We start from the raw sequence: 288,358 nt of genomic DNA on the forward strand, positions 1-288,358 counted from the left end.
GTATTATTTACACGATTTGGACATTAATTTGCTTTCTAAAGCTAATAAACATGTGGAAATGTGAGCAGCATTTTGTATTCCAAGTTGAATTAGTTAGGGAGTGTAAACAAAGTACCAACTTTTTTTACATTCAAATTTCAATAGCTCCTTGGTCATTTCGTCCTCTCGTGTACTTTTGTATTTTTTCATCTTTTTTTGTATATATTTCTATTTTATTTTCAATTTCTTCTCCATTATAGTTCAATTATAGCTTCCGGTAACCTGCCTCACCCAATGTGATACGGAACTATTATTTTTAATTTGAAACCTTATAGCAAGAACCTCCTAGCCTTCAGAAGCTAACCAGCTACAAGCTATTTAGCCACTGCTAGCGGCCTTTACCTTCTGCACAGGTCCCAGCCCTTTTTTTAGCTTGAATAATACTCGCCAGCCTACCAGTAACGGACTGTTTCTCCACTACAATGCCGGATTCCTGCCGTAATCCCTGGACCATTCTCCTGATCTTCACAGCTAGCTAGCACCCACCGAGTTACCCAGTACCGAAGCTATCCCTGAGGCCCAACTCCCGGCCTAGTCAGTTGTTCACCCGGACTCCACCCAAACACGGCTAGAACAAACTACTCCTCCGGATCCTTGCCGTAAGCTCTGAACCTTGGTACCGGATCACGGCTGCTACCGAGTGGCTATAGTGGCTAACGCCCCTGCCCCGAAGCTAGCACCAGTTAGCCGTGAGCCAGGCGCATCTCCCGGATAGAAAACTAAATTACTACAACTACAATGCCTCTTTCGCCATCTGGCTTGGATCCTTAGTCGACACGGCGCCCCGCTGCTAGACCACGACAGGTCTGCCGATGAATACTCCATCCGCTGTGCCTTCAACCGGTCTCCGTCGGACGTCGGAGCAGACGCTTCTACTAGCATCGGGCTACTAACTTTAAACGCTGCCTCGCCCGCATGATAACGTGCTAGCGACAACTACGTGGCTCCCCTGTTCCTTCTATTGCTGCCCCCTGGACCCTATGATCACTTGGCAACATAGCTGATGCCCGCTGGTCTGTCCATTAATCACGGTACTCCATTCTGTTTGTTTATTTATTAATTAATTAAATATTTTATTTATTTATTTTTATCTGTCGGCCCCAGCCGCGAACTCAGAATCTGTGTCTAGTTAACCGACCCTCTCTGCCCAGTCATCGCCATTTTACCTGTTGTTGTTTTAGCTGATTAGTTGTTGTTGTCACACCTGTTGTTGTCTTAGTTAGCTCTCCAAATCAACACCTGTGATTACTGTATGCCTCGCTGTATGTCTCTCTCATATGTCAATATGCCTTGTATACTGTTGTTTAGGTCAGTTATCATTGTTTTCAGTTTACTGCGGAGCCTCTAGTTCCACTCATTATACCTCTGATACCTCCTTTGTCCCACCTCCCACACATGCGGTGACCGCACCCATTATAACCAACTTATCCAGAGACACAACCTCTCTTATCATCACTCAATGTCTGGGCTTACCTCCGCTGTACCCGCACCCCACCATACCCCTGTCTGCACATTATTCCCTGAATCTATTCTGCCACGCCCAGAAATCTGCTCCTTTTATTCTTTGTCCACAACGCTCTAGGTGACCAGTTTTGATAGCCTTTAGACGTACCCTCATCCTACTCCTCCCCTGTGGAGGTAAACCCAGGCCCTGCGTGTCCCCAGGCACCCTCATTTGTGGACTTCTGTGATTGAAAAAGCCTTGGTTTCATGCATGTCAATATCAGAAGCCTCCTCCCTAAGTTTGTTTTACTCACTGCTTTAGCACACTCCGCCAACCCTGATGTCCTTGCCGTGTTTGAATCCTGGCTTAGGAAGGCCACCAACAATTCTGAGATTTCCATACCCAGCTACAACATTTTCGGTCAAGATAGAACTGCCAAAGGGGGAGGAGTTGCAATCTACTGCAGAGATAGCCTGCAAAGTTCTGTCATACTTTCCAGGTCTATACCCAAAAAGTTTGAACTTCTAATTTTTAAAATGAACCTCTCCAGAAATAAGTCTCCCACTGTTGCCACCTGCTATCGACCCCCCTCCGCTCCCAGCTGTGCCCTGGACACCATTTGTGAATTGATCGCCCCCAATCTAACTTCAGAGTTCGTTCTGTTAGGTGACCTAAACTGGGATATGCTTAACACCCCGGCAGTCCTACAATCTAAGCTAGATGCCCTCAATCTCACACAAATCATCAAGGAACCCACCAGGTAAACCCTAAATCCGTTAACATGGGCACCCTCATAGACATTATCCTGACCAACTTGCCCTCCAAATACACCTCCGCTGTTTTCAATCAGAATCTCAGCGATCACTGCCTCTGCCTGTATCCGCTATGGGTCCGTGGTCAAACGACCACCCATCATCACTGTCAAACGCTCCCTAAAACACTTCTGCGAGCAGGCCTTTCTAATCGACCTGGCACGGGTATCCTGGAAGGATATTGACCTCATCCCGTCAGTCGAGGATGCCTGGTCATTCTTTAAAAGTAATTTCCTCACCATCTTAGATAAGCATGCCCCGGTCAAAAAATGCAGAACTAAGAACAGATATAGCCCTTGGTTCACTCCAGACCTGGCTGCCCTTGACCAGCACAAACTGCAATAGCATCGAATAGGACTGCAATAGCATCGAATAGGACTGCAATAGCATCGAATAGTCCCCACGATATGCAACTGTTCAGGGAAGTCAGGAACCAATACACGCAAAGGCTAGCTTTTTCAAGCAGAAATTTGTGGTCCCCACTGATAAATCCATGATAATCTAAAATTTCAATAAGCATTTCTCAACGGCTGGCCATGTCTTCCTCCTGGCTACTCCAACCCCAGCCAACAGCTCCAACAGTGTGTCAAATCGGAGGGCATGTTGTCCGGACCTCTGGCAGTCTCTATGGGGGAACCACAGGGTTCAATTCTCGGGCCGACTCTTTTCTCTGTATATATCAATGATGTCGCACTTGATGTGGGCGATTCCCTGATCCACCTCTACGCAGACGACACCATTCTGTATATTTCTGGCCCTTCCTTGGACACTGTGCTAACTAACCTCCAAATGAGCTTCAATGCCATACAACACTCCTTCCGTGGCCTCCAACTGCTCTTAAATGCGAGTAAAACCAAATGCATGCTTTTCAACTGTTCGCTGCCTGCACCCGCCCACCCGACTAGCATCACCACCCTGGACAGTTCCGACCTAGAATATGTGTACAACTATAAATACCTAGGTGTCTGGCTAGACTGTGAACTCTCCTTCCAGACTCATATTAAACTTCTCCAATCAAAAATAAAATCTAGAATCGGCTTTCTATTTTGCAACAAAGCCTCCCTCACTCACGCCGCCAAACTTACCCTAGTAAAACTGACTATCCTACCGATCCTCGACTTTGGCGATGTTATCTACAAAGTAGCTTCCAACACTCAACTCAGCAAACTGAATGCAGTCTATCACAGTGCCATCCGTTTTGTTACCAAATCACCTTATACCACCCACCACTGCGACCTGTATGCTCTAGTCGCCAGACCCACTGGCTCCAGGTCATCTATAAGTCTATGCTAGGTAAAGCTCCGCCTTATCTCAGTTCTCTGGTCACAATAACAACACCCACCCGTAGCACACGTTCCAGCAGGTATATCTCACCGATCATAACCAAAGCCAACACCTCATTTGACCGCCTTTCCTTCCAGTTCTCTGCTGCCAGTGACTGGAACGAATTGCAAAAATCGCTGAACTTGGAGACTTATTTCCCTCACCAACTTTAAACATCAACTATCTGAGCAGCTAACCGATCGCTGCAGCTGTACATAGTTCATCTGTAAATAGCCCACCCAATCTATCTACCTCATCCCCATACTGTTTTTATTTTACTTACTTTTCTGCTCTTTTGCACACCAGTATCTCTACTTGCACATCATCATCTGCTCATTTATCACTGCAGTGTTAATCTGCTAAATTGTAACTATTCGCTCCTATGGCCTATTTATTGCCTACCTCCTCATGCCTTTTGATCACACTGTATATAAACTTTCTTTTTTTCTACTGTGTCATTGACTTGTTTATTGTGTTATTGGCTTGTTTATTATTTACTCCATGTGTAACTCTCTGTTGTTGTCTGTGTCACACTGCTTTGCTTTATCTTGGCCAGGTCGCATTTGCAAATGAGAACTTGTTCTCAACTAGCCTACCTGGTTAAATAAAGGTGGGGAAAAAATGTGACCTACTGGACTCAAACAAGGTTCAGAATGTCCACTGACTACCCTTCTATATTGCACACCCTTTAGTTTGTTCATTTTCATCTCAGCCTTTAGTGTGTCCCTTTTCATCTCACATGATTTTACACACATTTTGTAAACTTTATCATTTCAATAGCTCCTTGGTCATGTCATACTGACCTCAAACAAGGTTCAGAATGTACAATCAGTGGGCCTACACATTGCACACCCTCTAGTTTGTCCATTTACATCTGAACGAAACCCTGGTCTGGCTGACAGTGACTACCTCAGATAGATTAAGACAGGGGAGGTATGGGAAGATGGCAAAGTCAGATCCATAACTTCAGGATAAATAGTACCATTGCCCTTGGAGGGCTCTTCCAACCCTTACTCTGTGTGTCACCTGTTTGAGGGCGTCTCTCCAACGGCTAGGAGACAAACTGTCTCTGGCATGTTAGTACAGGGGGGGGGTAAGGGAGACAACGAGGTAGCCCTCTAGCAGGGCTCTTCCAACCCCTCCCTGTATGTCACCTGTTTTCAGGTGTCGCTAATGGTACAAACCAAACGGGAGATACCTGCAGATGGTGATGGCTGTTGATCGTTTACGGAAGGTGGCAGTCGGTTCTGGAATATGGAACTTTCAGTCAAGCATGAAAATGTGAGGGCGGTTCCACCAGACTCAATGATTTGCTGCGGGGGTCTTGTAAACCTGACCTTAACAGGAAGCCAGTCTGAGAATGATGGCTCAAAGTCCTGGGAGACGGCTGATGAAAGGGTACTACTGGCATCAGTCTGATCACAGAGCGGCTGTGATGAAACGTACAAACACGCGTCCCCCGTACACTTAGCTAACTCTAAACCGAAAAGGTTTGAATCCAATGCTGGCTTCGGCTGGACCCGCTAACAGTGGAGCTCTAAATGGAGATGGAATGTAGTTAGCGGTTATGGACACTGCCAGGTCTCAGGTCCGCCTGGGTGTGGGACTCTACACATTCTATGTGGGAGCTCTCCTCCACGCTCCTTGGAGCATGTAGTGGAGATGGCATGTGCCTTACCATTAGCTGACACTACCAGGCCTCAGGCTTGCCTGAGTGTGGGACACCACACATTGTAGGTGGTGATGGAATCCTCCACGCTCACTAGACTCGAGGTGGAGACTAAACACATTGGCCCTGCAGTGATAGGGCATTGCTTGGATCTGGATCATGCCCTACGAAGTGGGGAGAGGTATCTCCAGCTTGTCTGGGGAGGGAGGCCTGTAGTACCATTCACGCCCATTGATTTGCTGCGGACCCATAAAATGGATGGAAGAAGCCTAGGTTCCCACTGGGCACGGATCACTGAATGTCAGCTTGATGAAATTCAAAGGAGCGTACCCAGCTTTCGTAATCCTGCTCAGTACGAGAGGAACCGCAGGTTCAGACATTTGGTGTAGGTGCTTGGTTGAGGAGCCAATGGTGCGAATCTACCTTCTGTGGGATTATGACTGAACGCCTCTAAATCAGAATCACCCCTAAACGTAACGATAGTGCAGCAGATCTTCGGTTGGCCCGGGATAGCCTGCCTCTTTTGGCAGGTGAGTAGAGCCGTTCGTAACGGGGTTGGGTGCGGCCAGATGAGTTGCCGCCCCTCTCCTAAGGCGCACCGCATGTTTGTGGGGAACCTGGTGCTAAATCACTCATAGACGACCTGATTCTGAGTCAAGGTTTCATACGTAGCAGAGCAGCTCACTCGCTGCGATCTATTGAAAGTCAGCCCTCGATCCAAGTTTTTGTCGGGGGCGGAAGGCATCTTCCTCCACCATCCTCCTTCTTTACTTACGGGTTACCAGGTGCACGCAGATGGGGCCAGAGGCCAGACACTGAGTGTGAGAGAGCCCAGGCAGTCAGGAAGGCATGAGATATTGGGCTCTGGATAGGTAGGGGCCCTATAGGGGGCTAGGTGTTGGCAATATAGAAGCGTAGTCAGTGTACATTCTGAACCTTGTTTGAGGGAGCTATTGAAATTATAAAGTTGACAAAATGTATGTAAAATCGTGTGAGATGAAAATTGACAAACCACAGGGTGTGCAATATATAAGACTTGTCAGTGGATATTCTGACCGCAGTTTAAGTGTTTTAGGTCACATTAACAGAGAGCTCTGGAAAATAGAAACAATGAAAAACAGACAAATGTATGTAAAACTATGAAACTTTAAAAAATTCATGTAAAATCTCATGCGATGCAAATGGTCAAACTAAAGAGTGTTTAATTGTGTAGGCCACTGAGTGTACGTTCTGAACCTTGTTTGAGGTGTGTGGGTCACATGACCAAGGTGCTATTGAATTTCAAAAATTTCAATAAATAATTTAAAATAGTGCGAGATGAAAATCGACAGTTTTGAACGTTTTAGGAGTAATGGTTAAAGAGCTGAAATTTGAAAAAAATGAAATTTGAAAAATGTTCTTTGTCACTGTGTTGATGGTCGTAAGGAAAACGACAGGCGAATATCCAACCTGAATCTGTCTTTACCACGGTTTTTGTTGTTCTGTGTGTGGAGACATTCAGGCTTACTAGGAGCTTATCACTATCCATTCCAGGGCTGGTAAATGTACTGTCGTCACTGATACCATACAATTCTCTCCAACTACTGTCAATCATGAGAGCGTTCAAGAAAAGCACCATGGTTTATTTTGTTGTACCTCTGTTTCTCCCCAATTTCGTGGTATCCAATTGGTAGTTAGTCTTGTCCCATCGCTACAACTCTCGTACGGACTCGGGAGAGGCCATCACGCACGGTCAAGAACAGTGCGTGATCAGAGGTCTCGGCTGTTAAATTGCGCTGTCGCTATATACAATTGCATATTCCCTCTCCGATAGAATTAATAGAAAAAAAGTAGCAAAGACGCTTAATTCTTAACACCAGAATTAGCTTCGGTGTGTTCGTTCCTGGTCGAAATAAATTGTTTGTGTTTTTCCCAAAGAAAAACGTCATAGGTAGGATATATATATATTTTTTACTTGTAGAAATAGGTAAATGCATCATTTGTGTCATTGTTTTAATGCCTCGAATGTGCTTTGTATTTAGCACATATATGATGACAATGGCTAAACATTTGGAATTTAGGTTGAAATAAATATGTTAGACTATCTCGGGAAAGCGCATCTAGATTTGCAGATGTCAGTGATTTGGTTTCAAAATGCTGGATGATTAAATCGAATTGACATGTCATATTTTATCCTGGTTAAAACGGACTCAATCTAGTGTGAACAATGGTTGTATTTAACGTTTGCCATAGCAGTTTACATCGACAATGACCATGCAGTCTGTCCAATTTGCAAGGTATTGTATGGAGGTGAGTACTATGCAGTCGAGGGTTTCAACCAAAGGTGCACAGTATATACTCGCACTTTAGCCTACATTTGAATCAATGCATTTTAAATGAAGCATTCCAGTTATATGTTGTAGATTTTTGACATTCAAGAGAAAATGACAGTTGCTAGATTTGGACACCGAGGGTAGGTTGGGTGTGTTCTATCTCGGCGATGAAGCCTCGTACAGACAGACTCCCACCAATTGTTTGCGATACCGCGGAAGTCCATGAATTACAATGTGACGCAATAAGCGCAGTTGCAACAATTTGCTGGGACCAGGGTGGTTTGCGTTGCATGCGTTGAACGAATTCATGTTGTAAATTTTTGACATTCAAGATAAAATAACAGTTGCTAGATTTGGACACCGAGGGTAGGTTGGGTTTATCCTATCTCGGATGCGTGTGGGCACCGAGGGTAGGTTGGGTGTGTCCCATCTCGGTGATGAAGCGTCGTACAGACAGACTCCCACCAATTGTTTGAGATCCGGCGGAAATCCATTAATATCAATGTGACGCAATAAGCGCAGCTGCAACAAATTGCTGGGACCAGGATGGTTTGCGTTGCATGCGTTGAACGAATCCAACTCGTGAGCTAGTTTTCTGTGCAGTCACAGAAACGGAAGATGATGAACCATCAAAGAAGATGAATATGTGTAGCTTTCGACATATGTTCATGGGATGGCTACAATATACCTTTTTGACTAGCCAATACATACATTTAAAGTAATATTTGAAAAGTCATATTGTTCAATGTTTTCTACCATTGTATGGCTTTTTCATCTGTCTACTACAAGGCCTACACTTTTAATTCTAAATTAAAGTTAATATTAGGCTGAACTTGACAATTATGATTATGCTTATTACTTTCATTATTATATCAATGTTATATAGTCTATATATTGTAATCTATATATTAGTCATATATAATCCACTATAGTCGATTGCAATGGTTCTTCACAAAGAAAATGGTGCTGTTTCTATAAATACTGTTGGATGAACTGGTGGACAGGGTTTGGTAGTAACGGATTACATGCAATCCGTTACAACAACAAAAAAGTGTAATTGTAATCCGTTACATTACCAGAATTTTTTGGGTAATCAGATTACATATACTTTTGAAAACTAGATGATTACCTCGAGGATTACTTTTCAATTCAGAAACGATGTTTGGGAAAGAAAATATTTGACACGTCTCTGTTTTCGCAATGACATTCAAATCAGCATTGAAAAAAAGCGCAATTTAAATTGGTTCCACCTGAGGGAGTCTGACCACAAGTCAGAGACCACTATGATGACACACCAAATGTGTTTGATGGATCGCGGGAAAAGAGCAGGAATAGGCTTTTGTAGACTAAAAACCAAGCCATGTCTTCCAATGGTGCGACTACTGTCAGCATCCAAAGATTATCCAACTTTAATAAACACTTGGGCTCTAGCAATAGCTGCAAAGTGCAGATCCCAGCCTATGGAATAAAAGTGGGGCTTTTATTGCTCAATCTAATACATGCTGTTTAAAATATATAAATCCATAGGCCACATGCTCAAACTCACACACTGTTGATAGACTTAAAAGGGGCAACCTGTAGTTGCTGCATCCATTTTAGGGTGTATAAATTATATATATACAGTACCAGTCAAAGGTTTGGACACCCCTACTCATTCCAGCTTTTTTCTTATTTTTACTATTTTCTACATTGTAGAATAATAGTGAAGACATCAAAACTATGAAATAACACATATGGAATCATGTAGTAACCAAAAAGTGTTAAAGAAATCAAAATATATTTTAGATTCTTCAAAGTAGCCACCCTTTTTCTTGATGACAGCTTTGCACACTCTTGGCATTCTCTCAACCAGCTTCATGAGGTAGGCACCTGGAATGCATTTCAATTAAACGGTGCGCCTTGTTAAACGTCAATTTGTGGAATTTATTTCCTCCTTAATGTGTTTGAGCCAATCAGTTGTGTTGTGACAAGCCAGGGGTGGTATATGAAGATGGTCTTTTATAATAAACACTCCCTGATGCTTCTCCTAGGTGAGGCGTTATTCTGTAACGAGTGAGCTGAGAGTCGGTCAGCAAGTTCAGAGAGTGTTTTAATAAAATAACCGGAACATAATACAGAGCAAGAAACACTAACAGCACACAGGCAAGCAATAAGGTCTGTATAAGGAACCAAAGGGAATGACATAAGGGAGGTGATGGAATCCAAATGAGTCTGATGACGCACAGGTGCGCGTAACGATGGTGACAGGTGTGCGCCATAACGAGCAGCCTGGTGACCTAGAGGCTGGAGAGGGTGCACACGTGACAATAGGCCTATAGAAAATGAAGCATGTGGCATTCATTGTTCACATGTAAATAGTACTTTTCAGTAGTGCTCAAAGCATGCCATTCCATGAGCACAGCATTTATTTTTCAAATCAATGAGCCCAATCAGTCCTCCATATGATAACAAAATCATAAACAACAGAGTAGGGCTAGCTAATAAGTGGGGTCATACTCAGGGGAAACAATTTGGCTAATCTATACTTCCATATTTCCAAGTCCTAGTCTTGAAGATCAACGGGTATAGCATTTATTGGAATGTCTGAGGTTCTGATAGACTTTGTTTTTTAAAATCATATTATTATGTAGTAGAAAGCGATGGGTTAGAAGAAGCCTACATAACCAACCCATAAAGTAAAATGTAACATCCATATATGGCCAGCTATGTAAACTTTAACATTGATTTATCCTACAATAGATGTCGTTCAATTGGTAACATACATTTTAGTATTCTTCCAATGCCTCTTAAGGGGAAAGTAATCTAAATCTATTACAATTTTGGACGGGTAACTAGTAACTAATGGATTACATTTAGATTTTTTATTTTTTATTTGACCTTTATTTAACCAGGCAAGTCAGTTAAGAACAAATTCTTATTTTCAATGACAGCCTAGGAACAGTGGGTTAACTGCCTGTTCAGGGGCAGAACAACAGATTTGTACCTTGTCAGCTCAGGGGTTTGAACTTGCAACCTTCCGGTTACTAGTCCACTAGGCTACCCTACCAACTCTGCTGGTGGATGACAAGTTATCTTTCATTCTACAATGAGACCGAAACTGAGAAAGCCTCTTGCCATCACTTTAACGAATGGCTTATTAAAATAAATGATATGGCTAAACCGTTATGGCCTATGGTTTGCAGCTGCTGCCTCACTCATACTGCTCTCCTTCTCTGCCCCTTGATGTGGTTGTCTCTCAGTTTGCGCCACTTCCTCTACAATCATCCTCTGCAAACTGTGAAATAAATATTCAAATGATTAACTAGTATTAAACACACACACACACACACACAGAAAAAAAGCAAACAAACATTAGAAACCATTACACCAACCTTTCTCCAGGCAGCAGAAGTGTCAAGAATTGCTGTATACTCTGACACACAAAGCATCAAACCCATAGGTTTTGATTGATCTGTGGCACATTGGTTGCACACTTTGTAAATAATACCATAAGGGAAAGTAGCATGTCTGTTTTGAAGACCTGACGCTGATGTCCACCAGATGCATAGGAGTTTTGTTTTTCCGGAAGGATGTCTAGCCTGCATTTTCCACGCCTAACGCACATTTGCTTCGCTTTTCAACTAGCTCAAATCTAGCTTGTTGGAGTCTGTGTGTGTACTACTGTTTGTATCACCACAAGGTAAAGCAACGCACAAGTTGAAAATGTGCGGTACACAGAACGCAGCATCCCCAACGTACCATTGCAGACTGCTCCAATGACAATGAATGACTGAGTTTGATGCATCTGGTGGACATGAGGCTTGAGGAATGGGGATGCAAATGCTGAAATTTGTACTATTTCTTTAAACTGGGGGTGCCTATGTAACCGATGCGAAATGGCTCGCTAGTTAGCGGTGGGTGGTGCGCGCTAATAGCGTTTCAATCGGCGACGTCACTCGCTCTGAGACCTTGAAGTAGTTGTTCCCCTTAATCTGCAAGGGTCGTGTCTTTTGTGGAGCGATGGGTAACAATGCTTCGTGGGTGGCTGTTGTTGATGTGTGCAGAGGGTCCCTGGTTCGAGCCCAGGTAGGGGCGAGGAGAGGGGCGGAAGCAATACTGTGACACCTAAATAGCCTACCACTGCGTCACATTTCATGCAGTATAAAAAAGCATTTCAACCTTTTCCTATTAAACTGTGTAAGGTATTTGATTTGCTGTATTTCGTCCACTAACATTACATTGTTTCATCCTTGCTCACAGGTGAAAGAAATCATGCCTTTCGGTAACACCCACAAAAAGTTGAAGATGAACTACTCCGCGGAGCAGGAGTACCCCGACCTGAGCCAGCATAACAACCTGCGGGACAAGGAAACTCCAAGTGGATTTACAGTGGATGATGTCATTCAAACTGGGGTTGATAACCCAGGTAAATAGCCTTATACTTCATTCACATTATGCCTTATTCACATGACATCTGGGCAGTCTGTTACGTTTCACCGGATGTCATTTCAACGGGGACCCTCCGCAACGGAGTGGTATCGCAACGCTCCTTGCCTTCAGGGAGTAGTACACAGCATTTTACGAGATCTTCAGTTTCTTGGCAATTTCTCTAATGGAATAGCCTTCATTTCTCAGAACAAGAATAGACTAACGAGTTTCAGAAGAAAGTTATTTGTTTCTGGCCATTTTGAGCCTGTAATCGAACCCACAAATGCTGATGCTCCAGATTCTCAGTTTTATTGCTTCTTTAATCAGAGCAACAGTTTTCAGCTGTGCTAACATAATTGCAAAAGGGTTTTCTAATGATCAATTAGCCTTTTAAAATGATAAACTTGGATTAACTAACACAATGTGCCATTGGAACACAGGAGTGATGGTTGCTGATATTGGACCTCTGTACTCCTATGTAGATATTCCATAAGTAATCAGCCGTTTCCAGCTACAGTAGTCATTTACACTACTAACAATGTCTACACTGTATTTCTGATCAACTTGATGTTATTTTAATGGACAAAAAATGTGCTTTTCTTTAAAAAACAAGGACATTTCTAAGTGACCCTAAACTTTTGAACGGTTGTGTATATTCATGAAATATACACACACAGTGATATATTAGACACAGTGATGATTTAAAGATTAAATTAAATAGACTGCATGGGTGATTTAAGCCAATTATATGAATGTTGCCTCCCATTTTAGTTTATGATATGATGGTAATGCTCTGTAAGCTAGTTTGACATGCTAGAAATTTAGAGAAACAAGTTGAGGAAAAAGTTACTAAACAAATCATGTTTTATTGTAACCTGAACAAAATGTTTCTCCTATATTGAATTAAAGTTTTTTTTTGTAATCTCCCAAAATACATCACGATGTGTATGTACGGGGCATTAGAATAGTAAAATACACAAGGTGCAATTTCAAAATTCGGTTGTGCATCAACAGTTTCTCTCCTGTTATGTCAGTCACTGACAGTCACTCAAAGACCTGGCAGTGTGGTGCCAGGACAACAACCTCTACCTCAATGTGAGCAAGACAAAGGAGCTGATCGTGTACTACAGGAAAATGACATACCCAAATCTAACTGCCTGTAGCTCAGGACCTGAAGCAAGGATTTGCATATTTTTGACACCATTTGAAAGGAAACACTTTTGAAGTTTGTGGAAATGTGAAAGGAATGTAGGAGAATATAACACATTAGATCTGATAAAAGATAATAGAAAGAAAAAAAACAACTTAAAAAAAATGTGAACAATTATCTTAGAATTATCAAAATGATTTATTCTAGCCCATGCGTAATTTAGACTTTGGCCACTAGGTGGCAGCACTATATGTGCAAAGTTTTGGTGATCCAATGAACCATTGCATATCTATTCAAAATGTTGTATCAAGACTGCCCAAATGTGCCTAATTGGTTTATTCATACATTTCAGGTTCATAATTGTGCACTCTCCTCAAACAATAGCATGTTATCCTTTCACTGTAATAGCTACTGTAAATTGGACAGTGCAGTTAGATGACAAGAATTTAAGATTTCTGCCCATGTCAGACATGTCTATGTTCTGGGATTTTTTTGTCTATGTTCTGGGATCTTTTGTTTCTTACAACCTCAGTCGAATCACATTAGCCTACGTTAGCTCAACCATCCCACGGACGGGACACCGATCCTGAAGAAGTCCCATTCACATCGACAGGGCTGTAGTGGAGCGGGTAAAAAGTTCCTTGGTATACACATCACCAAGACAGTCGCAAAGAGGGCACGACAACACCTTTCCCCCTCAGGAGACTGAAAAGATTTGGCATGGGTCCCCAGATCCTCAAAAAGTTCTGCAGCTGCACCATCAAGAGCATCCTGACCGGTTGCATCAATGCCTGGCATGGGAACTGCTCGGCATCTAACCATAAGGTGCTACAGAGGGTGGTGCGTATGGCCCAGTACATCATTGGGGCCAAGCTTCCTGACATCCAGGACCTACAGTTGAAGTCGGAAGTTTACATACACTTAGGTTGGAGTCATTAAAACTAATTTTTCAACCACTCCACAAATTTCTTGTTAACAAATTATAGTTTTGCCAAGTCCGTTAGGACATCTACTTTGTGCATGACACAAGTAATTTTTCTAACAATTGTTTACAAACAGATTATTTCCCTTATAATTCACTGTATCACAATTCCAGTGGGTCAGAAGTTAACATACACTAAGTTGACTGTGCCTTTAAAATGTCAGAAAATGATGTCTTGGCTTTAGAAGCTTCTGATAGGCTAATTGACACCATTTGAGTCAATTGGAGGTGTACCTGTGGATGTATTTCAAGGCCTACCTTCAAACTCAGTGCCTCTTTGCTTGGCATCATGGGAAAATCAAAAGAAATCAGCCAAGACCTCCACAAGTACGCAAGTATAAACACCATGCAGCCGTCATATCGCTCAGGAAGGAGACGCGTTCTGTCTCCTAGAGATGAACGTACTTTCGTGCGAAAAGTGCAAATCAATCCCAGAACAACGGCAAAGGACCTTGTGAAGATGGTGGAGGAAACGGGTACAAAAATATCTAAATCCACAGTAAAATGAGTCCTATATCAACATAACCTGAAAGGCCCTCAGCAAGGAAGAAGCCACTGCTCCAAAACCGACATAAAAAGCCAAACTACGGTTTGCAACTGCACATGGGGACAAAGATCATACTTTTTGGAGAAATGTCCTCTGGTCTGATGAAACAGCCGTAGAACACCATCCCAACCATGAAGCATGGGGGTAGCAGCATTATGTTGTGGGGTTGCTTTGCTGCAGGAGGGACTGGTGCACTTCACAAAATAGATGGCACCTTGAGGGAGGAAAATTATGTGGATATATTGAAGCAACATCTCAATACATCAGTCAGGAATTTAAAGCTTGGTTGAAAATGGATCTTCCAAACGGACAATGACCCCAAGCATACTTCCAAAGTTGTGGCAAAATGGCTTAAGTACAACAAAGTCAAGGTATTGGAGTGGCCATCACAAAGCCCTGACCTCAATCCCATAGACCATTTGTGGGCAGAACTGAAAAAGCGTGTACGAGCAAGGAGGCCTGACTCAGTTACACCAGTTACACCAGCTCTGTCAGGAGGAATGGGCCAAAATTCCCCCAACTTATTATGGGAAGCTTGTGGAAGGCTACCCAAAATGTTTGACCCAAGTTAAACAATTTAACGGCAATGCTAATAATAATTGAGTGTATGTAAACTTCTGATGCACTGGGAATGTGATGAAAGAAATATAAGCTGAAATAAATCATTCTCTCTACTATTATTCTGACATTTCATATTCTTAAAATAAAGTGGTGATCCTAACTGACCTAAAACAGGGAATTTTTACTACGATTAAATGTCAGGAATTGTGAAGAACTAAGTTTAAATGTATTTGGCTAAGGTGTATGTAAACTCCTAACTTCATCTGTATATGCTAGGCAGTGTCAGAGCAAGGCCCCAAAAGATGCCAAAGACTCCAGTCACCCAAGTCATAGACTGTTCTCTCTGCTACCGCACGGCAAGCGGCACCGGAGTGCCAAATCTAGGACCAAAAGGCTCCTTAACAGATTCTACTCCCAAGCCATAAGACTGCTGAACATTGAATCAAATGACCAACTGGACTATTTACGTTGACACGCCTCCCCTCCCTTTGTTTTTACACTGCTGCTACTCACTGTTTATTATCTATGCATAGTCACTTTACCCCTACCTACATGTACAAAATAACTAGACTAACATGTACCCCCGCACATTGACTCGGTACCGGTACCCCTATATATAGCCTCCAGATTGACTCGGTACCGGTACCCCCTGTATATAGTCTCCACATTGACTCGGTACCGGTACCTCCTGTATATAGCCTCCACATTGACTCGGTACATGTACCCCCTGTATATAGCCTCCACATTGACTCGGTACCGGTACCCCCTGTATATAGCCTCCACATTGACTCTGTACCGGTACCCCCTGTATATAGCCTCCACATTGACTCTGTACCGGTACCCCCTGTATATAGCCTCCACATTGACTCTGTACCGGTACCCCCTGTATATAGCCTCCACATTGACTCGGTACCGGTACCCCCTGTATATAGCCTCCACATTGACTCGGTACCGGTACCCCCTGTATATAGCCTCCACATTGACTCGGTACCGGTACCCCTGTATATAGCCTCCACATTGACTCGGTACCGGTACCCCCTGTATATAACCTCCACATTGACTCTGTACCGGTACCCCCTGTATATAACCCCGTTATTGTTATTTTTATTTGACTATTTGTACTTTAGTTTATTTAGTACATATTTTGTTCACTATTTCTTGAACTGTATTGTTGGTTAAGGGCTTGTAAGTAAGCATTTCACGGTAAGGTCAACACCTGTTGTATTCGGAGCATGTGACAAATACTATTTGATTTGATTAACATGTCGCCTAACAATTTTTTAAATTGGTCAATTAATCTAGCCAGCAATCTAAACTTGTAGTAATCATGGCCGAATAGCGATCGGGCACACAGGGTTAGGTTCCCAGGGACTCTGACCTCCAGGGGGCCCACCATTGATTTTATTAGTCACTCCCACTCAGATATCAGCCTTATGCCTTATGACATAACACTGGCTCTCTTGCGCAAGATGCGCACCTGCGGTCATATCATTCCCACAGCTGTGTGTTAATAGTGTTACCTTTTGTTATTATGTTTAACCCACTATTGTAGCCTATAACTTCATATCCAGTTTGTATACCGACCTTTACCCGTGCAACAATGAATGGTAAGATGGTATGGTAATGGTAAGAGGTTGCGGATTGATAATAGGCGATAGAAAAAAATAGTGCAATGCCATGATAGGTTTTTATATAGATAAAATATTGACGACTGTACAAAATATGTTGTTTTTTTTACAGAGGAAGTGGGTGTGCTTGGACCCGACCTGGTGGCAGAAATGGTTAATCTATCGCCTGCAATGCAGGGCAGTCCCAAAACAGTACATGGGAAGTTTAGGCATAAACTGAAAATGCCAAAAATACCAGGCTTTGTGCGACGGAGCCCCAAACCCAATCCTCCTCAAACAGGTACATTTAACTACAGTATTAATTGGTCAGAATTTGTCTTCAGCATTCTATCTGATGTGTGTATAATTTACAGCGTTTTCAGAAACTATTCATACTCCTTGACTTATTCCACATTTTGTTGTGTTACTGCCTGAATTCAAAATGGCCTAAATATGTATTTATTTCTCACACATTACCCCATAATTACAAAATGGAATCTTGTTTTTTGAGAGAAAAAAAAAATCACATTTATTGAAAACAAAATACAGAAATATCTCATTTTACATAAGTATTCAAACCCCTGAGTCAATAGTTTGTAGAAGCACCATTGTGTCAGCGATTAGGTGAATGGATAAGCGGAGTCAGGTGCAGGACACAGGTATGAGTCATCATCTGAATTTACTCCAAATGTAAGCAATGTTCCAACAAGGAAAAACACAAATATCCAGAGCACAAAGAACGAACCCACATGACAATGACAATCACTCACAAAACAGGAAGGGAAGCCAGAGGGTTAAATAAGGAACAGTGATTATGGAATGGAAACCAGGTGTGTATAATGAAGACCAAACAAATGGAAAATGAAACATGGATCGGTGGTGACTAGAAAGCCGGTGACGTCGACCATCGAATGCCACCCGAACAAGGAGAGGGACCAACTTCGGCAGAAGTCGTGACACATTGGCAGCAATTCAATCTTTTGAGTCTTTCTGGGTAAATCTCTAAGCGCTTTCCACTCCTGGACTGGTCAACATTTCCCCATTTATCTTTTTCAAAATTCTTCAAGCTCTGTCAAATTGGTTGTTGATCATTACTAGACAACCATTTTCTGTTCTTGCCATAGATGTTCAAGTAGATTTAAGTAAAAACTGTAACTCGGCCACTCAGGAACATTCACTGTCTACTTGGGAAGCAACTCCAATGTAGATTTGGCCTTGTGTTTTAGGTTATTGTCCTGATGGAATTCATCTCCTAGTCTGGTGGAAAGCAGACTGAACCAGGTTTTCCTCTAGGATTTTGCCTGTGCTTAGTTCCATTCTGTTAGTTTTTTATACTGAAAAGCTCCCCAGTCCTTAACAATTACAAGCATACCCATAACATAAATAGTTAATGTCTGAAAACATAATTCCACTTTGACATTATGCGGTATTGTGTGTAGGCCAGTGACTACCATCTCCATTTAATCCATTTAAAATTCAGGCACAACAAAATGTGGAAAAAGACAAGGGTGTGAAGTATATAGACTAAGCTGTCTACTTTAAGGTTAACTCCAATGTACTATACTATGAAGTAGCCTGTATGAAGTACTAGCCTACTAGCTCAGTATATTGATTTGTCATATTTATCATCCCTAAAGAGGAATTCTAAATGAAAAAATTAAGTGTCATATTATATTTTCGTTCACCATGAGAAATTATTTGCACTATATATACACTGCTCAAAAAAATAAAGGGAACACTAAAATAACACATGCTAGATCTGAATGTATGAAATATTCTTATAAAATACTTTTTTACATAGTTGAATGTGCTGACAACAAAATCACACAAACATTTTCAATGGAAATCAAATTTATCAACCCATGGAGGTCTGGATTTGGAGTCACACTCAAAATTAAAGTGGAAAACCACACTACAGGCTGATCCAACTTTGATGTAATGTCCTTAAAACAAGTCAAAATGAGGCTCAGTAGTGTGTGTGGCCTCCACGTGCCTGTATGACCCCCATACAACGCCTGGGCATGCTCCTGATGAGGTGGCAGATGGTCTCCTGAGGGATCTCCTCCCAGACCTGGACTAAAGCATCCGCCAACTCCTGGACAGTCTGTGGTGCAACGTGGCGTTGGTGGATGGAGTAAGACATGATGTCCCAGATGTGCTCAATTGGATTCAGGTCTGGGGAACGGGCGGGCCAGTCTATAGCATCAATGTCTTCCTCTTGCAGGTACTGCTGACACACTCCAGCCACATGAGGTCTAGCATTGTCTTGCATTAGGAGGAACCCAGGGCCAACCGCACCAGTATATGGTCTCACAAGGGGTCTGAGGATCTCATCTCGGTACCTAATGGCAGTCAGGCTACCTCTGGCGAGCACATGGAGGGCTGTGCGGCCCCCCCAAAGAAATGCCACCCCACACTATGACTGACCCACCGCCAAACCGGTCATGCTAGAGGATGTTGCAGGCAGCAGAACGTTCTCCACGGCGTCTCCGGACTGTCACGTCTGTCACATGTGCTCAGTGTGAACCTGCTTTCATCTGTGAAGAGCACAGGGCGCCAGTGGCGAATTTGCCAATCTTGTTGTTCTCTGACAAATGAAAAACGTCCTGCGCGGTGTTGGGCTGTAAGCACAACCCCCACCTGTGGACGTCGGGCCCTCATACCACCCTCATGGAGTCTGTTTCTGACCGTTTGAGCAGACACATGCACATTTGTGGCCTGCTGGAGGTCATTTTGCAGGGCTCTGGCAGTGCTCCTCCTGCTCCTCCTTGCACAAAGGCGGAGGTAGCGGTCCTGCTGCTGGGTTGTTGCCCTCCTACGGCCTCCTCCACGTGTCCTGATGTACTGGCCTGTCTCCTGGTAGCGCCTCCATGCTCTGGACACTACGCTGACAGACACAGCAAACCTTCTTGCCACAGCTCGCATTGATGTGCCATCCTGGATGAGCTGCACTACCTGAGCCACTTGTGTGGGTTGTAGACTCCGTCTCATGCTACCACTAGAGTGAAAGCACCGCCAGCATTCAAAAGTGACCAAAACATCAGCCAGGAAGCATAGGAACTGAGAAGTGGTCTGTGGTCCCCACCTGCAGAACCAATCCTTTATTGGGGGTGTCTTGCTAATTGCCTATAATTTCCACCTGTTGTCTATACCATTTGCACAACAGCATGTGAAATTTATTGTCAATCAGTGTTGCTTCCTAAGTGGACAGTTTGATTTCACAGAAGTGTGATTGACTTGGAGTTACATTGTGTTGTTTAAGTGTTCCCTTTATTTTTTTGAGCAGTGTATATATATATATATATATATATATATATGTATGTGTGTCACCGTTCATTGTCACGTACAGACTGCACTAAAATAACTATTCAATCATTGTACTTGGTGGTCTGTGAAAAAAAACTTTTTTTTTTTTTTCAGAGGTGATTATGGACTTTTTGGAGAACCTGAAGGAAAATCGCTTGGTGGAGGCTTGCCAGCAGTTGCTCTTGCGAGAGGACAAGCTATTTGGCCATGAAACCATGACGGTAGAGGGGTTGGTTCAGGTTTGCAACGAGGACGATAAAGACACGCTCCAAAAAGACTATGAAACCCTGCTGCTCCACTTATGGATGGCAGTTCACACCACCTTTAGTTCCACACCCTCAGGAGAACACCTAGAGATACTTCGGAGTGCGGTGGAAACCATAACGCTGCTGGAAGAGAAGGACCAGCAATGGGAAGGGCGGCCCGAGGGCAGCAGCGAGGCCCCCGTGTGGCGGCCACACCAGTGCCGGCACACCCACGACACCCTGCTTGAAAAAATGGTGGATTCTCAAATGAGGAACGCGACAGTGGAGGAGGACAATATTAGCGTTAGCAGTGTGGACAACCTGTCAACGTCCATGAAAAGGGAAGTATGTAGGATGGGCAAGCGTCTGAAGGAGGACGTTCTCAGGGTGGCCAGGGACATAAGGGACTGCTACCCCCCAGACTTTGACGTGTGCAACTTGTATGTGAGACTTTACCATCAGAAGTTCTCAGCAAGGTTAACAGAACTGGCCCGCTCTGGGCTCGATGTGGACGACTGTAACTACCTCCTCTGCTGGGTGAACAATTACTATCCAAAGTAAGTGGGAAATGGGAGGGCAGTTGCCCTGGATTCTTGAAGGGCTTGTTAACAATCAGTGGAAGTGATATGGGCAATTTGCTTTTTAAAATGTCCAAATCACATTTAAGTGATGTCAAACTGCATATGTAGTTGATGTGAGTTGATTGGGCCATTACATTTAGAAAATTGAACGCTTTCGCCTATAATTTCCATTGATTGTTAGCTAGCAGTGGCTAAAGTTAGCTGAAGTTTGTAGTGGCTGTTTTAAAGAACTGAACCATGGATTATAGTTTCTCCAGACCCATAGACTATTTACATTATGATGAATCATTTAACAAAGTTGTAAAATCCTGACCTTCCCCTTTAAAAAAAGGCTAGTTCCCCTTTTTAGAAAGTCTGCTAACATAAATGCTGCATATTTTGCGTAGCTGATAGCTGAAGGTTGCCTACATTATCCTCCTGCCTTGTACAGTCTGAGTGTTTCTGAGATGTCTCGTATGGTTTCTATCAATGACTTGATGTCATTTACAACATGTTTATCTGTTTCAGTGACATCTTAAAACACAAAGACCTTGAGGGGCACATCAACATGGAGTCTTTGGGAACTCTTTTATCTGAGAAGGATCTCACAACATTGGAGGAGCAGTATCTACTACAAAAAGAGGTAAACAGGATGCCAGAAACAGCTACATTTAATGAACAGGCTAAATCCATGTGTATACGTCTAGACCATCCTTTCAGAGTAGCCTGGTCCCAGATCTATTTGTGCTGTCTTGCAAACTGCTATGGTGTGTTAACGACCATACACTCTTAGAAAAAAAACCAACAACATTATTTCCAATTCTAAAGCACTCTGAAAGTAGTCTGGTCCAAGATGTTTGCGCTATCTTTCCAATCCCTACACTCTTAGAAAAAAATTATTCCAAAAGGGTTTTTCCAGCTCTCCCCATAGGATAACCCTTGAATAAACCTTTATGGCTGTAACGACAGATTTCCTCTTCTTCATCTGAAGAGGTGTAGCAAGGATCGGACCAAAATGCAGCGTGGTAAGTGTCCATGTTTTTAATAGAAAAACTGAACACGACAGAATACAAAATAACAAAGTGAAATTCAACGAAACAGTGTGGCACAAACACTGACACAGGAAACCAACACCCACAAAACAACAGTGAAAACCAGGCTACCTAAATATGGTTCTCAATCAGGGACAACGATAAACAGCTGCTTCTGATTGAGGACCATATCAGGCCAAACACAGAAATTTGAAAAACATAGACTTCACGCCCTGACCATACTAAATAAAGACAAAACAAAGGAAATAAAGGTCAGAACGTGACAATGGCTCCAGGTAGCACCCTTTCCACAGAGGGTTCTACATGGAACTCAAAATAGTTCTACCTGGAACCAAAAAGGGTTCTCCTATGGGAACAGCCGAAGAACCCTTTCGGAACCGTTTTTTCTAAGAGTGTGTACTTTCAGAGTAGCCTGGTCCCAAATCTGTTTGTGCTGTCTTGCCAACTGCTATGGTGTGTTAATGACCACAGGGCTTGGCAAGATGGCACAAACATATCTGGGACCAGGCTACTTTCAGAGTGCTTTAGAATTGGAAATAATGTATTCTTTTATAATGTTGCATGGAATGTCTTTCAGAACCGTAGTGTCAAACTTACAGAATTGTGATGACCTGTGCTATGTCGATTTCAGAGTAAAGTCAGGACCTGGTTCTCCAAGGCTCTCAGTAAAGAGGAGGAGGGTTGGCTCAGTGGAAAGAGTCCAGAACTCATTGATGGGTACTGCTTCTGTCCTCTGGCCATTGACATCATACAGGTTGAAACCTATTGGATTACTACTACTTCTTCTAGTACTTGTCTGTGTTCAGCCCTACTCTTTCTTTGACCTGAACATGTTCTTCTTTGTTTTCATACCACAGATATGAAGTAGCTTTTTCTCCCGCATGGTTTTATAGAAGCTTCATATTGACATGTCAACATTGACATAATTCCATTTAAACTGACATTACCCTCCAAAACCAACAACCAATTTCATACATTTCTACTGTTGGGTTCTGAGAATATGAAAATATACTTATTCATGTCACTGATGGAGTGCTGAGGTTTAGAGGGGTTTTACATCAGAAGTTAATGGTTATCTGTAGGAGCCATATGGCTTTGGAATGTGCTGGAATGTGCTGGTTGGATGGGAGGAAGTCACAGGATTGCTATAGGGGAGACGGGTGGACATCTGTGGATAAGGCAAATGAGAGGTTAAGGTCAGGTCAGACGCCCTTAATGAAGAAATTATGGTTTATTACCCTATTACTTTGTCTTCCTGTCAAACCATAATAGATGTAAGGATTGGAGAGAAGGAGTTGTGCCTAAATTGGAGTATATATACTTGTGGTGCCAGCAGCTTACCAGCAGCATACCACCCTGCATACCACTGCTGGCTTGCTTCTGAAGCTAAGCAGGGTTGGTCCTGGTCAGTCCCTGGATGGGAGACCAGATGCTGCTGGAAGTGGTGTTGGAGGGCCGGTAGGAGGCACTCTTTCCTCTGGTCTAAAAAATATCCCAATGCCCCAGGGCAGTGATTGGGGATTGCGGGCCCTGTGTAGGGTGCCGCCTTTCGTATGGAACGTTAAACGGGTGTCCTGACTCTCTGAGGTCATAAAAGATCCCATGGCACTTATCGTAAGAGTAGTGGTGTTAACCACGGTGTCCTGGCTAAATTCCCAATCTGGCCCTCGAACCATCACGGTTGCTGTAAATGAGAACGTGTTCTCAGTCAACTTACCTGGTAAAATAACGGAGAAAATAAAGTGGTGGTGGAAACATGTTTTGTCTAATGCAGCGGTATTGATCCTCTGGGAGGAATTTAACTTGGTTAAGCTTTTCATAGTGTCTTGTTTAAGCTTTTCATAGTGTCTTGGTTAAGCTTTTCATAGTGTCTTGGTTAAGCTTTTCATAGTGTCTTGGTTAAGCTTTCATAGTGTCTTGGTTAAACGTTTCATAGAGTCTTGGTTAAGCTTTTCATAGAGTCTTGGTTAAGCTTTTCATAGAGTCTTGGTTAAGCTTTTCATAGTGTCTTGGTTAAGCTTTCATAGTGTCTTGGTTAAGCTTTTCATAGAGTCTTGGTTAAGCTTTTCATAGTGTCTTGGTTAAGCTTTTCAAAGTGTCTTGGTTAAGCTTTTCATAGTGTCTTGGTTAAGCTTTTCATAGTGTCTTGGTTAAGCTTTTCATAGTGTCTTGGTTAAGCTTTTTATAGTGTTTTGGTTAAGCTTTTCATAGTGTCTTGGTTAAGCTTTTCATAGTGTCTTGGTTAAGCTTTTCATAGTGTCTTGGTTAAGCTTTTTATAGTGTTTTGGTTAAGCTTTTCATAGTGTCTTGGTTAGCTTTTCATAGTGTCTTGGTTAAGCTTTTCATAGTGTCTTGGTTAAGCTTTTCATAGTGTCTTGGTTAAGCTTTTCATAGTGTATTGGTTAAGCCTTTCATAGTGTCTTGGTTAAGCTTTCATAGTGTCTTGGTTAAGCTTTTCATAGTGTCTTGGTTAAGCTTTTCATAGTGTCTTGGTTAAGCTTTTCATAGTGTCTTGGTTAAGCTTTTCATAGTGTCTTGGTTAAGCTTTTCATAGTGTCTTGGTTAAGCTTTTCATAGTGTCTTGGTTAAGCTTTTCATAGAGTCTTGGTTAAGCTTTTCATAGAGTCTTGGTTAAGCTTTTCATAGTGTCTTGGTTAAGCTTTTCATAGTGTCTTGGTTAAGCTTTTCATAGTGTCCGTAGAGTTTTTTTACTCTGAGAATTAGAACCTAACACTACACTGAATTGAGTTTTCATGGAATTAATCCCATCCCTGCTCTAAGCTATGTTGACTGTACAGGGTCAGGTTTTATGTGCTAATACTGCATGTTGTTCTGTTTACTAGGCTGTTGATGGGGCCATGAGAGAGGCCAGGACTATTCTGGGCAGTGAGGCTAAAGCCCAGAGAATCCTGCGTCAGCTGGACAGCTTCTTGATAAGGTAGAGTACCCATTCCTTATAGCCCTGGCCACTGGGTCATGCTCCTTAGTCTCTCTCTGTTTCAGTCCATTTGGTGCCTATCCGGACTTGTCCAATAAGTAACACTGATTTTCCTTTTCCATTGCAAAACATTGTGGTTGTGTACCTTAATGAACACATCCTGTCGTAGTTTATCGTTTGCTTTTCCATTGTTCTTCTTAACTCATTCACCAAGTTTCTATTGGAAAACCAAATTAGTTTTTGCATTAAATTTGAATGGTTTGGCTTAGGCCTGTCCACACTGAGCGAAATAATATTTTACTGATGAACATGCACGTTGATATCCAGCATCATGCTCAAAGCCATTCAATTAGCTTACAATGTTCTGGTTCCAAAGCCACACAGACAAATTGCGTAATTCTACATGGCCTTTTTTCCTGGGAGTTGGTAAGTCAACCTTGGTGATCTATCTACACTGTTTTGTTGCAGACTGTCTTTGACCTGGTTTAGTTCATAATGGATATGTATGCTACAAATGAGTAATATGCACTGCATTGTTACTATTCAACATTTTACTGACATGATAAAGAAGAACCTGGAGATGCCTGTTGACATTTTGTACAATGTATATTTGCAGTTATAAGAGCTCTCTTGAAGAATTTGTGAAGAGAACAGGGGAGAACACTCAGGCAGTCGTGAAAGCTAACCTGGTTAGCATCGAACAATTCAGGTAGGCTAACGACCGTTGTCCATTTCGCCAAGTCATTTGTTTCATGAATTTGCTTGGTATTTGAAGGGTAGCTAGCTACACATGAGCTTCATAACACATGTATAATCCTTACATAAAGCATTCATAAGCACTAAATAAGAATTTTATAAATGCTTTTTGTTTCTACTAATCCCCAATCTCATGAAACAGTATTGATCTATATGCATGCAGTCTCACAATCTGAAGTTGTATCATTTGTTCTACTTATCTAGCTACTTTTAGACACTCCACAAAAGGGAAAGATCAGTTGTAACTGAATGCATTCAATTGAAAATGTGTCTTCCGCATTTGGTGGAAAAAGTACCCAATTGTCATACTTGAGTAAAAGTAAAGATACCTTAATATAAAATGACTCAAGTAAAAGTAACCCAGTAAAATATTACTTTAGTCAAAGTCTAGAAGTATTTGGTTTTAAATTTACTTAAGTATCAACAGTACATTTAATTGCTAAAATATACTTAAGGATCAAAAGGAAAAGTATAAATCATTTCAAATTCCTTGTATTAAGCAAACCAGACGGCACAATTTACATATATATATATTTTTTACGGATAGCCAGGGACACACTCCAACACTCATACATTATTTACTTCCGAAGCATTTGTGTTTAGTCCACCAGATCAGAGGCAGTAGAGGTGACCAGGGATTTGCTCTGTTTAGTGAGTCCACCAGATCAGAGGCTGTAGAGATGACCAGGGATGTTCTCTGTTTAATGAGTCCACCAGATCAGAGGCAGTAGAGGTGACCAGGGATGTTCTCTGTTTAGTGAGTCCACCAGATCAGAGGCAGTAGAGATGACCAGGGATGTTCTCTGTTTAATGAGTCCACCAGATCAGAGGCAGTAGAGGTGACCAGGGATGTTCTCTGTTTAGTGAATCCACCAGATCAGAGGCAGTAGAGATGACCAGGGATGTGCTCTGTTTAATGAGTCCACCAGATCAGAGGCAGTAGAGGTGACCAGGGATGTTCTCTGTTTAGTGAGTCCACCAGATCAGAGGCAGTAGAGATGACCAGGGATGTGCTCTGTTTAGTGAGTCCACCAGATCAGAGGCAGTAGAGATGACCAGGGATGTTCTCTGTTTAGTGAGTCCACCAGATCAGAGGCAGTAGAGATGACCAGGGATGTTCTCTGTTTAGTGAGTCCACCAGATCAGAGGCAGTAGAGATGACCAGGGATGTTCTCTGTTTAGTGAGTCCACCAGATCAGAGGCGGTAGAGATGACTGTTCTCTGTTTAGTGAGTCCACCAGATCAGAGGCAGTAGAGATGACCAGGGATGTGCTCTGTTTAGTGAGTCCACCAGATCAGAGGCAGTAGAGATGACCAGGGATGTGCTCTGTTTAGTGAGTCCACCAGATCAGAGGCAGTAGAGATGACCAGGGATGTTCAAGTGATAAATGCGTGAATTGGACCATTGTCCTGTCCTGCTAAGCATTAAAAATATAACGAGTACTTTTGGATGCCAGGAGTAAATGTATGGAGTAAAAAGTACAGTATTCTCTTTGGGAATGTAGTGAAGTAAAAGTTGTTAAAAATATATATAGTAAAGTACTGTGAGCGGACTTAGGTTGCTCTAAAGTGGAAAGGTGGAATAAACGAGTCGGGAGCAGGTTTTCTCACATTGAACAAAGTTCTCTATTGAGGTATTTTCTCTTCTCAAACACTCCCACACAATCAAGGATGATCTCACAAGGATATCACAAATCTTCTTCTTTACAGGAATAACGAACACAAGGTGAGTAACTTTTAACTATAACATAAATCACGGGTGTGTCTCTGCCTTATTAACTATCTGTTCGTGGAGAGCTCCTTTCGGTTGGTGTTGCAGATCCCTGGTTGCCATTCCCAAGAGGTAGTTTGTCCTCTTCTTCTCCCTTTTCATCAGGTAAATCCTCCCCTTTGGAGAATCAACCACCCTGTTTTTCCTCCAGTCTCCCCCACTGCCGGTTCTTGTAGGTGGAAGAAAATAGGTGATTAGTACCGTCAGCTGTGCTTAACTGCCTCTGATCACCTTTACTCACATGCTGGGCTGGGCTACTATCCGTTGGGCCAGCTTGTCCCCTGGTGCTCCTTTTGGGTACAGATATCCCCCAAAAACTACTTAAATAGTACTTTAAAGTATTTTTACTTAAGTACATCACTGCATTTAACCCAACCCCTGCGGGGGACTGCCTTAATCGACATCCACGTCATCAGCGCCCGGGGGAACAGTGGGTTAACTGCCTTGCTCAGGGGCAGAACGACAGATTTTGACCTTGTCGGCTCGGTGATTGAAAGTACCTTTTGAACTGCCATTGTCATTCTATCCCTCCAATCCTCCCAACCTCTTATTTGACTTCATAAATCCAACATTGATGTAATGACATTGGTTCCTCCTTTACAGAGACTTCATAGTGGGAAGAGAGGAGTCAATCCCAGAAGAGATCAGGACAAGCTGTATGTCCACATTGGCAGACCTGAGAGACTGTGGCTACGGATACTTCACCGGCCCCATACATGAGGAGCTCAGGGTAGGCTACATGTGACAGCAGAGACACCAAGCATAATAGTCTAGCAATACTCCAATGTACAATGCTCCGTTTGCTCCGTTAATTTGGTTGACTTTTGGCATCTAGTTCAAAATCCCAGACAGCCTTTCTCAAATTGGATGATTTTGCCTTAGCAACGAGTTAAACGGCCTCTGGATAGCATCATAGTTAAAATCTTAACAAATCGTAAAAACAGTTTACTGTCCTTATGCATGCATTCATATGCCATTATAACAGCTATATAACACATAACATTTGTCATAAGCTGTCGTAAGTAATGTTCAAGACTTATGAGTCACGGCATGAGATGTTATGAAACCGATTATAATGGGTGTTATAAATGACTGTTCATCCTGTTGTCATGCTCTAATGTCAACTGTTAATAACAACTACTATTATACAGTCGTCTTGACAACTTAAGTCATATGTTATTACATGCTGCATTATATTCTACATACCAGATGTAATAACAGGATGTTGTGTAATTTACCACCCTCTGTGTATATAGAATGTCATATGCCCTGTTAGATTCTGGGTTAAACTTGGAACATTGTAATACTCAGAAGTATAGTATCTGAGGAGTGATAGAGACTGTTTTTTACATCAGAAGTTAATGGTTATCTGTAGGAGCCAGATGACTTTGGAATGTGTTGTGTGGACGGGAGGAAGTCACAGGATTGCTATAGGGGATACATGTGGAGGTCTTTGGATTAGGCATCAAGGGGGTTGAGGTCAGATCCCCTTAAGGGAGAAACAATGGTTTATTATCCAATCACTTTGTCTTCCTGTCAAACCATAAAAGATGTAAGGATTGGAGAGAAGGAGTTGTGCCTAAATTGGAGTATATATACTAGTGTTGGTGGAAACATGTTTTGTCTAATGCAGCTGTATTGATCCTCTGGGAGGAATTTAACTTGGTTAAGCTTTTCATAGAGTCTTGGTTAAGCTTTTCATAGAGTCTTGGTTAAGCTTTTCATAGAGTCTTGGTTAAGCTTTTCATAGAGTCTTGGTTAAGCTTTTCATAGAGTCTTGGTTAAAGCTTTTCATAGAGTCTTGGTTAAGCTTTTCATAGAGTCTTGGTTAAGCTTTTCATAGAGTCTTGGTTAAGCTTTTCATAGTGTCTTGGTTAAGCTTTTCATCGTGTCTTGGTTAAGCTTTTCATCGTGTCTTGGTTAAGCTTTTCATAGTGTCTTGGTTAAGCTTTTCATAGAGTCTTGGTTAAGCTTTTCATAGTGTCTTGGTTAAGCTTTCATAGTGTCCGTAGAGTTATTTTCTCTGAGAATTAGAACCTAACAGGCCCTATAGAGTGTGCATAGATGCCTTAAGTAAAGTGACCTTAATTTGAAGTGTTATTAAACAGTTATGAATGTGCTTATACCACAGGATGAGCTGAGAGTATCACAAAACTGGACCATTCAAAAGGATCTCCAAGAAACATGGTCAAATGGGAGCACAGATGTACTTTTTTATTTATTTTAAAAAGGACCCATTATAATACCAACAACTTGCCAAAAAAAAAACAACAACATTGAAACGAAATGGAAGCAAATAGAATTTGAACAAATCAACACTGCTGGGGAACAACAGGATTTGTGAAGGCTGTGAAAAAGGCAAGATGTACAGGCTACAGTAACAATGACAGCTATAGTATTTAATAATGGCTAGTTAATCAGGTACTAAGAAGCTAGATAGTTGATGCTAGCAATTTGTTAGCACTAACTAGCTAGCTAGCTAACTTCACTAACTACAGGTGGAATTTAAAAAAAGTACTGTCAGCAGACGGCTCGTAGCTGGTCTGCGCTTTTCTGCCACAGTGGGCTCCACTGCAGTGCCTGAGATGTCAGGATGTCTACAGTAGGCACACAGGAGATTCAGTGAGGGCTGATTCTTCTCTGCACCCGAAACAAGTCTGGTGGTGCTTTCATCGAGGCCCCGTGTAACAGCAGAGGGGTGTTAAGGGTGGAGACCTCGGAGCGGGCAGCTGGGTGGTGGTCTTGCCCTGTGTCGAGTCACTCCCTGAGAGCAGTGGACATCGCCATTCAAACTGGTCCAATATCCTGTCAATGGACTCCCCTAAATTTCTATCAAACTGGGTCAAAGATCCTCTGGGTCATTTCCAGGCAGAAACCAAGTGGTGCTCATTTCTACGATTTTATGAAATAACAGAAAGGGGAAAAAATGCTAATGAGTCTGTGCCTCTGCAGCATTTTCTGACCACTGGTACCAACTGCTTCAAGGTCAGATATTAACCTCTCCATGACTTCCTGTATCCTCAGGTGCAGTACCATAGGCTGTGGACACAGGCCTGGTTTACTGGGGGTCAGATGGTACTGGATGAAGTTCTGGGGACACTGGACAGACACATGCAGCAATTCACAGACCTCAAATCCATTTGTATGGAGGTACGTTAACACTCACACACACATTGACCTTACACACATAGTAACATTACACACATATGGACATTTGTGTGTGTAGGAGCTGCTGGGCCGGCTGCACATGGAGATGATGGTGGAGTATGTGAAGAGGATGATGAAGAGGAAGATGAGGCTGAAGGACAAGGAGCAGCAGGAGGCAGCAGCCAAATTACTGGCTGAAGACAGCATCAAACTGAGTACCTACTTTACTGAAGCGGTAAGCACCGAAGACGCACACACACACACACACACACACACACACACACACACCTCATATTGCAGTTAATATAGCTTGAGCGTTTGTGTACACAAACACATGAAAGTAATAGCATTGTTCTTGCTCTGACCCACAAACTACTCAAACACTTCCAAGCTTTGACTTTCTATGTACTGTATTGTTCTTCATCATCACTTTCACTTTCTTTAGTCTCTGGCCATTCTGCATTCCTTTCTAGGTCTTCCTCTTGCTCTGCAGTGTGTCTGCTCTATTTCTTCTCCTCCTTTCTAATTTGCATGTCCTCTGCCTGTTTCTATTTCTCTTCTCATTCTCTGTCCTCTTCCATTCTCTTCTCATGTCTTTCCATCTCTCTTTTTCTCTCCTCCAGAAATATGCACTTGCTCTCTCGCCCTCCAATATTTTTTCTCACCCACCAAACCTTCTGTTCTTTTTCATTCCGTCTCTTTTTTTCCCACTATGTCCTCCAGCCTTCTCTTTCTCCTCTCATTCGGTCTCCATCTCTCTGCTTGCTCATGTTTCCGTTTTCTTTCTTTCCCCAGTCTCTCATTCCCCTTTTCTCAACCTTTCTCTCCTTCCCTCTTCATGCCTTTCACGAGGAGCTTGATCACTTCCCTCATCACCTGTCTGTCAGCACCTTCCTCGAGCTTTCTCTCTCGCTGCTCTATAGCAGGCCAACCTCGTCACTCCATCCCTCCATAATGAATGTTCTGTGAGATATAGGCTATCTATAAAATAAAGAATATGAGTGTTAGCAAGCCTATGTATTTCTAACACAAGATGATAAAATGTATTCAACTTCTTTCAGAAAAACTTTGGAGTACTTTAAACGAAACGATGGGCAGAAAGAGAAATTCAACTCCGATCTTTCATTGAATCAGATGGCTTATTCATCACAAAACAATTTGATGTTGCAACTGTAATTATTTTAATGCTGATGATTCAACCATAAACGCATCAGCAACCACAGCTAATGAAGTCACTGAAACCCTTAAACAAAGAGTTGCAGTCTTTTTTGGAAATAGGTGGTCAGTAATAAACTGGTCCTGAACATCTCCACAACTAAGAGCGTTGTATTTGGTACAAATGATTCCCTAAGTTATAGACCTCAGCTGAATCCGGTAATGAATGATGTGGCTGTTGAACAAGTTGAGGATACTAATTTACTTGGCGTTACCTTAGATTGTAAACTGTCTTGGTCAAAACATATAGATTCAATGGTTGTAAAGATGGGGAGAGGTCTGTCAACTTTTCAGAGAAATAAGCTTTTATTGTATGTTTGGAACATTTCAGGGATCTGTTATTTCAGCTTCATGAAACATGGGACCAACACTTTACATGTTGCGTTTATATTTTTGTTCAGTGTAGTATCAAATCAAATGCAACTTTATTTAAAGTGAATGTAAACATCTCAATGCAGTAAATTCGACATTTTAATGCCATAATACAGTAAATGACAGACATTAAATATGAAAGTATGCATAATCTTACCTATCCACTGTCCATAGGGGTCCAAAATATGCTGGCTGAGTGAGGTCCTCCCTAAAATGGCGGAGGTGGTCAGACTGCAGGACCCAGGAAGCATCCAGCTGGAGATTGTCACCCTGGCTAGGGACTTCCCAGACCTTAGGTGAGACAGACAGACAGCCCCTCCACAGGCTGAAGACATAGATGGAGAGTTTACATTCATATAATCACAGAACCCCAGTCACATGACCTGGTACCAGTGTTGTAGTCGAGTCACTAAATCTCAAGGTCAAGTCCCCTGTGCTCGAGTACCTATGGCTAAATCCGAGTCGAGTCCAAGTCCCCTGTGCTCGAGTACCTATGGCTAAATCCGAGTTGAGTCCAAGTCCCCTGTGCTCGAGTACCTATGGCTAAATCCGAGTCGAGTCCAAGTCCGTGTCACCAATGGTCTATGGCTGAAATCCGACTCCCAGTGCTCATGTCTGAGTCACTGGGTCGGAGTTTTGAAGTTCGACATGGTTCTGGTCTTCTCCTCTATATTTCTGATACATATTTGACATGGTTCTGGTCTTCTCCTCTATATTTCTGATACATATTTGACATGGTTCTGGTCTTCTCCTCTATATTTCTGATACATATTTGACAAGGTTCTGGTCTTCTCCTCTATATTTCTGATACATATTTGACAAGGTTCTGGTCTTCTCCTCTATATTTCTGATACATATTTGACATGGTTCTGGTCTTCTCCTCTATATTTCTGATACATATTTGACAAGGTTCTGGTCTTCTCCTCTATATTTCTGATACATATTTGACAAGGTTCTGGTCTTCTCTATATTTCTGATACATATTTGACATGGTTCTGGTCTTCTCCTCTATATTTCTGATACATATTTGACATGGTTCTGGTCTTCTCCTCTATATTTCTGATACATATTTGACATGGTTCTGGTCTTCTCCTCTATATTTCTGATATATATTTGACATGGTTCTGGTCTTCTCCTCTATATTTCTGATATATATTTGACATGGTTCTGGTCTTCTCCTCTATATTTCTGATACATATTTGACATGGTTCTGGTCTTCTCCTCTATATTTCTGATACATATTTGACATGGTTCTGGTCTTCTCCTCTATATTTCTGATACATATTTGACATTGCACTATGCACTTTGCACCATCTGCTGAAATAAACGTTTGAAAGCAAAACAAATGATTCAGGTTTTGTTTAGACATATTTGGTATTTTGGTTCCTGAAGTATTTTGCTTGCAGGTACTGCTGGCTTGCTGGCTCTGTGCTTGTCTATTGCTAGATTTGCGCCACTATTGATTTGGCTCGGATATGGTAGATTAAATCTGCCCAGCTACACTATTGATTTGGCTCGGATATGGTAGATTAAATCTGCCCAGCTACAACTAGTGGCGGGTTCGCAGAAAGATTTTGATGTGAGTGTTGAAGTAACTTTCCTCCTGTTGCCCAATGGTCATAATTGCTTGCAATATACAGTAGCCTATGAAACAAGGTAATTCATACACAGGCTCACACACATTTTATTTTTTATATAATGTTCCAATAGTTATGTCAAATCAATCATGATGTTTTCAGGGGATTTAAACTAGGCAAGTCAGGCTGAATGGTCTCTAGACGAAATTGTCTGCTATCAGATTGGCCAGGGCCCGGTTTCCTGAGAGCAATGGAATTGAGGCCGAACATGGATCTTGCAACAGGACAATGATCTAAAACACACAAGCAAAGCTATAACAGAATGGCTCAAAAAGAAGAAGCGGAGGGTTATGGAATGGCTGAGTCAAAGCCAAGATCTCAATCCTGTCGAAATGCTGTTGGGGGACTTGAAGCGGGCCGTGAAAGCAAGAAATCCCTCGAACATGACACAGTTGAAGCAGTACTGTAAAGAAGAGTGGAAAAAATTCCTCCCAGTCAGTATAAGAGACTGATAGACAGTTACAAGAAATGCACTGCATTAAGTTATTTCAGCCAAAGGGGGCAACACCAGCTATTGAAGCTAGGGGTGCACTATGGAATTGCATTTTTATTTTTTTAACTTTTTGATCAATAAATTATTACAAAGTATAATCTTAAAGTTTAATTTGTTAAATTAGGTTACCTTCATCTGTCAACAGTGTTGAAGTGAAGATTACATATCCATCTGTCCAAATATTTACAAAAAAATACCACTTTCCAGGGGTTGTGCTTGCTTTTTCACATGGCTGCATGTTGATGAACTATAATGGACTAAAATTGAGTGTTTTGAACTTTGTTGACGACTGTTTTTTTTGCTCTTCCACCTTTCTCAGTTGGAGACATATTTCGGCTCTGCTTTCCCTCAAAGCCAACCTATCCACTGCTGATGTCCGCAGCATCAAAGAGAGCCTGGTAGAGAACCGGCCCACGGTCACCACCTGCAATACCATCCCACCATTCTTCTCCAAGGTCCCAGCGGGCAAAACTTGGAACATGTGCAGACCAGCGTGCATCTGTTATGGGGGAAGGGGGTATTCAAGCCAGGATTAGACATTGGCCAATCTACCCATTTTGTCGCTCCTCAAAAAAACAAAAAAAAAAAACAGGTTCAGACATTTTTGCAAATGTATCAAAATAAAAAACAGAAATAGTTTATTTACGTAAGTATTCAGACCCTTTGCTATGAGACTCAAAATTGAGCTCAGGTGCATCATTTTTCCATTGATCATCCTTGAGATGTTTCTACAACTTGATTGGAGTCCACCTGTGGTAAATTCAATTGATTGGACATGATTTGGAAAGGCACACACCTGTCTATATAAAAGGTGCCACAGTTGACAGTGCATGTCAGAGCAACAACCAAGCCATGAGGTCCAAGCAATTGTTGGTAGAGCTCCGAGACAGGATTGTGTCGAGGCACAGATCTGGGGAAGGGTACCAAAAACATTCTGCAGCATTGAAGGTCCCCAACAACACAGTGGCCATGATTCTTAAATGGAAGAAGTTTGGAACCACCAAGACTCTTCCTAGAGCTGCCCCCTGCCAAACTGAGCAATCAGGGGAGAAGGGCCTTGGTCTGGGAGGTGACCAAGAACCCGATGGTCACTCTGTCAGAGCTCTAGAGTTCCTCTGTGGTGATGGGAGAACCTTCCAGAAGGACAACCATCTCTGCAGCACTCTACCAATCAGGCCTTTATGGTAGAGTGGCCAGACAGAATTCAACCCTCAGTAAAAGACACATGACAGCCCGCTTGGAGTTTGCCAAAAGGCACCTAAAGACTCTCAGACCATGAAAAACAAGATTGAACTCAAGAACCAAAAAAGGACCCGAGGCTGTAATCACTGCCAAAGGTGCTTCAACAAAGTACTTAGTTAAGGGTCTTAATACTTATGTAAATGTGATATTTCCGTTTAGTTTTTTTATACATTTGCTAAAATGTATTAAAACCGTTTTTTCCTTTGTCATTATGTGGTATTGTGTGTAGATTGATGAGAGGGGGAAAAAAAACAATTGAATCCATTTTAGAATAAGACTGGAAGGTAACAACATGTGGAAAGACTTTCCGAATGTAGTACAACTGTTGTTGAAAGGGTTAGAACTGCGTTCTGCTGCAAGTGACACTTTATGCTCTTCAAGGGACAGGTCCCAACTTCGTTTGTGCCCTAGGATCCATGTGTACGGGGGTAGTCTTCTAGTGACAGGGAAAATTTCCCAACCTGGGTTGGGGACGTTTTTTTTCCCGGGAGGGAAAATGGAAGACAACTGGAGATCTACTTAGAGGGAGATGGAGCAGTATGTGTAGCAGGGTATCTATCATGGTACATCTACATGGATAATGGACAGGCATTTATTATGGTGGAACTGGTAAGTATGGATAAGTATCTCAAAATGGTGGTAAAGACAGTGGTATCTCAAAATATAACCTACAGTTGAAGTTTATGTACACCTTAACCAAATACATTTAAACTCAGTTTTTCACAATTCCTGACATTTAATCCTAGTAAAACAATTCCCTGTCTTAGGTCTGTTAGGATCACCACTTTATTTTCAGAATGTGAAATGTCAGAATAATAGTAGAGAGAATGATTTATTTCAGCTTTTATTTCTTTCATCACATTCCCAGTGGGTCAGAAGTTTACATACACTTAATTAGTATTTAGTAGGATTGCCTTTATATTGTTTAACTTTGGTCAAACGTTTCAGGTAGCCTTCCACAAGCTTCCCACAATAAGTTGGGTGAATTTTGGCCCATTCCTCCTGACAGAGCTGGTGTAACTGTCAGGTTTGTAGGCCTCCTTGCTCACACACACTTTTTCAGTTCTTCCCACATATTTTCTATAGGATTGAGGCCAGGGCTTTGTGATGGCCACTCCAATACTTTGGCTTTGTTGTCCTTAAGCCATTTTACCACAACTTTGGAAGTATGCTTGGGGTCATTGTCCATTTGGAAGACCCATTTGCGACCAAGCTTTAACTTCCTGACTGATGTCTTGAGATGTTGCTTTAATATATTCACATAATTGTCCTACCTCATGATGCTATCTAGTTTGTGAAGTGCAACAGTCCCTCCTGCAGCAAAGCACCGCCACAACATGATGCTGCCACCCCGTGCTTCACGGTTGGGATGGTGTTCTTCGGCTTGCAAGCCTCTCCCTTTTTCCTCCAAACATAACGATGGTCATTATGGTCAAACAGTTATATTTTTTGTTAAATCAGACCAGAAGACATTTCTCCAAAAAGGATGATCTTTGTCCCCATGTGCAGTTGCAAACCGTAGTCTGGCTTTTATAGCGGTTTTGGAGCAGTGGCTTTTTCAATGCTGAGCGGCCTTTCAGGTTATGTCGATATAGGACTCGTTTTACAGTGGATATAGATACTTTTGTACCTGTTTCCTCCAGCATCCTCACAAGGTCCTTTGCTGTTGTTCTGGGATTCATTTGCATGTTTCGCACCAAAGTACATTAACCTCCAGGAGACAACGCGACTCCTTCATGAGCAGTATGACGGCTGCATGGTCCCATGGTGTTTTTACTTGAGTACTATTGTTTCTACAGATGAACGTGGTATCTTCAGGCGTTTGGAAATTGCTCCCAAGGATGAACCAGACTTGTAGAGGTATACAATTATTTTTCTGAGGTCTTTGTGGATTTCTTTCGATTTTCCCATGATGTCAAACAAAGAGGCACTGAGTTTGAAGGTAGGCCTTGAAATACATCCACAGGTACACCTCAAATGATGTCAATTAGCCTATCAGAAGCTTCTAAAGCCATCACATATTTTTCTGGAATTTTCCAAGCTGTTTAAAGGCACAGTCAACATAGTGTATGTAAACTTCTGACTCACTGGGATTGTGATACAGTGAAATAATCTCTGTAAGCAATTGTTGGAAAAATTACTTGTGTCATCCACAAAGTAGATGTCCTAACCGACTTATGATCCTACTGAAAAACAATCTAGATATTTATGTGCAATCTGTTAATAGATCCTCAAGGGAGCTGGATTGCCTTGAATATACTACTTGATGATGAATCGACGTGGCGCATCTAGGCCCTCATTGTAAACAAGAACCTGTTCTTAACGGACTTTTCTAGTTAAATATAGATTAAATAAAAATTAATAAAATAAAGTATATAAGGACGGTATCATGTTTATGAATGACATTGTAAACAAGGACACTAAAATGTTGTCACCCAAGCAATTGACAAAGGTGTATGGAGATGTATGCTCAATACAAAAATATAACCAACTCAATCACAACTCTGCCACAAAAATGGAAGAGGCAATTACTCAAAAGAGAAAGGAATGAATTAGTTTGTCTGCAGCCAATCCAAAACCATGCATAGCTTAAAATAACTTGTATAAAAGGTTGAGAGCTTTGAGAACTATACCGCATAAAATTCAAGATAATTTCGAACAGATTTTTGATGTCCCAATATCATGCCATCGGGATTATGAACTGATATGCAAATCAACAAGACACATCATTCTGTTATTTTCAGTTTGAACTATTATATAAAATTCTTGCCAATAAAAAATAATCCTAAATATATGGGGTGTTGAACAGTCAGCCCTGCATGTGCGGACTGCAACAAAGAAACATAATCAATAGATCATCTCCTTTGGTGCTCTCCTGCAGTGGCTTGGTTTTGGAATCATGTCCAGGAGTGGTTGGTGACTCAATGTCAGTGTTCAGATTAATTAAACTGTACTCTACGCTGCTGAATTAAACTTGACTGTACTGTACTCTACTGTATTAACCTCTACTATACTGTAGCATGCCATACTGTAGTCTACTGTATTCTACTGAATAAAACTCTGCTGTCCTGTATGTACCATATGTTACTTTACTGTGCCATACTGTACCGTGTAGGGGTGTAACGGTACACATATTCGTACAGAACGGTTCAGAGACCTCGGTTTGGTCCGCACTGTGAACGAATGAATTGATTAAAAAATATATGTATAAAACATTTTTTTTAAACACTACGAAGGCCTATAGTGTAACGAATGAGTTACGTCATACCCACAGATTGCCACAGGATGGCGCAAGAGAACTATAAACCCATACTGTTTTTTTGCCTTAAAAACCCTAAACCGACATATAACCTATTTTAGCCCTAACCCCTAACAATAGGTATAACCTATTTTAGCCTTAATCCTAACCCTAATTCTTGGGTAGGGTAGCCTAGAACACTTTTAGAAACTATTTTAGTAATAATATTATGTTAGTAAATACCATTATAGTACTAAATAGCATTTAGAGAAGAAAAAAATCAAAAGCTATGTAAGCATTTTGCTGTTTTTTTGTTATTATTAGTTATTTTATCATATTTATTATTGCAAGGCAGAACACTTGCTAAACAAGCCACATGTGGTTTGAATTGGGTGTGACCTAGGGTGCGTTAGTAAATTCACTCTGGAGTGCCAGAGAGCGCTCAGAGTTTGCTCTGGGCGTTCAATCAATCAAATGTATTTATACAGCCCTTCTTACATCAGCTGATGGCAGAAAGTTCTGTACAGAAACCCAGCCAAAAACTCCAAGCAGCAAGCAATGCAGGTGTAGAAGCACGATGGCTAGGAAAAACTCCCTAGAAAGGCCAGAACCTAGGAAGAAACCTAGAGAGGAACCAGGCTATGTGGGGTGGCCAGTCCTCTTCTGGCTGTGCCGGGTGGAGATTATAACAGAACATGGCCAAGATGTTCAAATGTTCATAGATGACCAGCAGGGTCAAATAATGATAATCACAGTGGTTGTAGAGGGTGCAACAGGTCAGCACTTAAGGAGTAAATGTCAGTTGGCTTTTTATAGCCTCTCCTACTGTCTCTAGAGAGTTGAAAACAGCAGGTTTGGGACAGGTAGCACATCCGGTGAACAAGTCAGGTTCAGAGCGCACACTGGATACTCTGGCAGAGGAGTAGGGTTGGCCAGAGGGTTCTGACCTCACAACGGCAGTCAAGCACCCAAGCTAACTGGCTAACATTGGCTAGTTTGCTAGCTACTTGTCACGTTCTGACCTTAGTTCCTTTGTTTTTGTCTTTGTTTTAGTATGGTCAGGCGGTGATTTGGGGTGGGCAGTCTGTTTGTTTTTCTAAGTTTTTGAGTTCGGCCTAGTATGGTTCTCAATCAGAGGCAGCTGTCAATTGTTGTCCCTGATTGAGAATCATACTTGGGTAGCCTGGGTTTCACTTTTGGTTTGTGGGTGTTTGTTGCCGTGTGAGTGTTTGGTCCACACGGTACTGTTTCGGTTTTCGTTCGTTCACTTTAGTGTTTAGTATTTCAGTGTTCAGTTTGTTTCATTACATCATGAACACTTACCACGCTGCACCTTGGTCCTCCTCTCTATCTCCAGACGACATCCCTTACACTACTTTCAGACACAAATGAGAGAACACCTCACTCTGACCGTTTTACTCACCCTAGCAGAGCTGGTTAGCCTGTTGTATGTTATCCAGAGCATTGGTGACTAACTGTGCTCCTGGCAACAATTTAATTACACTTTTTTTTGCTGACGTTTACTGACACCAGCCATATTCAACGGGTGTTGAGAGTAAAACATTATTGCGTTATTCTGCGCTCTGGCACACTCAGACTAGAGTGCTCTGAAATCGGAGTAGATAGCCAGAACACTCAGACTAGAGTGCTCTGAAATCGGAGTAGATAGCCAGAACACTCAGACTAGAGTGCTCTGAAATCGGAGTAGATCGCCAGAGGGAATTTACAAACGCATCCCTAATAACCTCTGTGAGAGTCCAGCAATTGGCTGCGATAGGTGTGATTGAGACTGATCTCAAGAATTAGTAAGAAAAATACACTTTATATCTCAGCTGCCTCACCAATGTTTTAATGTGAATTAATGAATTAATATTTCCAATATGAATTAATATTTCCAATAGACGGCAGCATAAGACCATTAAGTATCAGTTATAGGCTATAGCAGCAATATGATTGACATAAAAGATTGACATAAAATAGCATGCAACCAAAGAGTATATGTCCGACGATTTTCTAAAATGGTCACTCATTACATTACAGTTCTCTTTTTAGGCCTGTGTTGCTTTTGGGAGAGCAAAAAAATAGTGAGTAGGTATTGAACCCCGGCAAAAGCATCACTAATCAGATGCACTAAACCTCAACCCTAGTAGACATGCTTTATTTAAAAAAAAACTCAACATATCAAATTGGGAGTAAACAGCCTCGGAATAGAAAAGACAAGAGCACATCTTCCAATAAGTTACATCATGCAACCTTCGAGGTTATCACATTTACCGCGTGAGAAGGCAGACTTGCTCGCTGCTGCTGACTACACAAGCTTTTGGCGGACTTGTTGAGATGGCTACTTTTGCGAGAAGGCAGAGAGTGTTGATGCTGGTTGATGATTTGACAATGAATGTACTAAGAAATTATGTTTTTGTTTGTCGACCAGAGGTGACTGAATTAATATTCAGACTTATGGATACTCGTTATAGTAAGGAAGTATAATTTCAAAACATCAGCATAAAAACAGGTAATAAACATGAATCCTCATTATATTACTTCACAGTAATATGTTAAATGCCTTTTCAGTCCTTGCATTAGCAGTGTGAAAAGGGACAGAAATCTCACGCAGGAGTTTTCCTTTGAGGGGGAGTGGTGTATCCAGGGAGGAAACTAATCTTCTGAAATGCCATTCGTGGTCATATGCTGCCATATATTGGAATTGTTTAGCAACTGCAGTAGTACTGAATAAAGTGTATATCCTTACTAAAGTAGTAATTACTCAGAATTGCACAATTTAATATTGTCTAGTTAATTTTATCACTTACAACAATAAAATAACAATTTATAGCATAACTTTATATTTATTTAGATGGGTGATATTATCTGCCAAAGTAACACCCCCTTAACATAATAACATGGACACTGAAAAGTAGCTTTTAAAAAATATAAATACATCTGGTAGCTCTCAAAAGAGCCTTTACTTTGCTGAGCAGTTTGTTTTCAGGAGTGTGCTGCCTGCCTGTCATCAGGAGTCTGTCTGCTTGCCATGTCATCAGAGGTAGATATTTGAATAATGAAAAGTTAATACGTTATTGCCACGCTTTCACAAAGAGGCCTAGTTTACATATTAGTAATTTAGCAGACACTCTTATCCAGATCGACTAGAGTGAATGCCTTGCTCAAGGGCACATCGTCAGATTTTTCACCTAGTTGGTTCGGGGATTCAAACCAGTCACCTTTCAGTTATTGCCCAACGCTCTTAACCGCTAGATTACAAACCACAAAAAGTTAAACACAAAAAAGCAAATGGTAGTTTATAAATGTTAAACTGGTTAAATAATTGATTTGATTTAAAAGACTGCTGTTAGAACTTTCAGACTGCCATTGTTTTGGGGGAAATGGGGACATGTCTGTCTATTTCGACAAATATCTCAAAATGTATGTATTTTAATGGTTTGAAGTTCTACACCATTTTAATCAGGATAACCTATTATTTATAATGATGTAAATTTGTGCACTGTTACCAATTGCTGGTAGTTAAAATGTAAAAACATTATAATAATAGTCATGGAACTCTGAGTTCGTCCCATTGTTTCCTATAGGGGAAATATAGGTATGTCTGTTTATTACACAAAATATCTCTCAATGTGTATATTTGGATTTTTTTCAAGTCAGACACCATTTTAATCAGGATATTCTCCTCTTTCTAATCATGTAAAGCTGGGCAGCGTACTCTGTTGTCATCAAACGATAGCCCCAAAATACTCTTTGCCCTTGGAACGCTGAGCTCCCCCCATTTTGTTTTCCTATGGAAAGGCATGCTGGTATATTTAGCCAAATATTTCGCAATGTGTATATATATTTGTAATACTCTGCTGTCATCGATCGCAAGACCAGAAAGTGTCATTTTTTTCTTACTTCCTCATTATGCAGACATAACCACACTTGGCACCATCAAAGTGCAAATGTTTACTTTCTACATAAGTTATTTTTCAGTTTTGTCCTAAGAACAGATTGTATTGGTACAATAAAAAAAAGTATACATTTTTTGCTGCCATTTAGGGAAAATTGAATTCTAAGGATAATTCCAGTCAGAAGAAGCTCAGCAAAGGTTTGTTTCAAGTAATTTTCTATGGCCCCGCGCTAGTATTCTAGCTCAACCAACGTTCTTTGGGCGTTTTTCAGCCTTCGGTGAATTTTGACTAGTTCTATTGTCCAGCTTACTGACTCACATGTTGACCAGACCGCACCACTTGCACCATTGTGTGCATGTTGATTTTCTCCACCCACACCAGACTGCGATCAGGACACGCAGGTTGAAATATCAAAGCAAACTCTGAACTAATTATATTAATTTGGGGACAGGTTGAAAATCATTAAATTTTCATAGACGTCATCCTGACCAACTGGCCCTCCAAATACACCTCCGCTGTCTTCAACCAGGATCTCAGCGATCACTGCCTCATTGCCTGTATCCGCCACGGAGCCGCAGTCAAACGACCACCCCCTCATCACTGTCAAACGCTCCCTAAAACACTTCTGTGAGCAGGCCTTTCTAATCGACCTGGCCCGGGTATCCTGGAAGGACATTGACCTCATCCCGTCAGTTGAGGATGCCTGGTCATTCTTTAAAAGTAACTTCCTCACCATTTTAGATAAGCATGCTCCGTTCAAAAAAATGCAGAACCAAGAACAGATACAGCCCTTGGTTCACTCCAGACCTGACTGCCCTCGACCAGCACAAAAACATCCTGTGGCGGACTGCAATAGCATCGAATAGCCCCCGTGATATGCAACTGTTCAGGGAAGTCAGGAACCAATACACGCAGTCAGTCAGGAAAGCTAAGGCCAGCTTCTTCAGGCAGAAGTTTGCATCCTGTAGCTCCAACTCCAAAAAGTTCTGGGACACTGTGAAGTCCATGGAGAACAAGAGCACCTCCTCCCAGCTGCCCACTGCACTGAGGCTAGGTAACACGGTCTCCACCGATAAATCCACGATTATTGAAAGCTTCAATAAGCACTTCTCAACGGCTGGCCATGCCTTCCGCCTGGCTACTCCAACCTCGGCCAACAGCTCCGCCCCCCCCCCGCAGCTCCTCGCCCAAGCCTCTCCAGGTTCTCCTTTACCCAAATCCAGATAGCAGATGTTCTGAAAGAGCTGCAAAACCTAGACCCGTACAAATCAGCTGGGCTTGACAATCTGGACCCTCTATTTCTGAAACTATCTGCCGCCATTGTCGCAACCCCTATTACCAGCCTGTTCAACCTCTCTTTCATATCGTCTGAGATCCCCAAGGATTGAAAGCTGCCGCAGTCATCCCCCTCTTCAAAGGGGGAGACACCCTGGACCCAAACTGCTATAGACCTATATCCATCCTGCCCTGCCTATCTAAGGTCTTCGAAAGCCAAGTCAACAAACAGGTCACTGACCATCTCGAATCCCACCGTACCTTCTCCGCTGTGCAATCTGGTTTCCGAGCCGGTCACGGGTGCACCTCAGCCACGCTCAAGGTACTAAACGATATCATAACCGCCATCGATAAAAGACAGTACTGTGCAGCCGTCTTCATCGACCTCGCCAAGGCTTTCGACTCTGTCAATCATCATATTCTTATCGGCAGACTCAATAGCCTCGGTTTCTCGGATGACTGCCTTGCCTGGTTCACCAATTACTTTGCAGACAGAGTTCAGTGTGTCAAATCGGAGGGCATGCTGTCCGGTCCTCTGGCAGTCTCTATGGGGGTGCCACAGGGTTCAATTCTCGGTCGACTCTTTTCTCTGTATATATCAATGATGTTGCTCTTGCTGCGGGCGATTCCCTGATCCACCTCTACGCAGACGACACCATTCTATATACTTTCGGCCCGTCATTGGACACTGTGCTATCTAACCTCCAAACGAGCTTCAATGCCATACAGCACTCCTTCCGTGGCCTCCAACTGCTCTTAAACGCGAGTAAAACCAAATGCATGCTTTTCAACCGATCGCTGCCTGCACCCGCATGCCCGACTAGCATCACCACCCTGGATGGTTCCGACCTTGAATATGTGGACATCTATAAGTACCTAGGTGTCTGGCTAGACTGCAAACTCTCCTTCCAGACTCACATCAAACATCTCCAATCGAAAATCAAATCAAGAGTCGGCTTTCTATTCCGCAACAAAGCCTCCTTCACTCACGCCGCCAAGCTTACCCTAGTAAAACTGACTATCCTACCGATCCTCGATTTCGGCGATGTCATCTACAAAATGGCTTCCAACACTCTACTCAGCAAACTGGATGCAGTCTATCATAGTGCCATCCGTTTTGTCACCAAAGCACCTTATACCACCCACCACTGCGACTTGTATGCTCTAGTCGGCTGGCCCTCGCTACATATTCGTCGCCAGACCCACTGGCTCCAGGTCATCTACAAGTCCATGCTAGGTAAAGCTCCGCCTTATCTCAGTTCACTGGTCACGATGGCAACACCCATCCGTAGCACACGCTCCAGCAGGTGTATCTCACTGATCATCCCTAAAGCCAACACCTCATTTGGCCGCCTTTCGTTCCAGTACTCTGCTGCCTGTGACTGGAACGAACTGCAAAAATCGCTGAAGTTGGAGACTTTTATCTCCCTCACCAACTTCAAACATCAGCTATCCGAGCAGCTAACCGATCGCTGCAGCTGTACATAGTCTATTGGTAAATAGCCCACCCATTTTCACCTACCTCATTCCCATACTGTTTTTATACTGTTTTTTTTATTTATTTATTTACTTTTCTGCTCTTTTGCACACCAATATCTCTACCTGTACATGACCATCTGATCATTTATCACCCCAGTGTTAATCTGCAAAATTGTATTATTCGCCTACCTCCTCATGCCTTTTGCACACATTGTATATAGACTGCCCATTTTTTTTTCTACTGTGTTATTGACTTGTTAATTGTTTACTCCATGTGTAACTCTGTGTTGTCTGTTCACACTGCTATGCTTTATCTTGGCCAGGTCGCAGTTGCAAATGAGAACTTGTTCTCAACTAGCCTACCTGGTTAAATAAAGGTGAAATAAATAAATAAATAAAATATTTATGGAAATTTAGCTAGCTAGCTTGCTGGTGTTTGTTAATTTGTCCTGGGATATAAAAATTGGGTTGTTATTTTACCGGAAATGCACAAGGTCCTCTAACCCGACAATTAATCCACAGATAAAACGGTGAACCAAGTTAGTTTCTAGTAATCTCTCCTCTTTCAGGCTTCTTCTTCTTCTTTGGAATTTTAGTTGACAGTTGGCAACCAACTTTAAGGTGCACCACCTACTGGACTGGAGTGTGGACCTCAGTTCATCTTTCAATCACGCACGTGGGTATATGTTCCTTAAAACCAATGAGGAGATGCGAGAGGCAGAACATGCAGCGTGTCAAGCATCACAAATACAACCAAGTTCTATTTTAGCGCCTGGCTACGCAGACAGTCGTTGACGCGCGCGATCAGTGTGGGTACAATGATTGAAGAACATGTATGTGTACATTTCTTTTGCAACGCTCGCACCCACGACGGGAGCGGTGTGGTCAGCATGTCAGACCAAACCGTACTCTCCAGCTCCCCATAATTTTGTCTGTCATAGTTGAAGTGTACCTATGATGAAAATTACAGGCCTCTCATCTTTTTAAGTGGGAGAACTTGCACAATTGGTGGCTGACTAAATACTTTTTTGCCCCACTGTATATACTGTATTCTATTCTACTATATCTTAGTCTATGCCACTCTGACATTGCTCGTCCATATATTTATATATTCTTGATTCCATTCCTTTATTTAGATTTGTGTGTATTGGGTATATGTTGTGAAATTGGGAGATATTACTGCACTGTCGGCGCTAGAAACACAATCATTTCGCTACACATGCAATAATTTCTGCTAAACACGTGTATGTGACCAATAAACTAAGGACCCTGGGCCTAAACACCTCCCTCTGCAACTGGACCCTGGACTTCCTGACGGGCCGCCCCCAGGTGGTAAGGGTAGGTAACAAACACATCTGCCACGCTGATCCTCAACACGGGGCCCCTCAGTGGTGCGTTCTCAGTCCCCTCCTGTACTCCCTGTTCACTCATGACTGCACGGCCAGGCATAACGCCAACACCATCAATAAGTTTGCCGATTGGTAGCCCTGATCAACGACGAGACAGCATATAAGGAGGTCAAAGATCTACCCGTGTGGTGCCAGGACAACAACCTCTCCCTCAACTTTTTAAAGACAATGGAGATGATTGTGGACTACAGGAAAAGGAGGACCGAGCACGCCCCCATTCTCATCGACAGGGCTGTAGTGGAGCAGGTTGAGAGCTTCAAGTTCCTTGGTGTCCACATCACCAACAAACTAACATGGTCCAAGCACACCAAGACAGTTGTGAAGAGGGCATGACAAAACCTATTCCCCGTCAGGAGACTGAAAAGATTTGGCATGGGTCCCCAGATCCTCCAAAGGTTCTGCAGCTGCACCATCGAGAGCATCCTGATGGGTTGCATCATTGCCTGATATGGCAACTGTTCGGCCTCCGACCGCAAGGCATTACATAGGGTAGTCCGTACGGCCCAGTACATCACAGGGGCCAAGCTTCCTGCCATCCAGGACCTCTATACCAGGCGGTGTCAGAGGAAGCCCCAAAAAATTGTCAAAGACTCCAGCCACCCTAGTCATAGACTGTTCTCTATACTACCGCATGGCAAGCAGTACCGAAGCACCAAGTCTAGGTCCAAGAGGCTTCTAAACAGCTTCTACCCCCAAGCCATGAGACTCCTGAACAGGTAATCAAATGGCTTCCCAGACTATTTGCATTGCCCCCCCCTCCGCCTTTTACACCACTGCTACACTCTGTTGTTATCATCTATGCATAGTCACTTTAATATCTCTCCCCACATGTACATATTACCTCAACTAACCGGTGCCCCCGCACATTGACCCTGTACCGGTACCGCCCTGTATATAGTCTCGCTATTGTTATATTACTACTGCTCTTTAATGACGTTTTATTTGATTTGATTATGGCACAGGGGTGCGGAGAGAAGTGTTGCTTTGAGATAACTAGCTTGTATTATCAGATCAGACAAAAAAGGGCCAGTTTCCTCAGACACAGATTAGGCCTAGTCGTGCACTAGAAGACATGTTTAATGGAGATTCTGCTTTCAGAATAATGTTTAGTCCAGGACTAGAATTCATCTGTGTGGGAAATCAGCCTAAAGTATTTTATTTTGTATTCTTACTTAAAACGCTTGTATTCTTATTTTTTTTTTATGGGTTGAGGTCAACTACTGTAGAATGATGAAACCCATCAAAATCAATGAAGGATGCTCCTTGGTTATGGAGCCAATGTCATAACACGTCATGAGTGTTCTAGAAAAAAAAATCAGACGAAGCTGTAATCAAATTGAAACTACATTTCATAAACATTTTGCTAGGGTTTAGAGTCAGTCTGGCTTAACCCCCCCAGACCTTTGCAATTATAGGAATTTCTCCCTCCAACGTGACTGATTACCATTAGATCATAATCCAACAGTAGATTAACATGAGACCAACCTTTCCAAACAGGTGCCAATGATCTGTTCTCACCGTGCCACACCTCAGGAAGAGGGTGGGGTTTCCTAATACTCTGACCTGTGGCTCCCATTTTGGTTTTTGCCCTAGCACTACACAGCTGATTCAAATAACTCATCATCAAGCTTTTATTATTTGAATCAGCTGTGTAGTGCTGGGGAAAAAACAAAACTGTGCACCCAGGTGGAGCCCCAGGACTGAGTTTGGGAAACCTTGATAATGATCAAGCCAAAATTACATTAGTGACTTTGTATCACAACATTTCAATACAATACATACCATTAGAATAATGGGAAACATAGTACAGAACAATAGAAGCAATCTCCTTCCTCTGTGAAGTTGTTGGTAAATTCTGGGGATAAAACGTATTTGTCAACTTATTTGATTTAATGAAAACTAGGGCATGGAAATGACAATAGCCCTATAAAGAGAACTCACTCAACAGAATGATTTCTCAGAGGAGACTGAGGGGGGAAATTAACATATTGTGAAAAAGGAAATGTGTTCTTGTTGTTGATGATGTTGAGGGAAATGCGTTCTAATGACTGTGATGATTGCTTATAGAGGAGAAAGGACTGGCAGAATTATTTATGTGATTTTGTACAGCAATGCTGACATTTCCATTACCTCAGCTCAAGCATTTCCAGACTAACCCTAATGAATAACAACATGTCAAATTAGTATTTCGCTAAATGTTCATTAAAGGCTTTCTCTTGATAGATGGATTTAGCAACAGAATATGATGGATTGTGACAGATATGTATAGAACATGACTATATGAAAAATAAATGTCAAATTATAATTTCATTTACATTGCTTTGTTTAAAGGTTCTCAGTGAACAGATCATTCCCGAGACACATTCATACATTTCATATTTTAAACTCTGCTCCCCCCTAGTGGTTATAATTTGAAAAGGCGTAGGCTTATATTTTGAGTGTAATCATTTTGATTTCTTGTAAAATTATTCTACAAATAGCCTTCAATTCTATTGTGAACATGCAGGTATTTTTTGTTGTTCTTTTGGAATTTATTGAAACTATGATAAAATGTCTATCGACTATAATGTTATAACATCCGAATGTCATCAAATTGTTTTCGGGGCTTTTATGTATACAAATACATACTCTTTTCTATTTTTACCCATGACCTGCCACTGGCATTAAACAAAGCCTGTATGCTGATGATTCAACCATATATGTGTCAGCAACCACAGCTAATGAAGTCGCTGAAACCCTGAAGAATTGCTGTCTGTTTTGGAATGGGTGGCCAGTAATAAACTGGTCCTAAACATCTCTAAAACTAAGAGCATTGTATTTGGTACAAATCATTCCCTAAGTTCTAGGCCTCAGCTGAATCCCCAAGTCAGCTGAAAAGTTGTCACGTTCTGACCTTAGTTCCTTTGTTTTTGTCTTTGTTTTAGTATGTGTTGGGGTGGGCAGTCTGTTTGTTTTTCTATGTTGGTTTTTGAGTTCGGCCTAGTATGGTTCTCAATCAGAGGCAGCTGTCAATTGTTGTCCCTGATTGAGAATCATACTTAGGTAGCCTGGGTTTCACTTTTGAGTTGTGGGTGTTTGTCTACCGTGTCAGTGTTTGTCGCCACATGGGACTGTTTCGTTCATTTCACGTTTATTGTTTTGTATTTCGTAGTGTTCAGTTTATGTTTTAAAATAAACATTATGGACACTTACCACGCTGCGTTTTGGTCCTCCGATCCTTCTCGCTTCTCCTCCTCAGAAGAGGAGGACGAGATCCCTTACAAAAGTAGCTTACATACCTGGGACATTAGTTGACTTAGGTCTGAGGCCTTGACTTAGGTCTGAGGCACCCTAACTAAGATGTACTGTATTTGCTTAAAATAATAAAACATTTATTCTGTTACCAGAGATAAGAAGAAGACATTTTGAATGTATTTTAAGGGGTGTGGAGTTTTGTCTCTCCAATCAGAGCTAATCTCTTCTTGGCCTCTATCCAACACCACACCCTCTAGAGGTTCAGAGTGCACATGCTCACACACAGAACCAGGAAGTGAGTGCGGCAAAATGGCAGAAGCTATGGACTCGATCAGTTGTTCGATTTGTCTGGATACACAGAAGGATCCAGTGACTATTCCCTGTGGGCACAGCTACTGCATGGGCTGTATGAAAGGTTACTGGGATCAGGATAATCAGAAGGGTGTCTACAGCTGCCCACTGTGCAAGGAAAGCTTTTTTCCTCGACCAGTTCTGAGGAAAAACACTCTGCTGGCTGAATTAGTGGAAAAACTGAAGGAAAGACTTGAAGTTGCTTCTCCAGTTCACTATTATGCTGGATCTGGAGATGTGGAGTGTGACTTCTGCACTGGGAGAAAACTCAAAGCCGTCATGTCCTGTCTGGGGTGTCTGGCCTCTTACTGTGAGACTCACCTCCAGCCTCACCATGAATCTCCTGCTTTCAAGAAGCACAAGCTGATCAAAGCCTCCACACAACTACAAGAGAAGATCTGCTCTCGTCATGACAAACTGTTAGAGGTTTACTGCCGCACCCATCAGCAGTTTATCTGTTATCAGTGTTTATTAGATGAACATAAAGGCCACGATACAGTCTCAGTTGCAGCAGAAAGGACTGAGAAACAAAGGCAGTTGGAGAACAAAAGGCAGAAATCCCAGCAGAGAATCCAGAAGAGAGAGAAGGAGATGCAGGAGGTGAGACAGTCTACGAAGTCACTCAAGTTCTCTGTTCAGGCAGCGATAGAGGACACTGAGAGGATATTTACTGAGCTGATGCGCTCCATTGAACGAAGTTGCTCTAAGGTGAAGGAGTTGATCAGAGCCCAGGAGAAGATGCAAGTGATTCTGGCTGAAGAACTCCTGGAGCAATTGAAGCAGGAGGTCGCTGAGTTGAGGAGGAGAGACGCTGAGTTGGAGCAGCTCTCAAACACAGAGGATCATATCCATTTCCTCCAGAGTTTCAAGTCTCTCTCTGACCCTCCTGGATCTGAGATCATCACTGTCAACCAAAGCATCTCCTTTGAGGGTGTAAAGACATTACTCTCTGGGCTGAAAAAGCAACTAGAAGATGTATTTAAGAAGGAAATGACCAAGGTACCTGGACTGGATCAGCTTACATTGGATCCCAACACAGTACATAACCGTCTGTGTCTATCTGAGGGGAACAGAAAGGTGACATGGAGTTCTAGGTTCCAGTCCTATCCTGACCATCCAGACAGATTTACCTCACACCAACAGGTCCTATGTAGCAAGGGTCTGTCTGGAGCCTGCTACTGGGAGGTTGAGTGGAGAGGGTTTGAGGTTTATATAGCTGTCTCATATAAAGGCATCAGCAGGAAATGCGGAGAGGAGTGTTTGTTTGGACAGAATGATCAATCCTGGTGTTTAATCTGCTCTCACTCGGGCTGTTCTTTCTACCACAATGATAAAAAGACTGTCATACGTGTCCCCTACTCCTCCAGAGTAGGAGTGTACCTAGACCACAAGGCAGGGACTCTGTCCTTTTACAACATCTCTGATACGATGATCCTCCTCCACAGAGTCCAGACCAAATTCACTCAGCCCCTCTATCCTGGGCTTGGATTTCAGCATGGGATCCATTTTGGTTTTGGACCATCTGTTAAGATACTTTCATTGACACAGAAAGGAACTTTGAAATAACTATATGTAGACATGATTACAGTAATTGCATACAGATGTAGGATCTTAATTTGAGCCCAGTTTGCTACATCAGGAAGAAAAAAAACTCCAGCAACAGGAAATTATCATTTTTATGTGGATTAAATAATGGAGATTTTTGTTCGGGTTGATCAATTTTTCGTAAGGGAAAATCAAGTCTGAAATTTCAAAGTGGAAATTTCAAACTTCAGAAGCCTTTTTAAACCGCAAGTTAAATTCCCTCCATTGCAGGAAAGTTATCCTTTCAACAGAGGGATCAAATTAAGATCCTACATATGTAATGATCTGAAAAAATATATACTTTACAACTAGAAAGGTTAAATGTCCTAAAGAAAATGTGTGTGCTTGCTTCAGCCGTCTACAAATATTTATTATGGAAGTAGGAGGTGTGTTAGATGTAGAATTTAAGATGAACAGAAACTGAAGCAGTTTAATAATAGCCTAGTATGGATAGGTCTGATTTCTTTAGTAGACTATATAAGTAAAATCTATGTAAGCTATGTTAGTAAAAGTATTTTTCATTTTAGTGAAAGAAGATGTTGTTGTTGTAGATGGTAGACAATAGCATACAGCATCTATAGTCCAAGGAGTAGATAAATATGATAAGATTTTTAGCTCGAATGTGGCCATTACGAACCCATTAATGTGCATAGGGGTGTGGCCTGACAAATGTATTCTTGTAAATCAGACAGATTTGACATGTACCTATATAGCTATCAGTTGGAAAGACTGACTTTCTTCATTGTTTTCAATCCATTAGCCAAATAAAACGTGTTTATTACTATTCACAGTTTGATTTTGTCAAGTTAATTGAAATCTCATTTGATTGTCCTATCTGTTCATCTTTTTGAGTGTCGCTTTGCCTTCACACTCTTGAGTTTCCATTTTAGGTTGCAAGTCTATTTCTGACACGAGGTGAGGTGAAAGGTTAAACTGAGGTCACACCAATTCCAACCCTGAAGGGAGGATCTGATTGGCATAGAGTAGATGAACAGTATGTCTGGCAGGTTTTAAAAGTAGTCAGGTCAGCTTTTTTTCCATAGAGCCAGCAGCAGCATGCAATCAAATGAATGACCCCAGTTTGCTTTTTAGTGAAGTTGCTGAACCCAACCACTGTGGATTGTGGAACGGTTTGAAATTTAAATTAAGCTCACATGATGGCACGGTGTGAATGCTTGACTTGGTGGAGTGTTCGCCAGACGATTCCGCCAACATGTTGTTGAACAGGCAATATTTTTTTGTTAAAGTGCACAATGGCATAACTGAGCACCACACTCAGTAATATTTTCAAAGTGAACCAGGTCCTGTCAACAAAGCTGTGGTGTGGACTGTGCCTGTGGGTATACTGTACCCTGAAAAGGAAGTAAGATGAATAGTATCTATGAAGCATAGCATATTATTCTTATTTACACTACACACGAGGGAGGCTATAATCTTAATTTTGGTGGTCAGTAAGGGTTAAATGCTTCGCTCACTGTTGAACTAGGTTGCCCCAGATTTCAGTGGTCAACAACAACTCAGCCACCACTCTCCACCCCCAACAATAATTCCACAGGTAATCCAGAAAGGTTCCCAGTGGCCCACTCTATTCAGACCAGCATTCCACATGCTTTAGCAATCTGTCCCCTGGCCTCACACACTGCTAGAGCTGTTTTTGTTTTTTACTACAGTGGCTGAAAACACGTCCAGAGACTTCGGCCTGTATGCAGCCCTCTCTGCCCAGGCCGACTGACCATTATACGTGCCACCACAAAGAGATGTATTGCAGTTTACATACAGTTTAAAAGAAGTAACTGAGCCACCGCGTAAGCACTCTCTCATATGTTATACTTTAACATGTGCATGCTCTCTCCTAGCTTCAAAGCAACCAAGAGAGATTTTACAGTGTTTTTACAGAGTCCAGCACAATGTAAAAACAGTGTAAAAACTCGTAGGTGCATCGAAGCTAAAAACTCTTAGGTGTAGGAATGAATGATACTGTCTTTTTTTTTAGTATTCTATCAGAAAAATTACATGCTTGATTTTCAGAAAAACATAATTGGTCGAGCTCAGGCACTATAAACACATTTTTGGTGCATTTTCCAATTTGTTAGGTGCATAACCCTAACAGGGTGGAACCTAACAGGGTGGACATTTTGAGCATAAATTAGCCATAGCTCTGTGAGTGAGTAAGACTGGCCTAGTAAAACGCTGAACACTTGAACAGGATTTTAACTTCTCTATCAAACATATTTTAACATCTAGATTTTTTTTTTTGCCTAACAGGATGGACATTTATGAGTGGGACATACAGACTAACAACATGACAAATAGATACAACTGAGAGTTCATTTGTATTTAGCTTTGCACCATAGCTTTCCCACCAAAGACATTATGACACTTCCTGAATGTGCTGTCATTGCCACAAGGGGTTGTTTTCTTAAATGGAGAATTACAACAAGCCAACAGGGTGGAAAGGGATATCAGGGACACACAGAAAGTCTTAAATAAAAATAATAAACACAATAATGATGAGGAAGAAAAACGTTATTTATGAAAGATACTTTAAATAGGACTAAAAACAATTAAGAAATATTTTTTTTACTTTGATTATTTGATTGTATATTTATTGTGGAAGTTGATAAATTGTTCTGTTATAAGAGGAAGAGCCAGAAGAGGACTGGCCACCCCACATAGCCTGGTTCCTCTCTAGGTTTCTTCCTAGGTTTTGGCCTTTCTAGGGAGTTTTTCCTAGCCACCGTGCTTCTACACCTGCATTGCTTGCTGTTTGGGGTTTTAGGCTTGGTTTCTGTACAGCACTTTGAGATATCAGCTGATGTACGAAGGGCTTTATAAATACATTTGATTTGATTTGATAAATAACACCTGGGGACATGGCAAAAACGCCTACATCCAGTGACAAAAAAGTGTCTAAAATGCATAAAATTCCTTTTCAGTGTGCATATTTTGATGTTTTTAAGGTAAAGGACACCTGACATTATATGTAAAGCCTGTTGGAATCCACATTTTACACTTAATAAGAACTGATATTTCCTGGAGACAGAAAAGCCACCGCATAATATAAATGAACCTGTCCTCAAAATGTAGGGATCTCATCCAATTGAACAAGTGTCCTCATTTTTCATTCATATTTTTCCCCCATCAATTTTACTGTCGCGAGGTCGTGAGTTTGCGTCTCAGCCAACAATGATTGGCACCAAAATAAACGAGTAAGAAGTTGCCATTTTAAGTGACGTCGTACAAAATGGGCGTAAGTAGTGACGGACCTGGTGTAGATTGACAGCTACGTTGACAGCTACATTACAGTGGCGTTGCAAGAACCGACTGAGAACGTTCTGGAGGTGAGTCGAAGCAAGTTTGAAGAGCAATGGTGACTAAGCTAGATGACCTTTAAAAAAACATATATATATATATTTTATGTTAATTATTCAGCAAATTTTCAAGGGTAACAGAGCAGATCAACTTGTATTAAAAAAAAATTGGCCAACTATAACTAGCGTTTCTGTGGATTCCATATGTTATAGTCATTGGCTAATGTTAACTAGTTATTACTATAAGCTGACACCTGTCATTTTGTACTGATTTGAGTGTCCCTTTTTGGTTTATTCCAGATACCCCATTTTTGGGCGTCTCGAGTTTTCTCTGCGGGCTCTTAGTACCCTCCACCGTAAGGTCGGACTGCTCTTTCGGCACTGTTGCAGTGCGGCTTGGTCTCCACAACCCTAACGTTACTGCTCATCCACACAACACTTTATTGCGTCTCTGGGCGACCAGCGGTGTGTTTATGTCTTTGTTTTGCGAAAACGGTGAGTACCCGGACGACAGGAGCGACGGATGGGAAAGGTATTTTAAACTCAATTATACTTTAATTACTGTGTGGCATTTCGTGCTGCATTTATTTACTGCATGTTCTTACGGTGAATGCGCCTCCTAGGTGGACCAAGATGGCGTCTTCCTCCCCTCGCTTACTGTTCCTCTGAATGACGCACTCTGCAGCACATTGCTCAACCGAGGCCTGGTTTGCTTCTCAAACCCCATTATTGCCTATTACATGTGCCATGATTTAATAGTGATAATGTTAGTTCTATTGGCAATTTTATCTTTTCGTACCAATAGTGGAATTGACGTGTTATGTTTATATTGAAACCCACTGTAGTGCACGTACGTTATATGATTCATATGCCATATGTTTGAGTAATAGATATGTGTGCATTTTCCTATGGTTAGTGTTGGCAAACTACAATGGCATAGCTAACCATATGATACTACTGTTTGTAGGCCAGTTATTCCTTTCCAAATTAATTTATACATTGTGCTTGTTTTTTTGGAAGAAGATTCGAAAAATAAGCTATATTCGTACTTTTCACGTAAAAACTAAAAAAAAGTAATGGCTACTTCAGTACTATCCAAAATGATGGGATATAACCTACGGCGGGCGATATGGCCTAAAGATCTACTCTTCTTTTTTTTCACTCTTCAGGGCGATTCACAATGTATTTATTTCTCTAAAAAAGCGTTCTACTGTTAATTACAAACAGTCAGCAATAATCTAATGATTTCAGGGCTTGTGAAATTATACCAAGGATAAATATAAGCCTTCCACAGGACTCATTAATGTAATAATTTTATCCAAAGTGTAAACTGATGGCAAAAAAACAGATCTAGCATTCAAGTCTGTCTATTAAAATGCCTATTTTTGTTAATTTAACCAGAACTAATGAATAACTTATTGTATTGTGCATTTATATAAATGAGCACAGGTCTCAAACACTCTCACCACAAGCCTACATGCTAGCGAGTAGCCAGCTAATCTTTTATATTTCAAGTTTAACCAAGTTGGATCTATTTGCTAGCTGACAAGGAAGAACTGTGGAATTGTTGTAAACGCACCCTTCTGTCTCCAACTGTTTGAACAGCCTCTTCACTTTGTTCAGATGTTGAAATCAAGTGGCCTACCTTTCTCAGAATAAGGTGCCGCCAGTTCCTTGTTTTTTTTAATGCTTATTGGACATCTTTTATAAATCACTGACTAGACAGCTAGCACAATGGTCTTGGGTTAAAATGCTGCTTGTAGTATGTGGTACCGCAATGCCAGGTGTGACAAACTGAGCATTTTCCAGAATCAATGTTAATTTTTGTAGTGTCTGCTCTGTGCGCTAATTGACGAGTTGAGACACAATAAGAGTATTGTTAGAAGGAAGGTTAACTTCTCTTTTACAGTAAAATGTGTCCATTTTGACATCTTTATATTTTTGTCTGTTGGACCAAACCTCATGCAAATACTGAGGTAGAAGTAATATCTTTTTATTGTGAGTTTGTGTGTGGAAAAAGATGAGATGCAAGAGGTTTCACTCGCTGAAGTCTGTCCTAAATAAGCCCCAATGTGTTTCTATTGTCGCTTGTCTTTGGGACAATAACTCCAATTGTTAGGGCGGAGACATGAGCATCTCGTCATTATATACAGATCTCTGGTGTAAATGGGAAGGCGCAGAGGAGACGAGACCAAAAAGACATGGAAACAAGCGGACCTAAATGCTCATATATAAAAAATATTCTTGCAATAGTCATTTGGAATATCGCGCAAAAACATACAGTAGAGGGTACGCCTTTTGGCAGGTGTTAACCACAGATAAGTGACCATGGGGCAAGGGTGGAAAGCCAAAAGGGAAACATGTCTTGTACCGGTCTCACAAGATAGCAGGGTACATTCATACTTTATACTAACATTCATTCTTTGCTGTGATGTCTTCCACTGATCAACAGTCTTCCCCCCCCCCCCCTCTCTTCTCAGAGCTGTTGCGCAGCTGTTGGAACCTGTGTGGGGTGAACTTAACCTACAAGCGCGGAGCTTGCAGCCTCATTGGCAAGACCTTTTTCATGTCCGAGCCCGAACCCTCTTCCAGTCGTTTATGTCATCCCATCTTCGCCAGACAGAGGATACCAAAAATTTGCAGTCAAAGATCTTTCTATCATACTGATAAAGCCTGCGGCCAGCCATCATGTCCGTCAACGTCAACCGCAGCGTGTTGGATCAGTTCTACCGATACAAGATGCCCCGTATAATCGCCAAGGTGAGTACGGAGTCATAGTTGACTGGAGTCACTGTCATCCCTAATGGTTTGGAGGTCAGGATCTGATTCTAGACCTGTGGTTAGGGGAAATGTCTACCTTGGAACAGTTTAGTTGTTCCCATGAGGGTTTGGTCAGTGACCAGAGCACAACTAGTCCAGTGTCCTAGGGATGTCCCAATAGTCAAGGCTTTATTCCCATGTTTCCCGCAATGAAATAAAGGAAATCAATATGATAGAAACCTAACCAATCCATTTCAGTGCTCGAGGCAAGAGAACAAGGCCACACATAGCTTAACAGCAGGTTAACTTGTTCTTAAGTCACAGAAGGAGATTTCCTCTGAAAGACAGCATTTCAGGCTGCATCACATTCGGCCATGATTGGGAGTCCCATAGGGCGACGCTTAATTGGCCCAGCGTCGTCTGGGTTTGGCCAGTGTAGGCCGTCATTGTTAATAAGAATTTGTTCTTAACTGACTTGCTTAGTTAAATAAAAAGGTTACATTTACAAAATGTTATGTAAATGTCCCCTCACACGTGAGGAGCATCTTGATTGGTGGTACACGTTCAAAGGGATTTTACGCTGTCAGAATGTGATCCAGTTGGAAGGGGCGGCAGGTAGCCTAGTGGTTAGAGCGTTGGATCTAGTAACCGAAAAGTTGCGAGATCAAATCCCTGAGCTGATAAAGTAAAAATCTGTCGTTCTGCCCCTGAACAAGGCAGTTAACCCACTGTTCTTAGGCCGCCATTGAAAATAAGAATTTGTTCTTAACTGACTAGCCTAGTTAAATAAAGGTAAAATAAAAAAATGTCTTAAACAAATGTTGTTTCTCATGTCTCATCCTCCAGGTGGAAGGCAAGGGGAATGGTATAAAGACTGTTATAGTCAACATGACTGACGTTGCCAAGTCTCTGAATAGGCCTCCCACCTGTAAGTATACCCCCCACCACCTCTGTTCCAAGGGACACCTTCAGTAGCCAAATGTTGTCCAACTTTGCATGTAGAAATGCCATGTTTATTTATAACAGGCCATTTTCTATCTGAATGTTCCACATTGTCCTGCTGAACACACCCCAGCCTTTTGGGCAATGGTCTGACCGACTAGATTGACATCTATTTCACAAGGTTGTGAATAGTTTGGAATATTTTTTAGTACTTGTAAATGCCTCTCTCTGTTCCCTACATTTAACCATCTAACGATAGGTTAAAAGGGGACATCGCACTCCACATTTAAAGTTTATTGGATGTTTTTTGGATATAGTCTTGACATCAAGATGAGTCCAGGTCCCACGATATGGTGTGTGGTAGATTGTGCTATAGGCCTATGCATCAACACAAAATGAATGGAAAAGATGAGCACAGCAAATCTGGAAGTTAACTGCTGCTTATCTTTTCCATTCATTTTGGATTGTGGGATGTGGCCGATCTACACAACTGATGTTATGGGATGTGGACTCATTTTGACATGGCAATATGTTGGAACCCCTTTCATCTGTAGGAAAGAGTGAGGCTATGAACGTCAGCACAAAATACAATAAGGCAAGCTCTCCAACCTATGAGGAAGGTAAAAGCTTTAATCTGATCATATTTGGACAAAGTAAACTGACATTTTATTTCTTGTTCTCCTTATCCAGATCCCACCAAGTTCTTTGGTTGTGAGTTGGGTGCCCAGACCCAGTTTGACGCCAAGAACGACCGCTTCATCGTCAATGGGTCGCACGAAGCGAACAAACTGCAGGACATGCTGGACGGCTTCATCCGCAAGTTTGTGCTGTGTCCCGAATGTGACAATCCCGAAACTGACCTGGTAAATAGTCCGGAAAGCTTTTCCTCGCATTTGTCAGATCCTGGAAAAGACCTCATTGAAACTGACCCCCCCTCTGCCTTTGAATGAATGAATGAATGAAGGAGGGGGGCACGCACTTCACTATCACTCCATTTTAGCTTTTGGCCGTACTCTTTTCCTAGATCCAACCAGAACTGACCGGGCTCCCTTCCTTTTAGATACCAAATCCACTGTTGTGCAGGAGCTTCCTTTTATTTATTTTTTTCTTCGTCATCCAAACAGCCCTTTCTGCTGGACTTGGTTTCCTCTCTGTTGTCTTGTCCCAACAGGGAGGGAGGGGGGAACTCGATGGTCCCACCACACCCCTCTCTGTTGTCTTGTCCCAACAGGGAGGGAGGGGGGAACTCGATGGTCCCACCACACCCCTCTCTGTTGTCTTGTCCCAACAGGGAGTGAGGGGGAACTCGATGGTCCCACCACACCCCTCTCTGTTGTCTTGTCCCAACAGGGAGGGAGGGGGGAACTCGATGGTCCCACCACACCCCTCTGTTGCGTTTTCGCTGACAGGACAGGTTTCTATTGTAATTAGGTCAGCACTGTCACCGGTCTGCACAGCCATGGGGGATCTGTTCTGCAGCGGGGCCTTTCTAGGCAGGGCCTGCATCACGAGTCGCTGCACGGATGCTTTCCCGAGAGAACTCCAGTGCTGTTACAGATGACCGGAAGGAATGTGCACAGTGACTCATTCCACAGCTTTCAGCGGTTGACTGTGGCTGGCTGACACTGTTTAGTTGGCAGGGGTTCTTATGTCAGAGCTGACTAGAAATCCAATGTATTGATACTGAATTGTCAGGTTCTAAACCTGCTGTTTGATAGATGCATATCTCCTATAATATGTTTAAGTTGTCCTCATAGAGGATTAGCACAGAATTAGATAGACAAGCTATACTGGTCAATGGATGACCCTAATTTGATAGAAAATCAGTGTTTCCCCAAAGTGGCGGTGTGTTTTTCCGTCCCCTACGCCCCTGCACTGCAGCGATCCAGGCATTTCCTGGAGGTGTCGCATGATCTCTCCGTGGGGCTCAGGATGCTGCAGTCATTCTGGGGCCTGTTGACACCTTACGTATCTGGAGGCGGCAAGGTGCTTGTTCATTAGGGCCTGAAACATTCCCAATGGCAATGTATAGAATAGGTCAGATGAACTTTGATTCATCTCGAAAACCGAGAACTAAAATCTTGCATCAGATGCTCGATTAGGTTCAGATGTTGAGAATAACAGTGACTAGCGAAGTCTCTATCCGCCTAAACCAATCATGAGCTGACACAGGATCCGTGCACATCTTTCCTGGCCACACTGGGCTTATTCATATACGCCTGTCAGACTGGTCGCGTCCCTTTTGGAATGGAGTGAATGCAGTCTATTCTAAGAACAGGAACGAACCGCTTGCATTATTCATTGGTTTTCTACAGTAGGCCTTGCCCTCAAGCACTATAGTAGAGGACAGTGTTTGCCGACCGAGACATCATACTGTATTACACTGTCTAGAACAATGTCGTTAGCTGTCTGCTCAATTATCAAGCACCCCCAAAAAAATCTTGGTATATTTTGGGGTGGTTGCATAGAACTTTTTTTTTTTTTGTCCCAGGCCATGCTCAAGTACCATTGCTCTATGGGCCAGCTGCACAGACCTGTGCAGCTGGCCCATAGAGCAATGGTACTTGAGCACCATTCTTTTTCAGGGATGATATTAAACAGAATATTGGGTCATAAAGGTGTTAACAGCAAGAACACAATTAGCTTCTCAAACTGGCCATCCTGCGTACGTTATGCACACATCTGCATATTTTTTGCTACCCAACTTAACAAGATTGGCTTTTTTTTTTTCGTAGCTAATTGTTGCTTTGGCTACCGCTTAGGATATGAGACTTGAGTACTAATAAGACCATACTGAAGATTGTATTCTTTCTCTGTCCTTCAGCACATCAACGCCAAGAAACAAACCATCGGGAACTCCTGCAAGGCCTGCGGCTACAGGGGTATGCTGGACACGCGACACAAGCTCTGCACGTTCATCCTCAGGAACCCACCAGGTGAGCCAGGCGTGTTCCAATGCTGTCTGACGGAAGCTACGACTCTTTGGAAAAATATTCATTCTTATTTAGCGCTTTCAGGAACACTGCTTTGTCAGACATGCATACTTTCCCAGCATTGCCATTCTGGAAATTCCATTCATTTAATTTGTTCTTTGAAAATCTGGAAATTTCCGAATGTACTGTACAGGGTTGTTCAGGCTGAGGCTTGTTCAATGTGGGCTTGGTTTAAAAACAATGCCAGACATGCTATGGCCTTCATTTTTTTAAAGCACATGTGAACACAGCTATTGTTTTGCTACTAGGCACAGGATTAGTTTGTCTGATGGGTCACAAGAAACTTAAGGCACTGGATGAGTCATGTTGGGTGGTATTTTTCTGCTGAAATCTTAGCAATGCACCTTTTTTTTTTTTTTTTTTTTTTACATGAGTCATTGTCATGAGTCAAAGATGAGCAGCAGTGAGCATTGCCGTATCCTCAGAGGGCAGTGTCTGCTGTGGCACCTGTTCTCACAGCACTTGGCACTGTCTCAAGCCATCCAAGACTATGTTTGTTGAATTTATTACACTAAAGAACCATTCTCCAGTCGGGTAAATGTCAGAAACACAAGGCATCGAGAAATTATAAGTTGTCTGTCCTGACTTACCACCTCTCTCTCTCTGCAAATAGAGGACACTGGGTCTGTCAAGAAGAAGGAGAAGAAGAGCAAGAAGAAGGACAAGGAGAACGGCTCCAGTGATGGAGAAGCCTCCAACCACAACGACATAGATGCCCCTGATGCTGTGGTGAGTACCAGCACTTCATCGCCTCAGTGGCCAGCCAGACCTCAAAGCATCGGCAGAAACCTGAGGGGTGCTTGATCTGCCTTGACCTGGAGAAGTTTCAGTATCATCCTTCACACTTCTGATAGAACTGGATAGGTGAAAGCAGAATCTAGGTAGAGCTGTTTTCTAGGGTCTAGGTAGAGCTGTTTTCCTAGGGTCTAGGTAGAGCTGTTTTCCTAGGGTCTAGGTAGAGCTGTTTTCCTAGGGTCTAGGTAGAGCTGTTTTTCTAGGGTCTAGGTAGAGCTGTTTTCCTAGGGTCTAGGTAGAGCTGTTTTTCTAGGGTCTAGGTAGAACTTTTTCTTATCTAGTTGTCTTCGATCCATGAAGGGTATTGAATGGACAGCTTTCTGGAATTAAATGCAACCCGTCTCCATTCGGTCTTCTTGTTCTTGTTTCTCTGTAGCGTACAGCCTCATGGGAACAGTTTCCACTGTGTAGCGCTGACAGTCTTATTTTCAAAAGCACTGTATAAATGAAATGTGATGGCTTTGCTGTAGGACGGTGACGATGATGACCAGGACTGGGGGGAAGAGACGACAGAGGAGGCCCAGCAGCGCCGGATGGAGGAGATCAGCGCGCATGCTAAGAACCTGACCCTCAGCGAGGACCTGGAGAAACCCCTGGAAGAGAGGGTCAACCTCTTCTACAACTTTGTCAAGGTCAGACTCAGGAGGACCCTGTCCAGAAACGACCCCATTTCGGTTTTACCTGGGGCCCTGTCAACTCAACACGCTCTGCCTTGCTTATTGCTCGCTTGCATGGGCCTTGCATGGGCCTTGCATGGGCCTTGCATGGAAACAACCCCCCCACTGCTGTAGTTCAGATTTGCCTCTGCTCGTGTCGTACCAATTCTATTTACTGCAGTCACAGTAGTGACCTTAGGAGTGTTACGGAGGTGACGGGGTGCCTCGCTCATCCAAGTCTTGTGTTCCGCCTATAAACTCGAGACTATTCTCATCCCAGAGACTGTTTGCTACATCCAAGTATTATGGTTGTTTTGTCTGTGAAATAAACATGCACTAAGCAGAGTGCAAATGCACCATTGTTACTGCCTTTTGGACAGGTCTCTTTTGATTTAAAAATACATTTGACTCATCAGTTGTATAAGAATGAATAAAAGAAATGAAGAGGTCCTTGTAACTGTTTGTGTGAGACGTCTCTGGGTGGCTCTCACCTCTTGTCACTCCCTCCACAGCAAAAGAAGGAGGATGGTGCCGTCGACTCCTCGGATAAAGAGATCCTGGCGGAGGCGGAGCGTCTGGACGTGAAGGACACGGCCCCGCTGATCCTGACAGAGCTGCTGATGGACGAGAACATCCGTGACCAGATCAAGAAGTACAAACGACACTTCCTCAGAGTGAGTCCCACTTCGCTTTACTGTGTCCGTTCTGGCTCCTTCTCTTAGCTCTGTTTTGTCACACTAATTGTTTGGCATAACCTCAACAAAAAATTATTGTGGCAATAGATTTTTGCTCAATCTCCTCTCTGGTGTCCAGTTTACCCACAACAACAAGAAGGCCCAGAAGTACCTCCTGGGGGGCTTTGAGTGTCTGGTGAAACTGCACCAGGCCCAGCTTCTGCCCCGCGTGCCAATCGTCCTCAAAGACCTGTACGACGCTGACCTGCTTGAGGAGGATGTCATCCTGGCCTGGGCTGAGAAGGTAACTAGGATGACCATCAGGGTTAACTGAGATAATAGGATGGAACATTTTGTTATTCATCTAGGTCGGTGTCATTTGAGAGAATGTTTTGTTAGACACGCCTCGTCCAAGTTATTTTACATATTAAACTGATATTTTTAAAGCCGGTAATCTACACTAGAACCTGAGACTTACAAGTCATCTCACATGCTACTTCTTAACACATCAACCCTGTGTGTCTCAGGTGTCCAAGAAGTATGTGTCCAAAGAGCTGGCCAAAGAGATCCACGCCAAGGCTGCGCCCTTCGTCAAGTGGCTTAAGGAGGCGGAAGAGGAGAGCGAGGGCAGCGGCGCGGATGAGGAGGAAGATGATAACGTGGAGGTAATGACTTATTGCTACAGCTGATTTACCTGAAGACGGTCATTCCCGTCATACACAGAGACGTAGGTTTGGTGTTACGGCATTGAAATGCAAATGATCCCCGTCACAAATGATCCCCGTCTATGGATCTATTCAGATGGGTGTAGAGCTGACATGATGCCCGACTCTGCATGGCAGAGCGCTTGTCTTTTCTACTCAATACATTTCTACATAACCGTTCTGTTTATTGTGCATCCTGGTGAGAAATGAGTGGTGCCGGAGTGTCTCGATTTCACCCAATTAACATTTTCCTCAACCCCCCCCACCACCACTTCGCTTTCCCAGGTGGTCTACTCGTCCTCTGCCCGCGAGCTGAAAGTGGAGACTGTGACACCAGAGAAGCCCGCTGAGGAAGAGGACGACCTTGACATCGACGCCATCTAGAAACAAAACAAGACTCCACCGACCAGTTTTGCATGCCCCACCCCACCCACCTTCCAGCTTTACCAGATGAATCTATTTACTTTGCGCCTGTTTTATCAAGATCGCTAGATGGAGTGATGTTTCTATATGGGTGGAGAGTATTTTGTGGCTTAAACTACAGCACTAAATGCACTGCATTTGTTTTGCCTCTCCAATCAATTAAAGAATGTTTGCTGCATATAGATTGTCGTTTCTGAAGTTAAACAGTTTCAGTTTTTTTCCCCCATGGTTCCAAGGGGAGATCCGGTATTGGCGTAATGAATTTAGGACCAAAGCTGACCATGAATTTGACTGGTTCCATTTCCTCTTCAAAGCGTGTAGTTATCACACCAATATGATGACTATGGGCATAGTGGCATAAAATGGCTGCTACTGTAGTTTACAGTTCAGGTTATGATCTTGAGCTGTGAAGTCCTTAACCCGTCTTGGATATTCTTAGGCAATGTGAGAATGAAAATGGAACATAAATGACCAAATAAAGTTGTAAAATGTCCTACTGTTAACTGCCTGTGAAAATACTTGGCGTCCATTTGGCACTAGGCTCCAAGGGGAGGTTTCATGGACACAGATTAATCCTAGACTAAATTGCATTTTTATTTTTTACTGAAATGGAATTTCTCAGACATGGTTTAAAATGTTCTTGGATTTGCCCTAGTCTACATTTTTAAAGTGATTTCCAGGAGGATGATAATCCAGAAGTGACGTTTTAAATCAAACCTGGCCAAAGACAGGTTTAACTAGATTAATGGATGTTGACCTTGATAACCTGGACTATTTCAATGATGACAAAAGAGAACCAAGAAGACCAGACAGGAGCAACCCAGATTTTTTTTAAAATTAAATCCATTTCTGTGACTACGAAGAAAATGGAGCTGACAATTGTTTTTCTCGAGCCAAGGCTTTCATCTGACTCTTAGCGGATGGCCCTTCCCTACATGTACTGATCACCTTGAGGTTTTTGGCATCTGGAAACTTAGTGAAACAGGAAATTTGTGTTTGTGAGCCGACTGCATAATAAATAGTCTGCAATGCTGTATGTGTACAGAGTTATACTGAACAAAAAAAAGTTAAACAATTTCAAGGAATTTACTGATTTACAGTCCATGTAAGGACATCAGTCAATTGACTGGTAATACAGATCTGGGTCTGTTGGTCACAGATACCTTAAGGTATGGGCGTGACTGGTTTTCTGATCTTCTGGTGCGTCTACGGTTTGGCTCATGCAGCGCAACACCACCTTCACAGAGTAGATTAGGGTCTGTAATGTTGTCCCACACGACGAGGTTGCTGGGTATTGGCAGGAACTGGAACATGCTGTCGTACAAGTCAATCCTGAGTGTCCCAAACAACTGGTGATATGTGGTGAGTATGCAGGCCATGAAAAAAACGGACGTTTTCAGCTTCCAGGAATTGTGAACAGATCGTTGTGACATGGGGCAGAGCATTATCATACAGAAACGTGATGTCTGCAGACACAGCGACCGGAGAATATTCAGACCCCTTGACATTTTCCACATGTTATGTTAAATCCTTATTCTAAAATTGATGAAATTTAACAATTTCCTCTGCAATCTACACACAATACCCTATAATGACAAAATGAAAAGAGGTTTTTGGAGATGTTTGTAAATTTTAAAACAAACACCTTATTTACATAAATATTCAGACCCTTTGCTATGATACTTGAAATTGAGCTCAGGTGCATCCTGTTTCCATTGATCATCCTTGAGATGTTCCTACAACTTGATTGGAGTCCACCTGTGGTAAATTCAATTGATTGGACATGATTTGGAAAGGCACACACCTGTCTATATAAGGTCCCACAGTTGACAGTGTTTGTCAGAGAAGAAAAAAACAAGCCATGAGGTCGAAGGAATTGTCCGTAGAGCTTTGAGACAGGATTGTGTTGAGGCACAGATCTGGGGAAGGAAAGCAAAACATTTCTGCAACATTGAAGGTCCCCAAGAACACTGTGACCTCATCATTCTTAAATGGAGGAAGTTTAGAACCACCAAGACTTTCTACAGTTGTGGCCAAAAGTTTTGAGAATGACACAAATATTAATTTTCACAAAGTCTGCTGCCTCAGTGTCTTTAAATATTTTTTTGTCAGATGTTACTATGGAATACTGAAGTATAATTATGAGCATTTCATAAGTGTCAAAGGCTTTTATTGTTGATGCAAAGAGTCAATATTTGCAGTGTTGACCCTTCTTTTTCAAGACCTCTGCAAGCCGCCCTGGCATGCTGTCAATGAACTTCTGGGCCACATCCTGACTGATGGCAGCCCATTCTTGCATAATCAATGCTTGGAGTTTGTCAGAATTTGTGGGGTTTTGTTTGCCACCCGCCTCTTGAGGATTGACCACAAGTTCTCAATGGGTTTAAGGTCTGGGGAGTTTCCTGGCCATGGACCCAAAATATAGATGTTTTGTTCCCCGAGCCACTTAGCTTTCACTTTTGCCTTATGGCAAGGTGTAAGTCGCTCTGGATAAGAGTGTCTGCTAAATGACTTAAATGTAAATGTAAATGTGCTCCATCATTCTGGAAAAGGCATTGCTTGTCACCAAACTCTTCCTGGATGGTTGGGAGAAGTTGCTCTCGGAGGATGTGTTGTTACCATTTTTTATTCATGGCTGTGTTCTTGGGAAAAATTGTGAGTGACCCCACTCCCTTGGCTGAGAAGCAACCCCACACATGAATGGTCTCAGGATGCTTCACTGTTGGCATGACACAGGGCTGATGGTGGCGCTCACCTTGTCTTCTCCGGAAAAGCTTCCAGATGCCCCAAACAATCGGAAAGGGGATTCATCAGAGAAAAGGACTTTACCCCAAGCCTTTTTCACAACAATTGAACCGCTCTCCTTGAAGTTCTTGATGATCTGATAAATGTTTGATTTAGGTACAATCTTACTGGTAGCAACATCCTTGCCTGTGAAGCCCTTTTTGTGCAAAGCAATGATGACGGCATGTGTTTCCTTGTAGGTAACAAAGGTTGACAGAGGAAGAACAATGATTCTAAGAACCACCCTCCTTTTGACGCTTCCAGTGTGTTATTCGAATCAGCATGACAGAGTGATCTCCAGCCTTGTGCTCGTCAACACTCACACCTGTGTTAATGAGAATTGCTGAAATGATGTCAGCTGGTCCTTTTGTGGCAGGGCTGAAATGCAGTGGAAATGTTTTTTGGGGATTCAGTTCATTTGCATGGCAAAGAGGGACTTAGCAATTAATTGCAATTCATCTGATCACTCTTCATAACATTCTGGAAAAATGCAAATTGTCCTCATACAAACTGAGGCAGCAGACTTTGTGAAAAATTAATATTTGTGTCATTCTCAAAACTTTTGGCCACGACTGTAGAGCTGGGCGCCCAGGCAAAACTGAGCAATCGGGGGAGAAGGGCCTTGGTCAGGGCGGTGACCAAGAACCCCATGGTCACTCTGACAGAGCTCTACAGTTCCTCTGTGGAGATGGGAGAACCTTCCAGAAGGACAACCATCTCTGCAGAACTCCACCAATCAGGCCTGTATGGTAGAGTGGCCAGACGGTAGCCACTATGAGTTTGCCAAAAGGCACCTAAAGACTCTGACCATGAGAAACAAGACCATGGTCTAATGAAATCAAGGTTGAACTCTTTGGCCTGAATGCAAAGTGTCATGTCTGGAGGAAACCTGGCACCATCCCTACGTTGAAGCATGGTGGTGGCAGCATCATGCTGTGGGCATGTTTTTTAGTGGCAGGGACTCTGAGACTTGTCTGGATCGAGGCAAAGATGTACGGAGCAGAGTACAGCGAGATCCAGAGCGCTCTGGACCTCAGACTGGGGAGAAGTTTCACCTTCCAACAGGACAACAACCCTGACGCTTCTATCACACCGACAGCGTCATGGCATTTTGAAACACCAGAATTACATTAATTTCCAATGGAACCCTGTGTTTTCCTTGCAGCCTTGCGTTGCTGAGGCAGTTGCAGTACCTTTGGTGTGGTGCATACGTTGGATTTATAGAACGTTGGATTTATAGAACGTTGGATTTATAGAACGTTGATTTTATAGAACCTATACATCAAACTGTATGAGTAGACGACTTGACAGAAATGGGAGCAGAAGGTGAACATTGAACTTTTGTTGCACACATATCCAGATGATGCTGCATATTATTTTGCGCAATGACGCTGTCAGTGTGATCAAAGCACAAGCACACAGCCAAGACAATGCAGGAGTGGCTTCGGGACAGGTCTCTGAATGTCCTTTAGTGGCCCTGCCAGAGCCCGGACTTGAACCCGATCGACCATCTCTGGCGAGACCTGAAAATAGCTGTGCAGCAACGCTCCACATACAACCTGACAGAACTTGAGAGGATCTGCAGAGAAGAAGGGGAGAAACTCCCCAAATACAGGTGTGCCAAGCTTATAGCGTCATACCCAAGAAGACTTGAGGCTGTAATCGCTGCCAAAGTTGCTTCAACAAAGTACTGAGTAAAGGGTCCTAATAGTTATGTAAATGTATTATTTCAGTTTTTGTTAAAAACATTTTTTTTTAAATGTATAAAAACCTGTTTTTGCTTTGTCATTATGGAGTATTGTGTGTAGAGTGATGAGGGGGAAAATTATTTAATTTTAGAATATGGCTGTAATGTAAGGGGTTTGAATACTTTCCAACTGCACTGTACCTGGTCTGCTGTTGTGAGGCCAGTTGAAAGTACGGCCAAATTCTCTAAAACAACGTTGGAGGTGGCTTAAGGTATAGAAATTAACTTTCAATTCTCTGGCAACAGCTCTGGTGGACATTCCTGCAGTCGGCAGGAATGTACGCTCCCTCAACTTGAGACATCAGCGGCATTGTGTTGTGTGATAAATCTGCACATTTTAGTGGCCTTTTATTGTCCGCAGCACCAGGTGGACCTGTATAATGATCATGCTGTTTAATTCGCTTCTTAATATTCCACACCTGTGGGTGGATTATCTTGGCAAAGGAGAAATTCTCATTTACGGGGATTTAAACAAATTTGTGCCCCCAAAAATTTAGAGAAATAAGCTTTTTGTGCATATGGAATATTTTTGGGATCTTTTAACGCTTTACATGTTGCGTTTTATGTTTGTGTTCAGTGTACATCAAGTTCCTTGATGCTGCTGCCCAAGCCAACTACAAGGTTGAGTTCTATAAATATGGGAGCTTCCCTGGAGTCATTGGCTGTATAGATGGATGTCATATTCCCATTGAGTCTCCCTGTACAGCAGATGCTATGGAGTATAGGAATCTTATAAAAGGGCTTTCAATAAATGTACAAAGTGAGTGCACTCCCAATTTTCAGTTCTCCAAGACTCTAACAATGTTGCAGGTTGGAAAGATGCATATCAAGACTCAAGGATTTTTTCCAAAACTCCTCTTTGCCTGCTCAGCTTCAAGGAGGACAACATAGTGGATTTATACCTGGTGTGACCATGGGTATGCACAGACCAACTTCTTGTTCACCCCCCCCCCCCCCCCCAAATCTTCATGCAATAGGACGTGCGCAACAACGGTACAACCAAGCTCATATCCGCACCAGAGGTGTAGTGGAGTGCGTGTTTGGTTTATGGAAGAGTCGTTTCCAGTGTCTCAGAAACACATTGCGCTTTCAACCGAGAAGATGCTACATTGCAATAATTGTAACAGTAGTGCTTCACAATGACCTCAAACAGCATGGCTGCCCAGATCAATGACCTCAAACGGCATGGCTGCCCAGATCAATGACCTCAAACGGCATGGCTGCCCAGATCAATGACCTCAAACGGCATGGCTGCCCAGATCAATAACCTCAAACAGCATGGCTGCCCAGATCAATGACCTCAAACAGCATGGCTGCCCAGATCAATGACCTCAAACAACATGGCTTCCCAGATCAATGACCTCAAACAGCATGGCTGCCCAGATCAATGACCTCAAACAACATGGCTTCCCAGATCAATGACCTCAAACAGCATGGCTTCCCAGATCAATAACCTCAAACAGCATGGCTGCCCAGATCCTCACATTGAAGATTTGAAGATGAGTACCCAGATGTTCCCATGGTTGAGGCAGACAATGACAGAAATGGACTTGCCTGAAGAGATTATTTTGCTATGCAACACTTCTTACAAAGATACTGCAGCTCAAGTGATTGAAGCGAACAATAGTCATGGATTGATAACAAAAAAGGGTAAAACTTTGCAATGAGGTTACTTTTGTAAAGTGTTTATAAAGGGGTTATAATTACATTAATAATGATTATTTAATCGCATTGGTCAAAATAGTGCAATAACTTGCCAGTGTTTGCCAAATAGTGAGCCAATATTTACCTCCAATGATTAACCATTTATAAATGGTTATATCGCATTGGTCAAAATAGTGCAATGTGTGTTTGCCAAATAGTGAGCCAATATTTACCTCCAGTGATTAACAGTTTATAAATGCACTTACAAATGCTTATAATATGAACCTTTATGGATAATCATGCAACCTTATTTTCAATAGTTGCACAGTTGAGCAATAGTTATTTTCTCACTTTTGGGTGTGATGCGTTGGTGCCCTGTCGCAGGAACAGTAGAGGTTGGTTTTCATGATGTGTCTTGACCCACCTTTCTAACCCCGATGCCCCTGAGGTCAAATTTCCATGCAGGACATTATTCAATCATCATTCGTAACAGTTGACCCCTTACCAGATGATATCAACACACTTACCACTTCTCTGTGATAGTCCAAGTATGGTCAAATGCTCTGGTGTGAAATGGTAACTGTAAAGTCTTTGGTTGTTGAAGCAGTGGAGGAGGTATCCTTTCACAATGTTGAATGTTTAGGTCTTCATACACACCATTCATTGACTGAACATGTTTAACAGTGTTGAATCTTCTCTCATGTATGTAGTGATGAGTACCTAGTACTGCCTATAAGCAGGGGTGTAAAATAATTAAGTCAAAATACTTGAAAGTACTAAAGTCATTTTTGGGGGTATCTGTACTTTACTGTTTATTATTTTTGACTACTTTTACTTCACTACATTCCTAAAGACAATGATGTACTTTTTACTCCATACATTTTCCTTGACACCCAAAAGTACTCATTACATTTGGAATGCATGACAGGAAAATGGTCTAGTTCACACACTTTTCAAGAGAACATCCCTGGTCATCTCTACTTCCTCTGATCTAATGGACTCACTAAACACTTGCTTTGCTTGTAAATGATGTCCGAGTGTTGGAGCGTGCCCTTGCTATCAGTAAATTAAAAAACAAGAAAATGGTGCCGTCTGTTTTGCTTAATATAAGGAATTTGATATTATGTATACTTTTGATACTTAAATATATTTGAGCAATTACATTTACTTTGATACTTAAGTATATTTAAAACCAAATACTTTTAGACTTTTACTCAAGTAGGATTTTACTGCATTACTTTCACTTTTACTTAAGCCAATTTCTATTCAGGTAGATTTCTTTACTTTTACTCAAGTATGACAACAGGGTACTTTTTCCACCACTGCCTATAAGTATGTCTAAGCTTTGAGTGAACTCCCAAATCATCTATAACATGATTTACCTACATTTAGAACTGCTAAAGTTACATGGTATTTTAAAGTGGCAATCCACCTACCATTAACCTATTAACCTAAGTATGACAATAGGGTACTTTTTCCACCACAAATATTTAAATAATAAAGCCTAATGATGTGCAGTATGTTTAAGAAACCATGAGAAGAGGATGGCTGCATTTTAGTAAAGTATGTTTACATGGTTTTTGGTTCACATCATCTTTAAGGTGTCTAGTTTTGATATATGCATTTGTAATTACTCAACTTTGCTCAGTGTGGTCATAGAATGAGTGTTGACTCAACAATAGTGACAGGGATAACACAGTATGCTTCATAGTTCTTGTTTTACCTAACTTTCTACTCTGTTCTTTCTTTTAGTTTCACTTTCAGTCATGTTCTGGATATGTTGGGTCTAGGTGACTGCCCAGACAAGGCATGCACATCATTAATCCTAAAACTAGATGCTGTCAAATTGTGATTAATTGGACTTAGTCCTTTGCCAGCCACTGTTAGCATCCTATGAAACAGATCCCAACGTAGTCTAGAACTCCCCCCAATTGTTGATAATGAAGAGCCAAGGGCCTCTGACCCGTCAGAGGGTCCAGTCAGAAGAGCCAAGGGCCTCAGAAATAAATGTTTTAAATCTGTGATTCCAAAACACATAGTATACAGCCCAAATATAAAAGTTTGGCAAAACCACTGAGCCATGGAAGGAGATCTTTACTGGTTGCTACTGTTGAAGATCAGGCAATTTATGACAAAGCTTCTCACTGGCCAATCAACACGATGCACCGGTTCCAAATCTACAAAACAGCATGTGAGAAATTTTATTGAACTGCTTCAAGATCTGGACAGTAGAACAGGAGATGAGACACGAATGATTCCAAGTCGATAAAAGGGTGAGGAGAAGCAGTACAACGGACTCTAGGAAGAAAAGACAAGTCAAAGGGTGAGGAGAAGCAGTACAACGGACTCTAGGAAGAAAACAAGTCAAAGGGTGAGGAGAAGCAGTTTAGGAAGAAAAGACAAGTCAAAGGGTGAGGAAAAGCAGTACAACGGACTCTTAAGTCAAAGGGTGAGGAGAAGCAGTACAACGGACTCTAGGAAGAAAAGACAAGTCAAAGGGTGAGGAGAAGCAGTACAACGGACTCTAGGAAGAAAAGACAAGTCAAAGGGTGAGGAGAAGCAGTACAACGGACTCTAGGAAGAAAAGACAAGTCAAAGGGTGAGGAGAAGCAGTACAACGGACTAGGAAGAAAAGACAAGTCAAAGGGTGAGGAGAAGCAGTACAACGGACTCTAGGAAGAATAGACAAGTCAAAGGGTGAGGAGAAGCAGTACAACGGACTCTAGGAAGAAAAGACAAGTCAAAGGGTGAGGAGAAGCAGTACAACAGACTCTAGGAAGAAAAGACAAGTCAAAGGGTGAGGAGAAGCAGTACAACAAACTCTAGGAAGAGAAGAAAAGTCGACAAAAAAGACAATCAAAATGACTGAAATGTTGTTGGAAAAGAAGGTCATTTGATTCAAGACATCCTGTAAGACAGTAGGTCTGACTGATCGTAGTTCAAAACAGTGATGCACAAACTAATCTTGCACTTGGTTCTGAAGCCTAACTCTATGATATATATATATATATATAAAAGCACTCATTGTCCAGTGGCGCTTTTTAAATATATATATATATATATATAATATAAATATAATTGTATTTTGTTCAGTGTAGGCCTCTACTTGAATGCATATTCTACAGGCTAACTCTATCCTAAATGTTACCTTTATGTTCAGTGGGAATGACTCCCACGACTGCTATACAGTTGTTAGTGAATGTTGCACTAAAATGTCACAATGACAATTGTCACAATGAATATTGCACTAAAGTACAAGTTCAACTATTACAATAAAGTTACAATGTTAATGTTTCAACATGATGTTGAAATACGTTGATGGTTGTTGTCTTTTTGTCTTTGCTCTCAGTATTCATATTGTGTTGTATAAGGGTTTTTGATGTGTAAAATAGTCACACTAGAATGTGACGGGGCATTCTAATGGCAATGCTGGGGACTGCTAGTGACAGAGTTTTAAATGTGTTAATAACTGGGCTGGGGACTGCTAGTGACAGAGTTTTAAATGTGTTAATAACTGGGCTGGGGACTGCTAGTGACAGAGTTTTAAATGTGTTAATAACTGGACTGGGGACTGCTAGTGACAGAGTTTTAAATGTGTTAATAACTGGGCTGGGGACTGCTAGTGACAAAGTTTTAAATGTGTTAATAACTGGGCTGGGGACTGCTAGTGACAGAGTTTTAAATGTGTTAATAACTGGGCTGGGGACTGCTAGTGACAGAGTTTTAAATGTGTTAATAACTGGGCTGGGGACTGCTAGTGACAAAGTTTTAAATGTGTTAATAACTGGACTGGGGACTTAGTGACAGAGTTTTAAATGTGTTAATAACTGGGCTGGGGACTGCTAGTGACAAAGTTTTAAATGTGTTAATAACTGGGCTGGGGACTGCTAGTGACAGAGTTTTAAATGTGTTAATAACTGGGCTGGGGACTGCTAGTGACAGAGTTTTAAATGTGTTAATAACTTTTTAACATTACAAGTCAGAATAGAAATTGACAACAGATTAACTATTTAAAATACAACCTAGGGTCTCATGGTCTCCTTCGGTGTCTTCATTTGTTGCTTTCTTGTTAAGAAATGTCCCACACCCTGGAGTCAGAGACCTCCTATAAGGTCTCAGAGATCTCCAAAATGATCTCTGACTCCAGGATGGGAAAATGCCTTTGTCTTTGTCCTCCAGGCCGGGTTAGTGACACAGTCTTCGCTCCTGGCTGGTGCAGATGTAGCGGGCTGACCTTCATCCTGTTTTATCCCCTCCAAGCTATGGTGATCATCTGCCTCTAGAAATTTTTTACATGGTTTGGTTTCGGTAATTGCTCCAATTACACACAATGCTTCTGTATTGGTGTCCCATCTCTGGTTTTTGAAGCATCCTCAGGTCAGCACCAAGTGCACATCATTAATCTAATTAGGCTACACAAAGATTAATTGGTTAGTCCTTACTTACTTTAGCATGGAACTCCCTAGTCTAGAACTAATTCATCTGAAGTTAAGCAACGTCTCAGAAATAAATGTTTTAAATCTGGATTAATTGAAGTATAATTAACCTAGTCCTGATTTAAATTAAAATATGTCTGGGAAACTGCCCCTAAATCTACAAAACAGCAGTGATTTCACAGAACTGCTCATCTGTGATCACATGATTCCATCAGGAAGTTTCGATGATATTTCCTGAAGATAAAATCAAAGCATTTTCTCATGCTTTTATCAGATCAAAAACATGTTTAGCTTTCGGTACAGTACTTGGTTCCTACATCATGTGGGTTTGAGTATGTGTTTTGGTTTATGAGGAACAAAGGGATTATGAGTAAATGACCACGCTAATTCAGCAGGCTGAGAATTGCAATTTTAGGACAAGGTTTGATGCCATGGACTATGGAATAAACAGGTTCCAACTATATCCACAAGAAGGAGTCATTGACTGCTATTGAAAGGAAGATTTCATGACCTGCTAAAAGCAAAGATTTGTATAACCAACCCAAGATAGACCAGAGCCTGTCGTTTCCATTGGGTGAAAATTAATCATAGTTTCATAGTAATCATAATTTGCATATTTCATTTAGGGAACGCCTACTCTGAAGTGCGCTGTGCAATAACCCAATTCGCCCTTGCACTCCTAGACCATTTAAAAAAAAAGAAACTATGGCAAAGGGTAAAGTCTACAAAAACGCAGTCCACTGTGTTTGTTACAGATTATAGCTCTGGAAATCGAAAACTGTATGGAGATCAAATGTTTCATTGATGAGAAAATGTACAGAATGTCTGGCGAAATCCATCTCGCTCCAATTTCTCCCACTGCCGGCCACTGAGCTTCCTCTCATCGCCATATTTGGTATTGAGTGGCAACACCAACCGAATGCATGACATTTATTCGGGGAAATATCTGTCTCATTGTTCGAGCTGTACTAAAAGTGCACAGCCTACGAACCATGATCTATAAATATTGATCTCACCAGATGTATAAATATTTCACCGGATGTATAAATGTGAAGCATCCGGTCGGCGTTTCCACACACTACCAAGTATGGGAGTGGGAGAAGATGGAGGGAGATCGATTTTGGGCGACATTCTGCTAAGTTTGTCATCGATTAAACATTTGATCTTAATACAGTTTTCTGTTTCCAAAACTAGAATCTGTTACAAACAGACTGGACAAAGTTTTGTAGAAAAAAAAAATGTGTAGTGCAATTGAGTTATTGCACACGCGAACCTCAGAGTAGGCATGCTAGAATGCGCCAATAGGCTCTTACTAGCTCGTGGCTCTGCGAACCTCAGAGTAGGCATGCTAGAATGCGCCAATAGGCTCTTACTAGCTCGTGGCTCTGCCCACCTCCTTGTTTGTAGTTGTTGAAAAAGTATTTTCTATCCCTGTGACGAAACAGGATGGTTCGTACAAGGCTAAAAAGTGCATACCAGTTGTCATGTTCCCCCGTAAACCACCAGAGGGAGATATTACCTACAATTTCAATTTTAAATCCAGCAACAACAACAAAAAGACTACAAATTAGACATTTTAAGATTTTTATCAAGCACAGATGTAAATAAAGGTCAGTAGTAGGTCAGTACTCGACTCAAGTAAGTCATTATACTCAACAACTATCCTATGACAATAAGAATGACAGCTCAAAATTATTTATTAATCAATGCCTGAGTGCAAATAGAGACTTGAATGTCAAAACTGCAACATGGTGAGTGATAAATGTGTTTTGCTGTCAAACTTTTCGATAGGCCTTTTTTTTGTGTGTGTGTGTGTGAGACAGAGAGACAATATAATATTGTGTGTGCAAGTGTCTGTGTGATCACCCTGGGAATGTACAAAGATACCTTTGTGCTAATGAATTAAATGTAACTTGTCATACTAATCTTAGGCTTTAAAAAAATCCTGTCAGTGTGACATGTGAGTGAACTCCCAGGCTCTGTCAAACTTTTCTCTGCTGGTCAAGTGTCTGTGTGACACCCTGGGAATGTACAAAGATCCTTTGTGCTGTTACAGCCAGGCTCCTCTCTGTCGAAAGCCAGGGTCGAAACTGCACATTGTTGCCCTGGAGACAATCTCATGGTGAGAGAAGAAGACAGCTTTTTTTCTCACGTGAGAGAGAGAGAGAGGGTGAGAAGAGAGAAAGAGAGAGACTTGGATTTCAAGCCAATATCCAACTGTGTTTTAGAAATAAATCAGTCTTCCTTTAGAATTGTTTTTTTCCTATATCTTTTCCTGTCTTTCTTGTTTGCTCCACCTCCACCACTTTGTTACGCAGACTGTTTTCTCTCTCTCCGTGTTTCTTAATTTTCTCTGTGTCTCTCTGTGAATAGACCCTTTGATGGTGTGTGCTGGCCACACAGGAAGTGCACTGCTAGAGGTGCGGCTCATGTGAGAAACACAAGACAGGATGCAGTGTGTGTGTAAGCATGTGAGACCGAATGACTGTTGTTACAATATAGATGGAATTTGTCTCAGATTAGACCCCCAATCTTCATCCTGCAAGCAATTAACTGAAAGTGTTTTTTAGTTGTTAAAAAAAACGTTTTATTTTAGGAGAATAGATTTGGGAGTTCAGAATCAGAGAGCTGGAGTGGCACTAAAAATAAAAAGAGTCAAATCAATCTGTGCTTTCAGTTGTTTCACAGGCACTGGTCAGTAGGGGCAACCTAAATGCCTCTAGGCACGGTAGGCAGGGGTATTTAAATGTATTGTGCAGCAGGTAGATTTTTCTCTCCAGTAATCACCCTAGCAACAACAAACAGCTCTGCCCCAACCGAAGCTCCAATAAGCTTTAAAGCCATGTCTTTCCTCACTTCCTCTCAACGCATTGGGTTTGGTTTGGCACTCTCCAGTTAGCAGGCGGCCATCTTGGATATAGCAATCAAGCAAACTACCCTTACTTTTGGGATGGGGAGGACTTTAACCGAACTTGGGTCTTTCGGGGTACCAGCACCGTCGGAAAACGGGGAAGCGCGCGTCGGAAGCTGAAAATCAATAGTAACTCAAGCCGCCAAAACTGGCTGCAAATTCTGAGACCGGTTTTACGTTAACACCCCTTCCCCTCCCCTTTTCCTTGACTAGACATTCTGTGCATTTGTAGAGAGCCCGTGAACTATTGGAATACAGTTTATTCAGTTTTAGTTCCCTAAAAACGAATTGGAACATTTTGGAGCTCGGGGTTATGGTTTGTTGTTGGACAACCTTTTGTGGGTTGTTGTGTTTTTCGCAATCTGTCCCACCTCTGTACAGTAATGCGGTTCGACAATTTATCTAATTAATCTGTGGTCTAGACATCTTCCAGCGTGTGTTTGCTGGAATTTCGGCGTTGCGTTAAATCCATGTTCTTCAATAGCATTTGTAGACCTGCTTTCCTCCTGTTGGGCTAAGGTGCAACAAAATAAAAAAAGGAGACCCAGAACGCCGAACCACTTCGTGGAACAAGACATTAACATGTCAACCAGAACGCCACTACCTACTGTCAATGAGCGTGATACTGAAAATGTAAGTATTTGTTCAAGTAAATGAGGCTTTAATGTTACTCCTTTCAGCTCTAAAATTGGCATTGACCAACTTTGTAAGAATTATGTTTGTGCCAATTTAGGTGTCAGTCTACATGTTATGGTACTTTAAAGACAACTGGGAATTGAGAAAAAAGAGGTCAAAACATGACGTCAGTGAACTTCAGGTCGGAAAGTCAAATCAATTATTATTTGTCATATGCTTCGTAAACAACAGCGAAATGCTTGCTTGCCGGCCCACCCAAACAATGCAGAAAGGGAAAAAAGTGAAATGGTAGAAAAATAATAACACCAGAAATAATAAAAATAATAACATAATGAATTAATGATAACTTTTCTATCTATATATATATATATATATGTACCAGTCGATGTGCAGGGGTACGAGGTGATTGAGGCAGATCGAGTATATACATATAGGTAGGGATAAAATGACTATGCAACAGGATAGATAATAAATAGTAACAGCAGTGAATGTGATGAGTCCAGAGTTAGTGCAAAAAGGATCATGCAGATATTCTGGGTAGCTATTAGTTAACTATTTTTTCACTATTTAGCAGTCATATAGCTTGGGGGTAGAAGCTGTTTAAGGTCCTGTTGGTTCCTGACTTGGTGCATCGGAATTGCTTGTCGAGTGATAGCAGAGAGAACAGTCAATGACTTGGGAGTTTGGAGTCTTTCAAAAAGTATTTATAACCTTTCTCTTACATCTCCTGATGTAGAGGTCTTGGAAGGCAGGGAGCTCGGCCCCAGTGATGTACTGGGCCATACGCAGTACCCTCTGCAGTGCCTTGTGGTCGGATGCCAAGCAGTTGCTATACCAAGATGATGCAGCCAGTCAAGATGCCCTCAATGGTGCAGCTGTAGAACATGTTGAAGATCTGAGGGCCCATGCCAAATCTTTTCAGCCTCCTGAGGAGGAAGAGGCATTGTCGTGCCCTCTTTACGACTGTGTTGGTGTGTTGTGGACCATGATAGTTCCTTAGTAATGTGGACACCGAGGAACTTGAAGCTCTCGACCTGCTCCACAACAGCTCTGCCTTCTGTTACCTGTAGTCCATGATCAGCTCCTTGTCTTGCTGACATTGAGGGAGAGGTTGCTGTCCTAGCACCACACTGCCAGGTCTCTGACCGCATCCCCATAGACGGTCTCATTGTTGGAGCTCTAGGAAGATGCCTGTTTCCATCTTGGAATTCCGGGTTGGTTGACTGTAAAAAAAAAAAAGATTTTTCCCAGTAGAAGCTTTTTCTCTCTCTAAAGTTTCCAGGTTTCTTGAACACACTTAAGTCAGATTTCCGAGCTCTGAGTTCCCAGTTGTTTTGAACCCTCGGAAGTCCCGAGATTAAGTTCCCCGTTGTTTTGAACGCGACACCAGTCAGGCCAGAAAGCTCTTAATATACAGTGCGCTCGGAAAGTATTCAGACCCCTTGAATTTTTCCAAATGTTGTTACGTTACAGCCTTATTCTAAAATTGATTAAATAAATAAAAAAATCAGCAGCAATCTACTCACAATACCCAATAATGACATCACAATACCCCAGATTGACAAAGCAAAAACAGTTTTTTTTTTATTTTAAATTTGAGCAAATTCATAAAAAACAAACATAACATATTTACATAAGTATTCAAACCCTTTGCTATGAGGCTCGTAATTGAGCTCAGGTGCATCCTGTTTGCATTGATTATCCTTCAGGTGTTTCTACAACTTGATGGGAGTAAATTCAATTGTGGTAAATTAAATTCATTGGACATGATTTGGAAAGACACACACCTGTCATCATTTATACACATCACATCATTTATAACTTTTAAGCATGGGAAACTACAGGTGAGTTTACCTGCTGGCTGGCGCAAGGAGTAATCTTTACATTACAAAGATGCCTGCTTTGTTACTGGTTGGCATGGCATTCTGGGGTATATAGGTCAACCAGCTCACACTATAATTAGGACAAGCTCTGTGCACCCACCCCCTTGGAGTTGAGCGACAGGTGCCCAAAATGTGTTCACCCGCCTCTGAGCATCAGTGAGCGCAATTTGGATCAATGAACTGTCACCAGCACAAAACCGGACAGGCAGCCTGCTCCGATGCCATTCAGATCGCCAATGCTAGGATGAAGGGCTCACACTCTGTAAAAAGGCACCGCATCACCATAGTAAGTATTCGTTTTCTTCTTGAAGTGACCCATTTTTTGGGGGGTATTTTGAAGTTTTCAATATGCGCCACAGTACGCGAGAGAGACTTTTCCTAGTCTAGGCGAAGATAACGTAGTTATTCAGTTGAACTCAATTGCAAAAGTATCAATAGGGCTATTTAAGTGTCTCAGAGTTCGTACTAGTTTTGCCGTAAGGTTTTGGTGTTTGGAGACATACGAATTATGTGTGCAAATGGGCTTTTTTTGTGAATTTGTGTGCGTCCTATTTATAAAGACCTCCATTGTGCCTTATCAGTAATTTGTGTCGAGAGGTCACAAGGCTTAGGAATGTTTTTCCCGTAGTGGCCACTGTATGCTGACCTTGATGACATGTTTATGGTAAATGGTCCTACTCTCTCACTTTTAGAGAGTAAGCAACCAACAGAGACAGACGATTTTAAAAACCTGTATTTTGCTACTCAAGACTTGTCACTTTCAAGTCTGGGTTGATGAACTGGCCCTGTGGTGATTTTAAATTAGTCCTCTTGATCACACGGCACATAATTAGGTTATGTCTGACTCATGACGACATGAATTGAAGAACCTTTCACAATGGAGCCATTACTTGACACAATCCGATTCCATCCCTGACCAAGTCTTTGACACTCTACGATTGCAACCTTGGTCTGTTATTTTGGGACAAGTTGTTGATTCAGCAATAGACGGCACACTGATGAAATACAGTAACAGCTGTAGGCGGCACGCTGATGAAATACAGTAACAGCTGTAGGAGGCACGCTGATGAAATACAGTAACAGCTGTAGGCGGCATGCTGATGAAATACAGTAACAGCTGTAGACGGCACACTGATGAAATACAGTAACAGCTGTAGGAGGCACGCTGATGAAATACAGTAACAGCTGTAGGCGGCACGCTGATGAAATACAGTAACAGCTGTAGGCGGCACGCTGATGAAATACAGTAACAGCAGTAGACGGCACGCTGATGAACTACAGTAACAGCTGTAGGCGGCACGCTGATGAAATACAGTAAGTGTCATTGTCTGTGCTTTACTGTTAGACTTGGAACTGTGAGATGGTTTGGCAGGATGATAAACCCACAGATGGGCCTTCTGACGCTATCAAAGAGGATCAGCATATTTTTCAAGTTTGTGACTGTATCCATCTCTATACTGGGTTTACCTCGCTGTAATGGTCCTAGAAATTAGGACGCTTTGATTCTTAGGCCCGTATTCCATAGAGGTCTATTGTTATGGTCTCATTGTACTGCACATTGTAGGATTATATTTCATAGTTGCCATTTGGATGATCTTTTGAAAGGTTAAAATAATCAAGTTTTCTGTCAGTTTGAGCTTCAGGGCTTTTGGAACTAGCGTCTATAAAAGGTAGACCAGTTTGGTGTCATTTGCATTTAAGCTGTGAAGGGGGGGGTAAAAACAAGCAATAGTTAAACATGGTAGTTGTAGAAACAGAACTTGCTGTGCACTCCAGTAGCAAAAAATGCTCCTCCATGAACAGTGTTCTATTTTTTTTTTTTGAACAGTCACTGTGTCTTATGAAACTCTTGGGTAATAGACCAATAGAAAGTGCTCACTGTAATGAAGACACACCACAAACTAAGGGGGTGTTTTCACAGCGTTGTGGTAACATCCCAGAAATGTGTCTAAAATGTTGGCACAATGTTACTGTAAAGGCCCTTTAGACAATTGCGATGGTTTCTAGACGTGTTCCCTTAAATGTAGGCCGAGACTGAAGTGAAGTTTGTTGTTGTTGTTGCAATATCTTATTTTGTTCCAATGATCGTGCTAATCTCACTCACTGAAACCAACGACAACTTGGAAACCCATTGTAGGTCGCTATCTCCGAACTAAACGGATTGTATTAACATGTGGTTACATGGGGAATGTCAATGTTGTTACTGAAGTTACGTGTTTAGGTACATACATACGTATATAGAGTTACCCTGCAAGAATCCATTAACTGTTGACGGACGTTGAGGTTGAGAAAGGTGCTTGGTTTTGGTTGACCCATCTCAAGTCCTTGTCAGGACAGTACAGCTGTGCCCCATTTGGCTAACTGGACCTGCGTCACAGCCCTTCGGGCTGATGGATACTTTGCCGGGCTAGGACATCGATGTTGGATAGATACCACTCCACTACCAACCCTCCTCTCACCATACACCCACTATTGCTATTAAGGTCATTAACCTCTTCCCTTTTATTGTTTTGTAGGGCTGACCTCATTTAGGAAAATGGTCGATTGTTTGGTCGATAGGCTGTTGGTCGACTGAGATTTCTTTAGTTGAGCAGTAGCAAAAAAATGTAATATTATTCATGGTGTACAAGACACCTGTCTGATTCGCGCCTGTCTGAGTGGACTAATCCATTATGAAGGCTGTGGGGATGGCACAGTCCATCACTCTAAAGCATGTGCTGCTGAAATTGTATAAGGTTAAGGACAATGGTGCAACACTAATAAAAATATTTGATATCAAAATGCTCTTTCTCCCGCATTTGATAGTGGTCACGGTTCTGAAACATCCGTGCTCTGTTGAATTGGCGACTTTTCCTAGACCATGTTGCTATGTGCATAATAGCAAAGTTAACCAGCATATTGGTGTTGAGAACCATGTGGTGGAGGCAGCAGCGGAGTTAAGAGAAGAGAAAACAGTCCTCGCCTTAATTGTCTAAGAAAAGTGAGGAAACCCAAACTTAATTATGTCTATAACTGTTAAATGTGCCTGTCTTTATAAATCGTCCATCTACAGTGCCTTCAGAAAGTTTTCAGACCCCTTCACTTTTTTATACATTTTGTTTCGTTACAGCCTCAAAATTAATAAAAATATAAAAATATTTTTAAAACTATCTACACACCATACCCTATAAAAATGAAGCAAAAACAGGTTTTTAGAAAAATTTGCAAATGTATAAAAAAACCCCCAGAAATAACTTATTTCAATAATTATTCAGACACTTTGCTATGAGACACCAATTGAGCTCAGGTGCATCCTGTTTCCATTGATCATCCATTGATCATGTTTCTACAACTTGGAGTCCACCTGTGGTAAATTCAATTGAATGGCATGATTTGGAAAGGCACACACCTGTCTAAATATGGTCCGACAGTTGACACTGCATGTCAGAGAAAAAATCAAGCCATGAGGTCGAAGGAATTTTCCGTAGAGCTCAGACAGAATGGTGTCGAGGCACAGATCTGGGGAAGGGTACCAAAAAATGTCTGCAGCATTCAAGGTCCTCAAGAACACAGTAGCCTCCATCATTCTTAAATAGAAGGTTTGGTACCAACAAGACAATCGTGGGAGAAGGGCCTTGGTCAGGGACGTGAACAGAGCTCTACAGTTCCTCTGTGAAGATGGGAGAACCTTCCAGAAGGACAACCATCTCTGTAGAACTCCACCAATCAGGCCTTTATGGTAGAGTGGCCAGACTGTAGCCACTATGAGTTTTTCAAAAGGCACCTAAAGACTCGCAGACCATGAGAAACAAGATTCTCTGGTCTGATGAAACCAAGATTGAACTCTTTGGCCTGAATGCCAAGCGTCACCTTCTGGAGGAAACCTGGCACCATCCCCACGGTGAAGAATGGTGGTGGCAGCATCATGCTGTGGGGTTGTTTTTCGGTGGCAGGGACTGGGAGACTAGTCAGGATCGAGGGAAAGATAGATCCCTGATAACCTGCTCCAGAGTGCTTAGGACCTCAGACTGGCGCAAAGGTTCACCTTCCAACAGGACAACGAGCCTAAACACACAGCCAAGTCTCTGAATGTCCTTGAGTGGCCCAGCCAGAGCCCGGACTTGAACCAGATCGAACATCTCTGGCGAGACCTGAAAATAGCTGTGCAGTGAGGCTCTTGAGAGGATCTGCAGAGAAGAATCAGTATAACCCCCCCCAAATACAGGTGTGCCAAGCTTTTAGCGTCATACCCAAGAAGACTCGAGGCTGTAATAGCTGCCAAAGGTGCTTCAACAAAGTACTGAGTATAGTGTCTGAATACTTATGTAAATGTGATATCATTATTTTTTAACATTTGCAAAAAATTCTAAAAAAACTTTTTCCTTTGTCATTGTGTGTAGATTGATGAGGGGAAGAAAAAAAAACAATTTAAATACATTTTAGAATAAGGCTATAACATAAAAAATGGTGGTTAAGTCAAGGGGTTTGAACACTTTCCGAATGCACTGTATATCTACACAAGACAGATCCTGCTTCTGTTGCTTGAGTGTTTGTTTAATAGCCTACTGATACTGTGAGCAGCACGCCTCACGCAACTCATGTCGGATAAACATGTTTTTAATCTTTGCTATGCTGTAATACAAGCTTTACACTTAATGTTTTTCATTAGTATTATTCATTTAGTGTTATTTGTGTTATTCATGCTGTTCCGAATTGTCAAATAATATTTGTAATACAAATAACCCTCCTTATTCTTGATCTTATTCTTATTGTTATTATTGCTATCATCATTCTAATAAGTAATGTCATTATCATTAGTTAACTTAGCAGCCTTGTCTAACTACCATCGAGCTGTAGGCCTAAGAGCGTAGGCTGTTTAGTCATAATACCGTAACTTACTTTGGCCTATTTTTCAATATTTATATAGGCTACTGTATCATTCATTCGTTCATGTCATCACACAGCATACGAGTCATTCATCATTTGAAATGCAATCAAGCATTTTAGTTTTAAAATAACACAGCAAGCCTTAAATAATTAGCGTAAACAATAACTAAATCGTTCCATTTCGGCAATTGCATTCACAAATAAATGTCTTTAGTCTTTGCTGTGATAAAGGCTTTACAAAAATGTAAAACCTTTGTTTTTAAATTGACTCTCTGGTACGCTTTTAATTTATTTAGTGTTGTTTACGTTGTTCCAAATGGTCAGAAATTATATTGTAATATAACAGCACCTGTTTGACAAACGCGCTTGCTACTTACTGTTTTTTTTCTTGATCTCCCGGTATTTTCCACAACTAGTGAAATTTATTAAACACATTTGACTTCCCTTTACCTCCTGAGCAACCAGAAAACATTCCCCCGTTTCATATTAATTTGTCACATCCTCTGCATCCAATTTGCTGTCACGTGTTAAGGCATTTGGAATATGTTCAATGTATTGATGTGATTATGATATGCTATAGGTCAGGCCCTATTGGTCATGTGCATGCGATGGATACATGTGTCATGTAAAGAGAGCAACGGTTGAGGGACTAGGAAATGTTTTTCCGAAACAAGTGAGTGATTTCTGTAACAACTTTTCAGTCAGAACTGGCTGTCATTATGTTGCAGCTTCAGCAACATGGACAGCGTAATAAACACTGATGTTTTGTGGTGGTTGCTGCAGCAGGAAGAAGAGAGAGACGGTGTGTGCTAGTCACAGTCACTCGCTGTAATTTATTATTATTATTTTTTTACAAATCACAGCAAGTTTAAGTCCTGCCCGGCACAATCAAATCAATTGCGTTTAGACTCCCTCTAATTAACTATTTCATCAAACAGAGCGCTTATTAACGCATCGCACAAGTATATTGCATATAGTTGATTTGATTCCAATACATAGGATATGTCTATATATGGAAAAAATACACATTTAAACATTTCTACCAATCAATTTAGTTTAAAGAACAGAACTCTCGATCGACCAGGATTTGTTTGTTTGTTGGGACAGCCCTAATTGCTTGTCATTAATAATTAATTAATGCAACACGTGGTTTTCCATAGAACGTAGTAACCCTTTTGTTTTTGGCAAATCTCATGATTAAATTTATTGAAGTGTTATTTGTATTTTATTAAACTTCTTTTTTACACTAAGCCATTCCGAAGTTATTCAGAGTGGACTAGTTGATTCACCTGTGAGTAGGGCTTTCTGAGAAAAATTAAACCTCACAGTGAGGCTCAATCTTACATTCATTGTGTTTGGAGCTTGTCTTTGTATCCGGACCTTATCAGTTGATAGCAGTGCAAAACCTCACAGTAGTTAGTCAGTCAGTCTATAAATGAATTGATATCGAGTGTATGTGAAGATACAACTCATTTGAAAGACAATGTATACCTGGATTGATTGCTGGGAAAAGGGAATTGATTCTGAGACTGTTGTTGGCTGTTGTATGGGTATCCACATCTACATTCCACATCTACATTCCTTACATTCCTATGGGTATCCACATCTACATTCCTTACTTCAAGATACAGTATTTTAACCTGGTCTTAAAATATATATATATATCACAGTTGAAGTTTACATACACCTTAGCCAAATACATTTAAACTCAGTTTTTTTCACAATTCCTGACGTTTAATCCTAGTAACAATACCCTGTCTTAGGTCAGTTCCTAACTAACCTTTAACTAGGCAAGTCAGTTAGGAACAAATTCTTATTTTCAATGACGGCCTAGGAACAGTGGGTTAACTGAGAGTTCAGGGGCAGAACGACAGATTTGTACCTTGTCAGCTCAGGGATTTGAACTTGCAACCTTCAGGTTACTAGTCCAACACTCTAACTACTAGGCTACCCTGCTGCCCAATGTGCAGTTGCAAACCGTAGTCTGGCTTTTTTATGGCGGTTTCGGAGCAGTGGCTTCTTCCTTGCAGAGCGGCCTTTCAGGTTATGTTGATATAGGACTTGTTTTACTGTGGATATAGATACTTTTGTACCTGTTTCCTCCAGCATCTTCACACGATCCTTTGCTGTTGTTCTGGGATTGATTTGCACTTTTCGCAACAAAGTACGTTCATCTCTAGGAGACAGAATGTGTCTCCTTCCTGAGCTGAATGATTGCTGCGTGGTCCCATGGTGTAAATACTTGCGTAATATTGTTTGTACAGATGAACGTGGTACCTTCAGGCATTTGGAAATTGCTCCCAAGGATGAACCAGACTTGTGGAGGTGTACCATTTTTTTTCTGAGGTGGCTGATTTCTTTTGATTTTCTCATGATGTCAAGCAAAGAGGCACTGAGTTTGAAGGTAGGCCTTGAAATACATCCAGAGATACACCTCCAATTGACTCAAATGATGTCAATTAGCCTATCAGAAGCTTCTAAAGCCATGACATAATTTTCTGGAATTTTCCAGGCTGTTTAAAGGCACAGTCAACTTAGTGTATCTAAACCTCTGACCCACTGGAACTGTGATACAGTAAAATAATCTGTCTGTAAACAATTGTTGGAAAAATTACTTGTCATGCACAAAGTAGATGTCTTAACCGACTTGCCAAAACTATAGTTTGTTAACAAGAAATTTTTGGAGAGGTTGAAAAACAAGTTTTAATGACTCCAACCTAAGTGTATGTAAACTTCTGACTTCAACTGTATGTGTTACTGAAATATATATGTATACAGTCCATTTTAACAACCAAAATGTCCCATTTTTAAAGACATTGGCTCTTAAGCTATTTTGAGTCTGTTCAAGGTCTGCATTCTAAAATAAGTGTCTGTTCCAGATGAGTTATTACACTGTTGGAAGGTTTCTCTGTGAGTGCAGCCGCACGCTCACTCAAGTGCTTTGCTCAATCTTTTCACCTAATGCTAATGACGTTACAGCGTTGTTCAAACATTCAGCAATCTCTACTATACCCTCTTATTACCAGGCAGTGCTGATATCATTATTTACGACCAGGACTTTATTCCCTTCAGGACAGCAACTTATGCTAATGGCTGTACAACATTTGTCAAACATTCACCAATCGTTTGTATCCTTTCCCATCTTTACCAATGGAGATATAATGCCACCAGGATTTTTTTTCTCCCCAAAACATCAGCTCGATGAACACTTTATTCAAACAGTTAGGAAATGAGATGGCAAGTTGGGGGAGAAATTGGCATGGTTGCTCACGGGGATTGAACCCCAGTCCCCAGTGATTGTTTTAATGTCTATTGACAAGTTGAGCTCTGATCAATGCCCTCCAGGCCTGGAACATTGGTTATCCCAGTAGTAGAGAGAGTTTTGTTCCTTCTTTCTTGGAAAGAGTTTTTATTTTACCTTTATTTTACTAGGCAAGATCAGTTAAGAACAAATTCTTATTTTCAATGACTGCCTAGGAACAGTGGATTCACTGCCTGTTCAGGGGCAGAACAATAGATTTGTACCTTGTCAGCTCGGGGGTTTGAACTTGCAACCTTCCGGTTACTAGTCCAACGCTCTAACCACTAGGCCGCCCCAGTTTAGGAAAGGCCGTAGCTCCATGAACATTTTATAAACCTGTAATTTGTTTCAACCGATTCCATTTAATCAGGATTAAACTCAAATCAATGATTAGCTCATTATTTGTCTAGTCTTTGCTTTTCACATGTTGTGAGACAAATTTGATATGTCCCAAGAATTGAGTTATTGTGCTAGTGTGCTTCTTCCACTACCACAAAACATACTTTTAGACTGCTGAAACAAGCTCACAATTATTCTTCAGGAAATGTACCTTTTCTAGCTTTGGCTTTTGATTGTCAAGCTCTTAGGTGCCATGCTGCTGCGTGTCTACACAAGATCAATGTCCTGTTTAGTCGATATTCTCTGACATGCAACATCAAATGACTTTTGACCTTCTTCTAATCTCCTCCCCACAGCACACCTCGCACACCGATGGGCGCAACGAGGTCACCACGCGGCCCGTCCGCTCAGGCGCCCGCTGCCGGAACTCCATTGCCTCGTGCGCCGACGAGCAGCCGCACATCGGCAACTACCGGCTGCTCAAAACCATCGGAAAGGGCAACTTTGCCAAGGTCAAGCTGGCGCGTCACATCCTCACGGGCCGAGAGGTGAGACGGCAGCAGGAACATTTTCTCATTTGTTTGGCTAGGGTAGAATACACTACAGTAGAATATATTACAATAATTGTTTGCTTAAAAAAAAATATTATATACATATATATATATTTTGAGTACAATGTTGGTTAGTAGATTTAGCTGATACCAGTCACCTCACCCTTGCTGTACTTGCCCCTTGACTTGTCAACACTCTGCACCAATCGTAACAGTAGTCACTGTAATTGCATTTTGTTTGTTGGCAAGACAAACAAAATGCAAGTTGGGGAAATTGTATTAAATGTACTACACTTACTGAAGCAACAAGCTAGAGGCAAATTGTATTGAGACCCCCTCCAGCCCTCAGTTCTCCTAGAGGCGGCAGTGCTTTACACACTCTAAAATGGCACCGTGGCAATCTGAGAAACAAGTTTGTTATTGTTGAGTGGCCAGCCGATAGGCATGCCAATTCCTATGTGAAGTGGTTTCAACAGGAAGTGATTTTTTTTCTATTCCCCCCTTTACTCTCTCTTGACAGGTTGCCATCAAAATCATCGACAAGACACAGCTGAATCCTACCAGCCTTCAAAAGGTAAAAGAAAAACCTGTCTTGTCTCCCTATTGGACACTGCACATCCTTTTCCATGTGCATTCTCTGGTTGTAGAGGACTGGGATATCATTAGGCCTCCACTGCAGTGTACAGTTGAAGTCAGAAGTTTACATACACCTTAGCCAAAAACATTTAAACTCAGTTTTTCACAGTTCCTGACATTTAATCCTATTAAAATTCCCTGTTTTAGGTCAGTTAGGATCACCACTTTATTTTAAGAATGTGAAATGTCAGAGTAATAGTGTAGAGTGATTTATTTCAGCTTTTATTTCTTTCATCACATTCCCAGTGGGAAAGAAGTTTACATACACTCAATTAGTATTTGGTAGCATTGCCTTTTTCAATTGTTTTACTTGGGTCAACTGTTTCAGGTAGCCCCCCACAAGTTTCCCACAATAAGTTGGGTGAATTTTGGCCCATTCCTCCTGACAGAGCTGGTGTAACTGAGTCTGGTTTGTAGGCCTCCTTGCTTGCTCACGCTTTTTCAGTTCTGCCCACAAATTTTCTATAGTTTTGAGGTCCGGGCTTTGTGATGGCCACTCCAATACCTTGACTTTGTTGTCCTTAAACCATTTTGCCCCAACTTTGGAAGTATGCTTGGGGTCGTTGTCCATTTGGAAGACCCATTTGCGACCAAGCTTTAACTTCCTGACTGATGTCTTGAGATGTTGCTTCAATATATCCACATCATTTTCCTCCCTCATGATGCCATCTAGTTTGAAGTGCACCAGTCCCTCCTGCAGCAAAGCACCCCCAAAACATGATGCTGCCACCCCCGTGCTTCACGGTTGGAATGGTGTTCTTCGGCTTTCAAGCCTACCCCTTTTTCCTCCAAACATAACGATGGTCATTATGGCCAAACATTTCTATTTTTGTTTCATCAGACCAAAATGTACGATCTTTGTCCCCATGTGCAGTTGCAAACCGCAGTCTGGCTTTTTTATGGTGGTTTTGGAGCAGTTACTTCTTCCTTGCTGAGCGGCCTTTCAGGTTATGTTGATATAGGACTCGTTTACTGTGGATATAGATACTTTTGTACCTGTTTCCTCCAGCATCTTCACAAGGTCCTTTGTTGTTGTTCTGGGATTGATTTGCACTTTTCGCAAGTACGTTCATGTCTAGGAGACAGAACATGTCTCTTTCCTGAGCTGTATGACAGCTGCATGGTCCCATGGTGTTTATACTTGCGTACTATCTTTTGTACAGATGAATGTGGTACCGTCAGGAGTTTGATAATTGCTCCCAAAGATGAACTAGACTTGTGGAGGTGTACCATTTATTTTCTGAGGTATTGGCTGATTTCTTTTGATTTTCCCATGATGTCAAGCAAAGAGGCACTGAGTTTGAAGGTAGGCCTTGAAATACATCCACAGGTACACCTCCAATTGACTCAGGCTAATTGACATCATTTATCAGAAGCTTCTAAAGCCTTGACATTATTTTCTGGAATTTTCCAAGCTGTTTAAAGGCACAGTCAACTTAGTGTATGTAAACTTCTGACCCGCTGGAATTGTGATACAGTGAATCATAAGTGAAATAATCGTTCTGTAAACAATTGTTGGAAAAATTACTTGTGTCATGCACAAAATAGATGTCCTAACCGACTTGCCAAAACTGTAGTTTTGTTAACAATACATTTGTGGAGTGGTTTAAAAACTAGTTGTAATGACTCCAACCTAAGTGTATGTGAACTTCCGACTTCAACTGTATATAATATTCCTACTTTGAAAGCTGTATACGGTGAAAAGTGTTAGTACATTAGTAACACTTCATGCCCTATTTCCATGATATATTATAAAATCAGTCTGTCTTTTATTTTGATGGAGGTGGCCTGTGAGTGTATGGGACTTCCCTTCATCAAGTCGCCCTTGAAACTAGTTTTGTACCGAAATGCACAATTATAGCTAACTAATACGATTCCCCCATGGGATTTTGACATGTTGTGATTCTGGGTGCTTCACTACGTGTCTTGGAAGCACAACTAGCTTAATTTCAGTGTGTGTAACTCACAAACTTCACAGCAGACTCAGCATTAGTTTGAGCAGAGGCGCAGAGTGCAGACCCCCTTAAAGGTCTAAGTGGTTGTACTGCACTGCATGGTGGGAGGCAGGGGGTAAAGTGGTGGCTGGTAGAGGAAACCTCAGCAGACTTGGATTTCAGAGGCTGCTAATAATACCCTCGGAGGAGATCTCAGAATGGGAGGCTGGTGAAAGAACAGCACTGGCCCTGCCAACAAGGAAAGAGATGCAGCAACTGGGGTCTGGGCTGTAAGTGGGGAAAAGAACGGGCTGTTGACCCGGAAGTACAGAGGATCTGGAGCACACAGGACCCAAACTGTCTTCTTCATGGGCTGTTTATTATTATGCTCTGATGAAAGCTGAAATGATCCGACGCTTAAACATGCCAGCTGGCCCAAATATAGTTAAAGGTAACAAATGAGGTGATGTCTTTCTGGACTTTTCATTTGAAAAACCATTTTGAGTGCCGTAACCTTTTCCACCAATAATGTTTGTGGCAGAGTAACCCTAACCTAAAATTAGGACACGTGCCAACTAATAATGTCATATTTATAGTTCACCGAACCCCCCGCCCCCACAAGTATTTTCTGAGACCCACTTGAAACTGTAGTAGACTTTGCTACGGTGCAATTTACCAGGGTGGCAATTTACCAGACTGCGGCTACTGCCCTGTCGTGTCTGCCCCCCTTCCTTCAGCTATATAGATCAGACTGTCACATTGGGGTCGGTGGAGACTGATGACGTTAACCCCCCCCTCCACCCCACCAACTCCTATAATTAGCCAGCACTTGTTTTTCCAGGCCATCGATTCGGTTTGCTTTCCATTCGCTGGCCAATTGACAGCCCGTGGCTTGAACTGTGGGTATACAGGATGGTTGGTGGTAGGTAGGGAGGGAGAGGGAGAGGAGAGGATGAACACAAGGACGATGAAGGAGAGGAGAGCGGGCGAGTGTCATGCTGCGCTCTCTCTCTCTTTCTAGCTTCTCACTCTCCACCCGGGTGCTTAGCTCTTCACCAGGAGCCCACTGCTTTCTGGGTCGGCAGGCGAAGCCAACAGGCATCTGCTTGATGAAGTGGTCTAAAACAATTCCTGGTTCTGCGCCATTGCGTAACTGAGCCTCCAGTGGGCGTCCAACAGAGCCAGATAGCTTTTACAAGCTTGACGTGTCCTCACAGCGTTTTACCTCCACACAGCACTTTATTGTCCTCACAGCGTTTTACCTCCACACAGGACTTTATTGTCCTCACAGCGTTTTACCTCCACACAGGACTTTATTGTCCACACAGCGTTTTACCTCCACACAGGACTTTATTGTCCTCACAGCGTTTTACCTCCACACAGGACTTTATTGTCCTCACAGCGTTTTACCTTCACACAGCACTTTATTGTCCACACAGCGCTTTATTGTTTGATAAGTCATCGCCTCTATGGTCTGACCCTTCGACCCATTACTGGTCACTGAGGAAGTTTTATCTGTAAGACCTCTGGGTCCAGGTTGAAAGGTCTGCTCAGTCTGTTCAACTGGATTACTATGGCAGCTTTGGGACGAAGTTAGTTGATGTTGACATGAAGGATATGAATGGTAACACATACAGGAAATGCTGTAGTGGTAAATCGTTTTGAATGTTAAACTCATCTGAATACCCCTAATGGGAACTATATTAAAGCGGTCTAATCTTCCCTGCTGTTAAATACATCTGAATACCCCTAATGGGAACTATATTAAAGCGGTCTATCTTCCCTGCTGTTAAATACATCTGAATACCCCTAATGGGAACTATATTAAAGCGGTCTATCTTCCCTGCTGTTAAATACATCTGAATACCCCTAATGGGAACTATATTAAAGCGGTCTATCTTCCCTGCTGTTAAATACATCTGAATACCCCTAATGGGAACTATATTAAAGCGGTCTATCTTCCCTGCTGTTAAATACATCTGAATACCCCTAATGGGAACTATATTAAAGCGGTCTATCTTCCCTGCTGTTAAATACATCTGAATACCCCTAATGGGAACTATATTAAAGCGGTCTATCTTCCCTGCTGTTAAATACATCTGTCATTCACTCTCATGTCATCTTTAAACCTGATTTAGGTGGAATGTTTTTTTTACTTTAGATGTGTGGATATTTAAAAAATAAAATATAAAGCCACCCAATGATGGTATGGATTGAAGATGGATTATACTCAGAAGTGGTGAGCAAAACAACACATGATGTCTGAGAACATCACAGTTGAAGAGTATGACCACTGGACTGATTTAATTTTACATTTAATATTCTATTTCTATTCTTTTCTTTTTTTATATATATATTTTTTTACAGTCCATCGGGGCATCCTAGATTAAAATACACTGGTCCACCAACACATCTCAGGACCTCATTCTGACAATGGGCACCTTTTTGTACAGCTAAAACCTTTTTTCATCCCGCCAGCATTCTTTACATTCCCTCTTGTGCTCATCGGTTTGTTTTCACAGACTCGTTCGCTGCAGACTATTTTTATTTGCTGTGGAGTGACGTGTGACCTCTTATGTAATTGGTGGGAGTGGGAGGAGAGCCCCACTGTCGATTCAGTCAATCTTCCTGCTTTTAGAAGCGATGTGGTTTTATGAAGACCCGAGTTCAGGGCACCGGGATGTGAATACAAGTAGCGGAGGAAAGTATACTATTAAAACCCTTCAAACACATCAATGGCTCTGCTCGAGGCGACGTCTCCCTTACCTGGGCGTCGGGAGCCATGGTAGTCAGCCGTAGGATGTGTGGGGTTGGGAGGAGGAGGTGAGATGTAGAGCAGGAGAATAGTTTTCTGCTTTGGTAGATGACATCAGTTGATTTTTACCTCTAAATGTTAGTGCCTTACAACGATAGCCATCAGAATACAAATGTATCTTGTCGGCTCTGTATCAACATAGCGGGTTCACATTCGAAATGATTTCACACTTTTGTGTTTATGGATTAAAATGAGTGTCTACACAATAATCTCTATTATTCCACTAGTATGAGGCCATGTTCAATCCAAGCTGGCCACAGTGAATTTCTGGGGAAAGACGAAACAATGGTCTGCCTGTACTGTGCTGCATGTTTGGATGAATATAATCAGGAAGAGAATGATTCATGTGTGAGGAAAAAAAAGATTCATCTTTCTCACAGTACGGGAAGAAGGATTTTTTTGATCCAACTCGGGTAACTTCCAGTTACTGCTTTTGATTGAAGAAAAACATCAAGTTTCCAACTCCTCCACATATTGTAATTTACCCTATTGTGGAAGCAGAAGGGTGAGCAGGTACTCTGTGTTTTTGTAGGTGTAACTCAGTTTTGGGACAGGGACTGGGACTACAGTTAGCGATGCCTCAGGAATGCGTGTGCCAGAGCAATCAGGGTTGTCTGGTGGCCCTTAGCTATGTTGGCCAGTCCCTTTTTTTTTGTTTGCTTCTGGCAAAGCAGTGACCTCATTCGTTGGCGTCGACATCAGTAGCAGAAAAGGACTGTTGCTGTTATGTCTGTGGCGCTCCATTTGTTTAGCTGTTGTGTCTGGGCTTGACCTGATTTTTCATAACGTCTGGGGGGGGGCTGTCTGGCTTTTGTATAGCACACTCTATGTTGGGGGTTGGGGGTGGGGGTGGGTCATTCAGATTCAAAATAAGGAATGCTTTCATAGGATGTTAGGATGAGGAGCCAACCAAATTAACTTTACACCTGTGCTACTATTTTATAAAGAAACAAGTGTCTACAGTGATGTGTCGTATGACATCCCTCACACCCTTTATCTTTAAGAGATCACAGACGCCCATCATCCAAGGGCTCTGGGAAGATTGATTGTCTGACTCTTTGTATCCCCACCATTAGTACATTTATTCTGTGTTCCTTGCCGATGTCTTCTGCAGACTGAGTCACCAGGCGTTGTGTTCTTCTATCAGGAGGGCACGTGCTAGAGCATTTGAGGTGGAGAGAGAACTGATTTTGGGGCACTCAACAACAACTAAAAAAATATATAAAAAATAATCCCCAGCCACAAAATTCACCAATTCTGTTTTAATAGCTTTGAATGACTGTGAAAAGAAATAACTAGTCCTAAATGTGTCGGCGGTTGTGGAGTTCAGTCCTGGTTAGAGTCATGAGACACTGAGACTTCAACCCCTCTGGATGTAAACGTCGCTGCAGGGCATTAGTCTGCCGCAGCTCATGTCTACTCCCCCAGACGTCGTCGTTGTGGAGGGTACAGGCGGACACGCCCTCCATGGAGGAAACGCAGGCCCCGTAAGGGATTCCTCTCGGCCTGGACTCTCCTCTCTCTGGTACTCTAGAGGCACAATCAAATGTTTCTGGAACATTTGATTTCTGCTTTTCTTTCTCCAGGACAGTGAGATTTATTTTCCCTGTGCTATATTATTTAAAAAATAAATTCTCCCCATTTCCACTCCATAGTGCAGCGTTAGAATACGAACCCTGGGCCTTCCCCTCAAACCCTGGGCCTTCCTCTCAAACCCTGGGCTTTCCTCTCAAACCCTGGGCTTTCCTCTCAAACCCTGGGCCTTCCTCTCAAACCCTGGGCCTTCCTCTCAAACCCTGGGCCTTCCTCTCAAACCCTGGGCCTTCCTCTCAAACCCTGGGCCTTCCTCTCAAACCCTGGGCCTTCCTCTCAAACCCTGGGCCTTCCTCTCAAACCCTGGGCCTTCCTCTCAAACCCTGGGCTTTCCTCTCGAACCCTGGGCCTTCCTCTCGAACCACCTCGCGGAACCTTTTGCACTGTTTACGCAATCCCGAAATACGTGCCGCCCCGTCATCACCACAGCTTTCCAGGCAATACTCCGTACTGTAATGGGAGTCCTTTTGTTTAAAAACGTCAGAGTGGCTGTTGCACTGCATGTATTTTCTTTCCTCATAATTCTCTGTCAGACATTTGACCTCAGAGGTGCTCATGTCTAGGTCGTATTTGAGGGGCCAGGCAAAGGGGGGTGGCTGTGGCTACGTTAAATCTCTCCAGCAACCTGTCCCTTCATGACCCCAGGCAGGCGCAGGCAATCCTCGCTCCCACACCCACACCACCGAGCCAGCCTGCTTCCTTCCTCCCGGGCCCTGTTTGTGAAGCGATGAGTCACCACCCGGCGCTAAGGGCGTTTATCATCCATAACCGAGGATTGCCTTGAACAAGCTCATTTCAGGGGGGGTTTGTGTGACGATACCTGCCTCACTGAAATTAATTATCTGCTTGGGTTCATATGAGCAATCTGACTAAAACAATACCCAAAATGTTTTTATTTTTCCTTCTATTACATTGTCCTAAGGGCCACCTCCCTGGCACGTGGAGATATTTGTGATGTGCTCGACTGTAGTCATATTTCCCTAGGATCTTGTTATTTCCCCCTGAAGGCCACTTCAAACCGGAAGGGTGACTTTAGTTTTTTTTGGCAAGGAAAATATTGAATATCGGTATCGGCCAAAAAATGTCATATTTGTGCAGCACTAGTTTCAACAACTGAAACCCCAGCCAGCTATTGCCAGTGTCAATCCAATAAGAGAAAGCCAAATTGAACTGTCCGGTTTGTTTCAAGCCAAACCCTCAAGATGGTTAGCAGTGAAAGTGCAAGGCCAAACCGCTGTGGCAACATCTTGTCCACCTTTATGGTTTGTGACACAGTCACCACATTTGTCCATTAGAAGGGGCAGTTTTCAACTTCTCTCCTGTTCCAGGTTGTCGTCTTCGCAGTCTTGCTGCACTGGTTATTATGTCTCAGGAACCCCATAAATATGATCTAGTTATCTTTTTAGAGATGCAAAGCTTGACTGCAAAAAAGACAACCTGGGACAAAACCCATTTTCAATTTGGGACCGGTCATTGCATTGGACAGCACAGATGCCGATCCAGTCACAGCAGTTGTCTTTGGACATCTTAACCCATACGGGACAAGTCATGTTGACTACTGACCAAGTAGTCAACATGACTTGAGTGTACAGCTAGATCAGGTGTCATGCTACTTGTTATGATGGCCAGAGACGTGTGTGTACCTGTGAGTGTATGCTTGCATGCATATGTACAGGTCTGAATGTTTCTACACATTTATGAGTGTACAGATGTCGGATCTTAACTTGATCACTCATTTGTCGTCTAATTTTCCTGCTGGATCAGAGCTGAGCTGGGACGGTCGCATCCCCCCGTAAGTCAAAGTCGACTTAATATCTATCAATCAAATGTATTTATAAAGCCCTTCTTACATCAGCTGATGTCAAAGTGCTGTATAGAAACCCTGCCTAAAAACCCCAAACAGCAAGCAAATGCAGGTGTAGAAGCACGTTGGCTAGGAAAAACTCCCTAGAAAGGCCAGAACATAGGAAGAAACCTAGAGAGGAACCAGGCTATGAGGGGTGGCCAGTCCTCTTTTGGTGGGTGGAGATTATAACAGAACATGGCCAAGATGTTCAAATGTCCATAGATGACCAGCAGGGTCAAGTAATAATAATCACAGTGGTTGTCGACGGTGCAACAGGTCAGCACCTCAGAAGTAAATGTCAGTTGGCTTTTCATAGCCGATGATTCAGAGTATCTCTACCACTCCTGCTGTCTCTAGAGAGTTGAAAACAGCAGGTCTGGGACAGGTAGCACGTCCGGTGAACAGGTCAGGGTTCCATAGCCACAGGCAGAACAGCAGCATGGCCAGGTGGTCTGGGGACAGCAAGGAGTCATCAGGCCAGGTAGTCCTGAGGCATGGTCCGAGGGCTCAGGTCCTGAGAGAGGGAACATTAGAGAGAGCATATTTAAATTCACACAGGACACCGGATAAGACAGGGGAAATACTCCAGATATAACAAACTGACCCTAGCCCCCCGACACACAAACTACTGCAGCATAAATACTGGAGGCTGAGACAGGAGGGGTCAGGAGACACTGTGGCCCCGTCCGACGATACACCCGGACAAGGCCAAACAGGCAGGATATAACCCCACCCACTTTGCCAAAGCACAGCCCCCACACCACTAGAGGGATATCTTAAACTTACCATCCTGAAACAAGGCCGAGTATAGCCCACAAAGATCTCTGCCACGACACAACCAAAGGTTGGGCGCCAACCCGGACAGGAAGACCACATCAGTGACTCAACCCACTCAAGTGACGCACCCCTCCTAGGGACGGCATGGAAGAGCACCAGTAAGCCAGTGACTTGGCCCTGTAATAGGGTTAGAGGCAGAGAATCCCAGTGGAAAGGGAAAACGGCCAGGCAGAGACAGCAAGGGCGGATTGTTGCTCCAGTGCCTTTCCATTCACCTTCACAGTCCTGGGCCAGACTACACTCAATCATAGGACCTACTGAAGAGATGAGTCTTCAATAAAGACTTAAAGGTTGAGACCGAGTCTGCGTCTCTCACATGGGTAGTCAGACCATTCCATAAAAATGGAGCCCTTCCTCCAGCTGTTTGCTTAGAAATTCTAGGGACAATTAGGAGGCCTGCGTCTTGTGACCATAGCTTATGTGTAGGTATGTACGGCAGGACCAAATCGAAAAGATGGGTAGGAACAAGCCCATGTAACGCTTTGTAGGTTAGCAGTAAACCCTTGAAATCTGCCCTTGCCTTACCGGAAGCCAGTGTAGAGAGGCTAGCAATGGAGTAATATGATCAAATTAGTTGGTTCTAGTCAAGATTCTAGCAGCCATGTTTAGCACTAACTGAAGTTTATGTAGTGCTTTATTCAGGTAGCCGGAAAGTAGAGCATTGCCGTAATCTAACCTAGAAGTGACAAAAGCATGGATTCATTTTTCTGCATTTTTTTGGACAAAGTTTCTGATTTTTGCAATGTTATGTAGATGGGAAAAAATGGTAATCGAGACATTGGAATAATTTTACAATTTCAATATCATTAAAGAACATTTTAATTTCAAGTACATGTGATTGGGAATGTGTACTAAAAAGATTTACACCAAGTGTGATGTTTCATTTTTTTACTCTGAATGAAATATCAAGGAGGATCAGGTACAGTGCCTTACAAAAGTATTCACCCCCTTGGCATTTTTCCTATTTTGTTGCATTACAACCTGTAGTTTTAAATGGATTTTTATTTGGATTTCATGTAATGGACATACACAAAATAGTCAAAATTAGTGAAGTGAAAAAAATTACTTGTTTCAGAAAATTAAAAACGGAAAATTGGTGCGTGCATATGTATTTGCATGCCCTTTGCTATGAAGCCTCTAAATAAGATCTGGTGCAACCAATTACCTTCAGAAGTTACATAATTAGTTCGATGGAAAGAATATGGCACCACAACAAACCTGCCAAGAGAGGGCTGCCCACCAAAACTCACAGACCAGGCAAGGAGGGCATTAGTTAAGAGAGGCAACAAAGAGACCAAAGATAACCCTGAAGGAGCTGCAAAGCTCCACAGCGGAGATTGGAGTATCTGTCCATAAGACCACTTTAAGCTGTACACTCCACAGAGCTGGGCTTTACGGAAGAGTGGCCCATAAAACATAAGCAAACATGTTTGGTGTTTGCCAAAAGGCATGTGGGAGACTCCCTAAACATATGGAAGAAGATACTCTGGTCAGGTGAGACTAAAATTGAGCTTTTTGGCCATCAAGGAAAACCCTATGTCTGGCGCAAACCCACCACCTCTCATCATCCGGAGAACACCAACCCCACAGTGAAGCATGTTGGTGGCACCATCATGCTGTGGGGATGTTTTTCTTCGGCAGGGACTGGGAAACTGGTCAGATTTGAAGGAATGATGGATGGTGCTAAATACAGGAAAAATCTTGAGGAAAACCTGTTTGTCTTCCAGAGATTTGAGACTGGGACAGAGGTTCACCTTCCAGCAGGACAATGAGCATACTGAGCATACTGCTAAAGCAACACTCAAGTGGTTTAAGGGGAAACATTTAAATGTCTTGGAATGGCCTAGTCAAAGTCCAGACCTCAATCCAATTGAGAATCTGTGGTAAGACTTAAATATTGCTGTACATCAGCGGAGCCCATGCAACTTGAAGGAGCTGGAGCAGTTTTGCCTTGAATGGGCAAAAATCCCAGTGGCTAGATATGCCAAGCTTACAGAGACACCCCAAGAGACTGCAGCTGTAATTGCTGTAAAAGGTGGCTCTACAAGGTATTGACTTTGGGGGGGGTGAATAGTTATACACGCTCAAGTAATGTTTTTTTTGTCTTATTTCTTGTTTGTTTCACAATAAAAAATATTTTTCATCTTCAAAGTGGTAGGCATGTTGTGTAAATCAAATTACATTTACATTTAAGTCATTTAGCAGACGCTCTTATCCAGAGCGACTTACAAATTGGTGCTTTCACCTTATGACATCCAGTGGAACAGATGATACAAACCCCCCAAAATCTATTTTAATTCCAGGTTGTAAGGCAACAAAATAGGAAAAATGCCAAGAGGGGGTGAATACTTTCAGTTAAGAACAAATTATTATTTACAATGATGGCCTACCCTGGCCAGACCCTCCCTTAACCCAGACGACACTGGGCCAATTGTGCCCCCCCTAATTCTGGGTTAGCCAAAGCTGGCTAAATATCCATCTAATTAGCTTCCTAGCCATTTGCTTTGCATTCACCCTCAAAAGACATTTTCTGACTCTAGAAATATATAATAGGACAAAGGCAGAAGGTAATTGGTGCTACTTACCTCTTGTATCGAGCTAAGAACCCACAAACAAAAATATCCTCAGGAGTGAAGACATGCGCTTCAGTTCATGAGCTGTGGTAGAGACACAGGTTTTGAGGGACAACTTTGAGAGCCAATGAACTTAAATGTCGATGACAAGCTATTTTGAATATGTTTAATTGGGCAAGGTGTTGTGAAACGTTCATACAGGCATTTAAAGGGAACCAATAGTATTGATTCATGTAAAAAAAAAAAATCACCATTTGAAGTTACGAGCTATTTATCCAACAGTGAAAACAATAATAATATACATCTATGTAACCGGAGTGATTTGGTCAAATGTAACGGAGTAAAACTTAAATTAATTATTTCAGAAATTACCAACAGAGCCGAACTAGAAAAGTACTAGTTCCTCCTACAAATTCAAAGGGCGGTAGTGGGCCGGATTCCAACCAATGACGATTTTTGGATGCATGTGCCGGGATCAGCGGCTGTATCCATTGGACCACACATGCACTGAGGTAGCCATGCAATGATTCTGGCAATTACTTGCTTTGAACATGTAGTAAAACAATTGATCTACACCCTGTCAATTTATTATAATCCACATAAGAATTCACACAAGACGCGCTACATAGGCTACTTGAACTGATGTTCAATATAATATAGCCTACAAACACTGCTTCCAGCTGCACCCTTGTGGCAATTCTAAATATGAATTCAGATCCTCATCCTGCAGGATGATTTTCCTCCTGCGACAAAAGTGGTCAAAGTAAGATCTGACAACTGTGTCTGCAAGTGTGTGTACGTGTGTGTGGGAGTGGGTGAGGTCAGTCCGCAAATGGTGACCGAAGGCATTATTGCTCCAGGGCCAGGGGAGGATGTGTTAATCTGCCTGTGGCTTGAGGGCCAGCTAGGAGTGAAATTAAAGGCCTAGCAAATGTGCACAAACAACCTGCCTGCCTAACACAACACCAACTGATAAGACTAGCAACAGAATGTGGTATGGGTTGGTCCAGCAGTCTAAGCCACTGTCTCTGGAACACAGTGTCTTCAGAAAGTATTCACACCCCCATTGAATTTTTTTCCCCACATTTGATTGTTACTGCCTGAATTACACCCAATACCCCATAATGTCAAACTGGAATTATGTTTTTAGATTTTTTTGTTTTTTTTGGAACAAATTTTATATAAAACATGTCAAGCTGAAATGTCTTCAGTCAATAAGTATTCAACCCCTTTGTTATGGTAAGCATAATTAAGTTCAGGAGTAAAAATGTCCTTAACAAGTCAGATAAGTTCCATGGACTAACTTTGTGTACAATAATAGTGTTTAACATTATATTTGAAGGACTACCTCCTCTCTGTAACCCACACATACAATTATCTGTAAGGTCCCTCAGCCGAGCAGTGAATTTCAAGAACAGATTCAATGACAAAGACCAGGGAGGTTTTCTAATGCCTCGTAATGAAGGGCACCTGTTGGTAGACATTTAATTTTTCGTTGAGCATGGTGAAGTTATTAATTACACTTTGGATGGTGTGTCAATACACCCCAGTCACTACAAAGACACAGGCGTCCTTCCTAACTCAGTTGACGGAGAGGAAGGAAACTGCTCTGAATTTCACCATGAGGCCAGTGGTGATTTTAAACCAGTTAGATTTAAATGGCTGTGATACGAGAAAACAACTGAGGATGGATCAACAACATTGTAGTTACTCCACAATACTAACCTAAATGACAGAGTGAAAAAAGGAACCCTGTACAGAATAAAAATATTCCAAGACATGCATCGTGTTCATCACGTCAACGGTGAAGAGGCGACTCTGGGATGCTGGCCTTAGCAGCTCGGGGATTCAGTCTAGCAACCTTTCAGTTATTGGCCCAACGCTCTAACCACTAGGGTACCTGCCGTCTACAAATGCTGACGCTCCAGATACTCAACTTGTCTAAAGAAGGGCAGTTTTATTGCTTCTTTAATTAGTACAAGTTTTCAGCTGTGCTAATATAATTGCAAAAGGGTTTTCTAATGATCAATTAGCCTTTTTTAAATTATAAACTTGGATTAGCCAACACAACTTGCCATTGGAACACAGGAGTGATGGTTGCTGATAATGAGACGTTTCCAGCTACAATAGTCATTTATAACATTAACAATGTCTACACTGTATTTCTGATCAATTTGATGATGTTATTTTAATGGCCATAAAATGTGCTTTCCTTTCAAAAGCAAGGAAAATTCTAAGTGACCCTAAACTTTTGAACGTAAAGTATTCAGACTCCTTCCCTTTTTCCACATTTTGTTAAGTTTTAAAGCCTTATTCTAAAATGGATACTAAGAAAAATGTCCCTCTTCAATCTACACACAATTCCCTATAATGACAAAGCGAAAACAGGTTTTTAGAAATGTTTGCAAATGTTTTAATAGAAATACCTTATTTACATGAGTATTCAGACCCTTTGCTATGAGACTTGAAATTGAGAACAGGTGTGTCCTGTTTCCATTGATCATTCTGGAGATGTTTCTACATTGGAGTCCACCTTTGGTCAATTCTATTGATTGGATGTGATTTGGAAAGGCACACACATGTCTATATAAGGTCCCACAGTTGACAGTGCATGTCAGAACAAAATCCAAGCCACAAGGTCAAAGGAATTTTCCGTAGAATTCCAAGACAGGATTGTGTCGAGAACATCATTCTTAAATGGAAGAAGTTTGGAACCACCAAGACTCTTCCTAGAGCTTGAGGCCTGGCCAAACTGAGCAATCGGGGGAGAAGAGAAGGGCCTTGGTCAGGGAGGTGACCAAGAATCAGTCTGGAGGAAACCTGGCACCATCTTTATGGTGAAGCATGGTGGTGGTGGCAGCATGCTGTGGTGATGTTTTTCAGCAGCAGGGACTGGGAGGCTAGTCAAGCTTGAGGGAAAGATGGATGGAGCAAAGTACAGAGAGATCCTTGATGAAAACCTTCTCCAGAGTGCTCACGACCTCAGACTGGGGTGAAGGTTCACCTTCCAACAGGACAAAGACCCTAAGCACACAGCCAAGACAACACATGAATGGCCTTTGGGACAAGTCTCTGAATGTCCTTGAGTGGCCCAGCCAGAGCCTGGACTTGAACCCGATCGAACAGCTCTGGAGAGACCTGAAAATAGCTGTGCATTGCCCCAAATACAGTGCCAAGCTTGTAGCGTTATACCGAAGAAGACTCAAGGCTGTAATCGCTGCCAAATGTTCCTCATCAAAGTACTGAGTAAAGGGTCTGAATACTTATTACAGGGCCAGTCAAAAGTTTGGACACCTACTCATTCAAGAGTTCTTCTTTATTTTTACTGTTTTCCACATTGTAGAATAATAGTGAAGACATCAAAACTATGAAATAACATATGGAATCATGTAGTAACCAAAAAAGTGTAAAACAAATCTAAATACATTTTATGTTTGAGATTCTTCTCAGCCGTTGCACGTAATTGTTCTCTCCCAGGATTAACATGCTTCTTAGTAGAGTAGACACATTTCAGACACGTCTATTTAACCTCAACTGTAAATGAACTTGTTCTGCTGTGTGTGTGGGGAGTGGGTGGCTGGGTGATATGAAGGAATTTCTTGCCGAATGTGTCCTATCCAGGGACAGATGCTTGTCTGCTCAGCACAGCTCCCCGTTACCTGCAGGCTGATAGCCCCTTATCATGTCTTCTCCAGGGAGAGAGAGTGAGTGTCACTTGGGAGAGGGAGAGAGAGAGATGGACGGGAGAGGGAGAGAGATGGACGGGAGAGGGAGAGAGATGGACGGGAGAGAGAGAGAGAGAGATGGACGGGAGAGGAGAGAGGGACGGGGGAGAGAGACTGACTGAGAGAGACTGACGAGAGGGAGAGAGAGAGAGGAGAGAGAGGGAGGAGAGATAGAGGTGGGTAGAGAGAGAGAGAGAGAGAGAGATGGACGGGGGAGGGAGAGAGACGGACGGGAGAGAGTAACGGACGGGGGGAGAGAGCGAGATGGTCGGACGGACGGACGGACGGACGGACAGACAGACAGCCAGGGGAGAGAGATGAACGGGGGAGGGAGCGAGAGACCCACCCACGTACCCACGCAGAGTTGCAACAGTGGGCCTCATTTATCAACTGTTAGCTGGCACCATAAATGGTCTTTGTATGAGGACACAATATAAAACATAATGACACTGACCGTGTGTGACTCCACGGCCTGCCATATGGGTTTGTGTCCACAGGACTAGAGTGAATTATTCCACAGGACTAGTGAATTATTCACTACTCACATCCCTCTCCCTCTCCACTGCACAGCTCTGTGTTTAGTCATGGTGAAACAGACTGCTGCTGCCACAGCCTCGCAGGCACCCCACACACACACACAGACACAGACACAGACACACAGACATAGAGAGGGATGGATACCTCTCCATGCAAGAGAGACCTGTGTGGGCGGAATGTTCAGATGCTCTATAAAATGTTTATTACAGTAGTCTTCCTGTTTTCCCCCGGCTCTCCGCTACTGTACAGATACAGTAAAATTATGTTGCAGTTCAGTTGCAGTTCAGTTGCAGTTCAGTTGCAGTTCAGTTACAGAACAGCTACGTTATAGTACAGCTACGTTACAGTACAGCTACGTTAACGTTACAGTACAGCTACATTACAGTACAGTTACGCTACTTTAACGTTACAGTTCAGTTACAGTACAGCTACATTAACGTTACAGTTCAGTTACAGTACAGCTACATTACAGTACAGTACAGTTACGCTACTTTAACGTTACAGTACAGCTACGTTACAGTACAGTTACGCTACTTTAACGTTACAGTACAGCTACGTTACAGTACAGCTACGTTACAGTGCAGCTACGTTACAGTGCAGCTACGTTACAGTACAGCTACGTTACAGTGCAGCTATGTTACAGTACAGCTATGTTACAGTACAGTTACGCTACTTTAACGTTACAGTACAGCTACGTTACAGTACAGTTACGCTACTTTAACGTTACAGTACAGCTACGTTACAGTACAGCAGCTTTAACGTTACGTTACAGTACACAGTGCAGCTACGTTACAGTGCAGCTACGTTACAGTACAGCTATGTTACAGTACAGCTACGTTACAGTACAGTTACGCTACTTTAACGTTACAGTTACAGCAGCTACGTTACAGTGCAGCTATGTTACAGTTACGCTACTTTAAGTGCAGCTACGTTACAGTGCAGCTACGTTACAGTGCAGCTACGTTACAGTACAGCTACGTTACAGTACAGCTACGTTAACGTTACAGTTCAGTTACAGTACAGCTACATTACAGTACAGCTACATTACAGTACAGCTACGTTACAGTACAGCTACGTTACAGTGCAGCTATGTTACAGTACAGCTACGTTACAGTACAGCTACAGTTACGCTACTTTAACGTTACAGTACAGCTACGTTACAGTACAGCTACGTTACAGTACAGCTACGTTAACGTTACAGTTCAGTTACAGTACAGCTACATTACAGTACAGCTACGTTACAGTACAGCTACGTTAACGTTACAGTTCAGTTACAGTACAGTACAGTACAGTTACGCTACTTTAACGTTACAGTACAGCTACGTTAACGTTACAGTTCACAGCTACATTACAGTACAGTACAGTTACGCTACTTTAACGTTACAGTACAGCTACGTTACAGTACAGCTACGTTACAGTACAGCTACGTTAACGTTACAGTTCAGTTACAGTACAGCTACATTACAGTACAGTTATGCTACTTTAACGTTACAGTACAGCTACGTTAACGTTACAGTTCAGTTACAGTACAGCTACATTACAGTACAGTTACGCTACTTTAACGTTACAGTACAGCTACGTTAACGTTACAGTTCAGTTACAGTACAGCTACATTACAGTACAGTTACGTTACAGTACAGCTACGTTACAGTACAGCTACGTTAGTTACAGTGCAGCTATGTTACAGTACAGCTATGTTACAGCTACAGTACAGGTACAGCTACAGTACAAGTACAGTACATCTACAACTATGGTACAGCTACAGCTCCGGTATAACTAATGGTTAAATGCAGTGACTTGCTCTTTCAGTTTAGCGTGAATGCTGCCATCTATCCACAGTTTTTGGTTTGGGTAGGTTTTAATAGTCAGTGGGAACGTCCTCCATACAATTCCTGATGAACTCTGTCACCTTGTCCGTGTATACGTCAATGTTATTATCTGAGGCAACCTGGAACATATCCCAGTCCACGTGATCAAAACAATCTGGAAGCATGGATTCTGATTGGTCAGACCAACATTGAATAGACCTTAGCACGGGTTCTGCCTATTGGAAGGAAGGAGCAAAATGGATTTGTGATCTGATTTGCCGAAGGGAGGGTGAGGTAGGGCCTTGTAGGCATCCCGGAAGAGAGAATGGCAGTAGTCGAGTGGTTTCCTAGAGCGAGTACTACAGTCAATGTGTTGGTAGAACTTCGGTAGCGTTTTCCTCAAATCTGCTTTGTTAAAATCCCCAGCTATAATAAATGCGGCCTCAGGATATGTGGTTTCCAGTTTGCATAAAGTCCAGTGTAGTTCCTTGAGGGCTGTTATGGTTTCTGCTTGAGGGGGAATATACACGGCTGTGACTATAACCGAAGAGAATTCTCTTGGGAGGTAATACTGTCGGCATTTGATTGTGAGATATTCTACTTTGGGTGAACAAAAGGACTTGAGTTTCTATATGTTATCACAATCACACCATGAGTAGTTAATCATGAAACATACACCACAGCCTTTCGTCTTCTTGGATAGTTCTTTATTCCTGTCTGTGCAATGAACTGAGAACCCAGCTGGCTGTATGGACGGGGACAGTATGTGTGTAGGTGTGTTTCAGGGAAATGGAGAGCGTTCCTTGTCTGTGTGTCAGTCCGTGTGTGACAAAAAAGACTCCGTGTGGGAGTTTGAGAGAGGAACATACTCGCCCCATCCCTCCCTGACGCCATCCCTCTTTTTCACTCCCTCTTTCCCAGGAATTGTCATCCTCCTCTCTTTTCCAGGAAAAGAGAGCTGCCACGAATCATCTAACCTCGCTCACACAGATAAGCCGCTGGTTAATACACTGAAAAGTACAGCCTCGGAGCAGTGCGTGTTTATGCTTGTGTGGGGGTGTGTTTGTGGTGGGGAGGGGGGGTTGTGTCTGTGTGCTGTATAAAAATGATGATGGTGTGTGCACTTCACGGCTGGACTCACAGGCAGGTAGGGAACAGTGAACACAGGACTTACGTTCTTTACTCACAAGATTTTAGTCCCTACTCCCATTCGAACTTCAGACCTTAGTCCCTACTCCCATTCGAACTTCAGACCTTAGTCCCTACTCCCATTCGAACTTCAGACCTTAGGCCCTACTCCCATTCGAACTTCAGACCTTAGGCCCTACTCCCATTCGAACTTCAGACCTTAGGCCCTACTCCCATTCGAACTTCAGACCTTAGGCCCTACTCCCATTCGAACTTCCTTAGACCTTCGAACTTCAGGCCCTACTCCCATTCGAACTTCAGACCTTAGGCCCTACTCCCATTCGAACTTCAGACCTTACTCCCATTCGAACTTCAGACCTTAGGCCCTACTCCCATTCGAACTTCAGACCTTAGGCCCTACTCCCATTCGAACTTCAGACCTTAGGCCCTACTCCCATTCGAACTTCAGACCTTAGGCCCTACTCCCATTCGAACTTCAGACCTTAGGCCCTACTCCCATTGGAACTTCAGACCTTAGGCCCTACTCCCATTGGAACTTCAGACCTTAGTCCCTACTCCCATTGGAACTTCAGACCTTAGTCCCTACTCCCATTGGAACTTCAGACCTTAGTCCCTACTCCCATTCGAACTTCATACCTTAGTCCCTACTCCCAATCTAACTTTTAAGACCGTGTGTGGGTGTATGTGTGTGTCACTTTTCTCAAAAATGTTTGCATGACTAACTGAAATTCCCCTCAACATCCAAAGGAGACCAGTTAGAAACACTTGGCAGGGAAACATTCCCTGTGCACACACTGTCGTCTGAAAACCCAAAGGGTGTATGTCTTCGTGCACACACTGTCGTCTGAAAACCCAAAGGGTGTATGTCTTCGTGCACACACTGTCGTCTGGAACCCAAAGGGTGTATGTCTTCGTGCACACACTGTCGTCTGGAACCCAAAGGGTGTATGTCTTCGTGCACACACTGTCGTCTGGAACCCAAAGGGTGTATGTCTTTGTGCACACACTGTCGTCTGGAACCCAAAGGGTGTATGTCTTCGTGCACACACTGTCGTCTGAAAACCCAAAGGGTGTATGTCTTCGTGCACACACTGTCGTCTGAAAACCCAAAGGGTGTATGTCTTCGTGCACACACTGTCGTCTGAAAACCCAAAGGGTGTATGTCTTTGTGCACACACTGTCGTCTGAAAACCCAAAGGGTGTATGTCTTTGTGCACACACTGTCGTCTGAAAACCCAAAGGGTGTATGTCTTTGTGCACACACTGTCGTCTGAAAACCCAAAGGGTGTATGTCTTTGTGCACACACTGTCGTCTGAAAACCCAAAGGGTGTATGTCTTTGTGCACACACTGTCGTCTGGAACCCAAAGGGTGTATGTCTTTGTGCACACACTGTCGTCTGAAAACCCAAAGGGTGTATGTCTTTGTGCACACACTGTCGTCTGAAAACCCAAAGGGTGTATGTCTTCGTGCACACACTGTCGTCTGAAAACCCAAAGGGTGTGTGTGTGTGTGTGTGTATGTGCGTTCACGTCTGGCTGCTTTTGTGTGTGTGAGAGTGATTAAAACTTAATGATTACTGCTGACTGTGGGAAGGCTGCCCTGAGCGGCCCTCTCCTCGTCTCCTCTCACTCATCCCAACAGTCTAAACTGGCTTCCTGTCCTTGTGTCCTCTCCTACATCTGCATTGGTCTGAAATGACATGATTAGGGCTGTGACGGTCTTGGAATGTGAGGTTACAGTAATTGACCAGGCCAATGTACAGTCTTTTGGTGCATATCGGACTCAAAAGAAACAAGTGGCTTTTCTCTGCAACTTTACTATTACCTTTACGCTTCTTTATGGTCAGTAGCATTTCATTATTATTCAAGTCATTACCTTTGGAAATATTAGTCAAGTATACAACATTTAAGAAATAATTCTGAAAAAATACAGACTCCGATTTTGACTCCCCAATCCATTCAAGTCCGATGTTGTTTTTTTCTCCCCTTTCCTGAACAATTCGCATAACGTCACCAACGCCGCTGCGGTCATTCTCTGTGGCAATATGTTGTTCAAAGTGGCTAGAGAGAATGCAGTCATGAGGGAAAAAAATCATATACTTCTGAAAAAACAAATACTCTACTGAAAGTATTAGGGTACAGTATACTTTAGGCTAAGCATCCTATTGGATAAATCATGAAAGGAAACTCCGCCTCACTCAGACACGTAAGTAAATCACATTTGTCCTTTCCCAAAAACATATTAAAACCTTGCCTAACGCCTCAATGACACCGACAGCGACATTGCGCAAATAGTACGCATCATCATCTGGATATGTATGCAACAAATGTTCAACATTCACCTTCTGCTCCCATTTCTGTCAAGCCGTCTGCGCTTACAGTTTGATGCATACCTTCTATAAATCCAATGTTCTATAAATCCAACGTTCTATAAATCCAGCGTTCTATAAATCCAACGTATGCACCACACCGAACACACTGCAACTGCCTCAGCAACGCAAAGCTGCAAGGAAAACACAGGGTTCCATTGGAAATAAATGTACTTCTGGTGTTTCAAAATGCTACATTATACGATAATACTGTAGGATAATGCTAGCTTATCGTATAAATTGATGAGGAAAGTTTTAAGGGGAATATATAGAGACAGCTGTGATAGGCTTGAAGATGAATTTGACAACCATTAGAAAATAGGAACAACCTGTCAAAAAAACGTTTTTAATTGAACCTTAATTGAACCTCTATAGGGTACGTGAGACGGTAGCGTCCCACCTCGTCAACAGCCAGTGAAACTGCAGGGCGCCAAATTCAAAACAACAGAAATCCCATAATTACAATTCCTCAAACATACATGTGTTTTACACCATTTTAAATATACACTTGTTGTAAATCCAGCCACAGTGTCCGATTTCAAAAAAGCTTTACGACGAAAGCAAACCAAACGATTATGTTACGTGAGTGCCTATTCACAGAATAACACAGCCATTTTTTCAGCCAAAGAGAGGATTCACAAAAGGCAGAAATATAGATAAAATGAATCACTAACCTTTGATGATCTTCATCAGATGACACTCATAGGACTTCATGTTACATAATACATTTACGTTTAGTTCGGTAAAGTTCATATTTCTATCCCAAAATTTGAGTTTACATTGGCGCGTTGTGGTCAGAAATGCATTGTCTCAAACAAACATCCGGTAAAATTGCAGAGAGCCACATAAAATGACAGAAATACTCATTAAAAACATTAATAAACTATACAAGTGTTTTCATGGAAATATAGATAAACTTCTCCTTAATGCAACCGCTGTGTCAGATTTCGAAAGCACACTTTGCGATTATGTTAGCTAGCCACAGAAACGCATACAGCCATTTTCCAGCCAAGGAGTGTCACAAAAGTCAGAAATATCATTAAAATTAATCGCATACCTTTGATGATCTTCATCTGGTGGCACTTCCAGGTCTCCATGTTAGACAATAAATGTTTGTTTTGTTTGATAATGACCCTCTTTATGAGCAAAAGTTCTGCATTTTGTTCTTTTTGCAAAAGTTCTGCATCAATGGAAAAACAGCCTTTCAAAATAATAGTACTTCCTGGTTGGATTTTCCTCTGATTTTCGCCTGCCATCTCAGTTCTGTTATACTCACATACATTATTTTAACAGTTTTGGAAACTTTAGAGAATTCTATCTAAATCTACTAATTATATGCATATCCTATATTCTGGGACTGAGTAGCAGACAGTTTAATTTGGGCATGCTTTTCATCCAAAATTCAGAATGCTGCCCCCTACCCTAGTGAAGTTAACTAGGCAAGTCCGTTAAGAACAAATTCTTATTTCCAATGACAGCCTACCAAGGAACAGTGGATTAACTGCCTTGTTCACGGGCAGAACCACAGATTTTTCTTTACCTTGTCAGCTCAGGGATTCGATCCAGCAACCTTTCGGTTACTGGCCCAACGCGCTAACCACGAGGCTACCTGCTGCCCCAGGCAGCATTAAAGTCTGTGCAACCACTTATTGATAAGAGATATATTTACTCTGTCTCTTCCGGTTGCATACAGCACCATTGATCTGCCAGGCTTAATATAGGCTATACGATGCGTTAATATATTAATTAACTTCTAACACATCTCTGTCTTCTTCACTGTTCCCTCTAACACACATCTGTCTTCACTGTTCCCTCTATCACACATCTCTGTCTTCACTGTTCCCTCTAGCACACATCTCTGTCTTCACTGTTCCCTCTAGCACACATCTGTCTTCACTGTTCCCTCTAGCACACATCTCTGTCTTCACTGTTCCCTCTAGCACACATCTCTGTCTCCGCAGGCCACTCCACTGGCCTATCTCTTCCCCCTCTCTCTAGCTCTGGAACAAGTAGCCTATATATATCGAATGAGCAGCAGTATAGTGTGAAACTTATTTCGAGCTATTTTTAAAACTATTAGGCCTTGGCCTATTGGAGGAGAGAAGCTTCGATCGATCCTCTTGCTTGCTGAATGCCTAAAAAATAGGCTACAGCGTTGGCAATGAACTGGCGAGGAAGTTTGAATGGAGCTTATTTTCGCATACGAATAGACGCTAAAATGAAACCTGTTCCCGAATAAATAATTGTCAGATTATGGCAGGACGGTGTGAACGGCGTCATAAACAAGACGTGCTTGTATGCATTTTCTTTTTCTTCAAATTTTTCAGACGAAAATGACGGACTTTGTGAGAAAGGCGTTTCACGACATTAGAGTTTGATTCTTGTTAAAGAGAGAGCCCCGACAGGTAACTTGAGGAAACTTTCTAAATAACATATGTAGGCCTACAGAAAGAATCCGCAAACTCACACACGCACACCCCTGTAGAAGGACCTGTCAATTAAATCCACCAGGCAATGTCAGACACAAGCAAATATTTCTCCTTTCCTTAAAACATATAAAAAACCTAGGCCTACCTTAGGCTTTCTTGAAAGTAGGCTATAGGATAAGGAATTGACAAGGAAAGTATGAAGAGGACAGCTATGCGATAGTATGAAATTGGCGATCATTAAAATGGAAACAAATACACACAACATGTCCGTTCTCTATTTATCAGCGTTCATTACTCAATAAATTAAGAAAATATTCCATATCAAATATACCATGCCATGTTGGATAGGATTGGTGCGTTGTCCATTTGACACATTAGTGCATTATATGCCTCAGTCAGAACAACCTTGTCGACTGCTGTTGAATAATGAATGAATAGTCAGACACATTCAACCTGTTTTTAAAATGCCGATTTTTATTTATTTATTTAACTAGCAAGAAATAAAAATGTGCATGTTCTAAATGAAAGTTCACACCAAATCTTTTTTTTTTTTTTTTTTTTACTGAAGTGCCATAGCGTATTGGCTAGCGCTTCTACACCCCCGCACATCTAGCGGATTAGCTGCTGGAGCATCAAACTATAGTTGGAAAGAGGAGACGGAGACAGAGTAAGTTAGCAAAACATCAAATTATAATCATTAGTAAACACTCCCGCTATTAGGTAAAGTTTATCTACATGAAAATAAAGTTAGCAAAAAAAAAAAAAAAAAAATATATATATATATATATATATTTTTTTTTCTAACTTTATTTTTTTATATATATATATATATATATATATATATATATATATATAGTACCAGCCAAAAGTTTGGGGACACTTACTCATTCAAGGGTTTTTCTTTCTTTTTTAAAACCTTTTTCTACATTGTAGAATAATAGGGAACTCATCAAAACTATGAAATAACACAAATGGAATCATGTATTAACCAAAAAGTGTTAAACAGATTCTTCAAAGTAGCCACCCTCTTGGCATTCTCTCAACCAGCTTCACGGGGAATGATTTTCCAACAGTCTTGAAGGAGTTCCCACATATCTTGAGCACTTGTTGCCTGCTTTTCCTTCACTATGCGGTCCATCTCATCCCAAACCATCTCAATTGGGTTGAGGCCAGGTGATTGTGGAGGCCTGGTCATCTGATGCAGCACTCCATCACTATCCTTCTTGGTCAAATAGCTCTTACACAGCCTGGAGATGTGTTTTTGGTCATTGTCCTGTTGAAAAACAAATGATAGTCCCACTAAGCGCACACCAGATGGGATGGCATATCGCTGCAGAATGCTGTGGTAGCCATGCTGGTTAAGTGTGCCTTGAATTTGAAATAAATCCCCAACAGTGTCCCCAGCAAAGCACCATCACACCACCTCCTCCATGCTTCATGGTGGGAACCACACATAGGGAGATCATCCGTTCACCTACTCTGCTTCTCACAAAGGCACAGCGGTTGGAACAAAAAATCTCAAATTTGGACTCATTAGACTAAAGGACAGATTTCGAACGGTCTAATGTCCTTTGCTCATGTTTCTTGGCCCAAGCATGTCTCTTCTTATTATTGGTGTCCTTTAGTGATGGTTTCTTTGCAAGCAATTCGACCATGAAGGCCTGACTGTCTCCTTTGAAAAGTTGATGAAGTCAGTGAAGGCTGGTAAGTCGAATGAACTTATCCTTTGCAGCAGAGGTAACTGTGGGTCTTCCTGTCCTGTTGTGGTCCTCATTAGTGCTAGTTTTATCATAGATCTTGATAGTTTTTGCGACTGCACTTAAAGAAACTTTCAAAGTTCTTGAAATTTTCCGGATTGACTGACCTTCAAGTCTTAAAGTAATGATGGACTGTCATTTCTCTTATTTGAGCTGTTCTGGCCATAATATGGACTTGGCCTTTTACCAAATAGGGTTGTCTTCTGTATACCACCCCTACCGTGTCACAACACAACTGATTGGCTGAAATGCATTAAGAAGGAAAGAAATTCCACAAATTAATTTTTAACAAGGCACACCTGTTAATTGAAATTCATTCCAGGTGACTACCTCATGAAGCTGGTTGATAGAAAGCCAAGAATGTGCAAAGCTGTCAAAGCTGGCTACTTTGAAGAATCTCAAATATAAAATATATTTTGATTTGTTTAACACTTTCTTTAATGTAGGAAATCGTACAAAAAAATAAACACCCTTGAATGAGTAGGTGTGTCCAAACTTCTGACTGGTACTTTGTGTATGTGTGTATATATACACTGCTCAAAAAAATAAAGGGAACACTAAAATAACACATCCTGAATGAATTAAATATTCTTATTAAATACTTTTTTCTTTACATAGTTGAATGTTCTGTCAACATAATCACACAAATTATCAATGGAAATCAAATTGATCAACCCATGGAGGTCTTGATTTGGAGTCACACTCAAAATTAAAGTGGAAATCAACACTACAGGCTGATCCAACTTTGATGTTATGTCCTTAAAAGTCCAAATGAGGCTCAGTAGTGTGTGTGGCCTCCACGTGCCTGTATGACCTCCCTACAATGCCTGGGCATGCTCCTGATGAGGTGGCGGATGGTCTCCTGAGGGATCTCCTCCCAGACCTGGACTAAAGCATCCGCCAACTCCTGGACAGTCTGTGGTGCAACATGGTGTTGGTGGATGGAGCGAGACATGATGTCCCAGATGTGCTCAATTGGATTCAGGTCCGGGTAACGGGCGGGCCAGTCTATAGCATCAATGTCTTCCTCTTGCAGGAACTGCTGACACACTCCAGCCACATGAGGTCTAGAATTGTCTTGCATTAGGAGCAACCCAGGGCCAACCGCACCAGCATATGGTCTCACAAGGGGTCTGAGGATCTCATCTCGGTACCTAATGGCAGTCAGGCTACCTCTGGCGAGCACATGGAGGGCTGTGCGGCCCCCCAAAGAAATGCCACCCCACACCATGACTGACCCACCGCCAAACCGGTCATGTTGCAGGCAGCAGAACATTCTCCATGGCGTCTCCAGACTCTGCCATGTCTGTCACATGTGCTCAGTGAGAACCTGCTTTCATCTGTGAAGAGCACAGGGCGCCAGTGGCGAATTTGCCAATCTTGGTGTTCTCTGGCAAATGCCAAACGTCCTGCACGGTGTTGGGCTGTAAGCACAACCCCCACCTGTGGACGTCGGGCCCTCATACCACCCTCATGGAGTCTGTTTCTGACCGTTTGAGCAGACACATGCACATTTGTGGCCTGCTGGAGGTCATTTTGCAGGGCTCTGACAGTGCCCCTCCTGCTCCTCCTTGCACAAAGGCGGAGGTAGTGGTCCTGCTGCTGGGTTGTTGCCCTCCTACGGCCTCCTCCACGTCTCCTGATGTACTGGCCTGTCTCCTGGTAGCGCCTCCATGCTCTGGACACTACGCTGACAGACACAGCAAACCACCTTGCCACAGCTCGCATTGATGTGCCATCCTGGATGAGCTGCACTACCTGAGCCACTTGTGTGGGTTGTAGACTCCGTCTCAAGCTACCACTAGAGTGAAAGCACCGCCAGCATTCAAAAGTGACCAAAACACCAGCCAGGAAGCATAGGAACTGAGAAGTGGTCTGTGGTCACCACCTGCAGAACCACTCCTTTATTGGGGGTGTCTTGCTAATTGCCTATAATTTCCACCTGTTGTCTATTCCATTTGCACAACAGCATGTGAAATTTATTGTCAATCAGTGTTGCTTCCTAAGTGGACAGTTTGATTTCACAGAAGTGTGATTGACTTGGAGTTACATTGTGTTGTTTAAGTGTTCCCTTTATTTTTTTGAGCAGTGTTTATATGTATATATATATATATATCACACACACACTACACTTCAAAAGTTTGTGGTCACTTAGAAATGTCCTTGTTTTTGAAAGAAAAGCTAATTTTATGTCCATTTAAAAAAAAATAACATCATATTGATCAGAAATACAGTGTAGACATTGTTAATGTTGTAAATGACTATTGTAGCTGAAAACGGCAGATTTAAAAATAATAATAATATCTACATCGGCAGACAGAGGACCATTATCAGCAACCATCACTCCTGTGTTCCAATGGCACGTTGTGTTAGCTAATCCAGGTTTACCATTTTAAAAGGCTAATTGATCATTATAAAACCTGTTTGCAATTATTTAGCACAGCTGAAAACTATTGTGCTGATTAAAGAAACAATAAAACTGGCCTTCTTTAGACTAGTTGAGTATCTGGAGCATCAGCATTTGTGGGTTCGATTACAGGTTCAAAATGGCTAGAAACAAATAACTTTCTTCTGAAACTCGTCAGTCTATTCTTGTTCTGAGAATTTAAGGCTATTCCATGTGAGGAATTTCCAAGAAACTGAAGATCTCGTACAACGCTGTACTACTCCCTTCACAGAACAGCGCAAACTGGCCCTAACCAGAATAGAACGAGTGGGAGGCCCCAGTGCACAACTGAGCAAGAGGACAAGTACATTAGTGTCTAGTTTGAGAAAGATGCCTCACAAGTCCTTAACTGGCAGCTCCATTAAATCGTACCTGAAAAACACCAGTCTCAACATCAACAGTGAAGAGGCGAATTCGGGATGCTGGTCTTCTAGGCAGAGTTGCAAAGAAAAAGCCATATCTCAGACTGGCCAATAAAAAGAAAAGATAAAGATGGGCAAAAGAACACAGAACTCCAAGAGCATTCTGGAGTCGCCTCTTCACTGTTGACGTCGAGCCTGGTGTTTTGCGTGTACTATTTAATGAAGCTGACAAACTTTTGACTTTTCTCAAGGTCCTGGAGTGACCTAGCCAGTCTCCAGACCTGAACCCAATAGAACATCTTTGGAGGGAGCTGAAAGTCTGTATTGCCCAGGGACAGCCCCGAAACCTAAAGGATCTGGAGAAGGTCTGTATGGAGGAGTGGGCCAAAATCCCTGCTGCAGTGTGTGCAAACCTGGTCAAGAACTACAGGAAACGTGTATGATCTCTGTAATTGCAAACAAAGGTTTCTGTACCACATATTAATTTCTGCTTTTCTGATGTATCAAATACTTATATCATGCAATAAAATGCAAATTAATTACTTAACAATCAAACAATGTGATTTTCTGGATTTTTGTTTTAGATTGCTTTGTAAGTAGGGAAAACCTGCGTAATCGGCAGTATATCAAATACTTGTTCTCCCCACTGTATATACAACATTTGAATGTAGGCCTTTTTTAAATGGTTTTGAGTTATTTTATTTTCAATGGCGGTCTTCATCTAATACCTTCAGTTACATGATTATTCAATTGCCGCCACTGCCCTTGACACGATGAGTGAAAGCAATATGGTTGATGCCTAGCAACTACTAGAGCTAGCTTACTCTTTGTTTCTTTAAGATAAAGGACATGAAATAGAGAGGGAGCCACTGCTTTTGAGATCCCTCTCCTGTAAATGTGGCAGGCAGTCTGTCACCCAGTCAGTCAATCAGTGACACAGTCAGTCAGTCTGCCAGCATTGTGCACTATCCCACAGTCTTATAGGTAGGTGATCAACCATCTCATCCAAAACAAAATATTAAGTTGTCATAAAAGGCTGTCACTCATTCAGTCAGTCAGTTCTTCTCTCAGTCCAGTAGGTCTTCAGAGCATCTCCACAACACAGTCTCTACACTTGTCGCACTCTATGGACAGGTTGTTTTCTTCTCTATTTTTCCCTCTTTCTCTCTCCCTTTTCCCCCCTCTTTCTCTGCCTCTTTTATTCTCATTCTTTCTCTTACCATCTCTCCCTCTCCTCTCCCTTTTTCTCTCTCTCTCTCTCTCTCCTCTCCCTTCTCCTCTCCCTTTCTCTCTCTCTCCTCTCCCTTTCTCTCTCTCTCCTTTCCCTTTCTCTCTCTCTCCTCCCTTTCTCTCTTCCTTTCTCTCTGCCTCACCCGTCCTCTACCTTTCTCTCTCCCACCCTCTCTCTCTCTCTCTCCCTTTCATTACCTCTCTCTCACTAACACCAACCGATTTAGAGCCCAGTGTCCCTCAAGCCTTTGAGGGGGGTTGGATAAGACACCGTTGATAAGGAGATACTGTTACCTCTTCATGTTCAAAGCCTTTGGCCGGGGGAGCTGGCAGCTAAATTAAACCTTTTACGCCCAATCATTCCCTGGCCTACTGTACCTGGTCTACTGTACCTGGTCTGAGCACAGTGTACAGTACTCTGTTTGGAATGACCCTCCCGTGTACAGGCAGGGACAAATGTATTCTCATTTGTGTTTTAAAACCATGTCTTTATCACATATGTTGCTGAAGTTCTGAGTTCCTACTGTACCAGGAAGTACGTTCTGGTGGAATACAGTTCTTATACACCACCATCTCTTACTCACTAGGGTGTGTTTTAATGTTCCAGGGCCACGTGCATATATTTTCACCTTAGATGTGGCCGTATGGAACAATAATGATCACTGGTAAGTCGAAGCTATAAAAGACAATGGGCACCATGATAAGGGCGCCATACTATGTGAACCCATTCTTTGTACTTGTGTGTCAGTGAAGCTGTGTGTTTGTTTGCACAATGGTGTGCACACACACTTTTTAGTGGTTGTGTGTGTGTGGGTCAGTGATGCTGCGTGTGTGGGTCGGTGATGCTGCGTGTGTGGGTCGGTGATGCTGCGTGTGTGGGTCGGTGATGCTGCGTTTGTATGTACGTACCACAGGAGATAATGGCCCACACACACACACGATACATATAACATACTTTTTTAACACACCAGAACATAGACCTACAGTAGGCCTACACTCACATACTGATTGCTTTGACTACTTTATGCTCTGTCCCTATTGATGGTGCAAGGGAGGGAGTGGAGAGCGTAGAAAAGGATGCAACAGAAGGTTGAGGCGAAAGAGATGGTTGGATATAGAAAGAGATGGTTGGATATAGAGAGAGATGGTTGGATATAGAGAGAGATGGTTGGATATAGAGAGAGATGGTTGGATATAGAGAGAGATGGTTGGATATAGGGAGAGATGGTTGGATATAGGGAGAGATGGTTGGATATAGGGAGAGATGGTTGGATATAGGGAGAGATGGTTGGATATAGTGAGAGATGGTTGGATATAGAAAGAGATGGTTGGATATAGAGAGAGATGGTTGGATATAGAGAGAGATGGTTGGATATAGAAAGAGATGGTTGGATATAGAGAGAGATGGTTGGATATAGAGAGAGATGGTTGGATATAGGGAGAGATGGTTGGATATAGGGAGAGATGGTTGGATATAGGGAGAGATGGTTGGATATAGGGAGAGATGGTTGGATATAGTGAGAGATGGTTGGATATAGAGAGAGATGGTTGGATATAGAGAGAGATGGTTGGATATAGAGAGAGATGGTTGGATATAGAGAGAGATGGTTGGATATAGAGAGAGATGGTGGGATATAGAGAGAGATGGTGGGATATAGAGAGAGATGGTGGGATATAGAGAGAGATGGTGGGATATAGAGAGAGATGGTGGGATATAGAGCGAGATGGTTGGATATAGAAAGATATGTTTAGCTATAGAGAAAGATGGATAGAGGAAGAGGTGGTTGGATAGAGGGAGAGGTGGTTGGATAGAGGGAGAGGTGGTTGGATAGAGGGAGAGGTGGTTGGATAGAGGGAGAGGTGGTTGGATAGAGGGAGAGGTGGTTGGATAGAGGGAGAGGTGGTTGGATAGAGGGAGAGGTGGTTGGATAGAGGGAGAGGTGGTTGGATATAGAGAGTGTCACATGGAACATGAGCAAAGTCACATGTAGAGGTAGACAAAGACTGCAGAGGTCAGAGAAATGGAGGGAGGAAGAGGAAGGAGTCATTGATCAGGTGAGTCAGTTAAGTGTGAATTTTGAAAGCAGCTAACAACACCAGGGTTGTGTGTTGACTGTGTTCAAAGCCCATACTTACTGTGGGTCCTCTCAAGTCATGTTAGGCCTTACAAGGTAATGTAATGTACAGTAAAGCAATTTTAAGTTAGAATTCAATTGAGTTCAAATAACATGGAATTTACTCCCATGTGAAATGCACAAATGGACTGAGTGGTTTCTCTCTGTACTTGTTCTTCAGTCCTTTCCCAGGTTCATTAGGCTAATGGATCGTTTAAAGCTGGTGTCTACTGACATAGAAATGGACAGACTGAAGGGGAGGGCGAGGGAGAGAGAGGCAGATACAGTGCCTTCAGAAAGTATTCACACCAATTTTCTTTTTCACATTTTGTTGTGTTACAATTGTGGGATTAAAATGGATTTCAAAGTGGAAGAAACATTTTAACATCTGTAAAAAAAATAAAAATGAATGAAAAATAAAACACTGTCTTGATTAGATAAATATTCAACCCCCTGAGTCAATACATGTTAGAATCACCTTTGGCAGCGATTACAGCTGTGGGTCTTTTTGGGTAAGTCTCTAAGAGCTTTGCACACCTGGACTGTACAATATTTTCACATTTATAATTGTTTTAATTTTTCAAGGTCGGCCAAGTTGGTTGTTGATCAATACTTGACAGCCATTTTCAAGTCTTGCCATAGATTTTCAAGTAGATTTCAATATTGTAACTAGGCCACTCAGGAACATTCAATGTCGTCTTGGTAAGCAACTGCAGTGTATATTTGGCCTGCTGAAAGGTGAATTTGTCTCCCAGTGTCTATTGGAACGCAGACTGAACCTAAGTCTTCCTCTAGGATTTTGCCTGTGCTTGGCTCTATTCAATTTACGTTTTATCATATACTCCCTAGTCCTTGCCAAAGACAAGCATACCCATAACATGAGGCAGCCACCACCATGCTTGAAAATATGAAGAGTGGGACTCAGTGATGTGTTGTTGGATTTGTCCCCAAACATAATGCTTTGTATTCAGAACATAAAGTTAATTTCTTTGCCACATTTTTTGCAGTTTTACTTAAGTGCCTTATTGCAAACAGGATGCATGTTTTGGAATATTTTTATTCTGTACATGCATCCTTCTATTGTGGAGTAACTACAATGTTGTTGATCCATCCATGGTTTTTTCCTATCACAGCCATTAAACTCTTGTTTTAAAGTCACCATTGGCCTCATGGTGAAATCCCTGAGCGGTTTCCTTCCTCTCCGTTAACTGAGTAAACACTAGAACCCCCATAGGCCAATGGCCATTGACATTTGATTTAGTCAATTAAAAAATTCTGCCAAAAATAAGCTGTGTTCTGCTCCTTCCCCTCCTTCCCTGTACTGATGAGTTTGCATTATGCCTATTTATCAGCAGTAAATCATTTTACCGTACGACTTGTGGGTTGATACTATTCTCTTTATGTTTTACCTTGTAAAAATAATCTGGACTGTTTTATTTGCTATAACTCTATTACTAATCACATGTATTGTAAAGGAAACCCAAACATGCTACATGTTGCAGTAGACCTTCAGAACAATGTAAAATATATCCTTGACTCCAAGTTAATGAGCGGGAAACAAACGATGCCAGTCAGCCTGCACAGCCGCCCATCAAAACTACACCTAAACTACACCTAAACTACACCTAAACCCAGTCAGCCTGCACAGCCGCACACCTAAACTACACCTAAACCCAGTCAGCCTGCACAGTCGCCCATCAAAACTACACCCAAACTACACCTAAACTACACCAAAACCCAGTCAGCCTGCACAGCCGGCAATCAAAACTACACCCAAACGACACCTAAACTACACCAAAACCCAGTCAGCCTGCACAGCCGGCCATCAAAACTACACCTAAACCCAGTCAGCCTGCACAGCCGGCCATCAAAACTACACCTAAACCCAGTCAGCCTGCACAGCCGGCCATCAAAACTACACCCAAACTACACCTAAACTACACCTAAACTACACCTAAACTACACCCAAACTAACTTCACACATAAGAGTTAGCCTAGAGACAAGATTGTATTGACAATCTGATGAGTGACAATATTAGACCTATCAGTTGTCATATTGTACATGTTGTAATTGACAAGCAGGGAAAGGCGCATCACTATCAAATCCTCCTTCAGAGTCACATGCAGGTAAAACATTTTGATTTCTAAATAGAATCAGAAAGAGCATATTCTGCAGTTACCATCGTCAAATAACTCAAACAAATTTCGAGCTGCAGCTCTATTTCCAAATGTCACTTTTTCCAAGAAGATCAATGCAGCATTCAGCACATGACCAGTCGCGTGGCAGCATTGATCTGGTTACTAGGCAAAAACTACTAGCATAATACAATTAAAATATGCTATTCTGTTGTGAATGGATGAATGATAGAAATCAGATAGAAATGGATAATGGTGCTTGTGACTTCAATGAACTAGAATGATGAGGATAATGAGAAAGGTTAAGAGGATGATTGAATTTAGAACAATAGTGTAATGATGAATTGTGGCGGTCGACTTATTTTATTACGAAAGGCTAGAAATGGTATATAATTTCCCCCGGGAGAATCAAATCAGACCGAGTACAACATACATGTGTAGTTCACAATGTCAAGCCCAACCAAACTAATGGATGCACTTACAGCATTGCAAATGCTGCAGAATTTAGATGATGGAGGATCGGATATTGGGCTTGAAATTGACGTTGCTGATGACGAGTCTTAATTGGATTTTGATGTTGACTTTGAGCCTCTGCCTCCAATGCCTGAGCCTCGCCACAGAAAAACCAGAACCGAGCCAATTGAGACAGTGATCCCAACTGCCACGGTGAGACAGGAGTCTGGGAGGGATGGCCCGGTGAGACAGGAGTCTGGGAGGGATGGCCCGGTGAGACAGGAGTCTGGGAGGGATGCCATGGTGAGACAGGAGTCTGGGAGGGATGCCATGGTGAGACAGGAGTCTGGGAGGGATGCCATGGTGAGACAGGAGTCTGGGAGGGATGCCATGGTGAGACAGGAGTCTGGGAGGGATGCCATGGTGAGACAGGAGTCTGGGAGGGATGGCATGGTTTGGGTAGAAAAGAGTGACGAGTTTGTGACATGCAGAAGTTGCAGCACATCAGAGACTGTACTGTTGCTCATGCGCACAGAAAAGGAAACAGTACTTGAGACATGTCTATGGATGAACTCAAAGCATTTATTGCACTCTTGTACAGTGGGGAGAACAAATATTTGATACACTGCTGATTTTGCAGGTTTTCCTACTTACAAAGCATGTAGAGGTCTGTATTTTTTTATCATAGGTACACTTCAACTGTGAGAGACGGAATCTAAAACAAAAATCCAGAAAATCACATTGTATGATTTTTAAGTAATTAATTTGCATTTTATTGCATGACATAAGTATTTGAGACATCAGAAAAGCGGAACTTAATATTTGGTACAGAAACCTTTGCAATTAAAGAGATCATACGTTTCCTGTAGTTCTTGACCAGGTTTGCACACACTGCAGCAGGGATTTTGGCCCCCTCCTCCATACAGACCTTCTTCAGATCCTTCAGGCTTCGGGGCTGTCGCTGGGTAATACGGACTTTCAGCTCCCTCCAAAGATTTTCCATTGGGTTCAGGTCTGGAGACTGGCTAGGCCACTCCAGGACCTTGAGATGCTTCTTACGGAGCCACTCCTTAGTTGCATTGGCTGTGTGTTTCGGGTCGTTGTCATGCTGGAAGACCCAGCCACGACCCGTCTTCAATCCTCTTACTGAAGGAAGGAGGTTGTTGGCCAAGATCTTGCGATACATGGCCCCATCCATCCTCCCCTCAATACAGTGCAGTCGTCCTGTCCCATTTGCAGAAAAGCATCCCCAAAGAATGATGTTTCCACCTTCATGCTTCACGGTTGGGTTGGTGTTCTTGGGGTTGTACTCATCCTTCTTCTTCCTCCAAACACGGCGAGTGGAGTTTTGACCAAAAAGCTCTATTTTTGTCTCATCAGACCACATGACCTTCTCCCATTCCTCCTCTGGATCATCCAGATGGTCATTGGCAAACTTCAGACGGGCCTGGACATGTGCTGGCTTGAGCAGGGGGACCTTGTGTGCGCTGCAGGATTTTAATCCATGACGGCGTAGTGTGTTACTAATGGTTTTCTTTGAGACTGTGGTCATTGACCAGGTCCTTCCGTGTAGTTCTGGGCTGATCCCTCACCTTCCTCATGCTCATTGATGCCCCACGAGGTGAGATCTTGCATGGAGCCCCAGACCGAGGGTGATTGACCGTCACCTTGAACTTCTTCCATTTTCTAATAATTGCACCAACAATTGTTGCCTTCTCACCAAGCTGCTTGCCTATTGTCCTGTAGCCCATCCCAGCCTTGTGCAGGTCTACAATTTTATCCCTGATGTCCTTACACAGCTCTCTGGTCTTGGCCATTGTGGAGAGGTTGGAGTCTGTTTGATTGAGTGTGTGGACAGGTGTCTTTTATACAGGTAACGAGTGGAGAACAGGGGGGCTTGTTAAATAAAAACTAACAGGTCTGTGAGAGCCGGAATTCTTACTGGTTGGTAGGTGATGAAATACTTATGTCATGCAATAAAATGCCAATGAATTACTTAAAATCATACAATGTGAATTTCTGGATTTTTGTTTTAGATTCCGTCTCTCACAGTTGAAGTGTACCTATGATAAAAAATTACAGACCTCTACATGCTTTGTAAGTAGGAAAACCTGCAAAATCGGCAGTGTATCAAATACTTGTTCTCCCCACTGTATGTCTGCGGGGTGTACGGTGTAAAGAGCATGAATGTGGAGTCATTTTGGGTCTGATAGGTATGGGGTGGACCTTTTCAGAGAGACCATGCCACGCAACGGCTTCTGAGAGACTATGCCACGCAACGGCTTCTGAGAGACTATGCCACGCAACGGCTTCTGAGAGACTATGCCACGCAACGGCTTCTGAGAGACTGCCACGCAACGGCTTCTGAGAGACTATGCCACACAACGGCTGCTGAGAGACTATGCCACGCAACGGCTTCTGAGAGACTGCCACGCAACGGCTTCTGAGAGACTATGCCACACAACGGCTGCTGAGAGACCATGCCACGCAACGGCTTCTGAGAGACCATGTCACGCAACAGCTTCTGAGAGACCATGCCACGCAACGGCTTCTGAGAGACCATGCCACGCAACGGCTTCTGAGAGACCATGCCACGCAACGGCTTCTGAGAGACTATGCCACGCAACGGCTTCTGAGAGACTATGCCACGCAACGGCTGCTGAGAGACTATGCCACGCAACAGCTTCTGAGAGACTATGCCACGCAACGGCTTCTGAGAGACTATGCCACGCAACGGCTTCTGAGAGACTATGCCACGCAACGGCTTCTGAGAGACTATGCCACGCAACGGCTGCTGAGAGACTATGCCACACCTGCGGCAGGTGCACACAAAACAAGGCCCATGAAAACTGTGTGCAGTACAACAGATCTTTGTTTTTGGGGCTTGCTCACACAAAGCCCCGAAGCTGAGATTGATTCATGCGTAAAGACACAGGTATAAGTGCACAATACAGTGTCTGATATAAAAACAGTAATTTGTTGGTTGTATCTTGTCATTAACATTTTTCCACAAACATTTATGTGATTAATCCTTTACAATTGTTCATGCACTGGTACTTTTGTTTAGGAATATGGCAAATTTCACCTGTGACCTGGCTGCTTATATTATTAATATTATTATTATGTTTTTCCTTTCTACTTTGTCAGAAGAAGCTGTAACTGGACTTTATTCATTAATATAACTCTATGACTAATCGAATCTACAATTAAAGTTGATCAAATACAGTATACTGATGTTTTTATTGTAACGGAAACTAAAATACGCTATAGTTTATTCTAGGAATTTGTAGAATTATACAAAACATATCCTTGACTCTATCTAAACAATTGATATATTTCCACAAATATTTATTCATGCAATTTATCCTTTACAATAGTTTCTGCACTATTTATCAAGAGTTGGTGCTTATGTTTGCACACCTTGTGGGTTGATATGTATCTGATGCATCTGCTGAAGGGGATTCCCGGCAACGTTTTCTAGCGGGTACTTATAGGCTGAAAGACCAGGCTGTGTTAGTGTTAAGAAGGATACCTGTATCTTTGTAGTGTCTGGGTGTATTGATACACCATGCTATCTATCAATAGCTGCCCTTCTCTGTGAGGCATTGGAAAACCTCCCTGGTCTTTGTGGTTGAATCTGTGTTTGAAGTTCACTGCTCAACTGAGGGACCTTATGTGTGGGGTACAGAGATGAGGTAGTCATTAAAACATGTTAAACACTATTATTGCACAAAGAGTGAGTCCGTGCAACTTATGTGACTTGTTAAGCAAATATTCTACTCCTGAATTTATTTAGGCTTGCCATAACAAAATGGTTGACTACTTATTCACTCAAGACATTTCAGCTTTTCAGTGTTTTATTAATTTGTACAAAAAAATCTAAACTTTTCTCCACTTTGACATTATGGGGTATTGTGATGTCATTATGGGGTATTGTGTGTAGGTCAGTGACACGCAAAATCTCAATTGAATACATTTTAAGTTCAGGTTGTAACACAACATTTGGAAAACGTCAAGGAGTGTAAATACTTTCTGAAGGCCCTGTAGATGGATGGAGGGAGGAAGGAACAGGGAAGGACTACCCAGGGCACCCCCCATGGGCCAATCGCATAAAAGTGGCCAGAGACAGGAGTGAGCGACTGTCCTGCTCCTTCATGAAGGAGGGAAAGAGGGAGGGAGGAACAGGGAAGGACTACCCAGGGCACCCCCCATGGGCCAATCGCATATAAGTGGCCAGAGACAGGAGTGAGCGACTGTCCTGCTTCTTCATGAAGGAGGGAAAGAGGGAGGGAGGAACAGGGAAGGACTACCCAGGGCACCCCCCATGGGCCAATCGCATAAAAGTGGCCAGAGACAGGAGTGAGCGACTGTCCTGCTTCTTCATGAAGGAGGGAAAGAGGGAGGGAGGAAATGAAAATAGGGAGAGGGAAAGAAAGGCAGAGGAAGTGTTTAGCAAACTTCCCAGAAAGTCATAGTCTGGGAGAGTTGGGAGGCTCTCTCTCGTTCATGTCGAAGTAACTTGTGTGTGTGATTGTTTTTGCAGCGGTACAAAGGCTTAGAGAGACTTGAAGTAACCAATAACAATAGGAAAAGTAATATGTGTTTGTGTTGTGAGACTGTGTGGAAACCTGTTTTAAAGTACGTACTTTAGTTTTACTGTCCAGTATTGGCCTGTATACGGTCCCTCTCACAACCACAGAATGTAACCAGCTTTGTATCTGTTCTTCAACTGACAGTTGTAGCTGCTTCGCGTGATGTATTATTGTCTCTACCTTCTTGTCCTTTGTGCTGTTGTCTGTGCCAAACAATGTTTGTACCATGTTCTGTGCTGCTACCATGTTGTACTGCTGCCATGTTGTGTTGCTACCATGCTGTGTTTTCATGTGTTGTTGCTACCATGCTATGTTGTTGTCTTAAGTCTCTCTTTATGTAGTGTTGTGGTGTCTCTCTTGTTGTGATGTGTTGTCCTATATTTTTATTTTGTTTTATTTTTAATCCCAGCCCCCATCCCCGCAGGAGGCCTTTTGCCTTTTGGTAGGCCGTCATTGTAAATAAGAATTTGTTCTTAACTGACTTTCCTAGTTAAATGAAGGTTAATAAAAAATAATAATAATAATACAAAACTTCGAAATGTCTGGATGAGAGAGAATGGTTTACTTCTTCTAAACGTCCTTTCTTTTCTCTGTCTGTCTTCAGCTCTTCAGGGAAGTCCGAATAATGAAGATTCTAAACCATCCAAACATTGGTAAGTGAGTTACTGACATACTGACTTACATCTTGTTGGGGAAAAGTTAGGGCTGCACAATATGATTTTTGTACCATATATTGCGATTTTTACTTGAGATTTATAGATCAAAACACTTGGATAAACTGTTGGAATTGTATGGTTGGAATACAGTGGGCACTTGGAATGCAGTTTTGTTTGGCATGACAACGAATGAAAAAGTAAAGAAAGAGATTGTTGTGACAGAGTAAGAACCAAAGTGTTGGTCAGTGTTTCCCTTGGGACCCTAATTGGCTTTAAATAGATGGGTACTGGCAGGGGTGCAACTTTGGTTTTAGAAGTGGGGGGGGGCATAATTTGTTTAAATGTATTGTTATTTTTTTATCATGTGGGATGAACACACCGAACAGCCTGTCTGACATCTCTGAGGCGTCACACATGGTCCTAAAGCACACCGTTGCCTCGTTTTGTATCACATTCCAATGTTAAAATTGGGGGGGGGACAAAAATGCAATTTCCGGTAACTGAATTGTTTGGTGAGCATGAAAACGATATAAACCATATGTCACGGCTGTCTGTCACTAGAGCTCAACCCAATTGAACTCTTATGGGAGATTCTGAAGCGATGCCTGAGACGATGGTTTCCAGCATCAGTAAAACACCAGATTGTGCCAATTCTCATGGAAGAGTGGTGTTGCATACTGTCAGTTTAGTTCCAAACACTTGTAGAATCTATGCCAAGGTGCATTCAAGCTGTTCTGGCTGTACATTCAAACAAAGATTTTAGAATATTTTTCGCCATTTCATCTCTTGATTTATGAACAAGGTGTTGCACAAACAATGCTGATTATAATCTACCACTGGTACAAGCCTGTATCAGAGAAAAAGGTTTGCTAGCAACATTTTCCCTATCTCAGTGGATTTCGCTAGCCAGTTAGCTAAGTAGCGATTAGCATTAGGGGTCAAAACAAAACATTTTGGCAAATTAGCAGCTTGCTAAAACCAACTTCCGTAAAACTTAAATTATTTCCTGAGTCTCGAATAGCCAGGTAACGACACACAATCAAATAAAATAACATTTTATTTGTCACATGCGCCGAATACAACAGGTAGACCTTACAGTGAAATGATTACTTAGGGCCAGCTGTGACACAGTAAGAACCAAGGTGTTGGTCAGTGTTTCCCTTGGGACCCTAATTGGCTTTAAATAGATGGGTACTGGCAGGGGTGCAACTTTGGTTTTAGAAGTGTGGGGGGGGGGGGGGTTTACACCTGTCGTATTCGGCGCATGTGACAAATACAATTTGATTTGATCTGACATACATACCAGTCAGCACATAAACACCTGTTTCAATAAGTGCCAGGTCTAAATGAATTATTTACGAGGTTACCATGATTTACTATGAATTGTTTACAAGGTTTAATGTCTGATTTGTTACATTAAATAATTCAGTAATGACTCAGAAAATGTATGTCAATCATCCGTTTTTTATCGCCAGTAAGAAACTGCTAGCCATTGGCTGCTATCAGCTGAGAACTGCTAGCCAACTGGCAAGCACAAAAACAGTCAACAACTTCGGGAGTACAGAACTAGGGTTGTGCCAATGTCGTCATACTCCTATTCGTAATTGTTTCCATTTTATCACAATTCATACTCGTAATCGGATTTACTCGCAATTGGAAAACCCGGAAGTGTGCTTTAAATGCAGGTGAAGCCTTTACCTCAAGTGCACATTACTGAGCTGTCACTCAGAGCTTATCATTATGTTCCTTCATTACTGAGTTGTCACTCAGAGCTCATCTCAGAGCTCATCATTATGTTCCTTAATTACTGAGCTGTCACTCAGAGCTCATCGTTATGTTCCTTCATTACTGAGCTGTCACTCAGAGCTCATCGTTATGTTCCTTCATTACTGAGCTGTCACTCAGAGCTCATCACTATGTTCCTTCATTACTGAGCTGTCACTCAGAGCTCATCATTGTTCCTTCATTACTGAGCTGTCACTCAGAGCTCATCTCAGAGCTCATCATTGTTCCTTCATTACTGAGCTGTCACTCAGAGCTCATCTCAGAGCTCATCATTATGTTCCTTCATTACTGAGCTGTCACTCAGAGCTCATCATTGTTCCTTCATTACTGAGCTGTCACTCAGAGCTCATCGTTATCTCTTCATTACTGAGCTCATCATTATGTTCCTTCATTACTGAGCTGTCACTCAGAGCTCATCTCAGAGCTCATCATTATGTTCCTTCATTACTGAGCTGTCACTCAGAGCTCATCGTTATGTTCCTTCATTACTGAGCTGTCACTCAGAGCTCATCTCAGAGCTCATCATTATGTTCCTTCATTACTGAGCTGTCACTCAGAGCTCATCGTTATGTTCCTTCATTACTGAGCTGTCACTCAGAGCTCATCGTTATGTTCCTTCATTACTGAGCTGTCACTCAGAGCTCATCTCAGAGCTCATCGTCATGTTCCTTCATTACTGAGCTGTCACTCAGAGCTCATCTCAGAGCTCATCGTCATGTTCCTTCATTACTGAGCTGTCACTCAGAGCTCATCTCAGAGCTCATCGTCATGTTCCTTCATTACTGAGCTGTCACTCAGAGCTCATCTCAGAGCTCATCGTCATGTTCCTTCATTACTGAGCTGTCACTCAGAGCTCATCATTATGTTCCTTCATTACTGAGCTGTCACTCAGAGCTTATCGTTATGTTCCTTCATTACTGAGCTGTCACTCAGAGCTCATCGTTATGTTCCTTCATTACTGAGCTGTCTCTCAGAGCTCATCTCAGAGTGCATCATTATGTACCTTCACTCATTCACACACATTGTTAAATGACCCTGGCAGATGAAAATGCACATGATTTACTTACTTAGTCCTATTCAATAATGAACTAAATAGTCTAATAAATAGCCTAATACATGGCTGGCTACGACTGCCTGCATTTACTCCAGACACATTTAGATGAAGGTAGATGAATTCACTTGTCCCATCTATTGTTTCACTTTCGAGAGGAGCACAGCTTTTCTCTCACGACAGTTATGCCACAGTGTTTGTACAATACATTTTTGGAGGCATGAACAACATTATGCAAGTTAGCTATCAACTGTAGCCTAAGGAGCAGTAGCTTCCTAACTTTACATACATGTGAGTAAATCTATCCTATTAGCTTAGCAAGTAGGCTTGGGCTGAATACAGTATATATATTTGAAAAAACCACAGGATAGTTTTTCAATACCATTGAAACAATTTCTTTAAGTTTTTTGTATTTATTTGTAGCTACTTCTTAAGTAAATACCTGCAGTAAACTTGTGCAATACGTTATGAGATAAAGAAGATTTCATTCTGCATTTTACCTGTCACATAATGTTTCATTAGGCAATTTACCGAAAGTCCCCAGTCACGTGGTGTTTGTTTACAAGCACAAGAGACCGGAGCCTTGTGAGTCACTCGCTGTTGTGCAGAATGCGCCAGGTGATCTAGTTACAGTATGGAATTCACAACTAAATGTTTGCCAGCTGGATATCTTATAACTATTAAGTTAACTGTCTAAAATGTGCTAATTGCTATGCAGTTGTGAATTTTGGTTTGCTAATTTAGTAGGTAGTCGGCTAAGTGGTTAGCTTCATCCAAAATCGAACATTCGCTTCGTAACAGCAGAGAATTCGCTCCTGGATAAGACCCTTGGTGTTTAATATTTGTTTTGTGCGTGCAGCAAACTGTGAGTAGCGTTTTTTAGTTACAAGTATAGTTTAGGTCGGAGTCTGTATAAAATGTTAAATGTGCTCGTTAGCATTTAGTTCGAATTCTCTATGCGAATTTTCTACCTGTACTTTTTTACTATGTAACCCGAAGGTTAGCAATGCTATCAGTGGGATTTGAAGAGCGCCCTGTGTGTTTAATGCCGGTATTACCGAATATCCCGGTATGGCAATCTGAATGAAGGATTGACAATCTGGATACCATCCAAGCATATTAGGAAGCTTACTTAAATGTGAATAACTTTAGCTAACTAGCTTAGCAAGTGAATATAAATGTGAATAACTCTAGCTAGCTAACTTAGTTGAATTACTCTAACTATTAATTTGCACTTAGTTAGCTTGTAGGACTAACTAGCCAGAGTTATTCACATTTATATTTGCTTGGTAATCTAGTTAGTTCGAGTTATTCACATTTAAGTATGTAAATACAGGCAAATAACTCTAGCTAGCTAGCCCTGCAAGCTAACTTAGTTGAATTACTCCAGCTAGCTAGCAAACTAACTTTGTGAAATGTTAATAACTGTAGCTACAGTAGCTAACCAACTAGTTAGTTTACTATAGGGCAAAACAATTAACATTTTAAACGTACTCTCTTAAAATGTTTTTTTAAATATTTTTTATATATATATAATAAGGTCAATGGGCAATTATTTAGGCAGGAGTGCAGATATGAAAAACAACATACAGTACATGAACATATGACGGTTTCATGCCTCCCAATTTTCACGAGGTGCTCCCAGATTGTTTACATCTCCAGTTTGACACTTTCCTAGCATGTTTTAACAAAGTGTAAATGGTACTTTCCTAGCATGTTTTAACAAAGTGTAAATGGTACTTTCCTAGCATGTTTTAACAAAGTGTAAATGGTACTTTCCTAGCATGTTTTAACAAAGTGTAAATGGTACTTTCCTAGCATGTTTTAACAAAGTGTAAATGGTACTTTCCTAGCATGTTTTAACAAAGTGTAAATGGTACTTTCCTAGCATGTTTTAACAAAGTGTAAATGGTACTTTCCTAGCATGTTTTAACAAAGTGTAAATGGTACTTTCCTAGCATGTTTTAACAAAGTGTAAATGGCACTTTCCTAGCATGTTTTAACAAAGTGTAAATGGCACTTTCCTAGCATGTTTTAACAAAGTGTAAATGGTACTTTCCTAGCATGTTTTAACAAAGTGTAAATGGTACTTTCCTAGCATGTTTTAACAAAGTGTAAATGGTACCTTCACTTTCAATTAGGAATTTCTTTCATCTCTTGAATGAATGGACTCGTTACCAGTAGAAATGGCAGCTGCCATCCAATTCTCTTCCCCTTCTCCCTTGTCCCATGTTTGGGAATTCCTCTCCTGAGTGGTGACACCCCCATCCCCCAACTTTATTCTAATCCCTAGGTCGGAAATCCCCCTTTATCCAGTGTTCCCATTTCCTCTCTCTCTCACACAGACACACACACACAGCGACCTTCTTCCTGGGGGTACAAAAGGCTGTTTGTGTCACTCTTTGTGTGTGTGTGTGTGTGTGTCATTAAGCCCTGGCGATTATCTAGCAGGTCCCCTCTGTTCCCCCTCTCATGTGCCCCACCACCACAACACACACCACAGTACACACACAACACGCACAGACACCACAACGCACACGACAGACACACTGTGTGTGTGTCTGTGAGAGAGAGTGTGTGTGAGTGTAAGAGAGAGGAAGCGAGAGAATGAGAACAGTCTGGGACAATAAGGGATGAATTCCTACCCATGAAAAGTTGGGAATGAGTTGGGAAAGTTGGGAATGAGTTGGGAAAGTTGGGAATGAGAATGTCACCACTCGACAAAAGATGGCGTTTTTACTTGAATTTCACAATGCACCCGCTATCATTTTTATTTCACTTTTATTTTTTAAATTACTTTTTACCCAATTTTTTTCTCCAGTTTTGTGATATCCCATTGGTAGTTAGTCTTGTCCCATCTCTGCAACTCCCGTACGGACTCGGGAGAGGCGAAGGTCGAGAGCCATGCCTCCCCACGAAACACGACGCTGCCAAGCCGCAGGGTTGTGACACACTGCTCGCTTAACCCGGAAGCCGTCCGCACCAATGTGTCAGAGGAAACAACTGGCGACCGTGTCTGCTTGAGTTGAAAAGCTTCCCAAATCAAAAAGAGGTTGGCGCTATACTGAAGGACAGGACTACCTCTCACTAAGCTATCGCAGACAACCCTGAGGCTACGGCTAAGGACAGGACTACCTCTCACGAGGCTATCGCAGACAACCCTGAGGCTACGGCTAAGGACAGGACTGCCTCTCACGAGGCTATCGCACTCTCTCACGAGGCTATCGCAGACAACTACGGCTAAGGACAGGACTACCTCTCTCACTAAGAGGACTACCTCTCGCCAACCCTGAGGCTACGGCTAAGGACAGGACTACCTCTCACGAGGCTATCGCAGACAACCCTGAGGCTACGGGACAGGACTGCCTCTCACGAGGCTATCTTGACAACCCTGAGGCTATCAGGACTGCCTCTCACGAGGCTATCGCAGACCCCTGAGGCTACGGCTAAGGACAGGACTACCTCTCACGAGGCTATCGACAACCCTGAGGACAGGACTACCTCTCACGAGGCTATCGCAGACAACCCTGAGGCTACGGCTAAGGACAGGACTACCTCTCACGAGGCTATCGCAGACAACCCTGAGGCTACGGCTAAGGACAGGACTACCTCTCACGAGGCTATCGCAGACAACCCTGAGGCTACGGCTAAGGACAGGACTACCTCTCACGAGGCTATCGCAGACAACCCTGAGGCTACGGCTAAGGACAGGACTACCTCTCACGAGGCTACCTCTCACGAGGCTATAGACAACCCTGACAGGACTACCTCTCGGCTATAGCAGACAACCCTGAGGCTACGGCTAAGGACAGGACTACCTCTCGCGAGGCTATCGCAGACAACCCTGAGGCTACGGCTAAGGACAGGACTACCTCTCGCGAGGCTATCGCAGACAACCCTGAGGCTACGGCTAAGGACAGGACAGGAGGCTATAGCCAACCCTGAGGCTCGGCTAAGGACAGGCTATCGCGAGGCTATAGCAGACAACCCTGAGGCTACTAAGGACAGGACTACCTCTCGCGAGGCTATCCTGAGGCTACGGCTAAGGACAGGACTACCTCTCGCGAGGCTAGACAACCCTGAGGCTACGGCAGGACAACCCTGAGGCTATCGGCTAGGCTACGGCTAAGGACAGGACTACCTGAGGTTCACGAGGCTGAGGCTCGGCAGACAGGACCCTGAGGCTACGGCAACCCTGAGGCTACGGCTGAGGACAGGACTACCTCTCGCGAGGCTAAGGACAGGACTACCTCTCGCGAGGCTATCGCAGACAACCCTGAGGCTACGGCTGAGGACAGGACTACCTCTCGCGAGGCTAAGGACAGGACTACCCCCTGAGGCTGAGGCTACGGCTGAGGTTACGGCTAAGGGCAGGACTACCTCTCGAGGCTATCGCAGGCTAACTACCTCTCGGAGGCTAGACAACCCTGAGGCTCTGAGGACAGGACTACCTCTCGCGAGGCTATCACAGACAACCCTGAGGCTACGGCTGAGGACAGGACTACCTCTCGCGAGGCTAAGGACAGGACTACCTCTCGCGAGGCTATCGCAGACAACCCTGAGGCTACGGCTAAGGGCAGGAACAAATACAAGAAGTCCTTTTACGAACCTGCAGAGTCAAGAAACTAGCAAAAGAACAATAATAGGAATAAGGTAGAATCATATTACACAGCCTCAGATGCACACCACATGTAGCAGGGGCTACAGTCCATTACAGATTACAAAGGAAGACCCAGTGATCTGCCCAATGATGCCTCTCTACCAGACAAACGTTTATGCACGCTTCGACAATAACAACATCGAATGGGTGTGCCGGTCGGGTGTGAGGACAGTCTGGGTGATCTCGCTCTTTGAGGCCGACGTAAGGTCTTTAATCAGGTCAACACCCGCAAGACCGCGGGGCCCGACTGTATTCCAGGGCGCATTTTTAGAGCATGCGCAGAACAGCTGGCAGGTATATTCACAGTCATTTTCAACCTCTCCTTGTCCCAGTCTCTAATCCCCCTGTTTTAAGATGACCACCATCATTCCTGTTCTCAAGGCTTCAGGCCACAATGTCTACCACCCTGTAGCACTCACTTCTGTAATCATAAAGTCCTTTGAAATGCTGGTTATGGCACACATCCACTCCATTATCCCAGAAATACCGCATATGACGCAATCTAAATTGCACTTCATGTGTCCCTTACCCACCTAGATAAGAGCAATACCTATGCGAGAATGCTGTTTGTTGACTACAGCTCAGCGTTCAACACCATTATCCCCTCCAAGCTCGTCACCAAACTTAGCACCCTGGGACTGAACACCTCCCTCTGCAACTGTATGATGGACTTCCTGACGGGCCTACCCCAGGTGGTGAGGGTAGGCAACATCACCTCTGCCATGCCCACCCACAACATGGGGGCCTGACAGGGATATGTGCTTATTCCCCTCCTGTACTTCCTGTTCGCCCATGACTGCGTGGTCACGCATTACTCCAACACCATCATCAAGTTTGCTGACGACACAACGGTGATAGGCCTGATCACCGGCATCGAGGAGACAGCCTACAGGGAGGAGGTCAGTGACCTTGCAGTGTGGTGTCGGAACAACAACCACAACGTCAGCAAGACCAAGGAGCTGATCGTGGACTACAAGAAACGGGTGACAAACACGCTACCATCCACATCGATGGGGCTGCAGTGAAGTCGGTCTAGAGCTTAAATTTCCTCTGTGTCCACGTCACTAAGGACTTAAAATGGTACACACATGCGCACAGACGTGAAGAATATTATCTTTACACATTAGTTGGGTTATCAAGGTGTTTGAGGATGCAGTGTAGGACCAAGTTGACCGCGTCAACTCTGTAGGCGAACTGCAGTGGGTTGAGGTAGTCGGTCAAGCGGGACACCTTTTTTCGGGACTAGAACCATAATGGAGGATTTTAAAACAGGCAGGAACCGTTTCTTAACACTGCAGTGTTGGTTAAGGGCTTGTCAGTAAGCATTTCACTGTAAGGTGAATTTGGCCGCATGTGACAATACAATTTGATTTGATTTGAACAGTGCATTGCTCTAGTGATTGGTTGAATATTTTCCTGGAAACAGAGTTTGTTAAGAGTGCTTAAGTGTGGCTGGAGAGACCTTGTCTGAGGCAGCAGCCTTCCTGGTGTTCTGTTTCCTAAAGAGTCTGTCGACCTCCTGCTCTGTGATGACCAGGGGTGGGGGCTTCCTGGGATGGCAGATGGATAGAGGTGCCTAGAGAGGAAGGGAGGGGTGTTGTCCTGGTGATGGACGGGCGTTTGTGAGTCAAAGCTGCAGTAAAACTGGTTTAACTTTATTCAGCAGTGAGGGGGTCGTCTGACATCGGGGGAGCTTTTGGTTTGTAGTTCCTAATTTGTTTTTAGTAATTTCAGACGAGCAGTCGAGCAGGCAGCAGCAGTCGTTGCTGGAGAACTTTACTGCTGTTTGGCTTCCTTAATTCCGAAGTGTAGCTTTTGGGTGGTCTAAATTTTACGGGACATGGTTGGCGATCGTCTGGTTAGGCCTGGGGGAAGAGACTGTTTTCCTTTTTTCTTTTGGTGCTTCTCACGCTCAACTTCCACTCTTCTGCTGACCCACTTTCTCACTCCCTCGCTCCCAAAACCCAGGTAGGTCAGTGCAGAAGGAGGGAGATAGGGAGGGTGATGAAGAGAGAGACTGATGGAGACCGACTGAAGGAGAGAGCAAGATGGAGGGAGAGATACAAGACTAAATGATACCGACAGGGAAAGAGCGAGGGAATAGAGGGAGTCAGACTGAAGAAGACTGAGGGGGAGAGAGACAGAGACTGTGGTCTCATTTCATAACAGCATGTGGCTGCACCAACATGAAACCTTTTTAAAATCTGTTTTATTTTGTTTGCCTGATTCCATTTTTTCCTCCATTTTGTTGTTCAATGTTTCAGGTTTTCCCTCTCAAAATCACATTTTTTTTAAATGGGGGGGGGAACAAAACAACAAAATTGGATGTTTTAAGTCCACAACAATGTTTAAACCACATCAGGAGACCATTTTTGAGGTCTGGGAAAATGTAAGAAAATTCTATTTTTGGGTGCAGTTACCCTTTTAATGCAAGTGCTCACAGGAAGAGACCGTTGTTTGGTTACGGCGGAGTTTGCAAAACAAATGGCCACTGGATTGATTCAAATAATGATGAAATCGTTCTGTCAGGATACTTTGAAGTTAACATTTTAATTGAGGTATTTAGAAAAAAACAGGTTATCGTTAGCATCATCGTTAACGGCTACACAAAGTATAGACATGCGCACAGACAGGGGAATTCCTGTGCCGTTTCAGAAAGTTGCATAAAAATACAAATCACTGATGCATTGTGTTTATGTCTCACTTCCTGTTCATGTCTCACTTACATTTACATTTACATTTAAGTCATTTAGCAGACGCTCTTATCCAGAGCGACTTACAAATTGGTGCATTCACCTTATGACATCCAGTGGAGCAGCCACTTTACAATAGTGCATCTAAATCTTTTAAGGGGGGGGTGAGAAGGATTACTTTATCCTATCCTAGGTATTCCTTAAAGAGGTGGGGTTTCAGGTGTCACTTCATGTCTCATGTCTCACTTCATGTCTCATGTCTCACTTCATGTTCACGTCTCACTTCATGTTCACGTCTCACTTCATGTTCATGTCTCACTTCATATTCATGTCTCACTTCATGTCTCATCTCTCACTTTATGTTCATGTCTCACTTTATGTTCATGTCTCACTTTATGTTCATGTCTCACTTTATGTTCATGTCTCACTTCCTGTTCATGTCTCACTTCCTGTTCATGTCTCACTTTATGTTCATGTCTCACTTTATGTTCATGTCTCACTTTATGTTCATGTCTCACTTTATGTTCATGTCTCACTTCCTGTTCATGTCTCACTTCCTGTTCATGTCTCACTTTATGTTCATGTCTCACTTTATGTTCATGTCTCACTTCCTGTTCATGTCTCACTTCATGTTCATGTCTCACTTCATGTTCATGTCTCACTTCATGTTCATGTCTCACTTTATGTTCATGTCTCACTTCCTGTTCATGTCTCACTTCATGTTCATGTCTCACTTCATGTTCATGTCTCACTTTATGTTCATGTCTCACTCGGGCAAATTAATGCATTTTCTACTAAGTTCAATAGATTTAGTTGATTTCCTACAAATTTTGATACATTTTTGAATATTGTTGAGTTCTGTTTTAATGTTTGGATTCCTTGATTTCTGACAACATATGTTTGGAAAATCTGCAGCGTTTCTCCCCTAGACAATTTCTTCGGTGGGATACAAAGTAGCCCAAAGCAACATTTTAAGCAGGCAGATGCATACAACGTTCAGATGATGCCAAAATCTGCTAAGAGTAGCAAGGTGAATTTCAGGCCAAATTGAATTTTCAATAGTGTAATATAGCAAGGTTTGTATTCTTGGTGTGGAATCTCAAGGAGTGCAGTGTTATGTTTTTTTGTCCCTAACACTCCTGTTTTGTCCAATCAAGGGCTTATTGATCAGTTAAGAAAGAGTCTGAGTGTTAACAGACACTGAACATAAATTCTGTGCAGATCCGCAGAAGTTTTTATTGTCTCAGGTACCCAATGTCAATATAGTCTAGCAGCTATCCTTATCCTGCAAAATGAGTGTGTTCTGGAACACGCCCACAGATAGACAGTGAAACAGACAGTGATTCAGAAAGCGAGCTTTAGCCTGCTATTACGGGGCTTTTCCACCTAACTGTAGGCTTTGATTTCACAGTTACATTCCTTCAGCCTAGTGCTTTGTGTCTAGTCACACATGCACACACGCATACACACACACACACACACACACACGCATACACACACACACACGCATACACGCAAGCTGAGTTATCTCCTCAGGTGGTGATTGTGGGCTCTAGGCTGCAGCAGCAGAGTTGCAGTGAGCTGCTATGGTAGACTGTCTGTCTGTCTGTCTGTCTCTGGCCCTCAGGCCTGTCTGTCTGTCTCTGGTCTGTCTGTCTGTCTCTGGCCCTCAGGCCTGTCCGTCTGTCTCTGGCCCTCAGCCTGTCTGTCTCTGGTCTGGCTGTCTGTCTCTGGCCCTCAGGCCTGTCTGTCTGTCTCTGGCCCTCAGGCCTGTCTGTCTGTCTCTGGCCCTCAGGCCTGCCTGTCTGTCTCTGGCCCTCAGGCCTGTCTGTCTGTCTCATGTGACTGCATCCTGGGAACAGAACAGCCAGCACTACTGCACCTATACTGTCCTGAGGCAACCTGGCTAATATCAATTCAATTCATTGGCATGGAAAACATACTGTATATTTACATTGCCAAAGCAAGTGAAATAGATAATAAACAAAAGTGAAAAAACTCTCTCTTACTCTTTCTCTCTCTCTCTGCCTCCCTCTCTCTCTCTCTCTGCCTCTGCCTCTCTCTCTGCCTCTCTCTCTCTCTCTCTCTCTCTCTCTCTCTCTCTCTCTGCCTCCCTCTCTCTCTCTCTCTCTCTGCCCCTCTCTCTCTCTCTCTCTGCCCCTCTCTCTCTCTCTCTCTCTCTCTCTCTCTGCCTCTCTCTCTCTCTCTCTCTCTGCCTCCCTCTCTCTCTCTCTCTCTGCTCTCTCTCCTCTCTCTCTCTCTCTGCCTCCCTCTCTCTCTCTCTCTCTCTCTGCCTCTCTCTCTCTCTGCCTCTCTCTCTCTCTGCCTCTCTCTCTCTCTCTCTCTCTGCCTCTCTCTCTCTCTGCCTCTCTCTCTCTCTCTGCCTCTCTCTCTCTCTGCCTCTCTCTCTGCCTCCCTCTCTCTCTCTCTCTCTCTCTCTCTCTCTCTCTCTCTCTCTCTCTCTCTCTCTCTCTCTCTCTCTCTCTCTCTCTACCTTCCACAGTGAAACTGTTTGAGGTGATAGAGACTGAGAAGACTCTCTACCTCGTGATGGAATATGCCAGTGGAGGTAAGTTACTTAGTGATATGTCAGTGGAGGTAAGTTACTTAGTGATATGTCAGTGGAGGTAAGTTACTTAGTAATATGCCAGTGGAGGTAAGTTACTTAGTGATATGTCAGTGGAGGTAAGTTACTTAGTGATATGTCAGTGGAGGTAAGTTACTTAGTGATATGTCAGTGGAGGTAAGTTACTTAGTGATATGTCAGTGGAGGTAAGTTACTTAGTGATATGCCAGTGGAGGTAAGTTACTTAGTGATATGTCAGTGGAGGTAAGTTACTTAGTGATATGTCAGTGGAGGTAAGTTACTTAGTGATATGTCAGTGGAGGTAAGTTACTTAGTGATATGCCAGTGGAGGTAAGTTACTTAGTGATATGTCAGTGGAGGTAAGTTACTTAGTGATATGTCAGTGGAGGTAAGTTACTTAGTGATATGTCAGTGGAGGTAAGTTACTTAGTGATATGTCAGTGGAGGTAAGTTACTTAGCAATATGAGGTACGGTAAATAGTGTAGTACAGAGTACACTATAATATTTATAATATGCTTTGAGCATAATGCATGAAAGCTCATGAATATTAAATACAAGTATTATCATCCTGGTTCTACTATTATAGTATGCCACCCTCCTCTTGAAGAGCTACAAGGTGCTATCCTGTGCTAACGCACCTGCTTCAGGTCTGTTTAGTAGAATCATAGGTCAGGGCTGGAGAAAAAGACAGCATAACCAGTAGCTCTCCAGGAGGACGTTTGGTCTGCCTCCTGCTATTTATATAGTACTGTATAATAAGGCATAATGTTGCCTTACCTAGGACAAATGAGGCTGCCTAACTAGCAATTTATGCTTTCAGACATATGACTTTACATTTCATTTGGAGGACTGAGAGAAAGTTGTGGCGTGTCTCCATTCAGTCAAAGTTTAACTTAAACTCTATGCCTCTCTCCTCCCTCTTTCTCTCTGTCCCTCTCCATCCCCCCCTTTTCTCTCTCTCTCTCTTTCTCCCTCTCTCCCCCCCTCTCTCTGTTTCTCTTTTTCTCTCCCCCTTTCTTTCTCTCTCTCTCTCTCTCTCTCCTACCCACCTCTATCTCTCCTCCCTCTCGCCCCCCTTCCCCCTATCTCCTTCCAGGGGAGGTCTTTGACTACCTCGTAGCACATGGGAGGATGAAGGAGAAGGAGGCCAGGGCTAAATTTAGACAGGTACCGCAGTGGACTGGATTCAGCCCTACACACGCACACACACACTAAGACACACCATGTTCAAAGACACCCTGGCTGGGTGTCACAGACACACACACACACACACACACACACACACACACAGACTTTCAAGCCAGCCGTCTTGGCAGGACTGAGCGCTGCGAGGAACAACCAATTCACTTGGCCAACACTACCCTAAGACCTATATAGCCTACATAAGTTCTGCCAGTGGACGAGAGCTGCATTATCAGCAACGGAGAAGGCAGCAAACGTAGAGCTCATTGGTCAGTGTTTCCAACTAACACTGTCAAACGTAGAGCTCATTGGTCAGTGTTTCCAACTAACACTGTCAAACGTAGAGCTCATTGGTCAGTGTTTCCATCTAACACTCTCAAACGTAGAGCTCATTGGTCAGTGTTTCCAACTAACACTGTCAAACGTAGAGCTCATTGGTCAGTGTTTCCAACTAACACTGTCAAACGTGGAGCTCATTGGTCAGTGTTTCCAACTAACACTGTCAAACGTAGAGCTCATTGGTCAGTGTTTCCAACTAACACTGTCAAACGTAGAGCTCATTGGTCAGTGTTTCCAACTAACACTGTCAAACGTAGAGCTCATTGGTCAGTGTTTCCAACTAACACTGTCAAACGTGGAGCTCATTGGTCAGTGTTTCCAACTAACACTGTCAAACGTAGAGCTCATTGGTCAGTGTTTCCAACTAACACTGTCAAACGTAGAGCTCATTGGTCAGTGTTTCCAACTAACACTGTCAAACGTAGAGCTCATTGGTCAGTGTTTCCAACTAACACTGTCAAACATAGAGCTGATTGGTCAGTGTTTCCAACTAACTATGATACTTGATAGAGGATATGTGCAAAAGGAAAGGGGAGGTTATAACTTCACATTGACCAGTAGGCCTATTATTAATTGAGAACGAGGCAAAAATGACTGTCACCAAAACAAAGAATTAGGAGACTGCAGAAATGTACTACCCCATTAGGAGACTGCAGAAATATATTACCCCATTAGGAGACTGCAGAAATATATTACCCCATTAGGAGACTGCAGAAATATATTACCCCATTAGGAGACTGCAGACATATATTACCCCATTAGACTGCAGAAATATATTACCCCATTAGGAGACTGCAGAAATATATTACCCCATTAGGAGACTGCAGAAATATATTACCCCATTAGACTTCAGAAATATATTACCCCATTAGGAGACTGCAGACATATATTACCCCATTAGGAGACTGCAGAAATATATTACCCCATTAGGAGACAGCAGAAATGTACTACCCCATTAGGAGACTGCAGAAATATATTACCCCATTAGGAGACTGCAGAAATATATTACCCCATTAGGAGACTGCAGACATATATTACCCCATTAGACTGCAGAAATATATTACCCCATTAGGAGACTGCAGAAATATATTACCCCATTAGGAGACTGCAGAAATATATTACCCCATTAGACTGCAGAAATATATTACCCCATTAGGAGACTGCAGAAATATATTACCCCATTAGACTTCAGAAATATATTACCCCATTAGGAGACTGCAGAAATATATTACCCCATTAGACTGCAGAAATATATTACCCCGTTAGACTGCAGAAATATTGTTACCCCATTAGGAGACTGCAGACATATATTACCCCATTAGGAGACTGCAGAAATATATTACCCCATTAGGAGACTGCAGAAATATATTACCCCATTAGGAGACTGCAGAAATATATTACCCCATTAGGAGACTGCAGAAATATATTACCCCATTAGGAGACTGCAGAAATATATTACCCCATTAGGAGACTGCAGACATATATTACCCCATTAGGAGACTGCAGAAATATATTACCCCATTAGGAGACTTCAGAAATATATTACCCCATTAGGAGACTGCAGAAATATTTTACCCCATTAGGAGACTGCAGAAATATATTACCCCATTAGACTTCAGAAATATATTACCCCATTAGGAGACTGCAGAAATATATTACCGCATTAGGAGACTGCAGAAATATATTACCCCATTAGGAGACTGCAGACATATATTACCCCATTAGGAGACTGCAGGAATATATTACCCCATTAGGAGACTTCAGAAATATATTACCCCATTAGGAGACTGCAGAAATATTTTACCCCATTAGGAGACTGCAGAAATATATTACCCCATTAGACTTCAGAAATATATTACCCCATTAGGAGACTGCAGAAATATATTACCGCATTAGGAGACTGCAGAAATATATTACCCCATTAGGAGACTGCAGAAATATATTACCCCATTAGACTGCAGACATATATTACCCCATTAGGAGACTGCAGAAATATATTACCCCATTAGACTTCAGAAATATATTACCCCATTAGGAGACTGCAGAAATATATTACCCCATTAGGAGACTGCAGAAATATATTACCCCATTAGACTTCAGAAATATATTACCCCATTAGGAGACTGCAGAAATATATTACCCCATTAGACTGCAGAAATATATTACCCCGTTAGACTGCAGAAATATATTACCCCGTTAGACTGCAGAAATATATTACCCCATTAGGAGACTGCAGAAATATATTACCCCATTAGGAGACTGCAGAAATATATTACCCCATTAGGAGACTGCAGAAATATATTACCCCATTAGGAGACTGCAGAAATATATTACCCCATTAGGAGACTGCAGAAATATATTACCCCATTAGGAGACTGCAGAAATATATTACCCCATTAGGAGACTGCAGACATATATTACCCCATTAGGAGACTGCAGAAATATATTACCCCATTAGGAGACTTCAGAAATATATTACCCCATTAGGAGACTGCAGAAATATATTACCGCATTAGGAGACTGCAGAAATATATTACCCCATTAGGAGACTGCAGAAATATATTACCCCATTAGACTGCAGACATATATTACCCCATTAGGAGACTGCAGAAATATATTACCCCATTAGACTTCAGAAATATATTACCCCATTAGGAGACTGCAGAAATATATTACCGCATTAGGAGACTGCAGAAATATATTACCCCATTAGGAGACTGCAGAAATATATTACCCCATTAGGAGACTGCAGAAATATATTACCCCATTAGACTTCAGACATATATTACCCCATTAGGAGACTGCAGACATATATTACCCCATTAGGAGACTGCAGACATATATTACCCCATTAGGAGACTGCAGACATATATTACCCCATTAGGAGACTGCAGACATATATTACCCCATTAGACTGCAGAAATATATTACCCCATTAGGAGACTGCAGACATATATACATTTACATTTAAGTCATTTAGCAGACGCTCTTATCCAGAGCATATTACCCCATTAGGAGACTGCAGAAATATATTACCCCATTAGGAGACTGCAGAAATATATTACCCCATTAGACTGCAGAAATATATTACCCCATTAGACTTCAGACATATATTACCCCATTAGGAGACTGCAGAAATATTTTACCCCATTAGGAGACTGCAGAAATATATTACCCCATTAGACTTCAGAAATATATTACCCCATTAGGAGACTGCAGAAATATATTACCGCATTAGGAGACTGCAGAAATATATTACCCCATTAGGAGACTGCAGAAATATATTACCCCATTAGACTGCAGACATATATTACCCCATTAGGAGACTGCAGAAATATATTACCCCATTAGACTTCAGAAATATATTACCCCATTAGGAGACTGCAGAAATATATTACCGCATTAGGAGACTGCAGAAATATATTACCCCATTAGGAGACTGCAGAAATATATTACCCCATTAGGAGACTGCAGAAATATATTACCCCATTAGACTTCAGACATATATTACCCCATTAGGAGACTGCAGACATATATTACCCCATTAGGAGACTGCAGACATATATTACCCCATTAGGAGACTGCAGACATATATTACCCCATTAGGAGACTGCAGACATATATTACCCCATTAGACTGCAGAAATATATTACCCCATTAGGAGACTGCAGACATATATACATTTACATTTAAGTCATTTAGCAGACGCTCTTATCCAGAGCATATTACCCCATTAGGAGACTGCAGACATATATTACCCCATTAGGAGACTGCAGACATATATTACCCCATTAGGAGACTGCAGACATATATTACCCCATTAGGAGACTGCAGAAATATATTACCCCATTAGGAGACTGCAGAAATATATTACCCCATTAGGAGACTGCAGAAATATATTACCCCATTAGACTTCAGAAATATATTACCCCATTAGGAGACTGCAGAAATATATTACCCCATTAGGAGACTGCAGAAATATATTACCCCATTAGGAGACTGCAAAAATGTATTACCCCAGTAGATAGCTACTTTATAACTACAAAAATAACAATCAATGTATGTTATTGACTGTAATCAGTGAATAGCTAATTCTGTTCCTATCAGCCCCTGCTTACCTAGATGGGAACTCCACCAGATCTGGCACACACACACACACACACACACACACACACACACACACACACACACACACACACACACACACACACACCACACACCACACACCACACACACTGTTCTAGCCCCAAGCACATCCCTGTTGTCCAATCAATGGAGTTCTGAGAGGTGTAGGTGCTGCGGTTGGATGTTGTTAATTGCCCACACACACAGAGACACACACACACACTTTCTGAACCCCAAGCTCCTCTGCCATGTGTCAAACTCTGAGATGTCAAGGACTGCCGTGTCTAGTTGTCCCTTGAAGAAGACCTTCTAAAACGTCATCGTACAACTGTCTAATAATATGTTCTAACTTGTAATTGTATGGTTTTGGTCCATTCCTTTCCAGATTGTGTCAGCTGTACAGTACTGCCATCAGAAACACATTGTACACAGAGACCTGAAGGTAATGAAGGCTTTATTATACACACACACGCGCGCGCGCACACGCACGCACACACACACCCCCGCACACACGCACACACACACGCACACACACACACGCACGCACGCACGCACGCACGCACGCACGCACACACACACACATAGAGATGTAGGATCTTAATTTGAGCCAGTTTGCTACAGCAGGACACTGATCCAGCAGCAACAGGAAATTTGAGTTATTATGTGGATTATAATTAACAGACATGTTTTGTAAGGACTGATTTCTTAAGGGAAAATCAAGAAATGACAAACTTCAGAAGACTTCTTCACACTAGAACCACTAAATCAGTCGTCATTTGGATGGCTCATTAATTACATTTTGAACGTCATGCCCCTCTCACTCCAGACTTTTCCTAAATAAGTCTGTTTAACACACTGTTGTTGTTGTTACAATCATAATATAACATACAGACCTGGTGTCATAGCGAGTTTTAGCAGGGCGTGTCTTTTTTTAAATGGCTTTCCAGGGGAAAAATGACATGCCCTTTATAAAATAGGGTTGCCCTTCCTTCTCCTCACAGTTGAAGGTGCAGTTCCCAGTTTAGAATCACCCCGAAAACTGCCTCGAAACTGAACCTAAAACTGTAACTGAAAGTAATGTCACAGATACAACAATGGATGAAATAAATTAATAAAGTATATTGGGGGAGAAAAGGGATCATGGATCTTTTGTCATTTCCAAATGGTAAGTACCCTATATCCGTCCACCGAATCCAAGCAGTCTTATCAGTCTACTTTGGCCTACTTGGAGAACACAGTGAGAGCGTACGTCATGTACAATGGTATTAAAACCCAGACGAACGGGATGCACATTCTGCGTTAGCGCTGCGACAAGATCTGAATGAAAACCACTCAGATTGCGGAGGAAGAAATGGATCATGTTTATTATTCTTCTGATTCCGAGCTCTCAACCTGAACCTGAATCTTCACCTAAAAAGCCATAACCCGTGTGCACTGAGCAGGTAGGGACGACAACATTTGGGAAGAACAAGCTTGTGAACAATGCTACACTGATTATCAGCACAAAATGTCATCACTGAGACAGCAGGCCCCACATCTCAAACTCAAAACAACATGAGCAACGCTCTCACCAGCTTTCATTGTTTATGTGACATGGACATGCTCCAACTGATGCCACTGTGTTAAGATGCACACCATGTAAGCACGAGCTGACAGTCCATTTATTATCTTTGAATGCTGTCATATCGGCATTTAATATTCATTATTAATGCATTATTGCTTTTGTGCTGATTTTCACTATTTATGTTTAGTCTACTGATGTTTTCATCAACTGACCGTGTGTCTGGCTGACCGTGCAACTTTTTCTCCCCAATTTCCTGGTATCCTATTGGTAGTTAGTCTTGTCTCATCGCTGCAACTCCTGTACGGACTTCAGGAGAGGCGAAGGTCGAGAGCCGTGTGTCCTCCGAAACACGACCCAACCAAGCCGCACTGCCTCTTGACACAATGCCCACTTAACCCAGAAGCCAGCCACACTGTGTCGGAGGAAACACCGTACACCTGGCGACCCTGTCAGCGTGCATGCGCCCGGCCCGCCACAGGAGTTGCTAGAGTGCGATGGGACAAGGACATCCCTGCCGGTCAAACCCTCCCCTAAACCTGACGACGCTCGGCCAATTGTGCGCCGCCCATGGGTCTCCTGGTCGGGCCGGCTGCGACAGAGCCTGGATTCGAACCAGGATCTCTAGTGGCACAGCTAGACCACTGCACCACTCGGGAGGCTTCCTGACTGTGCGTCTGGCTGACTGACTGTGCGTCTGGCTCTCTGACTGTGCGTCTGGCTGACTGACTGTGCTTCTTGCTGACTGACTGTGCTTCTTGCTGACTGACTGTGCGTCTGGCTGACTGACTGACTGTGCGTCTGGCTCTCTGACTGTGCGTCTGGCTCACTGACTGTGCGTCTGGCTGACTGACTGACTGTGCGTCTGGCTCTCTGACTGTGCGTCTGGCTGACTGACTGTGCTTCTTGCTGACTGACTGTGCTTCTTGCTGACTGACTGTGCGTCTGGCAGACTGACTGTGCGTCTGACTCACTGGCTGTGCGTCTGGCTCACTGACTGTGCGTCTGGCTCACTGACTGTGTGTCTGGCTCACTGACTGTGCGTCTGGCTGACTGACTGTGCGTTTGGCTGACTGACTGTGCTTCTTGCTGACTGACTGTGCGTCTGGCTGACTGACTGTGCGTCTGGCTGACTGACTGTGCGTCTGGCTCACTGACTGTGCGTCTGGCTGACTGACAGTGCGTCTGGCTGACTGATTGTGCTTCTTGCTGACTGACTGTGCCTCTTGCTGACTGACTGCGTCTGGCTGACTGACTGCGTCTGGCTGACTGACTGTGCGTCTGGCTGACTGACTGTGCGTCTGGCTGACTGACTGTGCGTCTGGCTCACTGACTGTGCGTCTGGCTCACTGACTGTGCGTCTGGCTGACTTACTGCGTCTGGCTCACTGACTGACTGTGCGTCTGGCTGACTGACTGCGTCTGGCTCTCTGACTCTGCGTTTGGCTGACTGTTTTATTTCGTCATTGTAAACAGAAGCTGTTTGAAGTGGGAAGTTTACATACACTTAGGTTGTAGTCAATAAAACTCATTTTACCACCACTCCACAAATTTCTTGTTAACAAACTATAGTTTTGGCATGTTGGTCTACTTTGTGTATGACACAAGTCATTTTTCCTACAATTGTTTACAGAAAGATTATTTCACTTATAATTCACTGTATCACAATTCCAGTAGGTCAGAGGTCTACATACACTAAGTTGACTGTGCCTTGAAACAGCTTGGAAAAGTCCAGAAAATGATGTCATGGCTTTAGAAGCTTCTGATAGGCTAATTGACATAATTTGAGTCAATTGAAGGTGTACCGGTGAATGCATTTCAAGGCCTACCTTCAATCTCAATGCTTCTTTGCTTGACATCATGGGAAAATCAAAATAAATCAATTGTAGACCTCCACAAATTTGATTCATCCTTGGGAGCAATTTCCAAACTCCTAAAGGTACCACGTTCATCTGTACAAACAATAGTCTGCAAGTATAAACACCATGGGACCATGCAGCCGTCATACCGCTCAGGAAGGAGATGCGGTCTGTCTCCTAGAGATTAACTTACTTTGTTGCGAAAAGTGCAAATCAATCCCAGAACAACAGCGAAGGACCTTGTGAAGATGCTGGAGGAAACAGGTACAAAAGTATCTATATCCACAGTAAAACGAGTCCTATAGCGACATAACCTGAAAGGCCGCTCAGCAAGGAAGAAGCCATTGCTCCAAAACCGCCATAAAAAAGACAGACTACGGTTTGCAACTGCACATGGGTACATAGATCGTACATTCTGGAGAAATGTCCTCTGTTCTGATGAAACAAAAATAGAACTGTTTGGCCATAATGACCATCGTTATGTTTGGAGGAAAAAGGGGTAGGCTTGCAAGCCGAAGAACACCATCCCAACCGTGAAGCACGGGGGTGGCAGCATCATGTTGTGGGGGTGCTTTGCTGCAGGAGGGACTGGTGCACTTCACAAAATAGATGGTATCATGAGTCAGGAAGTTAAAGCTTGGTCGCAAATGTGTCTTCCAAATGAACAGTAACCCCAAGCATACTACCAAAGTTGTGGCAAAATGGCTTAAAGACAACAAAGTCAAGGTATTGTAGTGGCCATCACAAAGCCCTATAGAACATTTGTGGGCAGAACTGAAGAAGCGTGTGCGAGCAAGGAGGCTTACAAACCTGACTCAGTTACTCCAGCTCTGTCAGGAGGAATGGGCCAAAATTCACGCAACTTATTGTGGGAAGCTTGTGGAAGGCTACCCAAAACATTTGACCCAAGTTAAACAATTCTAAGGCAATGCTACTAAATACTAATTGAGTGTATGTAAACTTCTGACCCACTGGGAATGTGATGAAAGAAATAGAAGCTGAAATAAATCATTCTCTCTACTATTATTCTGACATTTCACATTCTTAAAATAAAGTGGTGATCCTAACTTTTACTAGGCTTAAATGTCAGGAATTGTGATAAACTAAGTTTAAATGTATTTGGCTAAGGTGTATGTAAACTTCCGACTTATATATATATATATTTTTTTTTAAGTAGATTATTATTTTTTTAGTTAGAATGAGGAGGGGACCTGCGAGGCCCAGCGGTTCCAGTGTCAAATACATTGCAAGTTTTACATATCCTGCATTGCAGGCAGGAAAGTTGTCCTGCAACAGGGTGATCAAATTAAGATCCTGCACACGCACACGTACCCTGGCACACACACACGTACCATGACACACACACACGCACTCTCTTCCACAGCCCTGGGAGAAACACTGTTCATAATCACCTCCTACTCCTCTAGCAGGGGTCTCATGGGATGTTGTGTTACCATCCCCCAGAGATGTGTGCTTTGTGACACAGTGTAGTAGTCTACAGGGCATTACATGCTCTGTTTCCACCATGAGACATTATGCACAAGAGAGAGAGAGGGTGAGTAATAGAGAAAGAGAGAAGGAGAGAAAGTGGGAGGGAGGAACAGAAAGATATGGATAGAGAAACAGGGAGATGGAGAGAGTGATGGAAATAGGAAGGAAGAAAGAAAGATGTCTGATGCTACGTGTGGGGCACGGAGTTGGCATCTTGCTCTCATTCTCATCCTCTGCACCTCATTCGCTTCTTTGTCTTCCTCCGCTCTTCCCCATCTCTCTCCTCTCTTCATATCTCTCTCTTTCCCCTGATAGCTCTATTCATTCTAGTTCTATCTGCAATATTCAAGACTGTAAAGTTATATAATAAGGGAGTCTGACAACGTTACTGCCGGTGTAAATGTTCAATGTTTACTTCTCCATTAGCAATCTCATACATAGTACATCTTGTGTCACAATGAATGATGTCCCCACACACACCCCACTAATAGTTCACTAGTTCCAGTGTAACATCCAGCCATCTACATCCCCGTTCTTTAATTTGAAAAGGACAACAATGTTTCACGACACTGAATTACATTCCACACACAAACACACCCACTTCCACCCCTACTCACCCCCCCCCCCCCCCCCCCCCCCAACCAGGCTGAGAACTTACTCCTGGACGCCGACATGAACATCAAGATTGCCGACTTTGGCTTCAGTAATGAGTTTGTCATGGGAAGTAAGCTGGACACGTTCTGCGGCTCTCCTCCCTACGCCGCCCCAGAGCTGTTCCAGGGGAAGAAGTACGACGGACCTGAGGTGGACGTCTGGAGCCTGGGGGTCATCCTGTACACGCTGGTGTCAGGGTCGCTGCCCTTCGACGGTCAGAACCTCAAGGTGTGTGTGTACATGTGTGAGTGTATTAACTTTTAACCCTGACCTCCACTCTATGTCCCAATTCTTTCTACCCTTCTGTCATAAATGTGCAATCGCTTTAAAAGGAAAGCAGTGTTGTAAGAATGGGGATAACTCCATCTAGCCGCTGCTTACCATGCTTACTGCATGGGGAAGAGGGCATGCTTGCTGCATGGGGAAGAGGGCATGCTTGCTGCATGGGGAAGAGGGCATGCTTGCTGCATGGGGAAGAGGGCGTGCTTACTGCATGGGGAAGAGGGCGTGCTTACTGCATGGGGAAGAGGGCATGCTTACTGCATGGGGGAAGAGGGCATGCTTACTGCATGGGGGAAGAGGGCATGCTTACTGCATGGGGGAAGAGGGCATGCTTACTGCATGGGGGAAGAGGGCATGCTTACTGCATGGGGGAAGAGGGCATGCTTACTGCATGGGGGGAAGAGGGCATGCTTACTGCATGGGGGAAGAGGGCATGCTTACTGCATGGGGGGGAAGAGGGCATGCTTACTGCATGGGGGGGAAGAGGGCATGCTTACTGCATGGGGGGGAAGAGGGCATGCTTACTGCATGGGGAAGAGGGCATGCTTGCTGCATGGGGAAGAGGGCATGCTTGCTGCATGGGGAAGAGGGCATGCTTGCTGCATGGGGAAGAGGGCATGCTTGCTGCATGGGGAAGAGGGCATGCTTGCTGCATGGGGAAGAGGGCATGCTTGCTGCATGGGGAAGAGGGCATGCTTGCTGCATGGGGAAGAGGGCATGCTTACTGCATGGGGAAGAGGGTGTGATTGCACACTTTGGGAGAAAGGTAGAGAACTGGGAAGCAGGGTCTGTCTTTGTCAGTGGCGGTTTGTGCCATTCAAGATTAGGGAGGACACATGTTTTTTTGAACTTGGCCTTATGGGGTTAAATTCCACGTTTTGATTGGATGCAGTCAGTTTATCCATTTCCTTTACTTCTGTTGCAGCATATTGCAGCACTCCCCAACTGTATAGTGCAGGACTCCCCAACTGTATAGTGCAGGACTCCCCAACTGTATATTGCAGGACTCCCCAACTGTATAGTGCAGGACTCCCCAACTGTATAGTGCAGGACTCCCCAACTGTATAGTGCAGGACTCCCCAACTGTATAGTGCAGGACTCCCCAACTGTATAGTGCAGGGCTCCCCAACTGTATAGTGCAGGGCTCCCCAACTGTATAGTGCAGCACTCCCCAACTGTATAGTGCAGCACTCCCCAACTGTATAGTGCAGGACTCCCCAACTGTATAGTGCAGCACTCCCCAACTGTATAGTGCAGGACTCCCCAACTGTATATTGCAGGGCTCCCCTACTGTATATTGCAGGGCTCCCCAACTGTATATTGCAGGGCTCCCCTACTGTATATTGCAGGGCTCCCAACTTGCTGCGTTGTTGGACATGAGACTGTAAAAACACCATAAAATCAGCTCCAAGTGATTTTAATTTAAGAAATGTGTTCCCATGCATGATAGAGAGACGCGTGATTGTATAGAAATATAAGCAAGGTTTTGAACGCTAATATTTTTCAGTCAAACATGATATCTGTTTGGGCTCCTTGCGGTCGACAAATGATTTGTAATGATGTTCCGGCTCCCCAACCTCCGGCTCAAGAAAAGTGTCCCGTTGCTGAATCTTAGTTGATGATCCCTGGGATATTGGATGACTGTAATTCATATTCCATTAACCCAGTTCAACGTAACTTCAGTAGGTTTAGGTTACTACATGATACTCAAATTTTCCCTTTACCCATCATGAGGTTGCTACAACATAGCCTATGAATGAAACAACGTAGGTGCACACAGGTCAAGAGAGACACATTTTTTACCTTTATTTAACCAGGCAAGTCAGTTAAGAACAAATTCTTATTTTCAATAACGGCCTAGGAACAGTGGGTTAACTGCCTGTTTAGGGGCAGAACGACGGATTTGTACCTTGTCGGCTCTGGGGTTTGAACTTGCAACCTTCCGGTTACTAGTCCAACGCTCTAACCACTAGGCTACCCTGATTGTAGTAATCAAGGTGATTGACAGTGACACATTCAATACCTCATTGCACACTCTTTCCTGCATCTGAGGGCGTGAGAGTGTGTTTTGGGGTAGCTTATCACCTTCTGCATGTCCACCAACTAATCCGACCTTTAACCTCTCCTCTCTGTCTCCCCCTATAGGAGCTGAGAGAGCGTGTTTTAAGGGGTAAATACCGTATCCCTTTCTACATGTCCACCGACTGTGAAAACCTCCTCAAGCGTTTCCTGGTGCTCAACCCATCCAAGCGCGGTACACTTGAGGTGAGGGAGGAAGGCCAAAATGTAAATATGTCTTTACGCTTATTACTTTTTATTTTGTACTACTCGCTGTCCACCCCTCTCACACAGACTCCTTCCTCCTTTACGTCCACCCCTCTCACACAGACTCCTTCCTCCTTTACGTCCACCCCTCTCACACAGACTCCTTCCTCCTTTACGTCCACCCCTCTCACACAGACTCCTTCCTCCTTTACGTCCACCCCTCTCACACAGACTCCTTCCTGCTTTACGTCCACCCCTCTCACACAGACTCCTTTACGTCCACCCCTCTCACACAGACTCCTTCCTCCTTTACGTCCACCCCTCTCACACAGACTCCTTCCTCCTTTACGTCCACCCCTCTCACACAGACTCCTTCCTGCTTTAGGTCCACCCCTCTCACACAGACTCCTTCCTCCTTTACGTCCACCCCTCTCACACAGACTCCTTCCTGCTTTAGGTCCACCCCTCTCACACAGACTCCTTTACGTCCACCCCTCTCACACACAGACTCCTTCCTGCTTTAGGTCCACCCCTCTCACACAGACTCCTTTAGGTCCACCCCTCTCACACAGACTCCTTCCTCCTTTAGGTCCACCCCTCTCACACAGACTCCTTCCTGCTTTACGCCACTCCTGCCTGGATTCTACCTGTGTGGAGATGCATGGCATGCAGGGTTTGAAAACCGCACCTGAATGTGGTCACACACACGCATGCAAACGCGCGCGCGCACACACACCTCTTCCAACGGCTAAAGTAGATTTCCCTCTGCTAGATGCACATGCACTTATTCGCGCACAGACATACACACACACGCACATACACACAGAACCCCCCCACACACACAGGCACATACACAGAAACACACAGCATTCTTTGTGTGTGCTTTTGTGTACATTGATCTACTCAAATCACATTATATTTGTCACATGCTTGGTAAACAAGGTGTAGACTAACAGTGAAATGCTTACTGACGGGCCCTTCTCCACAATGCAGAGGAATAAATACGCAATGAATAACGATAACTTGTCTCTATACATGGGGTACCAGAAACCGAGTCCATGTGCAGGGGTACGAGGTCATTGAGGTAGATATATGTAGGGATGTATGTATACATATATACATATATGTATGTATATATATGTAGGGACAAAGATACTAGGCAACAGGATAGATAATAAACAGTAGCAGCAGTGTACTGTATGTGATGAGTTAAAATAATTAGTGCAAACAGGGGTCAATGCAGATAGTCTGTGTAGCTATTTGGTTAACTATTTAACTAACTATTTAGCAGTCTTATGGCTTGGTAGAAGCTGTTCAGGTTCCTGTTGGTTCCATCGTTACTGCTTGATGTGCTGTAGCAGAGAGAATAGTCTATGACTTGAGTGGCTGGAGTCTTTGACCATTTTTAGGGCCTTTCTCTGACACCGCCTGGTATAGAGGTCCTGGAAGGCAGGGAGCTCGGCCCCAGTGATGTACTGGGCCGTACACACTGTCCTCTGTAGCGCCTTGCGGTCGGGTGCCGAGCAGTTGCCAGGCTGTGATGCTGCCAGTCAAGATACTCTCGATGGTGCAGCTGTAGAAAGTTTTGAGGATCCGAGGCCCCATGCCAAATCTATTCAGCCTCCTGAGGGAGAAGAGACGTAGTCGTGCCTTCTTTACATCTGTTTTGGTGTGTGTGTGTGTAGACCATGTTAATTCCTTAGTGATGTGGTCACCGAGGAACTTGAAGCTCTCGACCCACTCCACTACAGCCCTGCGGATGGGGGCGTGCTCTGCCCTCAGTTTCCTGTAGTCCACGATCAGCTCCTTTGTCTTGCTCACATGGAGGGAGATCAGTGACTAGTCCGTTTTGTACCACATCACCCAGAACAGAGAGAAAAAGAGAAGTGTTTGTGTCCCGAGTGGCGCCCTGTTCTTTTTCTAGTATCTGTGATACACAAAGACTAATGAGAAACACCACAGCTAAGCACAGCTAAAGCCAGTGTGTGTCTTTCTCCCCTAAGCACTTCACCCAACTGGCAAGGTGTTTGGATACCAAGGGATACAGTGGCTAAGCATCATGGGAGCACGAACACACATGCTCTTACACTTATCCAACCATCTCGTACCCTCCACTTATCCAACCACCTCGTACCCTCCACTTATCCAACCACCTCGTACCCTCCACTTATCCAACCACCTCGTACCCTCCACTTATCCAACCACCTCGTACCCTCCACTTATCCAACCACCTCGTACCCTCCACTTATCCAACCACCTCGTACCCTCCACTTATCCAACCACCTCGTACCCTCCACTTATCCAACCACCTCGTACCCTCCACTTATCCAACCACCTCGTGCCCTCCACTTATCCAACCACCTCGTGCGCTCCACTTATACAACCACCTCGTGCCCTCCACTTATCCAACCACCTCGTACCCTCCACTTATCCAACCACCTCGTACCCTCCACTTATCCAACCACCTCGTACCCTCCACTTATCCAACCACCTCGTACCCTCCACTTATCCAACCACCTCGTACCCTCCACTTATCCAACCACCTCGTACCCTCCACTTATCCAACCACCTCGTGCCCTCCACTTATCCAACCACCTCGTGCCCTCCACTTATCCAACCACCTCGTGCCCTCCACTTATCCAACCACCTCGTACCCTCCACTTATCCAACCACCTCGTGTCCTCCACTTATCCAACCACCTCGTGCCCTCCACTTATCCAACCACCTCGTGCCCTCCACTTATCCAACCACCTCGTTCTCTCCACTTATCCAACCACCTCGTTCTCTCCACTTATCCAACCACCTCGTACCCTCCACTTATCAGTCCATCTCTGCACCGTCACTGCCCTCCAGGTTTGGGCTCAATGCCATTTCAAGTCAGTCGACTTACAGTGCATTCGGAAAGTATTCAGATCGCTCACATTTTGTTACTAGTTTTTTTTCCTGATCAATCTACACTCTATACCCCATAATGACAAAGCGAAAACAGGTTTTTAGAAATTCTTGCAGATGTATTAAAAATAAAAGCTGAAGTTATTTACATAAGTATTCAGACTCTTTGATATGAGACTCGAAATTGAGTTCAGGTGCATCCTGTTAACATTGATCATCCTTGAGATGTTTCTACATGTTGATTGGAGTCCACCTGTGGTCAATTCAATTGATTGTACATGATTTGGAAAAGCTCACACCTGTCTATATAAGGTCCCACAGTTGACAGTGCATGTCAGAGAAAAAACCAAGCCATGAGGTCGAAGGAATTGTCCGTAGAGCTCAGAGACAGGATTGAGCACAGATCTTGGCAAGGGTACAAAAAAATGTCTGCAGCATTGAAGGTCCCCAAGAACACAGTGGCCTCCATCATTCTTAAATGGAAGAAGTTTGGAACCACCAAGACTCTTCCTAGAGCTGGCTACCCGGCCAAACTGAGCAATCAGGGGAGAAGGGCCTTGGTCAGGGAGGTAACCAAGAACCCGATGGTCACTCTGACAGAGCTCCAGAGTTCCTCTGTGGTGATGGGAGAACCTTTTAAGAAGAACAACCATATCTGCAGCACTCCACCAATCAGCCTTTATGGTAGAATGGCCTGACGGAAGCCACTCCTCAGTAAAAGGCACATGACTGCCAGCTTGGAGTTTGCCGAAAGGCACCACAAGATTCTTTGACCTGAATGCCAAGCGTCACGTCTGGAGGAAACCTGGCACCAACCCTATGGTGAAGCATGGTGGTGGCAGCATCATGCTGTGGGGATGTTTTTCATTGGCAGGGACTGGGAGACTAGTCAGGATCGAGGCAAAGATGGACGGAGCAATGTACAGAGAGATCCTTGATGAAAATCTGCTCCACAGTGCTCAGGACCTCAGACTGGGGCGAAGGTTCACCTTCCATTGGGCCAAATACCCTAAGCACACAGCCAAGACAATGCATGAATGGCTTTGGGACAAGTCTCTGAATGTCCTTGAGTGGCCTAGCCAGAGCCCGGACTTGAACCCGATCAAAGATCTCTGGAGAGACCTGAAAATAGCTGTGCAGCGATGCTCCCCATCCAACCTGACAGAGCTTGAAAGGAACTGCAGAGAGGATTGGGAGAATCTCCTCGAATACAGATGTGCCAAGCTTGTAGCATCATACCCAAGAAGACTCAAGGCTGTAATCACTGTTAAAGGTGCTTCAACAAAGTCCTGAGTAAGGGGTCTGAATACTTATGTAGATGTGAGATTTCAGTTTATTTTTAATTTTTAATACATTTGCAAAATGTTCTAAAAACCTGTTTTTGTTTTGTCATTATGGGGTATTATGATGTCATTATGGGTTATTGTGATGTCATTATGGGGTATTGTGTGTAGAATGATGAGGATTTTTTTTTTTACTCCATTAACGTAACAAAATGTGGAAAAAGTCAAGGGGTCTTAATACTGTATAGCCTAGGTTGACATATATAATATAAATATATAGCCTACATTGACATATAATATTATATATATATATAGCCTAGGTTGACATATATAATATAAATATATAGCCTACATTGACATATAATATTATAAGTATATAGCCTACATTGACATATAATATTATATAAATATATAGCCTACATTGACATATAATATTATATATATATAGCCTACATTGACATATAATATTATAAGTATATAGCCTACATTGACATATAATATTATAAGTATATAGCCTACATTGACATATAATATTATATAAATATATAGCCTACATTGACATATAATATTATATATATATATAGCCTAGGTTGACATATATAATATAAATATATAGCCTACATTGACATATAATATTATATATATATAGCCTACATTGACATATAATATTATATAAATATATAGCCTACATTGACATATAATATTATATATATATATAGCCTAGGTTGACATATATAATATTAATATATAGCCTACATTGACATATAATATTATATATATATAGCCTACATTGACATATAATATTATATATATATATATAGCCTACATTGACATATAATATTATATATATATATAGCCTAGGTTGACATATATAATATTAATATATAGCCTACATTGACATATAATATTATATATATATAGCCTACATTGACATATAATATTATATAAATATATAGCCTACATTGACATATAATATTATATATATATATAGCCTAGGTTGACATATATAATATTAATATATAGCCTACATTGACATATAATATTATATATATATAGCCTACATTGACATATAATATTATATAAATATATAGCCTACATTGACATATAATATTATATAAATATATAGCCTACATTGACATATAATATTATATATATATAGCCTACATTGACATATAATATTATATAAATATATAGCCTACATTGACATATAATATTATATAAATATATAGCCTACATTGACATATAATATTATATATATATAGCCTACATTGACATATAATATTATATATATATAGCCTACATTGACATATAATATTATAAGTATATAGCCTACATTGAAATATTATAAGTATATAGCCTACATTGACATATAATATTATATAAATATATAGCCTACATTGACATATAATATTATAAGTATATAGCCTACATTGACATATAATATTATATAAATATATAGCCTACATTGACATATAATATTATATAAATATATAGCCTACATTGACATATTGCTTATATGGTTCCTATCCAAACCATGAATCCTATACAGATCTAAGTTCATAGGCGCAGGGACAAGAGGTTAATGTGTCACTTTTGTGTCCCTGTTATCAAATTGGGCCTGTAGAGTGGAAATTCTAATGTGTGTTTGTCCTTCTCCCTCCTAGCAAATCATGAAGGACCGGTGGATAAACGCCGGCTGTGAGGAGGATGAGATGAAGCCCTTCGTGGAACCAGAAACAGACATCACGGACCAGAAGAGAATAGGTACACTGACTCCAGCACTCCTCTGTGTACCAGCCACTCCCATTTCTCTCCCTTGGATAGGTGTAAATAAACAGTGTGGTGGTGGAGCTTCCACCTTATAGGTTTGCAAACATCAACAGGAAGGGTTAGGGAGCGAATCAGGGACCATCTTTACATGTGTACCCATACTTATGAATATAGATAATGACTTTATTAAAACCAGGAATGGGCAGCCTCCTCATGGAAAGTTGCTGAGTATACAGGCTTTTGTCCCAGCCCTGCTCTAACACAAAAGTATTATACTAATCAAGGTCCTGAGGAGACGCTGATTAGTAGAATGTGGTGTGTTAAAGGTGGGCTGGAGCAAAAGCATGCACGTCCGCTAGCTCTTCAGGAGGAAGGTTGGTTAATGCTGAAATAATCATTAAAATAAAAAACAGAAAATCAGAACTGAGACATACTAGATGGAATAGGACTATCTAGTTACACTTTGACCCCTGTAGGTACATGAATCAAATCAAATGTTATTGGTCACATATACACATAGTTAGAGGATGTTATTGGTCACATATACACATAGTTAGAGGATGTTATTGGTCACATATACACATAGTTAGAGGATGTTATTGGTCACATATACATATAGGTAGAGGATGTTATTGGTCACATATACACATAGTTAGAGGATGTTATTGGTCACATTTACATATAGGTAGAGGATGTTATTGGTCACATATACACATAGTTAGAGGATGTTATTGGTCACATATACACATAGTTAGAGGATGTTATTGGTCACATATACATATAGTTAGAGGATGTTATTGGTCACATATACATATAGTTAGAGGATGTTATTGGTCACATATACATATAGTTAGAGGATGTTATTGGTCACATATACATATAGTTATAGGATGTTATTGCGAGTGTAGCGAAGTGCTTGTAAATGAGGATTTAAGTCACTTAGAGCTGATGTGGTTCTATAGGAAGTATTCTCAATGCGTAACTATCAGATGACGAACTGTATCAGCTGTATCAGCTGCTAGGAACTCTTATTTGTTGGTTGGTTGCAGGAGAGAGTAGATAGGTTGGCACATGTATTAGGGGGAGCCTGTCTGTGTTGCGGGCTAGCCTGGCATGCTGTACCCAACGTGAGCGTGGCAGAGCTGGATTGTTTTCAGACACCCACGGCCTCGCACTCCACTCAGACATGCACACTTGACCACGCATTAACACAACCACACTCTGTAACACACAGTCATTAAAATGTATGTGTGCATGCACACACACACACATACACGCACACAGATCCAGGAGTCGATACAGTCTGGCAGGCCTTGTTCTTTCCACTCGCACCCCGCTCTCCCTCACCCCATACATGTTGATGCCAGCATTGATCTGCTCCTACCATGCCCTCACTCAGCACTGATGATAGAGAGAATGAGTTGTTGTTTCACCAGCCATCAGTGCTCTGTCTCTGTCTCTCTCTCTCTCTCTCTCTGTCTCTGTCTCTGATGCTCTCTCTCTATCTGATGTATGCAGTATGTTGTTGCTGTACATCCAATTTCCCCTTGTGGGATTAATACAGTTCATTAAATTCAAACACATTGCCCTCACGGCCTAGTATTTTGGTTCCAAATAGGAAATGGGGATATATGTTCACACGGCCTCAGCCAATGGCGTTTAAAAAAAATAAATATTGGTTAGTAACCACAAGGGAGAGACAGGAAAGTTGACAGAGGGTTTGTGTCAAAAGGGTATGGGCTGGATTTGAAGGCAGCATCCCTAACCGCTAGACAACCCCAGGCTGCAGCCTATTGTCTAATGCTAACAGCTGTCCTATCCCGCTCCTGTTCTCCTGCAGACATCATGGTGGGGATGGGCTACACTCGGGAGGAGGTGACTGAGTCTCTAACCAGGATGAAGTACGATGAGATCACCGCCACCTACCTGCTACTGGGAAGGAAGTCCACAGAGGTAAGGGGAGACCTAGCCATGTCTGAAAGTGCTGGCTCTAGCATGTATTAGTTCTTGGTCTTGGTTTCTACCTGACATTTTTGGCAAGTGCAATTAAATGCAAAATCAAATCAAATTTTATTTGTCACATACACATGGTTAGCAGATGTTAATGCGAGTGTAGCGAAATGCTTGTGCTTCTAGTTCCGACAATGCAGTAATAACCAACAAGTAATCTAACTAACAATTCCAAAACTACTGTCTTATACACAGTGTAAGGGGATAAAGAATATGTACGTAAAGATATATGAATGAGTGATGGTACAGAGCAGCATAGGCAAGATACAGTAGATGGTACCTGAAAATACTGTACCTGAAGTGATTGTCTGTTTGGGTGATGCCGTCACTTTTTTGCGCTTTCAAAATGTCTCTCTTTCTTTTAAGATCTACTTTTTTAAATTAAAATAAATATATATATATATTACTAACCCATCCTCTTCTGAGGACACAAATATATTTATCTGTTTTTACAGCTTTTTTTCTACATATACATACATTTTACAATTCACACTTTACATCACATAACAATAATACATTACCGAACATGAGCTCTTAATCCCACCCCTCAACCACCCTCAGCCCATCCCACCTATCACCATAGACCTCAGCTCTTTAATCCCACCCCTCAACCACCCTCAGCCCATCCCACCTATCACCATAGACCTCAGTTCTTTAATCCCACCCCTCAACCACCCTCAGCCCATCCCACCTATCACCATAGACCTCAGCTCTTTAATCCCACCCCTCAACCACCCTCAGCCCATCCCACCTATCACCATAGACCTCAGTTCTTTAATCCCGCCCCTCAACCACCCTCAGCCCATCCCACCTATCACCATAGACCTCAGCTCTTTAATCCCACCCCTCAACCACCCTCAGCCCATCCCACCTATCACCATAGACCTCAGCTCTTTAATCCCACCCCTCAACCACCCTCAGCCCATCCCACCTATCACCATAGACCTCAGCTCTTTAATCCCGCCCCTCAGCCCATCCCACCTATCACCATAGTCCACCCTCGTTTGGTTTCCATGTGCAGTATATTTTTTAATTGTGTTGTGATGTTTTACATACATTTTGAACCTTTCTAATCGTATATTATCCACAGATTGTGAGCTAAAGATGAAAATCTTTCCTACGAGTATTATTATATTATAGATTGATTAACTATGGCTTTCCAAATGGCCAAACACTGCTATTTGTAAGGAGACAACGGACATCCTTGTTTTTCTCCTCTTAACAGTTCAATACTTTTTGAGTAGTAACCATTATTTACTATTTTACACCTGGGGTTGCTGTACATAACTTTAACCCATTGTATAAGAGATTCACCAAAATTAAAGTAGTCCAGGCATTTATGTATAAATTCTAGTCGTACTTTATCAAACGCCTTTTCAAAATCTGCTATGAAGACCAGGCCAGGTATCTTTTATGTTTCATTGTCACATATTATCTCAAATATATTGTCCATGTAAAAAATCTGTCTGATCAGGATGAACAATATCTGGTAAAACCTTTTTATTCTATGTGCTATTCATTTCACCAGGATCGCCTGGAGGCCTCTTACACATTTCACCAGGAGTTTCTGGAGGCCTCTTACACATTTCACCAGGAGTTTCTGGAGGCCTCTTACACATTTCCCCAGGAGTTTCTGGAGGCCTCTTACACATTTCACCAGGAGTTTCTGGAGGCCTCTTACACATTTCACCAGGAGTTTCTGGAGGCCTCTTACACATTTCACCAGGATTGCCTGGAGGCCTCTTACACATTTCACCAGGATTGCCTGGAGGCCTCTTACACATTTCACCAGGAGTTTCTGGAGGCCTCTTACACATTTCACCAGGAGTTTCTGGAGGCCTCTTACACATTTCACCAGGAGTTTCTGGAGGCCTCTTACACATTTCACCAGGAGTTTCTGGAGGCCTCTTACACATTTCACCAGGAGTTTCTGGAGGCCTCTTACACATTTCACCAGGAGTTTCTGGAGGCCTCTTACACATTTCACCAGGAATGCCTGGAGGCCTCTTACACATTTCACCAGGAGTTTCTGGAGGCCTCTTACACATTTCACCAGGATTGCCTGGAGGCCTCTTACACATTTCACCAGGAGTTTCTGGAGGCCTCTTACACATTTCACCAGGAGTTTCTGGAGGCCTCTTACACATTTCACCAGGATTGCCTGGAGGCCTCTTACACATTTCACCAGGAGTTTCTGGAGGCCTCTTACACATTTCACCAGGAGTTTCTGGAGGCCTCTTACACATTTCACCAGGAGTTTCTGGAGGCCTCTTACACATTTCACCAGGAGTTTCTGGAGGCCTCTTACACATTTCACCAGGAATGCATGGAGGCCTCTTACACATTTCACCAGGAGTTTCTGGAGGCCTCTTACACATTTCACCAGGATTGCCTGGAGGCCTCTTACACATTTCACCAGGAGTTTCTGGAGGCTTCTTACACATTTCACCAGGATTGCCTGGAGGCCTCTTACACATTTCACCAGGAGTTTCTGGAGGCCTCTTACACATTTCACCAGGATTGCCTGGAGGCCTCTTACACATTTCACCAGGATTGCCTGGAGGCCTCTTACACATTTCACCAGGATTTTCTAGAGCCTCTTACACATTTCACTAAGTGTAAGAGGTCTCCAGTTTTTTAAATGGACTGGATCATTATTGGGGTGGCAGGGTAGCCTAGTGGTTAGAGAGTTGGACTAGTAACCAGAAGGTTGCAAGTTCAAACCCCCGAGCTGACAAGGTACAAATCTGTCGTTCTGCCCCTGAACAGGCAGTTAACCCACTGTTCCTAGGCCATCATTGTAAATAAGAATTTGTTCTTAACTGACTTGCCTAGTAAAATAAAGGTAAAATAAAATTATACTTATCACCTGGGTCCTGTTTCAGTAGTAATGAGTACCTGAAAGTCTATAATTTGTATAGGAGTAGTTAAAACATGCTAAAAATTGATCTTTGAGTACAAAAGGTGAGATATACTGACCTATCTCTACTGGTATATCATCAAGCCATGGTGTTTTTAAACACTAAAAGGATTTAATTGCCTCAAGAAGTTCCTCCTCTGTAGGTTGACCTTCACACAGGTCTTTCAGTACATTTGTTAATTTTACATTATTATTAGGAAATAAATCCTTACAGTTAACCTCATTCAGTGGAGATGGAGACTGAAAATAAAACATATGCTTAAAATATAATTTGGTGAATCATGGATGACATTTGTAACTTGTTTCTGTAAATTATTTTTGGTAGCATTACTATGTTGAAGATTCAAGAAAAATGTAGTGCATTTTTCAAAACACTACCGCATTTCGAGGACGCAAACTGGAGCACACAATGGTCAGAGTATGGAACACGTACTCTGTACACATTTTGAAGCGTGCATCGATGCAAGCTTCAACTAAATTCCCAGGATTGTTGATGTAATATGACACAACCATGATGAAAAATCTCTTAAACAATAGCCAACGGTTTTCGAGCTGAAGCAAGAGAAAATAAACTCTGACTTCGGAGTGAACTGTTGCCTGACTAGAATATTTAATCTTGTATAAAATACATATGTTAATTTAGCATATCTACCTGCCTATAATACCCACTGTAGTGTGCGTAGAGCGCAGGCTAACTGACAAAGAATTGGTAGCTAGCTAGCTAGCCATAAAGAATTCGTAGCTTACCGTTGGCCTATCTACATTGCATTACAACATTAGTTTTAGGTCGTTTTGTACATGTAAAAGTAGCTTGCTTCTCATATGTAAATTCTTATGCATTCTTCACACTCTCTTCCACACAAGAACGTCCTCGGAGAATGAAGTTGTATGCATATTGAGAAACACACACTGAGTGACTTTTTGTCACAAAATGGCACAGATCTGCGCATAAAATACAGTAGAACTAATTTTAATCTGCAGTGTGATTTAAGTGTAAGCTTTTCTTCTCTTCCCCTCTTTCCTAGTTGGAGGTCAGTGACTCCAGTTCTAGCAGTAATCTGTCTCTGGCCAAGGCGCGGCCTGCCAGCGAGCACAACAACAATGGCCAGTCTCCTGCCCACCTCAAGGTCCAGCGGTCCATCTCCGGCACCCAGAAACAGAGACGCTACAGCGACCAGGGTGAGAGGGTGGGAGGAGATGGAGCGGGGAGGATAGGGAGGAGGGGGGATGTAAGTGGGACAGGATGAAGGAGGGAGAGCGAGGAAGAACCCATGAAAGGGGGAGATAAGAGACACAGGAGAAGGAGGGGAGATGCAGGGGAGAAGGAGGACACAGAGGAGGAGGGGAGGCATTGAGAGGAGAAGGAGGAGGGGAGGCATTGAGAGGAGAAGGAGGAGGGGAGGCATTGAGAGGAGAAGGAGGAGGAGGAGGGGAGGCATTGAGAGGAGGAGGAGGAGGGGAGGCATTGAGAGGAGGAGAAGGAGGAGGGGGGACATTGAGAGGAGGAGGAGGAGTAAGGAGGGAAAGGGGGATAAGTGTTATAGGAAGAGCGATGTGAACATCAAATGCACCACAGTTCTCATTGTAACTCCACACTCATCCATGTGTGTCTCTCCCTCTCCTCCATCCAGCCGGTCCGTCCATTCCCTCGGTGGGCTACCCCAAGAGGAGCCAGACCACCTCGGATGACAACGGCGACCACAAAGAGGACGGGGGTGCCCAGCCACGGAAGTCTGTTTCACCAGGCGGGCGTGGTGGCAGCGGTGCCCCTGCCAGTCCCCTATTGGGTAACGCCAACAACCCTAACAAGGCCGACATCCCCGACCGCAAGAAGGGCTCCACCACACCCAGCGTGAGTACACAGAATATGTATACACACGCATCCTCACACCAACCACACACACACACACACACACACACACACACACACACACACACACACACACACACACACACACACACTCAGTCACTCACAGGGTTTTTGGGCTTGATGTCAATGTCTGTGTCTAAAATCTGTCTTGACTTCTACTTACTAAAACTATACACTGTGTACTAATCTTACTACATTACAGTCCCTTCGGAAAGTATTCAGACCCCTTGACTTTTTCTACATTTTGCTAAGTTACAGCCTTATTGGATTAAATAAATATAAACTGTTTTTTAGACATTTTTGCAAATTTATAAATAATAAAAATTTTAAAAAAGAAATACCTTATTTACATAAGTATTCAGACCCTTTGCTATGAGACTCGAAATTGAGCTCAAATTCAATTGAGCTGACAGCGCATGTCAGAGCAATAATCAACCCATGAGGTCGAGGAAATTGGAAACCTGGCACCATCCCTACCGTAAAGCATGGTTGTTGCAGCATCATGCTGTGGGGATGTTTTTCAGCGGCAGGGACTGGGAGACTAGTCAGGATCGAGGCAAAGATGAATGGAGCAATGTACAGAGAGATCCTTGATGAAAACCTGCTCCGGAGCGCTCAGGACCTCAGACTGGGCGAAGGTTCACCTTCCAACAGCACAACGACCCTAAGCATACAGCCAAGACAACACATGCATGGCTTTGGGACAAGTCTCTGAATGTCTTTGAGTGGCCCAGCCAGACCCCGGACTTGAACCCAATCGAACATGTCTGGAAAGACCTGAAAATAGCTGTGCAGCAACGCTCCCCATCCAAGCTGACAGAGCTTGAGAGGATCTGCAGAGAAGAATGGGAGAAACTCCCCAAATACGGGTGTGCCAAGCTTGTAGCGTCATACCCAAGACTCGAGGTTGTAACCGCTGCCAAAGTTGCTTCAACAAAGTACTGAGTAAAGGGTCTGAATACTTACGCAAATGTGATATTTCATTTTTTTATTTTTTATGTATGTATATAAAATTTGCTAAAATGTAGAAAAACCTGTGTTTGCTTCGTCATTATGGGGTATTGTGATGTCATTATGGGGTATAGTGTGTAGATTGATGAGGGGGAAAAACAATTTAGTCAATTTTCGAATAAGGCTGTAACGTAACAAAATGTGGGTCTTAATACTGTATTGTATAGAATGTACTGTTTAGTACAAATGTATGCAGTAAGCAACAAATATCCACGTAATAGGCTCACCCACATTGAGAATACGTCATCTAATGCGCAATTGCATTGCTACCCGCCATTTGTTGGCATCTAATTATCAGCTGATTCTTCAGCTGTTGTCAAACACACGTAGGTCTGAAAATACCCTTCTTTTTGTCGATAGTGTGCAGTGAATTCTACTAGATGAAAAGCTAAATGAGTATGACATCCTGGCATTTACATTTAAGTCATTTAGCAGACGCTCTTATCCAGAGCGACTTACAAATTGGTGCATTCACCTTATGACATCCAGTGGAACAGCCACTTTACAATAGTGCATCTAAATCTTTTAAGGGGGGTGAGAGGGATTACTTTATCCTATCCTAGGTATTCCTTAAAGAGGTGGGGTTTCAGGTGTCTCCGGAAGGTGGTGATTGACTCCGCTGTCCTGGCGTTGTGAGGGAGTTTGTTCCACCATTGGGGGGCCAGAGCAGCGAACAGTTTTGACTGGGCTGAGCGGGAACTGTACTTCCTCAGTGGTAGGGAGGCGAGCAGGCCAGAGGTGGATGAACGCAGTGCCCTTGTTTGGGTGTAGGGCCTGATCAGAGCCTGGAGGTACTGAGGTGCCGTTCCCCTCACAGCTCCGTAGGCAAGCACCATGGTCTTGTAGCGGATGCGAGCTTCAACTGGAAGCCAGCGGAGGAGCGGGGTGACGTGAGAGAACTTGGGAAGGTTGAACACCAGACGGGCTGCGGCGTTCTGGATGAGTTGTAGGGGTTTAATGGCACAGGCAGGGAGCCCAGCCAACAGCGAGTTGCAGTAATCCAGACGGGAGATGACAAGTGCCTGGATTAGGACCTGCGCCGCTTCCTGTGTGAGGCAGGGTCGTACTCTGCGGATGTGGTAGAGCATGAACCTACAGGAACGGGCCACCGCCTTGATGTTAGTTGAGAACGACAGGGTGTTGTCCAGGATCACGCCAAGGTTCTTAGCGCTCTGGGAGGAGGACACAATGGAGTTGTCAACCGTGATGGCGAGATCATGGAACGGGCAGTCCTTCCCCGGGAGGAAGAGCAGCTCCGTCTTGCCGAGGTTCAGCTTGAGGTGGTGATCCGTCATCCACACTGATATGTCTGCCAGACATGCAGAGATGCAATTCGCCACCTGGTCGTCAGAAGGGGGAAAGGAGAAGATTAATTGTGTGTCGTCTGCATAGCAATGATAGGAGAGACCATGTGAGGTTATGACAGAGCCAAGTGACTTGGTGTATAGCGAGAATAGGAGAGGGCCTAGAACAGAGCCCTGGGGGACACCAGTGGTGAGAGCACGTGGTGAGGAGACGGATTCTCGCCACGCCACCTGGTAGGAGCGACCTGTCAGGTAGGACGCAATCCAAGCGTGGGCCGCGCCGGAGATGCCCAACTCGGAGAGGGTGGAGAGGAGGATCTGATGGTTCACAGTATCGAAGGCAGCCGATAGGTCTAGAAGGATGAGAGCAGAGGAGAGAGAGTTAGCTTTAGCAGTGCGGAGCGCCTCCGTGATACAGAGAAGAGCAGTCTCAGTTGAATGACTAGTCTTGAAACCTGACTGATTTGGATCAAGAAGGTCATTCTGAGAGAGATAGCGGGAGAGCTGGCCAAGGACGGCACTATACTCTGTGTACTAATCTTACTACTAATATTAATACAATATTTTCAAATACAATAATTTCGCATACTCAATCAGCATACTATTTTAAATATAAGTATGGATATCTGGTTATGGATATTTGGCCACACACTCACTCACAGGGTAGCTTTTTTGGGCTTGATGATCAATGTCGAAGAGGGGTCGAGATAGTGTTTACAGCATTTGTACTGGGCCTCACAAGAAACATAGTGTTTACAGCATTTGTACTGGGCCTCACAAGAAACATAGTGTTTACAGCATTTGTACTGGGCCTCACAAGAAACATAGTGTTTACAGCATTTGTACTGGGCCTCACAAGAAACATAGTGTTTACAGCATTTGTACTGGGCCTCACAAGAAACATAGTGTTTACAGCATTTGTACTGGGCCTCACAAGAAACATAGTGTTTACAGCATTTGTACTGGGCCTCACAAGAAACATAGTGTTTACAGCATTTGTACTGGGCCTCACAAGAAACATAGTGTTTACAGCATTTGTACTGGGCCTCACAAGAAACATAGTTTTTACAGCATTTGTACTGGGCCTCACAAGAAACATAGTTTTTACAGCATTTGTACTGGGCCTCACAAGAAACATAGTTTTTACAGCATTTGTACTGGGCCTCACAAGAAACTCTTTCTTTGGTTTATTTATATATTTTTCTTTCTGTCTCTGTCTGTCACTATACTGCTCACCTTCCATCCTCACCCTCTCTCTCTCTCGTAATTAAATTGAAGAAACCATTGACACGCCAAAGCACAACGGTGACAACAAGCTTGTGTTAAAAAAAAAAAAACGGCAATACGTGTGCAGTTATGAATTCCTCTCTCTCTCTTTCACTCACTCCCTCCTTTCATCATCCTCTCTCCCTCCTTTCATCACCCTCTCTCTCTTTCACTCACTCCCTCCTTTCATCATCCTCTCTCCCTCCTTTCATCATCCTCTCTCCCTCCTTTCATCATCCTCTCTCCCTCCTTTCATCATCCTCTCTCCCTCCTTTCATCATCCTCTCTCCCTCCTTTCATCACCCTCTCTCTTTCACTCACTCCCTCCTTTCATCATCCTCTCTCCCTCCTTTCATCATCCTCTCTCCCTCCTTTCATCACCCTCTCTCTTTCACTCACTCCCTCCTTTCATCATCCTCTCTCCCTCCTTTCATCATCCTCTCTCCCTCCTTTCATCATCCTCTCTCCCTCCTTTCATCATCCTCTCTCTCTTTCACTCACTCCCTCCTTTCATCATCCTCTCTCCCTCCTTTCCTCGCCCTCTCTCTTTCACTCAATCCCTCCTTTCATCATCCTCTCTCCCTCCTTTCCTCGCCCTCTCTCTTTCACTCAATCCCTCCTTTCATCATCCTCTCTCCCTCCATTCCTCACCCTCTCTCTTTCACTCACTCCCTCCTTTCATCATCCTCTCTCCCTCCTTTCCTCGCCCTCTCTCTTTCACTCAATCCCTCCTTTCATCATCCTCTCTCCCTCCATTCCTCACCCTCTCTCTTTCACTCTCTCCCTCCTTTCATCATCCTCTCTCCCTCCTTTCCTCACCCTCTCTCTTTCACTCAATCCCTCCTTTCATCATCCTCTCTCCCTCCTTTCCTCGCCCTCTCTCTTTCACTCAATCCCTCCTTTCATCATCCTCTCTCCCTCCTTTCCTCACCCTCTCTCTTTCACTCTCTCCCTCCTTTCATCATCCTCTCTCCCTCCTTTCCTCGCCCTCTCTCTTTCACTCAATCCCTCCTTTCATCATCCTCTCTCTCTTTCACTCAATCCCTCCTTTCATCATCCTCTCTCCCTCCTTTCCTCGCCCTCTCTCTTTCACTCTCCCTCCTTTCATCATCCTCTCTCTCTTTCACTCACTCCCTCCTTTCATCATCCTCTCTCCCTCCTTTCCTCACCCTCTCTCTTTCACTCTCTCCCTCCTTTCATCATCCTCTCTCCCTCCTTTCATCACCCTCTCTCTTTCACTCAATCCCTCCTTTCATCATCCTCTCTCCCTCCTTTCCTCGCCCTCTCTCTTTCACTCTCTCCCTCCTTTCATCATCCTCTCTCTCTTTCACTCACTCCCTCCTTTCATAATCCTCTCTCCCTCCTTTCATCACCCTCTCTCTTTCACTCTCTCTTGCATCACCCGCTCTCTTTCACTCTCTCCATCCTTTCATCACCCTCTATCTCTTTCACTCACTCCCTCCTTCCATCACCCTCTCTCCCTCCTTTCATCACCCTCTCTCTTTCACTCACTCCCTCCTTTCATCACCCTCTCCCTCCTTTCATCACCCTCTCTCTTTCACTCTTTCCCTCCTTTCATCACCCTCTCCCTCCTTTCATCACCCTCTCTCTTTCACTCTCTCCCTCCTTTCATCACCCTCTCCCTCCTTTCATCACCCTCTCTCTCACTCACTCCCTCCTTTCATCACCCTCTCTCTTTCCCTCTCCCTCCTTTCATCACCCTCTCTCTCTTTCACTCTCCCTCATCACCCTCTCCCTCCTTTCATCACCCTCTCTCTCTTTCACTCTCTCCCTCCTTTCATCACCCTCTCGCTCTCTTTTACTCTCGTTCACTCTCTCCCTCCTTTGATCACCCTCTCTCTCTCTCTCCCTCCAGACTAACTCCACATCAGGGGGCATGAGAAGGAGGAACACGTATGTGTGTAGCGAGAGGAACGCCTCAGACCGCCACTCTGTCATCCAGAACGGAAAAGAAAACAGGTGAGGCTCTGTCTGTTCCGTTGTCCCTCCTAGCCTGCAGCAGCTACATACACCACCCTGACCACACTGTACAAGATTCAGGTCTTGAAGATTATGTTCTAGTTAAGGTTGTTGTTTTACTAAAGGAAGGCCCCGTTCTTCATCATCATCATCATACACACAGTGTTTTCTCTGTGAAATAGCCATGGTCAAAAAAAATATTGGTTTAGAATCACAGAGATGCTATATTGGGGCCTATTAATGTCCAGCTCAATAGAAACTACACTGTATGTCTACCTTTAGTCATTGGCCTATTTGAAAGGACTCTATCATAATTGGAACAGAGTAGTTGTGTCAGATAAATTTAAAAAAGCACATGTGAACGGCACTCTGTGTTGTTCAACTCTGTGTTGTTCAACTCTGTGTTGTTCAAAAATACAAGAGATAAAATTAATAAATAAAATGGTATTTATCACATGCGCCGAATACAAGTGTAGACTTGACTGTGAAATGCTTACGAGACCTTTCCCAACAATGCAGAGCTAAAAAGTAAGACAAATTAGCAGAACATTTTTAAAGGAAATACTAACACAATAAAATAACAATAACGAGGCTAAATACAAGGGGTACTGGTACCGAGTCAATGTGCAGGGGTACAAGGCAGCTGAGGTAGTTGAGGTAATATGTACATGTAGGCAGGGGTAAAAGTGACTAGGTAATCAGGGTAGATAATAAACAGAGTAGCAGCAGGGTATGTTGAAGAGAGTTAAAGTGTGTGTGTGTGTGGCGTCAATATGCGTGTGTGTTTTAAGTGTGTGTGAGCATATAGTATGTAGTGCGTGTGTGTTGCAGTGTCAGTGTAGTATGTGTGAGTGTGCATAGAGCCGGTGCAAGAGAGTCAGCACAAATATTCAGCGTGGCCATTTGATTAACTGTTCAGCAATCTTATGGCTTAGGGGTAGAAGCTATTCAGGAGCCTTTTGGTCCCAGACTTGGCGCTCCTGTACCGCTTTCCTTGCAGTAGCAGAGAGAACAGTCTGACTGTTCTGGAATCAATTTATAGTGATGTGGACACTGAGGAACTTGAAGCTCTCGACCCGTTCCACTACAGCCCCGTTGATGTGAATGCGGCGGCCCCCAGTTTCCTGTAGTCCATAATTAGCTTGCTTGTCAGGCTGACATTGAGGGAGAGGTTGTTGTCCTGGTACTACACTGCCAGATCTCTGACCTCCTCCCTTTTGGCTGTAGCATCGTCGTCAGTGATCAGGCCTAGCACCGTTGTGTCATCTGCAAACTTAATGACGGTGTTTGAGTCGTGCTTGGCCACATAGTTGTGGGTGAACAGGGAATACAGGAGGGGACTAAGCACGCACCCTTGAGGGGCCCACGTGTTGAGGGTCAGCATTGTGGATGCGTTGTTGCCTACCCTCACCAGCTGGGGGCGGTCTGTCAGAAAGTCCAGGATCCAGCAGAGGGAGGTGTTCAGTCCCAGGGTCAGCTTAGTGATGAGCTTGAAGGGCACTATATTGTTGCATGCTGAGCTTGGTGGTCTGCTTGAAACATGTAGGTATTACAGGGTCAGAACGAGGTTAAAAATGGCAGTGAAGACTCATTACAGCTGAGTACGCATCCTGCTAATCCGTCTGGCCCTGCGGCCTTGTGAATGTTAAGCTGTTTAAAGGTCTTACTCACACCAGCTATGGAGAGCTTGATCACACAGTTGTCCAGAAAAGCTGGTGCACTCAAGCATGGTTCAGTGTTGCTAGCCTCGAAGCGAGCATTTGAAGGCATTTAGCTCGTCTGGTAGGCTCACGTCACTGGCAAGCTCGCGGCTAGTGCCCTTTGTAATCCGTGATAGTTTTCAAGCCCTGCCACATCCGACGAGTGTCAGAGCAGATGTAGTAGGATTCGATCTTAGTCCTGTATTGACGCTTTCCATGTTTTTGGACATACTGAAAATTATGTTGGATGCGGCTTACGGTAGAGAAATTAACATTCAATTATCTGGCAACAGCTCTGGTGTATATTCCTGCACTCAGCATGCCAATTGCACGCTCCATCAAAACTGGGGCGTTGTGTGACAAAACTGAACATTTTAGGGGCCTTTTGTTACCAGCAAAAGGTGCAGCTGTGTAATAATCATCATGCTGTTTAATCAGCTTATTGATATGCCACACCTGTCAGGTGGATGGATTATCATGACAAAGGAGAAATGCTCACAAACAGGGATGTAAACAAACTTGTTCACAGAATTTGAGAGAAATAAGCTTTTTCTATATATGGAACATTTTGGAGATATTTTATTTCAGCTCATGAAACATGGAACCAAGACTTTACATGTTGCGTTTATATTTTTGTTCAGTATAGTATGGTCTACAGCTTATTATGAGGTATTGCGCATCAGCTGTTGTTAACAAAGAGACATACACCACTTCCCCTCTGAGTTTGCCCGACGTTGCCGTTCTGTCCTGCTGATGTATTAAAGAAAACAGCTGGATGTATATTATCCATGTCCTTGTTCAGCCGCGACTCTGAGAAAAATAGGATATTACAGTTCTTCATATCACGTTGATAGGATAATCTCGAATGAAGCTTGTCCAGTTTACTCTCCAGTGATTGCACGTTTGCCAATAGAACGCAGAGTAGAGGCGGGTTAGTTGTTGAAGTGTTCTGACAACAAATCTGAGAAATTTGTTGAGATTAAAATGGACTATGCCAAGAGAATCTTGAGGATGAAAAGTGCTTGGAAGGTTGGTGTTCAGTATGTGTTTGAATTTATACAAGAGGGTTTAAAACGTTCTTTGACCTCGGTCGGTCTGCAGCGGTCAAAGCCTTTGATCTCTCTCTGTCGGAGATATTCACCAAACATAAGAAAATGTAGTTGAACAGGGAGGTAGTTACACTTGTACACTAAGAAGCGCTCATTTTGTTTTACAAGGTGTCTTGTGTTACCATGGCAATTCAATTTGAGTGCTCAGATTTGTCACCAAGATTACTTTTTGAATGATTCATTCACGACATTCACACAGGAAATTAGTGCAATGCGACGTTGCGATACACTGATCCAATTATAAATAAAACCGATATGTATCGAGGACTGAGGGGGGACACAGCAGATTGATTGACACTCATATGCAGTCCACAATCCACACCCTTTGACCATCCAGTGCAACCCAATACAGAGACAGTCATCACTGCCAAGAAGGCTCCCTTCAACTTCTGCTTGTCTAACTATCTATGCTACAGTACATTCATTCAAGGGAGCCTGGACAGAAAGAATTGCTTCCTCTTCTGTCCTCTTTTTTTATCTTATGAAGTTTGACTCTTTTTATGCCCTCAATGCTTTATTAAAACCCACTTGTTTTGCTCTGGCCCTGTGGCCTTTTTCGCCGCACTTCACCTCCTGTCCTCCGGGGGGCAGCATGAGTGAAATGTCGGCGGCCTGTGCCACTAGCCCTTCTGCCTACGCCAAGGCCCTCACCGTCTCCTCAGCCTCGGTCCGCCTGCGCCACCAGAAGGCCGCGTCCCTGTCGGCTTCGGGCCACACCTGCCGCCAAACGCTGCCACCTACCGATGGCGACTTCTTCAGGCCTAAGTAAGGGGCTTCCCACCCTGCCTCCCAGGTGTTCAACCAGGGGTCCTCCTCTTCCCAGGGGCCACGTTATGTCTGTCTGCTCGTCTCTCTAACCTCGATTTTCCATCCCCCTCTATGTCCCCACTTTTTCTCTCTAGCGCCCTCTGACCAATCTGAATATTTCCCTCCCCAACACTCATCCCGTGTATCTGCCCTCTTCTCATTCCGTTAGCTCCACCCCCAAAGCATCTCCACCAAAGGCTGTTACCTCTGGTAAAGGTTTTTGTCTTAACACAGAGAAGGATTGTGTCCTTTCTCTTCCCACTAACTTACCCCAGTGTCTTTGGTCTTAAGTAGTGCTAGCCAAATCTCACCTGACAAACAAAATCCCTAATGGAGCAAAGATCAGTAGCTACATTAAGGTAATTGGCCCGAATGTCCTAAAACTCTGTTTAGGTTCCCTTTAACTCTTTAGTCAACTAAACAATAAAAACATGTGTTTCATCATGATGTGGTTGATAAAGTCGTAGCTAACCAAAACCATCCCACTTGACATCTGCTGCTCTTTCAGGTAAGAAGATGTGAAATGGTATTGTTTCAGGTAGTTTCGGTACTCGTTCACAGAACAGGGTGATGTGAATAACCTGGAACCTTGTCTGCTTTAGCCAACTCTTTGGCTTGCGCAGAAAACAGGCTGTGACCCAGGCTGAAATATCTTAATTTCCCTTTCCTCCACCCACGTTTCCTCCCCAGCACGTCGACGACGTCTGGCCAGCGGAACCCCGGTGGCTCCTCCACCCACAGCATCAGCAGCGGCGCCACGCCCCCCGACAGGCTGCGTTTCCCCCGTGGCACAGCCAGCCGCAGCACCTTCCACGGCGGCCAGCTGCGGGAGCGTCGCACGGCCACCTACAACGGCCCGCCGGCCTCACCCACGCTGTCGCATGACGCCACGCCCCTCTCGCAGTCCCGCAGCCGAGGCACCACCAACCTCTTCACCAAGCTCACCTCCAAACTCACGCGCAGGTAAGCCAAAGCCACACACGGTATCCCCGAAACAACCGGAATAAACCACGGTATGCAGTTTTCAGCACTGGGGTTTGAGATCTGTAGTTTTTAGTTTCTTCACTAGCCTGTATAATATGAATTTATCCATACCCTATTTCACTCGGCATTCTTTAATGAGGAGCAATAGTAATGGTGTTAACTCTGCCATGGAGCAATAGTAATGGTGTTAACTCTGCCATGGAGCAATAGTAATGGTGTTAACTCTGCCATGGAGCAACAGTAATGGTGTTAACTCTGCCATGGAGCAACAGTAATGGTGTTAACTCTGCCATGGAGCAACAGTAATGGTGTTAACTCTGCCATGGAGCAACAGTAATGGTGTTAACTCTGCCATGGAGCAATAGTAATGGTGTTAACTCTGCCATGGAGCAATAGTAATGGTGTTAACTCTGCCATGGAGCAATAGTAATGGTGTTAACTCTGCCATGGAGCAACAGTAATGGTGTTAACTCTGCCATGGAGCAACAGTAATGGTGTTAACTCTGCCATGGAGCAACAGTAATGGTGTTAACTCTGCCATGGAGCAACAGTAATGGTGTTAACTCTGCCATGGAGCAATAGTAATGGTGTTAACTCTGCCATGGAGCAACAGTAATGGTGTTAACTCTGCCATGGAGCAACAGTAATGGTGTTAACTCTGCCATGGTTCGTTCATCAAAGGCTTTTTTGATGTTTTTTGGGGGATACACAGAACATTTGGTTTGTGGTAAACACAGGCTTAGGAGATATTATGTGTTTTGTTCTATGAGATAATCTTCATCAGCTGACGTCATTTTTTGTGAATTTTTAAGCAATTATGTCATCATTTTTTTAACCTTTATTTAACTAGGCAAGTCACTTAAGTATAAATTCTTATTTACAATGACGGCCTACAATGTTTGATATCTCTCACTTCTCTTTGAAGTCCTGCACATTTGTTTATACATTTTCACCCCCCTCCTCGGTAAGAATAATCTTCTATCTCAGAATCAATATTAGCTCCAGGTTGTTCTACATTTTAGCCAAAATTATATTTGGATTATGTCTCAATTTAAGTATTCTTTAATGCATTCATTGAATGTTTTTTTTTTCTCACACTTTATCCTTTCCGTAGCTGCTGTTTAGGTTTTTCTTGGACCAGATTTGAACACCTTAGCGCTATAATAATACTATTCTAGGGAAGCTGCTATTACCCATTTTCCAAGCTGTCTGCAATCTGCCAGTAACAGATGCTAGCAGCCAAGCTCAGACAAGATGTCTCAGCTACTGATCTTTCTTATGCTGCCCCCCCCCAAAAAATGGAAATGTCAAACGATTTTCTAATTTGATTCTTTAAAAATATAAAGAATTTTTAGTACAACTTTTGACTTGGTACATTTCTTTCTTCTTTTTTAATTATTTTTTATAGAAACAAGTCATTCAGGTTTACCAAAAGGTAGGATGGCCCCACCAATTGGCTTGGTGTGCAATTAATCAGAAACACTTAACTAATTGGTAAACTGTGTGGACTTTTTAACCCTGTGTGGACAAAGAGCTTTATTAAAATGCCTGAAACTGACTGACCTCTTGGCTCCATGAGCCCTAATCACAGTACAATTGAGCATGTCTAAGACCTTTTATGTTTTCTTATCGGTCTTTGAGTTTAACCAGCCTACAGACTCTACTAATCACCCATGCATGGCTCTCTACTGAGCTGGTCTGTGCACAATCACTAATGGGAATGCTTGACAAATGTTTATTTATTGTTTAAGGTCTTGTGTTGGTTTTTACATGTGCATATGTCTGCACAACTACTGTACCATACAATGCCTTCATGACTGTACATCAAATGCATACAAGTTGGTAAAAAGTTGGTGGTAGCCATTTTCTAATTTGGCAGTAGCTAGCATGATGGGGTTCAGGCAGAACCCTCACTTTTGGTGACTTTTATTATTTTTATGAAGATGTTACCACACTTTATGAATCAATTAATTTAGGAGTACTCTAAGGGGTCAGTTCTAAGCCCTATGGAAATACATTTGACCCCCCCAAAAATGTATTTTGTCATTTGTAATCCTACTGAAAACAACGTTCTTTAGTAGAAGCATTTTATGAGCTAGCCTGTACTGTTTTACCTTTCATCTCGGACGCAAGGGACCCACTGTGCTTTTTATTTCAGAAAGCTCTTCATTTTTCTTCTTGGACAAGGTAACAAACGTCTTGGTTGTGTAATTTAGGGTACCCTACTGGGCTCTAAATGTGGCTGCCGTTCGAGATGATGATTGAGAGGTGTTTCGTTGCAGGACGAAGTTCAGGTACCAAATCCCCAAAACTGTAGAGAATTCCTCCCCGTCGTCTCTCTTCACGCATTGGTGTCCCTGAAAGCTATCCAAGCTATTGAACTTGTCCATACATTTTTCCTTGATTTGCCCTTATCTACCTGGCTAAGCAACTTGTCCCTCAATTTCTCCTTGACTTGCTAGATGATAGCCCAGCCCCTATCCTAGCCCAGTCCCTATCCTAGAACTGGTAGATGATAGCCCAGCCCCTATCCTAGCCCAGCCCCTATCCTAGAACTGGTAGATGATAGCCCAGTCCCTATCCTAGAACTGGTAGATGATAGCCCAGCCCGAATCCTAGAACTGGTAGATGATAGCCCCTATCCTAGAACTGGTAGATGATAGCCCAGCCCCTATCCTAGCCCAGTCCCTATTCTAGAACTGGTAGATGATAGCCCAGCCCGAATCCTAGAACTGGTAGATGATAGCCCCTATCCTAGAACTGGTAGATGATAGCCCAGCCCCTATCCTAGAACTGGTAGATGATAGCCCAGCCCCTATCCTAGAACTGGTAGATGATAGCCCAGCCCCTATCCTAGAACTGGTAGATGATAGCACAGCCCCTATCCTGGAACTGGTAGATGATAGCCCAGCCCCTATCCTAGAACTGGTAGATGATAGCCCAGCCCCTATCCTAGAACTGGTAGATGATAGCCCAGCCCCTATCCTAGAACTGGTAGATGATAGCCCAGCCCCTATCCTAGAACTGGTAGATGATAGCCCAGCCCCTATCCTAGAACTGGTAGATGATAGCCCAGCCCCTATCCTAGAACTGGTAGATGATAGCCCAGCCCCTATCCTAGAACTGGTAGATGATAGCCCAGCCCCTATCCTGGAACTGGTAGATGATAGCCCAGCCCCTATCCTAGAATTGGTAGATGATAGCCCAGCCCCTATCCTAGAACTGGTAGATGATAGCCCAGCCCCTATCCTAGAACTGGTAGATGATATCCCAGCCCCTATCCTAGAACTGGTAGATGATAGCCCAGCCCCTATCCTAGAACTGGTAGATGATAGCCCAGCCCCTATCCTAGAACTGGTAGATGATAGCCCAGCCCCTATCCTAGAACTGGTAGATGATAGCCCAGCCCCTATCCTGGAACTGGTAGATGATAGCCCAGCCCCTATCCTAGAATTGGTAGATGATAGCCCAGCCCCTATCCTAGAACTGGTAGATGATAGCCCAGCCCCTATCCTAGAACTGGTAGATGATAGCCCAGCCCCTATCCTAGCCCAGTCCCTATCCTAGAACTGGTAGATGATAGCCCAGCCCCAATCCTAGAACTGGTAGATGATAGCCCAGCCCCAATCCTGGAACTGGTAGATGATAGCCCAGCCCCTATCCTAGCCCCAATCCTAGAACTGGTAGATGATAGCCCAGCCCCAATCCTGGAACTGGTAGATGATAGCCCAGCCCCTATCCTAGAACTGGTAGATGATAGCCCAGTCCCTATCCTAGAACTGGTAGATGATAGCCCAGCCCCAATCCTGGAACTGGTAGATGATAGCCCAGCCCCTATCCTAGAACTGGTAGATGATAGCCCAGCCCCTATCCCAGAACTGGTAGATGATAGCCCAGCCCCTATCCTAGAACTGGTAGATGATAGCCCAGCCCCTATCCTAGAACTGGTAGATGATAGCCCAGCCCCTATCCCAGAACTGGTAGATGATAGCCCAGCCCCAATCCTGGAACTGGTAGATGATAGCCCAGCCCCTATCCTAGCCCCTATCCTAGAACTGGTAGATGATAGCCCAGCCCCTATCCTAGAACTGGTAGATGATAGCCCAGCCCCTATCCTAGAACTGGTAGATGATAGCCCAGCCCCTATCCTAGAATTGGTAGATGATAGCCCAGCCCCTATCCTAGAACTGGTAGATGATAGCCCAGCCCCTATCCTAGAACTGGTAGATGATAGCCCAGCCCCTATCCTAGAACTGGTAGATGATAGCCCAGCCCCTATCCTAGAACTGGTAGATGATAGCCCAGCCCCTATCCTAGAACTGGTAGATGATAGCCCAGCCCCTATCCTAGAACTGGTAGATGATAGCCAAGCCCCTATCCTAGAACTGGTAGATGATAGCCCAGCCCCTATCCTAGAACTGGTAGATGATAGCCAAGCCCCTATCCTAGAACTGGTAGATGATAGCCCAGCCCCTATCCTAGAACTGGTAGATGATAGCCCAGCCCCTATCCTAGAACTGGTAGATGATAGCCCAGCCCCTATCCTAGAACTGGTAGATGATAGCCCAGCCCCTATCCTAGAACTGGTAGATGATAGCCCAGCCCCTATCTTAGAACTGGTAGATGATAGCCCCTATCCCAGAACTGGTAGATGATAGAACGTGTGACTTGCTTTGCTTTTGTCCACTCACTCTTATATTATACTAAATCACATACAGATGGAACGGACAGATGCTGATATACTGGGCTATAGGGAAATAGCCAGTTCCAGACAGACACACAGAGCAGTAACTCTTAGAATCAGTTCCAAAGGGCCTTTTGATGCTCTGCAGTTCACTGCAGTCTAGCTCTATTAACAACCATTTCTAGTGTCCTGCCTCTCTTCAGGGGGACTCCACCAGGTCTAGTGTCCTGCCTCTCTTCAGGGGGCCTCCACCAGGTCTAGTGTCCTGCCTCTCTTCAGGGGGACTCCACCAGGTCTAGTGTCCTGCCTCTCTTCAGGGGGCCTCCACCAGGTCTAGTGTCCTGCCTCTCTTCAGGGGGCCTCCACCACGTCTAGTGTCCTGCCTCTCTTCAGGGGGCCTCCACCAGGTCTAGAGTCCTGCCTCTCTTCAGGGGGCCTCCACCAGGTCTAGAGTCCTGCCTCTCTTCAGGGGGACTCCACCAGGTCTAGAGTCCTGCCTCTCTTCAGGGGGCCTCCACCAGGTCTAGTGTCCTGCCTCTCTTCAGGGGGCCTCCACCAGGTCTAGTGTCCTGCCTCTCTTCAGGGGGACTCCACCAGGTCTAGTGTCCTGCCTCTCTTCAGGGGGACTCCACCAGGTCTAGTGTCCTGCCTCTCTTCAGGGGACTCCACCAGGTCTAGTGTCCTGCCTCTCTTCAGGGGGCCTCCACCAGGTCTAGTGTCCTGCCTCTCTTCAGGGGGCCTCCACCAGGTCTAGTGTCCTGCCTCTCTTCAGGGGGCCTCCACCAGGTCTAGTGTCCTGCCTCTCTTCAGGGGGCCTCCACCAGGTCTAGTGTCCTGCCTCTCTTCAGGGGGCCTCCACCAGGTCTAGTGTCCTGCCTCTCTTCAGGGGGACTCCACCAGGTCTAGTGTCCTGCCTCTCTTCAGGGGGACTCCACCAGGTCTAGTGTCCTGCCTCTCTTCAGGGGGACTCCACCAGGTCTAGTGTCCTGCCTCTCTTCAGGGGGACTCCACCAGGTCTAGAGTCCTGCCTCTCTTCAGGGGGACTCCACCAGGTCTAGAGTCCTGCCTCTCTTCAGGGGGACTCCACCAGGTCTAGTGTCCTGCCTCTCTTCAGGGGGACTCCACCAGGTCTAGTGTCCTGCCTCTCTTCAGGGGGCCTCCACCAGGTCTAGTGTCCTGCCTCTCTTCAGGGGGCCTCCACCAGGTCTAGTGTCCTGCCTCTCTTCAGGGGGACTCCACCAGGTCTAGTGTCCTGCCTCTCTTCAGGGGGACTCCACCAGGTCTAGTGTCCTGCCTCTCTTCAGGGGGACTCCACCAGGTCTAGTGTCCTGCCTCTCTTCAGGGGGACTCCACCAGGTCTAGAGTCCTGCCTCTCTTCAGGGGGACTCCAGTCCATCCAGCCCATATGGAGCACATGTAGGATGTGTGAAATGTACTCCTCAGCCTGAAATGTACCCACTTACCTGAGAAAATAGCTAGCTTTTCACATGGCGCCGACTGTTAAGACTCTTCAGGAGAGTGGTCACGTGTGCTAGCAAGGCAGAGGTCACGAGTTCGCGCTGTTGGGCCAAATCGTGAGGAAGTGGTACTCACTAAGCAAGCAGCGTGACATCATCTTTACACAGAGATAGGGCTCCTTCTGTTTAAGCATCAAACAAACCCTCCTCTCTCTCTCTCTTTCTCCTTGTCTTTTCTCACACAGCCAACTAGGCCCAGCACTCCCGTCTGCATGACTCCAACTGAATCTTCTTAGATGTGTTTGTTTCTTCTGTGTACGAGTGTGTGTGTGTGTCTGTCTGTGTGAGAGGGTTTGGTGTGTGTGTGTGGGTCTACGTCGATCTGCACTTGATTGTGTGAATATTCGTTAAAGTCATATCTATGTATCTTTAATGTGTCTTGCATCTTTTCATCTGAATACACACATTGCTGCCTGCATGCCTCGACCAAAATCCTCTATAAATGGACCGAGAATGTACATGGTAATAGAGCTGAATGCCAACAGGAAGTTCAACACTGACCCACAGCATCTGACGGGGTGCTTTCGTTTCATTACACCTTAAAGAACTTCTATGCTGTTAATCTTATAGTTCTACTGGTGGTGTGACATGTCCAGCTACCAGACCTGTCATTAGGAATGGTCCTGGTGTAGATAGAGGTTAACACTGCCTTCCTGCCATTAGGAATGGTCCTGGTGTAGATAGAGGTTAACACTGCCTTCCTGCCATTAGGAATGGTCCTGGTGTAGATAGAGGTTAACACTGCCAATACAGAATATTTTCCGGTCTGTTTTCATCTCTCTCGCTCTCCTTTCTTAATATCTCAAATTGAAAAGCTTTTTTCCCCACCTGCTATATCAGTACTTTTGATACGCTCCCTTTTTTCCCCACCTGCTGTATCAGTACTTTTGATACGCTCCCTTTTTTCCCCACCTGCTGTATCAGTACTTTTGATACGCTCCCTTTTTTCCCCACCTGCTGTATCAGTACTTTTGATCCGCTCCCTTTTTCCCCACCTGCTGTATCAGCACTTTTGATCCGCTCCCTTTTTTCCCCACCTGCTATATCAGTACTTTTGATCCGCTCCCTTTTTTCCCCACCTGCTATATCAGTACTTTTGATCCGCTCCCTTTTTTCCCCACCTGCTGTATCAGCACTTTTGATCCGCTCCCTTTTTTCCCCACCTGCTATATCAGTACTTTTGATCCACTCCCTTTTTTCCCCACCTGCTGTATCAGGACTTTTGATCCGCTCCCTTTTTTCCCCACCTGCTGTATCAGTACTTTTGATCCGCTCCCTTTTTTCCCACCTGCTGTATCAGTACTTTTGATCCGCTCCCTTTTTTCCCACCTGCTGTATCAGTACTTTTGATCTGCTCCCTTTTTTCCCACCTGCTATATCAGTACTTTTGATCCGCTCCCTTTTTTCCCCACCTGCTATATCAGTACTTTTGATCCGCTCCCTTTTTTCCCCACCTGCTGTATCAGCACTTTTGATCCGCTCCCTTTTTTCCCCACCTGCTATATCAGTACTTTTGATCCCCTCCCTTTTTCCCCACCTGCTGTATCAGCACTTTTGATGTGCTACCTTTTTTCCCCACCTGCTATATCAGTACTTTTGATGCGCTACCTTTTTTCCCCACCTGCTATATCAGTACTTTTGATGCGCTACCTTTTTTCCCCACCTGCTGTATCAGTACTTTTGATCCGCTCCCTTTTTCCCCACCTGCTGTATCAGCACTTTTGATCCGCTCCCTTTTTTCCCCACCTGCTATATCAGTACTTTTGATCCGCTCCCTTTTTTCCCCACCTGCTATATCAGTACTTTTGATCCGCTCCCTTTTTTCCCCACCTGCTGTATCAGCACTTTTGATCCGCTCCCTTTTTTCCCCACCTGCTATATCAGTACTTTTGATCCACTCCCTTTTTTCCCCACCTGCTGTATCAGGACTTTTGATCCGCTCCCTTTTTTCCCCACCTGCTGTATCAGTACTTTTGATCCGCTCCCTTTTTTGCCACCTGCTGTATCAGTACTTTTGATCCGCTCCCTTTTTTCCCACCTGCTGTATCAGTACTTTTGATCTGCTCCCTTTTTTCCCACCTGCTATATCAGTACTTTTGATCCGCTCCCTTTTTTCCCCACCTGCTATATCAGTACTTTTGATCCGCTCCCTTTTTTCCCCACCTGCTGTATCAGCACTTTTGATCCGCTCCCTTTTTTCCCCACCTGCTATATCAGTACTTTTGATCCGCTCCCTTTTTCCCCACCTGCTGTATCAGCACTTTTGATGTGCTACCTTTTTTCCCCACCTGCTATATCAGTACTTTTGATGCGCTACCTTTTTTCCCCACCTGCTATATCAGTACTTTTGATGCGCTACCTTTTTTCCCCACCTGCTATATCAGTACTTTTGATACGCTCCGTTTTTTCCCCACCTGCTATGTCAGTACTTTTGATCCACTCCCTTTTTTCCCCACCTGCTGTATCAGCACTTTTGATACGCTCCCTTTTTCCCCCAACCTGTTGTATCAGTACTTTTGATACGCTCCCTTTTTAACTGGAATGTAAGATCTGATTTCCTTTCCTTTCCCTTCTATCTTTCTATCTGTTCTATCATGCCCCTCCCCCCCATATCCAAGAGGCCCGGCAGAGTTTGAGAGAAACGGGAGGTTGGAGAGCTCAAGGTGAGATGAGATGCCTAAAATCCTCTGTGTTTACTTCCATCTCACCCACAACCCCATGTATTTTTCATTAAATATTTGTATTTAGCTGTACAGTCAACCCAGCCCTCTGCTTAGACACGCTGGGTCTCCACTCCAGGCGAGCCTAGGGATTTGGGGCCTATCTGGATCAGATAGGTTACTCTCATCTCTTCAGCTACACACGGTGCTGAAGGTGTGCACTGTTTTATCTGTTTAGACATACTGTCATACATGTATCATACAGGCTTCCATAGGACCTTTATTACTCAAAGTAGACTTTCTCACCTGCAGTGTGGATAGGAGTCCAGCAGAGGGCAACTCTGACTCTCCCTACATTTTTCACTCACTTTTTTTCTCGCTGACATCTTGTGATGAAACTCGCGGTAATGGCAACAGATTAGAATTTTAGTCCATGGCATTACCTTGTCCATTTAGAACTGTTCTGGTTGAAGATAATGCTCTTTCCCATGCGTTGTAATTGTTTTGAGTAGTTGAGAATGTAAATATTGTCTGCCTTGCCTGCATGCAGAACTGAAGTCTGCATTGTTTTGTGCCTGTCGCTAGATGTAATGTGAAATTGCATTGTTTTGTGTGTTTGCTGCATGACTGCCTGTTGAAAGAACACAAGAGCGCCCCCTGCATGGTGGTGAGGTGTAAATGCATGAATGATGTTAAAATGACTTGAGAATCTGTCAGCACTGACTCCTTGTGTTGTGACTCTGATGTTGTACCATGTAAGATCTTCACAGGTAGACATGTCTGAACAGGGTGGTCACCCAGTACACACATTCGATCTTGTTACATATTCAGTCACACTGATGCATTCATGTAAAACTCACTTCTGCCGAGACACACTCCTCTAACTACACATACCCACACTCACCCTCAATCCCCCACCCCCACCCACACTCATCCTCAACCCCCCACCCACCCACCCTCCATCCCCTACCCACACTCACCCTCCATCCCCCACTCACCCTCCATCTCCCATTACCACATCTCTAACTAACTCTCCTCTTTCCCCTGTCCTCTGTGCTCACCTCCTCTCTATCCCCTCCTCTCCCCTTCTCTCCTCTTGCCCCTGGCAGTCGCAACATGTCAGGTGATCAGAAGGAGGACCAGCAGCAGCTCCAGCAGCATCCTCAGCCCCCTCACGGCCAACACCCCAAGGACACCAAGCCGCGCTCCCTCCGCTTCACCTGGAGCATGAAGACCACGTCGTCCATGGAGCCCCACGACATGATGCGCGAGATCCGCAAGGTGCTGGACGCCAACAACTGCGACTACGAGCAGCGCGAGCGTTTCCTGCTGCTGTGCGTGCACGGAGACGGCCACGCTGAGAGCCTGGTCCAGTGGGAGATGGAGGTGTGCAAGCTACCGCGCCTCTCGCTCAACGGTGTGCGCTTCAAGCGGATCTCGGGCACGTCCATCGCCTTCAAGAACATAGCGTCCAAAATTGCCAACGAACTCAAATTGTAGGTCCTCCTAGGGTTATGAGGGGGGGGTGTGTTTACCACGCAGGTAAAATATTGCGGTTCAAAACTGACTAAAGCAACGTAACATGGGGAAAGAAAGCATTTTGAAATGGACTTGAGTCAAGTCGAATCTGAACGAGCTGTACAGTCGTTATAAAAATTTTTAAAAACTTAAGTAGCAGATCTACGGATTTCCTCCGAGACACTTACAAAGTATGTATTGAAAACGATGTATAGCTTTAGGCAATAATTTCCTGTGTCTTTGGAGCATTATCCTTATTATTATTAATATTAATATTATTATTATTATTATTGATGATGTAACAGGTGGTCTTGAGCTGTCGGGAACGTTGGTCTGATATTGACATGTTCTTTGGGTCTTGTTTTATTGATGAATGCACTATTGCATTGTCTCCTTTGTGGCTCTGGAAAATACCTCTCAAATGGGAGTTTAAACTCATACAAGAGGATGAACACAAAAACTGACCCCCTCCCGCTGTTACGAGTACCCAGAATCCCTCTTGCAAGGAGAATATGGCTGCCAGATATGACTGGTTGGATAGCCTTGCTAATAGGGCTGCCAGATATGACTGGTTGGAATAGTTAGGCTTGCTAATAGGGCTGCCAGATATGACTGGTTGGATAGCCTAGCTAATTGCACAACAAGTGACTGTATTATTGTTAGCACTGTCAAACTGATTTTGACAGTCAATTGCGCTCTCTCCCATTTACTTAACCAACCTCTACACATACACACAGACTTTCATTCTATGATTTGAAGCCGTTGATCATCAGTGTTAATCTGTGTGGTTACAGTATAAATGCAATGTATGGACTCAGCTGGTCAAGCCCCTGCTGTATGGGGTCACCCACCCCAGAGAGCAGGGGCTGGAGGAGGCCGGCGCCGCGACAACGCACTTTGGCACACCCCTGCTTCAAAACAGGGGAATGTTGCCAAGTATCATGGGACTTTGATTAATTTGCTACAAAAAAAAAAGTATTCACAGAAATAGGGAAGATTTTCCTTCCTGGCGTATATGAATATTTAGTGTTTTTTCCTTTGATGTTACATTTTTTTTTTTTTTTACGGTTCTCTTCTCAGATGTTACTGAAATGCCCCCCGCTATCTGGTCCCGCCCACCCGGGCCCACGGGCTGAGTCAGATGCAGTCGGCCATTCCTGGGACACAAAAGTTCAAAGTTCAACCATGGCTGTTTTCAGGCCTCCAGTATTCACTCCCATCCTCATATAAACATTGGCACTATTTGAATTTTTTTTCTGGAATGTAAATATTGTACCTCAGTTTGGCAACAGCTGTATAATGATATACTTCCCATTTTCTGTTGCGTTATGAGACGGGAGCTGTGGAATTAACGTTAACTCATTCGTCCCTGGGTAAGGTTAACCAGTGTCTCCATTAAAACACCTTAAAAATGACCAGCCTCTGTATGCCTGAGTTTATTTTCAACTTCAACTGTTTTGTGGATTCTATTCCCGCATGGGAAACCTAACGTGAATGCATGTTGACTCTACAAGTCACTTTCTAAATATAATCGTCTGAAGTATTCTCTCTTGCAAAATAGATGTTATAACAATAAAACAAACCTTTTTATATATACAGTATATCCATATTTGTCTCTATTGCAGAAAGTACCTTCGTTGTTACATTACTCACTAGACATCACTGACACGGAAAAAGCATTAAAGCTACATGGGACTCGAAATAGAATGCCTACTGCTCTCAGCTTTCAGTGATCTGGATAATCATGTCTCAAATCTACTGTACTGTAGCTCTATACTGCACAAAAAATATATAAACCGCAATATCTAACAATTTAAACGATTTTACTGAGGTTCAGTTCATATAAGGAAATCAGTCAATTGAAATGCACTCCGAGGCCCTAATCTATGGATTTCGCAGCCCTGGGTGGGCATAGGCCAACCCACTGGGGAGCCAGGCCCAGCCAATCAGAATGGGCTTTATTACAGACAGACAGAAATACTCCTCAGTTGTCCGGGTGGCTGGTCTCAGACGATCTCGAAGGTGAAGAAGCCAGATGTGGAGGTCCAGGGCTGGAATGGTTACACGTGGTTGTGAGGCCGGTTAGACATACTGCCAAATTCTCTAAATGACGTTGGAGGCGGCTTATGGTAGAGAAATTAACATTAAATTATCTGGCAACAGCTCTGGTGGACATTCCTGCAGTCAGCATGCCAATTACACACTTCCTCAAAACTTGAGACATCTGTGGCATTGTGTTGTGACAACTGCACATTTTAATGTGACATTTTTGTCCCCCGCACAAGGTGCACCTGTGTAATGATCATGCTGTTAAATCAGCTTCTTGATATGCCACATCTGTCAGGTAGATGGATTATCTTGGCAAAGGGGAAATGCTCACTAACTGGGATGTATACACATTTGTGCACAACATTTGATTGAAATAAGCTTTTGTGCGTATGGAAAATTTCAGGCATCTGTTATTTCATCTCATGAAACATGGGACCATATTTTTTGGTCAGTATGTGTCACTCTTATTTATTTAGATCAGTATTCAAGGGCATAACTCTGTATGGTAGGTCTCTGGCCGATGGTAGGTCTCTGACCGTGTTTACACAGGAAGCCTAATTCTGATATTTTGCCCAATTAGTGGGAAAAAAAATATGTTTTCTGGCATGGCTCTAGTGGAGCGTGTCCATGTCCCCTTTTATATTTCAATACTTGTTTCTGTGGCGGCAGGTAGCCGAGTGGTGGGCCAGTAACCGAAAGGTTGCTGGATCGAATCCCCGAGCTGACAAGATAAAAATCTGTCGTTCTGCCCCTGAACAAGGCAAGTTAACCCACTGTTCCCTGGTAGGCTGTCATTGTAATAATTTGTTCTTAACTGACTTGCCTAGTTAAAGGTACTCACACTACCACGCCTACCTGTTATGTTAATGAACCGGTGTCTTAATACTTTGGCCACAGCTAGCGGTCTGAGTGGGAAGGTAGTGTTGACTTCCCCTCAGGATCCTCGGGGATTCGATCCAGGAACCTTTCGGTTACACTAACCACTCGACTACCTGCCGCCACAGAAACAAGTATTGAACTATAAAAGGGGACATGGAGACTAATTGGGCAAAATATCAGAATGGGACCACTAGATGTCACTGTATGACAGGGGTCTCCAACTGGACCTGAAGAGCTGGCGCTCTATCCAATCACATCTGCAAAGCTGAGCTGTCAAATCCACAAGTGGCTCCTGGCATTATACCTGAAGTGGACATTGGCTGCACTAAGAAATCCCGTGCCGCCTTGTTTACAAGTTTGAAAACTGGAATGTGAGATCTAGCCTAATCTGCTCAAGTGAGACAGGTGTGGCTTCCTGATGAGCAATGCGCAGCTGCTCATCAATTTGACAGCAACCAGGTTATACCTTCGAGACTGCCAAAACAGCTATACATACAGGTGTCCTCCATCACTGGTTAACGTTTGGTCTGATTCAATCTAGGCCAAACATTCCTTTTTCCCCCCCTAAAACTCCAGAGTAGTTCTAGGGCAAAAACCAAATGTGCACCCCTTGGGATCCTGATCTAGGCTTAGTGGTCCAGACTGTCCAAAGGCAATTCATTGGTGTGAAACAATGCATAGGCTATAAAAGCCAAGTAAAGATGAAGCCAAGATCTTTTAACTCGTCTGAGGACAAATTTGATGAAATTACACTGGCAGTGTACAGACCATGAGGTTCATGTGCATCTAATCAATGGATACCAGCGAAATCTTGAGCACAAAGAGTGTTGGCGTCTGGGATTAATAACGAGCTTAAGGAAAAATCGTCAGTTCAAACAAAGCAGTGACACTACCGCTGTTTGAAAAGCTAACGGATGGGGCTGAAGAGGACTGACCATTCATGATATCAAAATTGTGTTTTTAACTGTTGAGGCTAGACAGTTTTATATATTTGGGGTTCTGATGGGGTATGACAGTTGAACTACACTTGAGGCATTAGTAAATGCTTGTCAAGAATTTTGCAATCATTGCCGTGTTTAGGAATGAGAAAAGGGAATACTGTGAAAAGAATCATACCATTGTGCTCTACTGCATAAGTCTATTGAATCGAGACCTGGGTTCAAGCGTTTGAGAGTCTGCCTGGAGTGCCATATGGGTAGGATTTACAGTTTGACTATTCTATTGGTCAATTGAGACAGGCAAGCTCAATCAAGCCTGAGAGCGCATTTGAAATTATTTCGTGATGCGAGCCGCCAAACAAGTCTTTTGCTCAAAAAAAAAAAGTAATGACAAACACGCAACAAGCACATTCCATGGGGCAAAGATACTTTTATTTCAAGTTAAGATCCAGCCAATATTTTGCAACAAGACAGCATTTGAGATACAAAATCCTTCATCACACAGATGGAAGACTCGTCTAACTTTTTAGTGCCACTAAACGCATTGGGCGGAGTGTATTTCCTTGATGTAGTTAAGATTATTGTTTTTTGAGACAAGGGGGGGAGATATTGGTGAGAGGGAGAGATGAGGTCATAAGGTTCTAGAGTGAACACGTTCACTTCTGGTCGGGCATCAGGTCGTCGAAGGACTGGCCGCCCTCTAGACGCTTCTCCATCTCGACGAGGGTCTTGACGCCGTCGACAACCATCTGCACCAGCTCCACCTCAGAGAAGCCCAAACGATCGGCGTTGGAGATGTCGAAGACGCCACCTACTGCTGCAGTGTCCACGCCGCCTGAGGAAGAACCGAAATGTACATGTTCAGTACCAAAGACAATGATGGCGGTGGATAAGACGAGAAGTGCCAGGCCAAACTTGCTCCTGGAGAACCGCAGGTTTTAGGGCATGAGGAGCAGCTACTTAGCTGAAACACAACTAGGGCTGGAACGTAGCTCCCCAGGAGCTTAGTCAGACTAGACAATACTCCGGGATGCGCTGGACGCTCGCTTAAAGTCAATAACTGTGAGACAGCATTCCCCCCCCTCTACAGTCCCTAAACGAGTTGAGGGGGATGTTATATGTACGTACCTGTGCCACGCTTCTGCAGCCTCAACCTCTTGAGGATCTCACCGAACTTCTCGTGCTTGCTGACGCTGGGCAGCTTGACGTGCACGCCGGCGCGCAGCCCTGTGCCCAGGTTGGAGGGACAGGTGAGCACGTAACCCAGGTGCTCGTTCCACATGAACTCATGACCCTTGTCCTTGAACAGGCTCTCGATCTGTAGGGGTCAGGGCGAAGACTTGACTTATGTGACACCATTGTGTTCAGAAAGCAACTGCAGTGTAGGGGACTTTCTAGTTTTATTTTTTATTTTAAAGGTTACATCCTTTTTGGGACAGTTTTAAAATTTGGCACTACATTTTAAGTAAACTCCTAAATGGAATGAACCCCAAAACGGCGGTGTGCTATAAACATTTATTTGAATGTTAGGTGTCGTTCAATGTTAAATAATTGTGTGCCTTTGACTGGATTTTGAAATCCTTGAGTCGCACGTCACACACCTTTGTGAGGCCTGTGCAGAAACGGTGGAACACCTCCTTCATGTTGCCGCCCTTCTGCATAGAGATGACCCGTAGATGGTCTTCCTCGTTCACCCACACCAGGAAGGTCTTGCCATCGTTGTGCCTGTCACAAACATTGGTTCACCGTCAGTTGGAAGGAGACATCGTTAACCATTACGATCAGGTTCATTCTCACTGAAGGCACCCTCCAGTTGGTACACTGGTGTAGGGTCAAGTTCATAGACACTGATCATGGGTAGAAATATATATTTTTTCCCCACTAATGTTTAAGGTTAGGATGGAGGAGTAGAGCTGATCATAGATCTGCACCTAGGGGAAACTTTACACCAGAGCTTCCTTTAATTCACCACAACAGAGAACAAACTTTGTATCACCATTTGGGAAAATTCCTCAGTCTTTTTCGAGTATGGAATGTGGATTGAAATGTTCCAAAATGGGGCCTACTGTGACAACACCATTGAAGTGGTCAGCTAACTACCCTCCATTTTATCTACCACCATGAGAGAAAGGAAGCCATTTTGGACAGGGGGAAAACTAGATGGAGAAAACTCTAGGGCTGGAGGGGACACACACCAGATGCCCCTGCCATCGGGCCAGTCTCGGCCCATCCCGGAAGCCAGCAGCAGGGGGGAAACAGGTTTGTCGAACAGGAAGTGGTCATCGATCAGCTGTTGCTGCTCGTCGTCTGTCATGTTCTTCAGGGCGTAATACTGGCCATTGAGGTCCCCATCCAGTGATGCTAGACCTGAAAAAAACCATGCTAATATCAGTAAAACTACTTTGACTACTTTTCATGTAGGCTTCCTTGTCACAAACTAAAGCAAACTGCAAATTTGTAAGAATTAGACAAATCAAGCGGTCATTTGTGCACATTTGTCAATGATTCCATGATATAAAACATACAGAATAAGTAAGTCTCAACCGATGCCAGTCAGCAGCAAGCCAATTAAAGTGGTATAATTTCAATAGGAGGATTAAACTAGAGTTCCACTTGGTGCTGCCAGGGGGCAGCTGTGGCACACAAAGGTCCTGCAGCGTGACTCAAGGAATTGGAGGAGAGGGGCTCGGTTACGTACTTTCGATGGCCATGTTCTCAATGGCACGTCGCTCCCCACGGCTGCAGTGTGGGGGGAGGCAGAAGCCGCGGACGCTCCTACCAGTTCTCACTCTAGAGCTCAGGACGTAGTTGGGGTCCAGGTCATCCCCACCCTAACAAAACAATGGCAAGAGCCGCATTAGCATGAAAGCTAACAGGTATACATTTGATATTGACTGTATAAACCAGGATTGGGGTACAGGGTATTTTGAAAATAATGGGTCATGTAGCCAGTTTGACTAATATGGATTTCGTATTCCATTTCATATCTGTTTCCTGAATAGTGCCGACTACAGTCTATGACATGGACACATCGAGGCCTTCCCTTGGTGTTTGTAGGGGCCTATGTGGTGAGTCAAGGTGTGCAAGTGTGGAGACTGAGGCGAAGGTTGAATCCAAACTCACCCCCTTCCCCTCAGCTCTCCAGTTGCACATTCACATGTGCCTCTGCCAAAAGCTGAGGGAGGGAAAATGATCAATGGTGTAGGGGCTAATTAGACCGTCAGATAACCACAGACTGAGCCAACAAGGCTGCAGAGCGAAGTGCTACCCCGACACAGTTGCAATATGTTTGGAGTTTGTAACAGATGAAAGACCTCCCAAATTAAATATTTATCCGTTCCTGAGGTTTGTTTATATATTGTAAAAATGACAGGAGGGATTTGTACATTTGAATTTCAGGCACGTTTACTATTGAAGAGTGGAACATGAATTACATCATTCAAGTCACGTGTCCCGAAGTTAATGAGTTTATTGATCCCCTCGCCACTCTGGAAGTTAGTCAGCAACACATGACAGAGGGTCCTCCGAGCAAGTTGGTAGGGGGTGTTTTGGGATTCACCGTGAGTGATGATTCAGCGTGGTGTGTAGGGTTGTTCTTACCACAAGGTTGTCTGGGTTCAGGTCGGTCTTGTGTTTATCTGAGGGCTTGTATCCACCGTGGCGATCTTCGATGACAGGGTCCAGCAGCTCCTTGAACACCTCGTACGTCTCCTCGTCTCCGGCCACACAGCCCACTGTCATGATGAAGGGGTGGCCTGAAATAGAATAGGGGGAAAAAAGGGTGAAACTGGGCCTTTGGACACAAAATGACGATGCAAACAGTCGCATCAACCCCAAGTGACGATTTCACTGACAAAAATGCAGTTGCATTGGTTTTGACAGTGTTCATATAAAATAGTCAGTTGTGCTTGCAGTCACATTGTTCTTAGTTCCAAAATAACTTTTGCCACCCTCCTGTTAGAATAGCAATCTACAGTGAAGCCATTGGGCATTACTACACAGTGCTGATACTCATAATGTTGTACATGTCTCAGGTTAAGAACACCAGTAAGGTTGCATAACGGTACTCATCTTCAGCTTTTTAATGCTTAGTTACGCTCTTATCCCCTAGTACAGCATCCAGTGTATCAAATATAAGGCCTACGTCAGGGTTCTTGGCCCACCAAGTTGTCAATAAGCAATTTATAAAAACACCATTTTAATTAACTGCCTTTTAAGTCAGCATGCTGGTCTAGCTAATGCTAAACTTCCTGCAGCAACTCAACACTAGGCGTCTCATTTTTCATGGAATTCAATGGGCCGCTTTAGCATCAGCTAGGTTAGCATGCTGACAAAAAAAAGGCAGTTTAATTAAAATAGTTTATAAAATGCAGAAACTTTCAACTGTAAATGGCTTAAGGGAACTTAATATAAAGTGTTACCAGGAAAACTGTTGAAGTTATCCCACATAAAAGACGTATCCCAATATAATCAAGGTCTGAAATTATGTTTGTCTAATACTATCCATTTTGGGCTTCTTGCAGTTAATTGGCAGTGTACTAATTAGTTATTTTCAAGCCCCCCGTCCAGTCAAAATATGATCAGCCTGCGGCTGAACGTAATTGGTCCCTGGACTACATGATAATTCAGGGTTTAAAGACACATGACTCTACAACCTTGGAATCGAGGGGAATAAAATACAAGGGCTCAACCTTGTCTGTAAGGTCACTTGCTCAGCAATGGTTTGATGTAGACAACTAATGGCTTTGACCTTGCTCAGCAATGGTTTGATGTAGACAACTAATGGCTTTGACCTTGCTCAGTGAAGGTTGTTGGTGAAGCTGCTGTAATAAATTGTTAAAATAAAAAAGGCCTAATACAGGTATACTTCCATTAGGAAATTAAAAAGGCAATCTGCAGTGGTATATCCACTTTCTGTAACTCATTATTGAATATAACTTAATGCCTCATGAGCTTAGTTCAACCGTCGTACCCAATCAGAAACCAAAATATAAGCTTGTTTTATGTAAACACATACTGTAAAGCTCCAAGATGTTTAAAACAAAATATATATATTGCTTTATTGTTTCAACTGCTACTACTAGACAGGGCAAAAATAATTACGCTTTCCTTTTACAGAACATTGCATTAGTGGCCACAGAACATGTCTTTGGCAACAAGATCACCTTTTCCAAGCCCCGGATGAGTGGGTGGACTATAAATACAGCCCTCCCATTTTCTACTGCACTTCACATCGAAACTGCAAGACAGACGTCTTGAGACAAAAGTCGATTTAAAAAAAACACTGTTATTTACCTGGGTTATCAACCCCAGTTTGAATGACATCATCCACTGTAAATCCACTTGGAGTTTCCTTGTCCCGCAAGTTGGAGTACATCTCTGGAGTGAGCACCTTGGCCATGTGGTTGTTATGCTGGCTCAGGTCGGGGTACTCCTGCTCCGCGGAGTAGTTCATCTTCAGCTTGTTGTGGGTGTTACCGAAAGGCATGATTCCTTTGACCTGCGAGCAAGGATGAAACAATGTAATGTTAGTGGCCAAAATAGCCTACCCGGAAAAAGAAATCGCTTAGTTTAACGCTGCAATAAAGAACTTTTTGGGCGACCCGAGTTAGACTTTCTTTTCTCGTTGACAGCTAGTCTAAACCGTAGCTCTGACCTACGTTATCTATTTATAGGCTTTCCGTTCTTAATAAAATATGCAAAAATGAAACCTTTGTACACCAGCTTCAAAAAGGTTTAATGAAAATATATTTCACAGCGGTTTTGATAGGTGCAATGATTGCTTGTTTTGTCAAACTGAAATTTGGTGGACTGAGTTTTAGCAACCAGGTAATTGCAGCGCGATTTCTGCATAGTGTACCTCTAGTAAAAACGTTGAAGACTTTATACTGCATGAATTTTAGTTCAGCTAGTAATTTGACATTTTGCAGTAGCTTGGTGGTAATTGAAGTAAATTAAAATCTTGGTAGTGTTTTCAGTAGTTCTCTTTTTTACATGTACTGGTTTCGTTAACTACTGGAACTACACTCTCTTCCTGGGAAACTAAATGGGTGAAGTAAGCAAGTATTTCCTTTTTCGGCATCACACCTGCTTAATTCTCATTTGTTTAATAGGCTAAAATGCACATTCTATTAACAGAATGTGAACTATTCTGGCAAATTGTAGTCTGACAGATTTAAATATTGTATTACTTTAAAAAAAGTAACTTTAGTTAAACTTTTTTATTAAGGGCTTGAATAGACGTTCCACTTCATTTCAATTCAACTGGGTTGAACTAATGTGGAAGAGGTGTCCAGTGGGTTTCGTGTAGCGTAACTTCTTCCAGTGTGACGTAATTGGTCGTTTGGTAAACTACATTTTCAAAGTAGCTTCCTCAACACTGACGGATTGATGCACTCGTAAAACACACGGTGCAAAGAGGTAACAAAAAAACAACCATTTGCATCCCCTTTCCTCATCATCCGAGATGGTATCCACGCAAACTACCCTCCGTGCCCAGATCTAGCAACTGTTCATTTCCTTAGAATGTCAAATCTACAACAAATATAATGGATGGATTAAAATGCATGCAGTCAACCATGTTTTAATCCAAATATGTAGGCTACAGTGGACCTTGGATGGAAGCCCTCGACCGAATGCGTAATGCGCAGCACCAGATAATAAGACCTTGCAGATAGAAGATGCTGCAAGGTCGTTCGTTGTCGACGTAAACTGCTACCGCAAACGGAAAATACAACCCTTGTATACAAGACTGAGGCAATTTTATCCAGGATATAATTTTACAGTTCGATATAAAGGACTTTACTTTTTATTTTTTTATTCATGTGAAACCAAATCACTGACGTCTCCAAATGTCAAGGGTGAACGCGCTTTACCGATATGTTGTCTACAATACCCAAGTCTTTGTTCAAACAAAATTATATATTTTTTGCCTTTGTCATCATATTTAAATGCATGTATTAAATACAAAGCACATTCGACGCACTATAACAACTGCACAAATATGACATTCTTATGCATAGCTGTATTTCTACACATCAACAAAAAAATATCTATCCTACCTTAGAACGTTTTTCTTTGGGAAAGACACAAAATCCCTTTCGACAAAGAACGATCACACCAACGCTTATACTGGTGTCCAGAACTAAGCCGCTTTGCTAGGTTTTATATGCCACAGGAGCTCTCTTCTGATTGGTTACTATTTAGAGTCCCATTCATTCTATTGGAGAAGGAATAACGCAATTGCATATAACGACGGTGCTGCAATTTAACATCCGAAGACCTCTCAGGTCACGTGGTGCTTTCCTTGACAGCTCTCTTGATTGACAGCAGTTGGAGAGACTTGTATGGTAGCAGTGTCTACATAAAATGTATCCGTACTGGAAAGGATATTGATATGCTCCTAGTAAGCCTGAATGTCTCCACACACAGAACAACAAGCACTGCCTTTCTCATGTAGCAATGCCATAAACACTACATGACCAAAAGTATGTGGACACCTGCTTGTCGAACATCTCATTCCAAAATCATGGGCATTAATATGGAGTTGGTCCCCCCTTTGCTGCTATTAACAGTCTCCACTCTTCTGGGAAGGCTTTCCACTAGATGTTGGAACATTGCTGCAGGGACTTGCTTCCATTCAGCCACAAGAGCATTAGTGAGGTCAGGCACTGATGTTGGGCGATTAGGCCTGGCTCGCAGTTGGCGTTCCAATTCATCACAAAGGTGTTAGATGGGGTTGAGGACAGGACTCTGTGCAGGCCAGTCAAGTTCTTCCACACCGATCTCAAACAATTTCTATATGGACCTTTGTGCACGGGGCATTGTCATGCTGAAACAAACTGACTTGTTGGAAAGGTGACATCCTATGACAGTGCCACATTGAAAGTCACTGAGCTCTTTAGTAAGGCGATTCTATTTCCAATGTTTGTCTATGGAGATTGCACGGCTGTGTACTCGATTTTATACACCTGTCAGCAATGGGTGTGGCTGTAATAGCAGAATCCACTAATTTGAAGGTGTGTCCACATACTTGTGTAGTGTTAGGGCAAAAACCAAAACGTGCACCCAGGGCGGGCCCCAGGACAGAGTTTGGGAGACCCTTGCCTATAGATACCTAGGAAAAAATGTCAGGCTATTTCAGGGGGGGTGGGGGGGTATTGTTGTTCTTGATGATGATTATGATGATATTTAGTAGGTTATTGATAGATATTAATTATTTTACATTTTCATATTCCAGTTTGTGCTTTTGTGTGGCTCGTTTGAGATTACATTTTTAGCATGCTAGCAAATACCCATAGACTTCCAGTCATTGCGCGAATGCAAGTTAGCAATTGCTCTAGAGCTTGTTAGAAACTTCCTTCAAACTGCACGCAGAGACATAAAAATTGTATCCCCAATTTCATCTGACTCTGGGGAAGTAGACATAGGGCCTCATTGCCAAAAATCCCAAAGTCTCCCTCAAACAACGTGTGTGGGTAGGCCTATGATAAAAATGCTCAACTGAGGTAACACATTAGAGTCGATGCTGCACAGTTCCCTTCCCCTGAAGGGAGCATTTCTATGAGGCCTAAATATAACATCTTGTTGATGTCTGCGTGGAGATTTTCATTAAGATGAGTCTCTGAAGTTCTAGCCTACTGGTGTATTGTGCTCTCCATTTATCTGAGACAGCAACAATCCAGAAAGACTCAGCATCACTGAAGTAATTCAACAAGAATCCATAGAGCCCTCTTTATATTCATTATCCTGTTCAATTGTGGTTTTTGTTGTTGTCGTCGTGTTTGAATCTCCCAAATGGGTAGTGATTGTTTTCTGACATCATCGTTGGAGTGCCGTGCCGCCGTTTCTGCTGGCCTTTTGTCCAGCTAAATGGCCAAACAGATGAACTACGCACCCGACTGAACGTGATCCTACGTTAACATCAGTAGTTCCATAATGGTTAATGAAGTTGTTATCAATCATTCAACTGACTGCAGTACTACAATACTCATGTGACCACACCTGTTTACCTGTCAACTTAGAGGGACATTTCACAACGGCTCTATTTGACTGTATATGCCCATTAATATGTTATTAACATATCATATGTGTCAGACACATTTAGAATTTTTTTCACTACACACAAATACGAGGGTTTCGGCATCTCCCGGGTAGAAACGGGCCATCTACATTTGCTGGTCGTAAGCCAAATATCCAGAATTCATAGCGATTTTAGGACGTAGTACCGCCCTGGTGAAGGTGGATCCAGTTGATGGAGAAACATCAAAATGTCTGTGCTTGTAGCCAGCACTTTCAGCCGGAGGATGTTGAAACGGACTTGAAGTCTCAACTGATGGGGTTGCCAGGTCGTCGAAAGTTTAAATGTGATGCTATTCCATCAATTTTTCTTTTTGCTTCAAAGAGCTAGCTAGCTAACTACATTTGTTTATCTACACCTAAATCTAGCTAGCTAGCTTTAATAATACACTGGCTAGACATTCCAAAGCTAATCAATGTAATTAGCCAGCTGCTATCTGGCGATGTGATTTGGAACTTTGCAAGATAACCTTTGCTTCGTTAGGTTACGTTAGTTAACCATTAGCTAGCTAACTATCTAACGCAGAGACCATGTGTTCTATTTAGTCTGATACTGACTATGTGTTCTATTTAGAGTCTGATACTGACTATGTGTTCTATTTAGAGTCTGATACTGACTATGTGTTCTATTTAGAGTCTGATACTGACTATGTGTTCTATTTAGAGTCTGATACTGACTATGTGTTCTATTTAGAGTCTGATACTGACTATGTGTTCTATTTAGTCTGATACTGACTATGTGTTCTATTTAGAGTCTGATACTGACTATGTGTTCTATTTAGAGTCTGATACTGACTATGTGTTCTATTTAGAGTCTGATACTGACTATGTGTTCTATTTAGTCTGATACTGACTATGTGTTCTATTTAGTCTGATACTGACTATGTGTTCTATTTAGAGTCTGATACTGACTATGTGTTCTATTTAGAGTCTGATACTGACTATGTGTTCTATTTAGAGTCTGATACTGACTATGTGTTCTATTTAGAGTCTGATACTGACTATCTGTTCTATTTAGAGTCTGATCCCATCAACATCAAGCTCAGCACCAGGAGCTAGTGTATGTCACCATCTAAAATCTACTCAATCTTTCCATGACTCCATGAGGAGCAAATAAATATACTGGAGCTAGGCATATACATGGTCAGTGTTTTGTTGTCATAGTTGGTGTGTTTACAAGTAGGCTACAACTTCTGCTGTAGTTTTCTGTGTATTGTGGAGGCTTAGTTGATTGTTCATGCATGCCTTGAAGTATACATTGGAGAAAGCAGAGGTATTATGGACACTCTTACTGACAGATGTTGCTGCTTCGCGTGATGTATTGTTGTCTCTACCTTCTACCTTTGTGCTGTTGCCGGTGCCCAATAGTGTTTGTACCATGTTTTGTGCTGCTACCATGTTTTGTTCTGCTACCATGTTGTGTTGCTACCATGTTGTGTTGCTACCATGTTGTGTTGCTATCATGTTGTGTTGCTGCCATGTTGTTGTCATGTTGTGTTGCTGTGTTGTCATGTGTTGCTGCCATGCTATGTTGTTGTCTTAGGTCTCGCTTTATGTAATGTTGTAGTGTCTCTCTTGTCATGATGTGTGTTTTGTCCTATATTTTAATTTTAATCCCAGCCCCCATCCCAACAGGAGGCCTTTTGCCTTTTGGTAGGCTGTCATTGTAAATTTGTTCTTAACTGACTTGCCTAGTTAAATAAAGGTTCAATTAAAAAATTTAAAATGAGTAAGGCGGGGACGGTATAGGTGATTGACTGTTGTCTGTTGGGAGTGGGTATTGTGTGTGAAGGTTAGTATGCATGATGTATTGACATGAGGCGATGGGTGGATATAGTATCTTGTTTGAGTGTTTATTGATGAAGACAAAGTAGTAAAATGTTGGCTAATCACTGAATTCTGGTCCTTTCCGAATACAGCCTGAGTAGTCCTATGACCCCATTAGGTTGAATGTCTGCCTATAACCAGCCTGAGTAGGCCTGTAACTCCATTAGGTTGAATGTGATAGTCTGTCTATAACCAGCCTGAGTAGGCCTATAACTCCATTAGGTTGAATGTGATAGTCTGTCTATAACCAGCCGGAGTAGACCTATAACTCCATTAGGTTGAATGTGATAGTCTGTCTATAACCAGCCTGAGTAGGCCTATAACTCCATTAGGTTGAATGTGATAGTCTGTCTATAACCAGCCGGAGTAGACCTATAACTCCATTAGGTTGAATGTGATAGTCTGACTATAACCAGCCTGAGTAGGCCTATAACTCCATTAGGTTGAATGTCTGCGTATAACCAGCCTGAGTAGGCCTATAACTCCATTAGGTTGAATGTGATAGTCTGACTATAACCAGCATGAGTAGGCCTATAACTCCATTAGGTTGAATGTGATAGTCTGCCTATAACCAGCCGGAGTAGACCTATAACTCCATTAGGTTGAATGTGATAGTCTGCCTATAACCAGCCGGAGTAGACCTATAACTCCATTAGGTTGAATGTGATAGTCTGCCTATAACCAGCCGGAGTAGGCCTATAACTCCATTAGGTTGAATGTGATAGTCTGCCTATAACCATTCCTATTCAGTTTAGAGAAATGCATCAAATTGGAAATGAGCTATTAATGCGATACATTTCTGTTGAATTTGGAAAAATCCACCCGCACTCGGCCCCGCCCCACCTACTCACTCGGCCCCGCCCCACCTACTCACTCGGCCCCGCCCCACCTACTCAGCCAGTCAGGAGCCACTGCTGCGTTGTGGCATACTGCATACTTTTACTAAACAGTACATGCTCAATAGTACGTGACGATGAATACAAAGTATGCAGTTTAAGTATGTAGTACGCCAATATAGGTATTTGGACACCGCGACTGTGTCCTGCCGATTAATCCCTCTGCTGCTGCTGAGGACAATGACCTTGACACCAGCTTTAGTAGCACAGAGCCTGTAGACCCATTGGGTGAAAGCTTTCCGCCTGGAACAAGCTCAAGCTCAACATCATCTGACTCGGAAACAAGCCAGGACAGCCAAAGTTATTTATGAAATCACAAAACCCTCTTGAGAAAACAAAATCACCCAATATTCTGAACTGTCTACAAACCAAGCGCTCCTCAAACTGTTCACACCCAGTGTAGTCAGTTCTTTAGGCATGGACAAAAGAGGTTGTTAGTATACTCCTCTAGCCTCTTCACTCAATTGTTGGCAGTGCTTGTCTACTCAAGACAACAATACACTAGACTGTCTACAAGTCAAGCCCCCCTCAAACTTTTCACATCTTTGCTAACAGCCCATCTCAATGCCCCATTTTTTTATTTTTTTTATTTTACCTTTATTTAACTAGGCAAGTCAGTTAAGAACAAATTCTTATTTTCAATGACGGCCCAGGAACAGTGGGTTAACTGCCTGTTCAGGGGCAGAACGACAGACTTGCCAGCTCGGGAGTTTTGAACTTGCAACCTTCCGGTTGCTAGTCTAACCACTAGGCTAACCACTAGGCTACCCAGCCGCCCCATCATTAACTCTGAGTGTAACAGAACATACCAGTCTACTGTACCCTATTTTTGTTTACAGATTAACATGCTTTCTTGTATAATTACACATCCTCATGAACAGTCTTCATGTTTTACACATCGTCATTATGAGAATTTTTGTCTTTCCATGAGACTAGCAGTAGAAACAAATCTTCTGCAAGAAGTCGAAGCAGTGGGTGGTGAAGAACGTGTACAAGTCCAGAACTCACCATTTCAGGAAGAGGCCTGTCCACCTGGCTGAAGAGCACAGAAAGGACCAGACGGTGGTCTACATGCGTCCGGAGTTACAGCTCCCCAAACCCAACATCGCTACAGTGCCAAAGCCTGCTAAACCAGCTGCCATTACCCGACACAAGAAGAGGTTCACCAGCTGAAGAACATTCTGGAACCTGCCTGGAACGTTCAACCAACACAACATCCATATTCAGTTAGACTGATGTTGTAGTATAATATACTAGTATGCTCACAACTGCATTGTGGTCTAGATATTGCTAGCTGTTGTACATAAAGTATGTACAGTATATAATGGTGTTTAATAAAATGTTTTATATAATTTCTTACAAGTGTACTGACAAGTGACTAAATGATTCCGGCTGCATCAGAAACCAATAAACTGGTGACTTCAACTTATGGATCAATTCAGTGTGATATTCATGAAATGTATTTGCATAAACTAGCTACAATCTTACTGCTAATACAAATTATGCAGGGAGTTAATGTATCATTTCAACTTTCGTTTATTGGCAAGTAAACATGTTTCAATTAAACAGTATATTAGTCTGTCAATATAGCAACTAAGTAGACATGACTTGTATTCAAGGCAAAGTTTATTGGGTCTGACTCTGATTTTACACAGCAGTATGCAGGAAGAGTTATGGCAATGTATGACATGTATTCAGTAGAAGAAAAATATAGTACTAACGCCTCTATTAAACAAGGACAACCATATCTCGGTGCAAGCATGATCATGCAATCAGCGAAACAGAAAGGCCACAATAATTGCTACAAAACGATGACTCCATTCATTTTTAGATCAGACAGCAGGCTCAATCAACCGATGATGTCATTGGTTGAACACTCCCAGTGCCAGAATGAAAAAATACAGAGAAATTGCATAATTATCTCTGAAACACCCTCTCATTCCTCAGAAGGATCTCTGAAACACCCTCTTCATTCCTAAGAATTGTCTCTGAAACACCCTCTCATCCCTCAGAATTATCTCTGAAACACCCTCTCATCCCTCAGAATTATCTCTGAAACACCCTCTCATCCCTCAGAATTATCTCTGAAACACCCTCTCATCCCTCATCTCTGAAACACCCTCTCATTCCTCAGAATGATCTCTGAAACACCCTCTCATCCCTCATCTCTGAAACACCCTCTCATCCCTCAGAATGATCTCTGAAACAACCTCTCATCCCTCATCTCTGAAACACCCTCTCATCCCTCAGAATTATTTCTGAAACACCCTCTCATCCCTCAGAATTATCTCTGAAACACACTCATCCCTCAGAATTATCTCTGAAACACCCTCTCATCCCTCAGAATTATCTCTGAAACACCCTCTCATCCCTCAGAATTATCTCTGAAACACCCTCTAATCCCTCATCTCTGAAACACCCTCTCATCCCTCAGAATGATCTCTGAAACACCCTCTCATCCCTCATCTCTGAAACACCCTCTCATCCCTCAGAATTATCTCTGAAACACCCTCTCATCCCTCAGAATTATCTCTGAAACACCCTCTCATCCCTCAGAATTATCTCTGAAACACCCTTTCATCCCTCATAATTATCTCTGAAACACCCTCTCATCCCTCAGAATTATCTCTGAAACGCCCTTTCATAATTATGTAGGGAGACTGAAAAAACACCCCAAATAGTATCTAGCGGGGAAGTTTGCCTTTAACCAAAAGCTAATCTCTTGATTGGTGTTGTTGTTGTAGCCCGTACATATAACCCACTGAGCACAAACTGGTTGAATCAACGTTGGGTCTACGTCGTAATAAAAAAATCAATGTGATGATGTTGAATCAATGTGAAAAACTGATTGGTTGTGAAACTGATATTTTTTTACACATTGTGCATGCTGATTTCAGATTGAATTCACATTGATTAACCAAATGTTCATCAAAACTAGACGTTGAAACGACGTCTGTGCCCAGTGGGTTACCACTACTGTTTGTGGCAGATGCTAAGATGCTCACTGAACAGGTTTTGTTTTTGCGTCAAAGATCCTGAGTGAAGGTGTTAACTAGGTGTAGCGTTATCGTCCTCGCTCTGGCGCTTCACAGGAAGCAGTTTGATGACAGAGCACGGATGCAGCCATCAGAGAGCTGACAGAGCTTTCCACATATCAACTACCCAGGTTTCTTTTGGGGGGAGGGGTATGTTGTGTTGTGTCTTTGCTTGTGTTTCTGCATGTCAGTGTATGTGACTGTATATGTGTATTTCTGGCTGACTGTATATGTGTATTTCTGGGTGACTATATGTGTATTTCTGGGTGACTGTATATGTGTATTTCTGGGTGACTATATGTGTATTTCTGGGTGACTATATGTGTATTTCTGGGTGACTATATATGTATTTCTGGGTGACTATATATGTATTTCTGGGTGACTGTATATGTGTATTTCTGGGTGACTATATGTGTATTTCTGGGTGACTATATATGTATTTCTGGGTGACTATATATGTATTTCTGGGTGACTGTATATGTGTATTTGTGGGTGACTGTATATATGTATTTCTGGGTGACTATATGTGTATTTCTGGGTGACTATATGTGTATTTCTGGGTGACTATATATGTATTTCTGGGTGACTGTATATGTTTATTTCTGGGTGACTGTATATATGTATTTCTGGGTGACTATATGTGTATTTCTGGGTGACTATATGTGTATTTCTGGGTGACTGTATATGTGTATTTCTGGGTGACTGTATATGTGTATTTCTGGGTGACTATATGTGTATTTCTGGGTGACTGTATATGTGTATTTCTGGGTGACTATATGTGTATTTCTGGGTGACTGTATATGTGTATTTCTGGGTGACTATATGTGTATTTCTGGGTGACTATATATGTTTATTTCTGGGTGACTGTATATGTGTATTTCTGGGTGACTGTATATGTGTAGCTCTGGGTGACTGTATATGATTGTTTGCATGTTTCTCAATTCAGATTAGATGTGTGTTTTCTCAGTAGAGATTAAGTGCTGGGTTATTATGGGGGGCGGTGGGGGAGGGGTTGTGTGAGGTGAGTGGCCCCCATCAGTGACTGTGCACTTTTCGCTGCAGGCCTCTGAATTATTCATTGGAGGTGGAAGCGCGTGTGTGTGTGTGAAGGGGGGTGGTACATACACCCACCCTCCTTCCTATTCCTGTGTCCTTGACAATACACACTCTATTCCCAAATTCTACAGGCTACTATAGTGTTGTCTGCTAATCAGTGATGTGTTCACCACCCTAGCCTAACTGTCCCAAGCAGCACACAGGCCTCCTCTATTCAGTCCCTAACACCGCAGTCCTGTTTTACACACTGCAGTGTTGCGCTGCCTGTGTCTGCAATAACAGTGGGATGGATATGGGCTCAGGACCAACGTGGCTCCACGTCTCGCAATGCTGCTAGACCAGGAAACTACAGACAGAGGACATCAGATCACCCTGCTGCAGTGTGCCAGCAGAGGATGGCACAGAACTGGCCTCTAGTTCAAAGTATGCATCGATCACCACAATCGAACCCCGAGTCAAACCCTGGATGCTTTGGTACATACATAGAAGGCTAGGTTTGGGGGGGTATGTGTCCGGTTAATGAGAAAATAGCATAGTTGGTTTGTTTTAACATTTCCATTTGGTTGTGAGATGACATTACAAAACAGTATTTCCTGAACATTATTAGAACTTGTACAGTCAAGCATGGTGTTGTGAAAACATTCAGACAGGTTCAAAAGGCAAACGTTTTCCTCGTGGCATTATGTCAGTGTTTCAGTGATGTTGTGAAGACCCTCACTTTTTCTTGTCTCAAGAAGGAACATTCTCAGAATTTCCCCAAAACTGGACAAAACAAACATTCTAAAAATGCTAATCTTAACCAACCAAGGAATATTCTGGAAACCTAAGCTTGGTTATTGCTGGAGCATTTTCATAGTACTACCCTGTCACTGCACATAAATCCCTGTCATTTACTTGTCCAGCTTTCTCATCAGACATACGAGGAGAAAGACTCCCGAGTGGCGTGGCATTCTAAGGCACTGCTTCTCAGTGCAAGAGGCGTCACTACAGTTCCTGGTTCGAATCCAGGCTGTATCACATCTGGCTGTCCCATAGGGTGGCGCACAATTGGCCCAGCGTTGTCCAGGTTTGGCTGGGGTAGGCCGTCATTGTAAATAAGGATTTGTTCTTAACTGACTTACCAGGTTAAATAAAAAGGAAGACTCACTAAGCACCATTTTGTTGCAGTTCTGTCAGAGGTGACACGGGAAAACGTCAGCAGCGCAGGCATTTTGTGTTACTTCGCAGGCCCAGAGTCGCCCTTGGCTCCCTGTCTCTTACAGACAGACGTGTAGTTCTGAATATTCATGAGAAGGACGGACATTGGACAACGGCACAGCGGGAGAGAGCAGAGAGGCGAGAAGAAAGGTGGCGGAAGCTCAGCCGACACTGTAATGTAAAGAGATACCAAACTCCCTTAAGTATCACTCCAGTTTGGTCTAGAACGGAGGAGGAGTGCTCTCTTCAAACAGCTGAAGATTGGAAGGAAATTATGTTTCTTAGGAGATTAAAAGATGACCGTCGGTATTTGATTTTGCACAATCCCAGAAGACTTTGTGATTGCAGTAGTTGGTAGTTGAAATGGGAATTACAGGGTCGAAAGGGGGATGCGATGTTCCCAAATTCAGGTGTGTCATTGTGCTTACCTCAATGTGGGGTGGTGTGAGGTATTGTTTTCCGTACTGATCTGGGTGACCCTGTACCACCCTGCAGTATCTCACTCCCATCTGATCATCTGTGAAACACTGTCTGTGCATATTTCCAGAAACAAATATGTGTCTGACTAAGGTGCAATTTCTTTTTTACAGATGCACTCTTATAACCCCATATTCACCTCTACCAAAAGGATCACTGCCCACATTCCCTGCCCCAAGTCATGTTTGTCGGCTAAACAATGTGCCAGAGCAACCTTAGTGGAATGGCTGCCACTCTAACGCTAAGAGAGGAATACTCTTTATCTCAGCCTGCAATACAGTGAAAGGTTACATTAAGAGTGTCCCAGCAAAGAGGTATTACAAAACTGAACCGGGTTGCTTTTCAGATATAAACCCTCTTGTTGGCCCGTTTCAAGAGCTTCTTTTCAGTAATGACTACTATCCTTTCAAGGTAAGTTATCTCATCTCCTCCACTTAGTCTACATGGATACAGAAAGGAAGGGATTGGTCTGTACAACACATAGCCTATCCCAGGATGCTCTGTGTAATCTAACACCAAGTGGTGTAGGACACAGAGCAGGAAGTTGTCATTGCATGTCACCAATGTCACAGTGCCTCAGGCTCACGCCACAAAAAACTCATAGCCAGTGACCATGTCGCACCATGCTACTTCCTCGTCACACCATCCCATGGGACCTTACATCTGGCGCAATGTCACACTTGCCATTGACCATACACACCTGGGGCCTCATTTCTAACTGTTGTGTAAATTTAACACTAAATATCTGCGTATGCCAGTTCTGCAAAGACTGTTTTCTGTTATAAGTCAGACTTATCATGAAACTGCGCACGTTTTTTAATTTAAATTTTTTATTTCACCTTTATTTAACCAGGTAGGCTAGTTGAGAACAAGTTCTCATTTACAATTGCGACCTGGCCAAGATAAAGCAAAGCAGTTCCACACATACAACGACACAGAGTTACACATGGAGTAAAACAAACATACAGTCAATAATACAGTATAAACAAGTCTATATACGATGTGAGCAAATGAGGTGAGATAAGGGAGGTAAAGGCAAAAAAAGGCCATGGTGGCAAAGTAAATACAATATAGCAAGTAAAACACTGGAATGGTAGATTTGCAGTGGAAGAATGTGCAAAGTAGAAATAAAAATAATGGGGTGCAAAGGAGCAAAATAAATAAATTAAATACAGTTGGGAAAGAGGTAGTTGTTTGGGCTAAATTATAGGTGGGCTATGTACAGGTGCAGTAATCTGTGAGCTGCTCTGACAGTTGGTGTTTAAAGCTAGTGAGGGAGATAAGTGTTTCCAGTTTCAGAGATTTTTGTAGTTCATTCCAGTCATTGGCAGCAGAGAACTGGAAGGAGAGGCGGCCAAAGAAAGAATTGATTTTGGGGGTGACTAGAGAGATATACCTGCTGGAGCGTGTGCTACAGGTGGGAGATGCTATGGTGACCAGCGAGCTGAGATAAGGGGGGACTTTACCTAGCAGGGTCTTGTAGATGACATGGAGCCAGTGGGTTTGGCGACGAGTATGAAGCGAGGGCCAGCCAACGAGAGCGTACAGGTCGCAATGGTGGGTAGTATATGGGGCTTTGGTGACAAAACGGATTGCACTGTGATAGACTGCATCCAATTTGTTGAGTAGGGTATTGGAGGCTATTTTGTAAATGACATCGCTGAAGTCGAGGATTGGTAGGATGGTCAGTTTTACAAGGGTATGTTTGGCAGCATGAGTGAAGGATGCTTTGTTGCAAAATAGGAAGCCAATTCTAGATTTAACTTTGGATTGGAGATGTTTGATGTGGGTCTGGAAGGAGAGTTTACAGTCTAACCAGACACATAGGTATTTGTATTTGTCCACGTATTCTAAGTCAGAGCCATCCAGAGTAGTGATGTTGGACAGGCGGGCAGATGCAGGCAGCGATCGGTTGAAGAGCATGTATTTAGTTTTACTTGTATTTAAGAGCAATTGGAGGCCACGGAAGGAGAGTTGTATGGCATTGAAGCTTGCCTGGAGGGTTGTTAACACAGTGTCCAAAGAAGGGCCAGAAGTATACAGAATGGTGTCGTCTGCGTAGAGGTGGATCAGAGACTCACCAGCAGCAAGAGCGACATCATTGATGTATACAAAGAAGAGAGTCGGTCCAAGAATTGAACCCTGTGGCACCCCCATAGAGACTGCCAGAGGTCCGGACAGCAGACCCTCCGATTTGACACACTGAACTCTATCAGAGAAGTAGTTGGTGAACCAGGCGAGGCAATCATTAGAGAAACCAAGGCTGTCAAGTCTGCCGATGAGGATGTGGTGATTGACAGAGTCGAAAGCCTTGGCCAGATCAATGAATACGGCTGCACAGTAATGGTTCTTATCGATGGCGGTTAAGATATCGTTTAGGACCTTGAGCGTGGCTGAGGTGCACCCATGACCAGCTCTGAAACCAGATTGCATAGCAGAGAAGGTATGGTGAGATTCGAAATGGTCGGTAATCTGTTTGTTGACTTGGCTTTCGAAGACCTTATAAAGGCAGGGTAGGATATATATAGGTCTGTAGCAGTTTGGGTCAAGAGTGTCCCCTCCTTTGAAGAGGGGGATGACCGCAGCTGCTTTCCAATCTTTGGGAATCTCAGACGACACGAAAGAGAGGTTGAACAGGCTAGTAATAGGGGTGGCAACAATTTCGGCAGATAACGAGCATTATAACATTTCCCATCATTCACCTTTAATGGTCACAATTATGCCCTTATTTGCTGTATACTTTGGAAGTATTAAAATTAGGCCAAGACAGTATCTAAGGAAATAGCAATGCAGGGTGAACTTGAGAGTTTGGCAGAAGGTTTTCTTTTGCAGTGGCATTTGCTGTATCTGACCATGTCTTAAAGACAAAAACAATTGTACATTGTTGTGTACCAGATCGTTTGAATTCAATAATGTTTTGCATAAACTTTTTCCCAAACCTAAATATGCTGCACTGCCCGCAAATTCTGAAACATTATCTACTCTGATAAATGTTTTTACTACAGTAGGCTATACTTACAGTGGTAGCCTACACACTTCAATACATAATACCAACTGTCTGTTCACCTGTTAAATTCTACTGTATGTAACTCTCCCTTTCGAATGCACCAACTACAAATTATAATATCTAATAGGCACAATAAAGAGATGTGCATGTGTAACTGATGTGAAATGGCTAGCTAGTTAGCGGTGGTGCGCGCTAATAGCGTTTCAATCGGTGACGTCACTCACTTTGAGACCTTGAAGTAGTGGTTCCCCCTGTTCTTCTTATAATAAGAAGATATAATAAGAAGAACAGAGGGCACCGTTTTCTGTTTTTTTTATTTCCGGAATGCCAGGGACACTCCAACACTCAGACATAATTTACATACAAAGTATGTTGTGTTTAGTGAGTCCACCATATCAGAGTTAGTAGGGATGACCAGGGATGTTCTCTGTTTAGTGAGTCCTACAGATCAGAGGCAGTAGGGATGACCAGGGATGTTCTCTGTTTAGTGAGTCCTCCAGATCAGAGTTAGTAGGGATGACCAGGGATGTTCTCTGTTTAGTGAGTCCTACAGATCAGAGGCAGTAGGGATGACCAGGGATGTTCTCTGTTTAGTGAGTCCTCCATATCAGAGTTAGTAGGGATGACCAGGGATGTTCTCTGTTTAGTGAGTCCTACAGATCAGAGGCAGTAGGGATGACCAGGGATGTTCTCTGTTTAGTGAGTCCTACGGATCAGAGACAGTAGGGATGACCAGGGATGTTCTCTGTTTAGTGAGTCCTCCAGATCAGAGACAGTAGGGATGACCAGGGATGTTCTCTGTTTAGTGAGTCCTACAGATCAGAGGCAGTAGGGATGACCAGGGATGTTCTCTGTTTAGTGAGTCCTCCAGATCAGAGACAGTAGGGATGACCAGGGATGTTCTCTGTTTAGTGAGTCCTACGGATCAGAGACAGTAGGGATGACCAGGTATGTTCTCTGTTTAGTGAGTCCTCCAGATCAGAGACAGTAGGGATGACCAGGGATGTTCTCTGTTTAGTGAGTCCTACAGATCAGAGGCAGTAGGGATGACCAGGGATGTTCTCTGTTTAGTGAGTCCTCCATATCAGAGTTAGTAGGGATGACCAGGGATGTTCTCTGTTTAGTGAGTCCTACAGATCAGAGGCAGTAGGGATGACCAGGGATGTTCTCTGTTTAGTGAGTCCTCCAGATCAGAGTTAGTAGGGATGACCAGGGATGTTCTCTGTTTAGTGAGTCCTACAGATCAGAGGCAGTAGGGATGACCAGGGATGTTCTCTGTTTAGTGAGTCCTCCATATCAGAGTTAGTAGGGATGACCAGGGATGTTCTCTGTTTAGTGAGTCCTACGGATCAGAGACAGTAGGGATGACCAGGGATGTTCTCTGTTTAGTGAGTCCTCCAGATCAGAGACAGTAGGGATGACCAGGGATGTTCTCTGTTTAGTGAGTCCTACAGATCAGAGACAGTAGGGATGACCAGGGATGTTCTCTGTTTAGTGAGTCCTACGGATCAGAGACAGTAGGGATGACCAGGTATGTTCTCTGTTTAGTGAGTCCTCCAGATCAGAGACAGTAGGGATGACCAGGGATGTTTTCTGTTTAGTGAGTCCTACAGATCAGAGGCAGTAGGGATGACCAGGGATGTTCTCTGTTTAGTGAGTCCTACAGATCAGAGGCAGTAGGGATGACCAGGGATGTTCTCTGTTTAGTGAGTCCTACAGATCAGAGGCAGTAGGGATGACCAGGGATGTTCTCTTTTTAGTGAGTCGTACAGATCAGAGGCAGTAGGGATGACCAGGGATGTTCTCTGTTTAGTGAGTCCTCCAGATCAGAGACAGTAGGGAGGACCAGGGATGTTCTCTGTTTAGTGAGTCCTACAGATCAGAGGCAGTAGGGATGACCAGGGATGTTCTCTGTTTAGTGAGTCCTACAGATCAGAGGCAGTAGGGATGACCAGGGATGTTCTCTGTTTAGTGAGTCCTCCAGATCAGAGACAGTAGGGATGACCAGGGATGTTCTCTGTTTAGTGAGTCCTACGGATCAGAGACAGTAGGGATGACCAGGTATGTTCTCTGTTTAGTGAGTCCTCCAGATCAGAGACAGTAGGGATGACCAGGGATGTTCTCTGTTTAGTGAGTCCTACAGATCAGAGGCAGTAGGGATGACCAGGGATGTTCTCTGTTTAGTGAGTCCTCCATATCAGAGTTAGTAGGGATGACCAGGGATGTTCTCTGTTTAGTGAGTCCTACAGATCAGAGGCAGTAGGGATGACCAGGGATGTTCTCTGTTTAGTGAGTCCTCCAGATCAGAGTTAGTAGGGATGACCAGGGATGTTCTCTGTTTAGTGAGTCCTACAGATCAGAGGCAGTAGGGATGACCAGGGATGTTCTCTGTTTAGTGAGTCCTCCATATCAGAGTTAGTAGGGATGACCAGGGATGTTCTCTGTTTAGTGAGTCCTACAGATCAGAGGCAGTAGGGATGACCAGGGATGTTCTCTGTTTAGTGAGTCCTCCAGATCAGAGTTAGTAGGGATGACCAGGGATGTTCTCTGTTTAGTGAGTCCTACAGATCAGAGGCAGTAGGGATGACCAGGGATGTTCTCTGTTTAGTGAGTCCTCCATATCAGAGTTAGTAGGGATGACCAGGGATGTTCTCTGTTTAGTGAGTCCTACAGATCAGAGGCAGTAGGGATGACCAGGGATGTTCTCTGTTTAGTGAGTCCTACGGATCAGAGACAGTAGGGATGACCAGGGATGTTCTCTGTTTAGTGAGTCCTCCAGATCAGAGACAGTAGGGATGACCAGGGATGTTCTCTGTTTAGTGAGTCCTACAGATCAGAGGCAGTAGGGATGACCAGGGATGTTCTCTGTTTAGTGAGTCCTACAGATCAGAGGCAGTAGGGATGACCAGGGATGTTCTCTGTTTAGTGAGTCCTACAGATCAGAGGCAGTAGGGATGACCAGGGATGTTCTCTGTTTAGTGAGTCCTACAGATCAGAGGCAGTAGGGATGACCAGGGATGTTCTCTGTTTAGTGAGTCGTACAGATCAGAGGCAGTAGGGATGACCAGGGATGTTCTCTGTTTAGTGAGTCCTCCAGATCAGAGACAGTAGGGAGGACCAGGGATGTTCTCTGTTTAGTGAGTCCTACAGATCAGAGGCAGTAGGGATGACCAGGGATGTTCTCTGTTTAGTGAGTCCTACAGATCAGAGGCAGTAGGGATGACCAGGGATGTTCTCTGTTTAGTGAGTCCTACAGATCAGAGGCGGTAGGGATGACCAGGGATGTTCTCTGTTTAGTGAGTCCTCCAGATCAGAGACAGTAGGGATGACCAGGGATGTTCTCTGTTTAGTGAGTCCTACGGATCAGAGACAGTAGGGATGACCAGGTATGTTCTCTGTTTAGTGAGTCCTCCAGATCAGAGACAGTAGGGAGGACCAGGGATGTTCTCTGTTTAGTGAGTCCTACAGATCAGAGGCAGTAGGGATGACCAGGGATGTTCTCTGTTTAGTGAGTCCTACAGATCAGAGGCAGTAGGGATGACCAGGGATGTTCTCTGTTTAGTGAGTCCTACAGATCAGAGGCGGTAGGGATGACCAGGGATGTTCTCTGTTTAGTGAGTCCTCCAGAAGTGAGTCCCACCAGACCAGAGGCATAGTGTTTAAAGAGATATGAATCATTAAGAAGACATGATTGGAATCATACAGTATTCTGAGGAGGACAGGTCAATGCAGGCGGGCAGTACTTGTCTGTTTCATTAGCTTGTCATGGTATACCTCTTGCTGACGACTTGTGCTGAAGGTCGTAAACCTTGTTGAACAAAAGGACGGATTGTCTTTTTCCCTACGTTTTTTTAACTGAGCAGGCCACCAGTTGATTAACAAGGTCTTATTGTCTCTAACCTCTCCTTTCAACGCGGTCAATATTTTGCGAGGAAAAGCACAACAACCATTCAACAGCTGAATCACATTGGACCGGTCAAGAGGCCAAAACGCGTTTTGAGCCAATGGTAATCATTCGTGCTAGAGTGGGCAGCCCCATGCGTTGGTTAACAGCTTGAAGGAGGCGGGCTCTGGGCCAGTCAGCAGACCAAAATTGCTTTATTATTGATGCCGATCTGCTCCTGGCAGGGCTGCCTGACTGGGTTTTTAATTAGACAGAGATTTGGCAAGTAGGACATGGGCAGGAGCAGAAGGCTGAAGAAAGACACCGGACAATGACTTGACATTTCTGTCAAGGGATACCCAGAGCTGGTAATCTACTGTAAATTCAGAGAAGTTTTGAACAAAATAACAGTAGGTCAGAGAAGCCTATTTCGATTAGGCCCCGGTTTAAAACTAGTCTGGGTAGGTACATTGTGTGACAGTTGAGTCACAAAGAGAATTCATATAACTTCAGATAGTTCCCGTCGCATAACCGTTTGACAAACTCTAGGGCTGGTTTCCCAGACACAGATAAAGTCCTGGACTCTTAATGGAGATTCTCTTTTTAGTCCAGGAGTTTAATCTGGGTACAGGGAATCATCCCCTAGTTCTGAGCAACGATGTCCTTCCACGATGCTTACTGCCATAAAATGTTGGGACAAAATACCAAACAAAACACCATCAGCTACTGTATGGGTATTGTAGCATTGACGTATAAAGCCCCAACTCCAATACCAGCCTGGATTTGTCCCCTTCCATCATAGTAGCCCGCATGGCAGTCAATATTGGCATCTCTTGCATTTTTGTGAATTTTGAATTTAGGTCACTGGCACTGTTTTATAAGACTGCAATTATCTTGAATAATGAATCTCCCCCCCCCCCTCCCTCTGCATGTGAGAGGGGCCAGTAGTGTTCCCTGTAGTGCATAGAAAGTGTTCCTATTCTTCTATTGGCAGGATAAAGCTGGGAAGGCTCTGTTTCATGGTGGGGGGAAGTTTGGGTGTAGTATGGTACACTATGCTCACTGTCAGTGTGTTTACTTATGTGTAGCCTGTCTGAGTCTATGTAGCCTGTCTGTGTCTATGTAGCCTGTCTGTGTCTATGTAGCCTGTCTGTGTCTATGTAGCCTGTCTGAGTCTATGTAGCCTGTCTGTGTCTATGTAGCCTGTCTGTGTCTATGTAGCCTGTCTGAGTCTATGCAGCCTGTCTGTGTCGATGTAGCCTGTCTGAGTCTATGTAGCCTGTCTGTGTATATGTAGCCTGTCTGTGTCGATGTAGCCTGTCTGAGTCTATGTAGCCTGTCTGTGTCTATGTAGCCTGTCTGAGTCTATGTAGCCTATCTGAGTCTATGTAGCCTGTCTGTGTCTATGTAGCCTGTCTGTGTCTATGTAGCCTGTCTGAGTCTATGTAGCCTGTCTGTGTCTATGTAGCCTGTCTGAGTCTATGTAGCCTATCTGAGTCTATGCAGCCTGTCTGAGTCTATGTAGCCTGTCTGTGTCTATGTAGCCTGTCTGAGTCGATGTAGCCTGTCTGTGTCTATGTAGCCTGTCTGAGTCGATGTAGCCTGTCTGTGTCTATGTAGCCTGTCTGTGTCTATGTAGCCTGTCTGAGTCGATGTAGCCTGTCTGTGTCTATGTAGCCTGTCTGAGTCGATGTAGCCTGTCTGTGTCTATGTAGCCTGTCTGTGTCTATGCAGCCTGTCTGAGTCTATGTAGCCTGTCTGAGTCTGTCCTGTCTAGGAACAGGTGTTGAACATTAGCATGAGCTATGCAGTGCATTCGGAAAGTATTCAGACCGCTTGACTTTTTCCGTATTTTGTTACGTTAAAGCCTTACTCTAAAAGGGATTCAACAAAAACAATCCTCAGCAATCTACACACAATACCCCATAATGACAAAGTGAAAACAGTTTTTTAGCAAATGTATTAAAAATAATAAACAGAAATACCTTATTTACATAAGTATTCAGACCCTTTGCTATGAGACTCAACATTGAGGTCAGGTACATCCTATTTCCATTGAACATCCTTGAGATGTTTCTACAACTTGATTGGAGTCCACCTGTGGTCAATTCAATTGATTGGACATGATTTGGAAAGGCACACACCTGTCTATTTAAGGTCCCACAGTTGACAGTGCATGTCAGAGCAAAAACCAATCCATGAGGTTGAAGGAATTGTCTGTAGTGCTCAGAGACAGGTTTGTGTCGAGGCACAGATCTGGGGAATGGTACCAAAAAATGTCTGCAGCATTGAAGTTCCCCAAGAACACAGTGGCCTCCATCAATCTTAAATGGAAGAAGTTTGGAACCACCAAGGCTCTTCCAAACTGAGCAATCGGGAGAGAAGGGGCTTGGTCAGGGAGACAACCAAGAACCCGATGGTCACTCTGACAGAGCTGTAGAGTTCCTCTGTGGAGATGGGAGAAACTTCCAGAAGGACAATCATCTCTGTAGCACTCCACCAATCAGGCCTTTATGGTAGAGTGGCCAGACGGAAGCCACTCCTCAGTAAAAGGCACATGACATCCCGCTTGGAGTTTGCCAAAAGGCACATAAAGACTCTCAGAACATGAGAAACAAGAATCTCGGGTCTGATGAAACCAAGATTGAACTCCTTGGCCTGAATGCAAAGTTTCAGGTCTGGAGGAAATCTGGCACCATCCCTACGGTGAAGCATGGTGGTGGCAGTATCATGCTGTGGGGATGTTTTTCAGTGGCAGGGAATGGGAGACTAGTCAGGATCGAGGCAAAGATGAACAGAGCAAAGTACAGAGAGATCCTTGATGAAAACCTGCTTCATAGTGCCCAGGACCGTAGACTGGGGAGAAGGTTCACCTTCCATCAGGACAAAGACCCTAAGCACACAGCCAGCAGGAGTGGCTTCGGGACAAGTCTCTGAATGTCTTTGAGCCAGACCCCGGATTTGAACCCGATCGAACATCTCTGGGGAGACCTGAAAATAGCTGTGCAGTAACGCTCCCCATCCAAACTGAAAGAGCTTGAGAAGATATGCAGAGAAGAATGGGAGAAACTCCCCAAATACAGGTGTGCCAAGCTTGTAGCGTCATACCCAAGAAGACTCGATGCTATAATCCCTGCCAAAGGTGCTTCAACAAAGTACTGAGTAAAGGGTCTGAATTCTTACGTAAATGTGATATCACTGTTTTTTAAAATTTGCATTAAATGTGCAACAGTTTCTAAAAACTGCTTTTTGCTTTGTCATTATGGGGTATTGTGTGTAGATTGATGAGGAATAAAATAATTTAATACATTTTAAAATAAGGCTGTAACGTAACAATGTGGAAAAAGTCAAGTGGTCTGAATACTTTCAGAAGGCACTGTACATATTATGCTACAAGGGCTGATTGTTTATCAAATCAAATCAAATTGTATTGGTGACATACACGTGATTAGCAGATGTTATTGCTGGTGTAGCAAAATGCTTGTGCTTCTAGCTCCGACAGTATTATAACAAGCAATATCAAACAAATTACACAACGTATTCCAAATAAACACAAATCTAAGTAGGAATGAATTAATGCTATATACAGATGAAGTCGGAAGTTTACATACACATAGATTGGAGTCATTAAAACTCGTTTTTCAACCACTCCACAAATGTCCTGTTAAAACAAATTATAGTTTTGGCTTGTTGGTTGCATGACACAAGTAATTTGTCCAACAATTGTTTACAGACAGATTATATCACTTACAATTCACTGTATCACAATTCCAGTGGGTCAGAAGTTTACATACACTAAGTTGACTGTGCCTTTAAACAGCTTGGAAAATTCCAGAAAATTATGTCATGACTTTAGAAGTGTCTTATTGACATAATTTGAGTCAATTGGAGGTGTAACTGTGGATGTATTTCAAGGCCTACCTTCAAACTCAGTGCCTCTTTGCTTTGACATCATTGCTTGACATCAAAATCCAAAGAAATCAGCCAAGACCTCAGAAAATAATTGCAGACCTCCACATGTCTGGTTCATCCTTGGGAGCAATTGAAGTTATTGAAGTTACCACGTTTATCTGTACAAACAGTAGCATGCAAGTATAAACACCATAGGACCACGCAGCCATCATACCGCTCAGGAAGGAGACGCGCTCTGTCTCCTAGAGGTGAACGTACTTTGCTGCGAAAAGTGCAAATCAATCCCAGAACAACAGCAAAGGACCTTGTGAAGATGCTGGAGGAAACAGGTACAAAAGTATCTGTATCCACTGTAAAACGAGTCCTATATCAACATAGCCTGAAAGGCCGCTCAGCAAAGAAGAAGCCACTGCTCCAAAACTGCCATAAAAAAGCCAGACTATGGTTTGCAACTGCACATGGACGAAGATCGTACTTTTTGGAGAAATGTCCTCTGGTCTGATGAAACAAAAATAGAACTGTTCGGCCATAATGACCATCATTATGTTTGGAGGAAAAAGGGGGAGGCTAGCAAGCCGAAGAACACCATCCCAACCGTGAATCATGAGGGTGGCAGCATCATGTTGTGGGGGTGCTTTGCTGCAGGAGGGACTAGTGCACTTCGCAAAATAGATGGCATCATGAGGTAGGAAAATTATGTGGATATATTGAAGCAACATCTCAAGACATCAGTCAGGAAGTTAAAGCTTGGTCGCAAATGGATCTTCCACATGGACAATGACCCCAAGCATACTTCCACAGTTGTGGCAAAATGGCTTAAGGACAACAAAGTCAAGGTATTGGAGTGGCCATCACAAAGCACTGACAATACACTAGAACATTTGTGGGTATAACTGAAAAAGTGTGTGCGAGCAAGGAGGCCTACAAACCTGACTCAGTTACAGCAGCTCTGTCAGGAGGAATGGGCCAAAGGCAATGCTACCAAATACTAATTGAGTGTATGTAAACTTCTGACCCACTGGGAATGTGATGAAAGAAATAGAAGCTGAAATAAATCATTCTCTCTATTTTTCTGACATTTCACATTCTTATGTGAAGTGTGTTTATTCTAACTGACCTAAAACAGTGAATTTTTATTCAGATTAAATGTCAGGAATGGTGAAAACTGAGTTTAAATGTAATTGTGCTAAGGTGTATGTAAACTTCCGACTTCAACTGTACATATGGACGAGCAATGTCAGAGCGGAACTAACTATGATACAGTTGAATAGTATAGAATACTGTATATAAACTCAGCAAGAAAACTAACTATGATACAGTTGAATAGTATAGAATACTGTATATAAACTCAGCAAGAAAACTAATTATGATACAGCTGAATAGTATAGAATACTGTATATAAACTCAGCAAGAAAACTAACTATGATACAGTTGAATAGTATAGAATACTGTATATAAACTCAGCAAGAAAACTAACTATGATACAGTTGAATAGTATAGAATACTGTATATAAACTCAGCAAGAAAAGAAATGTCCCTTTAGTAGGACCCCGTCTTCCGAAGATAATTCGTAAAAATCCAAATAACTTCACAGATCTTCATTGTAAAGGGTTTAAACACTGTTTCCCATGCTTGTTCAATGAACCATAAACAATTAATGAACATGCACCTGTGGAACGGTCGTTACAACACTAACAGCTCATCTGCGTGAACGTGCCTTAGGCATGCTGCAAGGAGGCATAAGGACTGTAGATGTGGCCGGGGCAATAAATTGCAATGTCCGTACTGTGAGATGCCTAAGACAGCGCTACAGGGAGACAGAATGGACAGCTGATCGTCCTCGCAGTGGCAGACCACGTGTAAAAATACCTGCACAGGATCGATACATCCGAACATCACACTTGCGGGACAGGTATAGGATGGCAACAACAACTGCCCGAGTTACACCAGGAACGCAGGCCTTGTAGGCCTGTTGTAAGGCAGGTCCTCACCAGACATCACCGGCAACAACGTCCCATGGGCACAAACCCACCGTAGCTGGACCAGACAGGACTGGCAAAACGTGCTCTTCACTGACGAGTCGCGGTTTTGTCTCACCAGGAGTGATGGTCGGATTCGCATTTATCGTCAAAGGAATGAGCATTACACCGAGGCCTGTACTCTGAAGCTGGATCGATTTGGAGGTGGGGGGTCCATCATGGTCTGGGGCGGTGTGTCACAGCATCATCGGACTGAGCTTGTTGTCATTGCAGGCAATTTCAACGCTGTGCGTTACAGGGAAGACATTCTCCTCCCTCATGTGGTACCCTTCATGCATGCTCATCTTGACATGACCGTCCAGCATGACAATGCCCACAGCCATACCGCTCGTTCTGTGCGTTATTTCCCGCAAGACAGGAATGGCAGTGTTCTGCCATGGCCAGCGAAGAGCCCAAATCTCAATCCCATTGAGCACGTCTGGGACCTGTTGGATCGGAGGGTGAGGGCTAAGGCCATTCCCCCCAGAAATGTCTGGGAACTTGCAGGTGCCTTGGTGGAAGTGTGGGTAACATCTCACAGCAAGAACTGGCAAATCTTGTGCAGTACATGAAGAGGAGATGCACTGTAGTACTTTATACAGCTGGTGGCCATACCAGTTACTGACTGTTACTTTTGATTTTGACCCCCCCTTTGTTCAGGGACACATTATTCAATTTATGTTAGTCACATGTCTGTGGAACTTGTTCAGTTTATGTCTCAGTTGTTGAATTTTGTAATGTTCATACACATATTTACACATGTTAAGTTTGATCAAATCAAATCAAATGTATTTATATAGCCCTTCGTACATCAGCTGATATCTCAAAGTGCTGTAAAGAAACCCAGCCTAAAACCCCAAACAGCAAGCAATGCAGGTGTTGAAGCACGTTGGCTAGGAAAAACTCCCTAGAAAGGTCAAAACCTAGGAAGAAACCTAGAGAGGAATCAGGCTATGAGGGGTGGCCAGTCCTCTTCTGGCTGGTGGAGATTATAACAGAACATGGCCAAGATGTTCAAATGTTCATAAATGACCAGCATGGTCAAATAATAGGTCTGGGACAGGTAGCAAGTCCGGTGAACAGGTCAGGATTCCATAGCCGCAGGCAGAACAGTTGAAACTGGAGCAGCAGCACGGCCCGGTGGACTGGGGACAGCAAGGAGTCGTCATGCCAGGTAGTCCTGAGGCATGGTCCTAGGGCTCAGGTCCTCCGAGAGAGAGAAAGAAAGAGCGAAAGAGAGAATTAGAGAGAGCATACTGAAATTCACACAGGACACTGGATAAGACAGGAGATGTACTCCAGATATAACAAACTGACCCTAGCCCCCGACACATAAACTACTGCAACATAAATACTGGAGGCTGAGACAGCAGGGGTCAGGAGACACTTTTGATGAAAATAAACGCAGTTGACAGTGAGAGTTTACAGGTGAGATGAGTAAATGCAAGATATGTAAAGATTATTAAGTAACTCAGATACCGTAGAATACTATAGAAAATAGTGTATATATATATGAGATGAGTTTATTAAATGTGTCAATGTGTTTGTAACCTATCACCATCCAAATAAACTATGTCTGGCGATGGATGGAGAGAGCTTTCAATAGGTGTGCTTGTGTACTTGTGAGTGGCCTCAACTGTATGACCTTGAGTGATGGAAAGCAACGAGGAGAGAGGGAGGAGAAAGACGTTATGAGTCAGCGATGCAAAACAGTTTTTCCTGTTAATCAACACAGCGTTTGGAAGAGGCTTCTCACCCTCCATTTCCCTTTTTTATTCACTTCCCATCCCCCACACAATCTGCTGCCGCGCGGCTTTATTAGCAGTTTTTTTTTTAAAGTGGCTCCAATTACAGTGATTGGTGTTAGTTGGACATGTGACCCAAGATAAACATGAGGTGAAGGAAGGCTGAACTGAAACCTTAATTGAAGTTGCCTCCGTGTAGGCTACAGTATATCTGATAGAAGCACTATGCATGGGATTACGTAACGCCTCTCTCTCCGTACGTTGTAATTAAAACAGTATTTTTGCCCCCAGGTCAGAGGGCCTCAAATAGGCTAAATGGTGTGCTCCTTTATCTGTTGGGCGTATTATGTACTACTCTAGCTTTGCATTAAAACATCCCAATTTTTACACAACGCTAAAATGGTGTGTTCAGCTCATCTAGTCGATAACAGGATCCTCAGAGGCAGAAATGAAAGTGCAGTTGGCGGATGAACAGATTTCCTATTGCATAATACTCCATCTCTCTCTCTCTCTCTCTCTCTCACACACAATAAACACACGCTATGGCCCACTGCAGGGCTCGGTGGGGGTGGGGCGTGTTGGTAGGGGACATTTGATTGGTGCGCTATAATAGGGATATGACCTGAGATTATTCCAGTCAGTAGTTCCATCCCGATCCCGCAGTTAGGTAAAGGATTCACTGTAAGGTAAGGGATTAACTGTGAGGTAAGGGATTAACTGTGAGGTAAGGGATTCACTGTGAGGTAAGGGATTCACTGTGAGGTAAGGGATTCACTGTGAGGTAAGGGATTCACTGTGAGGTAAGAGATTCACTGTGAGGTAAGGGATTCACTGTGAGGTAAGGGGTTCACTGTGAGGTAAGGGATTCACTGTGAGGTAAGGGATTAACTGTGAGGTAAGAGATTCACTGTGAGGTAAGGGATTCACTGTGAGGTAAGGGGTTCACTGTGAGGTAAGGGATTCACTGTGAGGTAAGGGATTCACTGTGAGGTAAGGGATTCACTGTGAGGTAAGGGGTTCACTGTGAGGTAAGGGATTCACTGTGAGGTAAGGGATTCACTGTGAGGTAAGGGATTAACTGTGAGGTAAGGAATGAACTGTGAGGTAAGGGATGAACTGTGAGGTAAGGGATGAACTGTGAGGTCAGGGATTCACTGTGAGGTAAGGGATTCACTGTGAGGTAAGGAATTAACTGTGAGGTAAGGGATTGACTGTTAGGTAAGGGATTGACTGTGAGGTAAGAGCCTCACTGTGAGGTAAGATATTCACTGTGAGGTAAGGGATTCACTGTGAGGTAAGGGATTCACTGTGAGGTAATGGATTCACTGTGAGATAAGAGATTCACTGTGAGGTAAGGGATTCACTGTGATTTAATGGATTCACTCTGAGGTAAGGGATTCACTGTGAGGTAAGGGATTCACTGTGAGGTAAGGGAATATCTGTGAGGTAAGGGATTCACTGTGCGGTAAGGGATTCACTGTGAGGTAAGGGAATCTCTGTGAGGTAAGGGAATCGCTGTGAAGTAAGGGAATCTCTGTGAGGTAAGGGATTCACTGTGAGGTAAGGGATTCACTGTGAGGTAAGGGATTCACTGTGAGAAAAGGGATTCACTGTGAGGTAAGGGAATCTCTGTGAGGTAAGGGAATCACTCCAATCCTTACACCATCCAGCATCCTGGCCCAAGCCATGCCACCCACCCATAGCCTTAGTTTGTGTGTGTGTGTGTCTGTGTGTGTGTCTGTGTGTGTGTGTGTGTGTGTGTGTGTGTGTGTATGTGTGTTTGTGTGTGTGTGTGTGTGTTTGTGCGTGTGTGTTTGTGTGTGTGTGTGTGTGTGTGTGTGTGTGTGTGGTATGTACGAGTGATACCATTGAACACATTCCATCCTATTGAGAGATTCTGCTTGGTCTCTGCTCGGATTCAGCCTCCTCCTTCTCTGCCTCCATCCTTGGCTGGTGTCTCCCACCCATCACATGACCTCACACACAGATGGTGCTCTTATCACGGGCCAGCAGATGTGCTAGAGCACATCTAAGTCAACCTTTTTAGCTGCTTCACAGAACCCACTGGCCTCCCGGCCATCCACGAAAAGCTGGACGTTTTATTTTGCCAATTTCTGGACTCATTTCAGAGAGATAGTATAATTATGTCCTTTTCCTGCTTCAGCTGCAATGGAACGCAATGGCCTTGACCTTGAGTTTGACACGAGAGCCTCTATCTCCACTGTGACTTGTCCCTCTACCGTTTAACAGCGAGTGGACTATGTCATCAGACAACTCAATGGTGGAACTGTTTAACAGTGGAGAAGAGATTGCAGACAGACATTATAGACTGGGGGGAAAAAGTATGAAAATGTATGCAATCACTACTGTACGTCGCGCTGGAAAAGTGCGTCTGCTAAATGACTAACATGGAAAACATGTACATGCAGACTAGATTCTCTGTGATGGAGAATGATGTGGCTCTCTGATAGGTGTCCTGCAGTGAGGGTGTCCTCTCTGATAGGTGTCCTGCAGTGAGGGTGTCCTCTCTGATAGGTGTCCTACAGTGAGGGTGTCCTCTCTGATAGGTGTCCTCTCTGATAGGTGTCCTCTTTGATAGGTGTCCTACAGTGAGGGTGTCCTCTCTGATAGGTGTCCTCTCTGATAGGTGTCCTCTTTGATAGGTGTCCTACAGTGAGGGTGTCCTCTCTGATAGGTGTCCTCTTTTATAGGTGTCCTCTCTGATAGGTGTCCTGCAGTGAGGGTGTCCACTCTGATAGGTGTCCTGCAGTGAGGGTGTCCTCTCTGATAGTTGTCCTGCAGTGAGGGTGTCCTCTCTGATAGGTGTCCTGCAGTGAGGGTGTCCTCTCTGATAGGTGTCCTCTTTGATAGGTGTCCTCTCTGATAGGTGTCCTGCAGTGAGGGTGTCCTCTCTGATAGGTGTCCTGCAGTGAGGGTGTCCACTCTGATAGGTGTCCTGCAGTGAGGGTGTCCTCTCTGATAGTTGTCCTGCAGTGAGGGTGTCCTCTCTGATAGGTGTCCTCTTTGATAGGTGTCCTGCAGTGAGGGTGTCCTCTTTGATAGGTGTCCTCTTTGATAGGTGTCCTCTCTGATAGGTGTCCTCTTTGATAGGTGTCCTCTTTGATAGGTGTCCTCTCTGATAGGTGTCCTCTTTGATAGGTGTCCTGCAGTGAGGGTGTCCTCTCTGATAGGTGTCCTGCAGTGAGGGTGTCCTCTCTGATAGGTGTCCTGCAGTGAGGGTGTCCTCTCTGATAGGTGTCCTCTTTGATAGGTGTCCTGCAGTGAGGGTGTCCTCTCTGATAGTTGTCCTACAGTGAGGGTGTCCTCTCTGATAGGTGTCCTCTCTGATAGGTGTCCTGCAGTGAGGGTGTCCTCTCTGATAGGTGTCCTGCAGTGAGGGTGTCCTCTCTGATAGGTGTCCTGCAGTGCATATGAACCTTCAACTGCATTTTTTTGACCAATGGTGTACAATTGGCCTCAGTCTCATTCTCATTTTCTTCATGGGCAGTCTCATTCTCATTTGCTTCATGGGCAGTCTCATTCTCATTTGCTTCATGGGCAGTCTCATTCTCATTTGCTTCATGGGCAGTCTCATTCTCATTTGCTTCATGGGCAGTCTCATTCTCATTTGCTTCATGGGCTGGCTCGACCTGCTACGTTTGTTTTGTTGAAGTGCTATTGTGACGTGTTTCAGCAACCAAAGACTTGGGATAATAAAGCATCATGTGACTTGATATGGGCAGAAAAGCTAGCTAAAACGCTGAAGTATTTTAACACAGGAAGTAGGGATGCTGAGGTTGCTGCAGCACCCCCTGATAAATCACAAAGAAACAATTATAAATATAACAAAGATGGCACCAGACCCAAAAAACATCTTCCTGCGGACATGCAGGAGCTTATTCTTTCTTCTTCATCTCTGCTCTGCCTCCATTCTCCTCCTCCTCCTCCTCTCCTCCTCTCCACAGAGCAGCATTCACTTCCTCCTTCGGTCACCTTCAACGTTTGCTACTCAGTTCCTACAAGCCTTGCGGTACTCCGAGGGTGGAAAAAGCTCAGTGGAGGTAAATGGAGCTCTTGTCCATCACACATGTCAGCATGGCACTAATCTTTCTGTCTGTCTGTCTGTCTGTCTGTCTGTCTGTCTGTCTGTCTGTCTGTCTGTCTGTCTGTCTGTCTGTCTGTCTGTCTGTCTGTCTGTCTGTCTGTCTGTCTGTCTGTCTGTCTGTCTCTCTATCTGTCTGACTTTATGTACAGGTCTGTCTGTCTGTCTGTCTGTCTGAATTCATGGATGTCTAATATGGCTGTCTGTCAGCTATTTTCAGAGCTTATGTACAGTGAGGGTATGATAAAATGTTAACTTTCTCACTCATCATTATTTACAATTCATTCAGGATTATCCGTAAATATGGTAGCGCCCACATTAATGCAGAAATGTTTAGAAACATATTCCATTCTTATTTACCATAAAAGTGACTGCAAAAGGACATAATTCATTAAACAATATCTCATTCCCTGAGCAATTGTATTGGTATAAAATAATATAATTTCCCCATTTTTTGGGAGCGTACAATATAGCTTAGTATTTAATTGTTGTTGTTGTTGATATAGTCATTATTACTCATCTTTATCAAGGGTGTCAATCATTATGGACAACGATGTATGTCTGAGTATACCCCAGACAGACGCACTACACACTAGATGGACAGCTCAAGCTCCATCTGTCCTTTCCTGCTATATCATCACCCCCTCCCCTCCCCTCCCCTCCCCTCTCTTTCTCATTCGCTTTCTCTTTCTTGTTTTCTCTTAATTTATCTCTCTCTCCGTCTCTCTCTCTCTCTATCTCTCTCTCTCCCCCTCTCTCTCTCTCTCTCTCTCTCTCTCTCTCTCTCTCTCTCTCTCTCTCCACTCCCATTCATCACTCCATCATTTGCATAATATAAACTCCTAGCCACTGTATTAAATGAAACATTGGCTCCATTGTTGCTATGAGAACAATAAAAAACAGAGGTGACGTAATGCCTTCTCTCTTGGCGTCCCCTCTTTGCCCCTAACCCCCCACCCACCCCCCACCCTCCCTGCCTAACTGCATGCTTTGGGAAAATGCTGCCAAAAGGGTTTGCTAGTCACGTCCAGACACTCTTGGGTATTAAAATGTTATCTTCTCGGTGGTCGTGTCTGAAGGCGCACACACACATCACTCAGTTTCTTGGCATGACAGGTAGGCAGCAAGAGCTGTGAGCGTATCTCAGGAAAAAAATAACCATATTTGACGTAATTTGAAGGGTTTGTGTTCTCCCAGAGTTACAAACAGGATTTGGTGCAACAATCAGACTTTGCCTAGCCTCCAAATTCCTGAACCAGCGTTGATATCTGTGCCATGGTCTATAGTGATATCTGTTGCCATGATCCCTAGTGATATCTGTTGCCATGGTCCCTAGTGATATCTGTTGCCATGACGCCTAGTGATATCTGTTGCCATGGTCCCTAGTGATATCTGTTGTCATGACCCCTTGTGATATCTGTTGCCATGGTCCCTAGTGATATCTGTTGCTATGCCCGTAGTGATATATGTTGCCATGGTGTCTAGTGATATCTGTTGTCATGGTCCCGAGTGATATATGTTAACATGGTCCCTAATGATATATGTTGCCTTGGTCCCTAGTGATATCTGTTGTCATGGTCCCTACTGATATATGTTGCCATGGTCCCTAGTGATATCTTTTGCCATGGTCCCTAGTGATATATGTTGCCATGGTCCCTAGTGATATCTTTTGCCATGGTCCCTAGTGATATCTGTTGCCATGGTCCCTAGTGATATCTTTTGCCATGGTCCCTAATGATATATGTTGCCTTGGTCCCTAGTGATATCTGTTGTCATGGTCCCGAGTGATATATGTTAACATGGTCCCTAATGATATATGTTGCCTTGGTCCCTAGTGATATATGGTGCCATGGTCCCTAGTGATATCTTTTGCCATGGTCCCTAGTGATATCTTTTGCCATGGTCCCTAGTGATATATGTTAACATGGTCCCTAATGATATATGTTGCCTTGGTCCCTAGTGATATATGTTGCCATGGTCCCTAGTGATATCTTTTGCCATGGTCCCTAGTGATATATTTATCGCTCCGGGTTGGAGCGAGCGGTCGCATCTGCACTCGGTCCGCAGGTAGTATTACATTTCATTACATTACATTATAGTACAACGGTTTGATTTGTCTAATCTTAGCAATTTCTTCTTAGCTAGCTACATAGCCGTCTTTGTATCATAGATAATTGCGTAATTATCGTATTTCGTCGTCCTAACGCAGTCTACACTGCCCTGCAGCTAGCCAGCTAGCTAACGTCCACCGTTAGCTAGTCCACCGTCTACCGATTAGCAGCACAACTATTACACTCAACTGAACGACTTGATTAGTGTAGTGTTAGCTAGCTACATAGTTGTCTTTGCTGTCTTCGTATCCAAGATAATTGTGTAGTTTAGAGTGTGTAGTTTTATGTCGTCCTTAACGTAGGAGACTCTGCTAGCTAGCCAACAGCTAGCCAACGTCTACCGAACAGAACTTCTGCACTCAACAATCCGGTCGCATTTCGCTTCGCTCCACAGGTAGTATCACATTTTTCATTTCATTTCATTACAGTACAACGGCTTGATTTGTTTGATCGTAGCTAGCTACATAGCTAGCTACATAGCCGTCTTTGTATCAAAGATAATTGTGTAGTCTAGAGCGATTTCCTAGGTTAGCTAGCCAGCTATTGTCGTTCTTTTAACGCAACGTAACGTAATCAACACTGCTAGCTAGCCAGCTAGCCCCGAATAGCAGCACAGTAGAAACTATTACACTCAACGGAACGACTTGATTAGTGTAGTGTCAACAACGCAGCCAATGCCAGCTAGCCTACATAGTCAACAACGCAGCCTCTGCCAGCTAGCCTACTTCAGCAGTACTGTATCATTTTAATCATTTTAGTCAATAAGATTCTTGCTACGTAAGCTTAACTTTCTGAACACTCGAGACGTGTAGTCCACTTGTCATTCCAATCTCCTTTGCATTAGCGTAGCCTCTTGTGTAGCCTGTCAACTATGTGTCTGTCTATCCCTGTTCTCTCCTCTCTGCACAGACCATACAAACGCTCCACACCGCGTGGCTGCGGCCACCCTAATCTGGTGGTCCCAGCGCGCACGACCCACGTGGAGTTCCAGGTCTCCGGTAGCCTCTGGAACTGCCGATCTGCGGCCAACAAGGCAGAGTTCATCTCAGCCTATGCCTCCCTCCAGTCCCTCGACTTCTTGGCACTGACGGAAACATGGATCACCACAGACAACACTGCTACTCCTACTGCTCTCTCTTCGTCTGCCCACGTGTTCTCGCACACCCCGAGAGCTTCTGGTCAGCGGGGTGGTGGCACCGGGATCCTCATCTCTCCCAAGTGGTCATTCTCTCTTTCTCCCCTTACCCATCTGTCTATCGCCTCCTTTGAATTCCATGCTGTCACAGTTACCAGCCCTTTCAAGCTTAACATCCTTATCATTTATCGCCCTCCAGGTTCCCTCGGAGAGTTCATCAATGAGCTTGATGCCTTGATAAGCTCCTTTCCTGAGGACGGCTCGCCTCTCACAGTTCTGGGCGACTTTAACCTCCCCACGTCTACCTTTGACTCATTCCTCTCTGCCTCCTTCTTTCCACTCCTCTCCTCTTTTGACCTCACCCTCTCACCTTCCCCCCCTACTCACAAGGCAGGAAATACGCTCGACCTCATCTTTACTAGATGCTGTTCTTCCACTAACCTCACTGCAACTCCCCTCCAAGTCTCCGACCACTACCTTGTATCCTTTTCCCTCTCGCTCTCATCCAACACTTCCCACACTGCCCCTACTCGGATGGTATTGCGCCGTCCCAACCTTCGCTCTCTCTCCCCCGCTACTCTCTCCTCTTCCATCCTATCATCTCTTCCCTCTGCTCAAACCTTCTCCAACCTATCTCCTGATTCTGCCTCCTCAACCCTCCTCTTCTCCCTTTCTGCATCCTTTGACTCTCTATGTCCCCTATCCTCCAGGCCGGCTCGGTCCTCCCCTCCCGCTCCGTGGCTCGACGACTCATTGCGAGCTCACAGAACAGGGCTCCGGGCAGCCGAGCGGAAATGGAGGAAAACTCGCCTCCCTGCGGACCTGACATCCTTTCACTCCCTCCTCTCTACATTTTCCTCTTCTCTCTCTGCTGCTAAAGCCACTTTCTACCACTCTAAATTCCAAGCATCTGCCTCTAACCCTAGGAAGCTCTTTGCAACCTTCTCCTCCCTCCTGAATCCTCCTCCCCTCCCCCTCCTCCCTCTCTGCAGATGACTTCGTCAACCATTTTGAAAAGAAGGTCGACGACATCCGATCCTCGTTTGCTAAATCAAACGACACCGCTGGTTCTGCTCACACTGCCCTACCCTGTGCTCTGACCTCTTTCTCCCTTCTCTCTCCAGATGAAATCTCGCGTCTTGTGACGGCCGGCCGCCCAACAACCTGCCCGCTTGACCCTATCCCCTCCTCTCTTCTCCAGACCATTTCCGGAGACCTTCTCCCTTACCTCACCTCGCTCATCAACTCATCCCTGACCGCTGGCTACGTCCCTTCCGTCTTCAAGAGAGCGAGAGTTGCACCCCTTCTGAAAAAACCTACACTCGATCCCTCCGATGTCAACAACTACAGACCAGTATCCCTTCTTTCTTTTCTCTCCAAAACTCTTGAACGTGCCGTCCTTGGCCAGCTCTCCCGCTATCTCTCTCAGAATGACCTTCTTGATCCAAATCAGTCAGGTTTCAAGACTAGTCATTCAACTGAGACTGCTCTTCTCTGTATCACGGAGGCGCTCCGCACTGCTAAAGCTAACTCTCTCTCCTCTGCTCTCATCCTTCTAGACCTATCGGCTGCCTTCGATACTGTGAACCATCAGATCCTCCTCTCCACCCTCTCCGAGTTGGGCATCTCCGGCGCGGCCCACGCTTGGATTGCGTCCTACCTGACAGGTCGCTCCTACCAGGTGGCGTGGCGAGAATCCGTCTCCACACCACGTGCTCTCACCACTGGTGTCCCCAGGGCTCTGTTCTAGGCCCTCTCCTATTCTCGCTATACACCAAGTCACTTGGCTCTGTCATAACCTCACATGGTCTCTCCTATCATTGCTATGCAGACGACACACAATTAATCTTCTCCTTTCCCCCTTCTGATGACCAGGTGGCGAATCGCATCTCTGCATGTCTGGCAGACATATCAGTGTGGATGACGGATCACCACCTCAAGCTGAACCTCGGCAAGATGGGGCTGCTCTTCCTCCCGGGAAGGACTGCCCGTTCCATGATCTCGCCATCACGGTTGACAACTCCATTGTGTCCTCCTCCCAGAGCGCTAAGAACCTTGGCGTGATCCTGGACAACACCCTGTCGTTGTCAACTAACATCAAGGCGGTGGCCCGTTCCTGTAGGTTCATGCTCTACAACATCCGCAGAGTACGACCCTGCCTCACACAGGAAGCGGCGCAGGTCCTAATCCAGGCACTTGTCATCTCCCGTCTGGATTACTGCAACTCGCTGTTGGCTGGGCTCCCTGCCTGTGCCATTAAACCCTACAACTCATCCAGAACGCCGCAGACCGTCTGGTGTTCAACCTTCCCAAGTTCTCTCACGTCACCCCGCTCCTCCGCTCCCTCCACTGGCTTCCAGTTGAAGCTCGCATCCGCTACAAGACCATGGTGCTTGCCTACGGAGCTGTGAGGGGAACGGCACCTCAGTACCTCCAGGCTCTGATCAGGCCCTACACCCAAACAAGGGCACTGCGTTCATCCACCTCTGGCCTGCTCGCCTCCCTACCACTGAGGAAGTACAGTTCCCGCTCAGCCCAGTCAAAACTGTTCGCTGCTCTGGCCCCCCAATGGTGGAACAAACTCCCTCACGACGCCAGGACAGCGGAGTCAATCACCACCTTCCGGAGACACCTGAAACCCCACCTCTTTAAGGAATACCTAGGATAGGATAAAGTAATCCCTCTCACCCCCCATCCCCCTTAAAATATTTAGATGCACTACTGTTCCACTGGATGTCATAAGGTGAATGCACCAATTTGTAAGTCGCTCTGGATAAGAGCGTCTGCTAAATGACTTAAATGTAAATGTAAATGTATATCTTTTGCCATGGTCCCTAGTGATATATGTTGCCATGGTCCCTAGTGATATCTGTTGCCATGGTCCCTAGTGATATCTGTTGCAATGGTCCTTACTAATATCTGTTACCATGGTCCCTAGTGATATCTATTGCCATGACACCCTTGTGATATCTGTTGCCATGGTCCCGAGTGATATCTGTTACCATGGTCCCTAGTGATATCTGTTGCCATGGTCCCTAGTGATATATGTTGCCATGGTTGATAGTGATATCTGTTTCCATGACCCCTAGCGATATCTGTTGCCATGGTCCCGAGTGATATCTGTTACCATGGTCCCTAGTGATATCTGTTGCCATGGTCCCTAGTGATATATGTTGCCATGGTTGATAGTGATATCTGTTGCCATGACCCCTAGCGATATCTGTTGCCATGGTCCCTAGTGATATCTGTTGCCATGGTTGATAGTGATATCTGTTGCCATGACCCCTAGCGATATCTGTTGCCATGGTCCCTAGTGATATCTGTTGCTATGGTCCCTAGTTCTATTATTCTTCCTTTCCTAAAAACTTTTTTAAAAACCTTTCAGATTTTATTAACCATAACTATAAAAAATTCTAATCCCACAGAGATCGAATGGATTGTTGGGGGCATTTGGAATGCAAAACCAGGTGTGATGTGAGAGAGGTTGGAGCTGAAAGGTTGTCTACCAGGCGAGTACTCTGAAGAGCATGTGCCCACACAGTGTGTTAGGTGGGCTAGCCATGAGTGCTTTTGGGAAAGGGCAATATTGCTGAGTGTAGTCATTCATCGTTTCACTCTTTCAACTTCCATTCCCTCCGAATGGAGCCATGATTAAAATGTAATCGCTTTCAGAGGAGAAGTAGGGGCCTTACTTGTGTCTGTCTCATAGCAAATGGGAGGATCTCCTCATTCAAATGGGAGGATCTCCTCATTCAAATGGGAGGATCTCCTCATTCAAATGGGAGGATCTCCTCATTCAAATGGGAGGATCCCCTAATTCAAATGGGAGGATCTCCTCATTCAAATGGGAGGATCTCCTAATTCAAATGGGAGGATCTCCTAATTCAAATGGGAGGATCCCCTAATTCAAATGGGAGGATCTCCTCATTCAAATGGGAGGATCCCCTAATTCAAATGGGAGGATCTCCTCATTCAAATGGGAGGATCTCCTAATTCAAATGGGAGGATCTCCTCATTCAAATGGGAGGATCTCCTCATTCAAATGGGAGGATCTCCTCATTCAAATGGTGTAGAAGCATGAGATGCATATTCATAGTGAAGCCCTTGATACGGTCACGTGACTCAGTTGGTAGCGCATGGCACTTGCAAAGCTAGGGTTGTGGGTTTGATTCCCGCGGGGGACCAGCACGAATTAAAATGTGTGTACTCGCTACTGTAAGTCGCCCTGGATAAGAGCATCTGCTAAATGGCTAAAATGTAAGTAAAAACAAATGGACGTCATGTACAGTGTGTCAATACCCTTCATGAACTAGAGTTTCTATGAGAAAAAAACCAACGACAAATGCATGTGTGCAGTAGAACAGTATCACTCGTTGTGTCTCTAGGCCTTGATTTCTCTTTACCAAAAGTAGTAACCCATTTTGGTTATGCAGTTAACATTCATCTTGGATCGTAACCGATAGTCAGATGACATGAAAATAGAGCTCTATGGCCACGCACAACCAGTGATGAGTTTTGCGTCTAAATGAATCCATACCTACTGTAAAATATGGTGGTGGATCTTTGATGTTATGGGGCTATTTTGTATCCACTGGTCCTGAGGCCCTTGTTAAGGTCAATGGCATCATGAAATTCACTCAATACCAGGACATTTTAGCCCAAAACCTGGTTGCCTCTGCTAAGAGGCTGAAACTTGGCCTCAAGTGGATCTTCCAGTAAGACCATTTGTTTTCTTTAACTAGGCAAGTCAGAACAAATTCTTATTTCAAATGACAGCCTACCCCAGCCAAACGTGCGCCACCCTATAAGGACTCACAATCACAGCCAGATGTGATGCAGCCTGGATTCAAACCAGGTACTGCAGTGACGCCTCTTGCACTGAGATGCAGTGTCTTAGACCACTGCGCCGCTCGTACACCCCAAGTACAAATCAAAATCCACAAAGAAACGGTCAACTAAGCACAAAATTAACATTTTGCAATGGCCATCTCTAAAGGCAGTATCATCTGTCTAGTATGAGCAGGAGCAGAGGCTGCATCCTAGCTGATGTGAAATGTGAAGTTGATTGCTGATGTGGAGGTGTTTGAAAGATCCACCGTGGTGACTGGGGATCGTTGTGGCCTCAGGTCAACCCGACTCTCCTCCCACTTACCACAACATCCGTGACGGGCAGCACCGTCTCGTGGTCCCTCGGCATCTCGTGTACAGCCTGGGGACTTGCTGTTGCATTTATGTACTGGCTTGTAAATACTAAAAAATATAATTTCTATGAGATTATGGAATTCTATTGCAGTGTGAAGAAATCATGCCAATGGATTTCATCCGTGCATGTCAAACAAATCTTTAAGATCTATCATTTGGAAAGTGCTATTATTCACTTTTTTTTCTTCTTCAAAATGTCACCAACACCTCTACTGTACATCTCCCAGCAACCCCTAGTTTCTCCTGCTGCATGCCAATCATCCACACTGAGCACCGGCTCCCTCCTTTGCCGAAGTGGGCATATTGTATTATGCTGAGTCACTGTGCTGTAAGCCCAAGCATTCAGAGAGGGTTGACGGCAAACTGGGCGTAATGCTTAAAAGAGATGCAAGAGGTCTTGCAACCTTGCTGGGGCTTCAACATACAATGGGACTCTGTACCTGGATCCCTAGTCGTGTGGTTATGGAGTGCCAGAACAACTGCTATTGAATCAAGGACAACGCTTTGCACCTCATTGATTGGAGCGTTGCTACATTTTGCACTGTTAAATTTCTTGCATCGGCTCTACTGTAGCACTCACTTCCCATAGCCTCTCTGTCCTCCATGGCCTCAAAGTTCTCATTTCCAACCTCAGAACATCAACAACATCAGACGTGCCAGATGAGCCCCCAAACGAATTCTGGCGTCCCCGTTGGCCCCTCACTATGGGAACCGGGCGCGTCAGCACTTCTCTCAATGCCATTTTGTTCACTCTTCAAAGAGAAGACAGAACACAGTAAAAAACCTTCCTCCCCCCTCTGCCACAGTCTCCCACCCTCCCTGCCTGCCCCTCCTCCCCTCCCTGCCCCTCCCCCTCTATGCCCCTCCCTCCCTGCCCCTCCCCCTCTATGCCCCTCCCTCCCTGCCCCTCCCCTCCCTGCCCCCCCTATCCTCTCCTCTCGGTCTATGTAACAAAGCGGCAGCGGCAAAGAAAACTCACAGAAGGATTTCAAAGCTCCATTGATGCCAATGAACAAATGCTGCAGCTAGGGAAAGGGAAAGGGAAACGGGGAGACCTAGTCAGTTGTCCAACTGAATGTATTCAACTGAAATGTGCCTTGTGTCCTCTGAATCAGAGAGGTGCGGGGGGGCTGCCTTGATCGGCAGCCACGTCTTCGGCACACGGGGAACAGTGGGTTAACTGCCTTGCTCAGGGCAGCTAGCAGCTAGTTAACTGTTTTACGGGTAATCGCAGTGCATGCACTCTAAAATGTTGTAGTGCCTGAGTAATGGGCGATGTATCATTTATGACCCTCCTTGACTCGGCTCTCTTCATTACTATTGAATGACAGGAGTCCCGTGCCAGTGCAGGAGGCTGCATACACACACCAACACACACACACTGTGAGGCTGGAGAACACTAGCAAAGGAAGGGGGGGAGGAGAGATCGAATGGGAGACGACGGGAGGGGGGACTGGTCAAGGGCTGTCACAAGTTCTTGATCACTTTTTCTTATGTAAGGCTGTTAGGATGGAGAAGGGTTGAGTGGGTTACTGTGAACAGATTCTCTCTCCATCTCTCTCTCACTTTCTCTCCCTCGCTTATACATCTCTCTTCCTCTCACTATTTCAGTCTCTCTTATTTCAAGCCACCGCTCGATGAAGGCGACTTCTCCCTCTCTCCCCTTCAATCTGTACATCTCTTAGTATTCGCAGATCGTCTGTCTCTATTTCAAAATACCCTGTCTCGTTACCCCGTCTCATTACCCCGCCTCATTACCCCGTCTCATTACCTCCTCTCGTTACCCCGTCTCATTACCTCCTCTCGTTACCCCGTCTCATTACCTCCTCTCGTTACCCCGTCTCGTTACCCCCTCTTGTTACCACGTCTCATTGACCTGTTTCATTACCTCCTCTCGTTACCCCGTCTCGTTACCCCGTCTCGTTACCCCGTCTCATTACCTCCTCTCGTTACCCCGTCTCATTACCTCCTCTCGTTACCCCGTCTCATTACCTCCTCTTGTTACCACGTCTCATTGACCTGTTTCACTACCACCTCTCGTTACCCCCTCTCATTACCTCCTCTCGTTACCCCGTCTCATTACCTCCTCTCGTTACCCCGTCTCGTTACCCCCTCTTGTTACCACGTCTCATTGACCTGTTTCATTACCTCCTCTCGTTACCCCGTCTCGTTACCCCGTCTCATTACCCCGTCTCGTTACCCCGTCTCATTACCTCCTCTCGTTACCCCGTCTCATTACCTCCTCTCGTTACCCCGTCTCATTACCCCGTCTCATTACCCCGTCTCGTTACCCCCTCTCATTACCCCATCTCATTACCTCCTCTCGTTACCCCGTCTCGTTACCCCGTCTCATTACCTCCTCTCGTTACCCCGTCTCATTACCTCCTCTCGTTACCCCGTCTCATTACCCCGTCTCGTTACCCCGTCTCATTACCTCCTCTCGTTACCCCGTCTCATTACCTCCTCTCGTTACCCCGTCTCGTTACCCCGTCTCATTACCCCGTCTCGTTACCCCGTCTCATTACCTCCTCTCGTTACCCCGTCTCATTACCCCGTCTCGTTACCCCGTCTCATTACCCCCGTCTCGTTACCCCGTCTCATTACCTCCTCTCGTTACCCCGTCTCATTACCTCCTCTCGTTACCCCGTCTCGTTACCCCGTCTCATTACCTCCTCTCATTACCCCGTCTCATTACCCCGTCTCGTTAACCCCTCTCATTACCCCCTCTTGTTACCATGTCTCATTGACCTGTTTCACTACCACCTCTCGTTACCCCCTCTCATTACCTCCTCTCGTTACCCCGTCTCATTACCCCATCTCGTTAACCCCTCTCGTTACCCCCTCTTGTTACCACGTCTCATTGACCTGTTTCACTACCACCTCTCGTTACCCTGTCTCGTTACCCCCTCTCATTACCTCCTCTCGTTACCCCGTCTCATTACCCCATCTCGTTAACCCCTCTCGTTACCCCGTCTTGTTACCCCGTCTCGTTACCCCCTTTCATTACCTCCTCTCGTTACCCCATCCCTCTGTAGTTCCATCTCTCTCCCTCCGTAGTTCCATCTCTCTCCCTCCATAGTTCCATCTCTCTCCCTCTGTAGTTCCATCTCTCTCCCTCTGTAGTTCCATCTCTCTCCCTCTGTAGTTCCATCTCTCTCCCTCCGTAGTTCCATCTCTCTCCCTCCATAGTTCCATCTCTCTCCCTCCGTAGTTCCATCTCTCTCCCTCTGTAGTTCCATCTCTCTCCCTCTGTAGTTCCATCTCTCTCCCTCTGTAGTTCCATCTCTCTCCCTCTGTAGTTCCATCTCTCTCCCTCTGTAGTTCCATCTCTCTCCCTCTGTAGTTCCATCTCTCTCCCTCTGTAGTCTCATCTCTCTCCCTCTGTAGTTCCATCTCTCTCCCTCTGTAGTTCCATCTCTCTCCCTCTGTAGTTCCATCTCTCCCTCTGTAGTTCCATCTCTCTCCCTCTGTAGTTCCATCTCTCTCCCTCTGTAGTTCCATCTCTCTCCCTCTGTAGTTCCATCTCTCTCCCTCTGTAGTTCCATCTCTCTCCCTCTGTAGTTCCATCTCTCCCTCTGTAGTTCCATCTCTCTCCCTCTGTAGTTCCATCTCTCTCCCTCTGTAGTTCCATCTCTCTCCCTCCGTAGTTCCATCTCTCTCCCTCTCTAGTTCCATCTCTCTCCCTCTCTAGTTCCATCTCTCTCCCTCCGTAGTTCCATCTCTCTCCCTCTGTAGTTCCATCTCTCTCCCTCCGTAGTTCCATCTCTCTCCCTCTGTAGTTCCATCTCTCTCCCTCTGTAGTTCCATCTCTCTCCCTCTCTAGTTCCATCTCTCTCCCTCTGTAGTTCCATCTCTCTCCCTCTGTAGTTCCATCTCTCTCCCTCTGTAGTTCCATCTCTCTCCCTCTGTAGTTCCATCTCTCCCTCTGTAGTTCCATCTCTCTCCCTCTGTAGTTCCATCTCTCTCCCTCTGTAGTTCCATCTCTCTCCCTCCGTAGTTCCATCTCTCTCCCTCTCTAGTTCCATCTCTCTCCCTCTGTAGTTCCATCTCTCTCCCTCTGTAGTTCCATCTCTCCCTCTGTAGTTCCATCTCTCCCTCCGTAGTTCCATCTCTCTCCCTCCGTAGTTCCATCTCTCTCCCTCTGTAGTTCCATCTCTCTCCCTCTGTAGTTCCATCTCTCTCCCTCTGTAGTTCCATCTCTCTCCCTCTGTAGTTCCATCTCTCTCCCTCTGTAGTTCCATCTCTCTCCCTCTGTAGTTCCATCTCTCTCCCTCTGTAGTTCCATCTCTCTCCCTCTGTAATTCCATCTCTCCCTCTGTAGTTCCATCTCTCTCCCTCTGTAGTTCCATCTCTCTCCCTCTGTAGTTCCATCTCTCCCTCTGTAGTTCCATCTCTCCCTCCGTAGTTCCATCTCTCTCACTCTGTAGTTCCATCTCTCTCCCTCTGTAGTTCCATCTCTCTCCCTCCGTAGTTCCATCTCTCTCCCTCTGTAGTTCCATCTCTCTCCCTCTCTAGTTCCATCTCTCTCCCTCCGTAGTTCCATCTCTCTCCCCCTGTAGTTCCATCTCTCTCCCTCTGTAGTTCCATCTCTCTCCCTCCGTAGTTCCATCTCTCTCCCTCTGTAGTTCCATCTCTCTCCCTCCGTAGTTCCATCTCTCTCCCTCTGTAGTTCCATCTCTCTCCCTCTGTAGTTCCATCTCTCTCCCTCTGTAGTTCCATCTCTCTCCCCCTGTAGTTCCATCTCTCTCCCTCCGTAGTTCCATCTCTCTCCCTCTGTAGTTCCATCTCTCTCCCTCCGTAGTTCCATCTCTCTCCCTCTGTAGTTCCATCTCTCTCCCTCTGTAGTTCCATCTCTCTCCCTCTGTAGTTCCATCTCTCCCTCTGTAGTTCCATCTCTCTCCCTCTGTAGTTCCATCTCTCTCCCTCTGTAGTTCCATCTCTCTCCCTCCGTAGTTCCATCTCTCTCCCTCTCTAGTTCCATCTCTCTCCCTCTCTAGTTCCATCTCTCTCCCTCCGTAGTTCCATCTCTCTCCTTCTGTAGTTCCATCTCTCTCCCTCTGTAGTTCCATCTCTCTCCCTCTGTAGTTCCATCTCTCTCCCTCCGGAGTTCCATCTCTCTCCCTCTGTAGTCTCATCTCTCTCCCTCTGTAGTTCCATCTCTCTCCCTCTGTAGTTCCATCTCTCTCCCTCTGTAGTTCCATCTCTCTCCCTCTGTAGTTCCATCTCTCTCCCTCTGTAATTCCATCTCTCTCCCTCTGTAGTTCCATCTCTCCCCCCGTAGTTCCATCTCTCCCTCTGTAATTCCATCTCTCTCCCTCTGTAGTTCCATCTCTCCCCCCGTAGTTCCATCTCTCCCTCTGTAGTTCCATCTCTCTCCCTCTCTAGTTCCATCTCTCTCCCTCTGTAGTTCCATCTCTCTCCCTCTCTAGTTCCATCTCTCTCCCTCTGTAGTTCCATCTCTCTCCCTCTCTAGTTCCATCTCTCTCCCTCCGTAGTTCCATCTCTCTCCCTCTTTTCCCACTTTTTCTCTCTATCCCTTTACATTTCCCTCTCTTTATCCCTCTCTCTGTCTCTTTCACTCTGTGACCTTGCCTGTTACATAATTCTCATTGTGATGCTAGAGGACACAGATGTCTTCTACAGTATTGGATCAGATTAGGCAGTTTTGCCACAGACCCCGTGTGTCCCCAGGCCTAGCCGTACAGTATGATGATTATTAGTGCACAGATAAGGCTGTGCTCTGGGAAAAATATGTCCACCTCCCAGCTCGGCTCCTTTTCCACCCAGCCTTGCACTCTCTGACCCGTGCAACATCTTCACAAATCTAGTCGGGACAGTACTCGAGTCGGGTGGATAGAGGAAGCAGGAAGCGAATGGAGAATGGAGGCGAGAGGATAGGGGGAGGAGCTATTGGATGGATGGAGGAGAAGGAGGAGGGGTCAACCACTGCAGTTACTGCTGCAGTGCTGCAATCTCCCAGAGTGCACCTGGTCAGGCCTGTATGTGTGTGTGTGTGTTTGGGACTGTGCCCAGATTTTTTCTCCTCTCTCCCTGATGCTCTCATCCTTCCTCTGTCCTCTCCTCTCTCCCTGACGCTCTCATCCTTCCTCTGTCCTCTCCTCTCTCCCTGATGCTCTCATCCTTCCTCTGTCCTCTCCTCTCTCCCTGATGCTCTCATCCTTCCTCTGTCCTTTCCTCTATGTACGGAACGTTACAAACAGATGCATACTCAGACACGCACACGCACGCACGCACGCACACACACACGCGCACGCACGCACGCACGCACACACACACACACACACACACACACACACACACACACACAGACACACACACACAGACACAGTCTGGGTTGCACCGATTAAATGTCAGCACCATACACATTGAATGGACATTTCCCACCAAGGGCAGTCTAGCGGGCGAGTCTAGTGGGCAGTGTCAGCATGTGGGAGTGGATCAGCAGCCTGGGTACTAGTCAGTGGTAGTATTGGCGGAGAGGTGTGTGTCTGGTGGGCATTGCCAACAATGTCTTTTCATATTTTAATTACTGAACAGGTCAGCTATAACGGTCAGCTATAACAGCTATAACTTACTGTAGTTTTGAGTTATTGATTACCAGATGCTCCTATCAAGGACAGTTTTACAGGGAATGATCTCCTAGAGACAGCACAATGACCAATATAAGCACATACTAAACAAATACATAACATTTTAAACTAACCCAGCATCCAGAGTGGCAACATCCCTGTGGAATCTGATAACCTCGATATGAAATCGATATGAAAACGTAAGCTCTTCACAGAACCCTTGAATCGGACAGTACCCCAAGACGGATGTCAGGCTTACCTTGAGCATCTGCATTAAACGGAACACAGAACACGTGTTATGAGTAGATAATGTGCAAGCCGATGGGGTTATCTTTCTCTTACCTGCCCGTCACCCAGACACGTTGCCTGGCCCATTTGTGCTTGTGCTCTCTGACAGACAGTGTTGCAGTTACTGTCCTCTTTACAACCCAGCCTGGACTCATAGACTAGACGTAACATAGTAAATGTACACCTGGGACAATCAGATCAGTATGGTATGTTACTTCTGGTATGGTTACATAAGACAGATGGTTACGTAAGGCATGTGGATGGATAGACATATAACGTGAATGTCCAGCAATCTAAAGGTTGCGAGTTTGAATCTCATCACGGACAACTTTAGCATTTAAGCTAATTATCAATCTTTCAACTACTTTTGAGCTACTATGCAAATACTTAGCATGTTAGCTAACCCTTCCTCCTAACCCTAACCGATTTAGCTAACCCTTCCCTTAACCCCAACCTCAATGAACTCTTTAACCTAACTCCTAAACTGAACCCTAACCTTAACCCCTAACCCCTAAGCTAGAGATATCTTAACCACATCCGCCTATGTCGCCGTTCCGCATCTGCGGTGGGAAGTGGCATAGCTACAGAGCTGATTGTTTGACCAGGAGACATCACAAAAATCTTTCTTCTCATGAAAAGGTACGTAGCATCCGAACGGTTTGGCCTACAAACTAATATGACCACTTTATAGAAAGGGGAGACTCTCATGAATGGGACTAGTCTAAAGGTAACCCATACAAATGAATGGAAGTATGGAGGTAGTTTTGAGCCAACAAAAATAAGGTGTTACATATGTGTAATATATATATATATACACACACAGTACCAGTCAAAAGTTTGGACACACCTACTCATTCAAGGGTTATTCTTTATTTTTTACAATTTTCTACATTGTAGAATAATAGTGAAGACATCAAAACTATGAAATAACACATATAGTGTTATATAGTGTTAATAATCATGTAGTAACCAAAAAAGTGTTAAACAAATCAAAATATATTTTAGATCTTAAATTCCTCAAAGTAGCCACCCTTTGCCTTGATGACAGCTTTGCGCACGCTTGGCATTCTCTCAACCAGTTTCACCTGGAATGCTTTCCCAGCAATTTTAAAGGAGTTCCCACATATGCTGAGCACTTGTTGGCAGCTTTTCCTTCACTCTGCGGTCCAACTCATCCCAAACCATCTCAATTGGGTTGAGGTTGGGTGATTGTGGAGGCCAGATCATCTGATGCAGCACTCCATTACTCTGCTTCTTGGTCAAATAGCCCTTACACAGCCAAAGAGGGGTGTTGGGTCATTGTCCTGTTGAAAAACAAATGATAGTCCCACTAAGCGCAAACCAGATGGTATGGCGTATCGCTGCAGAATGCTGTGGTAGCCATGCTGGTTAAGTGAATAAATCACTGACAGTGTCACCAGCAAAGCACCCCACACCATCACACCTCCTCCTCCATGCTTCATGGTGGGAACCACACATGCGGAGATCATCCATTCACCTACTCTGCCTCTCACAAAGACACAGCGGTTGGAACCAAAAATCTCTACAGACAGCTCGGTGCATTCAACAATTAGTGATGAAGTCAATCTCTCCTCCGGCTTTGAGCTAGGAGAGATTGACATGCATAATATTCATGTTAGCTCTCTGAATACATCCAAGGGCAAGCCGTGCTGCACAGTTCTGCGCCAATTACAATTTTCATAAGTCCCTCTTTGTGGCACCTGAACACACGACTGAACAGTAGTCCAAGTGCAACGCATTTTGACCATGACAGTCTCCTCAACTTGGTCAATTACCACATTATTCTTTACAAGATTTAGATGAGGTTTAGGGTTTAGTGAATGATTTCTCCCAAATACAAGGCTTTTAGTTTGTTTTTTAAAATATTTAGGACAAACATATTCCTTGCCACCCATTCTGAAACTAACTGCAGCTCTTTGTTGAGTGTTGCAGTCATTTCAGTCGCTGTGGTAACTGACGTGTTATAGTGTTGAGTCATTCGCATACAGTACATAGACTTTACTCAAAGCCAGTGGCATGTCGTTAGTAAAGATTTTAAAAAGTAAGAGACCTTGACATATGTTACTAAAATTAGATAAATGATCCATGGTATGAATTTCTTAAAAACAATTCCATATATCAGCATAGAGCCCCCCCCCCCTAAACGGCTTAGACTTTTAAGGATTTAAAGGGGAATAGGGTGTAAGCTACGTCACAGGGTTATACAGTTCTCACTGCAGCGCTTAGATAGAATATATGGGAAGTCCAATCAGAAAGGGAAGGGAAGGGGGTTACCTAGTCCGTTGCACAACTGAATGCATTCAACAGAAATGTGTCTTGGGGCCTGTGAAGTAGCTCTCGCTCATGCTCTGGCTCGCTCTTCATGAGTGAGAGAGGTGCTCACTGACAGACAGTCCAACAAGTCAGAGGGGTTTAGAAACATAGACACATTTTCTAAATTTGCAGTTATTCCCCTTTAATCCCTCTCTCTCTCTCTCTCTCTCTCTGTCTCTCTTTTGCTCTTTCTCTGTCTCTCTCTCTGTCTCTCTCTCTCTCTCTCTCTCTCTCTCGCTCTCTCTCTCGCTCTCTCCTGCACTCTCTCTTCTTCCCTCTGCATTTTTCTTCCTCAGCCCATCCCGCTCGCTCTCTTTGCCCCCGTTACGCTCCACTGTGTTCCTGCCTCCTCTCATCCTCCTCTCATCCTCCTCTCATCCACTGTGTTCCTGCCTCCTCTCATCCTCCTCTCATCCACTGTGTTCCTGCCTCCTCTCATCCACTGTGTTCCTGCCTCCTCTCATCCTCCTCTCATCCACTGTGTTCCTGCCTCCTCTCATCCTCTTCTCATCCACTGTGTTCCTGCCTCCTCTCATCCTCCTCTCATTCACTGTGTTCCTGCCTCCTCTCATCCTCCTCTCATCCACTGTGTTCCTGCCTCCTCTCATCCTCCTCTAATCCACTGTGTTCCCACCTCCTCTCATCCTCCTCTCATCCTCCTCTCATCCTCCTCTCATCCACTGTGTTCCTGCCTCCTCTCATCCTCCTCTCATCCACTGTGTTCCCACCTCCTCTCATACTCCTCTCATCCACTGTGTTCCCACCTCCTCTCATCCTCCTCTCATCCTCCTCTCATCCACTGTGTTCCTGCCTCCTCTCATCCTCCTCTCATCCACTGTGTTCCCACCTCCTCTCATCCTCCTCTCATCCTCCTCTCATCCACTATGTTCATGCCTCCTCTCATCCTCCTCTCATCCACTGTGTTCCTGCCTCCTCTCATCCTCCTCTCATCCACTATGTTCCTGCCTCCTCTCATCCTCCTCTCATCCTCCTCTCATCCACTGTGTTCCTGCCTCCTCTCATCCTCCTCTCATCCACTGTGTTCCTGCCTCCTCTCATCCTCCTCTCATCCACTGTGTTCCCACCTCCTCTCATCCTCCTCTCATCCTCCTCTCATCCTCCTCTCATCCTCCTCTCATCCACTGTGTTCCTGCCTCCTCTCATCCTCCTCTCAAGCACTGTGTTCCTGCCTCCTCTCATCCTCCTCTCATCCACTGTGTTCCCACCTTCTCTCATCCTCCTCTCATCCTCCTCTCATCCACTGTGTTCCTGCCTCCTCTCATCCTCCTCTCCTGCATTTCCTCTTCCAACCTCCCTGTTTGCTCTCTCGTTTTCTCTCGCTTCCCTCCTGCTCTATTATGTTTGTCACCATGACACATGCATTCCCCTTCATTCCATCTCTTCTTTTACAATACTTGGCCCCAGTGAACCATTTTACCACAGTATAGCACAGTATTGTCTGTTCAATGCTACATTGAGCCCCATGATGCCTCCACATTCCCTATGACCAAAATTATAATAAACATAGCAGATTCAAGGCTACAAACACAATCCAATTCAACACAATGGCTAATGCTACATTCCTGTAGCGCAACACATTCATTTAGCACAGTGGCTAAAGCTACATTGCTATCTGAAGCCACATCCTTTCAGCACAGGGGACTAAACTAACGCTACGTTGTTGCAGTGCAGATAGACCTCAAACCAGGTCTGCTTCACACAGCACAGCAACTCTAATTTATTCATGAAGAGCAGGGGCGAAATGGAGGGAGGAGAGTGAGATGCACACTCGCATGTTATCTCAGCCTATAGTACCAACCCTCCAATCAGCTGCCTCTCAGCCGCTACCTCTCCCCTCTTCCCTCTTCCGATAGGCTGCATATCCATGTTCACAGCCTGGGGTCCTCGTCATCATCACCTCATATACGGATACTGCATGTATCCTCATTTTTGTACTCGCTCACAACACCACGTACTGACAACTAGACACTGTATGGGTGATCATGTGTTGTATTCGCTCACAACACCACGTACTGACAACTAGACACTGTATGGGTGATCGTGTGTTGTATTCGCTCACAACACCACGTACTGACAACTAGACACTGTATGGGTGATCGTGTGTTGTATTCGCTCACAACACCACGTACTGACAACTAGACACTGTATGGGTGATCGTGTGTTGTATTCGCTCACAACACCACGTACTGACAACTAGACACTGTATGGGTGATCGTGTGTTGTATTCGCTCACAACACCACGTACTGACAACTAGACACTGTGGGTGATCATGTGTTGTATTCGCTCACAACACCACGTCATGCTGACAACTAGACACTGTATGGGTGATCGTGTGTTGTATTCGCTCACAACACCACGTACTGACAACTAGACACTGTGGGTGATCATGTGTTGTATTCGCTCACAACACCACGTACTGACAACTAGACACTGTATGGGTGATCATGTGTTGTATTCGCTCACAACACCACGTACTGACAACTAGACACTGTGGGTGATCATGTGTTGTATTCGCTCACAACACCACGTCATGCTGACTATACTTAGAGTAAAGAAAGATGCTGAATTTTAAAACGTGGACTTGTGGTCGGAGCAACGTGGACTTGTGGTCGGAGCACTTTGCTGAGGGGAAAGGCAAGGAATTAGGATAAACCACTACCTTGGAGTGAAGGACACTGTCTCTGATTGATTTTGCGTGCGTTTATAAATATTTCTACGTGTGCACAGCACAGGCGTACTTGTAGGAGAGTGTTTTGTTCTGAACGGTACCATTTTCGCTATTCTCTATTCGTAGGTGGTAGTTAAGCAACTTTTTTTGGTGTGTTTTTTCCTAGCGTGTATCCCGTTCTTAGAGTTTTGAGAGGCAGAGTTTGGCATCCCAGAGGGTCCTGGCATTGCCAGTCTTCTCCCAGGCTTTGTTGCCAGGAGACCGGCTGCCGGTGATCATGCCTGCATTCACGACGCTAGCCAGCCATCTTTTTTTGTCAATGGACGGGCCTGTTGATAAGGCAACGACGAACCACTACCATTACTGCTCAGTTGTCACTAGCATTCAAGGTTTCATAATTATTGACCAGAGCCCCTGGAGGAACACATTGAGGTAAAGTTACCACCAATGCCTTGCTAAGGCCAATGCCTTGCTAATTTTGCCACGAAGTACACTACCTCATGTACCATCAAGACACATACCTTAGAAGAGGCTATACCAGTCCCACAGAGATGGAGTGGGTTAAAGTCGCATTGAATACTGATCTAAAGTCACTTTTTTTTTTATCTCTCTCCTGAATGGTTTTGGTTTCTATTTGGGATGGGGAGGCTGATCCTAGGTGTGTGCATATAAAGGGCAACTTTACCCAAAGTTTCAACATCAAGGCTAATGACATTACTATTCCCATCAGAGCAAGCTAGCTAGCTAACATACTTAGGGCAGCTCTACCGCCTTTGAGACATCTCTCCCTCATCAGTGAGTCCAAATGAGATTAGACGTTAAGACGAACAAGCCAGCGACAGGATGCCAGGAGACGGATTAAATATAAACGTTCTACTTCCTCCCGGCTGTCGGGGCCTCGAAGGAGCGTGTCGGTCACCGTCGTCTTTTCCCCGTGCTCCCGCTGTGTAAGTCACCATGACAGGTTTCACCTGCGACGATCTTACGCCGCCGTCCTGGAAGGGAAAGATTAAGGAGGGGGTGACAGGATAACGGACAGTGTCCTTATTATTTCAGTTGTGAAGCTGAAGGGGAGTGTGTGTGTGTGTGTGTGTGTGTGTGTGTGTGTGTGTGTGTGTGTGTGTGTGTGTGTGTGTGTGTGTGTGTGTGTGTGTGTGCGCGCGTGCGTGCGTGCGTGCGTGCGTGTGTGTGTGTCTAGCTAAAGATGTGTAGTTGAGGAAGTCTCCTGAAGATGTCAGGAAATAAACAATTACAAACACCGATCATGAAGATAGATTTAATTTTTAAAAAGACTGATTCAATTGTTTTACCAGTTAAAATGGGACCTACAGTATTTTTATTTTTATACAGAATGTGCCTATAGACTTTGCTGCACACAATGATACTACTACCACAATGCAATGGAGGCCCTCCCCTTGTCCAATCTCTTGTCTGCCCATGTCATTGTGCCTCTAGGCTTGCTTTTAGTGGGATTGAAATAGAGCCATTATGGAATAATGGAGGTGAACTGGGTAAATTGATATGATTGATTATTGAGGCACTAGTATAGCAGGAGACACATATCCCATCATGCCACTAGTCAGGATGGTACAAAATGGTAAACATTTCATTATCAATATTTTATTTCCTACATTTCAGAGAAATTTTTGTTTGTTTATAATTCAGCATTGTTTATTGTTTACCTTGTTTACCATTTTTCCCCCTTGCACTGCATTCCTCTGCATCGGAGCTCTGGACATCTCTGTGGGCCTGACGTTGCCCTTCGTATTATCCCTGGTCTCCTGTTACACATAGCTAGCATATCACTGCATTTTCATTCAAAGTGAAAGTCACCCAGTAAAGTACAACTTGAATAAAAGTCTAAAAGTATGTGGTTTTAAATATACACTGAACAAAAATATAAACGCTACATGTAAAGTGTTGGTCCCGTGTTTCATGAGCTGGAATAAAAGATCACAGAAATGTTCCATACGCACAAAAAGATTATTTCTCTAAAATGTTGTACACAAATTTGTTTACATCCCTATTAGGAAGCATTTGTCCTTTGCCAAGATAATCCATCCACCTGACAGGTGTGACATATCGAGAAGCTGATTAAACAGCATGATCATTACACACGTGCAACTTGTGCAGAGGACATTAAAAGGCCACTGTAAAATGTCACACAAAACAATGCCACAGAGGGAGCGTGCAATTGGCACTCTGACTGCAGGAATGTTCACCAGAGCTGTTGCCAGAGAATCTAACGTTAATTTCTCTACCATAAGCCGTCTCCAACGTAGTTTTAGAGAATCTGGCAGTATGTCCAACCGGCCTCACAACTGCAGACCACGTGTAACCACACCAGGCCAGGACCTCCTCATCTGGTTTCTTCATCTGCCGGATTGTCTGAGGAGAGTTGGGGTGCTGAGGAGTATTTCTGTCTGTAATAAAGCCCTTTTGTGGGGAAAACTCATTCTGATTGGCTGGGCCTGGCTCCCAAGTGGGTGGGCCTATGCCCTATGGGTGCGCTCATGCCCATCATGTGAAATCCATAGATTAGGGCCTACACCAATTATTTCAGTTGGCTGATTTCCTTCTATGAACTGTAACTCAGTCAAATCTTTGAAATTGTTGCACATTGTGTTTATATTTTTGTTCAGTATACTGAAGTATCAAAAGTAAATGTAATTGTTTAAGTATCAAAAGTAAAAGTGTAAATCGTTTAAAATTCCTTATATTAACCAAACCAGACAGTACCAATTTCTTGTTAAAAAAAATGTATTTATGGATAGCCAGGGGCACACTCCAACACTCAGTGTGTGTTTAGTGAATCCACCTGATCAGAGGCAGTAGGGATGACCAGGGATGTTCTCTTGATAAGTGCTTGAATTTGACCATTTTCCTGTCCCGCTAACTATTCAAAATGCACTTTTGGGTGTCAGGGAGTAAAAAGTACATTATTTTCTGTAAGAATGTAGGGTAGTAAAGGTAAAAGTAGTCAAAAATGTTAATAGTAAAGTACAGATACCACAACAACTAAGCGGTACTTTAAAGTATTTTTACTTAAGTACTTTACACTGCTGAAAACAACGTTGATTAAACCATCCAAATACAGTACCAGTCAAAAGTTTGGACACATCTACTCATTCAAGGGTTTTTCTTTATTTTTACTATTTTCTACATTGTAGAATAATAGTGAAGCCATCAAAACCATGAACTAACACATATGGAATCATGTAGTAACCAAAAAAGTGTAAAACAAATCACTGCAGAATGTTGTGGCAACCATACTGGTTAAGTGTGCCTTGAATTCTAAATAAGTCACTGACATTGTCACCAGCAAAGCACCGTCACACCATCACACCTCCTCCTCCATGCTTCACAGTGGGAACCACACATGCGGAGATCATCCATTCACCTACTCTGCGTCTCACAAAGACATAGCAGTAGGAACCAAAAATCTGAAATTTGGACTCATGTGTGAGTGTGGTGTCAGACCAAAGGAGTGTGGTGCCACATCGACGGGACAGTAGTGGAGAGGGTAGTAAGTTTTAAGTTCCTCGGTGTACACATCACGGACAAACTGAATTGGTCCACTCACACAGACAGAGTTGTGAAGAAGGCGCAGAAGCGCCTCTTCAACCTCAGGAGGCTGAAGAAATTTGGCTTGTCACCAAAAGCACTCACAAACTTTTACAGATGCACAATCGAGAGCATCCTGTCGGGCTGTATCACCGCCTGGTACGGCAACTGCTCTGCCCACAACTGTAAGGATCTCCAGAGGGTAGTGAGGTCTGCACAACGCAAACTACATGGGGGGAAACTACCTGCCCTCCAGGACACCTACACCACCCTATGTCACAGGAAGGCCATAAAGATCATCAAGGACAACAACCACCCGAGCCACTGCCTGTTCACCCCGCTATCATCCAGAAGGAGAGGTCAGTACTGGTGCATCAAAGCAGGGGCCAAGAGACTGAAAACAGCTTCTATCTCAAGGCCATCAGACTGTTAAACAGCCACCACTAACATTGAGTGGCTGCTGCCAACATACTGCCTCAACTCCAGCCACTTTTAATAATGGAAAAATTGATGTAAAAAATGTCTCACTAGCCACTTTAAACTATGTCACTTAATATAATGATTACATACCCTACATTACTCATCTCATATGTATATACTGTACTCGATACCATATACTGCATCTTGCCTATGCCGTTCTGTACCATCACTCATTCATATATCTTTATGTACACTGCTCAAAAAAATAAAGGGAACACTAAAATAACACATCCTAGATCTGAATGAATGAAATATTCTTATTAAATACTTTTTTCTTTACATAGTTGAATGTGCTGACAACAAAATCACACAAAAATGATCAATGGAAATCAATTTTATCAACCCATGGAGGTCTGGATTTGGAGTCACACTCAAAATTAAAGTGGAAAACCACACTACAGGCTGATCCAACTTTGATGTAATGTCCTTAAAACAAGTCAAAATGAGGCTCAGTAGTGTGTGTGGCCTCCACGTGCCTCTATGACCTCCCTACAACGCCTGGGCATGCTCCTGATGAGGTGGCGGATGGTCTCCTGAGGGTTCTCCTCCCAGACCTGGACTAAAGCATCCGCCAACTCCTGGACAGTCTGTGGTGCAACGTGGCGTTGGTGGATGGAGCGAGACATGATGTCCCAGATGTGCTCAATTGGATTCAGGTCTGGGGAACGGGCGGGCCAGTCCATAGCATCAATGCCTTCCTCTTGCAGGAACTGCTGACACACTCCAGCCACATGAGGTCTAGCATTGTCTTGCATTAGGAGGAACCCAGGGCCAACCGCACCAGCATATGGTCTTACAAGGGGTCTGAGGATCTCATCTCGGTACCTAATGGCAGTCAGGCTACCTCTGGCGAGCACATGGAGGGCTGTGCGGCCCCCCAAAGAAATGACACCCCACACCATGATTGACCCACCGCCAAACCGGTCACGCTGGAGGATGTTGCAGGCAGCAGAACGTTCTCCACGGCGTCTCCAGACTCTGTCACGTCTGTCATGTGCTCAGTGTGAACCTGCTTTCACCTGTGAAGAGCACAGGGCGCCAGTGGCGAATTTGCCAATCTTGGTGTTCTCTGGCAAATCCCAAACGTCCTGCACGGTGTTGGGCTGTAAGCACAACCCCCACCTGTGGACGTCGGGCCCTCATACCACACTCATGGAGTCTGTTTCTGACCGTTTGAGCAGACACATGCACATTTGTGGCCTGCAGGAGGCCACACAATTTGTAGGGCTCTGGCAGTGCTCCTCCTGCTCCTCCTTGCACTAAGGCGGAGGTAGCGGTCCTGCTGCTGGGTTGTTGCCCTCCTACGGCCTCCTCCATATCTCCTGATGTACTGGCCTGTCTCCTGGTAGCGCCTCCATGCTCTGGACACTACGCTGACAGACACAGCAAACCTTCTTGCCACAGCTCGCATTGATGTGCCATCCTGGATGAGCTGCACTACCTGAGCCACTTGTGTGGGTTGTAGACTCCGTCTCATGCTACCGTCTCATGCTACCACTAGAGTGAAAGCACCTCCAGCATTCAAAAGTGACCAAAACATCCGCCAGGAAGCATAGGAACTGAGAAGTGGTCAATGGTCACCACCTGCAGAACCACTCCTTTATTGGGGGTGTCTTGCTAATTGCCTATAATTTCCACCTGTTGTCTATTCCATTTGCACAACAGCATGTAAAATTTATTGTCAATCAGTGTTGCTTCCTAAGTGGACAGTTTGATTTCACAGAAGTGTGATTGACTTGGAGTTACATTGTGTTGTTTAAGTGTTCCCTTTATTTTTTTGAGCAGTGTACATATCTTCATCCATTCACACTTGTGTGTATAAGGTAGTTGTTGTGAAATTGTTAGGTTAGATTACTCGTTGGTTATTACTGCATTGTCGGAACTAGAAGCACAAGCATTTCGCTACACTCGCATTAACATCTGCTAACCATGTGTATGTGACACATTTTTTTTGTGATTTGATTTGATTTGAGGACAGACTTCCACCGGTCTAATATCCATTGCTTGTGTTTTTTGGCTCAAGCAAACCTCTTCTTATTATTGGTGTCCTTTAGTAGTGGTTTCTTTGCAGCAATTCGACCATGAAGGCATGATTCACTCAGTCTCCTCTGAACAGTTGATGTTGAGATGTGTCTTTTATTTGGGCTGCAATCTGAGGTGCAGTTAACTCTAAAGAATGTATCCTCTGAACCAGAGGTAACTCTGGTTCTTCCTTTCCTGTGGCGGTCCTCATGAGAGCCAGTTTCATCATAGCACTTGATGGTTTTTGCGACTGCACTTGAAGAAACTTTGAAGTTATTGAAATTTTCCGCATTGACAGCCCTTCATGTGTTAAAGTAATGATGGACTGTCATTGACTGCCATAATATGGACCTGGTCTTTTACCAAATAGGGCTATCTTCTGTATACCACCCCTACCATGTCACAACACAACTGATTGGCTCAAACGCATTAAGAAGGAAAGAAATTCCACAAATTAACTTTTAACAATGCATACCTGTTAATTGAGATGCATTCCAGGTGACTACATCATGAAGATGGTTGAGAGAATGCCTGCAAAGCTGTCATCAAGGCAAAGGGTGGCTACTTTGAAGAATCTCAAATATAGAATATATTTGGATTTGTTTAACACTTTTGTAGTTACAAGATTATTCCATATGTGTTATTTCGTAGTTTTGATGTCCTCACTATTATTCTACAGAATGTAGAAAAGAAAAACCCTTGAATGAGTAGGTGTGTCCAAACTTTTGACTGGTACGGTGTGTCAAGCCTCTACATAGACAACAGCCCCTAGCCTCTACACAGACAACAACTCCTAGACTCTACACAGACAACAACCCCTAGCCTCTATACGGACAACAAACCCCTAGTCTCTACACAGACAACAATCCCTAGCCTCTATACAGACAACGACCCCTAGTCTCTATACAGACAACAACCCCTAGCCTCTATACGGACAACAACCCCTAGCCTCTAAACAGACAACAACCCCTAGTCTCTACACAGACAACAACCCCTAGCCTCTAAACAGACAACAACCCCTAGCCTCTACACAGACAACAACCCCTAGCCTCTATACAGACAACCACCCCTAGCCTCTACACAGACAACAACTCCTAGCCTCTACACAGACAACAACTCCTAGCCTCTACACAGAAAACAACCCCTATTCTCTACACAGACAACAATCCCTAGCCTCTATACAGACAACAACCCCTAGCCTCTACATAGACAACAACCCCTAGTCTCTATACAGACAACAACCCCTAGCCTCTACATAGACAACAATCCCTAGTCTCTATACAGACAACAACCCCTAGCCTCTACATAGACAACAACCCTTAGACTCTACACAGACAACCACCCCTAGCCTCTATACAGACAACAACTCCTAGCCTCTACATAGACAACAATCCCTAGTCTCTACATAGACAACAACCCCTAGCCTCTACATAGACAACAATCCCTAGTCTCTACATAGGCAACAACCCCTAGCCTCTATACAGACAACAACCCCTAGCCACAATACAGACAGCAATCCCTAGTCTCTACTCAGACAACAACCGCTGGTCTCTACATAGACAACAACCCCTAGCCTCTACACAGACAACAACCCCTAGCCTCTACACAGACAGCAACCCCTCGTCTCTAACAGAGACAACAACCCCAATCAGGTCTCAAGCTGGCATTCTGGGGTATATTACCTCGCAAGATAATCCTCTATCAATTCAATGTGCTGTTGTTGTTGGTGCTGGCAACCACTAAACATTAGCATTCCATGCACTACAACCCAATTTTGTTTGTTGTGATTGGATTTCTGCTCATTAGCATGGAGAGCACAGCATGATTAAAAAGCCAGCTCTCACAATGGGGAGTGGAAGTTAAATGATGGCCCACTTAGCTCTGGGAGAAGAGGGGCAGCTTCAGTGTTGATTCTCTCAATTTTTCCATTACTGAGCTACCCTTTACTGCCCAAGACAGATCGGGGTAGCATTTGGTGTTAGCCGTACCTGACCTAATGGAGATTTGATCCCTAGTTTAAATTCAATAAATCTGTATTGTTCCTGATGGGCAATATGTTTGCAGCATGAAACACTTTATATTTTAGTAAGGCTTGTATTGTCATCTTGTTTTGGTCGTATTCTTTCAACCTGCTGAAATAGCTAGCAATAGCTGTATCAACATGTTCCATCTACCAACCGCTGATCAAACGAGGAAGATGTGGGAGTATTTGACAGCACTAGTAGTTTTCTCCACTTATGTCGACTGCGACAAACAGATTCCTGGAGAAAGTAATGTTCATCATTTTAAACAGCAAGTCATCAGATTCCGGAAAAAAAAGAAAAAAAAAGAAGAAGAGCTCTGCAAAAACAAATCCATGCTAGCTAAGTTTCTCCCTAGTCGGACCATCTATAATGTATCCACTGTTGTCTTGTGTGGTTATTGCTTTAGTTTTTCTGTACCTCGTGTTTGTTTGGTGCAGTGATTTAGAATGGTGATTTCTGATGGAACTACAACCATTTTCCCAACTGTCCCGTTATGTGAAATAAATGTGTGGTTTAATGAATGGTGATTTAAATGCACTCTTAGAACACATTCCGCGAATCAGAAATGTGTATTCAGTTATGCCGCGGTATAAATTCATAACTCAGTCTTTGTCTTTTTTTAGCTTAAGGTGACCCCTAGCATAGATAAACAACAGAGTCGAACGGCAGCTATTTTGCCTTGCTTTTTCCATAGTCCTTCATGATTAATTTATGATGTTGTATTCGGAATAGTGACAGGTTTCTCCCTGTGATGGTCCAGTTGTCTGCCTCAAGGCTACACAAAGACACAGAAGCTGAAACCTCCCTTGGTTCTTCCCAGACAACATTTGGTTTCCTTGAGGGTGGTTTTGTCAAGGTCTCGGTGACAATCGTCCTTGGAATGCTAGACGTGACATGGCCGACGTTGTATAGATGTGATTTGCTGCCTCAAGATGAGCTAGTGAATCCCTACAGGCTGAGGTGTGTGTGTGTGTGTGTGTGTGTGTGTGTGTGTGTGTGTGTGTGTGTGTGTGTGTGTGTGTGTGTGTGTGTGTGTGTGTGTCTGTGTGTGTGTGTGTGTGTGTGTGTGTGCGTGCGCGTGCGTGTCTGTGTGTGTGTGTGGGTCATGATCAACCCTCATTCCTGAATACCATATATTCCTTACTCTAGCTATATATGAGAGCTACAGTGTATTAGGTTTCACTGTTATGGTGGTTTGGTGTGTATTCTACCACCCAGGGTTTAGATAGTGATGGTGTGTATTCTACCACCCAGGAGTTAGATAGTGATGGGTGATGGTGTGTATTCTACCACCCAGGAGTTAGATAGTGATGGGTGATGGTGTGTATTCTACCACCCAGGAGTTAGATAGTGATGGGTGATGGTGTGTATTCTACCACCCAGGAGTTAGATAGTGATGGGTGATGGTGTGTATTCTACCACCCAGGAGTTAGATAGTGATGGGTGATGGTGTGTATTCTACCACCCAGGAGTTAGATAGTGATGGGTGATGGTGTGTATTCTACCACCCAGGAGTTAGATAGTGATGGTGTGTATTCTACCACCCAGGAGTTAGATAGTGATGGGTGATGGTATGTATTCTACCACCCAGGAGTTAGATAGTGATGGTGTGTATGCTACCACCCAGGAGTTAGATAGTGATGGGTGATGGTGTGTATTCTACCACCCAGGAGTTAGCTAGTGATGGGTGATGGTGTGTATTCTACCACCCAGGAGTTAGATAGTGATGGGTGATGGTATGTATTCTACCACCCAGGAGTTAGATAGTGATGGTGTGTATTCTACCACCCAGGAGTTAGATAGTGATGGTGTGTATTCTACCACCCAGGAGTTAGATAGTGATGGGTGATGGTGTGTATTCTACCACCCAGGAGTTAGATAGTGATGGTGTGTATTCTACCATCCAGGAGTTAGATACTGATGGTGTGTATTCTACCATCCAGGAGTTAGATTGAGATACCATCCAGTTAGATACTGATGGTGTGTATTCTACCATCCAGGAGTTAGATAGTGATGGTGTGTATTCTACCATCCAGGAGTTAGATAGTGATGGTGTGTATTCTACCATCCAGGAGTTAGATAGTGATGGTGTATTCTACCAGGAGTTAGATAGTGATGGTGTGTATTCTCCAGGAGTTAGATAGTGATGGTGTGTATTCTACCACCCAGGAGTTAGATAGTGATGGTGTGTATTCTACCATCCAGGAGTTAGATAGTGATGGTGTGTATTCTACCATCCAGGAGTTAGATAGTGATGGTGTGTATTCTACCACCCAGGAGTTAGATAGTGATGGTGTGTATTCTACCACCCAGGAGTTAGATAGTGATGGTGTGTATTCTACCATCCAGGAGTTAGATAGTGATGGTGTGTATTCTACCATCCAGGAGTTAGATAGTGATGGTGTGTATTCTACCATCCAGGAGTTAGATAGTGATGGTGTGTATTCTACCATCCAGGAGTTAGATAGTGATGGGTGATGGTGTGTATTCTACCACCCAGGAGTTAGATAGTGATGGGTGATGGTGTGTATTCTACCACCCAGGAGTTAGATAGTGATGGTGTGTATTCTACCACCCAGGAGTTAGATAGTGATGGGTGATGGTATGTATTCTACCACCCAGGAGTTAGATAGTGATGGTGTGTATGCTACCACCCAGGAGTTAGATAGTGATGGGTGATGGTGTGTATTCTACCACCCAGGAGTTAGATAGTGATGGGTGATGGTGTGTATTCTACCACCCAGGAGTTAGATAGTGATGGTGATGGGAGTTATAGTGATGGTGTGTATTCTACCACCCAGGAGTTAGATAGTGATGGTGTGTATTCTACCACCCAGGAGTTAGATAGTGATGGTGTGTATTATTCTGATGGTGCCTACCACCCAGGAGTTAGATAGTGATGGTGTGTATTCTACCACCCAGGAGTTAGATAGTGATGGTGTGTATTCTACCATCCAGGAGTTAGATAGTGATGGTGTGTATTCTACCATCCAGGAGTTAGATAGTGATGGTGTGTATTCTACCATCCAGGAGTTAGATAGTGATGGTGTGTATTCTACCAGGAGTTAGATAGTGATGGTGTGTATTCTACCATCCAGGAGTTAGATAGTGATGGTGTGTATTCTACCATCCAGGAGTTAGATAGTGATGGTGTGTATTCTACCACCCAGGAGTTAGATAGTGATGGTGTTTATTCCCAGGAGTTAGATAGTGATGGTGTGTATTCTACCATCCAGGAGTTAGATAGTGATGGTGTGTATTCTACCATTAGATAGTGATGGTGTGTATTCTACCAGGAGTTAGATAGTGATGGTGATATTCTACCATCCAGGAGTTAGATAGTGATGGTGTGTTTCTACCATCCAGGAGTTAGATAGTGATGGTGTGATGGTTAGTGTGATGGTCTGTATTCTACCACCCAGGAGTTAGATAGTGATGGTAGTGATGTGTGTATTCTACCATCCAGGAGTTAGATAGTGATGGTGTGTATTCTACCATCCAGGAGTTAGATAGTGATGGTGTGATTCTACCAGGAGTTAGATAGTGATGGTGTGTATTCCAGGAGTTAGATAGTGATGGTCTACCATCCAGGAGTTAGATAGTGATGGTGTGTATTCTACCATCCAGGAGTTAGATAGTGATGGTGTGTATTCTACCATCCAGGAGTTAGATAGTGATGGTGTGTATTCTACCATCCAGGAGTTAGATAGTGATGGTGTGTATTCTACCATCCAGGAGTTAGATAGTGATGGTGTGTATTCTACCATCCAGGAGTTAGATAGTGATGGTGTGTATTCTACCATCCAGGAGTTAGATAGTGATGGTGTGTATTCTACCATCCAGGAGTTAGATAGTGATGGTGTGTATTCTACCATCCAGGAGTTAGATAGTGATGGTGTGTATTCTACCATCCAGGAGTTAGATAGTGATGGTGTGTATTCTACCATCCAGGAGTTAGATAGTGATGGTGTGTATTCTACCATCCAGGAGTTAGATAGTGATGGTGTGTATTCTACCATCCAGGAGTTAGATAGTGATGGTGTGTATTCTACCATCCAGGAGTTAGATAGTGATGGTGTGTATTCTACCATCCAGGAGTTAGATAGTGATGGTGTGTATTCTACCATCCAGGAGTTAGATAGTGATGGTGTGTATTCTCCACCATCCAGGAGTTAGATAGTGATGGTGTGTATTCTACCATCCAGGAGTTAGATAGTGATGGTGTGTATTCTACCATCCAGGAGTTAGATAGTGATGGTGTGTATTCTACCATCCAGGAGTTAGATAGTGATGGTGTGTATTCTACCATCCAGGAGTTAGATAGTGATGGTGTGTATTCTACCATCCAGGAGTTAGATAGTGATGGTGTGTATGGAGATAGATAGTGATGGTGTGTATTCTACCATCCAGGAGTTAGATAGTGATGGTGTGTATTCTACCATCCAGGAGTTAGATACCATCCAGTGATGGTGTGTATTCTACCATCCAGGAGTTAGATAGTGATGGTGTGTATTCTACCACCCAGGAGTTAGATAGTGATGGTGTGTATTCTACCATCCAGGAGTTAGATAGTGATGGTGTGTATTCTACCATCCAGGAGTTAGATAGTGATGGTGTGTATTCTACCATCCAGGAGTTAGATAGTGATGGTGTGTATTCTACCATCCAGGAGTTAGATAGTGATGGTGTGTATTCTACCATCCAGGAGTGATGGTGTGTATTCTACCATCCAGGATGTGATGGTGTGTATTCTACCATCCAGGAGTTAGATAGTGATGGTGTGTATTCTACCATCCAGGAGTTAGATAGTGATGGTGTGTATTCTACCATCCAGGAGTTAGATAGTGATGGTGTGTATTCTACCATCCAGGAGTTAGATAGTGATGGTGTGTATTCTACCATCCAGGAGTTAGATAGTGATGGTGTGTATTCTACCATCCAGGAGTTAGATAGTGATGGTGTGTATTCTACCATCCAGGAGTTAGATAGTGATGGTGTGTATTCTACCATCCAGGAGTTAGATAGTGATGGTGTGTATTCTACCATCCAGGAGTTAGATAGTGATGGTGTGTATTCTACCATCCAGGAGTTAGATAGTGATGGTGTGTATTCTACCATCCAGGAGTTAGATAGTGATGGTGTGTATTCTACCATCCAGGAGTTAGATAGTGATGGTGTGTATTCTACCATCCAGGAGTTAGATAGTGATGGTGTGTATTCTACCATCCAGGAGTTAGATAGTGATGGTGTGTATTCTACCATCCAGGAGTTAGATAGTGATGGTGTGTATTCTACCATCCAGGAGTTAGATAGTGATGGTGTGTATTCTACCATCCAGGAGTTAGATAGTGATGGTGTGTATTCTACCATCCAGGAGTTAGATAGTGATGGTGTGTATTCTACCATCCAGGAGTTAGATAGTGATGGTGTGTATTCTACCATCCAGGAGTTAGATAGTGATGGTGTGTATTCTACCATCCAGGAGTTAGATAGTGATGGTGTGTATTCTACCATCCAGGAGTTAGATAGTGATGGTGTGTATTCTACCATCCAGGAGTTAGATAGTGATGGTGTGTATTCTACCATCCAGAGTTAGATAGTGATGGTGTGTATTCTACCATCCAGGAGTTAGATAGTGATGGTGTGTATTCTACCATCCAGGAGTTAGATAGTGATGGTGTGTATTCTACCATCCAGGAGTTAGATAGTGATGGTGTGTATTCTACCACCCAGGAGTTAGATAGTGATGGTGTGTATTCTACCATCCAGGAGTTAGATAGTGATGGTGTGTATTCTACCATCCAGGAGTTAGATAGTGATGGTGTGTATTCTACCATCCAGGAGTTAGATAGTGATGGTGTGTATTCTACCATCCAGGAGTTAGATAGTGATGGTGTGTATTCTACCACCCAGGAGTTAGATAGTGATGGTGTGTATTCTACCATCCAGGAGTTAGATAGTGATGGTGTGTATTCTACCATCCAGGAGTTAGATAGTGATGGTGTGTATTCTACCATCCAGGAGTTAGATAGTGATGGTGTGTATTCTACCATCCAGGAGTTAGATAGTGATGGTGTGTATTCTACCATCCAGGAGTTAGATAGTGATGGTGTGTATTCTACCATCCAGGAGTTAGATAGTGATGGTGTGTATTCTACCATCCAGGAGTTAGATAGTGATGGTGTGTATTCTACCATCCAGGAGTTAGATAGTGATGGTGTGTATTCTACCATCCAGGAGTTAGATAGTGATGGTGTGTATTCTACCACCCAGGAGTTAGATAGTGATGGTGTGGAGTTAGATTGATGGTGTGTATTCTACCATCCAGGAGTTAGATAGTGATGGTGTGTATTCTACCACCCAGGAGTTAGATAGTGATGGTGTGTATTCTACCATCCAGGAGTTAGATAGTGATGGTGTGTATTCTACCATCCAGGAGTTAGATAGTGATGGTGTGTATTCTACCACCCAGGAGTTAGATAGTGATGGTGTGTATTCTACCATCCAGGAGTTAGATAGTGATGGTGTGTATTCTACCACCCAGGAGTTAGATAGTGATGGTGTGTATTCTACCATCCAGGAGTTAGATAGTGATGGTGTGTATTCTACCATCCAGGAGTTGATGGTGTGTATAGTGATGTGATGGTGTATTCTACCATCCAGGAGTTAGATAGTGATGGTGTGTATTCTACCATCCAGGAGTTAGATAGTGATGGTGTGTATTCTACCATCCAGGAGTTAGATAGTGATGGTGTGTATTCTACCATCCAGGAGTTAGATAGTGATGGTGTGTATTCTACCATCCAGGAGTTAGATAGTGATGGTGTGTATTCTACCATCCAGGAGTTAGATAGTGATGGTGTGTATTCTACCATCCAGGAGTTAGATAGTGATGGTGTGTATTCTACCATCCAGGAGTTAGATAGTGATGGTGTGTATTCTACCATCCAGGAGTTAGATAGTGATGGTGTGTATTCTACCACCCAGGAGTTAGATAGTGATGGTGTGTATTCTACCATCCAGGAGTTAGATAGTGATGGTGTGTATTCTACCATCCAGGAGTTAGATAGTGATGGTGTGTATTCTACCATCCAGGAGTTAGATAGTGATGGTGTGTATTCTACCATCCAGGAGTTATGGTGTGTATACCACCCAGGAGTTAGATAGTGATGGTGTGTATTCTACCATCCAGGAGTTAGATAGTGATGGTGTGTATTCTACCATCCAGGAGTTAGATAGTGATGGTGTGTATTCTACCACCCAGGAGTTAGATAGTGATGGTGTGTATTCTACCATCCAGGAGTTAGATAGTGATGGTGTGTATTCTACCATCCAGGAGTTAGATAGTGATGGTGTGTATTCTACCATCCAGGAGTTAGATAGTGATGGTGTGTATTCTACCATCCAGGAGTTAGATAGTGATGGTGTGTATTCTCCAGGAGTTAGATAGTGATGGTGTGTATTCCATCCAGGAGTTAGATAGTGATGGTGTGTATTCTACCACCCAGGAGTTAGATAGTGATGGTGTGTATTCTACCATCCAGGAGTTAGATAGTGATGGTGTGTATTCTACCATCCAGGAGTTAGATAGTGATAGGTGATGGTGGTGTGAACTGTGAGGCAGTATTGCCACTGCTCTGTTTGCTAGGCTGTTATGTAACCCTGGAACATAGAGACAGAAGGACAGAAGGAGGGTGAAGGAGGGGGAGTGGACTGAAGATGGAGGGGGTCAGCTCTTTGTTCATTAAGGTGACCCCCTCAGAGTGGTCACCATGGAGGCATGACAGCCCTTTACTTTGTTGTGCTGTTGCCCTGGCAACCTAGAGTCCTAGGATTTTGTCAGTTTCATCCTCCATGCACAAGCGCACACACACACACACACACACACACACACACACACACACACACACACACACACACACACACACACACACACACACACACACACACACACACACTGTGACTCAATTCACAAACCACCCCCACATTCATTTGTGAGTGTAGCAGGATGGAGGATCAAATCAAATCAAATGTAATTTGTCACATGCGCCTTACCGTGAAATTCTTACTTACAAGCCCTTAACCCACAATGCAGTTCAAGAAATAGAGTTAAGAAAATATTTACTACATAAACTAATGTAAAAAATGTAATAAAAAGTAACACAATACAATAACAATAACAAGGGGGAACCGGTACTGAGTCAATGTGAGGGGGTACAGGTTAGTCGAGGTACATGTAGGTAGGGCTAAAGTGACTATGCACAGATAATAAACAGCGAGTAGCAGCAGTGTAAAAACAAGGGGGGAGGGGGTTGTCAATGTAACTAGTCTGGGTGGCCATTTGATTAATTGTTCAGCAGTCTTATGGCTTGGGGGTAGAATCTGTTAAGGAGCCTTTTGGACCTAGACTTGGCGTTCCAGTACCGCTTGCCGTGCGGTAGCAGAGAGAGTCTTTGACTTAGGTGACTGGAGTCCTTGACAATAATTTGGGCCTCCCTCTGACACTGCCTAGGGTAGAGGTCCTGAATGGCAGGAAGCTTGGCCCCAGTGATGTACTGGTCGTATGCACTACCCTCTGTAGCACCTTACCGAGCAGTTGCCATACCAGGCGGTGATGCAACCGATCAGGATGCTCTCAATGGTGCAGTTGTAGAACCTTTTGAGGATCTGAGGACTCATATGCCAAATCTTTTCAGTCTTCTGAGGGGGAATAGGATTTGGCGTGCCCTCTTCACGACTGCCTTGGTGTGTTTGGACCATGTTTCGTGATGTGGAAACTCTCGCCCCTTTCCCCTACAGCCCCGTCGATGTTAATGGGGGTGTGTTTTCCTGTAGTCTATGATCAGCTCCTTTGTCTTGCTCACATTGAGGGAGAGGTTGTTCTTGGACAACAGTGTGTTTTCCCTATTGTTTTCTCTACACGTGTCATGGTAAGGGTCAGCCTGTTCTTTTAAAAGGATCCACTTCCTCACTCATCTCTGATCCATGGAAATGAGTGTAAAGTTGTGCTGTCTGAAGACCTGGCCTCAGTGTACACACACACACACACACACACACACACACACACACACACACACACACACACACACACACACACACACACACACACAACACACACACACACACACACACACACACACACACACACACACACACACACACACACACACACACACATTACTCGCCCACAACCTCGCTCACCTTTCCTTATCTGCTTACTCAAATCCAGGCCCTAATGGGCTGCCCCCTACAGTGCAGAAATAAGCCTGTCCATGCACACATGCTCACACACACACACACACACACACACACACACACACACACACACACACACACACACACACACACACACACACACACACACACACACACACACACACACACACACACACACACACACACACACACACATACACACACACACACACACACACACACACACACACACACACACACACACACACACACACACACACTTCTGAGCGCTACTCGTAACACACATGCTCACACACACTTAAGCATGTACTGTATGTGCACTTTTACAGATAAACCCGCAATTGCCAGCACATACACACACATGCAACAATAAATTACTACTGTACAGACTCACAGGCACTATACCTTATGTGCGTGTTTTTTTACAATGCCATGTATACACACACACCTGTTGGCACAACTAAACTCTGGTATACACTGTTCACCCTGTAGACCATGTTGTGTGTGTGGGTGTGTGTGTTTGTTTTGAATGTGCGTGTCACATGACTCTCTGTACTGTACAGGCCAGTCTATAATCCCTAAGCCTCTTTAAGACTGTGTGTGTGTGTGTGTGTGTGTGTGTGTGTGTGTGTGTGTGTGTGTGTGTGTGTGTGTGTGTGTGTGTGTGTGTGTGTGTGTGTGTGTGTGTGTGTGTGTGTGTGTGTGTGTGAGGACTTTTGGCACTAATCCTGAGTGTTCAATGGGCACATTCTCTTAGTCTAAGGTCATATCGCAAGAAGCTTCTGAGGCCTGCTGGGACAAATATTGGAGAAGTTCTAAGCTTCTGAGGCCTGCTGGGACAAATATTGGAGAAGTTCTAAGCTTCTGAGGCCTGCTGGGACAAATATTGGAGAAGTCCTAAGTCATTCCTCAATAGAGCATAGAGTAACATAAGAATGAAAGTATATTGTTTCTTCATGAGTGCTAAACATCCTATCTATGAATATATTTTACAATGTCCAAAATGTCCAAAATGTTCAAAAAATACGTACTTCTTTGCCAGCGCCATATTAGGCACTTGAAGACGAGAGATGGTTTATTGTTTGGCGCTGTGCTCTTCAGCCCTCTGCTCCTGGCTTGTTTTTCCCATTTCATTTAGTGGTCTCTCTGTTTCTCTCTCTCTCTCCTCCCCAACATGTGAAGGTTTGAGCAGGTCAGCACTTCACCCGCTCTGCTTAAAATGCTAATGCTAATGCTAGCACGCTAATGACCGTTGAGCTTGGACTAAAATGTTTGAGTTGCAACTGTTTTCAGTGAAATGAGCATTCAGCATGTTGCTGATCAAAGAAACGGCCGCCGAAGTCGGTCCCTCTCCTTGTTTCCGGCGGTGTTCGGCGGTCGACGTCACCGATCTTCTAGCCATCACTGATCCATTTTTTATGTTCCGTTGGTTTTGTCTTGTCTTCCATCACACCTGGTTCCACAATCCCATCAATTACATGTTGTGTATTTAACCCTCTGTTTCCCCTCATGTCCTTGTCGGTGATTGATCGTTGTATGTTCTGGTGTGTTGTATGTTATGGTGCGTTGTATGTTATGGTGCGTTGTATGTTCTGGTGCGTTGTATGTTCTGGTGCGTTGTATGTTCTGGTGTGTTGTATGTTCTGGTGTGTTGTATGTTCTGGTGTGTTGTATGTTCTGGTGTGTTGTATGTTCTGGTGCGTTGTATGTTCTGGTGTGTTGTATGTTCTGGTGTGTTGTATGTTCTGGTGTGTTGTATGTTCTGGTGCGTTGTATGTTCTGGTGTGTTGTATGTTCTGGTGTGTTGTATGTTCTGGTGCGTTGTGTGTTGTATGTTCTGGTGTGTTGTATGTTCTGGTGCGTTGTATGTTCTGGTGTGTTGTGTGTTGTATGTTCTGGTGTGTTGTATGTTCTGGTGCGTTGTATGTTCTGGTATGTTGTATGTTCTGGTGCGTTGTATGTTCTGGTGTGTTGTATGTTCTGGTGTGTTGTATGTTCTGGTGCGTTGTATGTTCTGGTGTGTTGTATGTTCTGGTGTGTTGTATGTTCTGGTGTGTTGTATGTTCTGGTGTGTTGTATGTTCTGGTGCGTTGTGTGTTGTATGTTCTGGTGTGTTGTATGTTCTGGTGCGTTGTATGTTCTGGTGTGTTGTGTGTTGTATGTTCTGGTGCGTTGTATGTTCTGGTGCGTTGTATGTTCTGGTGCGTTGTATGTTCTGGTGCGTTGTGTGTTGTATGTTCTGGTGTGTTGTATGTTCTGGTGCGTTGTATGTTCTGGTGCGTTGTATGTTCTGGTGCGTTGTATGTTCTGGTGTGTTGTATGTTCTGGTGCGTTGTATGTTCTGGTGCGTTGTGTGTTCTGGTGCGTTGTATGTTCTGGTTTGCGACGGGTTTTGTACCCACTTTCTTTATTTTGTACATGTTGGTTTTCGGAGTTTGTGAGCATTTATTAAATGACTCCGTTTATACCAAGTTCATTCTCCTGCGCCTACAGAAACACCCAAATCTAGTTTCATGTTACCCTGGCTATTTGTTAAGCTATGTGTGTTCTATAAATCTGTATTAGCTAGTATGTAGGATTTTATCCAGTGAGTCTATCCCTGTTGCTTTCTCTTTCTTTCTCTCTCTCTCTCTCTCTCTCTCAATTCAATTCAATTCAAGGGCTTTATTGGCATGGGAAACATGTGTTAACATTGCCAAAGCAAGTGAGGTAGACAACATACAAAGTGAATATATATAAAGTGAAAAACAACAAAAATGAACAGTAAACATTACACATACAGAAGTTTCAAAACAGTAAAGACATTACAAATGTCATATAATATATATATATATACAATGTACAAATAGTTAAAGGACACAAGATAAAATGAATAAGCATAAATATGGGTTGTATTTACAATGGTGTTTGTTCTTCACTGGTTGCCCTTTTCTTGTGGCAACAGGTCACAAATATTGCTGCTGTGATGGCACACTGTGGAATTTCACCCAAAAGATATGGGAGTTTTTCAAAATTGGATTTGTATCTGATTTCTCTCTCTCTCTCTCTCTCTTTCTGTTTAGGTCCTCAACAGCTTAAATATACTTCTGTAAACCATCTGCCGAACCAACAAGAAACCTGTAAACTCAGAACTTGATCACATTTCAAGGTCGCTCCTCTGAGCATGCTTGACCACAGTTTAAATAGGTGTGTGGTCAAACACAAAATGGGATATCAATGTTCCTTTAGTTTGGAGGTGGTCCACATATGATGCCCTTCAAACAACTCATTTTGGCAGCTCGCTTGCTGCCGTATGTGGACTGTACTCAAGAGATACATATACAAAGTGTATATACAGGCCCATACCTGTAGGTACAGCAGAACTACTAGCTATATAAAGGTTTGTTTGTGGGTGTAGAAGGCCTCTCCTCAGTTCAGCCAGGGGTCAACCACGCTCCTTCCTCTTCCTCTGGGTACTCACCAGGGTGAATCCTATCCACTTCCTGGAAACGTCTTAGCAACACCACTCATTAGGTGCAATTTAACTACAATGCTCTTACGAGGAATTCCTGAAATAGCTGGTGTTCTCTATGACAGAATGATTGGTGGTTTGGGGTGGGGAGTTAGTGGGGAGTGAAGTTACAGTAGGATCAACTGCTGTAGTGGTTATGTGCGGAAGGAGAGATTAAGTGTGCGCGTTCTCTGCGACTGTTCATATGCCAGACTGGTCGTTACCACATTGGCCCAAATCCTTATATAACCAGCTTTTCCTCTTCTCCTTTCCTTTCGTCTGTCTGTATGAGTTAATTTCACTCTTTCTTTATTTCTTTCTTTCTTTCTGTCTTTCTTTCTTTCTTTCTTTCTTTCTTTCCCCCTCACTCTCCCTCCCTCTCTCTCTCTCTCTCTCTTCTCTCTCCCCCTCTCTCTCTCTCTCTCTCTCTCTCTCTTCTCTCTCCCTCTCTCTCTCTCTCTCTCTCTCTCTCTCTCTCTCTCTCTCTCTCTCCCCCTCTCTCTCTCTATTTTGTTTCTGGTGTACTTTGACAGCTCTTTGGTCTTGGCCATAGTGGAGTTTGGAGTGTGACTGTTTGAGGTTGTGGACAGGTGTCTTTTATACTGATAACAAGTTCAAACAGGTGCCATTAATACAGGTAACGAGTGGAGGGCAGAGGAGCCGCTTAAAGAAGAAGTTACAGGTCTGTGAGAGCCAGAAATCTTGCTTGTTTGTAGGTGACCAAATACTTACTTTCCACCATAATTTGTAAATAAATTCATTAAAAATCCTACAATGTGATTTTCTGGATTTTTTTCTTCTAATTTTGTCTGTCATAGTTGAAGTGTACCTATGATGAAAATTACAGGCCTCTCTCATCTTTTTAAGTGGGAGAACTTGCACAATTGGTGGCTGACTAAATACTTTTTTGCCCCACTGTATGTATGTGTAGCAGTAAGGCTTTACTTGAGTGTTTTGTCACAGTGTTAAATCCTGAGAATCCTTTACAAGGTTACCATAGAAATGGCTGAAAGCTTGACGTTGCACTGAGTGTGGGCTCAGAACGTAGGCTTTCGAGTTGTGTGATTAGATGTCTGGAACTTGACTTTTGTTACTCATAGGTGTCGTCTGTGGTGGGAGGGGAAGTGAAACCACAAGCTGATTGAAGCACATCAGACGAGAGAGTGTGCGTGTGTGTGTGTGTGTGTGTCTGTGTTTTTTTTGCTGTCTGTGTGTGTGCATGCCGCCCAACGATCCGTTCAACTCTCTATTTCGCTTATTTCAAAATAGCCACTTCCTGAACGTCTTCACAACCAACAGCAACAGTCACTTTCTTGGACTTTCTTTCAGTTTCAGCAGCAATGTAATGCAGTTAATGGCGTGGCGCTGCGACACAGGAGGAGGCCATGCCGTGCATTGCTTGTCCACGCTCTTTGAAACCCATCTTGTATCTTCACAACATGAATACAAAGAAAGACAAGACAAAATCACATTTTCCGTCATTGCTCATCTGGATCCAGCTGCACCGTGTTTTTCGGACCACTGGCAGTGAGGTCAAGCACACACACACACACACACACAGTCACACGCACACACACACACAGTCACACACACAGTCACACACACACACACACACACACACACACACACACACACACACACACACACACACACACACACACACACACACAGATCTCTCTCTCCCCTGAGCTCTTTTGTCATCACCTTTTAGGGCTGTCTTGTGTGTGTGTGTGTGTGTAAAATCCGCAAATAATTTCCCAAATAAGGCTTTTGTATTACATTGTCATTTAATGGCGTTATGTATCTTAGTGCATCTTGCTTACTCACTCACTCACTCACTCACTCACTCACTCACTCACTCACTCACTCACTCACTCACTCACTCACTCACTCACTCACTCACTCTCCTCTCTCTCTCTCTCTCTCTCTCTCTCTCTGTCCCTCCCTCTCTCTCTCTCTGTCCCCTCCCTCTCTCTATGTGTCTGTCTGTCCCTCCCTCTCTCTCTCTCTCTCTCTCTCTCTCGCTCTCTCTCTCTGTCTGAGTGTCTGTGTAGGAGGTCCAGATGTTTCTGTGCTCTGCAGCTGACAGCTCTTCTGCCTGGGTAACTAACCGGCTTTGTCTTAGTCTGCAACAGCAAATCTCTGACCAGTCTGTAACAGCATGCCTCTGGTCAGTCTGTAACAGCATGTCTCTGGTCAGTCTGTAACAGCATGCCTCTGGTCAGTCTGTAACAGCTTGCCTCTGGTCAGTCTGTAACAGCATGCCTCCCAGTCAGTCTGTAACAGCATGCCTCTGACCAGTCTGTAACAGCATGCCTCTGGTCAGTCTGTAACAGCTTGCCTCTGGTCAGTCTGTAACAGCATGCCTCCCAGTCAGTCTGTAACAGCATGCCTCTGGTCAGTCTGTAACAGCATGCCTCTGACCAGTCTGTAACAGCATGCCTCTGGTCAGTCTGTAACAGCATGCCTCTGGTCAGTCTGTAACAGCATGCCTCTGACCAGTCTGTAACAGCATGCCTCTGGTCAGTCTGTAACAGCATGCCTCCCAGTCAGTCTGTAACAGCATGCCTCTGGTCAGTCTGTAACAGCATGCCTCTGGTCAGTCTGTAACAGCATGCCTCTGGTCAGTCTGTAACAGCATGCCTCACAGTCAGTCTGTAACAGCATGCCTCCCAGTCAGTCTGTAACAGCATGCCTCCCAGTCAGTCTGTAACAGCATGCCTCCCAGTCAGTCTGTAACAGCATGCCTCCCAGTCAGTCTGTAACAGCATGCCTCCCAGTCAGTCTGTAACAGCATGCATCTGGTCAGTCTGTAACAGCATGCCTCCCAGTCAGTCTGTAACAGCATGCCTCCCAGTCAGTCTGTAACAGCATGCCTCCCAGTCAGTCTGTAACAGCATGCCTCCCAGTCAGTCTGTAACAGCATGCCTCTGGTCAGTCTGTAACAGCATGCCTCACAGTCAGTCTGTAACAGCATGCCTCCCAGTCAGTCTGTAACAGCATGCCTCCCAGTCAGTCTGTAACAGCATGCATCTGATCAGTCTCAGTCCTCACCACAACAGATTTTAATAGGGGTCAAGGTAAGGCTAACTGATTCCTAATCAGTGGTTTAAAAGTGGTTTGTATCTGATTCAAGCATACAGGAAACAGAGACACAGACACACATACACACAGTGGTGAATTGAATGAAACAGCAGAAGTCTATGACTCGGATGAGAGGATTGCATAATTGTGGGAGTTGCCATTTAGAGTGAACGTCATGTTTGTTCTGTCCTGATATAAAACTGCTTTAAACCAGTTTTGTATTGTATAAGTCCATTTATTTAACTATGTTAACATTATTAGTACCTCTTCCATACTTTATATCCACTTAAGATCCAGAGTATAGACCCACATTTCCCCTCAGATTATACCTGCTGTTACGTTCCCCAGTTCCTGTGTTGTTGTGTTGTGTCTATTCCAGGATATGGCTTCCTGGATTCCTTAAGCAGCTGATTAGTCTGCCCCATTGCTGATTGGAGCTCTGACCCCTCCCTCTCATCAGGGGATACAGCTGTTTCTTCAATTACCAACTCCTTCTACAGCTTGATAAAAGCCATTGTTCCTTCCTCAGAGAGGAGAGCTTTTTTTTATGTCCTGTGTTGGTTGTTGTTGTTGTTGTTGTTGTTGTTGTTGTTGTTGTTGTCGTCGTCAGTGAATCATTTAAAAAAAAAAAATTTATTATATAATTTTTTAGCCACTCTTTCAGAGGGGGAACACACCTTGGGAGGCCTGCCGGCATACATAACCCGTAGTATTTAATCTGTCTATGCACACTAGGTAAGACCTGGGCGGACCACCCCCTGTATCTTGGTTAGCGCGCCAGGTGGTTCTAAAGGTTAGGTTAGAAGTGGGAAGGCAGGTAAGGTAGGAGAGGGGATTCCTTAACTTTTATTGTCTTTGCTTTGGTTGCGTCCAGCCCCTTTCCCCCACATTATCGTGTGTTAGGAATAATACATTCTCTGTAAACTGTATTTTTCTCTGCCTCTGTCGTCCTTCACATACTTTTTTCACTCCACGGGGAGTTGAGATGTAGTGGGATGTTGCGTTCCCTCCTCCAGGAGGCGTTTGTAACATAATGGGGGCTCATCCGGGATTATTAAATCCACAGGACACGGCTGCTCTGAGCTCTCTGTGATTGGTGATTGAGGCGTGGTGGTAAGATTGTGAGTTTGGGTGACTTGTTTAGTTTATGTGTGTTCAGTAGGCTGCTGTGTACAAAATGGCTGCCTCAGCCGTCTCCAGTTTTATTGAAGCGCCCTCTGTTGGTGGGGTTGCGTTAAGTAATTAATCCACGTCTTTCACTTTAATCAAATGAATAGATTTTGGACTCTTTGGCCTGTTCCAGACCCAATGCTGTAGGGCCCTGAATTCCTTTCTGAACCAAAAGGCAGCATGGTGTTCATTAGGGCACAGAAAAAGTGTTTTACAATGATAAACAACATTTCTGATTGGACACATCCAGGGACTCTGTCCATGTTTCAGTATAAGTTTACTGTCTGTCTCCCTGTTTTTTAATTTTAATTTTAAAAGAACAGTAGGGAAAGTACAGCGGGAGATTGGAGATATAGACAGGAATACTAGCTCTCTCTCCAGTATTTGTGAGTTAGTGACACTTAATCCCGGTAACACGTGTCCCGGTAGAAAATAAATCGTTGATCAGATTAAAGTCCAAAAGCAATTGAGGGAAGGCTGTGTTGCCTTGTTTGTACTGTTGTGTATTAAAGTCCTATTACAATCCTATCAGAGCTCTTGGGATGGATCTATACTTCCTCCAGCCAGTGACACACGCATACACACTGAGCTCCTAACCCTATGCATACACAAATTGAAAGAAATGCAAACATGCGTGCACACACACAGCCAGAAATACTGTTGATGTAATACATTTGGGGACGTGTGTAGTGTAAATTATTAAACGCTGTCCTATCCAAGTGGACCCATGGATTAGATAAGTAGTATTTACACATTTGCTTTTTACACCTACACACACACACACACATTACATGTAAACATTGACTGACAACCACACAGACACCGAATATGGAAATACACACGACATTCTCTATCACACACACACACTGACACGGAATAGTGATTCTCTTCATAGCAATCTGTAATCACCAGTGACATAGCTACCTCCCTATCTGCAGTGCTCTCTAGGTCTAGGATAACATTCCTGGCACAGCATAATGTGACAACATCGCCCAACCCGAGAGGTCACCAATGACGTCTACGTATGATGTACTGTCCATGGTCTTGTTACTTTTTTTTTTTCAACGATCTAACAAAAATAGTTACCGTAGAAAGGAATTTGATTGTTATGTCATCATAGGGAAGTGTGCACTTATTTGGAAAGTAGATTGCAGTGCTAATGTTAGGTCTGCTGCTTTTCAAAAGGTACCTTTTTGATTTGTGTTTTTCCGTAAAGTATATTTTTGAATCAGCTCTTTAAGCAAGACAAACCAGTCCTGTGTCTTTGAATGTTTTTTAATGCTCAGGGATAGTATGGGCAGCTAAACTCCCCCTGAAGCCCACATGGGACCCTATAGTGTAAGGACCCCATGTGGGCTTGTCTCAATGGGGTGGATCAATGTGTGCTGGTGCCCTGCCAGTCGTCACCTGATTGATATGGATCAGTCTCGTAATGGCCGACAAGTCCCTGATTATCCTGCTGAGCTGAGAGAGAGAACTATATTGTTATCACAGTCAGAAGGAAACTGACTCTTTAAAGATTCTCAACAGGCATTTCTGTGAGGCACCTATCATATCCTATACATATATAGTGGTAGTAGTGTGTAACATGACGTTATTCCTACTGTACTTTCTTTATTGCAGGATAATTTGGACTTTCTTTATTGCAGGATAATTTGGACTTTATTGCAGGATAATTTGGACTTTATTGCAGGATAATTTGGACTTTATTGCAGGATAATTTGACTTTATTGAAAGATCATTTTGACGTTCTTTATTGCAGGATAATTGTGATATTATTGCAGGATAATTGTGACTTCATTGCAAGATAATTTTGATTTTATTGAAAGATCATTTAGACTTTATTGAAAGATCAATTTGACGTTCTTTATTGCAGGATTTTGTCGACTTTATTGTAGGATAATTTTGACTTCATTGCAGGATCATTTTGACATATTGTAAGATCAAACGACGGGCCACAGTCCGGAACCTCAAACGACGGGCCACAGTCCGGACCTCCAACGACGGTCCCCAGTCCGGAACCTCCAACGACGGTCCCCAGTCCGGGGTCTTCAGCGACGGTCCCCAGTGCGGGGTCTTCAGCGACGGTCCCCAGTCCGGGGTCTCCAGCGACGGTCCCCAGTCCGGGGTAACCAGCGATGGTCCCCAGTCCGGGGTCTCCGGCGATGGTCCCCGGTCCGGGGAAACTATCCATCCTAGTCCTCCTGTCATGTTACATTGATGGTTCAATTTAGGATCATTATGACTTTATTTGAGGATAATTTTGACTTTATTTGAGGACAACTTTGACTTTTTTGCGGGATTGTCACGTTCTGACCTCTTTTGTTATGTCTTTGTTTTAGTATGGTCAGGGCGTGAGTTGGAGTGGGTAGTCTATGTTCCTTTTTCTATGTTGTGGTTATGTGTTTGGCCTGGTATGGTTCTCAGAGGCAGGTGTCATTCGTTGTCTCTGATTGAGAATCATACTTAGCCTTTTCCCACCTGTGTTCTGTGGGTGATTATATTTCCTGTTTCGTGTTTTTTTCCATTCACCTTATGGGACTGTTCGTTTGTCGTTTATTGTTTTGTTCAGTTATTTTATTAAAAATATGAACACTTACCACGCTGCGCTTTGGTCCGATATTTCCTACTCCTCCTTAGACGAGGAGGACAACGATTTTTTCAAGGATAAATTCGACTTCATTGCAAGATATTTCTGACTTTATTGTAGGATGATTGTGACTATTGCAGGATGATTGTGACTATTGCAGGATCATTGTGACTATTGCAGGATCATTGTGACTATTGCAGGATGATTGTGACTATTGCAGGATCATTGTGACTATTGCAGGATCATTGTGACTATTGCAGGATCATTGTGACTATTGCAGGATGATTGTGACTATTGCAGGATCATTGTGACTATTGCAGGATCATTGTGACTATTGCAGGATCATTGTGACTATTGCAGGATGATTGTGACTATTGCAGGATCATTGTGACTATTGCAGGATCATTGTGACTATTGCAGGATCATTGTGACTATTGCAGGATCATTGTGACTATTGCAGGATCATTGTGACTTTATTGCAGGATCATTGTGATTTTATTGCAGGGTCATTGTGACTATTGCAGGATCATTGTGACTTTATTGCAGGGTCATTGTGACTATTGCAGGATCATCTTGATTTCATTGCAAGATCATTTTGACTCTAAATTGCAGGATCATTGTGACTATTGCAGGATCATTGTGACTTTATTGCAGGATCAATGTGACTATTGCAGGATCATTTTGATTTCATTGCAAGATCATTTTGACTCTTTATTGCAGGATCATTTTTACTTCATTGCAGGATCTTTGACTTTCTTTATTGTACTGTAGGATAATTTTGACTTTATTGCAGGATCTTTTTGACTTTCTTTATTGTAATGTAGGATAATTTTGACTTCATTGCAGGATCAACTTGACTTTCTTCATTGCACGATAATTTTGTCTTTATTGTAGAATAATTTTGACTTTATTGCAGGATCATTGTGACTATTGCAGGGTCATTTTGACTTTATTGCAAGATAATATTTTTTATTTCTTTATTGAAGGATAATTTCTACTTTATTTTTTGCAGGATCATTTTTATCTTTATTCAGGGATCATTGTGAATTTATTGCAGGATCATTTTTATCTTTATTCAGGGATCATTTTGACTTTCTTTATTGCATCTTAGTTTTGGTAGAACGAACCATGGGGTTAATGTTGGTAGCGCAATAAAAAAATGTGTTATAGACCAGCCCACCTATGAGTAGCTCACCAATCAACTCTGAAAGTTTTTGAAGTTTTCATTTTCCATCGCAAATTGTAATAAACATAAAGCTCCTGGCTACTATCCAATCAAAGCCACATTAACATTATCCCATTATCCCCTGGTTAGCCGCTATTGGTTATCCCCTGGTTAGCCGCTATTGGTTATCCCCTGGTTTGCCGCTATTGGTTATCCCCTGGTTAGCCGCTATTGGTTATCCCCTGGTTAGCCGCTATTGGAACACATTATCTGCAAATTAATTTCTAACAATATTGCCCTTGTCTGTCTGTTTGGTGCGCGTATTTGTCTATCGCTCTGTATGTAGCCAGTTAGCGATGCTAATGGTAACCAGTTAAATGTTAACTACAAAGTAGGCTTAAAAAATAAATGTGAAAACAGGAAAAATAAAACAGAGAAACAGAACAATTCTGGAAAATACTGAATATAATTTTTAATGGGGACCCCGTCTGAGTTGTTTATTCACCATTATATTACCAGGTATATTGAAAACACATCTCTTGTCCACCAATGACCCAGGGAAGAGTTGTTTATTCACCATTATATTACCAGGTATATTGAAAACACATCTCTTGTACACCAATGACCCAGGGAAGAGCTGTTTATTCACCATTATATTACCAGGTATATTGAAAACACATCTCTTGTACACCAATGACCCAGGGAAGAGTTGCAGGGTACAGAAGCAGAGAAGAATTTGACAATTTGAAAGCCACCCCCCAATTTGAAAGCCCCCCCCTCCCCCCTAAACAATTGTAGCTCTTGACATGTTTAGTTTTCTTTAAGTATATTTCAAGCTCTAAAAGGTTGGAGAACCCTGTCATCTATTACATTAGATAACTAGCACCGTATATCAATACTTGGCATGGATTACACAGTCTTTCCTGCTTCAACGGTACAGTCTCGATGGCGTGATCAAGCAGAAAAACAGGAGACAGACACATAAAGAGGCTTGGAAATTTGTCCAATCCACAGCCAGACATGTTCATCTCACTCACCTAACCCATGGCATGGCAGTTAGCACTCTCAACACGAACACACTGTTCAAGCATGCACACATGTTGTCTGGCTACGCAGCCTCGTCACTCAGGCCAAACGCCACGCCCACTGACGTTTCTTCTGCACGATGAGCCTGGGTTTAATCTCCTACCAACAATTTCCTGAATACAAACACATTCAAACCGTTTTGATTGGTCTCAGAAACTGGAGGGTCGGGCCAGAGTCTAAACACACGTGGGTAAAGCGGTGTTTCAGAAACAGTCATTGGCTTTGATATTCTGATTGGTTAGAGATGATCCAATCGCTACACGCACATTCACACACATACACACACACACACACACACACAAACATCAGAGAGGTTTGTATCTTAGCTTCAGATGCTGCTGGGAAACTCTCAGACTGAGTCAGTCGCATTATCAAATATCAGCATGTCCAGTTATTTCTTATGCCAATCATATTCTGACAGGACAAAAATACGGTTCATTAAAACTGAGTTGATAGATTAGAACCCAGATTAGTAAACCTCTTCTTCTATTGAGGAACAAAGCAACTAACCTATAAGTTAGTATTGTACGTCTGTTAGTTATATGCTAAGAAGGACAGCTGTATGTTTGGCACCTATCCTGATTGATGTGATGACTAAGCTCTTACGCTCAGAGGATAATCTCTAACGGAATGAATTCTGAAGCGGCAGCGCCAGAGTAAGGAAAGATCAGACTAAGGAAAGATAAGAGTAAGGAAAGGCCAGGGTAAGGAAAGGCCAGAGTAAGGAAAGATCAGAGTAAGGAAAGATCAGAGTAAGGAAAGATCAGAGTAAGGAAAGATCAGGGTAAGGAAAGATCAGAGTAAGGAAAGATCAGGGTAAGGAAAGACCAGAGTAAGGAAAGATCAGAGTAAGGAAAGACCAGAGTAAGAAAAGATCAGAGTAAGAAAAGATCAGGGTAAGGAAAGACCAGAGTAAGGAAAGATCAGAGTAAGGAAAGACCAGAGTAAGGAAAGATCAGGGTAAGGAAAGATCAGAGTAAGGAAAGATCAGAGTAAGGAAAGATCAGGGTAAGGAAAGATCAGAGTAAGGAAAGACCAGAGTAAGGAAAGATCAGGGTAAGGAAAGATCAGAGTACGGAAAGATCAGAGTAAGGAAAGGCAAGGGTAAGGAAAGATCAGAGTAAGGAAAGGTCAGGGCATGGAAAGGCCAGGGCATGGAAAGGCCAGGGTAAGGAAAGATCAGAGTAAGGAAAGACCAGAGTAAGGAAAGACCAGAGTAAGGAAAGACCAGGGTAAGGAAAGATCAGGGCAAGGAAAGGCCCAGGTAAGGAAAGACCAGGGTAAGGAAAGACCAGGGTAAGGAAAGACCAGGGTACAGAAAGACCAGGGTAAGGGAAATACCAGAGTAAGGAAAGACCAGAGTAAGGAAAGACCAGAGTAAGGAAAGGCCAGGGTAAGGAAAGATCAGAGTAAGGAAAGACCAGGGTATGGAAAGGCCCAGGTAAGGAAAGGCCAGGGTAAGGAAAGGCCCAGGTAAGGAAAGGCCAGGGTAAGGAAAGGCCCAGGTAAGGAAAGGCCAGGGTAAGGAAAGGCCAGGGTAACGAAAGGCCCAGGTAAGGAAAGGCCAGGGTACGGAAAGGCCCAGGTAAGGAAAGGCCAGGGTAAGAAAGATAAGGGTAAGGAAAGACCAGAGTAAGGAAAGGCCAGGGTAACAAAAGGCCCAGGTAAGGAAAGGCCAAGGCATGGAAAGGCCCAGGTAAGGAAAGGCCAGGGTAAGAAAGATCAGGGTAAGGAAAGGCCAGGGTAAGAAAGGCCCAGGTAAGAAAGATCAGGGTAAGAAAAGACCATAGTAAGGAAAGGCCAGGGTAAGGAAAGATCAGGGTAAGGAAAGACCAGAGTAAGGAAAGGCCAGGGTAAGGAAAGGCCAGGGTAAGAAAGATCAGGGTAAGGAAAGACCATAGTAAGGAAAGGCCAGGGTAAGGAAAGATCAGGGTAAGGAAAGACCAGAGTAAGGAAAGGCCAGGGTAAGGAAAGGCCAGGGTAAGGAAAGGCCAAGGCATGGAAAGACTAGGTAAGGAAAGACCAGAGTAAGGAAAGGCCAGGGTAAGGAAAGATCAGGGTAAGGAAAGATCAGGGTAAGGAAAGACTAGGGCAAGGAAAGACTAGGTAAGGAAAGACTAGGTAAGGAAAGACTAGGGCAAGGAAAGACTAGGTAAGGAAAGACTAGGGCAAGGAAAGACTAGGTAAGGAAAGACTAGGGCAAGGAAAGACTAGGTAAGGAAAGACTAGGTAAGGAAAGACTAGGTAAGGAAAGACTAGGTAAGGAAAGGCCAGGGTAAGGAAAGGCCAGGGTACGGAAAGAATAGGTAAGGAAAGACTAGGTAAGGAAAGGCCAGGGTAAGGAAAGGCCAGGGTAAGGAAAGACTAGGTAAGGAAAGACTAGGTAAGGAAAGACTAGGGCAAGGAAAGACTAGGTAAGGAAAGACTAGGTAAGGAAAGACTAGGTAAGGAAAGACTAGGTAAGGAAAGACTAGGTAAGGAAAGGCCAGGGTAAGGAAAGGCCAGGGTACGGAAAGGCCAGGGTAAGGAAAGGCCAGGGTACGGAAAGACTAGGTAAGGAAAGACTAGGTAAGGAAAGACTAGGTAAGGAAAGGCCAGGGTAAGGAAAGGCCAGCGTACGGAAAGGCCCAGGTAAGGAAAGGCCAGGGTACGGAAAGACTAGGTAAGGAAAGACTAGGTAAGGAAAGGCCAGGGTAAGGAAAGGCCAGGGTAAGGAAAGGCCAGGGTAACAAAAGGCCCAGGTAAGGAAAGGCCAAGGCATGGAAAGGCCCAGGTAAGGAAAGGCCAGGGTAAGAAAGATCAGGGTAAGGAAAGGCCAGGGTAAGAAAGGCACAGGTAAGAAAGATCAGGGTAAGAAAAGACCATAGTAAGGAAAGGCCAGGGTAAGGAAAGATCAGGGTAAGGAAAGACCAGAGTAAGGAAAGACCAGAGTAAGGAAAGGCCAGGGTAAGGAAAGGCCAGGGTAAGGAAATGCCAAGGCATGGAAAGACTAGGTAAGGAAAGACCATAGTAAGGAAAGGCCAGGGTAAGGAAAGATCAGGGTAAGGAAAGATCAGGGTAAGGAAAGACTAGGGCAAGGAAAGACTAGGGCAAGGAAAGACTAGGTAAGGAAAGACTAGGGCAAGGAAAGAATAGGTAAGGAAAGACTAGGGCAAGGAAAGACTAGGTAAGGAAAGACTAGGTAAGGAAAGACTAGGTAAGGAAAGACCAGAGTAAGGAAAGGCCAGGGTAAGGAAAGATCAGGGTAAGGAAAGATCAGGGTAAGGAAAGACTAGGGCAAGGAAAGACTAGGTAAGGAAAGACTAGGTAAGGAAAGACTAGGGCAAGGAAAGACTAGGTAAGGAAAGACTAGGGCAAGGAAAGACTAGGTAAGGAAAGACTAGGTAAGGAAAGACTAGGTAAGGAAAGACTAGGTAAGGAAAGGCCAGGGTAAGGAAAGGCCAGGGTACGGAAAGACTAGGTAAGGAAAGACTAGGTAAGGAAAGACTAGGTAAGGAAAGACTAGGGCAAGGAAAGACTAGGTAAGGAAAGACTAGGTAAGGAAAGACTAGGTAAGGAAAGGCCAGGGTAAGGAAAGGCCAGGGTACGGAAAGACTAGGTAAGGAAAGACTAGGTAAGGAAAGGCCAGGGTAAGGAAAGGCTAGGGTACGGAAAGGCCAGGGTAAGGAAAGGCCAGGGTAAGGAAAGATCAGAGTAAGGAAAGATCAGAGTAAGGAAAGATCAGAGTAAGGAAAGATCAGGGTAAGGAAAGATCAGAGTAAGGAAAGATCAGGGTAAGGAAAGACCAGAGTAAGGAAAGATCAGAGTAAGGAAAGACCAGAGTAAGGAAAGATCAGAGTAAGAAAAGATCAGGGTAAGGAAAGACCAGAGTAAGGAAAGATCAGAGTAAGGAAAGACCAGAGTAAGGAAAGATCAGGGTAAGGAAAGATCAGAGTAAGGAAAGATCAGAGTAAGGAAAGATCAGGGTAAGGAAAGATCAGAGTAAGGAAAGATCAGGGTAAGGAAAGATCAGAGTACGGGAAAGATCAGAGTAAGGAAAGGCAAGGGTAAGGAAAGATCAGAGTAAGGAAAGGCAAGGGTAAGGAAAGATCAGAGTAAGGAAAGGCCAGGGTAAGGAAAGATCAGAGTAAGGAAAGATCAGAGTAAGGAAAGATCAGAGTAAGGACAGATCCGAGTAAGGAAAGACCAGAGTAAGGAAAGGCCAGGGCATGGAAAGGCCAGGGTAAGGAAAGATCAGAGTAAGGAAAGACCAGAGTAAGGAAAGACCAGAGTAAGGAAAGACCAGGGTAAGGAATGATCAGGGCAAGGAAAGGCCCAGGTAAGGAAAGACCAGGGTAAGGAAAGACCAGGGTAAGGAAAGACCAGGGTACAGAAAGACCAGGGTAAGGGAAATACCAGAGTAAGGAAAGACCAGAGTAAGGAAAGACCAGAGTAAGGAAAGGCCAGGGTAAGGAAAGGCCAGGGTAAGGAAAGATCAGAGTAAGGAAAGACCAGGGTATGGAAAGGCCCAGGTAAGGAAAGGCCAGGGTAAGGAAAGGCCCAGGTAAGGAAAGGCCAGGGTAAGGAAAGGCCCAGGTAAGGAAAGGCCAGGGTAAGGAAAGGCCAGGGTAACGAAAGGCCCAGGTAAGGAAAGGCCAGGGTACGGAAAGGCCCAGGTAAGGAAAGGCCAGGGTAAGAAAGATAAGGGTAAGGAAAGACCAGAGTAAGGAAAGGCCAGGGTAACAAAAGGCCCAGGTAAGGAAAGGCCAAGGCATGGAAAGGCCCAGGTAAGGAAAGGCCAGAGTAAGAAAGATCAGGGTAAGGAAAGGCCAGGGTAAGAAAGGCCCAGGTAAGAAAGATCAGGGTAAGAAAAGACCAGAGTAAGGAAAGGCCAGGGTAAGGAAAGGCCAGGGTAAGAAAGATCAGGGTAAGGAAAGGCCAGGGTAAGGAAAGGCCAGGGTAAGAAAGATCAGGGTAAGGAAAGACCATAGTAAGGAAAGGCCAGGGTAAGGAAAGATCAGGGTAAGGAAAGACCAGAGTAAGGAAAGGCCAGGGTAAGGAAAGGCCAAGGCATGGAAAGACTAGGTAAGGAAAGACCAGAGTAAGGAAAGGCCAGGGTAAGGAAAGATCAGGGTAAGGAAAGATCAGGGTAAGGAAAGACTAGGGCAAGGAAAGACTAGGTAAGGAAACACTAGGTAAGGAAAGACTAGGGCAAGGAAAGACTAGGTAAGGAAAGACTAGGGCAAGGAAAGACTAGGTAAGGAAAGACTAGGGCAAGGAAAGACTAGGTAAGGAAAGACTAGGTAAGGAAAGACTAGGTAAGGAAAGACTAGGTAAGGAAAGGCCAGGGTAAGGAAAGGCCAGGGTACGGAAAGACTAGGTAAGGAAAGACTAGGTAAGGAAAGGCCAGGGTAAGGAAAGGCCAGGGTACAGAAAGACTAGGTAAGGAAAGACTAGGTAAGGAAAGACTAGGTAAGGAAAGACTAGGGCAAGGAAAGACTAGGTAAGGAAAGACTAGGTAAGGATAGACTAGGTAAGGAAAGACTAGGTAAGGAAAGACTAGGTAAGGAAAGGCCAGGGTAAGGAAAGGCCAGGGTACGGAAAGGCCAGGGTAAGGAAAGGCCAGGGTAAGGAAAGGCCAGGGTAAGGAAAGACTAGTTACGGAAAGACTAGGTAAGGAAAGACTAGGTAAGGAAAGACTAGGTAAGGAAAGGCCAGGGTAAGGAAAGGCCAGGGTACGGAAAGGCCCAGGTAAGGAAAGGCCAGGGTACGGAAAGACTAGGTAAGGAAAGACTAGGTAAGGAAAGGCCAGGGTAAGGAAAGGCCAGGGTAAGGAAAGGCCAGGGTAACAAAAGGCCCAGGTAAGGAAAGGCCAAGGCATGGAAAGGCCCAGGTAAGGAAAGGCCAGGGTAAGAAAGATCAGGGTAAGGAAAGGCCAGGGTAAGAAAGGCCCAGGTAAGAAAGATCAGGGTAAGAAAAGACCATAGTAAGGAAAGGCCAGGGTAAGGAAAGATCAGGGTAAGGAAAGACCAGAGTAAGGAAAGACCAGAGTAAGGAAAGGCCAGGGTAAGGAAAGGCCAGGGTAAGGAAATGCCAAGGCATGGAAAGACTAGGTAAGGAAAGACCAGAGTAAGGAAAGGCCAGGGTAAGGAAAGATCAGGGTAAGGAAAGATCAGGGTAAGGAAAGACTAGGGCAAGGAAAGACTAGGGCAAGGAAAGACTAGGTAAGGAAAGACTAGGTAAGGAAAGACTAGGGCAAGGAAAGACTAGGTAAGGAAATACTAGGGCAAGGAAAGACTAGGTAAGGAAAGACTAGGTAAGGAAAGACTAGGTAAGGAAAGACTAGGTAAGGAAAGACCAGAGTAAGGAAAGGCCAGGGTAAGGAAAGATCAGGGTAAGGAAAGATCAGGGTAAGGAAAGACTAGGGCAAGGAAAGACTAGGTAAGGAAAGACTAGGTAAGGAAAGACTAGGTAAGGAAAGACTAGGTAAGGAAAGACTAGGTAAGGAAAGGCCAGGGTAAGGAAAGGCCAGGGTACGGAAAGACTAGGTAAGGAAAGACTAGGTAAGGAAAGGCCAGGGTAAGGAAAGGCCAGGGTACGGAAAGACTAGGTAAGGAAAGACTAGGTAAGGAAAGACTAGGTAAGGAAAGACTAGGGCAAGGAAAGACTAGATAAGGAAAGACTAGGTAAGGAAAGACTAGGTAAGGAAAGACTAGGTAAGGAAAGGCCAGGGTAAGGAAAGGCCAGGGTAAGGAAAGATCAGAGTAAGGAAAGATCAGGGTAAGGAAAGATCAGAGTAAGGAAAGATCAGGGTAAGGAAAGACCAGAGTAAGGAAAGATCAGAGTAAGGAAAGACCAGAGTAAGGAAAGATCCGAGTAAGAAAAGATCAGGGTAAGGAAAGACCAGAGTAAGGAAAGATCAGAGTAAGGAAAGACCAGAGTAAGGAAAGATCAGGGTAAGGAAAGATCAGAGTAAGGAAAGATCAGAGTAAGGAAAGATCAGGGTAAGGAAAGATCAGAGTAAGGAAAGATCAGGGTAAGGAAAGATCAGAGTACGGGAAAGATCAGAGTAAGGAAAGGCAAGGGTAAGGAAAGATCAGAGTAAGGAAAGGCAAGGGTAAGGAAAGATCAGAGTAAGGAAAGGCCAGGGTAAGGAAAGATCAGAGTAAGGAAAGATCAGAGTAAGGAAAGATCAGAGTAAGGACAGATCCGAGTAAGGAAAGACCAGAGTAAGGAAAGGCCAGGGCATGGAAAGGCCAGGGTAAGGAAAGATCAGAGTAAGGAAAGACCAGAGTAAGGAAAGACCAGAGTAAGGAAAGACCAGGGTAAGGAAAGATCAGGGCAAGGAAAGGCCCAGGTAAGGAAAGACCAGGGTAAGGAAAGACCAGGGTAAGGAAAGACCAGGGTACAGAAAGACCAGGGTAAGGGAAATACCAGAGTAAGGAAAGACCAGAGTAAGGAAAGACCAGAGTAAGGAAAGGCCAGGGTAAGGAAAGGCCAGGGTAAGGAAAGATCAGAGTAAGGAAAGACCAGGGTATGGAAAGGCCCAGGTAAGGAAAGGCCAGGGTAAGGAAAGGCCCAGGTAAGGAAAGGCCAGGGTAAGGAAAGGCCCAGGTAAGGAAAGGCCAGGGTAAGGAAAGGCCAGGGTAACGAAAGGCCCAGGTAAGGAAAGGCCAGGGTACGGAAAGGCCCAGGTAAGGAAAGGCCAGGGTAAGGAAAGACCAGAGTAAGGAAAGGCCAGGGTAACAAAAGGCCCAGGTAAGGAAAGGCCAAGGCATGGAAAGGCCCAGGTAAGGAAAGGCCAGAGTAA

The 288,358-nt window shown here is 43.7% G+C and overlaps 5 protein-coding genes across 23 annotated transcripts; 4 read left to right on the plus strand and 1 right to left on the minus strand.

Moving 5' to 3' along the window:
* Positions 1 to 7,057: 7,057 nt before the first annotated feature.
* LOC115107265 (tumor necrosis factor alpha-induced protein 2-like) lies at positions 7,058 to 38,660 on the plus strand. The gene is made up of 13 exons (XM_029630652.2): positions 7,058 to 7,217; positions 11,839 to 12,004; positions 16,987 to 17,154; positions 20,274 to 20,961; positions 21,493 to 21,607; positions 22,648 to 22,770; positions 24,860 to 24,954; positions 25,571 to 25,663; positions 28,085 to 28,211; positions 30,506 to 30,631; positions 30,708 to 30,863; positions 32,390 to 32,511; positions 34,665 to 38,660. Exons 2-13 carry the CDS (start codon positions 11,851 to 11,853, stop codon positions 34,879 to 34,881), a joined length of 2,184 nt encoding a protein of 727 aa, XP_029486512.1. The 5' UTR covers positions 7,058 to 7,217; positions 11,839 to 11,850; the 3' UTR covers positions 34,882 to 38,660.
* Positions 38,661 to 50,295: 11,635 nt separating this feature from the next.
* On the plus strand, positions 50,296 to 52,842 carry LOC115107527 (tripartite motif-containing protein 16-like). The gene has a single exon (XM_029630911.2). It carries the CDS (start codon positions 50,296 to 50,298, stop codon positions 52,036 to 52,038), a length of 1,743 nt encoding a protein of 580 aa, XP_029486771.2. The 3' UTR covers positions 52,039 to 52,842.
* A 2,485-nt stretch (positions 52,843 to 55,327) lies between these two features.
* LOC115107528 (eukaryotic translation initiation factor 5-like) lies at positions 55,328 to 65,817 on the plus strand. 3 transcript variants are annotated; one of them, XM_029630912.1, is made up of 12 exons: positions 55,328 to 55,397; positions 55,668 to 55,899; positions 57,848 to 58,127; positions 58,974 to 59,055; positions 59,760 to 59,932; positions 61,894 to 62,005; positions 62,676 to 62,791; positions 63,328 to 63,489; positions 64,026 to 64,187; positions 64,327 to 64,491; positions 64,715 to 64,852; positions 65,177 to 65,817. In XM_029630912.1, exons 3-12 carry the CDS (start codon positions 58,056 to 58,058, stop codon positions 65,273 to 65,275), a joined length of 1,281 nt encoding a protein of 426 aa, XP_029486772.1. In that variant the 5' UTR covers positions 55,328 to 55,397; positions 55,668 to 55,899; positions 57,848 to 58,055; the 3' UTR covers positions 65,276 to 65,817. The 3 variants fall into 3 exon arrangements, with proteins under 3 accessions (XP_029486772.1, XP_029486774.1, XP_029486773.1); XM_029630914.1 differs by having other exon boundaries at positions 55,668 to 55,862; XM_029630913.1 differs by having other exon boundaries at positions 55,350 to 55,426.
* A 12,979-nt stretch (positions 65,818 to 78,796) lies between these two features.
* Positions 78,797 to 191,644, plus strand: LOC115107530 (MAP/microtubule affinity-regulating kinase 3-like). 17 transcript variants are annotated; one of them, XM_065008616.1, is made up of 19 exons: positions 78,797 to 79,469; positions 90,218 to 90,409; positions 90,933 to 90,986; positions 130,359 to 130,407; positions 143,103 to 143,168; positions 144,284 to 144,354; positions 149,219 to 149,275; positions 154,389 to 154,625; positions 156,825 to 156,965; positions 162,784 to 162,883; positions 164,730 to 164,842; positions 168,845 to 168,998; positions 169,451 to 169,671; positions 175,147 to 175,250; positions 178,651 to 178,824; positions 179,557 to 179,829; positions 181,259 to 181,285; positions 188,670 to 188,714; positions 189,821 to 191,644. In XM_065008616.1, exons 1-19 carry the CDS (start codon positions 79,419 to 79,421, stop codon positions 190,209 to 190,211), a joined length of 2,520 nt encoding a protein of 839 aa, XP_064864688.1. In that variant the 5' UTR covers positions 78,797 to 79,418; the 3' UTR covers positions 190,212 to 191,644. The 17 variants fall into 17 exon arrangements, 16 of the variants coding, with proteins under 16 accessions (XP_064864688.1, XP_064864699.1, XP_064864684.1 ...); XR_010460841.1 differs by lacking the exons at positions 78,797 to 79,469; positions 181,259 to 181,285 and adding exons at positions 81,516 to 81,641; positions 182,067 to 182,144 and having other exon boundaries at positions 189,821 to 189,863; XM_065008612.1 differs by lacking the exon at positions 78,797 to 79,469 and adding an exon at positions 81,516 to 81,641.
* Positions 191,645 to 194,505: 2,861 nt separating this feature from the next.
* Positions 194,506 to 201,249, minus strand: LOC115107531 (creatine kinase B-type-like). Its single transcript, XM_029630915.2, has 8 exons — positions 201,157 to 201,249; positions 199,391 to 199,595; positions 197,696 to 197,850; positions 196,794 to 196,926; positions 196,291 to 196,462; positions 195,697 to 195,820; positions 195,224 to 195,413; positions 194,506 to 194,930 (listed from the first exon to the last, which is right to left on the minus strand). Exons 2-8 carry the CDS (start codon positions 199,581 to 199,583, stop codon positions 194,752 to 194,754), a joined length of 1,146 nt encoding a protein of 381 aa, XP_029486775.1. The 5' UTR covers positions 199,584 to 199,595; positions 201,157 to 201,249; the 3' UTR covers positions 194,506 to 194,751.
* Between the last annotated feature and the right edge of the window lie 87,109 nt (positions 201,250 to 288,358).

This window comes from Oncorhynchus nerka, linkage group LG24 (genome assembly GCF_034236695.1).
Source record: "Oncorhynchus nerka isolate Pitt River linkage group LG24, Oner_Uvic_2.0, whole genome shotgun sequence".
In the NCBI taxonomy this organism is placed as follows: domain Eukaryota; kingdom Metazoa; phylum Chordata; class Actinopteri; order Salmoniformes; family Salmonidae; genus Oncorhynchus; species Oncorhynchus nerka.

Bases quoted from the DNA above. Each gene is read 5' to 3' on its own strand.
- LOC115107265 (XM_029630652.2), top strand. From the start codon at position 11,851: ATGCCTTTCGGTAACACCCACAAAAAGTTGAAGATGAACTACTCCGCG. The intron at 21,608-22,647 runs GTAAACAGGATG...TGTCGATTTCAG, and splicing joins AGTATCTACTACAAAAAGAG to AGTAAAGTCAGGACCTGGTT. The intron at 25,664-28,084 runs GTAGGCTAACGA...CCTCCTTTACAG, and splicing joins GTTAGCATCGAACAATTCAG to AGACTTCATAGTGGGAAGAG.
- LOC115107527 (XM_029630911.2), top strand. From the start codon at position 50,296: ATGTATTTTAAGGGGTGTGGAGTTTTGTCTCTCCAATCAGAGCTAATC.
- LOC115107528 (XM_029630912.1), top strand. From the start codon at position 58,056: ATGTCCGTCAACGTCAACCGCAGCGTGTTGGATCAGTTCTACCGATAC. The intron at 58,128-58,973 runs GTGAGTACGGAG...CTCATCCTCCAG, and splicing joins TGCCCCGTATAATCGCCAAG to GTGGAAGGCAAGGGGAATGG. The intron at 63,490-64,025 runs GTCAGACTCAGG...CTCCCTCCACAG, and splicing joins TCTTCTACAACTTTGTCAAG to CAAAAGAAGGAGGATGGTGC.
- LOC115107530 (XM_065008612.1), top strand. From the start codon at position 81,531: ATGAACTGTCACCAGCACAAAACCGGACAGGCAGCCTGCTCCGATGCC. The intron at 90,410-90,932 runs GTGAGACGGCAG...CTCTCTTGACAG, and splicing joins ACATCCTCACGGGCCGAGAG to GTTGCCATCAAAATCATCGA. The intron at 169,672-175,146 runs GTGAGTACACAG...CTCTCCCTCCAG, and splicing joins AGGGCTCCACCACACCCAGC to ACTAACTCCACATCAGGGGG.
- LOC115107531 (XM_029630915.2), bottom strand. From the start codon at position 199,583: ATGCCTTTCGGTAACACCCACAACAAGCTGAAGATGAACTACTCCGCG. The intron at 196,463-196,793 runs GTACGTAACCGA...GGTTTTTTTCAG, and splicing joins TGAGAACATGGCCATCGAAA to GTCTAGCATCACTGGATGGG. The intron at 195,414-195,696 runs GTGTGTGACGTG...TGACCCCTACAG, and splicing joins TCTGCACAGGCCTCACAAAG to ATCGAGAGCCTGTTCAAGGA.